The sequence below is a fragment of the Polypterus senegalus genome, chromosome 12 (assembly GCF_016835505.1).
Source record: "Polypterus senegalus isolate Bchr_013 chromosome 12, ASM1683550v1, whole genome shotgun sequence".
NCBI classification, from domain to species: domain Eukaryota; kingdom Metazoa; phylum Chordata; class Cladistia; order Polypteriformes; family Polypteridae; genus Polypterus; species Polypterus senegalus.
This window is the reverse complement of record NC_053165.1, coordinates 156,536,957-156,821,536: the sequence shown is the minus strand read 5'-3', so window position 1 is coordinate 156,821,536 and position 284,580 is coordinate 156,536,957. Positions and strand designations below refer to the sequence as shown.

At 40.3% G+C, this 284,580-nt stretch overlaps 3 protein-coding genes across 6 annotated transcripts; 2 read left to right on the top strand and 1 right to left on the bottom strand.

The window, feature by feature from the left end:
• The first annotated feature begins 7,396 nt into the window (after positions 1-7,396).
• rasal3 (RAS protein activator like 3) lies at positions 7,397-97,010 on the top strand. Of its 2 annotated transcripts, XM_039770422.1 has the most exons (19): positions 7,397-8,270; positions 15,968-16,089; positions 21,158-21,242; positions 50,366-50,412; positions 53,610-53,689; positions 58,048-58,186; positions 63,456-63,554; positions 66,382-66,951; positions 73,755-73,899; positions 76,077-76,221; positions 76,451-76,687; positions 76,806-77,007; positions 80,846-80,937; positions 81,977-82,052; positions 85,089-85,280; positions 86,169-86,282; positions 94,497-94,687; positions 94,854-94,938; positions 96,481-97,010. In XM_039770422.1, the coding sequence occupies exons 1-19, from the start codon at positions 7,673-7,675 to the stop codon at positions 96,652-96,654; spliced, it is 3,393 nt and encodes a 1,130-aa protein (XP_039626356.1). In that variant the 5' UTR covers positions 7,397-7,672; the 3' UTR covers positions 96,655-97,010. The 2 variants fall into 2 exon arrangements, with proteins under 2 accessions (XP_039626356.1, XP_039626357.1); XM_039770423.1 differs by lacking the exons at positions 7,397-8,270; positions 15,968-16,089; positions 21,158-21,242 and adding an exon at positions 29,739-29,969.
• Positions 97,011-100,459: 3,449 nt separating this feature from the next.
• On the bottom strand, positions 100,460-140,224 carry LOC120539995 (A-kinase anchor protein 8-like). Its single transcript, XM_039770421.1, is given in 15 exon segments — positions 100,460-101,252; positions 101,708-101,803; positions 103,640-103,770; positions 104,595-104,688; positions 107,035-107,176; positions 108,165-108,273; positions 108,737-108,773; positions 108,862-108,887; positions 109,726-109,846; positions 110,588-110,865; positions 110,868-111,223; positions 112,340-112,655; positions 113,294-113,323; positions 114,587-114,658; positions 140,139-140,224. Coding segments are annotated over 15 exon segments (2,181 nt in total). The 5' UTR covers positions 140,161-140,224; the 3' UTR covers positions 100,460-100,901.
• A 14,123-nt stretch (positions 140,225-154,347) lies between these two features.
• Positions 154,348-271,833, top strand: LOC120539994 (protein Wiz-like). Of its 3 annotated transcripts, none has more exons than XM_039770420.1 (15): positions 154,348-154,504; positions 172,823-173,076; positions 184,549-184,726; positions 191,165-191,261; positions 200,474-202,884; positions 217,544-217,882; positions 248,537-248,692; positions 248,997-249,557; positions 257,474-257,914; positions 258,412-258,978; positions 261,256-261,822; positions 262,756-262,973; positions 264,854-265,115; positions 268,922-269,087; positions 269,181-271,833. In XM_039770420.1, the coding sequence occupies exons 2-15, from the start codon at positions 172,912-172,914 to the stop codon at positions 269,341-269,343; spliced, it is 6,291 nt and encodes a 2,096-aa protein (XP_039626354.1). In that variant the 5' UTR covers positions 154,348-154,504; positions 172,823-172,911; the 3' UTR covers positions 269,344-271,833. The 3 variants fall into 3 exon arrangements, with proteins under 3 accessions (XP_039626354.1, XP_039626353.1, XP_039626352.1); XM_039770419.1 differs by lacking the exon at positions 154,348-154,504 and adding an exon at positions 154,745-154,811 and having other exon boundaries at positions 200,474-202,875; XM_039770418.1 differs by lacking the exon at positions 154,348-154,504 and adding an exon at positions 154,745-154,811.
• Positions 271,834-284,580: the final 12,747 nt, after the last annotated feature.

Sequence of the window (284,580 nt, the reverse complement as noted above, 5' to 3'; positions counted from 1 at the left end):
GCCACAGGCGGTCCACAGGGCCGAGTTTAGGAAGCATTGGCTTAACCGAATGGATAACAAACTAGTGAGGTTTCATCTGGAATAATGTGTGCAGCTTTGGCTCCCATGTTACATACACAGCCACACTAGAGAAAGCCCACCGAAAAAGCAACAGGGCTGAGTTAGGACTGAGAGATATGAGTTATTGGGAAAAATTTAAGAGGAGACATGATAAAATTACATCAGCTTATGTAAAGGAATATACATATTGCGTTCCAGCTGTTACTTTAAAACCACTAAGAGCATGGGGACACAGGTGGAAACTTGATTGTGCAAAAAACATTGTTCTCACAGAGAACCACAGACACATACAATGAATTACCAAGTAGAGTGATAGACAGCAGGACTTTAGGGACCGTCAAGGTTAATAGGATTGACAGTCTTATTGGGGTGAATGGCCTCTTCTTGTTTTTTTTTAAAAAGTGCATGCAGGTGAATGCATAACAGTGCCATGTGATAGACTGGTGTCCTGTTTAGAGTTGGGGCCCATCTTGTACAATGGTGCTAGGACAGGCAATGTTCCTCACGGCAATGAACAAAGCTATGATGGCCTGATATTGAATAGATAGGTGAACAGACTGAGAACAGGTGTTCTGAATGTGCTCTGCTATGGAATGGTTCCTCATCCATTTAGTTCCATTGCCTTGAGGGTTATGCTTTATCCTCAACTTCAAGTAAAAGTCAAGTTGGGGAGCATGCACTGGTACAGAGTGTTGACGCACCCACTACATGATGAAACAACTTGGTATCCTGGTTTGCAACCCCCCAGACAGACGTACAGTCCAGTCCCACCCTCTGGAAGTGACCCTCTATCTGCCACAGCCAGGTGTTATGTGGGTGACCCCTTGGCCTGGTCCAGCCATTTGGGTCCCCAACACTGAAGATCTTACAAGATCACCCTCAGGGAAATGCGCCACATGGCCGTAGTGCCGTAACTGACACTCCCTCACAATGCAGGTAATGTGTGCCTCATTCGGGACTCCATGAGCAAAACCAGCGGAACCCAAGGATTTTCTGGAGAGACACAGTAGTGAAGGAGTCCAGTCTTCGTCTCAGGTCACTGGATAGCGTCCATGTCTAACAATCATATAGCAAGACAAGGAAGCACCAGGACTCTAACGACTTGGACCTTCGTCCTTTTGCCTTGATATCAGGAGCACCACACACCCCTTTCCACTGACCTCATGACCCCCCATGCTCACCCAATCCATTAACTGACTTCATAGGAAGAGTCACCAGAGCCATGAACGTCACCACCAAGGTAAGTAAACCTCTTGATGAGGTCGACACTCTCTCCGCAGACAGACACACTGCTGATGGCCGTGCCGAACAGGTCATTAAAGGCCTGAACAGAATAAAGCAGGTACAATGAGAAGAGTTGAGAGGTCTGCAGCTCTGTGATTCAGGAGCTCTGTTGAACAGACAATCAAATTGTATATTTAAGTGACATGATTTACACACCAGAAAATCTGAGAAACATGTGGCTACACCTCACAGCATTACATGATAGTGTTGCTATCCAAGATACACTCGTACTACATGACACGGCCATTGGAAGATGTGACTACTTGACAGTCACTCATTTCTCCTGAGTAAGAAGACCCTCCCAAAATCCTTAATTTTAACCAAAGTGTAAGTATGTTTTATGAGAACAAGGTGCAAGGTATGCCTTCAAAATGGCTTATGAAAGACACAAATGATCGGGCGTATCATGTACCATCGCTGATGTATAATGCAAAGGCTGCTAAACAACATAGTATATGTTTAAGTTGATTGGCTCCTCAATGGAACGGAGCTCTGAAGGTCTCCAGCTAGACTCAATTGGGTGTGGTAATAGAAAAGTGAACACGAAACTGACGTCTTACGTGCTGGTTATCAAAAACACGCAAGTTTAAATAGCAAACAAATTTAAAAAACGTCTGTAGGAAAACATAAACACACACAACTGGTTTCCAAAGTGAAAACTGGAATAGTGAGACGTGTTCAACTGGCCACGTAAAACTGGATTGTGGTGTACAGACCTATGGAAAGATGTCTTGAACATTTGTCTGCTTTAATATGTCATGCTTGTGAACTTTAACAGCAACAGTTTGCACAAAATGCTACTGATCAGAGAAGTGACCGTTTTAATAAGTGACAGCTGATGACTAAAACTGAGCACACCTCTGGCAAATAGGACACCTGCTCGCAGTTCTTTTAATTTAATAAGATCCATTACCCACTGGAGGAAGTGGTTTACTTTAAAGTAGCCAATGCTTACCAAGACTGAAAGGAAACAGCTTGTCTGACAGGAAGTGGGCACAAACTAAAAATCAAAATATTTTAGCTGGAGTGCAGATGTTATGAAGCTTAGTCATGTGAACCTGCAGCCTGACAGAGAAATGACCCAGATAGCTTCAATCTGGACATCTCTTCTCCTTGGGTCATCAGCACAAGTCAAATCCCCTGCCCTCCTGGAGTGAATATTTAAGAAATATAGGAGACCAAGCAATCTGATTAATTATTATCACTTCCATGACAATTAAATGACACTTGATTATGGGGAAGTACAAAAGAGGGGTCAGAAGGACAGCAAAGGTTTGTGAACTTGAGAACGACATTTCTAATAGCCAAACCATAAGTCTAAATTTGTTGTCAGAAATGTGTTTTAAAGTCAAAACCAAAAAAGCCCTAAAATAATTTGTTTTCAATCTTAATAGTTTTGTGAGTCTGTTCCACTTGCTGTTGAAAAGGTCAGACACAAGTTAATGTGCGTATAGGGATGGGGCGATGATGTCAGTCAGTCAGTCATTCATTCTCCAACCCGCTATATCCTAACACGGAGTCTGCTGGAGCCAATCCCAGCCAACACATGGCACAAGGCAGGGAACAAATCCCTGGGCAGGGTGCCAGCCCACCGCAGGGCACACATACCAGGGACAATTTAGGATCGCCAATGCACCTAACTTGCATGGCTTTGGATTGTGGGAGGAAACCCACGCAGACATGGGGAGAACATGCAAACTCCACGCTGGGAGGACCCGGGAAGAAAACCCAAGTCTCCTAACTGCGAGGCAGCAATGATACCCACTGCGCCACCGTGCCACCTTGTATATGAATATGAAAAACATAAAGATTCAAAAAGTGGACCATGAGGACTCCATACAAACCATAATATTTACTTAATTATAATGCAAATGACAATAATAACATGGACTGGGATCTGTAACTTGGACTTAATCTTTAAAGCAGTGTTTCTTGAACTATGGGTCGTGATATTGTAACACTCCTTGTTCTGACAGCCCGTATTCAGCCTGTCACACTGCAGCAAATTGCCCAGCAGCCCCCCCTTCTGTCACTACCCGTAGAATACTGGATACGCACAAACTCCGGGATGACCGTCTGCGTGTGGCTAGTGGTGGACGACTTATCACAGGGATAACGGTAAAGGAGTTAAAGAGGGCTGCATCTGTCAGTTTAACGGCAAACGGTTATTATACATCTTGCCCACGGTAGCCCATGCTGAAGCCTGTTCTTGTTGGCAGGGTGGTATGCTGAATGCAATTTCCATGAAACACTAGTTGGTGCCTCGTTGTGTGTTCACTGTTATAGCATAAATCTCTTAACAGAAGTGCAAATAAGTTTTGCACTAAGTTTACAAAGCTTCTCATAGCACTATTTTAAAGTGGTTTGATGAACCTCAATCTACTGGCAGTACGACATCATGGTAATAATAATCTTCTTGGGTCACCGTATGCTACTGATTTTTTTATCTGTGTATTGTGATAGATGCCACACGTGGGTGGAGGTCCTGGACCGGATGGGGCATGGTTCCTTAACTAAACAAGAGGCCAGCCCTACAATGGCACAAGAAACAGGGCAAAGATCTTCCTACCTCAGTCAGAAGATGTCAGTGTGGCAATGGTTACGAAACAGTTTCTGTCTGGGAGGCCAGTGTGATGGAAGTACATGAGGAGACAATCTGGCAGGAGTGCATGCTCTCTCAGCACGCTAGGTGGCAGCCTTCCTGGGCAACAGTACCTGTACAGACACCCGCAAGGCACACTGGGAAGTGTTGTTCCATAGGGCAGCCTGCTGCCAGGGGTTGCTGCAGAGATTAATCATCCCCACGTTTTGAAACTTCTGATTGACCTGGAGAATTGGGTTATGCCATAGCACTGGAAGATAAAACAGACCACTCAACCTTATCCAGGCAAGTCAGAGTTGGGTGGAAAAGGACAAAGCTTACCTGTAGGAGTGGAAGGAGAGAAAGAGAGAAGAATAGCGTTGTGTTTGGTTTATGCCATTTTTTTAAGCCTTTGTGCAAGGCTAAACCTTTCATTTCAACTGGGACTTGTGCCTGTGTTGTTGTGTCTGGGGTGCTGCAATGCCCCCTTGTGGTCACAGTCCTTAGATTAAAAGGTTTAAGAACCCCTGCTTTAAATGACACCAGTTTCCAGTTAAAATAATTGTGAGGGGTTCTTAGTATGTTAAAAAATGTTTACTTCTCTACAGTTTCTTCTGTGCAATTTTAAGAATAAGTGGTCAGATTCCATTCAAACTACTATGAAACAAAACTATGAGCCTTTTAAAAAGCACCTAATGGGACTTAACACTCAACTTCTTCTTTATGTACCTTATATAAAGGACAGAAACATAAGGTGGGTTACAATAAAAACACAAAGCAAAACTAAAGGAATCTTTGTTGTATCGTACCTTTCTCTATGGGGACTTGTGAAACTCAAAAGTATCTTGGTGATCAGCATTAAGCAGTGACAGGCATTCAAATCAGCAAAATGACAAGGGGACCCACATTTTTGCACATTTGATTTAATTTCATATAATTAAATACTGCTTGACTAAAAATTTTTGTTCAGAAAACACCGCAGTGCTCAGATGTTCCTAGGAAATGAAAGACATAGCACTGTTATCTTTATTGTTGAAAGGAGAGTCAATTATCATGCAGCCTGAGAGGGGTTCCCAAACTTTTTCAGATGACTGTAGAATATCATGTATATCTGATGTATAATTACTACAACTAACAAAGAACTTTCAACCTGCCAGGTAGGACTCAAACCAATTTAAGACCATGCCAGAGAGGCCCACCCATTGACTAAGGTGATTTCTAAGAATATTGCGATCAATGGTATCAAATGCGGCACTCAGATCTAAGAGGATGAGAACAGATAAATGACCTCCATCTGCATTAACACACAAGTCATTTACTACTTTAACAAGTGCAGTTTCTGTACTGTGATTTGTTCTAGATGGATAGATAGATAGATAGATAGATAGATAGATAGATAGATAGATAGATAGATAGATAGATAGATAGATAGATAGATAGATAGATAGATAGATACTTTATTAATCCCAAGGGGAGATTCCCATACTCCAGCAGCAGCATACTGATAAAAAACAATATTAAATTAAAGAGTGATAACAATGCAGGTATAACAGACAATAACTTTGTATAATGTTAACGTTTACCCCTCCGGGTGGAACTGAAGAGTCGCATAGTGTGGGGTCTCCTCAATCTGTCAGTGGAGCAGGACGGTGACAGCAGTCTGTCTCTGAAGCTGCTCCTCTGTCTGGAGATGATCCTGTTCAGTCGATGCAGTGGATTCTCCATGATTGACAGGAGCCTGCTCAGTGCCCGTCACTCTGCCATGGATGTCAAACTGTCCAGCTCCGTGCCTACAATAGAGCCTGCCTTCCTCACCAGTTTGTCCAGCCGTGAGGCGTCCCTCTTCTTTATGCTGCCTCGCCAGCTCAGCAGCATATAGAGGGCGCTCATCACAACCGTCTGGTAGAACATCTGCAGCATCTTATTGCAGATGTTGTAGGACGCCAGCCTTCTAATGAAGTTAGAAATGACCTTTCTTACACAGAGCATCAGTATTGGCAGTCCAGTCCAATTTATCATCCAGCTGCACTCCCAGGTATTTATAGGTCTGCACCCTCTGCACAGTCACCTCTGATGATCACGGGGTCCATGAGGGGCCTGGGCCTCCTAAAATCCACCACCAGCTCCTTGGTTTTGCTGGTGTTCAGGTGTAAATGGTTTGAGTCGCATCATTTAACAAAGTCCTTGATTAGCTTCCTGTACTCCTCCTCCTGCCCACTCCTGATGCAGCCCACCATAGCAGTGTCGTCAGCAAACTTTTGCACGTGGCAGGACTCTGAGTTGTATTAGAAGTCCGATGTATGTTGGCTGAACAGGACCGGAGAAAGTCCAGTCCCCTGCGGCGCTCCTGTGTTGCTGACCACAATGTCAGACCTGCAGTTTCCGAGACACACATACTGAGGTCTGGCTGTAAGATAGTCTACGATCCATGGCACCAGGTGTGAATCTACTCCCATCTCTGTCAGCTTGTCCCTAAAGAGCAGAGGTTGGATGGTGTTGAAGGCGCTAGAGAAGTCCAGAAACATAATTCTTACAGTACCACTGCCTCTGTCCAAGTGGGAGAGGGATCGGTGTAGCATATAGATGACGGCATGCAAACTGCAGAGGGTCGAGAGCGTGGTGGACCTGTGGCCTCAGCTGGTGAAGCAGCAGCCGCTCCATGGTCTTCATCACCCGTGACGTCAGAGCAACAGGACGGAAGTCATTCAGCTCACTAGGACGTGATACCTTTGGGACTGGGGTGATACAAGATGCTTTCCAAAGCCTCTTCTGAAACCCGACTGAAACTTATCAAGAATGGCAGGTTTATTGAGGTGGTCATTTAGCTGCATAATGACTGCCTTCTCTAGGATTTTACGAATTTTAAGAAAGGCAGGTTAGAAACGGGTCTACAATTTTCAAAAGCAGAGGAGTCAAGATTATTTTTCTTGAGCAGGGGTTTAACTACAGCAGTCTTAAGACAGTCTGGGAAGACCCCCGTATCTAATGACGAGTTTACTATGTCAAGAATACTATTAGTTAGCAAACCAGATACTTCTTTGAAAAAAAACTTGATGGTATTGGGTCAAGGACGCAGGTGGAGGGTCTGAGTTGAGAAATGATTTTAAGAAGAAAGATGGAAGATCAGTGGCCTCTGCCTAGTAGGGCCTATTTCACTATTGTACTGACGTCCTGTTAGTCTCCTGTGCACCGTTTCTGATGGGTTTGTGAAACGCATGAGGTGTAATTGCATGTGAGCTAAGAAAACATAATGGTGATGTACATCCTGACTATTTTGCACTGCCGCAATGTGATGATGATGCAAGAAAAAAAAAGTGTAAGAAGACACTGCGGTTTCTAAAGAGCAACATCCTAAATCGTTGAGGGCAACTCGCACAGCTTCTGCTGCTCACTGATTGGCTAATTTGAGAAACCAGATCCTGCGCTGTTTCCTGTTGTAAAAATAAAAAAAGGTAGAAAAACAATTTAAAAAGAAAAAAAAATTGTAACTGCAAATGCCACAGACAGAGCACAGGCTGCAGTTTTTTTAGGCAACAACGAAGAAGAATTGAATATCTGTCAATCAAGGAAGTGAAAGATGCTGGCAGACAAAAAGACAAAGAGATAAAACTTGTGAGCAGAAAGATAGAAAGAAAGGAAAAAAAAAAAGTAAGAGAATAGCAGAGACTTTATCCAATCCAGCAAAGTTTAATATTTAAGGGGGCAGCCCAGTGGGGCTGACGTGAAACGACCGCCTACGAAATAAACATGGGCACGACTTCTGATGCCGAGTTAGTGGAGAACGACATGCAGAACTCTGAAACTTCCAACTCACCAATCAAGATACCAATGGGCTCTTCAGTCTCCAGTGAGGATGACTCCCCACTCAAAACCTACAAGTGGCACACGGGCATGAAGCAGGCAATTGAAGGATTAAGATCTGAAGGGTCAGCTGGGGACAAGGAGGCCCACAAGGGAGCCAGCAAGTGGAGCAAGATGAGCAACTGGCGCAAGGCCTTCAGTGAGGAAGCTGCAGCTGGTGAGCACGTCTCAGCCAAACGCCTTAAAGACTCACCAAAGAAAGTGGACGACCTCCATGGTGTAAAGACCACTGCAGATGAAAAACCACCTCGCAAATCACCATTCAGGCGAGCGCTGTCAGAGCCACCGGGCTCTATGAGAATGGCTCTGACCAAGGTCAATGAGCAGCCTGTGGGAGCCACAGAAGAGCAACAGAGTCCCACCGAAAGGTCCAATCAGAAAACAACGGTCCTCCGAAAGTACCTTAGGTCAGTCTCTCAGAGGTTCAAGAAGCCCAGAGCTGCTGAAAAGAAGGAAACCCCACAAAAAGAAGATGTAATGAAAGGTAAGGGCAGCATGATGTCTTTCCCCTTGCATGCCGAAATGAATGAATAAAGTATTGTGTGCCAGTACATGGCAAAGCAAATCATATGTGAAATAATATGAAAAAGAGCAACCCAAGATAAATGCAGCTGCAAGCATTTTGGCCAACAGGTGGCACTGCTTGCTATGCAGAATATTGATGGGTACTGTGCTCAGATAGAGAATTAAATTCTGAAAATAAAGGGTAAAAAAGCAGCTTCTGAAAGGAGTTCATTGCTAAAAGGCACGTATAGATAAAAAAAATCAGCCAGTACCAGACAGTTAGGTGTGACAGCGTTTTCAGGTAACCTTCAAAACACACTTATCCTTCAGATTGTTGGAACTGCAGCACAATAGACAGTATTCATATGCATACAGGTTGGGTGAAGTTTGGGGGTCCCTGCAAGTCAACTTATCATGCTTGCTGGTATACTCACTAGATGCCCATGATATATCGCAAAGGACTTAGAGGGTGGGTAGCACGGTGGCGCAGCGGGTAGCGCTGCTGCCTCGCAGTAAGGAGACCAGGGCTCACTTCCCAGGTCCTCCCTGCGTGGAGTTTGCATGTCCTCGCCGTGTCCTCCCACAGTCCAAAGACATGCAGGTTTAGATACATTGGTGATCCTAAATTGTCCCTAGTGGGTGTGTGTGTGTGCCCTGCGGTAGGCTGGCACCCTGCCTGGGGATTTGTTCCTGCCTTGAGGCTCCAGCAGAACCCCATGACCCTGTAGTTAAGATATAGCGGGTTGGATAATGACTGACTGACTTAGAGGGTCATAGATATCACCTATTATATAGCCATAAAACGGATATTAAGATATAAAATTAGACCTAACAGAAAATCAGTCATTACATAACTCGATGGCAAAGCATTTATGTACATCTAAGGAATTTCAGACGTCTAATCAGCCTTGGCCTTCTGCAACTAGGATCTGCACTTTCTAAGAAAGAGCTCATGAGAATGACTGATTTATTTAAACTACTATTAGACTATATTAGCTCAATCAAACTAATCTTGATTAGGGCTAACTCATCCAAGCAACTATAGGCCAGTGAGCTTAACATGCATCTCAGGAAAATTAATGGAAAGAATTATTAAGGATAAGATTGAGCAACACCTGGCAAGGAAAGGAGTTTAACTGGACAGTCACTGAGGGGTCAGAAGAGGGAGGTCGTGTTTTACTAACAGGCCGGAATTCTATGAGGAGGCAACAAAAGGATACGATCAGAGTGGAGCAGATGAGATTATTGATGTGGACTTTCAGAAAGCATTTGATAAGGTGCCACATGAGAGGGTGGGCATCAAACTAAAAGAAGTGGCAGTTTAGGGTGATGTTTTTACATGGGTGCAGAATTGGCTCAGGCACAGGAAGCAGAGGGTGACGGTGTGAGGGACCTCATCAGAATCGAGTGACGTTAAGAGTGGTGACCAGCAGGGGTCAGTGTTGGGGCCGCTGCTATTCTTAATATTTACAAATGATTTAGATAGAAATATAAGTAACAAGATGGTGAAGTTTGCAGATGATACCAAGATAGGCGGATAGGAAGATAATTTGGAATCTGTTATATCATCACAGAAGGAGACAGAAGCAGACAGGCTTTGGCAGATTTGGGGCAGATGAAATTTAATGTCAGTAAATGTAAAGAATTACACATAGGAAATAAAAATGTGAGGTTTGAATAGGCAGTGGGGGTCTGAAAATCGAGAGTCCACCTTATGTGAAGGATTTAAGAGTCGCAGTGGACTCTCAGCTATCGACTTCCTAATATTATATAGAAGCCATTAAGAAGGCTAACAGAATGTCAGATTATATATAGCGCCTTGATGTGTGGAGTACAAGTCCCAGGAGGTTCTGCTCAGGCTTTATAACACACTGGTTAGGCCTCATCTTGATTGCTGTGTGCAGTTTGGGTCTCCAGGCTACAAAAAGGACATAACAGCACAGGAGAAGGTCCAGAGAAGAGCAACTAGGCTGTGTGACAGGCGCCTGGCGTCCATGCCCAGCTGGGACGCCCCTGCACACTGTATTCAGGGGGAGCAGCCCTGGACAGTGCAATACCCCCAGGGACGCTAGATGGCCGCCCCCTGGGCTGGTGTAGTGCCTCAGTTTCCCACAGGGCTCCCTGGGAATTGGAGTTGGGGGCAGCCCTGCTGGGTCCCGCAGGTACCGCCAGGGGGTGCTGTGTTTGGGACTCCTGAGCCCGTGTGGGCAGCAGCTTCATCACACCTGGAAGTACTGCCGGATCTTGGGGATCAAACACCTGGAGCACTTCCAGGTGACCTATAAAAGGGAGCCAGCAACCACCACTCATCGGCCAGAGTCGGGTGGAGGAGGACACGGTTGCGAGGGAGGAGTGGTGGTGCCAGGGAAGAGAAGAGTGCTTGTGCTGTACTGGTGTTTGGGACTGTGTTGTGGCTGGGGGGAGTACGGGGAAGACGTGCCCTCCAGCTGAAGAATAATAAAAATCCTTTTATTTTACACGTGCCTCCCGTGTCCAATCTGTGTCGGGTCAGGCGCTATATAGTGCCTTTCACAGCTGATTCCAGGGCTACAGGGGATGAATTAGGAGGAAAGATTAAAAGAGCTGAGCCTTTAGAGTTTAAGAAAAAGAAGATTAAGAGGAGACCTGACTGAAGTGTTTAAAATTATGAAGGGAATCAGTTCAGTGGATCAAGACAGTAACTTTAAAATGAGTTCATCAAGAACACAGGGGCACAGCTGGAAACTTGTTAAGGGGAAATTTCACACACACATTAGGAAGTTTTTCTTCACACAAAGAACGATAGACACTAAAATTAACTTCTTTTGATTTAATTTTAATTGACTTGGTTTTTAAGAAATGTTTCCTTGATTTTCTGTTCTACTGTATCTCCTGGTTATTTACTAGAGTTCAAAATAACTGAACGCTCATTTTGTATCTGATGTTCACTACAATTATCGGTGTTGATATGTTTAACATTAGGAAGTTTTAATTTACACAAAGAACGATAGACACTTGGAATAAGTGACCAAGTAGTGTGGTGGACAGTAAGACGTTAGGGACTTTCAAAACTCAACTCAATGTTTTTTGGAAAAAATAAGTGGACAGGACTGGCAAGCTTTGTTGGGCTGAATGGCCTGTTCTCGTCCAGACTGTTCTAATGTTCTTGAACCCCTTGATAAGTGCTATAGCGGCCTGAGTGATGGTCTATAAGCCAAAAGACTGCTGGTTCAATTTTCTTTGGAAAGCTACTTTGTGAAATATTAAAAGAAATATAAAAGCAGCCATACTGCAATGGCACAGTAATTTAAGATAATGTTTTATTAAGTAAGGTGCTATATGGACAGGTGGGTCTAGCAAGTAAACCTCAAGTCTGCAGGTTAAAACTCTTTCACTAAGTCACAGTGTTGACCCTGAGTAAGCCATACTCCCTGCTGGTGTTCACAGTGCAGAAACGCAGAAACAAGTGAACTGAACTTCTGAACTTCACTGGAGTGGTTTCTGCTAGAAAATTTGACATTACATGAGTTGAATGGCCTAAAAGTTAACGTATTGGAGCACAAAGCACAAAACTGCAGATTCAGTCACCACTGATTCACTATGTGGGACTGAGTGAGTCCATTATTGATAGAAAAATGGAATTAATAGCAATGTCCCTGCAAAGTGTCTTTACATAGTTGCTATACTAAATACATAGTAATAATATCCATCCATTATCCAACCCGCTATATCCTAACTACAGGGTCACGGGGGTCTGCTGGAGCCAATCCCAGGGCGCAAGGCAGGAAACAAACCTCGGGCAGGGCGCCAGCCCACCGCAGGGCACACATACACTAGGGACAATTTAGAATCACCTAACCTGCATGTCTTTGGACTGTGGGAGGAAACCCACGCTAACACAGGGAGAACATGCAAACTCCACACAGGGAGGACCCGGGATTCAAACCCTAACTGCGAGGCAGCAGCGCTATGCACTGCGCCACCGTGCCACCCCTTCAAATTACAATGTAGGAAAAAATAAGATTGATTGACAAAACAATTACAAAAAAAAATAGACTTTCAATACCACTTGTTTATAATCCTTTAAAGTTTAACAATCTGATTATATGTATTCTTATATGGGCACAGCTATTGTGCTATGACATAAATAATGACATAAGGAGGACATGTTTCAGCCTTGTGATAAGAGCAGGAGGACAGACAATATCTACTAACAACTTCATATGGGGTACATGGAGTACTACACAGAAATACACAATTAATCAACCAGTCTTTATTTCAGATAGCGTCTTTCATAGTAAACACCATACCAAAATAATTCAAATACTCAAGGTGCATGAGACATTTTGTTTAATAGCGACTATCCACATGAGCAAGGACACAGACTCACACAAAGAATGAAGATGGCAACCTGCAAACTAAGAAGGGTATTTAGAAATAAAAATAAACCATTACAAGTATAAACCTAGGTATAACTCAGCTACAGGCTGATGTCTTCACTTCATCACTTAGGTGAGGCAGACACTGTCTACTTGTTTGATAAGCATGGCTGTGTATTCATTCTATGGCAATTGTCATTTAGAGGAGAGAGAGAGCTTAGAAGCACACGTTGATACAGCGCATTGCCGCACTCACCACACGACAAACCGACTCAAGATCTCAGATTAGGACCCGAGTGCAGCTCAGATGGAGTGGAACCAGTGTAAGATTTTTTATGGAGGCTAGAATGCCAATTCTGCCACCAACCCCCAAGTTTCTTCTTGCAGGTTGGATGGTGTTTTCCTCTAGGGGGCATTAGCTCCCTGGTTGGAATAAGTTCTTTTTAATTGTGGCATTTTAAGTGACCTGAACTTAAATAGATATATTCTAATGAGGTGATATCCCTCCCATTGTGATACGGCGGCAAATCACATAAGAGAAAATAACTTAGCTTTCTTTAATGACGATTTACGCAACATAACAGACGAGGAAGCCATAGCAAGACTGTTATCGAAGTGGGAGCTCGATGTATACAGTCTGCCATTTTCATCGCTGCACTGGAAGGATTTTCAGAAACAGGTGACGTTATCTCCCATCCGCCCGTCAGCTTCAAAGGTGTGCCAGGCAATGTTCCAAGGCTTTATACTCTTTCTCCATGTGCAGGCCCTTACTTTGGTAAATCATGCCATTACAAACAAGGCAAAGAGAGGATTCAATTTCATGCTGACTCGAACACACAGAAATAGTACAATGCCCATTTTTGTAGTTGCCCCTTTCTTGTCTTCTTGCCTAGCATTTCCCTGTGTGCTAAATCTGGCCTTTACATGTGAGTGGATTTGTAAAATATTTTTTTACAGAGTATAGTGACATAATAAACTTATTACAGAGGGCCTACATGCAGATTAATGTCATACCCAGGACGGAGCAATTGCAGGTTAAGGGCCTTGCTCAAGGGCCCAATAAAGAAGCGTCCCTTTTGGCATTTACAGGATTCAAACCGGCAACCTTCCGCTTGCCAGTGCAGATCCCTAGCCTCAGAGCCACCACTCCTCCCAGCTGTCGTTTATATAACAATTAATTTGAAGTATACAAAGCCTTTTGTGTGACAGTATACAAAAACATACAACGAGCCATTTAGCAATTTTTTGGAAACTGTTTCTTCTAATTCAAGCTATTTCAGAGGTTGAGACTATCCTGGTAACAACTGATTAAAGACTGGTAGCAACCAGCAATGGGGCCTAAGTCTATTACTGGACACACTTAAACAAAAACCCACACTTCAACAATTTCATGTTAGACATCACCCTCACCTGTACGTTTTAAAGGCGTTTGTGGAAAATAAGTAACCAGAAAAGCCCACATTGTTATGGGGAGAATAAACCAACTATACACAGATAATGACTGGGCCAGTGTTTTTCCCCAGGATACTAGAGCTATAAGACAGCATACCTATTACTCTTCTTCTTCTTCTTCTTCTTTCGGCTGCTCCCGTTGGGTGTCGCCACAGTGGATCAGCTTCTTCCATATCTTTCAGTCCTCGTCATCTTGCTCTGTCACAAGCACCATCACCTGCATGTCTTCTCTCACCACATCCATAAACCTTCTCTTAGGCCTTCCTCTTCTCCTCTTCCCTGGCAGCTCTATCCTTAGTACAATTCTCCCAATATACCCCTCATCTCTCCTCTGCACATGTCCAAACCAATGCCATCTTGCCTCTCTGACTTTGTCTCCTATCCTGAACTGACCCTCTAATGTCCTCATTCCTAATCCTGTCCATCCTCATCACACCCAATGCAAATCTTAGCAACTTTAACTCTGCCACCTCCAGCTGTCTCCTGTGCCACCGTCTCCAGCCCATATAACATAGCTGGTCTCACTACCGTCCTGTAGACCTTCCCTTTCACTCTTTCTGATACCCGTCTGTCACAAATCACTCCTGACACTCTTCTCCACCCACTCCACCCTGCCTGCACTCTCTTCTTCACTTGTCTTCCACACTTCCCGTTACTCTGTACTGTTGGTCCCAAGTATTTAAACTCATAAACCTTCACCAACTCTGCTCCCCTCATCTTCACCATCCCACTGACCTCCCTCTCATTCAAACACATGTATTCTATCTTGGTCTTCCTACTGACCTTCATTCCTCTCCACCTCTCCAGGGTCTCCTCGAACTTCTCCCTACTATCGCTACAGATCACAATGTCATCATCAAACATCACAGTCCACGGGGACTCCTGTCTAATCTCGTCTGTCAGCCTGTCCATCACCATTGCAAATAAGAAAGGGCTCAGAGCCGATCCCTGATGTAATCCAACCTCCGTCACTCCTACCGCAGACCTCACCATAGTCACACTCCCCTCGTACATATCCTGTACAACTCTTACGTATTTCTCTGCCACTCCTGACTTCCTCATACAATACCACAGCTCCTCTCTCGTCACCCTGTCATATGCTTTCTCCAGGTCCACAAAGACGCAATGTAACTCAACTCCTTTTGGCCTCCTCTCTACTTCTCCATCAACATCCTCAGAGCAAACATTGCATCTGTGGTGATCTTTCTTGGCATGAAACCATCCTGCTGCTCACTAATCATCACCTCACTTCTTAACTGAGCTTCCACTACTCCTTCCCATAACTTCACGCTGTGGCTCATCAATTTTATCCCCCTGCAGTTACTGAAGTCCTGCACATCCCCCTTATTCTTAAATATCAGCACCAGTACACTTCTAAAACACTTCATTTATGATTTATGCAAATAGTTGATGCAAATGATTTCATTTCAGCAATACAACACTTAGTGTGTGCCCACATATGTAATGTCTCTTCACAAAGTATTTTGAGATAAAAGGTATTTAAAAATAGGACATTCTCTGACGGCTTTGAAAAGCACTTTGTAATCGAACTTAGAGTCAAATATCCACAACCTGTCCTACCATCACTGAGCAGGTCTTGGCCTTGGAAGGGCCGTCAGTCATTTGCTAGTTGTCTACTTAATAGCAGAGTTTATCAGGCACAGTTTTAAGAATGGAGGCCATGCAGACTTTGACTAGTCCATTTCTGAAAGCTGACCTAACTGTGGCAGTGACTAAGGCCAATCTTTATATTGCACACTGCTGAAAATTTCTGCCTGCAGGAAGATGGGATGCGAATCTCAGGAGCTTGGCCTAAAAGCAGATGCTGCCACAACTGACTGTATTTGCTTTGCTTTATTTTTTGCAGAATCCCAGGATATTCAGCTCTCTCCACCACCCTCATGGGCACCCCCACAAGAAGTACCAGTGTGGGACATTAACAACTGTACCCTTCATGATGGGTGCATGATTATCTCCCGTGACGATGAGGTAAATGTCATTTTTTTTGTAATGCAGCCCTGTACTTGACCATGTTATAATTTGAACATGAACCTGAGCTAATGAATTTGAGGTTCTTCAGTTTGTGACAGACACCAAATGCTGGGTGGCATGAGTGCGAGTGTGACCTATTGGATATTCTGCAGAAGTAACAAATGTTTTGCTGTTATTGCTCTAAGAATCATAGTTCGCTTGCAGGAGTGATATATTTGAGATAATCCGAGACAGAGGCTGCGGGCTGAGGGGAGGGGGAAGAGTGATGTCAGGAGTAGAGAGCTGGGCGGGGCCTCCTCACTGTCCTGTGTCACTAATACGCGGGCAAAGCTACGGGAGATGGCTAGTATATATATATACAGTATATACAGTGGTACCTCAGTATACGTTCACTTTGGAATAAGTCCAACTTGGTATACGTCCTGTTTGGAATACGACTCACGTGCTAAAACACCTCTCTCGTGACAAAGCCACGACTGCCCACAAGCATCAGTATGCCAGTTGCTAGCATTCAGTGAACAACCCGTGCTATAACTCTCTGTGAATTTTCACATGATTTTGAGTTTTTCGGGTAAATTTGAATTGATTGTTGAAAAGTATGAAGGTGGTATGCGTATCTGGGACTTGGCTGCCTCGTAGCGTATGCCGAGAACGATGGCATCTACGATTGTGAAAAACAAAGACATTATTAAAAGGTAAATTGAGGTTAAATTTTCATTTATTTCATCTAATTGCTTTTGTATTTATGTATTTTAGTATTAAGCAGTGTTTAAATTATTTTATACAACCCCATCAATGTATTATATACCAATAACAATAGGATTTTTTTTCATGGGAACGGATTAATCATTTTCCCTTTATTTCTTATGGGAAAAATTTGTTTGGTATACGTCCTGTTTGGTAGAAGTCGAAGGATCAGGAATGGATTAAGGATGTATACCGAGGTACCACTGTATATATAAGTACTTACTGTACATGCATTCATACATACACAGTACATATATATATATATATATATATATATATATATATATATCAGGCAATTCGATTCTTCCACCCGATGTACTTAAGTTTGCTTTTATTTGTTTATTGATTGATTGATTGAATGTATTATCTGTCCTTTAAGTCTGTAGTCTTTTTTCTACTTTCTCCTATACAAACTACTGTATAGGGATAGTATTGGAATCGTCCAAAAAATCGATTTCAAGATTTTGTTAAATCTTGACATTTTAGACCTCCCAGAGTCTGAAAATACCAATTTTGGAATTATGTCTGTGTGTGTGAGTGTGTGTGTCTGTGTGTAAACACAATAACTTCAGTACGCTTTCATTTAGGTCAACCAAATTTTGCATACAAGTATTAGGTACAAAACATAAATTTCTATCAACTTTTGGGCTATTACCGCTAACCATAACTGGCACTTTACCTTTTATTCATGCAGCTGCAGAGTCCGATTTATTCAATTCTACTTTTATAATAATTGTTCAATATTTTTTTAATTTGATTTGTTGTTGATTGTTCTTTAATACACATAATATAAAAATGTAATCAATGTCTTGCGGTTTACTCCTCAAATATCCATCCCCATGTCTGAGTATTGGGTATATGAGAAAGTCGAGGGAAGACCATTCCGGATTTTTTTTTTTTTATATAGCCAGTATGTCCCACTTGAGCCCTGCTGTATTTGTGTGTTTGAAATGGACCGATGGGGGTGCTCCATCAGAATGAATACTGCTTTCAAAAGAGGCAGAGATAAGCAAACATCTCAGGATCGGGCCTCACCCCAAACAGCCAAGCCCTAAACTGAATTGACTGGCTTTCCAGACTGTCCGGTCCCAAAATGCTGTTTCAAAAGTTTTAAATGCTTAAAAAATGTCCCTCAGGGGAGAGGATGACCGTAAACTTAGACGAGAGGAGACGAGAAAGTCTATGGGAGACCTCTGATGATTTTTATGTTTATGCTGATGTATGCTTTTGAATTTCCCCCATAAGATTAATGGAGTTTATCTGATCTAATCTAATATGTATGCAGTATATACACACACACACACATAAATATATATATATATTTATTTACAATAACTATTTACACACTATTGCAGTACTTGGTCCTTCGGCCGCCTCCACTCCTCTCTCGCAAGCTCTGTCCACTTCCACCCAACTCCAGCTCCCCGACTATAGGATGGCGGCCTCTTTTATATTCACCCGGATGTGCTCCAGGTGTTCCCTGACGTCCTTCCGGTGGCACTTCCTGGTGTGGCAGAAGTGCCGCATGAGCACCAGGAAACACTCGGAGCATTCATGGAAGTTCCTCCACCAGCACTCCCAGGAGTGGTGGAAGTGCAGACATCCCGGGCTCTATGAAGCTCGGGGCGCCCCTTAGTGGTGGCCATGGGCCCCAATGGGGTTGAGCTTCCATGCTCCATTCCCGTGGTCCCCACACTAACCAGGGCGGTTGCCCCCTCGTGGCTCGGGGAATTTATAGTCCGCTACCTGGTCCTTCCAGGCACCTGGGCTGGATCTGACCCCCAGCGGCCTGCCACAATATATATATATATATACAGTGGAACCTCGGGTCACGAACGTCTCAGAACACGTACAAATCGGGTTAGGACCATAAAGTTCACCAAACTTTTGCATCTGCTCACAACCACACACTCGGGTGATAAACAAGCCAGTTTCCCTTCCGGTTCGTACGCGCCAATGATTTCTGCACGTGTTCAGTCTCTCCCTGTGCATTGTTCTCGGTCAGATGTGCGTGCATGCAAGGTTAGTTTTCTTGGTTGTTTATGGTTATGTTTTTGTATAAATTAAGGATTTTTCAATTTTTTTTCCCTGTGCTTAAAACTCATTAAAAAAAAGTGTTTACAGTGAGCGGTTCGTAAGGCTGTAGCGTGAACTCTTGCAATGTTAGTTTTCTCTGTTCAAGGTTTTCTCAGTGTTATTCAATGTTTTTACATTTAGTTTACTATTGCACTGTGCATTCTATGGTATAATTAATTATATTTATTCCTACAATACAGCCAGCCTTTCTCACCAGTTTGTCCAGACGTGAGGCGTCTTTCATCTTTATGCTGCCTCCCCAGCACACCACCTTGTAGAAGAGGGCGCTCGTCACAACCGTCTGGTAGAACATCTGCAGCATCTTATTGCAGATGTTGAAGGATGGCAACCTTCTCAGAAAGTATAGTCGGCTCTGTCCTCTCTTGCACAGAGAATCAGTATTGGTAGTCCAGTCCAATTTGTCATCTCCCAGATATTTATAGGTCTGCACCCTCTGCACAGTCACCTCTGATGATTACAGGGTCCATGAGGGGCCTGGGCCTCCTAAAATCCACCACCAGCTCCTTGGTATTGCTGGTGTTATAATAATATATATTATTATAATATAAGATTATAATAAATGATTTATTTTTTAGAAATGTTGTAATAAGACAGACAAAAATATAAAATAATGTGCAAATTCTTCCAAATAATAAAATAAAAAATGAGTAAAAATAAACACCATCTTTACAAAATAAAGATGCACAAATAACACTAAGTTCCAAATCTCAGTTTTTCACAACAAAGCTTTTGAAGCCGATACCTCCAGTAGGTAACATGTCTGTTTGAACAGTGCAGACTACTTACGGTGGCGAGATACGCTGTACACCAGGGGTGCCAAATACGTCAATCGCGATCAACTGGTAGATCGGAAAGGTAGTGCAGGTAGATTGCATGCATTTAAATTCTAGTCTATCATATATCCTCCCTATGGCATTTGCCACTTGATTGACGTACAGGACGGCCAGTCTGAGATCTCTTCTCTTCTAACACACTGGTCATCCTGCACTCACGATCAAACGCATGAGATACTGCAAAACTCCGGCTATCTAAGTGATCTAGTTAGCCTTCCAATTTATATCGACTAAAGAAGGGATTTAAAAACAATTGTTAGTTATGGACTGGATGTGGAATTGGAAGAGGATTTTTTTTCTCACAATGTCACAATCGAAGTGCGTTTGTCTGATCTGTCAATCTATCATTGCTATTCCAAAGAAGGAAAGTGTGGAAAGGCACTTTCGAACTGCTCATAAAAACTACGAAACTGACTTCCTTCTGAAAAGCGACTGAATTCACGGACAAACAAAGATCAAGACCCAAATGAAGATTATATATATATATATATATATATATATATATATTTATATATAGAGATATATATATATATATATATATATACAGTGTGGGCACCCCTGCTTGTACACTGACAGTATCATACTGCATATTCACTTGCCCTCCAAATAGCACAACTGATAGAAAATAACATTAGAACAAGGCAGCCTGTGCACATACAAGAAGTCTCACTTTACCTTGACTGTCTGTGTCTGTGCATGTTTGGTTAAAACCTGCTTGTTCTTCACTCAAACCCAGTGAGTTGGCTCTCATTTTTCAGATGCAGTATTCTTTCTTTCCCTGTCCGCTGTCTGTGAGGAATTTGTGCCGCTAGGACGCAACAGTTTGTGTGTGGTCATGTGACTGCATGGCTACATCTGATTGGTGAAACGGACTCTTGTGATTATTGTTGCTACGTCTGATTGGTGAGACGGTCATGCAGTAGATCCACTGCCAGATTCTCTCTGGCAAAAATATAGTGTACTTTATCTAATGGAAAAAAAACGAATGATTCGAGTGTTGCCTAATGTAGCGGAGTAAGAGTAACGTTTCTTCTTCACAAATGTATTCAAGTAAAAGTAAAAAGTACGGTGCAGTAAAACTACTCATAGAAGTACAATTTTTTAAAAAAGTCACTCAAGTGAATGTAACGGCGTAAATGTAACTCGTTACTACCCACCTCTGACACACACCCATATATAATGTTTATATGTATATTTTAGATATATATATATATATATATATATATATATATATATATATATATATATATATATATTAATACTAATGTGAGTAATCACAACTTCAGTGCTGAGCTCTGACAGCAGGAATACTTCCCGTCTTCTTATTTAAAGGTCTTTTCTGAAACGTACCTTCAGACGCCTCACTCTCATTTTCCTCTTTTCTGCAGCCTGTCTATCGCACTCGGAACCGAATAAGTAGCTGCGTGTCCGAGGGCAGCCTTCACAACCTGGCCGGCAGCCGCGGCAATCTTGGTAAGTAACACGGTACGGTCCTGGGTGTCTAAAGGGAGCAAACAGCAGACGGGAAGACCGTGTGGACGGGTGTCGCTGATGAGTCGAGCACGGGGATCATTCTTGAATGTCCAGATCACAGAGTTCTTCATAACATTTTCGTCTCTCATAAATTATCATTTTTTTTACTTAATGTCAAAGGGAAGAGTGAACTAGCATATGAAGATTTGGAAACGAGTGTTTATATCCTTACTAGCCAAGCTGCACAGCACTGCCTACTACATAACACTCACCCCACACCCCACGCATTTGGCAACTCTCTTTTACAGTGCGCGCCAAAATAACGCGCCTAATCTAAGCCAATCACACGCAGACACTGAAAATTTGAGAAGTATCCAGCTGCATTCTGGACAGTTTTATATTTAAGCCTTTGATCCGCGGACTTCAAGTTCAGACCGTACGCGGGACATTATTGGTGAATGCAGAAAGAGGACACGGGCAGAGGGGGACACAAAGGTGGAGGCGCAGAGTTTTTGCAAGCTTGGTTAAACTGCAAGAAAAAGCCGCCGAATCAAGAGATGTTTGTAAATTTTAGGAGATCTCCTTCTTTGACTAAAAGCCAGCAACGACAAAGACAGGTACTTTTAAAACTGTACTTGGTGAGAAGTGCATTTGCGCAAAGTTTTTAATTCAGTTCAGTTTTTTTTTTAATCGTACCTCTTATAAGAGAATGTAGCTGTAATCTCTCAAAATATAAAAATTTGGCATGGTATCTCTGGCCAAGCGGAACGAAGGTACACTCCAAGTCAAACGTTGGCACTGTATCGGATCGCGTTCAGCTCTGTGGGGAGAGCGAAAAGCACGTGGCTGTGATACCACTGGCATTGAGCAGCTACCCTCTAAAACACACGTAGCTGTGATCTCTCTCTCAAAAAAAGTCAAATGTTACTCTTTAACAATCTCTAGATACTAATGTCTGCTGAACTAGCAGGTATCGCTAGTTCCAGGTACGCTCCAACACGTGGTGAGAGGACTCAACAGAGGCTGGCGCGTGAGTGAGGAGGGCCCTGCCCGGCAGCCTACTCCTGAGGTCCCGCATCCCCCTCTCCTAGGCCTGTCTCGCGATTTCGTGCAAATAAATCGGTCCCACAACCGAACTCTGATACTTAGAAGTCACAAAATCAACCAGAATGTTCAGGCAAATTATAGAAAAAAAAACCCCCAAATCTAAAGTTAAGTAGTTCTCTCTTGAAATGCGGACAGACAGACAGATAGATGTTGGATTTTATACATAGAGAGATGTAGAAATACAGTGCGGATTAACAATTAAGTCTCTTTTGTTATTTTCCTGTTGGTTCAACTTTTCCACTCCCTGAATTGTAATCTTCCTATTCCGTCTTCTTCTTTCAGCTGCTCCCGTTAGGCGTCACCACATCTTTTTCTATCTCTTCCTGTCCTCATCATCTCACTCTGTCACCCCCATCACCTGCATGTCCCCTCTCACCACATGCATAAACCTCCTCTTTGGCCTTCCTCTTCTCCTCTTCCCTGGCAGCTCTATCCTTAGCACCCTTCTCCCAATACACCCCTCATCTCTCCTCTGCACACGTCCAAACCCACACAATCTCACCTCTCTGACTTTGTCTCCCAACCTGAGCTGACCCTCTAATGTCCTCATTTCTAATCCTGTCCATCCTCGTCACGCCCAATGCCAATCTTAACATCTTTAACTCTGCCACCTCCAGCTCTGTCTCCTGTGCCACCGCTCCCAGCCCATATAACATAGCTGGTCTCACTATTGTCCTGTAGACCTTCCCTTTCTAAGAAAAGTAAATTTATAAAAATTAATCTGTTAAAAGAATTCTGTGACAAGAACACTGGGACATTGAAGAAAATTGTTAAGGGCAGATTTAACACAACTGTTAACATTTGTGCTTCATGTAAAGAACCATAGACACACAATAAATTATGGAATAGTGTGTTTGACAGGAGGATTTAAGGGCCCTTTAAATCCCGTGTATTGTTTATTTCAGTGTACTGCCATTCCGTGTGTTTTGTGAGTGAAGCCCTAGGAGGCGGGGCCACCCTAACATCACTCCTTCTGAGGCCTCACTCTGGCTGTTTAAGGCCATTGCTGAGTAAGCTTAGATCAGGAGATCATTGCGCTTGTGTTGGAGAATTTGTGTTACAATTTTTCGTTTGATTTCCTGGATTTTGTGACTTTCTGCCATTTGTTTTTAAGGATTACATCTTCTGGATTGTGATTTGGAATTTGTTTGCTTAGGATTACTTTTATGGCAATAAAGGGATTGTTACAAAATGTAGCAAAAGCCCCATAATTTGAGAGGGTGACTGTAAAATGGGCAAGCAAAGAATCTTTATAAATGAAGGATTTATTTGAAAAAAGGAAAATGGTCAAAAGAGCAAAAATCGGCAAAAAAAGGATTTGGCTGAAAGGCATAGCACCTCTTTACTATAATCAAAGAATGCTTACCAACATCTTAACTTCCTGAGACGTCTGAAGAAAGACATGATGTGTCCATAATGTTCACCATGCATTGTGAATCTGTGTTGAGTGAGGGATACAACCACTTTACACATGCTGGGCTCTACTAGTTACGAATTCTAAAATTAATTTGGGGATTATAGCACTAAGATGCCAGTTTTAGAAGCTTGATGATCAGTGTTGATACTATCATTACATCCAAAGCTGTAGTCGGTCAACAGTGCCCTCGCATAGCAGTTTTTATTATGTAAGTGTGCCAAGGTGGTATAAAGTGAAGGGGATATGGCTTCCTCTGTGGACTTTGGTCTGATGATATGCAAACTGGTGGTGCTCTATACTGCTTGGAATACTACATTTAATGTTTTTCAGCACTAGCCCATTATTATTTAGCATTTAATCGCAATGTGAATGAGTTTCACCAGTCTATAGTCACTGATGCAGACCACTTGCTTTTTCCATAGGGAAAAGGGATAGTTGTTGTTATTTGAAAGCAGGTGGAGACCACAAATTCTCTCAATGTGTGTTCTTTATATTTATTATATGTTGTAACTGTGCAGGCCCGCCGCCAGAAATATTTGGGCCCCAGACAACTGGATACGTGTGGGCCCCTCTGCCTTCCCCCGGGTCCCCACATGCCAAAACCTTCAAATACGTATACAAAATGATCGAAATGTAGTTTATCCGACAGCGACAATGCTGCATTTATGAATACCATACTTGATGAGTTAAGCCTTCTCGCACATCAAAGTTTGACTGCGAGAAGGAAAGCCAGTGCTAACGGAAGCTCGTAGTGGAATTGAAACAATACATTAATGAGATAAGCCTATGTATTATCTAACGTGTAATGGTACAATTATACCAATGCAATGAATAGGAGTAACATCTGAACATTTTAATATATACTAACGGTTAGGGTTATCTACATGGTGTACAACCAGTATGGTAACTTGCTGTATCAAACTTCAAAGTTTTCAGAAAATCCGGGTGATCCAGAATCTTTAGTGATACACACAAAACCAACGCACACTCGTCACTGCTTTAAAAGCAACAATAAACACCCAAGCGAATGAATTATCAAACTACGGAGACGGACTTCTGCTACACCATACACGTCAACATCCACGATAGTGCGCAACAATATCGCTGTGGTCTGAGACAGAACAGCCCCTTTGTGTGTGAAACGGAAGTATTCAATTACAGCGGCAAAGTCAATCCATTATCCACGTACCCTGTACAACAAACATACTAATCAACGTCAAGCTCAAGGACGTCGGCGTCGGCTCTCGTTTGTCTTTGAGAAGCGTGCCACTGCCGGCCCCCTTTGACAAGCGTGCTTCACACGACACGAGCACGATATCTACTTGCGTGGAGTGTGCGGCTATTAAAACACTCACTTGTATTGTTGTAAGCTAAATGATTTAACTTTTCTATTACATGTAACTTGAATAATTGTCCGAATATATATCTACGCGCACAACATCAGCATAAAAAAAATCAAGCGTGAAGGGGCCCCCTTCCGTTAGGGCCCCGGACCAGAGTCCCGTTTGTCCCCCCCTGGCGGCGGGCCTGAACAGTGGTATAGCGGGTCCGTGGCTTCCAATAAAAAGCCCGGGTTTTAAATCCGTATAGCAGTGCTGTTCTCCGTGGGTGCGACTGCACAACCGCGTGGAGTTAATGAGGTGGTTGGAGCGAGTCGCACCTGCACGTGTGATCGAGGAAAAGAGAAAGGAGGTTAAAGAACGGGAAAGAGCAGTCCTAGTAGGTACGATCTGGCCACCTGTAAGGAGGAGCGTTAGTCAGTTGCGCTCTAGGGGCCTGTTTGCCCCACTGAATGTTCAAATGAGTGGGGTGAGCAAGGCAGGTGTCCTCCCGAGGGATCCGAGGAGTGATTACGGGTGCGCGAAGGATGAAGGGAGGAGAGCCGACCTCGGACGGTTAGGCAGTGACATCCATAAGGAGGCCAAGACGGAGGTTGGCTTAAGGAGCTCGTGGCTGCTGGGTCTCCGCTGGCGGAGAGAGCAATGGGTGAGCTGGGGAGAAAGGGAGACGGAGGGAGACTGGATTTTAACTTCTGCACATTTTAACCTCGGATTTTAAAGGATTTATTTATTAGATTTTTTTTTTATCCCCACTGTAGACTGGTTTTATGGAAGATTTATTAAACTTGATGCACTGCACTTTTTGGCTTTGATTGTTTTAATAAAAGCACTTATGCACTTTTTGGAAATATCCCTTGGCATCATTTGAGATTTGTCCTCAGTTGTCAGCTCATCTCGGTTATAACTATCGACGGTGTTGGGTTCCCATAAGGACGTTGGGAGCGGGAAGAGAACCCGCATCGTCACAGTAACGTGTACAGGAAAGTAGACCAGATAGCAAAATGAATGGAAGAAATGATAAAGGATAAGATTGAGCAGCGCATGGCAAGTACAGGAGTTTAAGTGAACAGTCACTGTGGGGTCAGAAGAGGGAGGTCTTGTTTTACTTCTACTTCTTTCGGCTGCTCCTGCCACAGCAGATCATCTACGTTGTCCGCATATTGACTTGGCAAAATTTTACACCGGCTGCTTCCTGACGTAACCCTCCCCATCTATCCGGGCTTGGGACCGGCACGAAGAAACACACTGGTTTGTGCATCCCCTGTGGAATTCTATGAGGAGGCAACAAAAAGATTTGCTCAAAGTGGAGCAGATGATATTATTGATGTGGACTTTCCGAAAGCATTTGACATGGTGCCTCATGAGAAGGTGGGCATCAAACTAAAAGAAGTGGTAGTTCAGGGTGATGTTTTTAGATGAGTGCAGAATTGGCTCAGACACAGGAAGCAGAGGGCGATGGTGCGAGGAATCTCATCAGAATTTTGTGATGTTAAGAGTGGTGACCAGCAGGGGGGGCAGTGCTGGGGCTGACTGACTGAGAAGAAGTTCATTGTTGATTGAATTATCAAACCACAGAATAAAACTCTCTAATAAGAAGGCCACCCCTGAAAGTTCTCTGGGCACACAAGAACACTTGTGAGAGAAGTCGCAGAGTGACCAACAATTATTTTGAGTTCCTGGAGTAAAACTGCACCAGTCAGTCATATCAATAGTTCTACAGGACACTGGGCTTCTTTGGAGAGTGGCACAAGGGTAGCGATTATTCAAAATGAACCACGTGGAAGCAAATTTGGAGTTTTCCAGAAATGCATGAGAGTCACCGAGCTGCAGTGTGCAAAACAGGTTTTGTGGTCAGATGAGACAAATTTACCGCTTTTGGGCAAAGTTTAAAAAGGTGTGGTGTGAACATTACGCTAGTCATATACCTCACAAGATAACAGTCTTAACAGCTCAGCATGGTGGTGCTGGCGGCATTACGCTGGGGGGCCTGCTTTTCATGCAGGTACTGAGTATCTGGATAAAATAAAAGAAAGAATGCATGGTGGAAAATATATTCAAAATACCACAAAAAAACTTGGTTGAAACCTCATCTTTCAGCAGCACAATGATCTAAGCCACAAGGCAAAAGTAACCTCAGAGTGGCAAGAACTGAAAGGTTAACGTCCAGCAAAGCCTTGGTCACAGTCTGAGAGAATTTCTGACACTTTTCATGCTGTGCATGAGCGTCACCTGCCGGACCTTAACAACATTCAGTATGGGCCAACATTACTTCACAACGGGTGCGTGTGTACCCAAAATACAGAAAACTGTTATTGCCACAAACGATAGCTGTACAGAATATTAGTGTTGAACACCTATGCAAACAAAAATAAAAAAAAACTTAAAATATTAAAAATAATTTCATATCGCAAAGAACAAAATTTAAATGTACAGTTGTGCTTGAAGGTTTATGAACCCTTTAGAATTTTCTGTATTTCTGCATAAATATGACGTAAAACAACATCAGATTTTCACTCAAGTCCTAAAAGTAGATAAAGAGAAACCAGTTAAACAAATGAGACACAAATATTATACTTGGTCATTTATTTATTAAGGAAAATGATCGAATATTACATATTTGCGAGTGGCAGAAGTATGTGAACGTTTGCTTTCAGTATCTGGTGTGACCCTCCTTACTAAACGTTTCCGGTAACTTTTGTTCATTCCTGCACACTGGCTTGGAGGAATCTGAGCCCATTCCTCCATACAGAACAGCTTCAACTCTGATATGTTGGTGGGTTTCCTCACATGAACTGCTCACTTCAGGTCCCTCCACAACATTTCGATCGGATTAAGGTCAGGACTTTGACTTGGCCATTCCAAAACATTCACTTTATTCTTCTTTAACCATTCTTTGGTAGAACGACTTGTGTGCTTAGGGTTGTTGTCTTGCTGCATGACCCACCTTCTCTTGAGATTCAGTTCATGGACAGATGTCCTGACATTTTCCTTTAGAATTCTCTGATATAATTCAGAATTCATTGTTCCATCAATGAAGGCAAGCCGTCCTGGCCCAGATGCAGCAGAACAGGCCCAAACCATGATACTACCACCACCATGTTTCACAGATGGGATAAGGTTCTTATGCTGGAATGCAGTGTTTTCCTTTCTCCAAACATAATGCTTTTCATTTAAACCAAAAAGTTCTATTTTGGTCTCATCCGTCCACAAAACATTCTTCCAATAGCCTTCTGGTTTGTCCACGTGATCTTTAGCAAACTGCAGATGAGCAGCAATGTTTTTTTTGGAGAGCAGTGGCTTTCTCCTTGCCACCCTGCCCTGCACACCATTGTTGTTCAGTGTTCTCCTGATGGTGGACTCATGAACATGAACATTAGCCAATGTGAGAGAGGCCTTCAGTTGCTTAGAAGTTACCATGGGGTCCTTTGTGACCTCACCGACTATTACATGCCTTGCTCTTGGAGTGATCTTTGTTGGTTGACCACTCCTGGGGAGGGTAACAAATGGTCTTGAATTTCCTCCATTTGTACACAATCTGTCTCACTGTGGATTGGTGGAGTCCAAACACTTTAGAGATGGTTTTGTAATCTCTGTAACAACTCTTTTTGTGAGGTCCTCAGAAATCTCCTTTGTTCGTGCCATGATACACGTCCACAAACATGTGTTGTGAAGAGCAGAATTTGATAGATCCTGTTCTTTAAATAACACAGAGTGCCCACTCACACCTGATTGGCATCCCATTGATTAAAAACACCTGACTCGAATTTCACCTTCAAACTAACTGATCATCCGTGAGGTTCACATACTTTTGCCACTCACAAATATGTAATATTCGATCATTTTTCTTAGTAAATAAATGACCAAGTATAATATTTTTGTCTCATTTGTTTAACTGGTTTCTCTTTATCTACTTTTAGGACTTGAGTGAAAATCAGATGATGTTTTAGGTCATATTTATACAGATTTGATCAAAGTGGAGCAGATGATATTATTGATGTGGACTTTCAGAAAGCATTTGATATGGTGCCACATGAGAAGGTGGGCATCAAACTAAAAAGTGGCAGTTCAGGGTGATGTTTTTAGATGAGTGCAGAATTGGCTCAGACACAGGAAGCAGAGGGCGATGGTGCGAGGAATCTCATCAGAATTGGGTGATGTTAAGAGTGGTGACCAGCAGGGGTGCAGTGCTGGGGCTGACTGACTGAGAAGAAGTTCATTATTGGTTGAATTATCAAACCACAGAATAAAACTCTGTAATAAGAAGGCCACCCCTGAAAGTTCTCTGGGCACACAAAAACACTTGTGAGAGAAGTCACAGAGTGACCAACAATTATACATTACATATACATATACATACATATAGCAATTATTGTTACAACAGAAATCTAGAAAATTCTAAAGGGCTCACAAACATTCAAGCACCACTGTAGAGAGTTCAGCAGTTTCTGTGAAATAGAACTTAACACATTGTGCACATCCTTTAGACAAGAAAAAACAGGTAATTTCCAGTCATTTGAAGAGGGGAAAAGCAAGCCCATTTCGAAGACAATACAGGAAATGCTGATGAGAGCGATTAACAGTGGCCTCCCTTAAATACTTCCTCTCGATTTTTATGATAGTGTCACATGGCATGAGGGGAGCAGTAGTTTCTGAAGGCTTTGCTTTGCACTCTTTGCTCTTTAGAGAGGTGACCTCCGAGCACTTCACGAGGGGGCATCACAGACACGGTAGATGTAGAAGATGCGGCGCTTTGGAAACATGCCCGCCACGGTGTAGTGATCGAGAAAGAGACATTGCTTTGCAGTGAGGTGTGCCTGTAAGCGATGGGTCTGAAGAGGTGGCTAATATGTGGTGCCCAGCCAGGTAAGGTTTCTGCTGATAGCGATGATTGGTTCATGTTGGTTTGTGGAGATTGAATTAGGCCATCTTTAATCTACCTTTGGAGACAGATGTCACTGTGTGTCAAATAAGAAGGTTCTGTGGCCAGCAGGACCGCAGAGATGATTAGGATGTAGGTTGTCTTCTCAGTCTCTCCGTTTGCTCTTTTGCACTGGCATTTCTCAATATAAATAATTCATTTTTACTATATGTATGCATATATGTATATTTAAGACTTTTGCTATTGTATTTTCTTCCCGCAACACAACGACCTTTTATGTCACAGTAGTTTGTGAGTCGAAACTGATCTGATGTGAGTAGCTAGGAGTACGTGTGTGACTGTGTGGCTGGGGTCGGCTCCTGCTTGACCTCTGATGCCATCAAGATAGACTTCATCGTAATGTGACGCATAAACAATTAAGGAAGTTCAGAAATGGATGGATGGAGGGATAATGCTGTCGGTCACTTGACATTGTTGTTATTCTCTGTTTATCAAATGCTGGCAATCTCTTTGTCACTATGAAAGAATTACCTATGTACGGCTGTCATTTAAATGTTAAGTGAATTAGGGTTAGGGTGAAGCAAGGGCAAACATCTATCCATCCATTTACTGCATCCACGTTATCCGTTTTTATATTTGCAGGGATAGCATGCATAACAAGATAGGGGCTAATCGACCCTCTGTCCCTCCTAATTTTCATCTTCTTCCTCCTCCTTCAGTGCTGTCTTATGTTTTTATCCCTCTCAACTTTGGTATCTCCTCTTCCTTAAGCCAGTAAGTCTTCTCCCAGCGCTTTGGACTTAGTTTACATCTGGTTCAAAGCGACTTTTAAACCACATCTTAGATAAACGTCAGAGCTAAATCAAAGAATCAATCAGTGGAGCCACAATATGGCTACAGCAGAAGCCAATCTAGAGCTTCCTGTAGTATGTATTTGTGTCTCTGAACCACTGAACCTGCAGCTCAGAAGGGACCAGGTCATCATGGCAGCCAACCAACCCATTGTAAAAAAAGAATGTGTGGTTAAAGTCATTACTGGTGTGCCAGTCTGGATGGAGATTATTGGCTCTGTACCAGTCCTTCCAGGGCTTACCCTTAAAGACATAACTTGCTCTGTCCTTTGATTTTGAATCCAGGCTTCTGGTTTAAAAGCCATTTGGCCATTTTCTCTTTTTGAATGTAGGATCAGGCATCTCTGGCACCTCCAGCTGTAGAAACATAAACTAAATTGCATTGTTATGCTGTACGCCCTTTGTTCTCCTGGGGGACTTACCCTGACTTTCATTCTGTTTGCAACTGTTTGGCTCTTTTACTTCAGCTACTCCGGTAATGTCTCTCATGAGTCACCACTGCTGCAATTATTTGAGATCATTTCCCCTCAGAACAGTTCTCAGACCAGTACCACCTTGGGAAGCCCTGGACAAAAGTAAAAACGGAATGATGGACGGTGAGGCGTCTGCCGGTTCACTCTCCTTTAACTCTTTTAGGGCAAATGTCAACTTTTGTCAACAGCAGGACTTGAGGTTGGATGTTGACTTTAGTTAACATCCAGGGGTAGAGGGTAATAATCAGCTGTAGACGTCGACAAAACTCGCCATCACATTACGGTAGACCACCTTTGCTAAGAGGACTGTTAGACTCATTGACTTGACATCGAATCCCTGTGTGTGTGTGTGTGTGTATGAGGAACGTAGAGTGAACAACATCTAGAATGGCATTGATGTCGAACAAAAAAGCAAAGCGATTGTGCAAAGCAAAATACTCTTTGGGCATTATTAATTTTTTTTTGCTTTATGCATATTATTGCTATGTCAGACGGACTTATCAAACTCTGATTTTGATGCAAGTGATCTGGAAATCAAAAACGAAAGGCAGGTAGCTGTTTCCTTTCTGGGAAGTGCCTTTCAGAATATAAATGGTTAGACAAACAGGTATGTAGTAAGTATGTAAGCCGTGTTACAGATGATCTTAGAAAGCTAATGTTTAATGTTAGTTAGTTTTGGGGAACAATATTCAGACCTGGGAGAAAAATGAAAAAATAATTAGCCCTGAAAGAGTTAAAGTCAGTTGTAGCTGAAGCAGAAAGCTTGACAACCTTTAAGAAGAATCTGAATGAGATGTGGGGGACAGCGGGCTCGATGGACTGAATGGTCGCCTCTCGTTTCTCGTTATTTCTTCAGTTCATTTGAAGGGAAAACATGGTCCCTTTTTTCAAGTCTTGTGTTCTTAAGCAGATGAATTAGCGAAAAGCAAACACAAACGACTCATTTTGCTGTTTACCATGAATGTTGCCGTAGTTTTTGGTGTTTATTCTATTTTTAAATCATTTTTTCATTTAACGTGATATTTTAAGTAAACTATGCATTTTGCTTGCCATAAAGACATTCTACAAAGTAGAGACGTCTAGTGTTTAGTGAGCATTCTGCTTCTATAAATACAGATTGATTATTGTTAGAAATTACACGCCTTTTTTTACGCTTTCTTAATTACGCAAGTTTTAAGACTTTTTAGCAGTAGACATTTTTATTTTTAAACTTGCAGATTGCCGAATAGCAGACCTGTATTATTATAAAAGTACTCGTATTTACACTCATTATCACTCTTAACTGTTTTTCATATTTTAAGCTGCTTATCATGAAAGGCTCTGTATAAAGACGGGTTATATACTGTATTCATTATTTTAACTCACTCACATATCAAGACAAGAACAGGCCATTCAAAGCTCGCCAGTCCTATCGACTTCATTCTTCCAAAATAACAGCTTTGAAGGTCGCTTAAGTCCTCCTGTCCACCACACTACGTGGTAGCTTATTCCAAGTGTCTGTGGCTCTCTGTGTAAAGAAAAACTTCCTAATGTTTGCGTGAAATTTCCCCTTCACAAGTTTCCATCTGTATCCCCGTTTTCTTGATGAACTCATTTTTAAAGTCACTGTCTCGATCCACTGGACTGATTCCCTTGTTAATTTTACAGTATAGTACTGTGTCTCCTCGATGAATCCTTGGGTACCGCTGGTTTGACCTTGTTTTGAATGAGTGGTTCCTCATGGAGTCCCGAGTAAGGCACATTAGCTGCATTGTGTGAGAGCGTCAGTTACAGCACTACAGCCATGTGGCACGATTACCCGAGGGTGATCCGGCTGACAAGATTCTCATTGTTGAGAACCCCAGCGACTGGACCAGGCCCATGTAACACCTGGCTGTAACGGATAGATGGTCATTTCCAGTGGGTGGGACTGGGCCACATGTCTGCTTGGAGGGCCGGAGTTGTTTCATCATGTGGTTAGTGCAGTAACGCACCATACCAGCACATGCTCCCTGACCTGACTTGCACTGGTACTGGTATCTGATTCTCCCATGAGTTGGGGAACTAACTAGATTTTGGAAGCAAGCACAGCCTGTGCTCTTCCCCTGTATAAATGGTAAGATCTGGAGGAATTGTAAACTAGACAAATACAAGCAAGGTTACCAGACACTGCCAGGGTGGGGGCACCAACTAAATGTTGGAACGAAACCTAGCCTACAGTCTGTGCAAAACTTGGCAGGGAGAGGCTCAACGGTGTGGATCTGCAAACATGCATTCAGCTTTAGACAGGTTTATAGGGAAATTGTTGGCATGTGTACAATTAAAAATTAAAGGTGCCAATGTGTTTCTTCAGAGCGATGCCAAAGAGGAACCATTTTTAGCTCCCAAAAGATCCATCCACATGAAGGTTCCAGAAAGAACATTTTATTTATTTGGATCTGTAACAGGCACCATTCAGTAAATAACTGTAGATAGATAGATAGATAGATAGATAGATAGATAGATAGATAGATAGATAGATAGATAGATAGATAGATAGATAGATAGATATGAAAGGCACTATATAATAGATAGATAGATAGATAGATAGATAGATAGATAGATAGATAGATAGATAGATAGATATGAAAGGCACTATATAAAAGATAGATAGATAGATAGACAGATAGATATGAAAGGCACTATATAACAGATAGATAGATAGATAGATAGATAGATAGATAGATAGATAGATAGATAGATAGATAGATAAACTTTATTTATTCCCAGGAGGAAATTTTGCAGATCTTCTACAATAGGCTAAGATGGTAACAGATTTATGAAATACCAGCGGGTCCTGACTTTTGTGCCACACAGTAACACAGGCTTAGCTCAGGTTTTCTTGATCTCTTAGTGTCCTACTAGTTAGTCTGCCATACATTAAATATTTCTGTTTATTTTCTGGATATCAGGAGGTTTTTCAAAGCACAAAGAAAAACTTCATATGCAGAGAACTCTTCCCAGAATAAACTGCTTCAGTGTCAGGCAGTGGCTCTATGAAGGACCATACAACCCATTAAAGAACCATAGAATGCCATTATTTTTAAGAGTGTACAGATATTAAAGAGATTTTTTTTTTTCAGATTAATTTCTTAAAAGCATCAAATGGTATTAAAATAAATAGCAATATGTTAGCATCTGCCAGTGAAAGTAAAGGAAATCAGATTCCAGTCTCTAATGACTCTTAAACTTTAAAGTCAACATGCCTACAGGGTTGAACAAGGCCAAGGGGGTGAGAAGGCTTTCTGCAAATGTCCCGAAATATCCTACAGTGCAAGGAGTCGTCTTCTAATTGGTTGTATTTTTTTGCGAGTCTAATTTTATTGCATTTCTATTTCTAACAAAATTGGTTGCACTTTGCTTTACTACTGCCCTTAATGTCTAAGCATTTTCCACATAGATTTTGTGTGGATAGGTCCACTGCGACTGCACAGTTCATGCGAGAAGACAGTTTCCCCTAAGGGATTAATAAAGTATCTCTCTATTATAAAAAGAAACCTTACAAGACTTTTTTCCTTAGACGTGACGTGATCTTTTGAAGAGAGACAGAGTGACCCTTTCACTTCCTGTGAGACAGACAAGTCACGTCAACCTTACAACCTTTTGACGCAAGCCCCGCGATACACATGCAGAGCAGGTTAGAGATTATGGAAGTAGGAAAATTTGAAAGTCTCAAAAAGTGAGAGTAAAGATTGCATTAGTGCAAACAAACTGAAAATATTACTCGGTGAAATAACAGAACAGTGAAAAGAGATCGAATATTCAGGTGCTGTACAGGCTTTTAAACGTTTGAAGCGCTGCACGAGATGCAGATCTCGTGGCACAGCTTCTGCAGCAGCAAGCCAGCAGCTGATCGAGCAAAGAGGAGGTAAAAAAAAACAACTGTTACTTGTTTCCCATTGTATTACCATTTTTGAGGGGGTTTCTGGGGAGCGACCGCATCTCCTTGGTGTGTGTTCAGCCCCCCTCTTGACAACGGCGCATAGTGCTGGCGGGGGGCAGGGGAAGGGGTATGCGAGCGAAGTTCAGATCACACGGCATGGCAGCAGCAGCAAGCCAGCAGCTGATCGAACAAAGAGGAGGTAAAAAAAAAAACTGTGTTTGTTTCCCATTGTATCACCGTTTAAGAGGGGTTCTGGAGGAGCAGCCACGTCTCCTTGGGGTGCTTCAGCCCCCCTCTTCACAATGGCACATATCGCTGGCCTAAGGGGTTGACGAGCGATGCGAGCAGGCAGCAAAAAAAAGATCCACAGCCACAGCTGGTTTTGCATAAAGGGTCAGGCTTCTAACTGCTTCAAGGTAGGAACTCTGCCTCCTGTCCTCTCAGGTCCTTTATAAACGTTCTCTTTCATTGCATGGCGAGTTTCTGTACCATAGACATAGAATTACTAGACGCCACATGACCAATCGTACGTCAACGTCACCGCCATATTGCGAGTGGCACTGCTGTGGAGTGAAGTAATGAATGGTGTACTGCTTGGGATTGTGCAAACCGCTGTACACTCCAAACCGGATCCGGTGGATTTCACTTCATAGGTAAGGCTGAACAATTGTTTTGGTTATATTTGGCCATTAGAAAATCCCGTTTTATAATATTAGCACTCAAGGTCACCTTACAATAAAATTAAACAACATCAGTAAAATTAAAACAAGAGAATGATAAATCAAAAAGCAATAATTAGCAAACAAACAAAGATAATGGGCAGTAACAGTGCAAAGTTCACAATTGGTATGCCAGTTTGAAAAGACAAGTTTTAAAATGTGTTATTGAATCGTGCTGACGGATATGAGCGGGAAGAGAATTCCCGAGTTGAGGAGCACCAGAAGAGACGCTCGAGCTGCCATAGCACTGAGTCTGACGTGCGGTACAGAAAGTCGAGCTGCAGATGAGGATCTGAGTGAGCGAGAGGAGTGCCAGTCTGGAGGAGATCAGTGAGGTGTGGAGAGCTTTAAATGTTAAGAGCGGGATTGTGTATTGTATTCTGTTGTTAACAGGGAGCCAGTGAAGTTGAAAGAGAATCGGTGTGATATGTTCAGTGGATTTAGAACAGCAGGTTATTATCCTGGCAGCAGAATTCTGAAGACGTTGTAAGCGATGGATACGTTTTTGTGGGATGACAGATAGAATAGCATTACAGTAATCTGTACGTGGGGTGACTCGGGCATTAAGCGATACTTCAGTACTGTGTTGCGTAAGAACAGGACGAAGTCTAGAAATGTTTCAGAGATGGAAGAAGGCAGTCCGAGAAATGTTACTTATATGGGAGGAATTATTTAATAATAATCATAATTATTATTATTTAATAATTGCCATTATTAGTGTATAAATGGATATAAATAATTGCATGTAAACGATTCTCCAAAATCTGTTGTATGTAAACGATACTGTTTGAAACGTTATTGTTTTTTCATCAGAAAGCCCGGTTTCCATGTCTACCTGTATTAGCTTAAATGGCACTTTTTCCACTTGCAATACGGCGGACGCGCTGACGTATCGTGTCAACTGGGCCACACAGTGAATGCGGCGTCTATCTATATATGTCCATGTTCTATACTGGGCGATCTGGAGAATTGAGGGAAGTGACCTCAGGTGGTTTCCTGGGTTTTTTTCAGGACTGCGGAGGAAAGGGGAGAGAGTATTAGCGATTGCATCCCCTTCTGATGTGGAGTGGTACTGTCAGGTCGGTAATTCCCAACGTGGGGCGTACACCCCACTGGGGGGCAATTTGATTTTTTAGGGGGGGCAATTTGAGAATTTAGGTATGTTAAATTATAAAGTGAAAAAACAGAAATTCACTGTTAAAAAATGATAGAAAAAACAAATTTATATAAACATATTAGGGAGAGTGAAGAACCCTTTATGATTTTACAACTGGCTTGGGGTTTTCTACTTAGAAATCATTTTTTACCATTAAAATAATGTGAATTGTAACAATGATTATAAAATTTTGCAATATAACAAAAATATAAAATGATCAAAATATTACAGAAAAAGGCATCATTAAAGTTATTTTATATTTATGAATACCACTCCTCTTATTATATGTTTTCAAAACTGTATTTTCATATTACTTCATGTTTTAGCAATTTCTTAGTGATTTCTGTGTCAGTACTTCAACTGTCCTTTCCCTCTTTTGTTTCCACGTTCTTTGGAAGCTTGTTTAGACCAAATGAATGACATTATGGGCTTCCTCCACATGAGTAGGAGTTCACTTTTTGAATAGGTAATCATAAGAATAAGATATATGTTACAGAGGGGGACATCATGATTTTAGAGAGGCCATGATGGGGCACCACTGTGCTAGGTGCTCATGTTCCCTTAGTGCTCGTGTCTGACATGGGGTACCACTAAATTACAGCTTAGTCTTGTCAGTTAACCTAACAACAAGGCTTTGGGATTTCTGGAGTACCCAGAAAAGAGTTTGGATTGTGACAGGGAGAATGTGCAACCTCCACACAGACAGAGAGCAGGCCTGGAATCAAACCCAGGGCCTAGAAGCCATGAGAGACCAAGTAAAGAAATTGAAAATGCAAAAGCATATTGACATTAAAGTGTTCCAAATAATCCAAAAAAGTCCCATCCATGAACTACACATTCACAACAACAACAACAACATTTACTTCTATAGCACATTTTCATACAAATAATGTCGCTCAAAGTGCTTTACATGATGAAGAAAAGACAAAGTAAGAATTAAAATAAGAGAACACTAATTAACATAGAATAAGAGTAAGGTCCGATGGCCAGGGAGGACAGAAAAAACAAAAAAAAAACTCCAGACGGCTAGAGAGAAAAAATAAAATCTGCAGGGGCTCCAGACCATGAGACCACCCAGTCCCCTCTGGGCATTCTACCTAACATAACTGATCAGTCCTCTTTGTATTTAGGGTTCTCTTGGAAGGACTTGATGATGACAGTCACACAGACTTCTGGCCATCAATGTAGGACATCACTTTGCTTTGAGTAGATGGTGGTGGTGCAGATCACCACCACAGAAAACCCTGAAAAGAAACAGAAGAGAGAGTAGGGGGTCAGTACGGATTTTAGAGCCACCGTGAATTGTTACGATAATGAATTGAATACACAGAGTATCAGGATTAAATGAAGGTGAAGTTACGAGAAGGCCATGTTAAAGTAATGTGTTTTCAGCAGTGTTTTAAAGTGCTCCACTGTATCAGCCTGGTGAATTCCTATTGGCAGGCTATTCCTGATTTGAGGTGCATAACAGCAGAAGGCCGCCCGCCTCACCACTTCTTTTAAGTTTAGCTCTTGGAATTCTAAGGAGATAATCATTTGAAGATCTAAGGTTACGATTTGGAATATAAGGTGTCAGACATTACGATATATAAGATGGAGCAGATTATTTAAGGCTTTGTTAACCATAAGCAGAATTTTAAAGTCAATTTTGAATGACACAGGTAACCAGTGTAGTGACATCAAAACTGGAGAGATGTGCTTGGATTTTCTTTTCCCAGTTAGGATTCTAGCAGCTCCATTCTGCACTCATTGCAGTTGATTTATGGTGGTCCTGAGAGGAGTGCGTTACAGTAATCTAGTCAACTGAGAACAAAAGCGTAAACTAATTTCTCAGCATCTTTCAATGATATAAGAGGTCTAAATTTTGCTGTGTTCCTTAAGTGAAAAAATACTGTCCTAGTGGTCTGATGAATATGCGATTTAAAATTCAGGTTACAGTCAACAGTTACCCCTAAGTTCTTTACTTCCATCTTGACTTTTTATCCTAATGCATCAAATTTATTTCTAATAATATCATTGTCTCCATTATTGCCAATCACTAAAATTTCTGTTTCCTCTTTATTTAGCTTGAGAAAATTACTATTTATCCAATTAGAAATACCAGTAAGAAACTGTGTTAGTGAATTAACAGAGTCGGGGTCATCAGGTGCTATTGATAAGTACAGCTGTGTGTCATCAGCATAGCTGTGGTAGCTCACGTTGTGCCCCGAGATAATCTGACCTAACGGAAGCATGTAAATCGAAAAGAGCAGCGGACCCAGGATAGAGCCTTGTGGACCACCATCTAGAGTATCAGGGGTCTTTTGAAGTATAATTACCACAACTAACAAAGAACTTTCAACCTGCCAGGTAGGACTCAAACCAATTTAAGACCCTGCCAGAGAGGGCCACTCATTGACTAAGGTGATTTCTAAGAATATTGTGATCAATGGTGTCAAATGCGGCACTCAGATCTAAGAGGATGAGAACAGATAAAAGGCCTCTGTCTGCATTTACCCGCAAGTCATTTACTACTTTAACGAGTGCAGTTTCTGTGCTGTGATTTGTTATTGAGGTGGTCATTTAACTGCATAATGACTGCCTTCTCTAAAATGTTACTTATGAAAGGCAGGCAACACCATCTGGAGTTAGCCTGAGCTTAGTGACCAAAGAAATGTGCACATTTGTAGTGAAAATTTACCACCTTTAAGGTAAACTTTCTAGCATTCATTCTCAGTATGGGTAATGGACAACCTGGTGGTCCTTTGTGACCATCCCATTTGTACTGTAGGCCTCCAGGGTCTTCAAAAGCCTTTTCCCTCACATTGAGTGATGCTCCTCAAGCACATATTTCTTTTTCAGTCACTTTTTTGAATTTTTGGGTAACAAAGCAGTAAGCCCAATTTTTCATGACACTTGGACATTTGTAGAAACTAATTGCTGGAAGTTTAGTTGGAAGTTAGCCTTGACCACCAGGGTCCACTACATTGTTTTTATGTCTCTCTCTCCCTGGAAACTCATAAAGGGCAAACACAAACAGTTTACCCACATCTTGTACCATCACAATCAAAGTATGGTGGTTGGAGGACAGCAGCGGATGAGGAGGCCCATCCGTTTCAGGGCACTCACAATTTTGACAGTTTGTGTCCATACTAAGAGAGAGAATCAATGTCAAGTCCAGGTGAAAAGCACCTCAACTCAGAAGAAAAGCAGATGCTGGTAGACAGGCCAAAAACTAACCAAGCAATTGAAAATGCACTTCTGTGGTTCAGAGTAGAAGAGAAAAAAATGCTGTGCAGGGTTTCACTTTGTGTATCTGTTGACTACAATGAAGCACATGTAGGTGACATCTGACCCTCTCTGCCTCTGTCTCGGACTTTTGTGTTCAAACTGAAGCATCCAGCAGCCTACGTTCAAGTGCAAATAAACCACATCCTGTTGAAGTCGTCTGGGGTGATGAGCTGTGTTTCCTGCTGAGTTGAGTAAGATGTATGTCCGTTATGAACAATGATGGCAGAGGATAACTGATAAAAAATCTGAAGCAAACAGGCCATACCTGTCCTACTGAAGAGGAAACAGTCAGGGTGTTCAGGACTTTAGCGCATGTTTCTTAACTTCTGATATCTTTCTTTCTGTGTCCATTTGTGCAACATTGACATCATTCCATGCCAGATTAACGTGTGCATGCAGTCGTCGTTCTGATGCCACTTGCACATCCATCTGTCCTTTTTCTGAACCTCTTTCTTCAGCTTTATGGTCAGGGTGGGCTGTAATGGGGGCAGCGAGCTCAAGTCTTGAGCTTGGTGCCAGTCCTTTGCAAGACATGCTCAGGCACACAGCCACCTACTGCATGTTGTGTTATGGTTTCCAGATATAACTGTTTATAATGTGAAGTTTGATGTTAAAAGATAATATATGAAGAGAAATGTATGCATTTGCTTTATACATAAAATGTATTATTATTATTATTATTATTATGTGAAATATGCAGTAAAATATTTTAAAATGTATTATTATTATTATTATTATGTGAAATATGCAGTAAAATATTTTAGTATGCATTATTATTATTATTATCCATCCATCCATCCATTATCCAACCTGCCACATCCTAATCACAGGGTCACAGGGGTCTGCTGGAGCCAATCCCAGCCAACACAGGGCGCAAGGCAGGAAACAAACCCTGGGCAGGGCACCAGCCAACCACAGATCATTATTATTATTATTATGTGAAATATGCAGTATAATATTTTAGTATGTACAGCATGTATTAGATAGATAGATAGATAGATAGATAGATAGATAGATAGATAGATAGATAGATAGATAGATAGATACTTTATTAATTCCAAGGGGAAATTCACATAATCCAGCAGCAGCATACTGATAAAAAACAATATAAAATTAAATAGTGATAAAAATACAGGTAACACAGACAATAACTTTATTATTATTATTATGTGAAATATGCAGTATAATATTTTAATATGTATTATTATTATTACGTGAAATATGCAGTGTAATATTTTAGTAGGTGTGTTCAGAATAAATTTGAACTGGAAGCACAGGTTCAGAATATCGATGGATTGATATAAATATTCCAACTTTGAAATATAATCTATACTAATAAAAGGCAAAGCCCTCACTGACTCATCACTAATTCTCCAACTTCCCGTGTAGGTAGAAGGCTGAAATTTGGCAGGCTCATTCCTTACAGCTTACTTACAAAAGTTAAGCAGGTTTCATTTTGAAATTCTACACATAACGGTCGATAACGGTCAACAACGTCCGCCATGCTGAACTTTCTTATTTATGGCCCCATCTTCACAAAATTTGGTAGGCGGCTTCCCTGCGCTAACCGAAACGGATGTACATACTTATTTCAGTGGTATGATGCCACTGTCGGCCACCATATTGAACTTTTCAGTGGTCTTTGTTACCTATTAGCCCATCTTCAAGAAATTTGGTACGCGGATTCCCAACGCTAACTGAACCCTACTTATGTACAGGTACATATAAACGTCCAGAGCCTGCAGCTCGGTCACCGTGTCAGGCGGCGTTGGGTCCCCCATCCCAACTCCTCCCACGTTGTTGGCTGCCTGCCTATATAAGGCCGTCCGTCCCTCCAGTCTCTACATTCCCTTCCTTGCTTCGCCACGGGATTCATGTCTCCCTGCTGATAACTACAGCCTTTTTATTTAATCCACGGCTTCTCCGCTGTTTTATTGTTCATTTATTACGATTATAGTGATTGTGTAGGTACTTTAGACTTACTTTACATTGTTCAGGTACCCATTTCCTTTATCGTTCCAACCGTACCCCCATTAACATGTCTATCGAGGTAATCACCATCGATCAAAGAACTGTCACTTACCGAGTGGTTTCCATGCCTGGAGATGGCACCTACCTTTTCCATTCTCTTTGTTACATATTGCACGGCCATATCAGGCTCACTCTTGATATCCGGAGGAACATTGTGTCTTATGTATTGAATGACTGGGACAGGTTTAAGGTGTGGACTGATGACGGTACAGGAGATAATTAGACTGCACAGGAGCACTAGAAGAGTGAAATGCTTAAGCCCTTCACCTATGGTTCTGCATGTGAGTTGATGGCTGCAGCTGAATTGTTCAGTTGTCGCTTTCAAATGTACCAAAATGGCCAAATATTTTACACCTTTGGACAACCACCAATGCCTCTTAAACATCTTAGATTGACAGGTGACGATTTCAGTAGTGGACACTTTGATGTTTATGATTGTTTAAACTCTCAAAAGCTGGATGTGAAGTTATCGATGATGCCGGTTGTATACTTACAACGCTTGACAGATGCTGAATGTCACTTCAACACAAGTCCTGCAAATACTGTCGTCATTGAAACAAACCATGAAACTCAAACCGATTATGACAGCAGCAATCCAAGCTGTGAGATTTGAGACAAGATTACTGTTCACATGGCCGACTGTACGTTACATGCTCAAGAGTAAGCTCAGCGCACAGCTTGGTCATATTACAACCAGAGGGCCGAACTCACAATGTGGTATACAAAGAGATCCTTAACAAATAATTATTGGCAGACTTTCCCTCAGTTTAAAAAGGTTTAATTTTCTTCTTAATAAAACTTTTAAGGCAGTACTTCGCCGCTGCGAAGCGCGGGTATTTTGCTAGTTATATACATATATTTAATTTTTTCTTAGTTCATTTTCATTTATTTTCTTTTGAGATGCGGGTGATTTAATAATAAGGGGGACCCCAAACCCCCACCTTAAAGTGAAGCATATCACTGAGAAGTGCTCTATGAACCGTTCGCGATATGGGATACTAGCAAACAAATGGAGAAGAAAATGGACATTTGAAAATAGTAAGGTGAAGTGTGTTTTTTTTTAAAATGTACAAATGGTAAGGTAATCCACAAAAAAGGATAATTGACAGTCCAGCTAATAACAAGCAGATTCTCAGACTTTTTTTTATATGATATACTTTTATTAATCTGTGAGGGAAAATTATCTTTTCGGATGACCTTTCGAGGTAAGAGTGCACTTTCTCTAGCACCCTGGATCAATTTTAAGGTTAAGGGCCTTGCTCAATGGCCCAACAGAGTAGGATCCCTTCTGGCAGTAATGGGACTTGATTCGGCAACCTTCACAGATCCTTAGCCTCAGAGCCACCACTCCGCCGTGGCCAATGTAAAGAATATGAACTTAAAATGTTGAAGAAAGGGATCTGACCTAGTAAGGGAGAAAGCAGGTGGCAAAATGGCAAAAGAGAATTTACACTTCTAAAAACTGAGACGTAGAGCAGAGCAGAGTAGAATGGCTCCATATTTTAAATATGGGCAACGAGAATGAAAGTTCTGTCTTTCTATGAAATGAGAAACGTTTTGAAAATTCCTTGTCATGGGATAGATAAAAGAGCTCCAAAAATGGAAAAGGTGAAAGAGATGTCCAAAGAATTGATAAGGTGGAAAAGACTCCTCAACAATTTTTTTTTTCAAAGAGAATGAAAACTACTAAAAATAGAGACAGGCAAAGGTATCCTACAGAAAAGGGTAAAATGGGATTTTTTTTTAAATTTGGTACAGATGAGTAATACTCTTTAAAAATAAGAAGAATGAAGAGGACTTTACAAAAATGGGAAACGTAGAGAGGATGTCCTAGGTCTTGAGCAGAACTGAGGTTATTGATCATAATTAGCCTGAAATGGAATGTGTCAAAATGTGGCCAGAAAAGGGGGTCTCCATAGGCAACGAGGAGGAATGACACCACAAGAAATGGGCAAGACAGATTGATGTACCTAAAAAAATAAAATGAGGCATCTCTAAAAACTGGGGCAACAAGAATAAACTGTTCTAAAACAATTAGTGCGTTGAAGGCACCACCAAAAAGAATTAGCAGGTAACATCGACTGCACATAGAAGTGGGAAAAGATGAAGAAGAAGAGGGACAGAGGGATAATTGTAGAAATTGTTCATTTGAAAGAGACTCCACTCCTGAACGTACAAGCATGTTGCATTCATTCCTTAAGATGGGACACCTCTAGTTGAGTTCTCTTAGAAATGTCAGCAGTTTTCTGTGACTAGTCCTCCTTATTTATTTTGTTTTATATTTTAGCTGGCTTAGTGGTTAAGGCTTTGGACTTCAGATCCAGACTTTGTTGGTTCCAGTTTGGCTACTGAGACTGTGTGACCACGAGCAAGTCACTTCACCTGCTTGTGCTTCTGTTTGAAAAAGAAATGTAATCAGTTGTATTTCAAATGTTGCCTTGGAGAAAAGCCTCAGACAAATCTTTCTATTATAAAAAAAAATCTTGGAAGGAAGGAGACGAGACGTGATTTTCTCGGAAACACACTTATATGTCCTGTGAGAAAGAGATTCAAACCAGGCCCGGGGCTGGAAATAAAGGACAAAGTGTAGAAGACAAAGTAGAACGTCGTAAAGAATTCAAAAACGTTGGCATGGTACACGTGCAGAGCAGGTCAGAGATAACAGAAGTACGAAACTTCGAAAGTCTCAAAAAAAGGAGAGTAAAGATCGCATTAACACAAACAAATGGAAATTATTTCTCGGTGAAATAACGGAATAGTGAAAAGAGATCAAATATATTGTTCGGATTTAAACTTTAAGTCGGAGACTTGTAGATTGTCAGATTGGTGTTGCCATCAGGGAAAAGTAGTGTTTCTTCCCAATGAAGAGGCGCATCGGTGAGAATTAAAAGATTCCAAAAATGTTGGCAAGGTAAATATGCAGAGCAGGTTTGAGATAATATAGGGTGGTCCAGATCTAATTAGGCAGTTCCAGATCATCTGGATGACTTTGATTTATGTGGGGATGATTCCAGTTCGGTGTGGAGACGATTCTTCATGTTGTCAATTTGCACACTTCTCGATGGTCCGGGATGTTTCGGGGTGACTTTCTATGTAATAAACTTAATAAGTTATAGCGTAATGAAAATTGCATAATCAGATCTGGACCACCCTATAGGTGTACGAAAATTTGAAAGTCTTAAAAAAAAGGAGAGTAAAGATTGCATTAGCGCAAACAAACGGAAATTATTACTCGTTGAAATGACAGAATAGTGAAAAGAGATCAAATATATTGTTCGGATTTAAACTTTAAGTCAGAGACTTGTAGATCAACTAATTGGTGTTGCCAGTGAGAATTAAAAGATTCCAAAAAATGTTGGCGCGATATGAAGTCCCGTGAGACAGAGACTTTTAATATGAAATTCTTTCAAGTCGTGCCCAACTTACAACTATTTTCAAACAAGACCTCGGCCATCTAATCTCAGTCGTGTAAATGCTTTTGTCCGACACCGCTCCTGCGCTCTCTGCTCTTATAAATTTGACGACAGTATTTGTAGGACTTGTGTTGAAGTGACATTTGGCATCTGTCAAGCGTTGTAAGCATACAACCGGTTTCATCGATAACTTCACATCCAGCTTTTGAGAGTTTAAACATTCATAAACACCAAAGTGTCCACTACTGAAATCGTCACCTGTCAATCTAAGATGTTTAAGAGGCATTGGCGGTTGTTCAAAGGTGTAAAATATTTGGCCATTTCGCTACACTTGAAAGCGACAACCGAACAATTCAGCGGCAGCCATCAACTCACATGCAGAACCATAGGTGAAGGGCTTAAGCATTTCACTCTTCTAGTGCTCCTGTGCAGTCTAATTATCTCCTGTACCGTCATCAGTCCACACCTTGAACCTGTCCAGTCATTCAATACATAAGACACAATGTTCCTCCGGATATCAAGGGTGAGCCTGATATGGCCGTGCAATATGTAACACAGAGAATGGAAAAGGCAGGCGGCATCTCCGGGCATGGAAACCACTCGGTAAGTGACAGTTCTTTGATCGATGGTGATCACCTCGATAGACATGTTAATGGGGGTACGGTTGGAACGATAAAGGAAATGGGTACCAGAACAATGTAAAGTAAGTCTAAAATACACAATAACTATAATCGTAATAAATGAACAATAAAACAGCGGAGAAGCTGTGGATTAAATAAAAAGGCTGCAGTTATCAGCAGGGAGACGTGAATCCCGTGGCGAAGCAAGGAAGGGAATGAAGAGACTGGAGCGACGGACGGCCTTATATAGGCAGGCAGCCAACAATGTGGGAGGTGTTGGGATGGGGGACCCAACGCTGCCTCACACGGTGACCGAGCTGCAGGCTATGGACGTATATATGTGCGTAAGTAGGATTCAGTTAGCGTTGGGAACCCGCGTACCAAATTTTTTGAAGATGGGCTAATAGGTAACAAAGACCGTTGGAAAGTTCAATATGACGGCCGACAGTGGCGTCATACCACTGAAATAAGTACGTACATCGGTTTTGGTTAGCGCAGGGTAGCCGCTTACCAAATTTCATGAAGATGGGGCCATAAATAAGAAAGTTTAACACAGCGGTGTTATGACCGTTATGCGTAGAATTTCGAAATGAAACCTGCTTAACTTTTATAGGTAACCTGTAAGAAATGAGCCTGCCAAATTTCAGCCTTCTACCTACACGGGAAGTTGGAGAATTAGTGATGAGTGAGTGAGTGAGTGAGTCAGGGCTTTGCCTTTTGTTAGTTTAGATTAATTAGAATTAGGTTGAATTAGAAAGGTTATTCCAAGCATTAAGATGAGTGACACCCACACAACTGATCAGTTCAGCCCTTCAATTGGTGTATCTTTTGATTTTCCACGGCCACGGCAACTGCTTTCAAAACAACTGACGAGGCAAGATGGAGCTTTATTCACCTCCTTCTTCCTGTCCCGTTCACAAGTCCTAATTGCTCTCAGGCTGTTTTAAGAGCCTGGCTAACTTGTCTCAGCCTCTCCTCCTGAACGCTGATTCTTGCTTTTTCACTCCTGAATCCCCTTGACCCTTCCTGCTACTCCCCCCTCTGCTCCATTATGCTCATACGTAAATCATTTATTGTTTGCCCAGCCCCAGAAAACTGAAAAACGTGGGGTCTTCTTGGAAGATTCTTATCATCACTCTAAGCAGTTAGTCCCACCCAGTCTGCCAGTCACTGAAGTTTTATCAAATAATCTTAGCTTACTTGTGGTTTATTTTCTTAAGACTTTTTGTTTTTGATTAATCGTAATAAAAAGAGAATGAATGCACTTATAAAAATATCTAAATATCATTTAGGGGCGGGACGGTGGCGCAGTGGTAGCGCTGCTGCCTCGCAGTTAGGAGACCCAGGTTCACTTCCTGGGTCCTCCCTGCGTGGAGTTTGCATGTTCTCCCCGTGTCTGCGTGGGTTTCCTCCGGGCGCTCTGGTTTCCTCCCACAATCCAAAGACATGCAAGTTAGGTGAATTGGCAATTCTAAATTGGCCCTGGTGTGTTTGTGTGTGTCCTGTGGTGGGTTGGCACCCTGCCCGGGATTGGTTCCTGCCTTGTGCCCTGTGTTGGCTGGGATTGGCTCCAGCAGACCCCCGTGTCCCTGTATTCGGATTCAGCGGGTTAGAAAATGGATGGATGGAAATATCATTTAGTACTAGGGTGCTTTAATAATAATAATAATTATTTATTTGTCACATACATAGTTATACAGGACTTTTTCACATACCCCTTAGGGTCAGGGTGCTGGGTCAGCCATTGTACTGTGAGCACCTGGAGCAACTGAAGGTTAAGGGCCCAGCAGAGAAGCATCTCTTTTGGCACTGACAAGGATTCGAACCGGCAACTTTCAGGATGCCAGCGCAGATCCTTAGCCTCAGAGCCACCACTCTGCCTTGTACCATGTGGCACAGTGGCACAGTGGGTAATGCTGCTGCCTCGTAGTTAGGAGACCTGTGGGTTCACTTCAAGGGTCCTCCCTGCGTGGAGTTTGCATGTTTTCCCCGTGTCTGCGTGGGTTTCCTCCCACAGTCCAAAGACATGCTGGTTAGGTGCATTGGCGATCCTACATTGTGCTTGGTGTGTGTTTGCCCTGTGGTGGGCTGGCACCCTGCCCAGGGTTTGCTTCCTGCCTTGCTCCCTGTGTTGGCTGGGATTGGCTCCAGCAGACCCCTGTGACCCTGTAGTTAGGATATAGCAGGTTGGATAATGGATGGATGGATGGGTAATGGATGGCTGGATGGATGTTGTACCGTGTCAGCCATTATGAATGTAGTGAGAAGTCAAGCAAAATGACACCTTTTATTGGCTAAAAGATTTCAATATACAAGTTTTCAAGGCAACTCAGGCCCCTTCTTCAGGCAAAATGTAATACAGAAACTGGAGTTCACTGTGTTTATATACTCACTAGGACAAGTAACAACATTGGTAAATCTTTAAGCGAGACATCTTAAATGTGAAAAATGTATCAACTCCTTCAGGCTAAGATTCATTTAACAAGAGAGAAAAACAATGTATGGTCAAGATCTTTGGATAAGATAACCGTCCAACAAAGTCTTTTGAAGTTTCTAATGAGTTTTTCCATACAATGTGGGTCTGTAGTCAGGTTGTCTGTGTCATTCTGAGAGATGTAAACCATCCTCATAACTGGCCATAAGACCCATGTCTCTATTCAAACCGTACTGTAATGTGTTAAATTTTAGCATGAGCTTAACTTCCCATTATTTTCTCTCTTGCTGTGTTCTGAAGTTGCCCATAAGCCCTGTGACTTTAAAGTCCCTCTCACAGTGTCCATGGCTGTTGAAGTGGGCCGCTACAGGGACATCTGTGTTGCCACGCTTAATGTGGACCCTGTGGAAATTCATTCTCTGGCAGAGTGTTTGTCCACTTTCTCCCACATAGAGTGCGGTGTCAGGACATTTCATGCAGAGAATTAGGTGGACCACATTAGATGATCTGCAGGAAAATGATCCCTTTATATGATGTTCTAGTAGGATCATTTTCCTGCAGATCATCTAATGTGGTCCACCTAATTCTTTGCATGAAATGTCCTGACACTGCACTCTATGTGAGAGAAACTGGGATTAATAAAGTATCTATCTATCTATCTATCTATCTATCTATCTATCTATCTATCTATCTATCTATCTATCTATCTATCTATCTATCCTTAATTCTGCATGAAATGTCCTGAAATGGGTCCCGGCCGTCCACCACAATGGTCAGTCAGTTATTGTCCAACCCGCTATATCCATAAACAGGGTCACGGGGGTCTGCTGAAGCCAATCCCAGCCAGGACAGGGTGCAAGGCAGGAACAAATTCCGGGCAGTGTGCCAGCCCACCGCAGGGCACACACACACACACCCACACACTAGGGACAAAGTAGGATCGCCAATGCACCTCACCTGCATGTCTTTGGACTGTGGAATGAAAATGGAGCACCCGGAGGAAACCCACGAAGACACAGGGCACCAAAATGGTAATTTAATGAAAATAAACCAGTCAGTTTATTTAGGTGACTTTATGGCAGACACCATCTTGGCTTGTTTGTGATTTGATGTTAATCATCTTCCATCCATCCATTATCCAACCCGCTATATCCTAACTACAGGGTCACGGGGGTCTGCTGGAGCCAATTCCAGCAAACACAGGGCACAAGGCAGGAAACAAACCCCGGGCAGGGCACCAGCCCACCGCAGGGCACACACACACACCTGGTACACACTAGGGACAAAGTAGGATCGCCAATGCACCTGACCTGCATGTCTTTGGACTGTGGGAGGAAACCGGAGGAAACCCACGAAGACACGGGGCACCACAATGGTCATTTATTTAAAATAAACTGGTCAGTTTATTTAGGTGACTTTATGGCAGACACCATCTTGGCTTGTTTATTATTTGATGTTAATCATCTTTAAATATAAAATAACATTCAGACTTTTTTTATTTTCATTTTGCAGATGGGCCCAGTGAAACTGTCAGCCAGCGGCCAATAGGAGGTGTTAAGGTAATTCACCATTCTTTGATTTACATTTCCAATTTGTGCTGTCGCGTTTTACAAAACACACAGATGTCTCGCTTACTTTCTCAAGTCATGCTGTCACCTGTTAAGAAAGGGAACAATCCTACTGCCCCATTAACTGGAAGAGTTGGCTCGGGGTGTAGTGTGCCACTTTGACCTGGCATCCATTGGGTATTGAAAGGTGTCCATGACCATAAGGACTTTAAGGAGTTGTTAAATGGCCGCATGCTTCAGGAGCTGCAGTGAGTTCAGATCTGAGGGATTAGTGGGGTGAAGGCTTACTGACCGGGAGAAAGGAAGCCATAGAAGGAAATGCATTTCAATACGCGAGAGGCAGGGACGTGGATAAGCCTACCAGACTAACAAGAGACGCGAGTTAGAACATTTTAAGTTTGTACTTTTATTTCCTTTCTTATTTTATGCTGTCTTTGTCAATGTGTTTCTTTTGGTTTAAATAAATCTTTATGTTTGAAGAGCTTACACTTTATTCATGATTAACTAGGGGGCTCTGCCCCCTGCTCGCTTCGCTCACCAACCCCTGTGTTCGGTTAACCGGATATACAATTTTAAAAACTTTTTTTTTTCTTTGCAATTGTTTCAATTTCAGTATTTGCACTTTTACTTTCAAGCTTCATTTAAAACAATATTTGGAGTTACCTTTTCTTTAAGATTGCATTGAATTTTGCGATTTTTTTTTTTTTTTTACCAAAAACAGAAAAATAAAATACCGTATACGCTCGCGGATAAGTTGGGACTTGATTTTACAGTATAATTTCTGGTCTTCTTATATAATACGCTACCGTGGCTGTCTGTTTGTCTGTCCAGGATTTTAAATCACCGGTAGCTCGCAAACCATTTGACCTATTGTCCTGAAATTTGGTACACATATACTACACGACGTCTACTATCCGCTTTTCGGGGTGAAATTTGACCTCCAAGGTTATCCCTCTTTTTTTATTTTTATTTTATTGTAGAATCAACTCTCTGCAGTGGCCAACAGGCGGCAGTGTGGCGCATGCGTACGGGGGCCGTTCTCATCACTTCTCCTATCTCTTCATATCTTAAACCATTCTTGAGGCAGATTGAAGACTTAAGTGCCAGCTTAAGTGAAAAATTAAGGAAAACGTACTAAGTAACTACTAAGTACTAAGTGAGAATCCTAAATCCAAAGAGGACTGTTTCATTTATGTTAGGTAGAATGCCCAGAGGGGACTGGGCGGTCTCATGGTCTGGAATCCCTACAGATTTTATTTTTTCTCCAGCCGTCTGGAGTTTTTGTTTTTCTGTCCCCCCTGGCCATTGAACCTTACTCTTATTCGATGTTAATGTTGATTTATTTTGTTTTATAATTATGTCTTTCATTTTTCTATTCTTTAATATGTAAAGCACTTTGAGCTACTGTTTGTATGAAAATGTGCTATATAAATAAATGTTGTTGTTGTTGTTGTAACTACAACAAAAACACGGACTAAATTAGTTTTAACATGAAAAGGTGGCGATAAAAGAAGAGAAGAAGTGGCCTGCTAGGGTGGAGAAAAGAAGAGCCGCTCAGAAAACAGCAAGCGTATCAACCTCTGAGCAAACGAATGATAAACGTACAGAGAAAGAGGATGAAAACTAGCAATGCTGAAGTCAAGTGTATTCACTGCATGTTATCGTGCAGTAAGCCGTTACTGATATTTTATAATGTCGGTCGTATAAGTTGAATGCAGAAAACTCACACTATTGGTCCAGGAGATTACGATATGCTAACGCCGACCTAAGAGAATGACCACGGAGCACACGGCCTTTTATTTCTATGTGGGTGTGCTCCTCACCTCTTTCGATTGTGACCACACGGTGATAACCAAACATTTCTGAAGCGACGTTTGCACTGATTTGTGTTTTTTTCATCTCACACCCTAATACACCTTTATCGTAAGAGCTTCCCTAATCTGCGATGGAGCGTTCGATCAGAAGAAAATGTGAAGCTGGCTTTAAATTAAATGTCGTTGAAGTGGCGAAAGAAATTGCTAACTGCGCTGCTGCAACAAAATTCGATGTGTCTGAGAAACTGGTGCGAGATTGGAGAAAGAAAGAAGAAAAAAAAACATTAAGTGTCACATTTTTGAACGGGCATATAAGTCGGGGTCTGATTTTATGATCGATTTTTCTGGTTTCAAAACCCGACTTATACATGAGAATATACGGTAATTTTCAGAGTTATACAAAAAGGCCCCTTAAAGGGAACAAGTAATGGGTTAGCAACGTTTAGCTTTTCTGCAGCAAAGGAAGTTCATTACACCTTGAAAGTCGATGCAGAGAGTACTTACTGTGGACAGGAGCTCCTTTTTTAACCTGGACCTGGGAATACTTCAAGATTGTCCCCTGGAAGAACTTCCGGGTCAGACGGAAACTCTCCCTGCCAGGATGCAACTCCCTCTAGTGGCACCCGTGGACCACAACAGGACTGCTCACCATATCTACAATTCCCATGGAGCCCTGCAGGAGTCCAAACAAGAGCCTGGCCAGAGGGACGCTGCCACCCAGTGTACTGGAGGGATACTTGGCTTTGTGAGACGGTCTCTCTTTGTCCTTCCACTCCAATGGCCTCCCAACCACAAAAGATGCCTCTAGCCAACCCAGTTAGGAGACCCGGTCTGTCCATACATTACTTTTACAATATATAAAAATACAGATTTAATTAAACATTAAATGTTAAAGGAGATTGCAGAAATGTTAATAAATTAAGAGGGGACAATATTGGCAATTGTCACAGCAGTGCAACGGTGAATATTCAATTATTATAAATAATATAAGACTACACCAAAACAGCTTGGAATCCTGCTGCTTCAAAGCGCTGCCATACACTGATCTGTGACTCTGTGAGGACTGATTTCCCATAGTCCACTTCTGCTGCGCCAAGTGCCAGCCCCTTGTGACCTTCTAACTAAAAGGATGGGTTAATGGCGCAAGGTAGTCAGGCATGTTGAGGTTACTATTACTACTACCTCGGTTACTATTGTTGCCTGGATAGGCCCCATTGTCCTGCAACCCAGCTTTGCATAAGGAAGTGGATCACTGACTAATAATTTAATTTACATAGTATTAATGTTATGTAATCTTAATATTGTGAAAATATTAACAGATGCACGATGGATTGGGCCAGTAATTTGTCTTTTTTTATTTTTTATATTTATCAGAGTAAGATCATCCGGAAGTTCAAACCATCACTCGGAAAAAGCTACAGCCATTCTCATGATGATATTGGATCAGGTGACAGGTAACAGCAGTCCTCCATTTTAGATTGAAGTCATGTGATGGCACCCAATGTTAAGGGCATTGTTTGTCCCTAACCATATGATTTAAGGGGTAAAATTACTCAATTTGTCTGTTGCCCCTGGTTAATACCCGATGCTGGACACACACAGCACTCCTGCTGTTAACTGGAAGCACAACAGTAGCTTTCAGAGGGTGGGTGAGTGGGTGAAAATTGAAAGAAAACCTCAACAGACAAACTGATTTATAATTTAGGATTCACTTAAGTAGGTAGGGTGGCACAGTGGCGCAGTTAGGAGACCTGTGGGTTCGCTTCCCGGGTCCTCCTGTCTGGGTGGGTTTCCTCCCACAGTCCAAAGATATGCAGGTTAGGTGCATTGGTAATTCTAAATTGTCCCTGGTGTGTGCTTGGTGTGTGTGTGCCCTGCGGTGGGCTGGCGCCCTGCCCGGGATATGTTCCTGCCTTGCACCCTGTGCTCCAGCAGACCCCCGTGACGTTGCGTTAGGATATAGCGGGTTGAGTAATAACTTAAGTGTGTTCATGCATTGTGTCTGAGGCTATTTTATAATCAAAGCAGGCTCTTTTATACTAAAGGAAAGTTTCTATCAAAGATGAATTCTTTAAAACCAGATTGTGGATCAATTAAATGAGTACCCCCATGGCAGAGGGCCTGGACTGTTCGATCACTTATCCTAACAGGGTTCAAAGTGTACAAATATTGTAAAAATAATTTTTATCCTTCACGCATAAGGCCTGCTTGCAATTATTGATGGGTGGGCATTCCTAGGGTGTGTTTGTATCATTTTATTCATTGATAGTTGATGGTATTATATTACTGTCATTGATCTCTGGGAGACAAACGAGTGAAATGCACGTCATTGCCCTGTGCCCACATGTCGGATTGAAACCTGGATGTAAATGTGCAGCACCTGTCAAGCATATTGGAAAGGTGTTTACCTGTACTATGAAATTTAAGTCACAAAGTTGCCAGTTCCATCCCCTTCAATAACTTCCTACATACTCCTCAGCAAGTCCCACAACGTGAAAGGCTTTAGTTGTAGAAATAAACATACAGCTCTTTTAAAACACTCATTTGAAAAGTCACCATCACAGGTTCAATTGCCGTTTTTCAGGTTTATCGAAGTTGGCTGGGTGCCCCCCAAATCTTTTTCTTCCACCATTCATGATCACGGGCATCCATTGGGGTGAAAGCCATTAGTTTTATATTATTTGATGCCACCCCCTCCAACTATGTCTTCTTCAGCCTCCCCTCAGTTCTTATCCCCTCTCCATTATAATTCACCTATTTAGGATTGGTTCACTTCAAAACTGGCATATCAAATGCCAACTTAATCCGCACCACTAATAACTGTCAAGAACCTTAGTGAGTCACCCCACTTGCCAGTCGTCACAATATAGAAAAATGGGAATGACTCTCTTTGGCAAGTTATGGCATGCCAGTAAATTCAACACACTGTAAATATGTCCCTTTTCTCCATGGTTACGTAGGTGTTTCTTATACAGATCTTCTTCTTCTTCTTCTTTCAGCTGCTCCCGTTAGGGGTTGCCACAGCGGATCATCTTCTTCCATATCTTTCTGTCCTCTACATCTTGTTCTGCCACCCCATCACCTGCATGTCCTCTCTCACCACATCCATAAACCATCTCTTAGGCCTTCCTCGTCTCCTCTTCCCTGGCAGCTCTATCCTTAGTACCCTTCTCCCAATATACCCCTCATCTCTCCTCTGCACATGTCCAAACCAACGCAATCTCACCTCTCTGACTTTGTCTCCCATCCTGAGCTGACCCTCTAATGTCCTCATTTCTAATCCTGTCCATCCTCGCCACACTCAATGCCAATCTTAGCATCTTTAACTCTGCCACCTCCAGTTCTGTCTCCTGTGCCACCATCTCCAGCCCATATAACATAGCTGGTCTCACTACCGTCATGTAGACCTTCCCTGTCACTCTTGCCGACACCCGTCTGTCACAAATCACTCCTGACACTCTTCTCCACCCACTCCACCCTGCCTGCACTCTCTTCTTCACTTCTCTCCCACAATCCCTATTACTCTGTACTGTTGATCCCAAGTATTTAAACTCATCCACCTTCGCTAACTCTACTCCCTCATTCTCACCACTCCTCAGACCTCCCTCTCATTCACACACATGTATTCTGTTGTGGTGGTCCTACTGACCTTCATTCCTCCCCTCTCCTCTCATATCTCCACCTCTCCAACCTTCTCCCTACTATCGCTAAAGATCACAATGTCATCAGCACACATCACAGTCCACGGGGACTCCTGTCTAATGTCATCTGTCAACCCGTCCATCATCAATGCAAATAAGAAGGGCTCAGAGCCGATCCCTGATGTAATCCCACCTCCATCAATCCTATCGCAGACCTCTCACAACTCTTACGTACTTCTCTGCCACTCCCGACTTCCTCATACAATATCACAGCTCCTCTCAGTCACCCTGTCATCTGCTTTCTCCAGGTCCACAAAGACGCAATGCAACTCTTTCTGGCCTTCTCTAAACGTCTCCAACACCCTCATAGCAAACATCACATCTGTGGTGCGCTTTCTTAGCATGAAACCATCCTGCTGCTCACTAATCATCACCTCACTTCTTAAAATGTTATGTTCACAAGTTCTAATACTTTTGACTAGAACCAAAATTTATTTCATTTGATTCATTAAGTTCTATATGGAATCTTTTATGGTGAGGATGATTCCCCAAAAAATGTTATGCTATAAATTAGTGACCGTGTCTTTAGACCCGGGTTATATTGAACCTCAAATGTAATTTGAATTAATGTGTTTAACAAAAGCACAAATACAAATGATTTCTGTGTGCAAAATCGGATTCTTTATTATCAGGACAGATTAAAGACTTATTTGTGCAGTAAAAGAAATCATTTTTTCACTTCCCATGGGGATGTTGTGTACTGTAAAATATCAATAACTAGCAGGAGTACCCGTCGTTGCCCGCGATCTATAACCGGTGAATTTCCCAAATGAAAGAAACAGAACAAAAATTTTTCGTATTGACATTTTATTGTAAGTTCCTCCACTCTGGATTCTGTCTGCTGTGGCGTTTAAGACCCCCTTGAAATAGACTTTCTTCTGGCATCTGAAGTGGACCTTCCAATTCTATGTCTTTTTTTCGGTGGCATGGGTATATTAGCGAAAAGCAGGACAATTATAATGTGTTACATGGTATTACGTACGGAATAAGCACCACAGTGAGATGAATTTACGTTATTTACAATACGTCAGAAAGCGAACAAATAGCACCAGTCAGTCAGAAAGAGCAACACTGAAATCGTACTGCGAGCAAATAGCACTACAAATACGGAAAGCCAGTGAGAAAGAGTAGCACTGGGAAAAATGGTGGGGAGGGGTGTTCTGTTTGTAAGGAGCATCTGTGTTGAACCGTGATGCCATCTAACGGACATTGGCGATGGTAACTACAGAGAGAAGTGACACACAACCGGTGCTGCGTTTGGGGAAAATGGTGGGGGCAGGATGCTGTCTTTTTAAGGCGAGTCTCTGTTCAAACGTGCTTTTATATAACGGACATTGGCGAAAGAAATACAGCACTGTCTGTGCGTGTGGGAGTGTGACGTGCGGAAACGTGGGTGTGTCAGCCGGTCACGCGCACTGGGTCGTTCACGTTTGACATCCATATGGCAGTTCCCCTTCGCCCGATCAAAGCAGTTGGCCTTCTCATACTTGGACACTTCCGCCATCTCTTGGCAATCTAAAGAAACATGGGTAAAGAGCGACGCACGGAGACCAAAGCTTCCGCTAAATGGCGCCGCCGTGAACGTCTGTTGCAATGTGCAGCCATCTTGTCGATGATAAGTACGGGGACGTGTGCCGAACATTGTGTCAGTGAAAAGGTGCCCTGTGGGTCATCACGAACATACCCCATGACCTTCTCCTGGTCATAAAGGAGCCCCATCCCCAGTTTGGTGCCAACTGGACGCGTGGTGCAGATTTGTATGGCGGACAAACAAACATAAATACACACATACATACATACATTGACTGTGCTTTATGGATTATAGATGAAATATACAAATATACATAATGCACAAGCCACAGAGTAAAGAATATAAAGATGATATCAAAAGGTTAGGACAACAAATGTTTGCACCAGGGTGCCATTGGGATATGGATGTTACTGCTGGGTTTAATAATGCAAACTGCTATAGAAGGTGAGGTTTACTTTAATCAAATGGATAATCATATTGAGATGCCAAACAATGAGCCATCTTGACTGCATATCTCATTTAAGAAGTTTCTGCTTAATTCATGTCAACTTCTGCTTTGTCTCTTTTGTATTTGCCACAGTTCTATGAGACCCCATGGCTCCCAGGAGTCTTTGTCCATCTCCATGGCTATGGCAGAAAGTCTGGACCTGAGTGGTGAAAAGAATCTTATCATCCGGCCCCTCCACAGCAGCATCCTGGGAGAAAAATACTGCTTCGAGGTGAGGAGCATCAAGGCACACGTTACGCAGATACATTTGTCTAGACATCATCCTCCACCCGAAAAAACGTTGGCTTTGATTGGACACTAGAGAATTGGGGGGCTCTGGTCCTCCATTGTCGTCTCATGACTTAGATAGATAGATAGATAGATAGATAGATAGATAGATAGATAGATAGATAGATAGATAGATAGATCTGAAAGGCACTATATAATACATAGATAGATAGATAGATAGATAGATAGATAGATAGATAGATAGATAGATAGATAGATAGATAGATAGATAGATAGACACTTTATTAATCCCAAGGGGAAATTCACATAATCCAGCAGCAGTATACTGATACAAAAAAACAATATTAAATTAAAGAGTAATAAAAATGCTGGTAAAAACAGGCAATAACTGAATAATGTTAGCATTTACTCCCCCGGTTGGAATTGAAGAGTCGCATAGTGTGGGAGGAAGAACGATTAAGTTCCTCAGTTAAGAGTTAACTGAGGCAGAGCAGGCTCTGCGAGACTTTAGCCACTTCACTCGGCACAAAGCTAAGTTCATGCAATTTGATGTTTTACTTTTGGCCAAGGAAATGACTCTTGCCAGATTATGCTGGCTTGACTGAGAATATACCCAAAAAGAAATGACCAATGTGTCACACTAAGCCAAATAAATACCCTCAATGCTGTTCTGATATTTATTTTAACTTGGAAAACATTACTGATAAAGACTTAAAGACACAAATATACAGAATTTGTTTGGATCACAGGGCAGGGGCAGAGTTTCACAAGAGTTAAGGCTGTCTAGTGATTTATGTTCAAAATCTATCATGGTCCTGGGTCCTCCCTGTGTGGAGTTTGCATGTTCTCCCCGTGTCTGCGTGGGTTTCCTCCCACAGTCCAAAGACGTGCAGGTTAGGTGCCTTGGCGATCCTAACTTGCCTTTGGTGTGTGTGCCCTGCAGTGGGCTGGCGCCCTGCCCAGGGTTTGTTTCCTGCCTTGCGCCCTGTGTTGGCTGGTATTGGCTCGAGATGTTTTGTCGTGTAGTGGGTACGGCAACGCTCTGTACCAATGCCTGCTCCATGACTTGACTTAACTTGACTTGTAGCTAAAGTGGCAAAAAAGGCACTTCCATATTTGTCATTTGAAAAAGCTTAGTTTTGCATAATACAGTAAATTGACACCAAACTACTGTATCATACATCAGCTAAAAAGCAACCAGTAATTACAATAAAATAAACTGAAATAGGACAGCACGGTGGTGCAGTGGTAGCGCTGCTGCCTCGCAGTTAGGAGACCTGTGGGTTCGCTTCCCAGGTCCTCCCTGCGTGGAATTTGCATGTTCCCCTCGTGTTTCCTCCCACAGTCCAAAGACATGCAGGTTAGGTGCCTTGGCGATCCTAACTTGCCCTTGGTGTGTGTGCCCTGCAGTGGGCTGGCACCCTGCCCAGGGTTTATTTCCTGCCTTGCGCCCTGTGCTGGCTGGGATTGGCACCAGCAGACCCCCATGACCCTGTAGTTAGGATGTAGCGGGTTGGATAATGGATGGATGGATATATCATGATCATAATCTGCGGGTTTACCTCACATGCATTGATTAACTGCTGCTGATGTGGATCATTTTGTCTGCGCTTAAATTCCAAACAGAGAAACCTTTCCTAAATTAGGGTACAAAGTCATTAAACACAAGTCTCACAGAACTCGTTTAAAAGATTCAGCAAACTGGGACACGAAAGATTCAAAATATTGTTTTTTACAGAAGTTCTGAAATAAAAGTGAAACTAATGAAATAGCAACAAGTCAAAGAAAAAAAAAATCTTACAAGTGTGTATCCGGAAAACCAAACCCGGAGGTTGGCGAGCGAAGTGAGCAGGGGGCGGAGCCATCTAGTTTTTTCAAAAAAAAATAAGCAAAAAATGAATCAGAAGTAAAGCAAATCCTTACGGCCACCGTAGGCTAATGAAGCAGCATTTGAGCCCCTGTCTGTGCAGCAGCTCCCGTGACGTGAATTATTTTTGTATTTTCTAGCATACCATATTAGATTTTGCTCTTTATTTTTTTCTTTTATACTTTGTGAAGCACTAGAGGGTGATGCAGCACCTCAAACCCCAGACATAACCTCACAGACACAAATCCCCAGGTGCAAATACAAGGTTTATTATAATGAAACATCTAACAGTTCGCTTCTTTGTAATAAAAAACCCAAGCACAACTCCCTTCTCCCTTTTGTCGTTCTTCTTACAAACCGCCGCTTCTCCCAAGTGAGCTTTGTCCTTCTTCCACCGACTCCAACTTGATTATTGCTCAGGTGGCACAGGTGGCGCAGTGGTAGTGCTGCTGCTTTGCAGTAAGAAGATTGTGGGTTGGGTTCCCTCCCTGTGTGGATAGCGCTTTGAGTACTGAGAAAAGCGCTATATAAATGTAATGAATTATTATTAGTTGTTACTGGTGCACTACGCTGTAGTCTCTGTTGTTTCAAACAGTGTTTGTGTACCCACCCATAGTTGAGGAAGGGTGGGCACACACACACACACTCACACACACTCACACACATCCAGAGCCAAAAGATAATTCTGATAAGCGGTCACGTCTACCAGATGACTAAAGCTGGTGACTTCACTTTCTAAAAATTACGCATGCTGTCAACTCTCTAGGCCGGGTTCACACAGTGAGTAAGAATGTGTCATTTCTACAGGAACTTCGGTTCAGTTCCTGCCTGCTTGTTGGCGCTGAACAGCTGAATGGGTCTTTGCCAGTTTAGTTTGGTTTCCATATACATTCTAAGAATGTTCATTGCTGGTTCACTAGCTGAAATGCAGGAGTCACCTTTTGATGGGACAACAGTCCATCACGGGACACAACCAAGTACAACCCTAAATCCAGTCATGCCAGGCCAATTAAGAGTAATTCGCTAACCTGCCTTCATATTTAGGGAGAGAGAAGAACCTGAAGATCCTCAAGGAAGCAGGAGCACAAATTATCGTGCTGTCATCAACAACGACATTTATTTCTATAGCACATTTTCATACAAATAATTGTCACTCAAAGTGCTTTACATGATGAAGAAAAGAGAAAATAAAAGACAAAGCCAGAATTAGAATAAGACAACACTAATTAACACAGAATAAGAGTAAGGTCAAATGGCCAAGGAGGACAGAAAAAACGAACAAAAAACTCCAGATGGCTGGAGAGAAAAAATTAAATCTGCAGGGGGTCCAGGCCACGAGACCACCCAGTCCACTCTGGGCATTCTATCTAACATCAATGAAACAGTCCTCATTGTATTTAGGGTTCTCTTGGAAGGACTTGACGATGGTGGTCATGTGGACTTCTGGCTTTTAATCCATCAATGTAGGATTGCTCAGTTTCAAAATGTCTACCATCGAAGCCATTTTCTGATCCTACTTTGTTTATTACTGGATCATGAAAAGCAGTGGCTTATCTTAATGCTGTTAGACACGAGACAAAGTCGGCCTTTGGTTGTAAACTTGTCCAATACATACCACACTCACAATGGGGCGATTTTGAGTCACCGTTCACAGAGAGCTGTCAGTATGGCGGCATCACTGTTAGCCACTTCTCTGCCACTTTAGTGATGTCACCATTGGGTAGCATCACACACCAGGCGGGAGTCAGTCTGGATAGAGGAACAATCCATAAGTGGAGCATCTTGTTGTCCCTCATCATCTTTTCCCACTTTTGTGTGGGGCTGATGTGCCTGATCAACCATCTCCATCCAGCTCGGTCCTGCACCTCCTCCCCAGTCAGACCCTTTTCTTTCAGATCTTCTTTTCCTTTATCTGTCCACCTCCACTTTGGCCTCCCATGCTTTCTCTTCCCCATGTCCATCACTCTTTTGCCCACATATTCCTTGTCTCTCCTCATCACATGTCCATACCATTTCCTGAACTTTCTTGAGATATCTGAATTACTTTTGAGAGTATTATAATGTTCTTTAAAGTGTCACATGTTGTGGTAGCATTCTTGTACCTCTTCTTCTTCTTCTTCTTCTTCTTTCAGCTGTTTCTGTTAGGGGTTGCCACAGTGGATCATCTTCTTCCATATCTATCTTTCTTGCTCTGTCACCCCCATCACCTGCATGTCCTCTCTCATTACATCCATAAACCTTCTCTTAGGCCTTCCTCTTCTCCTCTTCCCTGGCAGCTCTATCCTTGGCACCCTTCTCCCAATATACCCATCTCTCCTCTGCCCATGTACCTTTTGATTGTTTTTATTCTGTCCTTTTTTTGTATCTCCACACATACATCTCAACATTCTCATTTCTGCCACATCCATCTTCTCCGCTCCCTTTAGTGCCCATGTCTCCGCTCCATTCATCATTGTTTGTCCTACCACGTCTTAAAAACCTTTAACCTTCAATCATACAGTCCTCCTGATGCCTTCTTCCACTGGTTCCATCCATTCTGCTCTCTGTGGGTAATCTAATTCTCCATCTTGGTCTACCACTGACTCCAGATATTTAAACTTATCCACTCTTTTCAATGCTTTCCTTTGCAGGCTAACATATGAATTCTGCTGACAAACATCTTTACTTCCTCAGTTGTCAATGGAAAGTCTAGGTGTCTCCATCTGTAATCATCATCTTCCATAAGGGCACAGTGAAGTGCATCCTCACAGCCTGGAATGGCACCTTCTTAGCCCTGAACCACTGAACACTGCAGAGGGTGACAAAGTCAGCTTAGAATATTATTGTCATTTTTGTTCAGGACATTTAGTGAGCTGCGATGGACTGGCGCCCTGTCCAGGGTTTGATTCTGCCTTGCGCCCTATGCTAGCTGGGATAGACACCAGGAGACCCCCACAAGCCTGTTCAGGACTAAGTGGGTTAGAAAATGACCGATTGACTGATATATAAAGAGGACTGTCTTAAAAAAGTAACATTTTTGAAAACCTAAGCAGCTCTTCACAGTTACTTTTCAGGTCCTTTCAAAACCATTCAGTTTGTGGACAGTTTTCACTCTTAGATTATCATCAGTCTGCTTTGTAACGGTTTGTACGGGCAATTATTTTTATATATGGTGCTGTAATCATCTCATGTCTATGGAAGCCATACAGATAAAAATCCCATGATGCCTTGGATGCAGGATAGTAAACTTGAACTTGAATTGAACTTTGGTTTGGGGCGGGAGGCTGTCAGGTGCTGACCCCACCTGCTGTGCCGTCTTATGATTGAGCCGTATGGGAGCATGTAGCTTACTTAAAGTCATTTTTTAAAAACTTCCTTTGACAAAGGCCTCTCTTGTTTTCCACAGGTCATCACATCTGAAGGCAGCCGATGCTTTGGCTGTGGCTCAGCAGCAGAAAGAGATCGCTGGATAGAAAATTTGCGCCGATCGTCTCAACCCAATAAGGTGAGAGCAGCAGTAAGACGGGCCACTGCCTGGCATGAAGGGCAGCTGACCAGGGCATGAAGTAGCACAATGGTGAAGGAGCAAATCATGGGGCTAAAGCCCACAATAAGAGCAGAAGGAACGCAACGCACAGTAGGAAACAACACAAAGAATGAGTGTGCCATTAGCTAAAAGAAGACGAGGTCAAATATGGAGGAGTGTGGCCCTCTAGTGGATACTGGGTGTAAGGCACAGGGTTATGGTTTACATAACCACCATATTGTAAAAATATGTCAACAACTGGATGGCCATTAAGCTCCTTTAGTAGATAGATAGATAGAAAATGAAAGGCGATAGATAGATAGATAGATAGATAGATAGATAGATCGATAGATAGATAGATAGATAGATAGATAGATAGATAGATAGATAGATAGATAGATAGAAAATGAAAGGCAATAGATAGATAGATAGATAGATAGATAGATAGATAGATAGATAGATAGATAGATAGATAGATAGGAAAGGCACTATATAATAAATAGATAGATAGATAGATAGATAGATAGATAGATAGATAGATAGATAGATAGATAGGAAAGGCACTATATAATAGATAGATAGATAGATAGATAGACAGATAGATAGATAGATAGATAGATACTTTATTAATCCCAAGGTGAAATTCACATACTCCAGCAGCAGCATACTGATAAAAAGCAATATTAAATTAAAGAGTGATAAAAATGTTTGCTATAAAAAGTTTCTCAATTTAATTCATCGTCCTGCCTCAGCTCAAAGCAGATCACTTAACCATTAGGACTCACATTGTAAAAAGACAATTATAAAATCAAGTGAGGTAATGTTCTGTGGAAAAGTGCCATATAATAATGAGAAGGTATGCTGTTCAGTGCCCTCCATAAAGTTTGGGACAAAAAACCCTTTTTCTTGAATTACCCTTTTTGCTTCACAGTTTGAAATTACAAATTAAACCATTCAGACATGATAAAAGTGCACATTGTACACATACCCATTCACAGAGATTTGCATTTCGGTCACACCAAGTAGAAATAATAACACTTTTTCATTTTTTTAAAAATCTGTCTGAGGTATCTTCTTCTTCTTCTTCTTTCGGCTGCTCCCATTAGGGGTCACCACAGTGGATCATCTTTTTCCATATCTTTCTGTCCTCTGTATCTTGCTCTGTCACCCCGTCACCTGCATGTCCTCTCTCACCACATCCATAAACCTTCTCTTAGGTCTTCCTCTTCTCCTCTTGCCTGGCAGCTCTATCCTTAACATCCTTCTCCCAATATACCCCTCATCTCTCCTCTGCACATGTCCAAACCAACGCAATCTCACCTCTCTGACTTTGTCTCCCAGCCATCCAACTTGAGCTGACCCTCTAATGTCCTCATTCCTAATCCTATACATCCTCATCACGCTCAATGCCAATCTTAGCATCTTTAACTCTGCCACCTCCAGCTCTGTCTCCTGTGCCACCATCTCCAGCCCATATAACATAGCTGGTCTCACTACCGTCCTGTAGACCTTCCCTTTCACTCTTGCTGATACCCGTCTGTCACAAATCACTCCTGACACTCTTCTCCACCCATTCCACCCTGCCTGCAGTCTCTTCTTCACTTCTCTTCCACAATCCCCATTACTGTGTACTGTTGATCCCAAGTATTTAAACTCATCCACCTTCACTAATTCTACTCCCTCCCCTCACCATCCCACTGACCTCCCTCTCATTCACACACATGTATTCTGTCTTGGTGTTCCTACTGACCTTCATTCCTCTCCTCCCCTGAGCATATCTCCACCTCTCCAAGGTCTCCTCACCCTGATCCCTACTATGGAAGTTGAACTGTCTCAACAAATTTCTTTGAACAATAAGTGTGCCACATTTCAGCAAAATTGGTCCACAGGGGGCCAAGTTTTTTCATGCGCATAGACAGGCGGCATGATCCAGATCTAATTATGCAGATCAAGATCGTCTGAATGACTTTGATTTATGTGGGGATGATTCCAGTTCAGCACAAAGATGATTCTTCATGTTGTCAGTTCGCACACTTCTCGATGGTTCTGGATTTTTTGGGTGATTTTCTATGTAATAAACTTAATAATTTATAGCGTAATGAAAATTGCATAATTAGATCTGGACCACCCTATAAGTGCTTTGTACATTATATTGTAACACCCAAACCAGACAGGGAGAAACAACACTGGAACTCCATCCTCCATCCATCCATTATCCAACCTGCTATATCCTAACTACAGGGTCACAGGGGTCTGCTGGAGCCAATCCCAACCACCACAGGGCGCAAGGCAGGAACAAATCCCCAGGCAGGGCGCCAACCCACCACAGGGCACACACGCACACAGTTAGGAGACCAGGGTTGTTCTCTTCCCGGATCCTCCCTGCGTGGAGTTTGCATGTCCTCCCCGTGTCTGCGTGGGTTTCCTCCCACAGTCCAAAGACAGCAGGTTAGGTGCATTGGTGATCCTAAATTGTACTTGGTGTGTGTGTGTCCTGCGGTGGGCTGGCGCCCTGCCCGGGTTTGTTTCCTGCCTTGCACCCTGTGCTGGCTGGGATTGACCCCCGTGACCCTGTAGTTAGGATATAGCGGGTTGGATAATGGGCACAAGGAAGGAAACAAACCCCGGGCAGGGCGCCAGCCCACCGCAGATATAACATCCAGTGGCTACAATTTCAAACCCCAGCAGGGAATGGAAGGGGTGTTCATTTTTTTTTATAAAGAAATGTAAATGGTTAAAGGTTGGCATTTACCCACTAAAAACGCACCACGCTGTAATGTTGTTACCTTCTATCTTTATGCCACAGGATAACTGTCAGCGGACAGAAAACGTGCTCAGTTTTTGGGTAAACGAAGCTAAAGATCTTCCTCCCAAGAAAAAGTACTTCTGCGAGCTCCATCTGAATGGCTCCCTCTACGCCCGCACTATCAGTAAAACCAGCACCTCAGGTAACCTGTTTTGGGGAGAGCTCTTTGAATTGGACAACCTTCCACCGGTGAATCAGATGACTCTGTACATCTTCAAGGATGATGAAGGCAGCAAGAAAAGGACAAAAGAGGAAAACGTACCACTGGGTAGCGTTGCAATATCCTTACCAGAGCTCACTGGCCGCCAATTTGTGGAGCGCTGGTATCCGGTGACTGGCTATCTAGGCTCTGCCTCCAAAGACAGGGCAACCATTGCATCTCTCAGAATCAAGGCCCGCTACCAGAATATCTTGGTGTTACCCATTGAGAAGTACAAGGATTTTGCGGAGTACATCACTTTCCACTACATGGATCTCTGTGTTCAGCTGGAGCCAATCTTGACCGTTAAAGAGAAGGAAGAACTGGCATGTGCCCTGGTGCATGTCCTACAGAGCATCGGCAAAGCCAAGGTAGGTTTCAGACTTTGAAGAAGTAACTGTTATTTTTGAGGAGGCTGAGAAGTTTGAGAGGAATACGCCGTCGATAAATCAAAACACTCTCTTCATTACCCTGCTTACAGCGCCAAGTGTATCATCATGGGTAGGTCTAACTCGCCAAGGCTATTTCTGGGTCTGTGTACTCTCGCAACTGATGCACACACCTACAGGAAGACTGTGGTAGAAATCAAATATATTAATTAAGAAAGAAACTTAGCCTATACTAGGACATGTCTGTTAAAACCTCTTTGAGTCGGTAATCGGGCAGGAGAAAACTTGTCCGTTTACTCCTCAGCAGATGCTTGAAAAGGGAGCATTTATTACAGCAGTCATTTAAAAACGAGCAGAACAGAGCCAATCAATGCAAGCATTTACTCTGATTGGTTTGTTGTCTTACACCCAAATGACTTACTGAAATAAAACTAATCCATTGCACGCTTGTTCTTTTCCTGTCTCTTAGGTTTAGATATTACCCTAGAAATGTTTGTGCATGTAGCAACTGTCCAGTCTTTGTTTACAGGGTCATCTCCTCGTACATTTTGTGTATGACATCAAACTTCTCCTGGTACATCTTTGTCTCAGTTGTTCACTTGGTGTTTATGTTTTTCCTGATATACTTGAATAGGTTTCTGACATTATATATATATACTAGCGACTGGGAGCCCAATCGAATCGGCCTACAAATTCTACGTTTGTGAAATCCATACTTTCTCTACACAGAATTATTTGTTTTTTTAAGTCCTTTAAATGATTTTGTTATCATGGCACTGATTTGTGCTTAAAATAGACGTTGTAATGAAGATCTGCCTGTTCAAACGGGGCTGCGAGACGTGAACTCAGCTCTTCGCCGCACCTCATTTGATTTTTTACGGCAAACAAATTTTCAAAACAAACCATATTTTATGATTGTAATCTGAATCGGAGTAATAATTATGTTAGCGTGGTCATTTTAGATCTGAGATCGGCTCAAATTTAAACAATGACCGTTGTTAATACCCAGCCGTCATTACTCAGTTTGCCAATAGATGTCAGAAGGACGGATGCCAAAACCGAACTGCCCAAAGATAGATTTCGACGTACCAAGCAAATGGCGATACGTTCTAAATTACTTACGGTTCCGGAGCTGTCGAAGGGTTTAAGTCAGTCGACTATGTTAGCCCTGGAAAGTACGACCCACCAAACCAACGTTCCAAAAACCAACCGAACTTACTGTTATCTGCTCGAACCAACACCGATTTACTATACTCGGCCGTCCAGTGGCGTCACTGAAGCAATCGAACATTCTTAGCCAATCATGCAATACTGCGTCCGCGTTTGCCACGTTATGTTCTAACTACAGAGGCAGAGTCCCATTGCATGGTTCTAACTTGTATTGAGCTGAGGTATTGACGTGAACACCATACATACGGGGTACTGACGCGAACACCATACGTATGGGATATTGACGTGAACACCATACATAAGGGGTATTGATGTAAACACCATACATATGGGGTATTGACGTGAACACCATACATAAGGAGTATTGACAGGAACACCATACATACGGGGTATTGACGTGAACACCATACATACGGGGTATTGACGCAAACACCATACATATGAATAGTATCAAATTATATATACAGTAAGGATCAACCCTTCTTGCTACCTCTTAAGATGAATGCTAGGTTACCCTAAAATTATTCTCTCACAAGATGCACACACACAGATCCTATCCACATAAGCACTGTGGAAAGCTCGAACCCGACACACACAGGCAGACATGGAACGTCTTAAAACACGCACGTTTATTTACACTACACCAGAACACAGTGCACCAATCACCATTAAATAGTCCTTTCGACTCCTCTCACTACTGCCTCCACCTCCTCCCAGTCAAGCTCCGTCCTCTTCCACCCGACTCTGGCTCTAGGAATGGAGTGAGGCGCCCTCTTTTATATCTTCCCCGCATGTGCTCCAGGTGCTCGATGACAAACTTCCTGCAGCACCCTCCAGTGAGGCGGAAGTGCTGCCCTTGCACCCAGAAGCACTCTGGGCGTGTACACCATCCCTGGTCTGGCAGGACTTCCTGGTGTGGCAGAAGCGCTGCCATCCAGGGCTCCACAAGTATCCAGGTACCCCCTCCAGCTGGGTTGAGCTTCCAAGCTCTGCTCCCGTGGCCCCCACGCAGACCATGGCGGCTGCCCTGGAAGGTATTGCTCCTCTCCCGGACCCTCCAGGCGTCCTGGCTGGGCAGGACCCCCAGCCATCTGCCACAGCTCTGATTATAACTGGTGTCTGCACAGCCTGTCACTCCTCAGTACTCCACATAGGGACTCACTAGAATGAACAACACATAGGTGTTCTCGACTATAACTGAGACCTAAAGGCTACCTAGACACATGAAGGCTGGTACACCTTAGTTAATGCCACTTGCAAACCACCTAATGATGTATCACTTCTGTCCTGTTTTGGGACGTCTCTTTCTCTCTCTCTCTCTCTTTCTCAGCCTGCTAACTCAGAAGACTAACTGAGACAGAAAGTGGCCATCTCCCCACATTAGATGCCATGTGTTTACTTTGCTACTTCAATCACTCACGATGTGCAAATAAAGTAACAGCAAAGTAGTTTTATTAAGAATAGAGTAATAGTAGCAGAGGAAAATAGGATAGAATAGTAACGTCCACATGTTTAAGCTTGCAGATGATACCAAGCTAGTTGGATTGGTAGATAATCACAAATTTGTTGAATCATCACAGAGGGACATGGACAGCATACAGGCTTGGGCAGATTTTTGGGGGTTAAATTTTAATGGAAATAAATGTAAAGTATGACACATAAGAAGTAAAAATGTGAGGTATGAATACACAATGGGAGGTCTGAAACTTGAAAGTCCACCTTATGAGAAGGATTTAGTAGTCGTAGTTGACTCTAAGCTATCAGCTACCAGCCAGTGTTCAGAAGCCATTAAGGAGGCTAACAGAATGTCAGGTTATATAGTGCCTTGATGTGTGGAGTGCAAGTCACTGGAGGTTCTGCTCAACCTTTATAACACACTGGTGAGGCCTCATCTGGACTCCTGGGTGCAGGTTTGGTCTCCAGGCTACAAAAAGGACATAACAGCACAAGAGAAGATCCAGAGAAAAGCAACTAGGCTGATTCGGGGCTACAGGGGATGAAATTGAATGTCAGTAAATGTAAAGTACGACACGTAGGAAGACAAAATGTGAGGAAAAGGAGTTGAAGAGGAGACCTGATGTGTGGAGTACAAGTCCTATTAGTGCTTTATAACACACTGGTGAGGCCTCATCTTGTTAGGTCTGAATACACAATGGGAGGTCTGAAAATTGAGAGTCCGCACAATGAGAAGGATTTAGGAGTCGTAGTGGACTCTCAGCTATCGACTTCACAACAGTGTTCAGAAGCCATTAAGAAGGCTAACAGAATGTCAGGTCATATAGCGCCTTGATGTGTGGAGTACAAGTCACAGGAGGTTCTGCTGAAGCTTTATAACACACTGGTGATGCCTCACTTGGAGTCCTGGGTGCAGTTTTGGTCTCCAGTCTACAAAATGGACGAAACATCATAGCAGAAGATCCAGAGAGGAGCGATGAGGCTGATTCAGGGCTACAGGAGATGAAATTTAATGTCAGTAAATGTAAAGAGTGACACGTAGGAAGTCAAAACTAGAGGTCTGAATACACAATGGGCGGTCGGAAAATCGAGAGTCCATCTTATGAGAAGGATTTAGGAGTCGTAGTGGACTTGACACGATCAACTGCCAGACAGTGTGCAGAAGCCATTAAGAAGGCTAAGAGGATGTCAGGTTATTTAGCGCCTTGATGTGCACAGTACAAGTCACAGGAGGTTCTGCTCAGGCTTTATAACACACTGGTGACGCCTCTTCTGGAGTCCTGTGTGCAGTTTTGGTCTCCAGGCTACAAAAAGGACATAGCAGCACAGGAGAAAGTCTAGAGAAGACCGGCTAGGCTGATTCCAGGGCTACAGGGGATGAGTTATGAGGAAAGATTAAAAGAGCTGAGCCTTTATAGTTTAAGAAAAAGAAGATTAAGAGGTGACATGAGTGAAGTGTTTAAAATTATGATGGGAATCAGTCCAGTGGGTCAGGATGGTGACTTTAAAATGAGTTCATCAAGAACACGGGGGCACAGCTTGAAACTTGTGAAGGGTACATTTCACACAAACATTAGGAAGTTTTTCTTTACACAGAGAACCACAGACTCTTGGAATAAGAGACCAGGTAGTGTGGTGGACAGGAGGACTTTAGGGACCTTCAAAACTCAAGCTGATGCTATTTTGGTGGAATTAGAAGAAGAGGATTAATGAAGTTTGTTAGGCTGAATAGACACATGGATTAAATGATCAAGTAATGTGGTAGACAGCGGGAATTTAGGGAACTTCAAAACTCGACTTGATGTTATTTTAGAGTAATTAAGTGGATAGGACTGGCAAGCTTTGTTGAACTTACTCTTATTCGATGTTAATGTTGACTTATTTTGTTTTATAATTATGTCTTTCATTTTTCTATTCTTTAATATGTAAAGCACTTTGAGCTACTGTTTGTATGAAAATGTGCTATATAAATAAATGTTGTTGTTGTTGTTGTTGGCTGAGCGGCCTGTTCTCGTCCAGATAGTTCTAATGTGTAGTCCTAAATATAAATGTACCCTTGTTTTAAAGTCAGAATGCTTACTGAAAATATGCAGTAAAGGAAACATCAGCTGTCAAAAGAGGGTGTCACTGTTTAAATTCAGCAAATGGGCTGATGCCTGGACGACATCTTTGATGTCCCGGTCCCTCCAATGGAAATGGAGCCTCTCTGACGTCTCTTATGTCTCGTCTTGGACTGGCCTCTCCTCGTGTTCAAAAGCAATGTGGGGTTCTGGACCTTGTGATGTCTCGTATCACAGGTCATTCTGATGATGTACAGCCCTGCCTAAAATCTTTGATCCTAGTTCGGTGGTACCTTCAGATACGAGTTTAGTTAATTCCGTGACCGAGCTCATAAGCCAAAATGTTCGTATGTCGAATCAATTTTCCCCATTGAAATTAATTGAAATGAGATTAATTTGTGCCAGCCCCCAAAAAACCACCTCAATTTTTTGTTAAATGTTTTCAACATAAGAAAAATGTATTTATAACAAACAAATATTGTATACAAACAAAATAAAACCTAATACATAAAAGAGAATCTAAAGAAATAAACAGATGTTGGCGGAGCCGATTAGCGTATTGTATTATTTTTTTCTTTCACTTCAATTTTGCTTAACTTAATTTTCTTCTTCACTCGTTTTTTTCTTTTTTGCCACGCTTTCATCACTTTCATTCATAGAAACCTGTCTGAGGAGCTTTGTTTCTTCCTCCCCTTTAGAATGTTCTTTGTAATGAGTTAGGTAAGTGTCATTACATAGCGCCGCTGCACGACCAGCTGCAACTTTTTCAGGGTATTTTTTTTTCAATAAAGTCTGAAACTTTTTCCCACATTGCCAACACTTCCTTTATCTCACTTGAAGAGATAGTCTCCTCCACCTCTGGCTCCTCCGCGATACACCGATCTCCTGCAGAACCTCTGTATATTGCTGCGTCTGTAGTTCCGTCAACTCCTCCATCGTCAGTTCCTCGGAATGTGCGGCGACAAGCTCTTTGATGGCTCGTATTTCAAATTTTGGCTCATAACTTAAGGCAAAAAAATCGACCTAGTGACGGCTCGTATCTCAAAAAACTCGTATGTTGAGGCACTCATATCTCAAGGTACCACTGTATTTTATAACACAGCCTCTTGCCGTCTTCAGTTCCTTTTACTGTTTAGTTGTAAATTGTCTGGTAATTTTAAACTAAGATTATATACACTTACTGTACATCATTGTCGGGCAACGGGTGCGGAATTTTCTAGGGGCGCCGTGAAAACTTTTGTAAAATATTTAAAATTGCTAGTGTTTTTGAACTTTTGGTTGATTAAAAAGATAATGCTTAAAAACAAATATTTTATGTTGGAAAAACAGATAACGGAACACTTACGGAAATTAAGTCTAAGAAACGAGAGAGACTCCAAATGATCGACAAGGAAATGCGCGTCTGTCTTTCGAAAATTGATCCTCGCATCAATCTCATATGTGCTGAAAAACAATCTCAACGTTCACATTAATTAAATTTAAGATTTATTCTTTCATTTCTTTATTAATAAAATGTCTTTCAAACTTGTAAAATTAACTGTTTTTATTGGTGATTGTCCATAGATTGTGTTGTCACGACTTTATTTATGGGCAGTCCCTCAGGTGCGCCGCGAAAGAAAATTTTCGGACTTAGTGCACCGCAACTCGAAAAAGGTTGCCTTTCACTGCTGTACATAAACATAAATTAATGTATGTATAGATCATAAAACAGTCCCAAATGTCATCGCAGTCCACCTGACCAAAAACTTGTCATTGAGATGTAGCCGAAAGCTGAAAGACCATTTAAATTTTTAGCTGACAGTTTCTGCCTCTGCCCCCTTCCTTTTTTTCATGCATTCTATTAGCATTCTGGATAAGATATGGCATTGTGCCCCCTACAGGCACTGTACTGAATTATACTGTAACACTGAGCAGGTCACTTCATCTGCCAGCACTCGATTGGTAGGAATATTGAAACAAGTAAGGTATACTTAGTAAAGCTCTGTGACATAAGGTTCAGTAAGCAAGGCACTACGTACAATTACAAATGGTCAGCTAAATACCTAAATCTAATTCCGGTAACTTGAACTGATGTTAATGAATGTCCTTTTCTTTCGTCAGGACTTTTTGAAAGACCTGGGTATAGCAGAAGTAGACCGCTTTGATGAAAAGGAGTCACTCATCTTCAGAGAAAATACGCTTGCCACCAAAGCCATTGACGAGTATATGAAGCTGGTCGGCCAGAAGTACCTCACCGATACCCTTGGTACAGTATGCTTTGCATGACCTTCAAGTTAAGAGAGAAACCATTGTCATACAATAAATATCTGTCAAGGAGCACAAAGCCATTTCCAGAATCTTTAATTGTACAGTAGGAACCATTGTTCAAATTCACACATGGAGCCTAGAGCAGAATTTGATCCCAAAATGATAGATAGATAAAGTGGAAGCCAGCCGCAGACACAGACAGACAGACACCTCCATGTCTCAAAAAGCACACGTTTATTTACCACAGCACACAGTGCCCCTGCACCAATCACCCTTCTTCTCGATCCTTCACAAAGTCCTTTACAAAGTCCTTCACCGCCTCCACTCCTCTCTGCAGAGTTCTGTCCTCATCCTCCCGACTGCAGCCATCGAATGGAGGGAGGCGGCCCCTTTTATACACACCCGGATGTGCTCCAGGTGCCTGATGACCGACTTCCAGCAGCATTCCCCAGTGTGGCGGAAGTGCTGCCCTTGCACCCGGAAGCACTCCGGGCATAAACCATCCCTGGTTTGTCAGCACTTCCTGGTGTCCCGGAAGTGCTGTCCCCCAGGGATCAAGGACCGGCCGAGTGCCCTGGTTCCTCCTTCCTCCAGGCATTCCGGCGGGGCAGGATTCCCGGCCATCTCTTACAATAGATAGATAGATAGATAGATATAAATAGGAAAGGCACTATATAATAGATATAGATAGATAGATAGATAGATAGATAGATAGATAGATAGGAAAGGCACTATATAATAGATATAGATAGATAGATAGATAGATAGATAGATAGATAGATAGATAGATAGATAGATCGATAGATAAATACTTTATTAATCCCAAGGTGAAATTCACATACTCCAGCAGCAGCAAACTGATAAAAAACAATATTAAATTAAAGAGTGATAACAATGGCGGTATAACAGACAATAACTTTGTATAATGTTAACGTTTACCCCCCTGGGTGGATTTGAAAAGACGCCTAGTGTGGGGTCTCCTCAGTCTGTCAGTGGAGCAGGACGGTGACAGCAGTCTGTCTCTGAAGCTGCTCCTCTGTCTGGAGATGATTCTGTTCAGTAGATGCAGTGGATTCTCCATGATTGACAGGAGTCTGCTCAGTGCCCGTCGCTCTGCCACGGATGTCAAACTGTCCAGCTCCGTGCCTACAATAGAGCCTGCCTTCCTCACCAGTTTGTCCAGGCGTGAGGCGTCCTTCTTCTTTGTGCTGCCTCCCCAGCACACCACCGTGTAGAAGAGGGCGCTCGCCACAACTGTCTGGTAGAACATCTGCAGCATCTTATTGTAGATGTTGAAGGATGCCAGCCTTCTAATGAAGTATAGTCGGCTCTGACCTTTCTTACACAGAGCATCAGTATTGGCAGTCCAGTCCAATTTGTCATCCAGCTGCACTCCCAGGTATTTATAGGTCTGTACCCTCTGCACAGTCGCCTCTGATGATCACGGGGTCCATGAGGGGCTTGGGCCTCCTAAAATCCACCACCAGCTCCTTAGTTTTGCTGGTGTTCAGGTGTAGGTGGTTTGAGTCGCACCATTTAACAAAGTCCTTGATTAGGTTTCTATACTCCTCCTCCTGCCCACTCCTGATGCAGCCCACGATAGCAGTGTCATCAGTGAACTTTTGCACGTGGCAGGACTCCGAGTTGTATTGGAAGTCCGATGTATGTTGGCTGAATAGGACCGGAGAAAGCACAGTTCCCTGCGGCGCTGTTAGCTTTAGCCACTTTAGCTGCATGGTCTCCATCCATACATTCATCTTCTATACCCGCTTTATGGAACATAAGCCTACGCCATTCCAAAATGATTACGTATTTTCTGTAACTTTGCTTTTGTTAGTCTTTAAAGAGAAGAGAACATTTTAGACTATCATAGAGGGATGAAATGGCTTGTGAACAAAGTAATGACATGAAGCTTCAACATCAGTTGTGCATAACTGAAACACAGAGATCACAGAGCTGCTTTTATGCCATCTTCTCCTGGTAGTTGTGTCCTCCTCAGACAGATCTCGACCACCAGAGGACCTTATCCTTCTCAGGTTCAGACACAGGTGTGCTGCACTGCTATTTCCACGGCACACCAGGGAAGCTGACACTGGTTCAAAAACAGTGATCTATTGTAATTCGAGTCTTTCGAGTGTTCTTCATCATTTAGTCTCTCTGCTATTCTCTCTCAAGGTAATTTCATCAGCCAAGTCTACGAGTCTGGGGACATCTGTGAGGTTGATCCACAGAAATGCTCCCCTAATGAGCTACCAGAAAATCAGCGCAACTTGCAAAATAAGTGTGAAGAAGTCTTTCGCCACATCACAGAGGAATACAGGTGAATCCTGAAGAGTATGACTGACAGTTTGTAATCTTCAGTTTTCCAGCAGCCAGCTTTGGGTTCTGAGCAAGCAGATGGATCAAAATGATATGATTTTTAGGGGGTTGCTGACCGAGGGGCTTCAATGTTATCTTATGTCTGTAGTGTTAACTTTAAGTAGAGTCCCCCAAGATTGCTTTCTAGGTTATTAAGCAACCTGCCTCCATCTGCTTTGTTCTCTGCACAGCTCCTTCCCAGCAGAACTGAATGAGATTTTCTCAACCTGGCAAGAAGAATGTGCCCAGAGGGATAAACCAGACATTGGCAAGAGACTCATCTGTGCCTCGCTCTTTCTGCGTTTCCTGTGCCCTGCCATCATGAACCCTAGCCTGTTCAACCTGATGCAAGAATGTCCGGAGGACAGCACTTCGAGGAAATTAACTCTGACGGCCAAAGTTATCCAGAACCTCGCTAACTTCACCCAGTGAGTGTAAAGTGAGGCACATGGATTGCCGGTTCTCCTTCCCCCTTCTTCCTTGAAACTCTTCTCGTGTTCTGTTGATAACCATGTTTAACGTCACTTGCCTGCTGTTGTTTTTCAGGTTTGGCGATAAGGAGGAGTACATGCTGTTCATGAATGACTTTCTGCAGCAAAATCAAGAAACAATGACGGCGTATTTGCAGAACGTGTCCAACCCAGACAGTGAAGTTCACATGTCCTGCTTTGATGGTTATGTGGATCTCCCTTTAAGACTCTCCATCTTGCATGGCCTGCTTTGTGCCATCATAGCCCCCAAGGACCAGGTCAGTTTTCCACCTGCACAATACAACTTTAGGGCTTCTTAACCTTTACGGATCCAAATAGTATCTTTAAAAAAAGCTTGCAAATGTTTCAAAATCAATATGTGGACCTGCAGCATACAAGTGACCAGTGTGCAATGTTGGATTTCTAATAATAACTTCCCAGTCCGTGTTTATCTTGGAATAATTCAGTATTCTCCCACATCTCATAAATATGTATGATAGGTTATTTATATGACATAAATCTGACTAGTCTGGGTCATGTAGGCATTTTCTAAGGTGGGCTACTCTTTTGCCCTGAATTGGTGTTGTACCAGATGCTGCCCGGATGGGCTGATGTTCCCCATGACAGTCTAATGGAAAAAGTGGTTTCAGAAATGAGATGGTTCGATCTATCATTCAAAAATTTTCTTGTCTCTTAACTGCTGAGTATGTTTATTAAGCATACACACAATATAGTTATAGATATAGAATCAGCACCACCAAATCCGAGACCATGGTCCTCAGCCGGAAAAGTGTGGAGTGCCCTCTCAGGGTTGGGAGTGAGATCCTTCCCCAAGTGGAGGAGTTCAAGTATCTCAGGGTCTTGTTCACGAGTGAGGGAAGAATGGAGCGTGAGATCAACAGGCAGATCGGTGCGGTGTCTGGAGTGATGTGGGCTCTGCATCGGTCTGTTGTGGTGAAAATGGAGCTGAGCCATAAGGCAAAGCTCTCCATTTCCTGGTCGATTTATGTTCCTACCCTCATCTATGGTCATGAGCTGTGGGTAGTTACCGAAAGAATGAGATCGCGAATACAAGCGGCTGAAATGGATTTCCTCTGCAGGGTGTCTTGGCTTTCCCTTAAAGATAGGGTGAGAAGCTCAGAGTAGAGCTGCTGCTCCTCTGCATCGAGAGGAGTCAGATGAGGTGGCTCGGGCATCTGATCAGGATGCCTCCTGGATGCCTCCCTGGTCAGGTGTTCTGGGCACGTCTAACTGGGAGGAGGCCCCAGGGATGACCCAGGTCACGCTGGAGGGACTATGTCTCGTGGCTGGCCTAGGAACACCTCGGGATTCCCCCGGAAGAGGTAGAAGAAGTGGCCGGGGAGACGGAAGTCTGGGCATCTCTGCTCAAGCTGCTGCCCCCGCAACCCGATCTTGGATAAGTGGAAGAGGATGGATGGATGGATGGACAATATAGTTATAATGTACTGTAGAAAGCACTTCATAACTTAGAATTACACTAGTTAATCTTCTTCTTCCTCTCCATCCTTTCCCACTTCTATGAGTATGCAGGGTTGATGTGCTTGATCAGACTTCTACAAACAGTAATTACAGGATACAGTCCATTAAGTATGCAGTCAACCCATGTAGTATATATAGAATTCAATTTGTTCATGACAATTAGAACATTAGAACACTCTGGACGAGAACAGGCCATTCAGCCCAACAAAGATCACCAGTCCTATCCACTTATTTCTTCCAAGAAAACATCAAGTCGAGTTTTGAAAGTCCCTAAAGTCTTACTGTCTACCACACTACATGGTCTCTTATTCCAAGTGTCTATCGTTCTTTGTGTAAAGAAAAACATCCTAATGTTTGTGTGAAATTTCCCCTTTACAAGTTTCAAGCTGTGTCCCCGTGTTCTTGATGAACTCATTTTAAAATAACAGTCTCGATCCACTGGACTAATTCACTTCATCATTTTAAACCCTTCCCTCATGTCACCTCTTAATCTTCTTTTGTTTAAATTGTAAAGGCTCAGCTCTTTTAATCTTTCCTCATAATTCATCCCCTGTAGCCCTGAATCAGCCTCGTCGCTCTTCTCTGGACCTTCTCTTGTGCTGTTATGTCGTTTTTGTAGCCTGGAGACCCAAACTGCACACAGGACTCCAGATGAGGCCTCACCAGTGAGTTTATAAAGGTTGAGCAGAACCTCCTGTGACTTGTAGTCCACGCGTCAAGGCGCTATATAACCTGACATTCTGTTATCCCTCTGAACACTGTCGGGAAGTTGATAGCTTAGAGTCCACTACGACTCCTAAATCCTTCTCATAAGGTGGACTCTCGATTTTCCGACCGCCCATTGTGTATTCAGACCTCACATTTTTACTTCCTATGTGTAATTCTTTACATTTACTGACATTAAATTTCATCTGCCCAAGCCTGTCTGCTGTCCAAGTCCTTCTGTGATGATATTACGGATTCCAAATTATCTGCTAATCCACCTATCATGGTATCCTCTGCAAACTTAACCAGCTTGTTATTTATCCATCCATCCATTATCCAACCCGCTACACCCTAACTGCAGGTCCACGGGGATCTGCTGGAGCCAATCCCAGCCAAAATTGGGCACAAGGCAGGAAACAAACCCCGGGCAGGGCGCCAACCCACCGCAGAGCGCTCACACACACACACACACACACAAAGCAGACACTAGGGACAATTTAGAATCGCCAATGCACCTGTGACTGTGCGAGGAGGCCGGAGTACCTGGAAGAAACCCACACAGACACGGGGAGAACATGCAAACTCCACGCAGGGAGGACCCGGGAAGCGAACCTGAACCTGGGTCTCCTAACTGCGAGGCAGCAGCGCTACCCGCCGTGCCACCCGCTTGTTATTTCTATTCCTATCTAAATCATTTATATAATATGCATTATTAACATTATTAACAATTTTACTTAAATTATAGGGCAGCGCGGTGGCACAGTGGGTAGCGCTGCTGCCTTGCAGTTAGGAGACCTGGATTCTCTTCCCAGGTCCTCCCTTCATGAAGTTTGCATGTACTCCCCGTGTCTGCATGGGTTTCCTCCCAAAGTCCAAAGACATGCAGATTAGGTGCATTGGTGATCCTAAATTGTCCCTAGTGTGTGCTTGGTGTGTGTGTGTGTGTGTGTGTGTGTCCTGCGATGGGCTGGTGCAGTGATGGAGTGAAGGAGTCCAGTCTTCGTCTCAGGTCACTGGATAGCGTCCATGTTTCACAACCATATAGCAAGGCAGGAAGCACCAGGACTCTAAAGACTTGGACCTTCGTCCTTTAGTACAGATATCGGGAGCGCCACACACTCCTTTCCAGCGGCCTTATGACCCCCCATGCTCTCCCAATCCGTCTACTGACTCCACAGTAAGAGTCACCAGAGACGTGAATGTCACTGCCAAGGTAAGTAAACCCCTCAATGACGAGGACGACACTCTCTCCGCAGACAGACACACTGCTGATGGCCGTGCCCAAGAGGTCATTAAAGGCCTGATGTTGGTTTTTATCAGGAGACTCGCAGTCCCAGACACTCAGACTCCTCACTCAGTCTCCCGAGCGCCCCGATCAGAGCCTCCATTGACTCAGTGAAGATCACAGCATCGTCAGCAAAGTCAAGATCCATGAATCTTTCTTCACCAACAGATGTCCCGCAGCCGCTGGACCCCACGACCCTGCCCAACATCCAGTCCATACAAGCATTGAACAGATTAGGAGCAGAACACACCACTGACGGACCCCAGAATCAACTGGGAAAAACACAGAGGTCACGACGCCACTCTGCACAGCACTCACAGCACCAGTGGACAAGCCGGCCATGATATCCAGCAACCTCGAGGGGATCCCATGAACCCTCAGGATGTCCCACAGGGCGGCTCAATCAACTGAGTTGAACGCTTTGCGAAAATCGACAAAGGCTGCAAAGAAAGTCTGCCGATATTTTAGCTGCTTTAGCTACCTGTCATGTTTAATTAATACAGCAACACGTGACACGTACTCCAAGTAGACAAGTCTGAAAAGCACAGTGAAAGGCCCTTTATCGTTGTTTTTTTATATTATTATTATTATTATTGTCTCTACTGACCCTGCCGTTTTCCCTGCAGACGACGATAAACAACCTCAAATCGTTGCCCATCATTCTCAACCAGATCTCCGATGACATGGGGAGTGACTGCTGCCGAATCAACGTCAGCAAGTAAGAGACCCCAAGCTTCTTCTGTTTCTCAGTTTGATCACAATGCTGCTTTGAAGGTTTGCAATCAGAATGGTCCTCTCCGTCTGTTAGAGAGGGAGACCTTCCTCGTAAATTTAAGAACTGGCTGCAGTAGAGTAACAGCCACATGTGCTGATTGACCTTCTCCACACTGCTTGGTCCTGCACCTCCTTCACCAGTCAGGCCCTTTTCCTCCAGATCTTCTTGTACTTCATCCATCCACCTCTACTTTGGCTTCCACTCGCTTTCTCTTCCCCTGTACTTTCATGTCCATCACTCTTTCACCCCAATCTTCATTGTCTTTCCTCATCACATGTCCAAGCCATCACTGTTTGTTTCTGTAACATCCACCTTAACATTCTCATTTCTACCACATCTAAGTTTTTCTCCTGCACTCCCATCACTGCCCATGTCTCACCTCCATACATCAGCGCTGCTCTTAATTCTGATTCCTTCTTCCATTTGTTCCATCCAACCTCCACTCTGTGTTTCCTCTGCATCTTATTCCCCATCTTGGGCCACCACTGATCCTAGAAATGTAAACTTCTCCACTCTTGTCAATAGCTCCCCCTTCAGGCCAATTCTCCATCTCCATTACTTCAAAACCGTCCTGCTCACATCCCTAGTTCTAACCTCTACTGTGGTGTTCCTTTTTCTTCTCTCTCCGCAATGCCTCTTTCCTTCTTCACTATCCATTACTTCTCTGTTTCCTGTCCCATCTTTGCTCCCATCTCTCTCTCTGTCTCTCTCTGTCTGACTTGCTTCCTCTCACATTACGTCGTCCCTTCTCTCGTCTCACTGTGCACCTGCTCCTTACTTATCTTGCAGTGATTCCCACTTCCATCTTTCAACTTTGCTTCTCTCGTTCCCCGGCTCCTATAAATCCTTTTCTCTCCTTTTCATACTCCTTTAAATTCTGCCCTCTTGTTTCTTTCATAGTCTCACTCCTGCCTCCCTCCATGCCTGTCACATATTCCATTTGCTCATCATTTTTTTTCCTTTTTTTTCCAACCTGATTCAGTTTCATCAAAGAGGAAACCAAGCCAGTGTACGTGCCTCCGAAGAGCCTGGACAAGTTCTCGCCACTCCACAACTCTGTAAGAAGCTCTCATTTGTTTTCTCATTGTTTAATAAATCTATTTAGATTGATGGATAGTGTGACCAGTAGGGGATGCCACAGAGCCCCAAACCACAGACACAATCACACCCAACACAGTCACGGGTTCAAATAGAGTAAGCACAACACCTTAAAGGACAGGCAAGCTCAGCCAAAGCACCACAACCACAGATAATTTACAGTTTCCTCTCTCTCTCCTCACACTCCTCCGATGAGCATCAGCCTCTGCCTCCCAACGCTGACCCCACGGGCATGCAAGCCATCTTCTTTATCTTGGACCTGGAAGTACTTCAGCTGCAACTGGCCTGATGGGTGCACTTCCAGGTCAGATGGAAGTCCCTTGAATTACGGGTAGCATTCCTCTGCAGCTCCCCCTGCCAGCACCAAAGGACCCCAAGAGGGCTGTCCTACGGGACTGAAATTCCCAGACTGCCCTGTGGGTAACCATGCAAGTAACATAGGCCAGGGAGGCTGCCATCTATGGAGCTTATAGTCCAGACAGGTTGTCTTCCTCTGTCCATCCGTTATACTGGGCTGTCAAATGGGTAAGGAACCTTGAACCAGCCCATGCTTGGTGTCCATGACGATAGATAGATAGATAGATAGATAGATATGAAACGCACTATATAATAGATAGATAGATAGGAAAGGCAGTTTAAGATAGATAGATAGATAAATAGATAGATAGTTAGATAGAAAACGCACTATATAATAGATAGATAGATAGATAGATAGATAGATAGATAGATAGATAGATAGATGGGAATGGCAGTTTAAGATAGATAAATAGATAGATAGTGTGATAGATGTCCTGCAAGAGTTTCTGGCCCTCACCCCCAGGCCACCAGGAGGAGCTCTCCCGACACAATGAACGTGCCCCGAGTTCCAGCAGGGCCTCATGGACTTTATAGTTTTTACACACAACCCTGTTGGATACCTTGGGGACCGCAGGGAGTTGCTGTAGGGAGGCTCGTAGACTCTTATGTGCCCTATAACCTGGAAGTACGTCCTGGTCATGTGAACGGGAGAAATGACGTACTTCCAGGTTGAAGAGAAAGACTTTTACCCTGACCCAGAAGTGATAAGGACTTGTGGACTGTGGGGCAGGAACACCTCTGGGTCAGGGGGTATAAAAGGACTATGGGAACTGAGCTGAGCTGGGAGGAAGGGTGGCCAATTGTCTGGGAGTTGGAGGATTAGTTTATTGATTATTGTTTATTAATAAGTAGTGTGGAGTGGAGGGTGCTTAGTGCATGTAATTATTATAATAAAAATAATTATTATTGGACTTTTACCTGGTGTTTGGCATGGTACCTGAGGGTTCAAGGGAGCAATAGTGCCCCCTACTGCTGCAATAGATAGATACAGTAGATAGACAGATAGATAGGAAAGGCAGTTTAAGATAGATAGATAGATAGATAGATAGATAGATAGATAGACAGATAGATAGATAGATAGATAGATAGATAGATAGATAGATAGATAGATAGATAGGAAAGGCAGTTTAAGAGATAGATAGGAAAGGCACTATATAATAGATAGATAGATAGAGAGGAAAATAAATATTCAAACAATTTTAGGCAATTAGTACATCAGGTATTGGTGAATTCATAGCTGCATCATCATTTCTCTTAATAATAATAATGACTCTTGTAAGATGCTAGAGGTCCCTGTTGCCTCTTTCATCCCAACAGACAGACAGACACACTGAACTCAGGGTAAAATTACCAAGAAGGCTTTTAATTATTCTTCCTGATTGTATAGTGCCCAAAAGCACCTCTGCCACCATAAACAGGCAAGTAACAAATATAATAACAATAATTACAATAAACAACACAAATCTCTCCTCCACTCCTCCCAGAAAGCTTTTTCCTACCTCCTCCCAACTCCGGCTCGCTTGCTGGGTCTTCAGTAGTCCTTCATATAGTCCTTGACACAGAAGTGCTTCAGTTCTTCCATCCCCGTGATTTGCCGGCACTACTCGGTCAGATGGAGGAGTTGAGGTTTTTCTTCAGCCCTGAAGTACTTTGGGGCTTCCGACCCCGTGATCTGGAGTACTTCCGGGCTATATGGGAAATACAAATCCCCAGATCTTGCTGCAGCGTCTCCTGGAGGCACCCTCGGTACCCAGCAGGGCTGTGATGCCGAACTACAGGTTCCATGATGCCCTGCGGGAATCCGGGACACCGCTATGCTGCAGGGAACTCACCGTCTGGCGTCCCGGGGGAGGCAGTGTCCCACAGTAGCTGCCATCCCCCATCCTTCTCTTCTTTGGGCGTCCTGGCCGGGGTGAGCAGCTGGCTGTCCGCCACACCCTTAAATAATGACATCAGATGAATGAGCTCTGCAAGTTCACAATGCTTGGTCTCTGGTCTCTGGTTTCCGGTTCCTGGCTGGGTGGCTTTTCCACCTTTTCCCTTCTCCACTTGTCTTTACTCACAGAGAGCTCATTTTCTTCAGTGCTGTAAAAACATGAGGTCTGTTGATGGGTGACCCAGTGTGTAGGTGTTTGGATGTTGGTTTAGTGGTTCACTCATTAGACTAGAGATTAGAGATCATATTCAGATAAAATGGATATGTAAATATTGGATGTGTGGTAACCAGCAGTGCTTTTAATAACAGTTGACGACTGTGTAGAGGGTTGTGAACGGGTCCCCGGTTGCTACTACAAAGTTAATGGAGACAAGGCAACTGAATAAACTCTCCACTTCTTGTACATGATGTCGAATGTCACAGCCACATTCATTTTCATTTTGGTTTATGATCAACAGTATAAAGGAGAGCACTCCCATCTGTAAATTCTGCAACAATAGATGGAGCACACTGGAGAATGTCTGCACTTTGGTGCACTCATCAAGCACATTTTAGTCAAACCCGTGAAGTAAGGCTGACATGTTTTCTGTTACTCTTGACCTGCAGTGCCATCCAACCTTATGTGCTCCATGTCTGTGTAGGATTAATCCATTAATAAGGAGGTCTAGTGGAGTAACCAACACGTTTCATTTCTTCACAACAGCATAGCAATCTCATGGATGACAAAAACGCACGATGGCGCAAGGAGCGCAAGTCTGTGAAGAGGACCCAGAGCGTGCCCGCCCGGACCAAGAAACACACCAACATTATGAACCGACAGGCCAGCAACCAGGAGCTGACCCCTGAACAGCACCAGCTTGACATCTCATACCCTGATGGACGGATGAGCCGAAATGTGAGTCGTGGGCCAGCAAACACCTGCGTATAGCAGACATGAGTACATGTGCACGTAATTTCACACAAAAATACAAATATAGATGCATGCCTTCACAAACATGTAAGACCACTACAATGACAAAGAAATGCATGACACCTGCTCACACTTGCGTCTACACTTGTACACCTATACACACTCACACACATTTAAGTACAGCTGTGCGTGAAAGTTTGTGAACCCTCTTCTATATTCCTGTATAAATATGACCTAAAACATCATCAGATTTTCACTCAAGTCCTAAAAGTAGATAAAGAGAAACCAGTTAAACAAATGAGACAAAAATATTATACTTGGTCATTTATTTATTAAGGAAAATGATCGAATATTACATATTTGTGAGTGGCAAAAGTATGCGAACCTTTGCTTTCAGTATCTGGTGTGACCCTCCTTACTAAACGTTTCCGGTAACTTCTGATCATTCCTGCACACCAGCTTGGAGGATTTTGAGCCCATTCCTCCATACAGAACAGCTTCAACTCTGGGATGTTGGTGGGTTTCCTCACATGAACTGCTCGCTTCAGGTCCTTCCACAACATGTCGATTGGATTAAGGTCACATTTTCATCCTCAACGGCTGGCTATCTGCCAGAGGTCTCCAGGCTCCTTTTCCATTTGGTAGACATGTTAGTACTTCTGGGTAGTCTGGGAACTGACCAGCACAGCCCCTGGGTGACGTTGAAGGATTCAGATATGATATGTCTAGTCTGGAGGGGCTAACAGTGGGACCAATTGTCATTTCATCAGGTCATCTAAATAAAAAATGGGAAGAAGGAGGAGGAGGAGGAGGATTGAAATTAACATCTACCTGTACTTGAGACCTCACTCTGTTTGCTTTTTGTTTCTAAAGGTTCAGGCAAGCACCAAGGGAACATCCAACCAAGTACCCTGGGTCCACCCCAACCAGTTAGCCGAATCCAACATGGTGCAGAAGATCAATGAGGGACAAGATCCACTGCAGAGGGTAAGAGAGAGCAAAAAAATGGATGAAACTAGAAGAGCGGGCATCTGTGTGGTCAGAGCTCCTCTCAACTTGATTGGATGCAGTAGTTTGTGTAATGCCAAGGGGAAACTGAAAATAATTTATGGTTCATCTTTAGAGAAGGACAAACTCTGGTAACTTCTGGGTGTGTGTTTCCCCCTGAGGTCCAGCTGAAGTCTGTTAAAACACCAGCGTTCAAAGTTTTTATCAAAACACTTCCATATCGTAGGATTCCAGGACTTGTGGAACACAAAGTCTGTTGGCTTCTGAGACTTCCAGTTCTAGTCTTTTATGACTTCCATTCATAATGGTTTCCATGAGAGACAGTTTATCTCCTTGTCAGACACTGTGGGAGTTTCAGCTTCTAAAGTCCCCACATCTGTTTCTTTCAATTACAGTAAATCCTTGTTATACGCAGATTCGGTTACCACTGATTCTCTTATCTGCTACTATAAAAGTGTAACCCATTTCATGACATTCAAGGTGTGGGCCACAGGACGTGGCTGGGACGGACATCAGGGGGTTGTGTTCTCTGCAAATTCAGAGAGACCAATCACACATGAGCGACATGGGAGACTGACCAATGACAAGTCTGATGTCCGAGGCTGCACATGTGCTACACTGAATGGGTCAACATGTGCCACCAATTGAACCTCAACTATGATGGGCAATTAAGTGTGCGTCATAAGCTCGCACTAATGAAGTCCCTGCCCCTTGGCACACATCGCTCATCACAGCTACGGACAGGATGGTTTAGCGAGGTCCTCTGGTGATAACAATGAAACTTGACCACTGTAGAAGTCAAAGTCGTAGCACATTTAATGTAGGTGAAACAACAGAAGGATCATTTCTGAGCCCGAGGGGGTGAGCAGAGGTTCCGGTGCATTCTTCCAACCCTGTCCATAGCTGGCATCCCACTGGAACCTACCCTCATTTTCCCCATAGGATCAATGCTTCACTTTTCTCCTTTTCCATATCCACTGGGGTTTTCAGGAGAGTAACCCCCAGCAGATAATGAGAATTGACTGTATTTCTATTTCTAGTTCCCCTCCAGTTAGGATGAAGACCATTTCTATCTTGAAAAATCCAGGCCTTTCCCCCCAAATCATCCCAATTGTTCACAAAGGCTATGCTTTTGTTTCCACACCAGGTCGCTTACCAGCAGTGAAGAGCATGCAATCGGCTAGAAAAATCACATCCCCTTTATATAATCGTGGTAAGGGGCAAAACACAATTAAATTCCAATACTCGGTGGGTCTTATAGGTTTTACAATGTCCAGTTCATGTCCAGCAAGCCAATATATATACGAGGGGGGACCCAAAAATAACAATTTTTTTTTTCAATCGTATATTTCTCTGAACATTTCCAAAATTTAATCAACCTCAAAACCCTCTCCCTGAGACACAATACACTTGTCCCACCATTGTTCAAAACTGTTCTGAAACTCGTGTCATAGCCTTCAGTGCCTCCGTCGTTTGCTTCTTGACCTCCTCAACATCCTATACAACGCTGTCCTTTACGGTCTCTCTTCATTCTTAGAAATAAGAAAAAAATTGCAGGGTGTAAGGTTTGGGGAGTAGTTTGGTGGGAGTCCATGATTTTCATGAGAAACTGCCACACAATCAACGCTGTGTGGGCCGGAGTGTCATCGTGATGCAGAAGCCACTGGCCTGATCGCCACAATTCGGGTCGTTTTTCTCCGCACTTCAACAGGCAATCGCTTGACCACTTCAAGGTAAAAACCCGGTTCAACGACAAAACCTCGGCAGACATATGAGCGCCGACAAACCCGATAACTTGTTTTTCGACAAATGTGTGCCGACAAAATCGCGATAGAGGCCAAGAGAGTGGGACGCGTACGTGCGCATTATGTACACATTATGTGCTAGGTTATAACTGTTATAACTGCTGATGGCATGCCGCGAACAAATAACTCAGTCGAGGGTTTGCATAACGTGTCATATACAAAGCAGAATTACCAGCAGTCAGGCAGCCAGCCAGTCTAAATACGCTCAACTATCAAGACGTCTTGCTGCAATTCTTCCTACATATGCAGGGCGTGAGCTAAGGACTATCTGCGTGCTGTGCTGATGGCATGCCGCGTCTCATAATATTGACTTCTAAAATAAACATTATTATATATGCTTTATACTAGTAATTCATATTTAATGAAACTTTCGCGATTTTGTCGGCGCGATTTTGACGGCGTGTTTTAATCGCCGCTATTTTGTCGGCGCTCATATGTCTATCGCGCAAATGTCGCGTCACAAAAAACCCTTGCCTGGCTCACAGCTTCTTCTTTGAAAGCCTCTCGAAGCATTGTGACAGCTGCTGCTGCTGCTTCACCCAAAAGGGAACAGAACTTGATGCAAACACGTTATTCTTTCTAGTCTGCCATCGCAAAATCAATGAAGACAGTAACAGAGGCTCAAGAAAAAAAATTACACGGACCTTACAGACCTTGCCCCCAAGGATGCCGCTTGGCCAAATGATGCAGAGGGCGGTCGAGAGTATGCACCGGAACTAACATCCCTCCAGCCTCAAGAAAAAAAAGATTCGTTATTTTTGGGTCCTCCTCGTATATAAATATTTTTTTGTCAGGTCCACTTCCATGGGGGGGCCAAAGTCTGTTGGCTTCTGTAAAGTCCAAGTTTTTAAAAAATTTCCACATCTATAAAGTTCTTCTGACTTTTAAGTTCAAGACTGTTTAGTGTGCCAGTTATTGAGTGTCGCCACACCTCTTGGGTTGCTGGATGCTCAATGTGAGCTTAGTAAGACCACAATGTTTATTGCTTTCTGCGATATTCAGTTCAAGTTCTCGAAGGCCATTCTATGTATGGACTCCCATGATCTGTAGCTGATGTCCACAAAGGTCACTATGTCTTTCAATTTCTGGAATCTTCAGTGCAAGGCTAGTAGGCTCTCCACGTCTGCTGGCTTGTTCTTTAATGGTCAGAGACATTTGTGATGTCCAGCTTCATTCTTTGAAGAAGTGATCATCTATTCCAGGGGTTCCCAACCTTTTTACTCTCCCGTACCCCTTGATTAGGCTTTTCATTTATGAGTACCCCCTCTCTTCATTACACCCACCCATCCCTCAAAAAGGTTTTTCTTAGGTTAGCTAAATAATCAAACTACTCAAATTAACCTAATGACATTTATAGGCTTTTATTTTTGATTTTACAATTTATTTCAATTTTTTATAAGAGCAGCCTAACATAAGATCAAAACAAATGAAAACAGCATTAAAATAATTTTTACCCGCATTAACTTCTGCTGAAAGTGCATAATAATTAGAACAGTGTGGTTTTTGTCCTGGTCGCGGAACAATGGACCAGCTCTACACCCTTGGCAGGGTCCTGGAGGGTGCGTGGGAGTTTGCCCAACCAGTCTACATGTGTTTTGTGGGCTTGGAAAAAGTGTTCAACCGTCTGCATGTTTGTGCTCCGAGAGTAGGGGGTACCGGACCCCCTGATAAGGGCTGTTTGGTCCCTGTACAACCGGTGTCAGAGCTTTGTCCGCATTGCCGGCAGTAAGTCGAACCCTTTTCCGGTGAGAGTTGGACTCCGCCAGGGCTGCCCTTTGTCAACGCTTCTGTTCATTGACATCCACGGGATGTCAAATTGTCTTCGCGTGACGTTAAAGTGTCTCTCGCGGGATGTCAAATTGTCTATGTGTGACGTTAAAAGTGTTTCTCGCGGGATATCACGTCTCATCTTCCTAGTCTCCCACCCAAGATTTTTTTTTTAATAGAGAGATATGTATAAGACGAGAATGCTCTTTTGACAAGCTCGACAAGTGAATGAAAATCCACATCTCAAGTATTCAACAGAATATTTTCTCGTCTTTAGCGGAGCACTGAAGGATAGATAGATAGATAGATAGATAGATAGATAGAAAGGCACTATATGATAGATAGATAGATAGATAGATAGATACTTTATTAATCCCAAGGGGAGATTCCCATACTCCAGCAGCAGCATACTGATAATAACAATATTAAATTAAAGAGTGATAACAATGCAGGTATAACAGACAATAACTTTGTATAATGTTAACGTTTACCCTCCCAGGTGGAACTGAAGAGTCGCATAGTGTGGGGTCTCCTCAGTCTGTCAGTGGAGCAGGACGGTGACAGCAGTCTGTCACTGAAGCTGCTCCTCTGTCTGGAGATGATCCTGTTCAGTGGATGCAGTGAATTCTCCATGATTGACAGGAGTCTGCTTAGCGCCCGTCACTCTGCCACGGATGTCAAACTGCCCAGCTCCGTGCCTACAATAGAGCCTGCCTTCCTCACCAGTTTGTCCAGGTGTGAGGTGTCCTTCTTCTTTATGCTGCCTCCCCAGCACACCACCGCGTAGAAGAGGGCGCTCACCACAACCATCTGATAGAACATCTGCAGCATCTTATTACAGATGTTGAAGGACGCCAGCCTTCTAAGTAGGTATAGTCGGCTCTGTCCTCTCTTACACAGATCATCAGTATTGGCAGTCCAGTCCAGTTTATCATCCAGCTGCACTCCCAGGTATTTATAGGTCTGTACCCTCTGCACAGTCACCTCTGATGATCACGGGGTCCATGAGGGGCCTGGGCCTCCTAAAATCCACCACCAGCTCCTTGGTCTTGCTGGTGTTCAGGTGTAAGTGGTTTAAGTCGCACCATTTCACAACGTCCTTGATTAGGTTCCTATACTCCTTCTCCTGCCCACTCCTGATGCAGCCCACCATAGCAGTGTTGTCAGTGAACTTTTGCACGTGGCAGGACTCCGAGTTGCATTGGAAGTCCGATGTATGTTGGCTGAACAGGACCGGAGAAGACACAGTCCCCTGCGGCGCTCCTGTGTTGCTGACCACAATGTCAGACCTGCAGTTCCCGAAACACACATACTGAGGTCTGTCTGTAAGATAGTCCACGATCCATACCACCAGGTGTTAATCTACTCCCATCTCTGTCAGCTTGTCCCTAAGGAGCAGAGGTTGGATGGTGTTGAAGGCGCTAGAGAAGTCCAGAAACATAATTCTTACAGCACCACTGCCTCTGTCCAAGTGGGAGAGGGATTGGTGTAGCATGTAGGTGATGGCATCCTCTGCTCTCACCTTCTCCTGGTATGCAAACTGCTGAGGGTCGAGAGCATGGCGGACCTGTGGCCTCAGGTTGTGAAGCAGCAGCTGCTCCATGGTCTTCATCACATGTGACGTCATTAATTACTTATTATTATTTTTTTTTTTTAATGGCAGCTCATTATCAATAAGATGCAAATGACAAAGGAGACCGCACTTCTCCATCAAACTTATTTCCATTTACATCGGTGTGTGTGTGTTCATCCTGCACTGTTTGATTTAACGTATCCCGTATTCGCTCCTTCCTCTCCTTTTCTAATGCTGAGAAACTTGTCCCTGCTTTTATCACATCCCTCATCGATTATTGTATCAATTTTTCACTCTTTGTTATATTGCAGCCATTTGCTAAAATCATTTAAATTAATTTTTTTTCCTCATTAAAGTACACACAGCACCCCATATTGACAGACAAAAAAAAGAATTTTTGAAATTGTTGCAGATTTATTAAAAAGAAAACTGAAATATCACCTGGTCCTAAGTATTCAGACCCTTTGCTGTGACACTCGTATATTTAACTCGGGTGCTTTCCATTTCTTCTGATCATCCTTGAGATCACCTTCATTTGAGTCCAGCTGTGTTTGATTCTACTGATTGGACTTGATTAGGAAAGCCACACACCTGTCTGTCTATATAAGACCTTACAGCTCACAATGCATGTCAGAGCAAATGAGAATCATGAGGTCAAAGGAACTGCCTGAAGAGCTCAGAGACAGAATTGTGGCAAGGCACAGATCTGGCCAAGGTTACAAAAAATTTCTGCTGCACTTAAGGTTCCCAAGAGCACAGTGGCCTCCATAATCCTTAAATGGAAGACGTTTGGGACGACCAGATGGCCGTCCGGCCAAGCTGAGCTACCGGGGGAGAAGAGCCTTGGTGAGAGAGGTAAAGAAGAACCCAAAGATCACTTTGGCTGAGCTCCAGAGATGCAGTCAGGAGATGGGAGAAAGTTGTAGAAAGTCAACCATCACTGCAGCCCTCCACCAGTCAGGGCTTTATGGCAGAGTGGCCTGTCGGAAGCCTCTCCTCAGTGCAAGACACATGACAGCCCGCATGGAGTTTGCTAAAAGACACCTGAAGGACTCTGAGATGGTGAGAAATAAGATTCTCTGGTCTGATGAGACCAAGATAGAACTTTTGGCCTTAATTCTAAGCGGTATGTGTGGAGACAACCAGGCACTGCTCATCACTTGTCCAATACAGTCCCCACAGTGAAGCATGGCGGTGGCAGCATCATGCTGTGGGGTGTTTTTCAGCTGCAGGGACAGGACGACTGGTTGCAATCGAGGGAAAGATGAATGCGGCCAAGTACAGGGATATCCTGGACAAAAACCTTCTCCAGAGTGCTAAGGACCTCAGACTGGGCCGAAGGTTTACCTTCCAACAAGACAATGACCCTAAGCACACAGCTAAAATAACGAAGGAGTGGCTTCACAACAACTCTGTGACTGTTCTTGAATGGCCCAGCCAGAGCCCTGACTTAAACCCAATTGAGCATCTCTGGAGAGACCTAAAAATGGCTGTCCACCAACGTTTACCATCCAACCTGACAGAACTGGAGAGGATCTGCAAGGAGGAATGGCAGAGGATCCCCAAATCCAGGTGTGAAAAACTTGTTGCATCTTTCCCAAGAAGACTCATGGCTGTATGAGCTCAAAAGGGGGCTTCTACTAAATACTGAGCAAAGGGTCTGAATACTTAGGACCATGTGATATTTCAGTTTTTTTTTAATAAATCTGCAACAATTTCAAAAATTCTTTTTTTTGTCTGTCAATATGGGGTGCTGTGTGTACATTAATGAGGAAAAAATTAATTTAAATGATTTTAGCAAATGGCTGCAATATAACAAAGAGTGAAAAATTGAAGGGGGTCTGAATACTTTGCGTACTCACTGTAAATAAAAAATGTATAATCAAACACTTCAGAGAAAAACGTCACAAAGTGAAAATGATCCGCTTTAGGCTTCAGATCATTCTGATGATGTCCTTGGAAAGAAGTGGGCGGGCAGCTGGGGACTGTGCCCAGCCGGGACGCCGAGAAGGACTGGGAGAGGGACTACGCCTCCACCCGGACCACGAGAGGTCAGCCGCCCTGGTTTGTGTGGGGGCCACGGGTATTGAGCATGGAAGCCCTATAGGGGCCCGTGGCCACCGCCTTGGGGTGCCCTGAAGACTGTGAAGCCCTGGACGGCAGCACTTCGGCCACACCCGGAGGTGCTGGCGGAAGTATTACCTGGGACACCCGGAGTGCTTCCGGATGCTCATGCGGCACTTCCTGGTGTGGTGGAGGAAGCAGGAAGCTCATCAGGAGGCACCTGGAGCACATCTGGGTGGGAATAAAAGGGGCCGCCTCCCTCCAGTCGTGAGCCGGAGTCGGGTGGGAGAGGACGCCGCTCAGAGGAGAGGAAGGAGGACAGGATTTTGAGAGGCCTGGACTGTGGGTGGTTGGTGAACGGACACTGGGCAATATTTATTTGGAAATAATTGTAAATAAATGTGTGTGGTGTTTGAAGCACTGGTGTCTGCCTGGCTGTGTCCGGGCTGAACTCCCACAGAAACTAACATCACAGACTAACAAGCCATAAAGTTAACTAAGGTCTGAGACTGGCACGGATTGGGTTCTAATTAAGCAAGCGGGTTGGAATGAAAACCAGCAGCCCACCACGCTGCCCACCCCGACCAAACCTCTACAACTTTGTATTTGTGTTTTCTACCATTACCAATATTATTTTCACGTCCCCCCAACCGGCCCGCCGCGTACCACAGGTAGGGAACCGCTGATCTATTCAGTTTGATCATTAGTTGTATTTCACTGCCAATGGGGCTAGAAGTTGTTTAAAGTGGTCGGGTATTTCTTAGCTACCCATTGTTTGCTACATAAAACAAATAACGTGACATTTACGCAGTAGTCCCCTTTCTGGGAGGACCGGCCATCCTTCACGTTTATTAATTTTAGCTCCACATTTGGTCAGCCTGCCCAAAATCCATCTGATCCTCTTTAGAGAAGAGAGGCTGCCGTGGGGCAGGAAGTCTAACTTGCCCTCTGTGGTTTGTTTTTTTTTTCCCCCCCATTTCCCAGCTTGTACAGGAGATGGTAGAAATTCGGCGTGAAGTGGACACCGTGACAGACCGCGAGTTCGAGATGTCCAAGCGCTTGGAGGACTTCATCGTCCAGACACAGGAGCAGCAGACTGCGCTGCAGGAGGAGGTCCAGAGCCTCAAAGAGCAGCTCAAGTCCAAAGAGGAGCAGCTCACCAACATGTCCATCAGGTGAGCAAATTCAGGAATCGCTAGGCTCCAAAAGACTTCCCGTTTGACTTCATGTAGTAGGAACTAAAAGAGGAGGGAGATAAAGAAGATGGGAAAATGGAAAGGGAGCAAAAGCTTAAGCTTAAGGTGTATTTTATGTAAAGATGGGTGCCCGTCTATTTTGTAGGCTGGAGACCATTGAGGAAGAACGAAAAGAAGATGAGATCAAGTTGGATGCAGCCATGGCAGCAGTGGAGCGAATGAACACACTGGTGAGTGAAAGTTAGCAGAGCATCTAGAAGACGGCGTAACAAATCCTATAATCCCCTGGACCCGAGCTAGCGAGGTCCTATTGAGAGGATTTCTCCAGATCTGACATGCAGGTGTCTACCACTAGTTTACACCAAACATACAAATCATTTCTTTTATGAGCAATTCACATTCTGGGCCTGTTCTTAACTGGTTCAGGTCATATCTAACTGGTAGACACATCCATCCATTATCCAACCTGCTATATCCTAACTACAGGGTCACAGGGGTCTGCTGGAGCCAATCCCAGTCAGCACAGGGGTGTGTGTGGAAACATCTGATCGGCTCAAGTTCAGTCAATGCCTCCAAACGCAATGGATGGCACTTCATCCTACAAGAAGATGATGAGCCAAACGGGAGTTTTTCGAATCTAAAAAATGGAAAGGCCAGTCACCCAATCTCAGTCCAACTGAGCAGGCCTTCCATATGCTGAAGAGGAAACTTAAGGGGACAAGCCCCCCAAAACAAGCAGCAGCTGAAGATGGCTGCCTGAGAGGGTTGGCAGAGCACCACCTGAAGATGGTGTCGATGAATCACAGACTTCAAGCAGTCATTGCATGCTGAGATAATTCGACAAAGTCCTAAACAGACCTGCCATGGCTGTGTCCCCAACCTTATGGTGCCCTAAAATGAGTGTGTGGATGGGGCACTGCTTTGATAACAGCACGTTGCCAACACCCATCACATGACAAAAGGCAGTCACGCAGTCCAGTCCCACCCATCTATCTATCTGCCGCAGCCAGGTGTTACATGGGCGTCCCTTTGGCCTGGTCCTGCATGCCAGATCACCCTCGGGTAATGGCGCCACATGGCCGTAGTGCCGTAACTGACGTTACCTCACAATGCAGGTCATGAGCCTCATTTGAGACTCCATGAGCAACACAAAGTCAAACCAGCAGGACCCCAAGGAGACTCTGAAGAGACGCACATGAAGGAGTTCACTGGAGAGCGGCCACGTCTGACAAACGGGGGGCACCAGACCTCTAAAGACTTGCACCTTCGTCCATTGGCATAGATATTGGGAGCGCCCCACAACCCATTCCAGCGACTTCATGACCCCCCCCCAATGCTCTCCCAGTCTGTCTACTGACTTCATAGGAAGAGTCACCATGACATGAACGTCACTGGCGCGGTAAGTAAACGTCTCCTCCAGGGGTACATTGTGTGACCAAAATGTCTGCAGTGTGCACTTTAATCAGGATATCGGAATTGTTTGTCATTTTAAACGGTGGAGCAGACGGGGCCATCAAAGGGACGCACTGAATCTGGAAACGGAGTACCTTCGTGGTGCTTCTCCTGGCAGAGCTCAAGATCTACATTCTCACTGGCCTTCAATGTGTAATATCGAAAAAAAAACAAGCAACCCATAAATATCAGGTAGAAATCGATATACGGAGATAAGCAGGTCCAGTTCACTAAATGCACCGAGCACGCTGAAAACCAAGTGAACGTCCTGGCTGCCCGCTTGGCTGTGACGTTTGTTTCTCCTCTCTTGTCTTCTTCAGGAGATGCAGTATGCCGACCTCGTGACCATCTTACACGAAGTGAGGGCGGCTCAGATGAGATACCAGGCCGCGCCCGCCGTGTCAGAAAACTGCCCCGTAGAGAACGGAGAAAGGCAAGTAGAAGAGAGCGTGCGCTGTTGGGGGCCAGAAGACACCTCGGATGAATCGCAGTGAGGACCACCAGGCAACATGTCGGCGCAATACAAAAAAAGGGACAAATCGGAACGCTGCTCAGGCCACGCTGGGTCATCATGCAGCTGCACTGGAAATTAAGAGAATGAGTGCAAATAAAGCAAAGAAAACTTGCAATCTGTAAGACACTGGGGCCTGAACTTAGCCCATCAAATAACTCGGTGAACTTTAACACTTTTAACTTCTTTGCCCAAAACATAATGAAAGTCTTTTTAAATAGGTCCGATTTTTTTCCATGTGTCATGAAAGTATGCACAAGCAAACAAAATGTCACTTCTGAATTATGTAATGTGTATTTGTCTTTTATTAAAATGAACATGCACTTTTAAGAGACCCCACCCTGTCTAAGCTGCCAACTGTCTGTCTGCCCAGCTGGTCAAGTTAGTTGGGTATACTCAGCACTAGTGTTTGTGATGCACCATCTACTGGAATGTACTCCCTAGTGCAGGTACTAATAAAAATGAATGGCAATTTTCTTTCCAACAGATGGTGCATCTCAAACATTAGCACTGAATATGCCCAACCAAAATGACCTGGGCGGTGAGAAACACATTAGCACTGCTGTTGAGAATCCTACTGCAAAGGCCACGTAATTGAGCCATCAGACAAACTGACACTTGAACGTTTAGTTAGGGAAATAAAAAAAAAAAACAAAGGGAGTACTAATCGCTGCCAAGTCAAATATTTTGGGAATCTAAACTTAATAATTATTGTCAGAAAGTGAGAGTAGAAAAAAAAAATCTTATCAGCTGTGAAGATAGAGGAGACACTGCAGGAGTTTGAGACCCCTACAGTCAGACCACCCGTGCGACACTCAGCGGGCTCCAATGGGATTAGTATAGGATTTTGTTTCTACTTAAAACTTAATTTATTAGGCTGTAGTGTCCGTTGTATACACCATCTGTTGGAATGAAAAATGTAATGCACTTTTATCATCACACACGACAAATACCTTGGAACGGGCCCGTGAAGGATGGCGCCCTCGACTGGGCAGAGGAGGAGTGACATCACTGGAGGGAGTGCAGGCTGCAGTTCCACTCGGATGAATTCATTTCTGCACTCAAGGCTTCAGTTCTGGGCCAAGAGTCCATGATTTGTCGTGGACCAGGCCAGCTAGTGTTTCTGTATAAATGAGGAATGGCACGCTGTATATACAGAATAAAATAAAGGACATCCTACCCCAGATCTATTGAACAAATTCGAAGATGAAATAAAAGAACACTGCAAACAAGAACATACAACACTTGGCATTAACGTTGACTTACACTCCAAAAAATAAAAAAATATTCAGTTGCTTGGCACCATAAAATAAAATGGGACTTCCACCTGCAGCTGAAGTCACTTTGGTACGAGAGCAATTCACCACGCTAGCGTTTAGATCTGAGAGCAGCATTGCGTTGTGGTGCAGCAGTCTATTAGCCGGCGAATGCGCAGTGAAAAAGCGGTCTGTTGCTACGGTCCTGCCTTTGTAACGGTCACGGGATATTGTATCTTTGATTGCCGGTACAACAAACAGTTCTGAGGAGGCATCAGCCACAACGCTTGCTCTCTTGTGAAAAGAATGGTGACAAATGGCAACTCAGAGAGGGAGAGGCAAGTTAGTCGTATCACATCAACATCACTGAGACATAAAACTGAATAACGAGAAAACAAGCGCTAACTTTTGCAAGTAGCCAATATATACACCGGGTGTTACTGACTCAAATCAAATGTATGGTTTTATTAAATTATAGAAATAATAATAATAATAATAGTAGCTCACTACTCATAACGCGGAGCCTTTGGGTTATAAGGCAGCAGTTCTCACCTCTGTGCCATTCAAAAACACGTGTAAACTCCCTGTCGACGGACATTTGAGCTCGAGTGTTTAACACGTTGACAGCCACATGTAAATCGAATGCTTTTTTTCCTTTGGTTATATTCTTGAATAAAAGCACACGTGTTTATTTGATACCAGTAACGGTGTACTGCACGATAACATGCAGTGAACACACTTGACTTGACCGTTCATAGTTCTCATCCTCCTTCTCTGTACGTTGAGCATTCGTTTGCTCAGAGGTTGATGTGCTTGCTGTTTCCTGAGCAGCTCTTCTTTTCTCAACCCTAGCGGCCTGCTTCTTCTCTTCTGTCGTCAGCATCTTTTCACGTTAAAATTAATGAAGTCAGTGTTTGTGTTACTTAGTGCGTTTTCTTTAATTTTTCTCTTAAGCTGGCACTTAAGTCTTCAATCTGCCTCAAGAATGATATAAGGTATGAAGTGGTAGGGGAAGTGAAGGCGAAGGTGGTAAGGAATGAGAACGGCGCCCGTGCGCATGTGCCGCACAGCCACTGCCGAGAGTTAATTCTGCAATAAAATAAAATGAGGAATAACCTTGGAGGTCAATCATCACCCGTAAAGCGGATAGTAGACGTCACGTAGTATTTGTGTACCAAATTTCAGGTCAAACAGTTTGCGAGCTACAGGCGATTTAAAATCCTGGACAGACAAACGGACAGCCACGGTAGTGTATTATATATAAAGATTTGGACTAAAGTCTTCACTCATTATACACTTCACGCCATTATTAGTATAACATGGAAAAAGTTTCTGCTTTAGGTATGTGTTCAGCATTTCCTTACATTCTACACTTACCATCTTACTTACCCACTTCCTCTTTTCTGTTCTTTCTCTGGTTTTCTGCGCCACCACCACCTAATCAAAGCAACGTGATGTCCCTACATTGATGGGTTAAAGGCCAGAAATCCACGTCACCGTCATCATCAAGTCCTTCCATGAGAACCCTGAATACAAGGAGGACTAACCGTTTATGTTAGGTTGAATGCCTAGAGGGGGCTCGGTGATCTTGTGGCCTGGAACCCCAGCAGATTTTAGTTTTTCTCCAGCCATCTGGAGTTTTTTGTTTTTTCTGTCCTCCCTGGTCATCGGACCTTACTCTTATTCTATATTAATTAGTGTTCTCCGATTTTAATTCTTACTTTGTCTTTTTTCTCTTTCTTTATCATGTAAAGCACTTTGAGCAACATTATTTGTATGAAAATGTGCTATAGAAATAAATGTTGTTGTTGTTACCCAGATCTTTGTAGATACAGACCACACATGAAATGCATGTATTCCAAATAATGATATACTGTATTATTTACCCGATACAACTCCAGGCCCTTCACCTCACACGCAGATAACCAGCCTTGGCTTGGGCTCCAAGGAGTGGGGATGGGACAGCAGGCTGCTTGTGCTGATCGACGCATTTATAACACAAAAGACGCCGATGGTAGGGGTGTGAAGGAATTTAAGGTGAGTCGGGATTACGAGTTTTTTCGTAGGCTTCAGGAATTCTAGTGTTAAAAATGATATGGAAAGCAGAGCAGACCACCAGCATCTGGACAGGTATGGCATCCTGGGAATAGAAAGACAAAACAGCCTCCCAACACTTAACATTTATTCAAAGGATTGATATTTGTTTTCAGAAAGATTTCAGCATTTGAAAAATCAAGTGATAAAGGCAAACCTGCGTTCCAACTGACCTCTAGTGGTTGCCAGAAGTGTGCACAGTTTTTTTTTTATTATTATTATTCTTTGAACCGATCAAATCCAATTCTGATGTCACACAGAGCTGGAGGCCATGCCACTCCAAAGTACAGACAGTCAAATGAACCTTAATGGCAGCTTTAAAAAGATGTTACTAGATTGCCAGGGCACAGATATCTAAATGTTGTACAATTACAATCCCCACAGCAGCCCAGCCCAGCCCACCCTCTAATTGTTAAAATTGAAACAACTATCACATGATACAGTTTTATCAAATGTTATTTATTTACCAAATCCAACTTTTACACCATCTTTAACCTGTGAAGTGTAAAAACCAAACTGCATTTGAACTTAACAGCGCAGGAAAAGAGAAGGAAAGAGAAGGGGGCAGACAGGGAATGTTTTATATTATAAATATACAGATATTATTCTTTGTTCTCTCTGCCAACAAATTTTTTACCATTAATATTTAAGCACAAAAATCAAAACATAACTTAATGATCAAATAGAAAAGGAGAAATGAAACAAAAAAATTATGTTTAAAGGTTGAACTCAAAATTCATAGCCAAACTGCTACAACAGATGTGCGCTCAGGTAACGACTTGGTGTTTAGCGGACATTTCATTCAGAAGAACAGAAGGAAAAAAAACCAAAAAAAAAAAAACAACAAAAAAAATGATCAAAGATTCAAAAACAGACCAACTTATGGCGTGGGGTTCACAGACTCCACTTCATCGTCTTCAGGGCCATCCTGATCCTCCATTTTTTCTTCAGCAGCCGTCCTCTCTAGCACAGCCGCTTCGCTATCATCACTTGGCTTCAGCAGCTCCGGGCTCTCCTCCGACAGCGGCTCAGTATTCTCTGTTGCCATCTTGTCTGTATCTCCTGCACTGCTCTCAGTCCCTGGGACTTGTGGTGCTCCGTCCTCCTCACCTTCCTTATTTTCCTCTGTGCTTTTCTCACCAGAGGCTCCTGCTTCTGGGCCTGCGGTTGACTCTGTGTGCTCTTCTGCTTTATCATGATCTAGATTCTCATCGGTGAATGGGTCTTCCCCCTGAAACAGAGAAACATTTTCTGTTAAAGTTCTACTTCTAATATCAAGATTTTTAGGACTCCATTTGGTACAACTAACTGTTTTCAAAAACTTTTTAAAACATAATCGGCTACAAAGCTAATAAATGTCTTAACAAAGATCAAATCAAGTTAAAGCCAGTGTCACGGCTTCTAGTCCGAGGAGATCATCAAACTGGACAACTTCTGTGGTATACGACTAGAAAAATCGCAGAGCGCATCAAATTAGAAGACTTGCCAACACAGTTTCACATTCCCAAAGTCCACCAAAAAATTGCTGTGAAACAAAACAAAAGTCTAAACCCATCACAACAAATGTGATTCCATCGGAAAAACTCCAGCAAATTATAAAATGGATTTAGTCCTCTCTGCAATTTAGCAGGCCCAATGACTGACTGATCAGTCAGTCCAAACTCAATAAAACAAAAATGCGTTTACCTTCAGGTATTTCTCCAGCATTTTCACAATATGCTTATTGTTTAGAACACTCTTGGCCACATGAAGGCTTGTTTTCTTGAAGTTATCAGCAATACCCTGAAAAGGAAGGCAGACAAAAAAAAAAAAAATTTACGAATAAACAGAAACAAGAAGAGTAAATGACTGGCAAGTTAGATCTCTTTTTCACTTCATACCCATCACAATGAAATATTTTACCATAAAAAGTAAAACATTTTATACAGTTAAAATGACAAAATAAAAGTGGAATGCAGAGGAGCAGTCATGATGATAATTTAACTTTTTACAGCATCACCCCCTCGTTTGTTTTTAATGCCTCTCTGTCTACGACCCTCTGCATTCTTATGGAATTAAGCTGTGTATGAATTTGGGCTTTTGGGGCAATTTTATAACTTTGGCTATGACAAAGTGCCTTTTCATACTTCAAATTTCTCTCTCATATATATATATATATATATATATATATATATATATATATATATATATATATATATATATATATATATATATATATATATATATATATATACATACAGCATCCGGAAAGTATTCACAGTGCATTACTTTTTCCACATTTTGTTATGTTACAACCTTATTTTAAAATGGATTCATTTTTTTCCTCAGAATTCTACACTCAACGACAATAATGACAACGTTGAAAAAAGTTTACTTGAGGTTTTTACAAATTTATTAAAAATAAAAACACTGAGAAATCCCATGTACCTAAGTATTCACAGCCTTTGCTCAATACTTTGTCGATGCACCTTTGTCAGCAATTCCAGCCTCAAGTCTTTTTGAATATGATGCCACAAGCTTGGCACACCTATCCTTGGCCAGTTTCGCCCATTCCTCTATGCAGCACCTCTCAAGCTCCATCAGGTTGGATGGGAAGCGTCGGTGCACAGCCATTTTAAGATCTCTCCAGAGATGTTCAATCAGATTCAAGTCTGGGCTCTGGCTGGGCCACTCAAGGACATTCACAGAGTTGTCCTGAAGCCACTCCTTTGATATCTTGGCTGTGTGCTTAGGGTGGTTGTGCTGCTGAAAGATGAACCGTCGCCCCAGTCTGAGGTCAAGAGCGCTCTGGAGCAGGTTTTCATCCAGGATGGCTCTGTACATTGCTGCAGTCATCTTTCCCTTTATCCTGACTAGTCTCCCAGTTCCTACCGCTGAAAACCATCCCCACAGCATGATGCTGCCACCACCATGCTTCACTGTAGGGATGGTATTGGCCTGGTGATGAGCAGTGCCTGGTTTCCTCCAAACGTGACGCCTGGCATTCACACCAAAGAGTTCAATCTTTGTCTCATCAGACATGAATTTTGTTTCTCATGGTCTGAGAGTCCTTCAGGTGCCTTTTGGCAAACTCCAGGCGGGCTGCCATGTGCCTTTTACTAAGGAGTGGCTTCCGTCTGGCCACTCTACCATACAGGCCTGATTGGTGGATTGCTGCAGAGATGGTTGTCCTTCTGGAAGGTTCTCCTCTCTCCACAGAGGACCTCTGACAGTGGGGGGAATCGTGACGTCAGGAGTGGGGAGATGGGCAGGGCCCTCCTCATTGTCCTGTATCAATGCTACGCATGCGGAACCGTGGGGGACAGCTAGTCATGAGCAAAAATGCTGGGCAGACCCAGCTGCTCCATCATGTTGGCTAGCAAGGTCTGAACAAGAGTTCTCTGTGATGGAGGCAGGGATGACAGCCACAGACAAATAGGGATTGATTTCTCTATTACAGTTTGGCACTCACAGAAAATAAAGTGAAGTGCACAGATTCTGCTATGATGCCTTAGGTTGACCCCAACTCCCCATTATGACCAATTATGTGTATTTTCTCCATTACCAGTGAAATCATGAAATCAAACCAAAATTGCTCAAAGAGCCTTGACTGATTAAATTTCATATTCCATACGTTACCTTTCGTTTCCAGTTGTGCTCTTGGGATCTCAAGTGCCTCTGCATAGAGTTGAACTGTGCAGGTATAATTTTATCACAGGCCATGCAGTGTGCTGCTTCAATCTTCCTGAAAAAATGTTCCTGTCCTATGTCTGTGGAAAATAAATAAATAAATCTCAAAGAAAACTACTGATGGATGTAAAGCTTCCAGTACCCTTTGGTACAAGTCATGGTTTACAGGCTTTTTAAAAAAAGTTTACATTCCCACCAAATTGTTCCAGATGACAGTGCTTGGAATGGTAATCCTAAACACGTCTGTCCTAGACTTTCTAAGCAGTAAGCAGTAGACAAGGATGCACTTAAAATGGGGAAGAAATACCTTTTATTAACTACATAACAGAGTTTACACTTTATCCTTATCTCAAGTCAACCCAGAGTAGAAGAGAAAAATAGGATTGTGGCTCCTCCATCCCACCTCCCTGACAAGCATAAACACTCTTAGACAGATCACCTTCAACACCTCCCCCCACTCCGATGTCACCCCCCAAGGAAAAAAAAACAAAAAAACAAAACTAAACACTCCATCTTAACCTTGTCATACACAGGACTGGAGAGTTTCAATGTCCTTCACAGTGTTCTGACAGCGCTAGCCTACCAACCATGATGGACATGAGAATAAACCAGGATGGGCTCCACTTCTAATGCAGCCCCAAAGTGCATATGGATGGTGAGGATGATGATGCCAAGTCTTTAACATACAGCACTTGGTCCATGTGTGCCCAAAAGAGAGAATATGATGTCAGGAAACCAGTGCAGCAGCCAACCCTTGCCAAAAATGAGCAGTTGGAATGGAGACAGATATAATTAATGAGACAGGAGGCAGACGAGCCAGATGAATATTAAAATCACACCAGGTAAAGTGAAAAGGTACACTACAAAAAGGCAAGCTGAATGCTTATAGCAAAAGCCAACCTACCTTTAAAGGGATCTTGTTTTGGTAATGGACCCTCCTTTTCTATCTGCTCCTGGCGTCGTTTTAGAACTTTCTTGTTTCTGTTTACTATGTATTCCTAATAGGAGAAACACAATTTATAAAAAGGTTACATTTGAAAAATTAATATGAACTAATATATATGTAGGTGTATTGATCGCACAATTTACCACAGTATACAAAGAATCACATAGAAACATCCATCCGTCCATCATCCAACCTGCTATATCCTAGCTACAGGGTCACGGGGGTCTGCTGGAGCCAATCCCAGCCAACACAGGGCGCAAGGCAGGAAACAAACCCCGGGCAGGGTGCCAGCTCACCACAGGGCATGCACACACATAGACAGGACAATTTAGAATCGCCAATGCATATAACCTGCATGTCTTTGGACTGTGGGAGGAAACTGGCGTACCTAGAGGAAACCCACACAGACGCAGGGAGAACATGCAAACTCCATGCAGGGAGGACCCGGGAAGCGAACCGGGTCTCCTAACTGCGAGGCAGCAGCGCTACCCACTGCGCCACATTGCCGCCCCAAGTAGAAACATTACTCTTACATTTTACACCATCTACTGAACAACCTGCGACTATTGTTGCTTTTTGGTAACTTACCTCATTAATCTTAGAAACACTCATTAACTTCAGCTAAGATGTTTACTACAATATCTCAGATTTTCTTTAAACCAGTCACAAACGATGCTATTCCAGATTAATCATAAAAAGATGTAATGAAGCCACATACAAAAGTAAAAATAAGCAGATAACAGTATCTTTGCAGAGCGAGACCTCCAGCACTTCCTGCAAACAAACATGGCTAATGCTTCAGAGTTCAAACAGAAATACTGCAGGAGCTTATACAGTATCACTCTTCCTAAAATGTGATATTGGTAGCAATTATGAATGTTGTTAAAAAAAAAAAAAGAAATTAAGAACAAAAGGTTTTGAGGTTTACACAGAATTCAGAACTTAATGTCACATTGCAGCAGCTCAAAATTTGCATATTTATTTCCCAGTAAATTTTTTTTTGCAGTCTGTGGACTACTGGAGGGTCCCATAAACTGTACTATGTGCATAGAATGTCGACTAGTGGAGTAATTGTGTCATGCTGAACAAATCCAAATTGCATTATGTAACATCATCTACTGTTGAATTCTGCTATCTACTTGTCATATTTCTATTGCACTATTATATTGAGGATTACTTGTGTTCTGTTCTGTGTATTGTTTTGTATTGACCCCCTCTTTTTTGACACCCACTGCACGCCCAACCTACCTAGAAAGGGGTCTCTCTTTGAACTGCCTTTCCTAAGGTTTCCTCCATTTTTTTCCCTACAAGTGTTTTTGAGGGTTTTTTCTTGTCTTCTTAGTGATTCAAGGCTGGGCCCGTTTAAGCCCATTGTGGCACTTCTTGTGTGATTTTGGGCTATACAAAAATAAATTGTATTGTACTGTAATATATTGTATGCTAGCAATTTTATATATTAGGCTAACAAATACTCATCATTCCAATGCCAATCCACAGAGTTGGATGAATACCAAGTACAAGATACACTAACAGAAACACATTCCTCACTTATTCAAGTTGCCATCTCTGCTTTAAAAGGCTAGCCAGGAAAGTTTAGATGTTTAAAAACTATTGACTTTGCTAATTTGATAAAATACCAATTTGAATACCAGGCAAATAGCACAGTGCTTGATATTGCCCTGACCTACTTAGAAGACAAGTAGATGATTTCTGAATACTGGTTTTGACTTATTCTGGCATTCAAGGCTATTATTCCCACAAAAATTGCAACCAAACTTAAACTTTCAAGGATTTGCTATTTCATTGGCAACGGGATACTTGATTTTTCGTCCCAAAAGACCCCAGTCTGTCAGGTTAGGCAAATATACTTCTCCCTTAACCATACTAGAGACATAAGGCACCCAAGCATTGGATTGTTCTCCCTAATGGCATCACAGAGATGTTACAGATGCGTACAGGCCAGGTTTTCCAGGCTCAGAAACAGCTTCTTCCCCAGGGATGTCAAACTGCTAAACTCTGCTTTTCTCCATAAACATACTCTCACAGAAGAAACTCCATGACACACACAGATCAAGATGTAGTAATTTCTTAATGGCACTACTGAGAAGTTTGTTACCCATCCACAATTTGTATCATTTATTGTGTAAATCTACATACTTTGTACTACTGTTGCACTTTCTGAAATTTGAGCAGAATGAAAATACAAGACCATACTTATACAGGTTGTACAGCAATGCATACTATATAGTGTAATACAGTTTGTGCATTTTTTTTGTGGTTAGTCTTAACTTTTTCCAGCATTACTGTACCTCTTGAGAGCTCACAGTATTTGGTTTTGTCACATATGTTCTTGTGCGGTCACAATGACAATAAACTTAAATGAATAAGCAACACTTACCTGCAAAAACTCCACAGTCTTGTCTGGAAGCTTTGTATTGATGAACTTAAAAACTTCTTTATGAAGTTTACTTTCCAGATGCTCCTGCATTTCATCCTCCTCCATTGTCCGAAACTTACATAAAGAACAAGCAAACTGTAATCTAGGAATGGACACAGAGGAAGAAAAAAACAAAAACATTAACCTTTATGCTCTCCCCATTAAAAGACAACCAGAAAGGTGACTTACCAACATAATGTATCATTCTAGAAACTGCTGCAGGAACTTGAAATCAGTTACAGTAAATACATATGTAGTAAAGGAAATAAAACTTTGCAATGGTCATTAGAGGCTTTTGCTTTGGTTAGCCAAACTACCTTAGCCGACAGTTACAATTATTATGCCCATCTGACACTTCATCAGGTCAGAGGTGATTGCACCCTAAACACCGAAAGAGGTTTATAACAAATATGTAAGCTTACATCGGAGTAGCTACTTTTATCAGCAACTCTCTAAGTTGTCCTTGAGAGGCACGACTAAAAAGTTTGTTAAAAATCATCTCCTACTTTAATGAACAAGTTTCCATTTTATGCTTTACATTAATTAAGTAAACACACACACACACACACACACATTATATATATCTACCTACCTACCTACCTACCTACCTACCTACCTATATCTCTGTCTCTATATCTATATCTACACACACATATATATACACACATATACAGGAATTAGTTTTCTTGCCTGTGTTTAAACATCATATAGCCTGCTATCTTTTTGAAAACATTTTGGTTACTCAAGTTGCTGTTTTAATTGTTTGTACCCAATACTGCTATGCTGTTATCTTTCATTATTTATATCCAAATAAGAGAGCCACAGGCCAACCCAAAAAAGTTAAAACCAATTGTGAATTTAATTTGCCAACACATGTTCAAACTCAAAACACAGAAAGTATCGATTTAATAAAACAATAAATAGGTGTGAATACCTTCAAACTCGTATTACCAGAGAGAAGCTAAAGTAATATCCACTGCACCTATTTACTGGCGTTTGTAAGTACCAGAGTAAAATTCATAATAAGCCACAATCTACATACCACACACATGTTTTAAAAAGGAAGACTTTAGTTAAATGCAAACCCAAACCTTTTGTGGTCTTTTACATCCTGATACCGCTCTTTCTGGCGCTGAATACTCTTTTCTTTTCTTGATAGTTTCTTCTTTTTGCCTTCTTCATCATTTTCCCCCTCAACAACTGCAACAGATCACATTAACTAAGACAAAGGGAAGACTACACATGCTGCAGAAACATTCTGCTTTTTGCATTTAACAGGAAAAACCAAACTTCATGACATATTTAATGACATTAAAATATATTTTAAAAAATGCATTTTTTCTACCAAGCATTGGTATTAGTTAATCCTAGTAACTGCAGCATAACTAAGACTTCACGGTAAATGGTAACAGATCCCGATATTGGACGCTTGCCTCTTCAAAAAAAGAAAAACACTCCAGAAGGAGTGTGTGTGTGTGTACATTAACTGCAACATGTCCTGAAACTTATCTGCAAGAGGAATCTTTTCCAACGTTCTCCTTGGAATTAAAATCATAGAAGCAATTTATTTCAATCCACAGTATGTGTTAATGTACTGTGATCAGTGTGCATTTACTGCAATATTACATTTAAACAAGACACAACATAAAAATAAAACCCTTACTTTTCTTTTGCCCGTCTCCGCCAGCACCTTCAGTCTCCTTTAAGAAGAAAAGCACCATTTATAAAACAAACAAACAAAAAAAATCTGAAGTGGACTTATGCTAAGTCTCAAAGCTACATACTTACTTCTTTGTCTTCATTATCTTCCTCATCTGAAAAAATGATAAAATAATAATTAAAATGAGTAATGCTTCATATTAACAAGCTGCAGGTGGTATTTTCATTCTTAAACAATAATGAAGCACCCAACAGGATCAACGCAACACTAAAAAAAAAAACCTCAAGGACTGGTTGGAGTGATGGTTACTATCAATATAATCAATATATATCTGTGATAACTGGCAGAAGTGTCAAACTAAATTTCATCCAAATCACTGGTGTAGCAAAAAAAAAAAAAATCAAATTGCCGATCTACAGAGGCAAAGCAGTTCATATCAGCCGGACAGTAGTTCTCTTCATATGGACCTAGTATTTAGGTCCTGGCTGGAGCTTAAAAGCTGCTTCTAGACAGACATCCAACAAACAGTATCAGTACAAGGGTTTAAAATGGCAGCAGGAGGCAAAGGTGGGGTGTTCAGAGACAAGAGAGTGAGTTAGGAGGTGTAAAGCGACAAGGAGACATGGTAATAATTTCAGTTGGAAACCTGACAGATACATATGCAACACTGTGTAGAAGATCTAGAAAGGACACAGTTTCTTTGTTTAATTCCAGTTATTTCGTGCTCTCATTCAGTTTATTCTTCCAACATATTTACCACTTAGTAATAAGAGATTCTCAAGACCCATTAGGACTTCTATTGGATCAAACTAAAGACTGAATATGTCATTATCTTGTGTAAACATGACTAAATAAAAAAACCTTAAACCTTAACAACAATACCCTGCTTGTTTTAACAGATTGGCAAAGCGATCCATTAGAATGGCCCAATACATCTGAACAACACAATTTACCTACAAAACAAGCCCCAACTGAAGAGACATCTCCTTTACCTAGATCTGAATCCTCCACATCAGAATCAGTTTTACGGTGCTTGCTCTCTGGCTCTGAGGTCTGGGACCGACTCCGCTTGCGGCCTTCATTTCGGAACATGAATCCTCCTTGCTGTCTTGACTATAAACACAAGGTACGAATCAGCATTCAGTAATGAAGACGATTCAATAATGAAGACTATTAAATCTTTACATTATGGAAAACAAATAAGTAAACTTGCAAGTTAATGGGACAAAAAACTGCTCCCCTCACTTCCCATTAAGTAATGTTTTATCTTATTCAGCCCAGGATCCCGTCATATATGATTATTAAAAAAAAAAAAACACAAAACAAAACATGCTTAACTTTAATATAAAAACACTGTATAACAAACAATGAAAACTATCTAGGACATGCATTAAACCTGCTAATTTGAGGGGGAGTGGCTATTTTTATGAACAGAAAAATGCGACAAGAAAGTTCTTCTTATAACTAGATTTCAGACTAAAATCAACCCCCTAAACATTGTTCCAAAGCATGTTCTACCATAATCCCCTTAAATAATCCCCTACAGAATTTAAAAAAGGCACCTCTCAAAAACAGTAAATATAACATGATAAAATACAGTGTTATGCAGCATTAAAGGGATGACTGAATCATTATGGTAGGTGGAAGGTCAGGAGGCATTAACCTGGGAATACGAAAGGTCATACCCAATCATGTACTTGGTCAAGCAGGCTTTTCCATAGCACCAATGCCAGGTATCAGGGAAAACTACTATTAAAACCTTGGCAATTTCAGCAAAACAAGATAATTCTCTGGCCTGGCATGGATCCTATGAAAAGTACTCTTACAGGCTTTTTTGGCTATGTATGTACTTACTCGGTTGTCTCTTTCATTGCGCATTCGGTTTCTCCCATTGCGCTGGCGACCACCTCCATAGGTGTTGCTCATTGGGAACCTTCCTCCCATGCCTCCTCCCATTCCCATCCCTTGCATGGGTGGGCCGTGCATGCCATGATAGTCAGGGACCAGGGCTTGGGAGAAAAGAGAGGGGAGTCTGTTGGGGCCTGGGCCCCCACTGCCCATGTTGCCGCCGCCTCCAACTCCCATGCCCATACCACGTGGGCCCATATAATTGAGCTCATTCCAGCGCGCCGCAGCCGCTCGGAGCTTGAAGACGGCATGTTGTATCGGTGGTGGGGGATGTCGGCGTTGCGGTTGTAATAGTTTCCGCTCCGACCACGGTTTTGGTGGCGCTGCTGGTTTTGGCCCCTTGCTCCTCGGGAATTGGGGGGGCCGTAGCTCTCACGCCCCCCTCTGTTGCGGTCTCTTCGGTTGCCCAATGCCCCGGAGGAGGAGCGGCTCCCAAAGGAGGAATCGGTATCGGCTGGTAGTCCTCCGCCACTGCCGCCGCCCCCTCCTCCCTCACTGTAATCAAAGCCGGATCTGTACAGATCGCGGTCGGGCATTGAAGACCTAGAGTCGTAGGACTCGAATGACTCGAACCTGAAAGAGCTGTACAGCAAGGAAGCAAGGAAGCCAATCAGTACCGTACATATCAGAACATGGCAGCAATAGGCTAGATTTGAATAAAACCGCCATAGATTTCATTTTTACAGTACTGAACTTTACATTGGAACAAGAATACAACCAAAACACCACCATTCCTCAATTTACATCCCACGTCATAGCTGGAAATAGAACATTTCTACAATTATTGAATTAAAATTGGGAAACAAAACAGGTGGCTATTGAAAAACACTCTCTCAACTTACCTTGAAAACAGCATTTGTAATTTAAAAAACATCATACAAGATTACTCTATTAAGAAATATTTTGAACACTTTAAATAACTAAGAGAGCGTCTGGCTAATTTACATTATTTCCCTTTGCTCAAAGGTGTATATTTACATAAGGAAAGGTGGGGTGGAATTCCACTTTTCCATTTCAGCAGAGATTAAGATTGATAAAATAGCAAACAGATCACTTTAGTAAATTTAAGTAACAGAGTTAGGATGCTAAGATTTGCACTGGGTGTGTCGAGGATGGACAGGATTAGAAATGAGGACATTAGAGGGTCAGCTCGAGTTGGACGGTTGGGAGACAAAGTCAGAGAGGCGAGATTGTGTTGGTTTGGACATGTGCACAGGAGAGATGAGGGGTGTATTGGGAGAAGGATGTTAAGGATAGAGCTAGAAGGTAAGAGGAGAAGAGGTTTATGAATGTGGTGAGAGAGGACATGCAGGTGATGGGGGTGACCGAGCAAGATGGAGAGGACAAAAAGATATGGAAAAAGATTATTCGCTGTGGCAACCCCTAATGGGGGCAGCTGAAAGAAGAAGCAGCTTTTGACAAATGGCTTGAAAATGATGCAATTTGAAGTTTTATAATAGTCCTTCAGACTTAATGATGGGTCAGGCAAATCAATAACAACTTGTCAGAATTAACTTAAATGGAACTACAATCTGAGATCTGTTTTGACAAAGAAAGAAAAAAAAAAAGTCCTCAAAAAAATCTCTTAATTTTGTGCAAATGAATGGAAAAATGAAATTCCACCACACCAAAAACCCAACACCACATCCCACTTAAATACATGCTGCAAAATTGACCAGTGAAGCCTAAGATATCCACCTCTCTTGGCAGTCCTGCCCACTCTCCTTTGACATTATGTCTAGTCGTTGGTTAATCTTGGCAATCAGAGAATCAGAGTTGTCGCTGGGTTTACTGGTAGCTGTGCTTGTTTCTTCCAAATTACTGGCTGTGTTACTGTTTCCCATAGGGACCATACCCATATTTATATTAGTGTTGTCCATGCTCATCATGGTGGAGGTCATGCCGGAATCAGTTTTTGCGTTATCCCAAGTGGTGGTTGTACCATAGTTATAGCCAACATCGGTGGTCGTGGCAGAAGCATTCTGAGTGTTGTAATAATCATAGCCTTCATATCCTGCAACACATGTACTAGCATTAAAACACTGTCAGGCAATAATGATAAATACGAGGAGTGCTCACCAGACTAATGAGTCAGATCTCATGCAGTAATTATTATTACAATTCAATCAAACAGGCTACAGCAGAAACAAACTCTCAAACAACCACATAATTAATGTTATCAAGCACAGCTGGGAAAGCTATGCTACAAAGCACTGGAGAGGGTGCTCATTTTATGCTAAAATACTGTGGAAACCCTATGCATTGTCTTTACCCTGATACATGGGGGGGAAAAGGTAAATGGTCAGACTTGGGCTATACCAAAAAGATACAAGGTAATCAGGCTCTGGTAAATTCATAGAATTTATGCAGTTTTCCTGAAAAAAAATTGCTAGAGAAATAAATTTCAATAATGCCTTATTTTCATGTGTGAGATTCTAAAATATTATTATCTAAAACCCAAAGGGACAGATGTGCTTTGGAAAAAAAGATTCTGTTCAAATTCTGGAACAGTCTGAATAGGGAGGACACTTTATGCAGGTAATCAAAATCTGATGTAAATATTTACATACACAATGAAAAGAAACAACACCACACAAATTACAAGCAGCATTTTAAATTTCCTCTCTGCAGTAAAGAAAAAGAACCACTTGCCTTGCCAACCGGTAGTATTTGCATAGGAAGCTAGAAATTGAACAAAACAGTGGTTTTTTTTTTTCTTTTTTAAAAGTTGTCATTACAAAAATCAACATTCAAATTACAAAGAGTAGAAATATAAAATGACAGAAATGTCCAAAGTAGTGCAAAAATCATCAGCAAACATACGTTCCAAGTTACAGTAGTCATACAAGTTTTTACTCACAAAAATTTAGAATATCTAAGAAATAAATTATTTAATTGGAATTTAGCTTCCATTCATCTAAAAAAGTCCTGTAAGACTTAACCCTTACCTTAGCTATGAGTTATGTATGTAATTCTGCCAATTTTGGGCACCCCGAAACTGTATTTTTCACCCACTGAAATCTGACATCAGTCTCCCATTTTGCCGTTTGACTCATAGTCACAAATTTGCTGATGCTGTTAATCTGACTGTCCAAAACAATGAATTTGTTTTAACACAAGTGTGTTTCTTTGCAACCCTTAATTGATTAAGTGAGTTTGCAAATATTATGGTCTTCTTGCATTTTGTAGCCTCCTTTCTTCAAGTGTTTTAGGGCCTGACACAGCAAAGTATTCCCTTAAGGTGATGGAACATGCATGTGTCATAGCTGAAACAGTGTTAAACTGGCACTAAACATGAAACCCTGGCAACAGACTTCTGACTCTACCCACCAGGCTGCACCAAATCAAACTTGATATTTAATTCAAGTCCAGCCCCACCTCTCTACATATAGTCCAACTCCCCACAGCACAACTGTTTTTATTTTACTACATTCCCACTGAACCAAATGACCTTCTTTTCTCTAGAACATATTTAATGATGCTTTGAACAGATGAAATGCCTTATATTCTTCACTTTAGCAATTTATGATTTTCATCATCTTTGTCCTTGACATACTTTTAATATTCTTCATATTTTAGTTTTATCAAATAGTGTACCGATAGTGGGAATTCATAAAAAAAGGGGATATTTAATCTGAACTACTTAGACACTTTACACAGACCATATATTTAACTTTTAGACACTAAATGTTTGGACTCAAGCCTAAAAGTGTTGCAATATTTTAACATAAAATAATTCATCATGTCTATATCTTTCTGCATTTGGAAGTGGTGAAACCTCAGTTGAATATAAATGTATTATAAGAACATGCTGGTATAATTCCTATAACCAGAGCACACTAAAACAGATATGTATTCTATTTAAACTTTTAATTATACCAGAGGTTTTATCATTACACAAAGGGGTTGATTCTACAAAGGCAAATAAGACCACATTCAACGTACCTTGAGTATTCACTGCTGTACTGCTGTCAGCAGAAGTGGTAGTGGCAGCAGCAGCAGACCAAGTCCCATACCCTAAAAAAAAACAACATTTAACCAAAATTACTCATGCAGAACACACTAAGCAATTGTAAAATCTAATGAACTGGGATCGCCTTCAGACAGAACATAAATAGATGATCCATTTTCAAAGCCTGCTGCTCATGACCAAAAGCCTATCCCAGAATTCTGATTCATTTTATTTCCTACAAGGTTCAGAAATTTTCCTCATTTACTTTCAGTAACCCGCCCATTCTATATCCTGAGTTAACCCAGGATTTAAACCTTTGAAAAAACAATAATATTCTATAAAGACGATACCGACAACCAAGTCATTTAATGGCTTATTTTCTTAAAGCCTTTTGTGTTTCACTTCTTGGTTCCTGTATTTTAAGCTTTTATAGAAATTTCTGTGTTTTCCTGCCCAGCCGTCTTTCTCTCCATATTTTTTTAAATGTTTTTTTCATGTCCGTGATATGCAAAATGTCATAAAATTTTTTAAACAAAAATGAAAACATTAAAAAAAAAAATTAAAAAATTACTCTCTTCCTGTGCCAGTACAAGCCTACATTTGCCTAGATACAATACATTATGTCAACAAGTTATCCAATTTGTTGGAATCCATTAGTGTGAGAAATCTGAAGATCAACTACAGTGGTACCTCGGTATACGTCCTTAATCCGTTCCAGATCCTTCGACTTATACCAAACAGGACGTATTCCAAAAGAATTTTCCCCAACAGAAATAAAAGGGAAAATGATTAATCCGTTCCCATGAAAAAAAAAATCCTATTGTTATTGGCATATTATACATTGATGGGGTTGTATGAAATAATTTAAACACTGCTTAATACTAAAATACATAAATACAAATGCAATCAGATGAAATAAATGAAAATTTAACCTCACTTTACTTTTTAATAACGTCTTTGTTTTTCACAATTGTAGATACTGTCATTCTCAGCATACGGTACGCAGCAGCCAAGTCCCGGTTACGCATGTCACCTTCATACTTTTCAACAATCAATTCAAATTCACGTGGAAAAACACAAAATCACGTGAAAATTCACAGAGTTATAGCATGGGTTGTTCACCGAATGCTAGCAACTGGCATACTGACGCTTGTGGGCAGTCGTGACTTTGTCTCGAGAGAGGTAAACATGGGTAGCGTGCGGTTCTAGCACGCGAGTCGTATTCCAAACAAAAGTTTTCGCGTCCAAACAGGACGCATACCAAGTTGGACTTATTCCAAAGCGGATGTATACTAAGGTACCACTGTACTTTGAATTAGACAACAACATTTAAAACAAAGATTAAAGAGCAATTTAAGCAAGTCAGACATCAGATTCAAGCAACACGAGACAAAAAATAAATAAATAAATAAAAAATCAAAGGCACTGAACATACCTTTGACCTCAGTTAAGTCCACTTTCAAAGATAAAACAAAAACATAACAAAAAAGGGATAACACTCCCTGAATGAATTTGCTCATTACCCAAGCATCATTTACCAGTCAACTTGAAGTCAACTGTGACAAAAACATAGTTATATATATCAGTAGAAAAGCACAACTAAAAATGGCATTTAGGAGTACATATACTGTAGATCTACAGTTTAAAGCCTTGTAATCTGATGACCTGCGTGTAAACCAGTACGTGTAGTGCAAATGATATACTGCTCAGCAGCCAGGATTCACCACCTTTACTATCAAGTACGGTGGTGGTAGAAATAAATTATCAGGATGCTTTTCACAAACAGGGACTGGGACCTTAGTCTAAACTGATGGAAAAATTCATAGAGCACAATAAAAAAAAAAAACACTGGGTAAAAGTCTTGGCAAAAAAAAAAAAAAAATTAATGAGAATGCTTGCATTTCAAAGCACATTTCCAAACAAATTCATGTAAAAAGAAGAAAGCAAACGTTCTGGAGTTGGGTGGTTTTTAAAATTGTTGTCACAGTAAATTCTTTTGTCTATTTTCTGTTTCAGGATTGATGTATCCACATGTTGTTAGTCATATACTTCTTTACAGGGTTATGTGAAAAGTTAGCAATAAAAAACTGTTATCCAAAGAGATTATCAACCATCATCCATCCATTATCCAACCTGCTATATCCTAACTACAGGGTCACGGGAGTCTGCTGGAGTCAATCCCAGCCAACACAGGGCGCAAGGCAATTACCACCCATTACAGGAGATGAATGCCTAAATGATATTGCACTTTAACACTGCATTCTCATACTTTTTCACTTCAATTTAGGATCACAAGGGGCCACAGCCCACACAGAGTGACACAACGGGACACAAAACAGGGAATGGCACTGGGCCCATTCACTTACACTCATACCAGGCCTACGTATTACTGTAAATCAACTTAGCCATAATGTCTTTGGGGTTAGGGGTAGGGTCAGGGTTCTACTGACCATTGAACGACAGTGCCACCTAATGGCTCAGAGCAAGTGAAACACCATAACAGACTGAACCCAGACTAACTGACAATATGGGGAAAGAGCTTAAAAATTACTTACCAGGTGCTGCTTTACACAAACTCACACACTGCTTAACCGTAGAGCTCAAAAACCTGGCATAGTTATTTACAGTATATTTTGTCACAATAATAAGAAATGCTAACTAAATAAGGCAGGAAACAAACCCCGGGCAGGGCACACACACACACACACACACCAAGCACACACTAGGGATAATTTCATATTGCCAAAGTAACCTTTCTTCCCCTCAAAATATATCAATTTCAGGGATAGCTGTACTTCAAAGAAACCGCTCAAATAACATTTCTTTTTTATACATCTCCTCTACTTTAGTTTCCATTGTATGTAATGCATTCACCACTTTGCCTGCCTTGCTGGTATTCATATCTGTCAGGCATTAAACACTGACGTCCCTCCTTCTCTCAGCTTGATGGTTTAATATAAGGAAAGACAGCTCTCTTGATTTATTAATACAGTATGTGAACAGCAAGCTTGTTTCAAGTGCAGCAGCTTACAATTTTTTATTTGAAAAAAGAAAAGAAAGACAAATTTGAAATTGCTGCTTAGTAAACAATAGGCTTGTTTGCTTAACACTTTTATAAGTAAAAGATACTGTACATTAGTTCTGTGTCTTCTTCATAAAGAACTTATGAACATTTGATACATTTAAAGCTTTTTTAAAGATTGTACTGTATTTATTAGTTTTTGCTGTGTGTCATACAGTATAACTTTGGTAACAAGTAATGCAATCTTAACTTGGTAATCAATGTTTATAATTCTACCTTATGTAGATAACTACTTTACAGGGTGGCACTCTGTGAAAGGATTTGAAAAGGAGCATTTGTAATTCTGAGGAGGACAGTGGTATTTCAGTGAAACAAGACCATTTCAACTACCCACCAATTTACTTTCACTTCCAATCCTCATGAACACTGAAGTAAAACCTTCCTATTAAAGGTTTGGCATTATAAAAATCACAGATTTTAATTACATTAATACTTTACTTCCCTATGGAGTCACATGTTATACCAGCACTGAAAAAGTACCATAAAACATTTTAAAACGGAACAGTACTAGCTTTATAAACTTTCAGTGCCAGAGGTAAACGTCAGCATTCCTCTTAATCCCCAACACACACAACCTCACCACACCTCCGATGACACTGCTATTGCAATTGTGGTAAACACGTCTGTGTTGTAGCCTTCACGAGATGATAGTACAAGCTATGACGCGATCACAACTTTACAGGGAACCAAATCACTGCTACGACACAATCGGGACTTAATGGCTGTCAAGAGGAAAGTGGTGCATAGCACACACCAAGGAGGCTGGGGTAAGAATTCACACAAAAGAAAAGAAAACTACTAAGGCTGTTGTTTTTATTCCTGCTTGGAATGTTTCAGTACATAGATAGTGGAGACAGAAGACAGGTGTCTCACTTTTAGTGTGAATTACTGGTTAGTGCAGTAACCCGGCCACTGACAAAGTACAAATAGTTTTGGGGGCGCCAGTATTTGAAAGTGTGTTTTGCAACATGCAAGTCACTGCAGTAGTTACTTCCTTCCACCAGCGGCTTGTCCAGTCATACAGTATAAAACAGAGCAGAATCCATTTTAATGATACTTTGCTTAGCAGGGATCATTTCTGCTGGGGAGGCAGAAGGGCGCTGCACATACCTAGATGGCCTCCTCCTATACAGTAATGGGTTCAATCGTCAGATGTGGTACTTACTGCTTGTTGCTAAACAGCAGAGCTAAACCCATTTCTAAATTCTCTCTTCCGATCGTTTTTTTTCACCACTCATCACCCCAAACAACATGGGTGGAGACAATATAGTCATAGTAGGAATTTAAAGAAAGCGTTTTGAGATTTTGCAGATATCATTTAACATTCAGAAAAATCTGTCAAATAAAAAAAAGTGTACAATATTGCAAAATTTGTGTCTGCATATTAATTATCCTTAAATGTCAACTCAAACATTTGCTTTACTGCTCATCCCAACTTTTGTCTAATAGTTATAGACTCAAATTGTAAAATTTACAGAACAAAAAATAATGTATTCGGCCATTAAGTACGTGCAATTCTAATTTGCCGAGTCCTGTTCCCACTGCTGCTTGAGATTATCTCAATGTGTACTACGAAAGGACTTGAATAGTCTTGGGACACTTCTGTTAACGGCAGAAAAGGAAATGCTGAATTTGCATGTAACCGGAGATAATCAAAATACAAGCTTCCCAAGTGGGAAGCTTTAAATGAATAATCGTCCAAGAGGTAAGTACAGGTATGAGAATTTAGAGGTAACTTTATTACCAATGTTAAACAAGCTGTGAGATAAAATTATAACTGATCTCATTTATGAAAATAAATGATCTTCTTAGCCAGAAATGGTATTTTGTAATTGTGCTAAAATTTGCATATCCATTTTTCCTTTACTTTTAACAAAAACACAATTATTAATGACCCTCTAATTCATTTTATGGTGTAAGGAAGCCAGTATCAGACCCATCACATCAAGTTTAGTGTATATTACAATCCAGGGAGGAATAAACTAAACAAAAAAAAAAAACACCTACTATACAATAGAGAATCTTAATTACTTTTTGTACTGTCCAGGCAGCAAAACTGTAGCAACATAATATTTCTCCAAAACCTCAAACTGTTGGGGAATGGTAGGTCTAAAAACTTCCATTGAAAATGAGCAAAACTTTAAACCTCAGGAGTATTAGAAAAGCAAGTCGAGTACAATTTGGCATCTATGCCCGCCTTAAAAAACAACTCAAGCCCTCAGGACTTAATTGAATAGATTACATTATTAGCCCATTATGCAAAGCAAGATGGAAACTGGGGCAGGTTCAAGGATAAACAGATTTCAACACAGGTTTACTTCTCTGACTGGTAGAAAGTAGGCACATTTACTAAATTTTGTTATAGAGAGCTCAAGTATCTGACAGAATTTTACAAGTTTCTTATTACTAAATATTTAAATGAAATAATTTTCAAACATTGTCAAAAGGTTTACAAAATACTTGATTCCAATACACACAAATCAAGTGACCTGATTCATACACCATGCCTGGGGTTGACAACAATGGACTAAACTTCAAATACAAACGCTCATTACTCACTTGTCTGTTCTCCACTAACATGAATTCCAATTTTTGAAGTGGGATTGAGGATTTCAAAGGTTCATCAAAGCGTACTTAATTTCAAAATGTAAAAATGTAGATCTATTATATTTATTCTTTGTCAAATTGTTTTCAGTAAATGATAAATAATGCTTAGTTAATTCAGTCAAAATCCAAAATATCATAACGGGCCTCGTGGACCACTACTTATTGACCTCATCAAGTTTACATTTATTTACCATTTATACCAAGACTTCAAATCAAACTTGCCTATAAATTACTTTAAGTACATGACATTTCTTGGAATTGTTAATAAGTGAAGTTGAAGAATCTTGTCGCCTTCAGGACGTCAAAAGACCATGCATTACCTGACTTTTCGGGAGAGTTTCAAATTTACCAAGTTTTATGAGTTTGCTATACTCTGACAGCCTATTAAAGTACTGATTGACATCACTGGTCCCTGCATGAACGCTTTCCAGTTAGGAGTTCAGCTGCAACATTCACCTGTTAATCCTTTCTTGGACATCAGACGTAGAAAACTCTGCGATATGCATGGTCCAAGACCATGCATTGTACTTCTGGGTTAGAGTGCATTGGTGGTCTGCTCTATCGCACACATGCAAGTCCTACGCAAACAACCCAAAGATATTTTAAAATAACGATTTATCAATTGGGAAGAATGGAGCGACAATGAGAACCTGTGGAGGCATATCAATACCACCTCCTTGGAGAGGTTCGTCAAGTTCACCCCTGCAAAGAAAAAGAAATGGTTCTACCATTTCTGAAAGCCAAGTTACAACCTAGCCAGGCAAAATGTGATCAGCACTCTTCATGGTGCTCATACACTAGCTGGGAGCGGTTGAAACTGCAGCCATAGTATCTAAAATATGAAAACAATTAAAATCAAGTTCCTATTTCATTTTGTTTGTTTTTTTTTTTTTTAAACAGAGGGGAATTAAAACTGACCAAAAACCTTAGGTTGAGGATGTTGAATAATTTTACATTACATAAACAATGCATTAAACACACTTTATATGAAAGTAATGTGGTTTGAACTAAATAAAACAGTAACATTTTGTAGGTAGGTAGATACTTGTGCTTGGCTTACCTATGTTTGCATTAAAAATAGCACCTTATCCCAGGGGGCTCTCCTCCATCTGCTCTTCCCCCCCAACTCTGCTATACACGTCAGAATCATGAAGAGCCATCGACAGTCTTGGCAGTATTTTGAGGTTGGTGCAAACCAGCTCTAGGCAGGTTGCCAGTGCACTGCACTTAGGTGTGAAACAATAACCCACAATAACACAGGGAGAAGAATAAAAAAGCAAACTCCATACACAGAATGATTTAAACATAAACCTCCGGAACTAACCACTGCATGACCAGGCATTTCCTGCACGGAGCTAAGCCAGCAAACCACTGAAACATTTCCCTGCACAACGTTTTTTCATTTACTACAGGACTTTGCACTTCTTTTAACACACTGGACATGAGGTATGAATTTGGACATACCTTATTGAGCCTGTGAAGGCACAACATATAATATAACTCGTATCTAAGCACACAGCCACTATAGTTGCAGTCAGCTTGCCGACGAGTTTTGCTGCGGCATCCTAATTACCTATTATAGTGCGGACATCTAGTGAATAGCCATATATTATTTTTTTTAAGAGACAACTGCTTGCAGAAAATCGTACTATATTTAGACAGACAGTAGTGATGTAGTCGAGAAAAAGGCATAAAGCTGCTTATATTTTGAAACAGCTACATCTGTTGCAAGAAAACTTTGATGATAATGACAGTGATCGAGACAATGACAATCAATTTGGATGATGTGCAACCTGTTGGCTCTGGCACCGATGCAGATAGCTGTCCCGAAAGCGTTTCTTTATCATGACTATTGAAACAGCACTACATAGGCATCCTGCTGCCCATGGAAAACTCATGCAAACAGTCGACAACTGCCAAATGTGTTGTGTGCAAAAAGTGTGGACAGTGAAAACAAAGGTATTACATTTACAGCACATTCGTCTAAACCTGCAATTTGCGATGGGCCATACTCCTACGACTCTCATTCAAATATAGACTTTTAGTCGTGCTACTGATCAAAATAAAAGTAATAAACAGTTTCTTTACATTTTTGACAGTTACTACTGGTAACAGAAGTGTTGTTTTCTAATACCTTGCTCTACATTTTTTACAAATTTTGACAGAGTTCATTATTTCTCACATATGCAGTGTTCTGGTAATAAATGGCCCGGCAGTCAGTGTTGTTAAGCAGGTGTCAAAGCCAAGTCACTTGTTTTCCGACGGCTTCTTATCTACCACCTGAAATTAACTCTTATATAGCTACTTTGGGGGACTTTTCAAATTTAACGCCTTCAACCACAGATGGAGACTCTACTGTCTGTATTCAGTCTTGCTGCTGCTTCTTCTTCTTTCGGCTGCTTCCGTTACTAGTTGCCACAGCGGATCATCTTCTTCCATAGCTTTCTGTTCTCTGCATCTGGTTCGGTTACCCCCATCACCTGCAATGTCCTCTCTTATTACATTCATAAACCTTCTCCTTAGGCCTTCCTCTTCTCCTCTTACCTACCAGCTCTATCCTTAGCATCCGTCTCCCAATATACCCCGCATCTCTCCTCTGCACATGTCCAAACCAACGCAATCTAGCCTCTCTGACTTTCTCTCCCAACTGTCAAACTTGAGCTGACCCTCTAATGTACTCATTTCTAATCCTGTGCAAATCTTAGCATCTTTAACTCTGCCACCTCCAGCTCTGTCTCCAGCTTTCTGGTCAGTGCCACCGTCTCCATATAACATAGGTGGTCTCATTACCGTCCTGTAGACACTCCCTTTCACTCTTGCTGATACTCGCCTGACACAAATTACTCCTGACACTCTTCTCTTGCTAAGACTGTCAAATTAGCGAAGACTTTAGATTTGAATAATACTAAAAATAAGCATATATTTGAATGCAAATTCTCTTCTCTCTTTTATTTTTTTTTTTTTAAAACATTTTTCCTTGTAAGGCATGTGTAAAGCGTGCAGTGCTTCTTTCTCATGCACTCTTCCTGAAAAGATACGCATGAAAAACTGAAGTTTTCAAACAAATGTGACTCTTGACAACAGCCTTTCAAAAAAAAAAAAAAAAAATCACTGTCGAGTACAAAGTAGCATGATCAAAGACAAATTGGAAAAGAGCACATTCAAGACTGCCTCGTTCTACCAAGACTACTCATAACAGATCCTAGCAAAAATCACTTGTGACTGCTCCAACACTTTAAATGCAATCAATCAATTCTTCTCTTTTTCCACCAGCTATGCTTCTTGTTTGCTCCTAGAGGTCTAAGGACATAATGTTTCCTACTCATCTCTTTTATATTAAAGAAGGAAACACTGCATTTCTGTATTTAGCTAACAAATGAAGCTGCTAAATGTTGCATTAAATATTTCCCTCTCATTAGGATTTTTTTAAGCAGGCACATTTATGCAGAGCCCGTACAAAATAAGTATTATCAACAAATTACTAAACTGCTGGATGTAGTGTGTGCACGCAATCCAACTTTAAATGCAGGACCCCCAGAATAAACTAATTCTGTCCCTCCCCAGCCCATACTGCTTTTTACAATATAAACAAAAATGTAACACAGATTACCTGAATAGTTTTTTCATTACAATTATTTTAGGCAATCCTGTGTCAAGTCAGAAGCCAACTAAAATTCAAATAATTTGTGAAAATGCAAGTTGGACGAGGTAACTAAAATGAGTATTGCGCACATTGAAAAGGCATTAAAAAAGTCATGTGATAACAAAAGGAACATCAAAAATATTTCCCCCATCTCTAACAATAAAGGGAGACCAGCTTTTGTTTGCTGTGATGAATGGCAACACAGCACAGAACTATCAGTGTATCAGGATCTCAGTGCAAGGGCTCATTTATACTTCACGCTCAGAACGCGTACATGCCCGCATCATGGCTGCCACGCTTTCCCAGCGTTCATTTGACATGCCCTCTGAACAGATCCTTTATTAACGTGACGCATACGCGAGTTGCTGTACCAGCAAAAAGTCGTGGTTGGTGCGCAGTGTGCTAAAAGTTGGAATGTGACGTCAGAGTCTCTGGTTACTATCTACATGTGACAGAAAGCTGCTTTGCGGATCCTACCAGATTGGTGTGCGCACTTTGATGTTTGATGAATGGTTCGATGTGGTGAAGCAAAATGCCGACATACAGATGCATTTGTGGTGCTTTTATATTCAAGCATCGCATATTCCTGATCGTAATGACACGATACATTTTAAAAGTCTCACATACCGTCATCTTCTGAGCCGTCTTTTTTTCTAGGGCTTCCTCCGGTCCTGATAGCAGTGGCAAACAGCAATAGATCGCCACACTGAGCACATTACAGTAATCCCTCGCTATATCACGCTTCGACTTTCGCGGCTTCACTCTATCGCGGATTTTATATGAAAGCATAACTAAATATATAACGCTGATTTTTCGCAGGTTCGCGGGTTCTGCGGACAATGTGTCTTTTTACTTCCTGTACATGCTTCCTCAGTTGGTTTGCCCAGTTGATTTCATACAAGGGACGCTATTGGCGGATGACAACGAGAAGCTAACCAATCAGAGCATGCAGTTAAGTTCTTCTGACTGAGAAGCTAACCAATAAGAGCACGCAGTTAAATTCCTGCGTGCTGAATGCAGTGTTAACCAGGAAGTCTCGTCTCGCTCATTCAGCATCAACGTGTTTCTCTGTGTAAAGAGTTGTGCTCTTTTGTGTTTATCTTTGTGCATAGTCAAGCCCTTCATTATGGCTCCAAAACAATCTGCTACTGCTTCAGGGGCCGTGCCCAAGCGCAAACAGAAGATGTTAACGATTGCCAAAAAGGTAAACGTTTTGGATTTGTTGAAGGCTACGATTCTTCTTATTTAAAAAGTAGGAAAGGAATATAAGATCTACGGCCGCAGTGTCCTTTTAACCAGGGTGCAAAACGAGTTGTAAGTGGATGTAATAAGGCAGTAGTGTGGATGGAATCTGCTTTAGGGATTTGGCTTGAAGAAGAACAACGGCGGTGCTACACATTTGCCTGAAGAGGCTCCTTTGGAAGAGCTGTAACGCTCTCCTTTGTTGTGCAGTAAAATTAAACTCATTGTTATCGGACAAGTCATCGTGTCATTGTTGGCGAGTAACCATGATTAATTTTCTATTTACAGTACTTAGTACATGTACGTACGTTTAGTGTCACTGTACACACATTTACTGTATACTATTTTTCTTGCATTGTACGTATTTATTGCTGGTGGCCTGTCTATCGTAATGGCTGTAACATATGTGATATCGGAGACACTTAATATCTTTAAAATAATATTTAGGTTTTACTGTATATAAACAGTGTGTTTATATACATAATTTCAATGAATCTTACCTAATATCTAAAGAGAATACAAAGGGATTATGCTGTATAACTGTGCGGGCAATATTTATAAACAGTGTGGGAGAGTTTATAAGGGCTTAAAATATATAAAAATAACCATACAAACATATGGTTTCTACTTTGCGGATTTTCACCTATCGCGGGGGTGTCTGGAACGTAACCCCCGTGATCGAGGAGGGATTACTGTAAATGTATGAAATTCCATGTCTCTGCACATTTACAATCCTTAAATTTATACTTGATATCACTTTCATGATGGCATGCAAAGTATGTATGTCACATTTTACAGATGAATCGGTAATTTCGTTTAAATAATGAATACTGTTAATAATTACACACATGGGGTGACACGGTGTCAGAGTGGTATAGCGCTGCGGTCTCGCAGGGAGTCGCGTCACTGATATTCCCTGCCTGGAGTTTACATGTTTTCCTGCTGGGTTTCCACAGTGTGCTCTAGTCTCCTTCCAAAGACATGCAGATTTGGTTACACTAAAATGACGCCAGTGTGTATGAGTGCTTGTATTCACCTTGCGATGAGCGGATGCCTCGTCCAGGGATTGTTTCTGCCTCCTGCCCAATGCTAGCTGGAATGGACGCATCCCTTGATTAATTGATTTAATCATTAAACATCCTTTTCAGAGACATTGCGGTGTCATCAGAATTTAATCACAACACAGCGAAGCCGAACCTGTTCTCACCGTGATCATATCATCTCGCACTGCCACCTGGTGGATTCCTCCAGATTTACGTAAAGTACGTGCGCAAGTATAAACAGTGCAATGCTTGTGTAGCAGGAGTGCCCGCTGCAGCATGCGTCGCGTGAAGTATAAACAAGGCCTATGAGTGCTTTCTGTGGAATGGTTTCATACTATTTGATTGATTACTACCCAAAAAATAGCTCACACAATACTGCTTTAAGGTAAATAAAAATGACTTGCAAATGTAAATTTTTGCTTTCAAATAAGATTGTTTTGTATAATACATCTTAATTATATTCAAAGACTGGCATCTGTTTGTTTCAAAAACCCCAATTATAATCTCTATAAAGTCTTTTGCTAGAAACATTACTAGGATAAGATTCCCCAGTTCAAGGCTCATAACTGGCTCCGACTGGTGTCTCAAAATGGAACTGAAAACCCAACGTCTTAAAAAAAGTTACCTGCTTGACAGTAAGATGGATACAACACCATAACTAACCGCTTGTTTTATCAGTATATATGACTTGAAATCTTAAGCTAAGGATATGCAGTATATTGGTTTAATAAAACACAGAAAAGCCCAAAATTTAAAACAGTACGGTACTAGCAATTCAGGATTTCCGATACCAGAAGTAAATATAAGGTTTCCTGCAACCCCCATTCACATTCCCTCAAAACACGAAAACACATAAGAACGTTCCCTCTGTAGACTTAACAAAACAAACCCACAGGCTTCGACAAGGTCAGGATTTCACATTGCTTCATGCATTTGTGATTTCATTGGCTCACACCCTTATTTCACGGATGTGATTGGGATTTCAAAGAGAAATATACACAATTGGGACCTGACAGGAGACTCTATTGTTTAGATGTGATTGGGACTTCATAGGACTGCCCAGCCCAGCCACCCAATAAACCACATCGTTTCGACGAATGTACATTTCACACTATCAGAGAGGCACAGCAGGAAGGATGAAGTAAGAAGGGGGTATTTCAGAGTTAACCGTTTGCCTTGGAACCGTTTTGGTAACAACAACTAGGTGAAAATTTTAGCACCAATCCAACACTATCTTGGTTTTCACCAGCACGCACTCAGCTAAATATAACTGTCTGGTTTCATCGTAAAAATCATTAGTCATTAGAACCCTCAACTCAAGTAAGCATCTTGCTGAAAATTACCTGATCCTTCACAGGGTCTTCTGTGCTTCTCTTCCACTCCAACTACTTTTCCCTACTACATCTTTTACCCTACTTTTATTTTCCCTGTCTGTGCACACATGTACGTTTCTGCCATAATTCACCAGGTTTCACTAATAAATGAATCAGATGGTATAAAAAAAAAAAACCACACACACAAATCTACTAAATGGCTTTAGGTGCACAATTTTATATTGTTTTTGATTGACAACATGATTCTGGCATTTCATTGGTCACAAGACAACCTGTTAAATGGATGCACTAGGCCAAGACTGAACAGTAAAAGTAATATGATAATATGACAGTTAAATACAATTTATATAAACTTAAAACAATATTTCAGATGACATGATTCATTGGCCGTGTATCTATCTTGAGAGTCTTCTGTAAAAAAAAAAAAAGGTTTAGCTACACGCTTCATTATTCAAACCATTGATAACACCACATTTTTCTTAAACATCCAACTTATCATATAATTGAAAGACAATCTTGAGTTATTTCCCAGTAACTAGTTTTGGTAATTGATTCCTATAATTATGTTGTGATGGGGTAGTGTGGCTAAATAGGAGAGTGTCCTTCCGAATGGAGAACGGAGCAGAGTATTCCTTTCCAAAACAGTCCTTCTGGTGCCAATAGAAACTAGGCATAGCTTCTAACATTGACAGACTTGGCTACTGCAATGTCAGAGAAAGCACAGCATTACAGAAAATGTTTTGTTACAGCGTTATACTGCATCGATTCAATCCATATTTTCAAAATTCCTAAAATTCAACAACTAATCGCTCAAAAGGAAAGCTCACAGAAAAAAAATACTAATCTTAGAGCTAGTACATGAAAAATGCTATGAAATATAAAAGATGAAAAATCAGCTCACAAAATGTCATGCTGGCAGATACAGAGCAGATATTTTCCTATACTACATGCAAGAGTGGTGATGAGTTACACATTAATTAGCACAGCAAGTATGACTTTCACTATATTCTGCAAATGTGACAATAATATCCTTATAATACTATAAACAATGGCACATAATCAAATATTGCTGTGTGAATCACCATCTTCCTCAAACAATGATAATGCCACTTGCCTAAAGATGAAGTGTTGGAATATTCAACTACTACCACGATTTCAGCAAAGGCAAAATGTAGTAAAAAATAATTGGGAGTGCTATTATTATAGTAGTAGCACACAGACTTGTGAAGTATTTTTATTATGAAACTATGAAAAATGACTTTGTAAAGTGCACACTGTAAAAGTGCTACATAAGGACTATATGGAATGTGACAGGCATTTCCTTGGCTTGACAGAGCATCCAAACGATGCTAACATATTTAATTAAAACTGGGTGTAACTATATCCCATATAACAATTTATTTGATAATAGCTATTTTTCATCCAGGGTCTAACTTTATAGTCCAATCCATAGTCACAGTAAGCAAAAATCCTATCCCAGCAGCACTGGGTACAAGGCAGTGTTTGTTACAAAATACTTTTGCAAAGTTAATATATGTTGCCCTTTACGCTGATGTTTATTGAATTCCATGCACATAGCTATTTATTATTTTAATCCACTTTCATCAGATAAAGGGCCAATACATTTCTTTTTCTGAATATGCAGACATCACATATTGTTTATCAGGCATGCTTCACTTTTTTACTGCATTTATGATGTTGACGTTGTATTAATAGTTTCCACATTTCTAATTTTTAAAGCAAACTTCTTTTGGGGAAGTAAAAAATAAATAAATAAAAAGATACAGAATCAATGCATTAAGGAGAGTAGCACAAAAAAAAAAATATCCGTTTCTCAAAAGTGTCGTAAATTAACCCTAAAAAAATAAGCAAGGTTGACTAATTATGAATGTGCTTAGGTCTAACATGCCAAAGTATCTAGGTTTGGAAGGGTGTACCTGAATGGCTTTTTCACCTCAGACAGTAGTTAGCATTAGCTCAATTTTTTTGTTTGCTTTAATATGAACAATATCAATGGAGTAGAAAGTGCAAGATTAGGGCTGAAGGCATTACCTAGTACAGATAAAGGTAAAAATGACAGGCAACTGGCAAATGCAAGCTAGATTCTGGCCTCCTTATTGCCTTAGCTGCACGTACCTCATGTGCCTTAAAAGTATAATACTTACTACGTGGAAGAACCAAGTACAGTAATTATATAGTGCATTAGGTATTATGGAGCAGAAAAAGTGTGTCAACTGATATGTGGGAGTAAATGACAGTTAAGAGTTTTCTCCAGTTTGGTACTTTTTGTTCAATGCACAAAGTATACCATGACACCACTCCTATTACTGGCCTTTCTACATACTTGCACTACCCACCAAAAAGCAATGCCAACCAAAAGAGGCACAATGAAGCATGAAACCTTATGAGACTTTCTGTCTCTCTTCTAATCCTGGCCTTTGCTCCTCTTTTTTGTGAGCTGTTGCCTAAGCGAACTGCCTAACTGTATGGTCTGGAGAGTCTTGTTCCTTGGAGTCTTATGAAATCTATAACAAAGTCGCTTTGGACTAGGCCTCTGAATCCCCTTTCGAGCTCTAAATATGTACTTTCAGACAGGATAATACAACATCTACCAATAGTTCTAGGTGTCCCTCCATCTCACAGTTGTCTTAGCGGAGATAAAACAACTTCTTTAAATCAACTACTTCAAATAATCAGAAATTGAAAAAAAAAAATGCAACAGTCATGCAAATGTGAAAGGATTCTATTTCTTGCATAATGCTCTCCTTCACAAAAACGGTAGAAGTATGCTGTAAACTACATTTGCCAAAAAAAGAACAGAACAATTAGTAGTGAGTTTTAAGATCTACCGGTAGCTTAACACTTTCAAGGCTATAGTCAACATCAACAGATAGGACTTAAGGAGTAGAGGGATAAAACGATTGTTGACAAATTTTAGGTAAGATTGTACAATTTTAATTTATTCTCTAGGAGACAGCTTGACCACAAGATGAAGTCACTGCTGCATACTTCATGCCTCCACTTCCTTACAGCACTGCAAATACCGGCCATTGCAATGATCAGAAGAAATACTCTGCAAGATAAGTTCTGCATATTGTTGAGGACTAAGAGAAGGTTTTGAGCTGCCAGAAGAAATGGAACATAAAGAGATTTGCTGAATTATCCCCAAATGCAAGTGCAAAGAAGGGTCACCGCTTTTCTGATGGGTTTATTTTTCAGGTGCTCTCACATCACAGTTGTGCACATGTACCCAACTTCACCGATTTTGGAAGATACTGATTTATTTATTTATTTATTTTAACCAAATGTAAAGTTAAAGTGACTGACACACCACACTTCAGTTTTACTGTCTTTGATAATGCAGCATGATTTGCCACATTTTAAAATGTTGTTAGTATTACTCTTGGGCAGTGAAGTGATAGAAGTAATAAAGAAAAAGGCAACTACCTGAGAAAAGCAACAAAGTGCACCCCAGGACCAATGGGCCTGTCTTATGCTGGTAGTCTATGTAAATAAAACCTCATTACTCTTTAGAAGTGAGGGCTATCTAAAGTCTATTCTGCTCAGGACTAAACAGGTTTAAGTCAGTCTCTGTAGGATATGACCTTAAATCCTGGGACGCGCTTGGTTGCTTTTCTCTGCACAGTTGTAATTGCTGCTATGTCTTTTCTGTAGCATTGTGACCAGAAATGCACACAATTAATTCAGCAGATGCAGTTTCAGCACAGAAATATACATGTTAAATTAAAAGACACACTAGCATGAATGACAGCCTTTAAACCATTGTCGGGCAACCAGTGCATGCGCCGCGGAATTTTCTAGGGCGCCGCAAAAACATTTGTAAAATATTTAAAATTGCTAGTGTTTTTGAACTTTTGGTTGATTAAAAAGATAATGTTTAAAAAAAATATTTTATGTTGGAAAAACAGATAACGGAACACTTACGAAAATGAAGTTTAAGAAACGCGAGAGACCTTCAAATGATCAACAAGGAAATGCGCGTCTGTCTTTCGAAAATTGATCCTCGCATCAATCTCATATGTGCTGAAAAACAATCTCAACGTTCACATTAATTAAATTTAAGATTTATCCTTTGATCTTTATTAATAAAATGTCTTTCAAACTTGTAAAATTAACTGTTTTTATTGGCGATTGTCCATAGATTGTGTCGTCACGACTTTATTTATGGGCAGTCCCTCAGGTGCGCGGCGAGAGAAAATTTTTGGACTTAGTGTGCCGCAACTTAAAAAAGGTTGCCTTTCACTGCTTTAAACAGTGATGTATACTCAAAGAAGTTACCCAACTGCCAATTAAATTAGTATTGACAATCATAAAAAAATACTAGAATGCAATGTAGCACTTACATTTTAATGTGATAGACATGGAGATTTCTCCAGTGCAGTAACAAATGGGGGGTGCTATAATCTTGAAATGATATTCTGGCATACAGATTATTAAAAATGATATTATAATTGACTACCTAATTCAAATTTACTCTCCGGTGTCTTCCCTCTAGTAACTGGAAAAACACTGCTTAAAATTAGTATTAAAAATTTAAACATCATTATTCCTGTACTGTTAAACTTGGGAGGTTTTTTATTTAAGCAGACTCTTATTTTAAGCTATTTTTGTAACAACACGCATTTAAAACCTGGTATGTCAGAGAATCATATTTACTATTGTAAGATTTATGTCTGCATCATTAGCTGGTTAAAAAAATGACTAGAGAGTAATGTTTAATGGAAGAAGAATCAAAATAATTCAAATTCCAAATGCCACACACACCTGGTGCTTTAACTGCCCAAATCTGTATGTGTGAAATCAATCTTGTAAAGTTTTACATTAATCTATAGGGCTGCAACGATCGTCGACACGGATTTTTTATTTCTGAGAAACAGAACCTTCAATAGAGGCTCCAGTCACAAAGAACCACATTGTTTTTTGTAACTGCAATGCACTACATGAACGTCTGGGGGCAGTATTGTTTGTTAAGAATGCACACAGTCCTACCAACGACGAAGAACGTCTGAGGAGAAGAAGAATGTAGAGGAAAATAAATGTGGTTGCAATGGCAAGTTGGATAGAGTACGGGGAAGGAGATGGAAAAAAATTGAGACAGAAACTTTCTAATGTGAGGGAGCACTTCACTGAAGAAAAAAAAAAGTTGAATGCAGATTATGCAAAGCGGACCTTTCTTTTCACGGCAGCACCACCGTGATGCATGAGCATCTGAAACGCAAGCATCCTGGAGCTGTGATGCCGCCGTCTCTTGAGAATTTATGCTGGCGCTGTTAGTTAGGGTCAGATCAGGAGGGGAGGGGAGAGCGTGAATGAGACTGAGAAAATAAAAGTGAAAAAAGCTAACTTTTACAAGTAACAAATTTACACCCAATCTGTTTGTTTTCAAATAGTATTGCATTAGTGTGATGATGTTTTCTGATTGGTACTATTCAGGTCATACAATGATTTCTTCAAAATGTCACATATATTTGTCTCTTTCTTTTTTTTTCCCCAGTGCTGCGTGCTGACACCAGAAGGCATGAGCTTATTCAGTGCTAGCGGCAGCACGCAGGTGGCTATAACAAGCTTGACCTGGCGGTGATCAAAGCACATGTACTGTGCAAGGCATCTACGCAGTCCACTGAGAAAAGAAGAGCGTTTATGGCTCACCTTGCAGAGGAACATTCTTTCCTCTACATGTCCTGGAGTCCTGTGCCGACTGGGCGAGATTGGGGGAAAAAAAAATGCGGTCACTGATTACAACTGCAAGAAGGTACACAAATGAATATGAATAATGTTGCATCCGTGCCACAATGTTTTCCAAAATGTACTATAAGGTCATAAAATGAATAATTCCAAATATCATATATATCTATTTCTCTGTTTTTTTGTCAGTGCAGCTTTGACATCACGGCCATAAGGCGCACACTAATTCAGCGTAAGCAGGAACACTCAACAAAATTGAATAAAAAAAAAATTAAAAAATCAAGTGACAATAAGATACAAATAAGGCAGATTCGCCAGTGTTTGTGTGTCAGCTTTTATCCATCCAGATTAGAGAATTTCCAGTTCGACTGTCTCAAAACACCACTCACATCTACAGTTATTCCCAGTTTCAGTTAAAAAGTAACAGCGTCAGATCCCTGGGTGGCGGTAGTATGTATCAAGACTGAGAGAATAAAAATGAAAAAAGAAAAAAAAGGTAACTTCTACAAGTACTATACATTTAATACAGTGGCTGTTAAAGACGCAAATCAAATGTATGTGTATATTGTATAATATTAACAATAAGAGCAACTCACTACTTAAAACAGTAAATATACGAGGCAGTCAGAATCGAACTGGGGGACTCTTGATTATAAATCAGCAATTCCTACCGCTGCACCACGGAAAGCTATTGTATCGTCCTTGAACCTTTTGTGAAAGTGTTTATTTGATCTTTGCACATCAGGCTTTACATATTGCCCAGAGGGGACTGGGCGGTCTCTTGGTCTGGAATCCCTACAGATTTTATTTTTTTTCTCCAGCCTTTGGAGTGTTTTTTTTTTTTCTGTCCACCCTGGCCATCGGACCTTACTTATTCGATGTTAATTAATGTTGACTTTTTTTTATTTTTTAATCATGTCTTCTATTTTTCTATTCTTCATTTTGTAAAGCACTTTGAGCTACATTTTTTTGTATGAAAATGTGCTATATAAATAAATGTTGTTGTTGTATAGTTTATGTCTACATTTTGTGATTTATTACTAAACAATGAAAAATGTTTCGGTTTTTAACAATGCATTTTTTAATTAAGTGAAATGTACTTGTTTTGTTTAATGCATTTTTTTATTATGATGGTCAAACTAACATAAAAACATCAGATTATTTTCAAATTCATATGTTTCACTGGTTGTTATTTTAATTTGGTTATTATTAATTTTAATAGTGTTAATGCAGAGACATCAGGGTGACATTCATAGGTTGACAGATGTGAGCAGATAAGGTAAGACATGCACTGGAGCCCAGAACAGGATATGTAACCACAGGTCGCAGGCATCAAAATAGTCCGGAAAGAAATAATCATGACTAATCGAAAAATAAATTGAATGATTAGTCGACTACCAAAATAATCATTAGTTTCAGCCCTATTAATCTATTACAGTATTTCATAACACTTGTAATGTAGCCTCTGGTGTGCCATTTTCCAAGTATCTTCTCCAAGAGATCAGAGTTGGTTATTGCTTAAACTATGTTCAAATCCAGAAGTAGAAAATTAACTGGACTTCCATTACCTGTAGTCAATTAATTGTACCTATTCAAATAAACATGATATGTGTGCTTTTATTACATTTGTTTCATTTTAGGGGTTATAGGAATGAAGGTCAGTAGGAACAAGACAGAATACATATGTGGAAATGAGGGGGAGGTCAGTGGGATGGTTGAGGATGCAAGGAGTAGAGTTGGCGAAGGTGGAGGAGTTTAAATACTTGGGATCAACAGTACAGAGTAATGGGGTTTGTGGAAGAGAGGTGAAGAAGAGAGTGCAGGCAGAGTGGAGTGGGTGGAGAAGAGTGTCAGGAGTGATTTGTGACAGACGAATATCAGCAAGAATGAAAGGGAACATCTACAGGACGGTAGTGAGACCACCTATGTTATATGGGTTGGAGACGGTGGCACTGACCAGAAAGCAGGAGACAGAGCTGGAGGTGGCAGAGTTAAAGATGCTAAGATTTGCACAGGATTAGAAATGAGGACGTTAGAGGGTCAGCTCAAGTTGGAAGGTTGGGAATCAAAGTCAGAGAGGCGAGATTGTGTTGGTTTGGATATGTGCAGAGGAGAGATGCTGGGTATAGTGGGAGAAGGATACCAAGGATAGAGCTGCCAGGGAAGAGAAAAAGAGGAAGGCCTAAGAGAAGGTTTATGGATGTGGTGAGAGGGGACATGCAGGTGAAGGGTGTAACAGAACCAGATGCAGAGAACAGAAAGATATGGAAGAAGATGATCCGCTGTCGCGGCCCCTAACGGGAGCAGCCAAAAGAAGAAGACAACTCATGAACGCAAGTTTAGCTTAAAAAAATAAATAAAAAATGAACAGCACAAGTTCAGCATCTGCATATTCATATTCATATTCATATTCATATTCAGCAATGAAGCATGCTACTATGTCAACGGTGTGTTTTGGCAATTATGCATTTCTGTTAAAACAGTACATGTCATTTATGAGGGAAATGGACTTATGCTTTGAAGCACCGACTAAATGACACCAACTCATTTCAGCCATTGCAGTCAAGCAAAATTGAAATCTTGTTTGAAATTTGTCACAATTGTTGTTAATACTGACAAGGTGCGGTTTCCTTCCAGGTGTTTAAGGTGATTAGAAAATGAATGGATACTTGGATGAACATCTGCAGACATACTCATTACAATCAGAGACTGAATCTGAAGTCTCTATTCCCTTATCAGGACTGTGTAGAACACTATTTTATATTCGTTAATCTTACCATCATTTCACCACCTCTTACAAATTTACGACACTAAAAATTAAACAATTATAACTCACATCTAATTGGTCAAATCATTGTATTCTCAAATGTGCAAAAAACATTTTCTTAATCAATTCTATAATTAGATAAAAAGTAGCAATAACAAAAGCCTGTGCATTTTTGCTTTTTGTTTTCCTCCCACAACCGTGCACCAAAAATTCTTCTGCCTTGAACAAAAAGGATCAGCATATGTGACTTCTGCCATTTCTACCCAACTATTGGTTCTTGTGACACTGCTAATTTGCATACGGGGAAAAACATTTTTAAGCTTTAAGAAATATCTGGATGAGATATTGAGACAACTTTATTTTTATTGGTTAACCAAAAAAAAAAAAAAAACTATAGCTCTACTCTTATTTAACAAATTTCTTATGACTTTAATTCCCTGTTGTGTGAATTGTTTAATTCACCCATTTCCTGGTGGTATTAAATATATGGAAGTTTGTAAATAGCCACACATACCTTTCTGCTTTACTTACGCTTACCTCCTTTAATTAAACATTTAAAGAGTAAATACAAAGTTATTTGAAAACTCTTTGCTGAGTAAATTGTGATTTTTTTGGTTACTGGAGAAACGAAAAGGGAAAACTAAAAAAATACCTCAAATGCTGAGCTATCTTCAAAAGGTACAAGCCATCAAATCCAAACTATGGATGTCCAGGAATGTGTTGTATTTGCCTTCCATGCATTAAAAAACATAGGCCACTTACAAACTGATCTACAAGAACCTGCCAAATCGTAACTTGCCAAGACATTGTGCACCATACTTATATAGAGGGGAAAAAAGGATGCTTGTTCTAAATTCCACATTACATTCAGAATAAGATCATTCAAGTCAAAAACTGGAATGAGTTCCACTATATGGTGGCCTCTACAACTTCCGGTGCTTAAGAATAATTTTTTTGTTCACTTGAAGAATTATGAACAACTAGTGAAATATGCGGACCTACAGTTCTAAAGTAAAATGTCCAGAAAGCTACATATAAACAATAGTATAAACTCTACTTGTCATTTACAAATGTAAGAACTTACACTGGACTATAAATTCTGAACATCTACTCACCACGTTCTGGGCAATTATCAACAAATGGGCTTGCAGGTATCATACTTTAATTACAATGAATTTTTCTGCCAACCACTTCCTAAAACGTTTTGAATGTCCACATTTCAACTAAAGACGAAGATTAAAGTTCAAGACCCTTTACTTTGCAACAAACTGTGTAACAAATGTTAACATTTATATATATTAATACTGGTTGGGCCCAAACAGACTTAGCTTCAGAGCATGTGGTATGGCTGAGGGCCAAATAGTGACAAAATATGGCAGTAGTTGAGAATTCTATTTAACCTGTGACACTTGTGTTTAAGCGTCTTACAGCAAAAATTCCACATCTACACTAACTATGTGGTAAAAGTAAGTAACTCTTGGCACTTGCAACTTTTCTTCAAGAAAAATAATTTATAACATTCAGCAATCAAAAACAATCTGATGATAATGCCATTTTGCAAAAAAAAATGCAGAGATAGACAGAGGAATGACTTCTCCAAGTGGTGACATCTTTATATATAATAAGCTGTCCGTTTGTCTGTATGGAATTTTAAATCACCTGTAGCTCGCAAACCGTTTGAACTATTGACCTGAAATTTGGTACACATATACTATGCGACGGTGGCGCAGTGGTAGCGCTGCTGCCTCGCCGTTAGGAGACCTGGGTTTGCTTCCCGGGTCCTCCCTGCGTGGAGTTTTCATGTTCTCCTCGTGTCTGCGTGGGTTTCCTCCCACAGTCCAAACACATGCAGGTTAGGTGCATTGGCGATTCTAAATTGTCCCTAGTGTGTGTGAGTGCCCTGCCTGGGGTTTGTTCCCGGTGTTGGCTGGGATTGGCTTCAGCAGACCCCGCGTGACCCTGTAGTTAGGATATAGCGGGTTGGATAATGGATGGATACTATGTGATGTCTACTGTCCGCTTTAGAGGTGATGATTGACTTCCGAGGTTATTCCTCTTTTTATTTTATTGTAGAATCAAATCTTGGCAGTGACCAGCAGGGCGGCCTTGCGGCACATGCATGCGGGTGCTATTCTCATCCCTAACACCTTCGCCGTCACTTCCCCTACTCCTCTTTATAACTTAAATCATTCTTGTGGCAGATTAAAGATTTAAGTGCCAGCTTAAGTGAAAAATTAAAGAAAACGCACCAAGTAATTGCAACACAAACACTGACTTAATCAGTTTTAACGGGAAAAGATGCCGACGGAAAGAAGAGAAGCAGCAGCAATAAATGCTCATAGAAAGAGCATGAAAACTACGAATGCTAAAGTCAAGTGTATTCGTACAGTGCACTGTTACTGGTTACAAAATAATAAATAGTTGGTGGATTGGTTAGAGTTGAGAAAGCCAATGCTGTGTTTATGGATTGTAGTTGTACCAGAATCCATATTTTTGATACCCCAAAACTCAAAAAATGTGTTGCCTGGGTTTCACCTGCTCATACATATATATATATATATATATATACATACATACATATATATATATATACACACACATATATATATATATATATATATATATATATATATATATATATATATATATATATATATATATATACACACATATGCACACAGACACATATATATACATATACACATATACATACACATATATATACACATATATACACACACACATATATTATATATATGTATATATGCAAAAATTATTATTATAAAAGCGTGCATTGGGTTTTAGCCACAGTTTTGTATGCAAGTTAGCCTTTCAGACTACCACAAATCCAAAGCAGGGTTGTAAAGAGGATCCGTTTATCACTTTTTTTTTAATGCATGGATAGCTGATAGTTAAACTGAGTTAAAGAGAAAAGTTCAGCTTAAGCTGCTAAAAGGGACCATTTTCATTCATTTTTTGGCTGCAGACGTCTTGGCCATTTCTTTATTACTAAACATAATGCTTTTCATACTACATTTCACATCAGAATTCTTAGCAGGAAAAGAATATAACTGTTTGACTGCGGAATGCATTATTTTGTAGATGGTTGAAAAAAAAAAAGTTACCTTTACGACCTTCGTCTATCATTGTATACTGCAGTCTCCAGGTCGAAGAGTTTACACAGAAAAACTACACACTGCGTAGACCTTGTACTGTACGTATACATTTATTTCATCACAATTAATAGCTGAATCTCGCGAGTCAAGCATTTTGAAAAAAATGAAAATGTAAAGCAACTCAGCATCTTATAATGTAACAAGCAAACTACGACATCTCGGACAAGTAAAATACACAGTTTCAAAGCTAAGCCGCCTTCCAAAAATATTAAGCATATGTTCGGACTGATTTTTTTCTGCCCCTAATAAACTTTGATAATGAATCCAAGTGTGTTTATGTTGACACGAGCAGTTGACGTGAGGGGGAGGGGGCACACGAGGGGGAGGGGGGTGTGGAGCGGCAGCGGCCATTTTGTGTGTTGCAGTACTACAAATAAAACGTACTGTATCTCCATTTTATTCCGGATCAAAATTAATTTATACCTAAAACAACGGAAGCGGACTTCTTTTCTATCCGACTCGCTTATAGGGATGGGGTTAATGTCAATGCGAACGACTGCTAACTGGCAGTTCTTATTAAACAAGCTAATGAGGCGCTGTGTGTACAGAGGCAAACATACCCAGATCCGCCCCCTCCAAAAACTCGAAAACCTACTAGTTACCAACCCCTTTTATCCATAAGCTTTGCAGAAGTATTAAACAGGGGGTGGGGCAATCCACATATAAGTGCAATGCTTATATAGCCTTGTTCATATTGACAGTTTCTCTCTTTCACTATGCAAACCTTGAAAATGCGGAAAGGAAATCTCCAGTTTCGGTTTTCACTAGTGACGATCCATAATCATTTAGTTCTAAGGTACTGTATAAATGTCGTTTAAATTCGATCTGACAGGCATACAGAACAGCAAGAAAGAGTGCACATATACGTCTGAATAATAAATTTAGACTTTAACTGGAGCATAAATATCGATAATGAGCTAAAAGAGTCAATGCTTTCCAACTAACCTGCGTATCCGCTGTTATCCATTTTCGCAGCTTCGAGATTGCACGATTCAAGTTAGGTTACACGGAGAAAAAGATACAACTGCCAGATAGAGCACCGCCCATCCGAGGTTCTTTGCAAGTGCTGCGTATTCTGAACGTTTCATTCAGTGAGCCAACTGTCTATCACTTGTCCCCGTTCTGATTGGATTGTTGCTGCCTTTCTCCCTTTTTTGACTGGCTAGATAAGCGTCATTAAAAAGAAGGCGTTCCATTCCAAGACACTCTCATACGATTGGCTACTAAATTGTTGGAGCAGTTGCGGACTGGTGGGTGTAGTTATCACTGTTTGACAGTTACGATTTTGCTGTGTTGTTGCGACAGTCAGTTTTAATGTTTACGCATGTTATAGCTGATTTTTTATTTCTAATTTGAACATTCTTTTGAAAACATACAGAAGGTTATGCACAATAATGCTCCTATTTAGAAGTAGCACTTGACTCTTTTACGTAAGCGATAGCCTCATACGTACAGATGACAGTACAGAGGCAGCTGTTAATGGATCGTGTGTCTGTGTGTGTTTCTGAACTTGAGGGAGAGCTAAACTTTTAAGTGGCTTTGAAAGTATATGGTAGTGTGCAACCGATTCAGCATAATGAGCGAATCACTGTTTGCTGAATTTTACCGAGTCGAGTCTAGCAGACATCATAACAATGTGCAATATACTGTGCCAATGAATGACATCATGTCAAGGTGTAGTTGTAATTTACAATTATGTGCAATTCTAATTATTTTACATTTCGTATATACCTACACTTTGTTGATTTACTTATAGTTAATTTAGTTCAAGTGTATTTGTAACTTAGCATACTTAAGATTATTATAATTCTCATTTGTATATTTGTGCTTTTTTGTCTTCTGCTGCAACCCCATAATTTCCTTAATAAAGTTTCTATCTATCTATCCAACTGTGATTTTGAAACAAGATACAGATTAAAAAAATATGAAATGTATTTCAGTTGGCAATTAAAATTGTACATTTTATATGTAGACAAATTTAAGCAGTGGGCTAAGACATTTGTTTATATAAGAAAACTATGCAATATTCCAAAAAGCAGTCAACGAAATGTGCTTAAACAGCAAAAGAAAATGCCAGTGTGGTGCACTTATTGAGGACCACATCTTGCATGTCAAAAACCCTCCAAAACAAAAGAATAGAGAATAGAGGTAGGAATGAGTTGTTTTAAAAGTTTACTTATATACAGTGGAGTTGAAATTTCAGCATGGCAAGAAACTCTTTCAGTAAACAAATTGTATTAATGAAAACCTACATTGGAGGAGTGCAACATTAGATTAATATTGAAATCATGTTGTATAAACGTAGAAGCTGTGTGAACCGTCATGTTAAGCAATTTGGCATTCACATAACTATTGAAAGAAATGTATTTATTCTCTTTCCAAAGGTATACTTAAATTGAAAAAATAAACAGCCTGTCCTGAAGAGTCTGATATTGACGACAGGCTCAAAAGAGGTACATTTGTCAATTTATAGAGTTAATTGAGGAGATCAGTTTTAAGGTACTATCTGTAGATCATGCATCCTCATGCTGCAGCTGACTAGACATGGCTTGTGAGATTTAGTGTGTTAGAGTGACATTTAGGCAGTTTTCAATGGAAAGTTTTAAATGCACAGGACATAAAGATACCTAGCAGTTGTGCATAGGAATGTAATGACAACTGCATGTGTACAACATAAGACATAAAAAAGGGTTGGGGACCCAGGAAAAAGTTCCTAATTTATAGCCAGAAAGGCAATATATTGTAGGCAGCGATTATTCAAAAATAAAAGAAGACATGGTAGTGCTTCGACTTGCTTTGGTCACTCACTGGGTGAACTTGATAACATTTCAGCTTTTCTTCAGGGTTATAATTTCCTAGAGACCAGAAAGGCTGATGTTTTCTTGGCTGCAGAAGAAAAGTCAAAATTGTTAGGCTACAGTGTAACCTTTAACCAGGATCCACGTGATATCAACCCCCCTGTAAGGTATAGCAATGGCAATAGTTGAATATTGTATTTGATATATGATGTTTAAACACTGTTGGTTGTTGGCATTATTATACCACAGTCACTAGCCTGTGGGAGCTATACAAGTAAGAATCTCATTGTTCTCCGTACAAAACAATACATTTGTACTTGAAAATGTAAACGTGACTAATGTTTACATGATGTAGTAATAAGTTTAAAATGTGTTTATTACTATTTGATATCCATTTATCGAATAGATAATCAAGGAATTAACATACCACTTTCATTTACATAGAAATTGTAGTTTAATCAGCCTCAGTCTGGTATTTATATTCACTAAATAAACATAAGACTCCTTGTAAACTTTGTCAGTGTAACAGATACATCATTAGTGGGTCATATTAAAAAATAAATACAGATCACAATAATCCTGAGGTCCGATTTGCACTAGTGAAGAAATGGGCCAAATACAGGCTGACAAAGCTTGTGCCAAGTGACAAATGGCCAACAGTTAGTCAACCTACAGAAAGAAGAATAACAGAAGACAAAGTATCTCATGTCCATTAATTGATGAGGAATAGTATTAGACAACCAACTTCAAAACCCATTTGTTTAAAAAAAATACAAAAGGTGTAAAAAAGAGAACCATGCAGACTCCAATGAAGCAGAGGCTGGGATAACAATTGCACCATTAGGTACTCAGATATATAATCAGATTTTACAAATGACACAATTAAGTGAGTTTGTATATTTTTCATCTTTTGTGCTTTTTTTAAATCACTAAAAGGACATAGCTTTTTTATAAAGCTTATAAGAATCTGGATTGCATACTGACTTGTGTGGGAAGCAACTTGTTAAAACAAATCTGGAATACTCAAAAATGTTTTCTCTACTAACAAATATACAAGAAATATTCAACAAGTACAGCATATAAATAGTGAGAAAGGACTGAAGGCAGCACACGTATTGTAAGGATGTTTTTAATGAAGCAATCCATTCACTGGAATATAGTTTGTCATCTTCTATGCAGTAAAAGTCCAAAATAATTCTTAATCAAGATCTAAAGGACCTCAAGGTGCGCTTTTTAAGTGATGTTTTTCTTAGATCAAAAGAAAAAAAATGTTAACATTTAATAAACTTTTATTTTCATGTTAATAGGTGGAAACAGAATTTGCCAGATCTATTAGTAAAAGCAGACTGTCCTGGAGCTATCCTACAGTGCCTGATCCTTTATATAAATACTGGGGGTACAGGGGTATCAGAATTCAGAAAAACATCATTCTTTTTTTTGTAAAAACTCGATTGCTATGTATGGATTGTAATAAAATTAATAAAAAATAAATAAATTAAATAATTAAAAAAAAAAAGAATTCAGAAAAATACTCTGTGGTTGCCCCCACTCTTTTACTGTGAAGTAACTTCATGTGCCATCTGGAATTGAACACAGTTGGAGTTTATATGATGTTTCAATGCCAGCATGACTGGAGTTTGGACTTAGAAGACATCTGAAAGTGAAACTGTGACATGAGGGGTTGGAGACCTGGAAGGGAAAGGCTACTAATCTGCTTTCTCATTTAGTAGGTGGTCCAGTTAGGTGGTTTTATTTTCTCCATTGTATGTTAATTTTTTCCATTTATTGCTCTCTGTATTATTTTTAGTATTTAGAATAAAATGCCTTTAGTACTCTTGGGCCCTGAGTTTCTTTAAAGAAATTCAAACTTATATTTTGTAAAACTGTCTCATGTCATATTTTATTTTGTACTAGGCTGACCCGCCTTTTAAGGCGACCGACTTTTAAGTTGACCACTTCTGAAGGCAATTCAATATGTAGATCAATTTGGCATTTTATACAAACTCATTAATTTGGTTATATTGCATTTGAGCGGTATTACTTTAATACTCGTAGTTTCTGTTATTTTTGTGATGAAATTTAAACTTTTTTACTATATTGAGGTCGCCCTTTTGAACCCCCCTGATATTTACTACGCGGTGAGGCATTTGTACTCCATTAACATTAATTATTTCCAGAGACATAATTTTGTCTATCTTTCCAGCGCATCGCGCACAAAAGCAAGGGAACGATGGGAGCACCAGAACTCTGCTCACATCATGTCGCTTCGTACCGCAAGCTGCAAGTAGTAAGTCTGTGATAAGCAGAATACCGCTACGCTTTCCACTCACGGGACGGAAGGACAATCCCAACCGCTTTTATATAGTAAGAAAGAAAGAAGAAGAAGATATCGCACAGTCTGGAGTAGAAAATCATCTTTTACCTGGAAAAACGAAACTACAAATCCCATCGTGCATTGCAAAATGGACGGGGCGTGTATGAAACTCCGCGCCTGCGTAGCACTCACGGGACGGAAGGACAATCCCAACCGCTTTTATATAGAAGGATTAACCATATATCTGGTTTAAAACTACATGAACCAAAAAGTAAATGCAGCCAGTCTCTGTAGCATCCTTGTATGAACAGGACTTCCCACATTAATTACTTGTGTTGGTGGCTTCTTCCCCCTCTATCCCAAGGCATTTCCATTTTCTGTCAACAATGCCTTTTCTCTGTTTAAACATATTAGACCAGGCAGGGTTCTCAAATTAATATATTGCATTATTTACCTTTTTTTTTCAAATTATCAAAAAGTACCATACTAATAAAATACAGGACAGGGCTATTTCTTTAATTTGAGATAAGCATAAGAGAAATAGTCTAATATTTTTAACTGTTTTATTTAAGACCTATATTTCATTAAAATACATTTTGTCAGTTTTTGCTGGTTTGTGAATAAACATGCTTTATAAACTTCCAGTACCGACAAAGGAAATTGAAGGCTGCACTTATATAACAAAGGTCTAACTGTAGCTTTGCAGAGGAGAACAACTAAAGGGTGTCCTACATTATTAACCTCATTATCTCACAAAATGTAATTCCCTTAAGCATAACCATTACTAATTAGCCACTAGCCTAATTTAAAAGCATACTAATATTAAGCCACTAGTCTAATTTTAAAGGGATACTAATAAAACAAGGCTACTATAGATAATAAAGCACACTGATTTTCTCCCATAAGATCTACACCTTGTAATTTCTGATTCTTTTGTGAGAATTTATGTAATACGTGAATTTTCTGTTGAGCATCACCCAAAGACCTTTATAGATGGCAATATATTTTGCAATAAAAATTCCGCCTTTTGAATAGATTTGTTTAGAGTCAAACATTAACTAGTAGTGGCATCTTACTCACTATCCTATACTCAATGATAAGGAAAAAAATTGTACAAATAGCAAAGATGACACAGTCCATCACCTTAAATTTATAGCAAAGAATGCTGTCAAAAAGTAGAAGGGGAAACACTGAGGTACAGTGAGAGTCAAACCTTAATACGATGATCACAGCCAATTTCTATTCCTCGACCTAAAACCCTTGGTGGATACTACTATTCCAGAGTGTAACACAAATTCTAACACATTAATCAATCCAGTTTTTAATTTCTATATTGACATAAAAGAGCAGATATGTAAATGACATATTTATTTAAGATAGAAGTCCAATTAAGCGCAAATATTGGAACAAAAACACTAGAAAATACAGGCCTCTCTGATTTAGTGGCATGCCTTACCTCCATGTTTGAGGAGGATCTTGACTTCTGCCCAACACCAGGTTATTTAACACATTGCCCTCAGCAAGCCTTAAGTGGGTTCAAAAATAGATTTATAGGTCCAGAAAATTTTGAAATAAATACATTCATAATCTTACAATTTTGAACATCAATTCACATCCAATAGAAATCCATCCATCCATCCATTATGCAACTACAGGGTCATGGGGGTCTGCTGGAGCTAATCCCAGCCAACACATTTTGCAAGGCAGGAAACAAACCCCGGGCAGGGCACCAGCCTACCACAGGGCGCGCACACACACACCAGGGACAATTTAGAATCGCCAATCCACCTAACATGCATGTCTTTTGACTATGGGAGGAAACCGGAGCACCCAGAAGAAACCCACGCAGACACGAGGAGAATATGTAAACTCCATGCAGGGAGGACCCAGGAAGTGGACTCAGGTCTCCTAAATGTGAGGCAGCAGCGCTACCCACTGTGCCACCGCGCTGCCCATAGAAATACATAAAAATACAAAATCCATTTTAAGACACAAAGGATAGGGGAAAGCCATTAACAGCCAAACATAGCCCAGTGGTTTTTAAACTCAATCCCGGAGGACCCATCTGGCTGCAAGTTTTTGTTCCAACCAGTTTCACAAGTTTTGACCTTTATTCTATTTTTCTATTCTCTTATGTTGAATTTAGAACAGCATACCAGAGTAATTTTACATTTAAGAGACATTTTAAAATATTTGTATTTTTGCTAGAGCTTTAAATGCAATGCTTTGTTCTTGTCTTTCTATTAATTTGCTATTTTTTGTGCAGTTTGCTTCCTTAACTGTACCCTAATAATGACAATTAACAAGAACAAAGCAGACATCCTGGCATATGTCACTGAATGCCAAATGGCTGCAACTGCTTTAGTGCCTGATTCTTTAACATACTTCTTGGTAACTAATGGATTAACTAACCAGAATACCTTGGAAGAACAGATTGGAAATCATTATGATGGAAATCTTAAAAAAGTCAGGTCAGGTTGGGGAGTATGCACTGTTACAGTGTGTTACCACACACACCACATGATGAAACAGCTCAAGATTCCGGTTTGCAACCCCCCAGGTGGACATGCAGTCCAATCTCACCACCTGGAAATGACCATCTATCTGCCGCAGCCAGGTGTTACGTGGGCGTCCTCTTGGCAATGAGGATCCTGTGAGCCAGATCACCCTTGGAGAATTGCGCCACATGGACGTAGTGCCGTAACTGACACTCCTTCACAATGCAGGTAATGTGCCTCACTCAGGACTCAGTGAGCAACTGCTCGTACGACACAAAGTCAAACCAGCAGTGCCCAAGGATTCTCCAAAGAGACACATTACCAAAGGAGTCCAGTCTTCATCTCAGGTCATTGGATAGCGTCCATGTCTCGCAACCATATAGCAAAACAGGAAGCACCAGGACTCTAAAGACTTGGACCTTCGTCCTTTAGCATAGATATCAGAAGCGCCACACACACCTTTCCAGCGACTTCATGACACCCCATGCTTTCTCAGCCTGTCTACTGACTTCATAGGAAGAGTCACCAGAGACATGAATGTTGCTGCCAAGGTAAGTAAACCTTTTGATGTGGTCGACACTCTCTCCGCAGACAGACACACTGCTGATGGCTGTGCCGTAGAAGTCATTATAAGCCTTTAATGACCTCTTAAAATGCAAGATAAAAAAAAAAACATGTAACTATCCTCATGTAACATACATAAATTCTTGGTATACAGGTGCTGGTCATAAAATTAGAATATCATGACAAAGTTGATTTATTGCAGTAATTCCATTCAAAAAGTGAAACTTGTATATTAGATTCATTCATTACACACAGACTGATGTATTTCAAATGTTTATTTCTTTTAATTTTGATGATTATAACTGACAACTAATGAAAGTCCCAAATTCAGTATCTCGGAAAATTAGAATATTGTGAAAAGGTTCAATATTGAAGACACCTGGTGCCACACTCTAATCAGCTAATTAACTCAAAACACCTGCAAAAGCCTTTAAATGGTCTCTCAGTCTAGTTCTGTAGGCTACACAATCATGGGGAAGACTGCTGACTTGACAGTTGTCCAAAAGACGACCATTGACACCTTGCACAAGGAGGGCAAGACACAAAAGGTCATTGCTAAAGAGGCTGGCTGTTCCCAGAGCTCTGTGTCCAAGCACATTAATAGAGAGGCGAGGGAAGGACAAGATGTGGTAGAAAAAGTGTACAAGCAATAGGGATAACCGCTTGTACCCTGGAGAGGATTGTGAAACAAAACCCATTCAAAACTGTGGGGGAGATTCACAAAGAGTGGACTGCAGCTGGAGTCAGTGCTTCAAGAACCACCACACACAGACGTATGCAAGACATGGGCTTCAGCTGTCACATTCCTTGTGTCAAGCCACTCTTGAACAAGAGACAGTGTCAGAAGCATCTCGACTGGACTGCTGCTGAGTGGTCCAAAGTTATGTTCTCTGATGAAAGTAGATTTTGCATTTCCTTTGGAAATCAAGGTCCCAGAGTCTGGAGGAAGAGAGAGAGGCACAGAATCCATGTTGCTTGAGGTCCAGTGTAAAGTTTCCACAGTCAGTGATGGTTTGGGGTGCCATGTCATCTGCTGGTGTTGGTCCATTGTGTTTTCTGAGGTCCAAGGTCAACGCAGCCGTCTACCAGGAAGTTTTAGAGCACTTCATGCTTCCTGCTGCTGACGAACTTTATGGAGATGCAGATTTCATTTTCCAACAGGACCTGGCACCTGCACAAAGTGCCAAAACTACCAGTACCTGGTTTAAGGACCATGTTATCCCTGTTCTTGATTGGCCAGCAAACTCGCCTGACCTTAACCCCATAGAAAATCTATGGGGTATTGTGAAGAGGAAGATGCAATACGCCAGACCCAACAATTCAGAAGAGCTGAAGGCCACTATCAGAGCAACATGGGCTCTCATAACACCTGAGCAGTGCCACAGACTGATCGACTCCATGCCACGCCACATTGCTGCAGTAATCCAGGCCAAAGGAGCCCCAACTAAATATTGAGTGCTGTACATGCTCATACTTTTCATGTTCATACCTTTCAGTTGGCCAACATTTCTAAAAATCCTTTTTTGCATTGGTCTTAATTTATATTCTAATTTTCCGAGATACTGAATTTGGGACTTTCATTAGTTGTCAGTTATAATCATCAAAATTAAAAGAAATAAACATATGAAATACATCAGTCTGTGTGTAATGAATTAATCTAATATACAAGTTTCACTTTTTGAATGGAATTACTGAAATAAATCAACTTTGTCATGATATTCTAATTTTATGACCGGCACCTGTATATTCTAATAAAAATTTACCAAACTTAAATTTGTCATTTCTGCATTGCCCCAAAAAGTGGAAAATAACAACTTGCTTAATTGGGCAAGTGTCCAATTAAAAACATAAGTAGGTTGTAGCAAAAACCCGCAGCAACAGGGTGTCCACAGGACTGAGCTTGAGAACCACTGTTAATAATCTAAGCCAGTGTTCTCAAGTTCATTCCTGGAGGCCCCCTGTGGTTGCACACTTTTATCCTGACTAATTTTTCCTTTTAATTGCATTTCTTCATTTACTAAACAAGCTGCACTTCCCAATTGGTATGTGTTTATTTTGTATCAATCTGGAAATTACAATCTGTTTATGCTAAATTTAATTTAATGAAGCAGAACATGAACATGGTTAGGGGTTTTCAAGTTCAGTGTTTGGGGGTCGCCTATGGATACAGGTTTTCTTCTCAGCCAGCTTCTGCTCTTAACTTGACTTGGCAAGCTGTTTGTCACCATTTTTTTCTTTTAAACCATCCAGAAATTGCAAACTGGATATGCTAAACATTTACAGAATGTAATAATATTTTGGGTTATATCAGTAAAAAATAATTTTTTATGTTCTGGTTGTTTTAAGCTGTTATTTACTAATAACCACACAAGTGGGTAATACAACTTTATTTCTCACCAGAGGAAATTTATCTTTTTACATACTGTAAGAGCCAATCTTAGAAAGTTAAAGTTTTGAGTTAAACTCATATTAATGTTTGCTTAATTTGAATAGAACATAAATTTCTTTTATAGTCATAACTTATGGTATAGTCTTTTCCCACTATAACTTAGTAAGAGATAGAACCTTCTTACTATAACTGATGTGGACTGGGACCCGGACACAGGCAGACGGACATCGTATGTTCCACCACACACTATTTATTTACACAATTATTTACAATTAGAACGTGCACACAAACCCCACTGCCTCTTGCACCGATTCCCCAAAGTCCAGGCCACATTCTCAGTCACTGTGCCTCTCTCGACCACCTCCCGTCCTCTCTCCAGTTCTGTCCTCTTCCACCCGACATCCACTGCTGACTGGAGGGAGGCCCTAAATGGGAACCGGATGGGCTCCAGCTGCTTCCGGCAATCAGTCCTGGCCACACCCCAGTGTGGCGGAAGTGCCGGCTGCGCACCCGGAAGCCGTCTTCCCCCCAGCACTTCCTGGTGTGGCGGAAGTGCTGGGCTCCAGGGTTCCTCTGGCACCAGGGTGCCGCCTGGCGGTGGCCCCCAATACAACCAGGGCGATCGCCCCCTTGCGGTCTGGAGGAGGCACAAGCCCTCCTCTGGTCCTCCTGGGTGTCCCGGCCGGGCACGGGATACACCGGCATCGGGGCGCCGCCTGGCGGTAGCCACGGGTCCCTACAGGGTTGGGCTTCCAAGCCCTTTACCCGAGGCCCCCTACATAACCAGGACGGGTGCCCCCTCACGGTCTGGAGGAGGCACAAGCCCTCCTCTGGTCCTCCTGGGCGTCACTGAGAAACAGTGTGATAATAAGCTCAGTTGTGGTAAGAACAAGTCTCAGTAAAGAGGGACTTGAAAGACCCATTTTCAAGTTAGAAATGGGATAAGCGTATAGTTTTCTGACCGTTTTGAAATGGTTCAGAAATGTTAAGTAAATAGTAACGATTTGAGATGTAACAAGATTAAGCTTAGAATTGAACTTTTCTTAACATTAATTTTTCTTTCTTTTTGCTATTTTAATTTTCTCTTTTGTGTGAACTGTTTTACTTTAAAACTTAACTAAACTTTTAAAAACGAAGATATTTTGTCTGTGGAATCATTTCTGCGTGTCAGGCTTTTGTTGAATCCCATTTTTTGAGTTGAAGCTGCTGAACTTTGGTAATTTTGGGAAATCGCAGCTACAAATACTGTATATACACACACATACCAGAATGTCTAAAAAGAAAGAAAACGTTTGATTTACCAGTTACAATCTCAGTGAAGCACTATACAGTCATATTGCTATTGATGTAAAGGAGCCCCACCAGCATTTCTCAATGTTAGTGTGTCAGAGAGAGGATGTGCACCCTAGTTCACAATGGCACTAAGTTTTTCTTTAATTTCTCCTTAGCTACTACCTCCAAGTATCCAGAATTTGCCCATTAACTGAGCTTGTCATTGATGTGGACCCCTATGTACTTGTAGCAGTGCATCACCTCCATAGCCACTCCCTGAATAGTGACTGAACATAGTGGCTCCTTGGGGTAGTGAAGGTCAATAGCCAGTTCCTTGAATTTGCTGATGTTTAGTTGCAGAGAATTCTTTCTCCACCTGACTCATATCCTCTGTCTCACCCCCCATAACAATATCAGAATGCAGAATCATTAGAGAATTTCTTCAAGTGACATGACCTGGTGTTTTATTTTAATTATAAGGCTAAGGGCAGACCCTTGACAGTGATGGGCCGGAGGCCCCATCTCTTGGGGGGACCACCCAGAAAACACATGGAACAAAAAAAGACACACAGATAGAATAAACAAAGGCATCAAATGCCACAACACTTATTACTATAGCATATTTCCATCCATCCGTCCATCCATTATCCAACCCTCTATATTCTAACTACAGGGTCACGAGGGGCTGCTGGAGCCAATCCCAGCCAACACAGGATGCAAGGCAGGGCGCCAGCCTACCGCAGGGTACACACACCCCACATACCAAGCACACACAAGGGACAATTTTGGAACACCAATGCACCTACCCTGCACGTCTTTGGACTGTGGGAGGAAACCCATGCAGACACGGGGAGAACATGCAAACTCCACGCAGGGAGGAAGCAAATCCAGGTCTCCTAACTGAGAGGCGGCAGCGCTACCCACTGCACCACGCACTATAGCATATTTTCATCAGAAAATATAATAATAGTAATAATTCTTTATATTTATATAGCATTTTTCTCACTACTCAAAGATGAAGCTCAGTGTTTTAAGGTATGTCAAAGAAAAGGTTACATACAAAAGAAGAACAAATTAAATTTGGATATGAATAAATAGTACACAAAAGATAAATGCATAATGCACACTTACATAAGACAGAGATATATAATTCAGAGAAATGGAGTCCTTAAAGATTTTTGTTTTAGTTTCAAAGTGACAGTCTAATGATAAGGTCAGATGGCCCGGGTGGACAGAAAAAAATAACAAACAAAAAAAATGCAGGGGTTCCAGGCCAAAAGACTGCCTAGTCCCCACTGGGCATAAACATTGCAAAAATTGATATAAATAACTAAAAACAAACAGAAAAGGCATAAAAGCAGCATTTGAACCCCATCCAAGGGAGGAACCTTGGTTGAAGCTGACTGAGATGGGAGTAGATTCACACCTGGTAGCATGGATCGTGGACTATCTTACAGACAGACCTCAATATGTGCGTCTAGGGAACTGCAGGTCTGACATTGTGGTCAGCAACACAGGAGCGCCGCAGGGGACTGGACTTTCTCCGGTCCTGTTCAGCCAACATAAATCAGACTTCTAATATGACTCAGAGTCCTGCCACGTGCAAAAATTCGCTGATGACACTGCTATTGTGGGCTGCATCAGGAGTGGGCAGGAGTATAGGAACCTAATCAAAGACTTTGTAAAATGGTGCGACTCAAACCACTTACACCTGAACACCAGCAAAACCAAGTTACTGGTGGTGGATTTTAGGAGGCCCAGGCCCCTCATGGACCCCGTGATCATCAGAGGAGACTGTGTGCAGAGGGCATAGACCTATAAATACCTGGGAGTGCATCTGGATGACAAATTGGACTGGACTGCCAATACTGATGCTCTGTGTAAGAAAGGTCAGAGCCGACTATACTTTCTTAGAAGGCTGGCGTCCTTCAACATCTGCAATAAGATGCTGCAGATGTTCTACCAGACAGTTGTGGCGAGTGCCCTCTTCTACGCTGTGGTGTGCTGGGGAGGCAGCATAAAGAAGAAGGATGTCTCATGCCTGGACAAGCTTGTTAAGAAGGCAGGCTCTATTGTAGGAATAAAGTTGGACTGTTTAACATCAGTGGCAGAGCAACGGGCACAAAGCAAACTCTTGTCAATCATGAATATCCCACTGCATCCACTGAACAGGATCATCTCCAGGCAGAGGAGCAGCTTCACTGACAGATTGAGGAGATCGTTCCTCCCCCACACTATGCGACTCTTTAATTCCACCCGGGGGAGTAAATGCTAACATTATTAAAAGTTATTGTCTGTTTTTACATGCATTTTTATTACTCTTTAATTTAATATTGTTTTTTTGTATCAGTATACTGCTGCTGGATTATGTGAATTTCCTCTTGGGATTAATTAAAATATCTATCTGAAATATAACAAATAGTGAAATAGCTGGGGTGGCATGGTGGCACAGTTGTTGCCGCACAGTAAGGAGACCAGGGTTTGCATCCTGTGTCCGTCTCCCCCACCGGCGGAGTTTGCATGTTCTCCACACGTCTGTGTGGGTTTCCTCACACAATCCAAACACATGCAGGTTAGGTGGATTGGCATTTTCTTGTGGGTGGTTGCCCTGCAATGGACTGGTGCCCTATCCTGGGTCTGTTCCTGCAGACCCCCATGACCCTGTTCAGGACTAAGCAGGTTAGAAAATAACTGTTATTTGCATCAGTGTTTGCTCAATTCATCATTAATTGTTAGTACTCAAATACAGTTAAAAAAGCAAACTCCAAAGAAAAAGTGAATGGAAAAGAAAACAACAAAACAGATTCAAACATTGAAAGATATAGCAAACAAAAATGTTGTTTTGTTTTCAAATGTTGAATGTCACACTACCTCATTGAATGTGAAATAAGAAAAGGGAAGTGTGCAACAAATAAAACAATGAAATTAATTAAACATAAAAATGACTCCCTGATGTGTAGTTGGGACAAAAACCTGCAGCCACAGGGGAACTGAACTTGGGATCCGCTAGTCTAAACCTCTAAAAATATAACTATCTGAAAAAAATAAACACACTATCTTTTCAAAAACAATACACAAGGAGTCATGTCTATGTAAAACTCCTTTCATGAACAAAGTATTTACCTAAACGAAGATTACTGTGAGTGCAGTGCGGTGCGGAGAGCAGCGGCACGGCGGCGGCAGCACCAGCCCGGGTTCACAGAAACCAGCCGGGTGAAAGGTCAACGCGCGTCTCCCGCCGCTTCTGAATGGCAGCTGCCCACACTGAACATGGAGGATGCGTCCTCCCCTCGTCGGTGACGTCACGGGCCAGGCCTGAGGGTGCATCATGGAGTCCTGCAGGCTGGCTTTGGAAAGCGCTGAGGAGGGATTTAAAGGGACAATGCACCCAGTGACAGCCAAATAACAGGAACAAAAACATGCAAGCGCACATTTAGAGTGTCAGGAGAGAGCCCGAAGCCGACCGGCCACCTGCTGTAAGTGGATTCCGTCAGAACGAGCGGCTTTTTTTTTGCGCTGTTTACACCAGGCACATACCAGGGCTTAGCAAGGCATACTGAAGCACTGGCTGCTCTTCCAGGGTTTTTTTTGGTACTGTAGTAGACAAAGCAAAGCAGTGCCCAGCAGTTTCGTGCAAATAAATAAATAAATAGTAGAATGAGAATAACAAAAGAAGAGCTAGATGAGAGGAGCGTTTTGCCCGGTTGGGGCTGGGCAGGGGCTTCGGTGCGATGTGGAGGCTGATGAGCGCTGCCAGTTGTGAGGTGATTACCTCTTCTCTCGGTGAGCTGCTGTAATTTTTTCGTTTTTGGGAGAGGTGATCTGGGGGTAGGCAGACAGGCCTGTCCAGTGTGGCGGCTGTGCAAGATCCAGGCTGTGCAGTAAAGCGATAGTGCTGGTGCATCCCGTGCCAAGCCGCTCCTCTCGTGTCCTGTTCTTACCCGAATAGCTCGCTGACTGGCGGATGGACAGGCGGACGGGCGATGAGGCAGGATGAGCAGGAGAAGCCAGCATGGCATGGCATTCTCCGCCAGCGCCACCACTGTGTTCAGCCCGATCCTTTTCCCGACACCCCACTATCATTTACTGACTGGACCTCACTGACTACTTTGCTCCGGGCTTCGATATTTTAGTGAAGATGATTGGCTGGCTTTGCTCGTGCTATCCTGTGCATATAGCGCCTCTCCAACCCTGGTTCATATTTCTTGAAGTTTACAGCGTTTGGCTCAGTGGCGGACACGGGGTATGCGCATTTTGACAGCTGGCTCTTTTGATCTGACTGAACGGATAATTGTTGACAAATAGATACTCTGATGTTGCTTATAGTGCTCATAAAGTGGGAGTGGGTGTGTTGGTGGCAGCGTGGGTTATTTGTACATCCCCGTGGGTGTAATCGGTAAACTGTGAATGAGGTTTAAAAAAAATCCTTCGCCGCAGGGCTGCCTTGATTTGAGCTTCTTCTTTACAAGCGGGTGCGTCTTATTTAGAGCGAGCGGTGATTATTGATACTCGTGGCGCACAAGTCGGCTGGGAATTTCGCGTGCAGCCACTCTGACTTGGATGAAAAGTTTACCGAAGGCACTTTGTTGTTTTTCTCAGCACTGTGGGAACATAGCATTACTGCTGCAGAGAAATGACCAGCCGGTGCGTTACTTTCGAGTCATTCAGCGATTGTTATGTTAAGTCGAAACTAAACTCATACATTCCGACCAGTGACATTCCACATTTCACCTCATGAAGACCTTTGAGAGGCTGGTCCTGGACTATTCGAGTCCTCTTGTGGTTGACCCATACCAACTGTGGTTTGCCTGTCTGACAAAGATTGTCAGACACAGTTGCCTATTTGCTCCTCAAGTCACAGTGAGGATTCTGTTTTTTGATTTCTCCAGTGCCTTCAATACCATCCAGCCATCACTGTTAATGAGTCAGCTCAGGTATATGGTGGTGGATTAGCTTGTGGTGTCCTAGTTAATGGAATATCTGTCTTGCAGACCACAGTTTGTGAGACTTAAGGACTATGTGTCTGATACACTGAAACGCCACAAGTAACAGTCCTGTGTCCTTTTATCTTCACTCCATACACCTCAGACTACAAATATAGCACCGGGTCATGTCATTGGCAGAAATTCTCTGATGATTCTGTATTTATGAGATTTAATGATAGGGGGACCGAGACAGAAGAGAGGAGCCAGGTGGAGAATTGTGTTCCTTGCTGGAGAAAGAATTATCTGCAACATAACATTAGTAAAACCAATGGACTTGTTATTGACTTTCGATGCACCAAAGGGCCTATAAGCCTGGTGGCTATTCAGGGAGTGGATGTTGAAGTGGTGCATTGCTACAAGTACATGGAGGTCCATATCAATGGGAAGCTTGACTTGTAACACAGAGGTAGTGTAGAAGACTCTTTTTTTTTTCTCATAGGAGACTACATTCCTTTAATGTGGGTAGTAACATCCTTTGCATATTCTACAACTCTGTAGTGGCTAATGCGATTTTCTATGCTGTGATGTGCTGGGCCGGCAACCTCAGGATAGGCCCACCGAATCAACAAGCTAATTTAAAGGGCAGGCTGGGTTACAGAATGCGCTGTCAACCCCCTAGAGGTAGTAGCAATGGAAAAAATGAAAACAAAACTTATTTCCATTATGAACAGTGCTGCATATCCTCTCTCTGACATACCAACACTGAGGACTTTCAGCCGACAAATTATTCAGCAGAAGTGTGTCAAGAAAGCTACTGGGTCTCCTTGCCACAAATGGCAATACACTTTCATAGAGCCTAACTGCAACTGTACCTATAAAGTCGCAAGTTTGACCTGGAATGACTTTGTATTTAGTCATCCCACTGTGTGTGTGTGTGTGTGTGTGTACGTATGTGTATATTTATATATACACTTATAGAGCTCCCTTAAAAATTTCCCCCTGGGGAGAAATGATGTTCTTTTTATCGATCCCCAAGATGCAGCCTAATTTCCAGCAAAAGCATATATGATATACGTAAGCATGTAAACATATACCATGGATATCAATCCATATAGTATAACTGAAATTTCAGTTTATCAATCAAGGAAAATCCTGTCAGATATTTCTACAACTTTAGTTAAATTGTTTAGCTAACAATATTCAAGTCAAGTAAAGTGGGTTTATTGTCATACCATTCATACACTGAATTACATCATACGGTAGTACAAAGTAATGTTCCTGAGGACTGCGATGAAACATATACATCAACACAGGACAAGTAAAAGACAAAAGAATTATATACTATAATAAGTACATAAATACAATAAATTTTTAATAACAGGTAATAAATGCATAGTAAAGAACTGAAATAGATAGTAATAAATAATGAAAACTAATAATAAATACAAAAGTTGTAATAAATGTACTGCAAATAAATAAACTAGTAGGAGCATATCTGAGAGCAGGGGGCCAGAACGGAGTTCAGAGCCCAGACAGACAAGAGGGAGAAGCTGGTTTGGATGCTACGGTACCTTCTGCCAGGTGGAAGTGGGATAAAGAAAACGTGGCCTTTGTGGGAGTGATCCTTCACAATGCTGTAGGCTTTGCAAAAATCAATGATTAATAAAGATGTATTTAATGGAAGGTAGAAAAGTCTTAATTATCTTTTCAGCTGTGTGTACTATCCTCTGTAAGTCCAAACGGTCAGAAATTATTGTAATTCCCAAACCCGGGTGCAGTTGGTCAGAACACTCTCAATGTTGCCCATGTGGAATATGGTGAGATTGTGGGTGTTAGGCTTGCCTTCTATGACTGCTAATGGAAAATAGATATGCTGTTGCGCCTTCTTTGCTATGGAGGTGGTGTTAATTATGAAAGTAAGGTCAACAGTCATGTGTAAACCAAGGAATTTGGTGCCCTTGACAAATTCCACTGCAGAGCCCAGTTTAAAGTAGGGTGCAGGCAGCAGGGGCATTTCTGAAGTCAACAATTATCTCCTTCATCTTGCCTAATTTGAGAGATAGGTTGTTGCACTTCTGCCAGTCTGCCAGTCACTGTATCTTCGTTTTGTAAGCTGACTCATCCCCATTGCTGATGAGACCCACTAATGTTGTGTCGTCAGAAAATGTAATAATGATGTCAGAGCTGAGTGTAGCTCTACAGTAGTGGGTTGAGTATGCAGCCCAGGGTTGTGCCAGTGCTCAGTGAAATGGTGCTGGAAATGGTGTTTCCAATGGAGACTGTCTGGGGTCTCTCTGTCAGGATATGAACAAAAAAAATTTACAGGTAAATGTTAAGGAAAATAATTAAAAATAGTGAAAAAAAGTCTTTAACTAATACTTGGTGGAAGCACCTATTGCTTTGATTTCTTTAAAGGTCCTTCTACTTATGTCTCTATCAACTTAGTACACATGCAATTTTATCTCAGTCTTCTTTACTGAGTAGTTCAAGCTCAGTCATGCTACACGAGACTGTCATTATGAAGTGACTCCACAGATCTTGTATTAGATGGAGGTTTGGGCTTTGTATTAATCATGTAAGTGTGTCTTATATTTATTTATATTTGGACAGAAGTGTAAGTGATTCATAAACAGCATACACTCCTATGCATGAAAGACTATGATATTGATCGGTGGTTGGGACTCCTAAATATGTGTCACACATTCGTTTAATCTATCCACTCACCCGAATTTACTCTTGGCTGCAGCCATGTCACTGCCCAACATCACAGGCTGATGACATGGGCACCTACTGCTCTGTCCCAATTACAGTTCCACTCTTTCCATCTTCTGGTGCACACTGATAAAGTAAAGCCAAACCTAGATTTCTTCTTTAAGACACTGCAGTGAGTAATATCCAAGCTGTAGAACTCCGGGAGGACCTCACTAGACATGAAGGGCACCATTAAATTTGCTCCAGGATCTTGATAGCCAGTGATATTGTGTACCGGAGAACGCACCAAGTGGTAACCTTCCACGTTGTCTTTATCTGTAATCTTTTGTTTAGACTTGGGTCAGGTCTTACTTCGCAGGTGCTAGGCACACCTGGGGTCTGATTGGCTTTCACTGATCTCTTAACAAAAGGTACCAATGGTGATTGGCTAACTGTATTTAAAGCTGTTGAATTTGCTCTGGCAGTTGCTTGAGGATCTCTGCCATGCTCCTTTCATCCACTGGATCAGAGAACTTCCACCCTGTTGACTAGACCAAGTGGAAAAGAAAACACAAGGAAAAAACAGCAAAGAGCTAAATGCGAAACCCAATTGAGTGTCATCTAGAATATAGGGAGGCTTGGGACACTACAACAGCAACGACATTTATTTATACAGGGTGAGGCAGAAAGGACGGACGTTTTCTTACAAAATCACAAAATTTTTAATTTTTTCTTACAAAGAAATTTATTAAAATATTTGAGTTCATATTGAAATAGGATTTGACAATTTGTAGGGATGGAAATGCAGGTCTAAATGCAAAATACGCCTTACCGAACGATTACTGAGGCCAAGTTCAGAAGAATGCTTCCAAGCAGATCGACTTGGACTGCGCAGCAGGGCTGGTCGTACACTTTCCACATTTTCAGGGGTATGTGCTGTTCGTGTAGCTTCCGGCGGTCTTTTGTTCATTAATGTACCTCGTGTACAAAGTGCTTTAACCCAATGTAGGATAGTGTTACGAGTGGGAACAGCTTTATTTCTGTGGATATTGAAATGGCAATGAAACTCACGCTGAACTGCGACATGTTCTTGACATGCAAACTCCATGCAGGGAGGACCCAGGAAGCAAACCCGGGTCTCCTAACTGCGTGGCAGCAGCACTGCCCAAAGCACCACCATGCCGCCCTACATAATTCATATTTTTGCAAATTGTTGGATTGCCAAAACATTTAGCCACTGCTACCCATCCTTACATTCTTAAAAATGTGGGTTCATTAATGGAATTTTGCTGCGTTATGTAATTCTTTATGGAAACATTGCTTGACAAGGAGCCATTTCATTCTGAGAAGGGTTCTTTGCATCTGAAACAGATTCTTTGGGCTTTGAAAAGGTTCCTAATACGTGGACAAAGCAAAAAATCTTTAATGTGTAGTAAGTGACTTATCAGGATATAACTCGTCAAGAAAACCTAAACTGAGATTGTGCTATTTTAACTCCTTCAGGGCTGATGTCGACTTCTGTCAAAAGGAGGAGTTGATGATGATAATTAACTGTAAACTGTGACAAAACCAACTGTTATGTTTTAGTTGGACTCTCATTGTCTGAAGGAACGTTAGCGTCATTGGTTTGACCGAGATTTCTTGCGCTCGCATGAGTAGCAGAAATGGGACTGACATCTGGTGAGAGATCAAAGCGAATGCGTAAAGCAAAATACTCCGCAGACGAAATTCTGCCTATTATCTCTGAACTGGACTATGACTTTTCAGACTCTGATTTTGATACAAGTGATCGAAAACGAATGTGAGGTTCCAGCTTCAGCTAATTGATCCCCAGCTAATTGTGGTACTGACAATGTTCACCAGGTTGAACTGCCACTTAACAATGATAAGAGATAGAAACCAGATTGCAATGCACTGCGACCGTGATCGCTGCTGCTGCCCCAGCCACGTGAAGACATTTTTGGCAAACTGGCAGCCACAGCATGCAGCAACAGATGCTTTATACTGATTTCTGTGAGAAACCATTGCTTTTCAGAAACTGTTTTTTTGGAAAAAATATTGAGCTCTCAAAGAGTTAAAACCTGAAACCTACAGTATTGGTGTTTCACAAATCTTTTATCATCTGTTCATGGCTATTTATGGAACCTGCTACAGATCTAAATAAATAAGGGTTCCTTCTGAAGCCTTCATACAGATGGTCCTTTTAGGATCCAAAAATGATTCTCCAGTGGCATCACTCTGAAGACCCAGTTTGAAACCTTTATTTTTAACTGTGTATTTCAGTCTGTTAGATTTTTTCTGTTGTTCACCATACTGGATATTAAACAGTTTAGACTATATTTTACAAATAAATGACTTAGTTGACAGCCTAAAGTGGACTTTTCTAGGATAATACCAATACTAAATGTAAAAGGGCAGATGAGTCACTTTATAAACACACTCTTGTTAAAGTCTGGGATCACAAAGTGCTGAAGCCTATCCTGGCAGTCAAAGGCATAAGGCATAGACCAATATAAACTGAGCCACAGTCCAACACAGGGTATAATACTGTACAGGCTCACACTTGACTTTTTTATACTTCTGTTTAAACTAGCATGCATGTCTGTGACATGTGACAACAAATCTGCATACCTGGGGATAACCTGAATCCCTGGGGCTGTTTTGTAGTATTGCTAACCACTGGGCTGCTTTCATCTTCCATCCATCTATCCATTATCCACCCCGCTATATCCTAACTACAGAGTCACGGGGGTCTGCCGGAGCCAATCCCAGCCAACACAGGGTGCAAGGCAGGAAACAAACCCTGGGCAGGGCGCCAGCCCACCACAGGCTTTCATCTTCATTTTAGTAAATTTATTTAGAAAGCAAAAAAACACATAAGCCGTAAAATTGCAAGTCATTTCATACATGTGCCAGTGAAGGAATAGTACACTCCACGTCAAGTAGATTTGTGCATAAAACAATGAATTAAACATAACAAGTGTTACTGACACCTCCAATTCAAAATATAAGAAGTTACATTATAAATGTCACAGAAGGGAGGAGGCATGGAAACATATAACCAATATAAAGTTAGCTTAGCCCTGGGTATGACGTTAATCTGCATCCAGTCCTGCATGTAGGCCCTCCAACCTGCTGGGAAAAACCTGGGGGTTGATGGCAGAATTGGCACTCCAGCCACCATGAAAAACCTCACACTGTTCCATTCCATCTGAACTAGCGTGGTGCTGAGGTGTCACCCATTGCATGGCTGCACCCGGGTTCTAATCTGGGATCCTGAGTTAGTTTGTCATGTGGTGGGTACGGCAATGTGCTGTATCAGCGTGTGCTCCTAATCTCTCCTACTCCTCTTGGTTTAGGAGGTCTTGGAATTTCAGACTTCTGAATTTGTCTCATCCACGAAAAAGTCTATTTGTGTATTTGAGTCTTTTTTAAATACTGGACAGGAATTGGAATTTCTAAGGGTATGATGGGCAGTGCCAGATGCTTATTGCTTCAACAACAACAATAACATTTATTTATATAGCACATTTTCATACAAACAGTAGCTCAAAGTGCTTTACATAATAAAGAATAGAAAAATAAAAGACACAATAAGAAAACAAAATAAGTCAACATTAATTAACATAGAATAAGAGTAAGGTCCAATGGCCAGGGGGGACAGAAAAACAAAAAACTCCAGACGGCTGGAGAAAAAATAAAATCTGTAGGGATTCCAGACCATGAGACCGCCCAGTCCCCTCTGGGCATTCTACCTAACATAAATGAAACAGTCCTCTTTGGATTTAGGGTTCTCACGGAAGGACTTGATGATGATGATGGTCACGTAGACTTCTGCCTTTTAATCCATCCATCATTGTTGGAGCATCATGAAGCTTTGAGTAGGTGGAGGTGGCGCAGGCCACCACCACAAAGAAACAGAAAAAAGAAACAGAAGAGAGAGTAGGGGTCAGTACGATTTTAGAGCCACCATGAATAGTTATTATGATGAATTGAACATACAGAGTATCAGGATTAAGTTAAATTAAGTTAAATTGAAGTTATAAAAAGGCCATGTTAAAGTAATGTGTTTTCAGCAGTGTTTTAAAGTGCTCTACTGTATCAGCCTGGCAAATTCCTATTGGCAGGCTATTCCAGATTTTAGGTGCATAACAGCAGAAGGCCGCCTCACCACTTCTTTTAAGTTTTGTTCTTGGAATTCTAAGGAGACACTCATTTGAGGATCTGAGGTTACGATTTGGAATATAAGGTGTCAGACATTCCGATATATAAGATGGGGCTAGATTATTTAAGGCTTTATAAACCATAAGCAGAATTTTAAAGTCAATCCTGAATGACACAGGTAACCAGTGTAGTGACATTAAAACTGGAGAAATGTGTTGATTTTCTTTTCCTAGTTAGGATTCTAGCAGCTGCATTCTGCACTAGTTGCAAACGATTTATGTCTTTTTTGGGTAGTCCTGAGAGGAGTGCGTTACAGTAATCTAGTCGACTGAAAACAAAGCGTGAACTAATTTCTCAGCATCTTTCAGTGATATAAGAGGTCTAACTTTACTATGTTTCTTAAGTGAAAAATGCTGTCCTAGTGATCTGATTAATATGCGATTTAAAATTCAGATTACAGTCAACAATTACCCCTAAGCTTTTTACCTCCGTCTTGACTTTTAATCCTAATGTATCCAGTTTATTTCTAATAGCCTCATTGTATCCATTATTGCCAATCACTAAGATTTCAGTTTTCTCTTTATTTAACTTGAGAAAGTTACTATTCATCCATTCTGAGATACAAGTCAGACATTGTGTTAGTGAATCAAGAGAATCGGGTCATCAGGTGCTATTGATAAGTACAGCTGTGTGTCATCAGCATAGCTGTGGTAGCTCACGTTGTGCCCTGAGATAATCTGACCTAACGGAAGCATGTAGATTGAGAAGAGCAGCGGACCCAGGATAGAGCCTTGTGGAACACCATATGGATATCATGTGTCTTGAGTTGTAATTCCCACAACTAACAAAAATTTTCTCCCTGTCAGGTAGGATTCAAACCAATTTAAGACACTGCCAGAGAGGCCCACCCATTGACTAAGGCGATTTCTAAGAATATTATGATCAATGGTGTCAAATGCAGCACTCAGATCTAAGAGGATGAGAACAGATAAATGGCCTCTGTCTGCATTTACCCGCAAGTCATTTACTACTTTAACGAGTGCAGTTTCTGTGCTGTGATTTGTTCTAAAACCCGACTGAAATTTATCAAGAATAGCATGTTTATTTAGGTGGTCATTTAACTGCATAATGACTGCCTTCTCTAGAACTTTACTTAAGAAAGGCAGGTTAGAGATGGGTCTAAAATTTTCAAGAGCGAGGGTCAAGATTATGTTTCTTAAGAAGGGGTTTAACTACAGCAGTCTTAAGACAGTCTGGGAAGACCCCCGTATCTAATGACGAATTTACTATGTCAAGAACATTATCAATTAGCACGCCTGATACTTCTTTGAAAAACCTTGTTGGTATTGGATCAAGGACGCAGGTGGAGGGTTTTAATTGAGATATTATTTTTGTAAATCAGGTAAATCTATCCTAGTGAAAGAGTTTAATTTGTTTATAACAGGATGCTGGGGTTTAGGAGGATCCTTAGTGTTGGAGGGATATATTGTGTTATTTCTAATATCATTAATTTTTTGATTGAAAAATACAGCGATAGCCTCACAGGTTTTACTGGAAGTACTTAGGAGACATTCCTTTGAGTTACCTGGGTTTGTTAGGCGATCAATTGTGGAAAATTGCAGCGCCTCTCAAGACGGACAGTGTTGTTGTATTCTGTTATTTTAACTTTTACTATTTCATAGTGGATAGTTAGTTTAGTTTTCCTCCATTTACGCTCAGCTCTACGGCATGTTCTCTTTAAATCAGACACTCTTTGGGTCTTCCATGGTATAACAATGCTAGAAGATTTTTTAACTGTCTTTTCAGGTGCAACTATGTCAACAGCAGCCCTCACTTTAGTATTAAATCTTTCCACCTTACTATTTACATTATCCTCGCTATTATAGTTGGCACTATAAACGGATTGATTGCTAAGAATGTTTGTAAGTTTTAAAGCTGCTGCTGAGTCAAAGAAGCGTTTATTAACAATATGCTTCTCATGGGTGTTTTTTATCATTATTTCTATATTAAAAAGTAGAAGAAAATGATCTGATAGACGAATATCAGTGACCTGCTTTATCTCAACTTTCAGTCCTTTAGTAATCACTAAGTCTTAACGTATGACCTGCTTTATGTGTAGGCTGATTTACGAGCTGCCTCAAATCAAAAGAATCCAGGAGGTTCATAAAATCTATATGGAGATTCGCCAACTATTAGGAGTGTGTCATAGTTAGTAATTAAAATTGACATTAAGTCAGAGAATTCCTCAAAAAAAAAGACGCGTCGAATTTTGGAGGACTATACACGGATAATACTAGAACTTGAGAATCTCCATGGATAACAACGGCGAGATACTCAAACGACTTGAACTTACCAAAACTGACAGCTTTACATTTTAACCGGCTCGAGTAAATGTTTGCCAAACCGCCTTCCCTTTTTCCCTGGCGGTCTGCACGAGTAAAACTGTAATCCGGAGGCGCAGATTCGATTAAAACAGCAGCGCCGTCTGAGTTAAGCCACGTTTCACTTAGTGCAATAAAATCTATTTTTTTTATCACTAATAAGATCGTTGATAAAAAATGTTTTGTTGGTTAAAGCTCTAACTTTTAATAGTGCCATATTTAATGTTTCGGAGGTGCAGAGATGAATACTATGTGCATTATTGATATTTGGAATAGCAACTAAATTATTTTTATAAGCGCCGCTCTGTGTGTATTTTTTGTTTAATCTGTGATCTGTTTTTATAGTTTTAAAACATTGTTCCTCTAAGATAGTAATTTTAATTCGATTATTGGAGTTTATGCCGTATTTCCTAGATTTTATACGTGCATTGAGATTGCTTATTACAGTATTAATGTTGTGCACTATAAGGTTCAGTAAGTTTACAGAAGTGGGAGCGTACCCACCAGTGTATAATGTGCAGCAGACTGCACCTACCATAGAAATAATCAAAAGTGGCATTCAGATTAGGGTGAACCCATAGTAAAACAGAAATAATGATATGTTAAAAAATATATCTAAAAATAAGTTGGAAATCCGTAAACAAAATTCAGATGGTAGCATGTAGAAGGAATTGGATACAGGCAAGTGTTTCCAGAAGTGAAAGATGAATAGCAGGAATCGCTAGCTGGCAGGCAAAGATGTCAGAATGGGAATTCCAGATAGAACATGAAGCAGACTCCACTAGAACAAGGAGGTTACTAGGAAATGGCAGCCACAAAGACAAAACTGCATATGGTTAATTGACATCAGTTTCCAAACCTCCACTTTTTATGTCTCCAGCTCCTCTGTCGTGTGACTGCTGCATGACTAATGTTGCCATATAGACCTAGATAAATGGGGCCAGAACAAAAATGTACAGTATTTGAAAGAATGTTCCAAGGGGAAGAGCCCCAGACTGTTTGTGTCAGATACAGTGGATCTGGAAAGTATTCACAGCGCATCACTTTTTCCACATTTTGTTATGTTTCCACCTTATTCCAAAATGGATTAAATTCATTTTTTTCCTCAGAATTCTACACACAACACCCCATAATGACAATGTGAAAAATGTTTACTTGAGATTTTTGCAAATTTATTAAAAATAAAAAATTGAGAAAGCACATGTACATAAGTATTCACAGCCTTTGCCATGAAGCTCCAAATTGAGCTCAGGTGCATCCTGTTTCCCCTGATCATCCTTGAGATGTTTCTGCAGCTTAATTGGAGTCCACCTGTGGTAAATTCAGTTGATTGGAAATGATTTGGAAAGGCACACACCTGTCTATAGAAGGTCCCACAGTTGACAGTTCATGTCAGAGCACAAACCAAGCATGAAGTCAAAGGAATTGTCTGTAGACCTCCGAGACAGGATTGTCTCGAGGCACAAATCTAGGGAAGGTTACAGAAAAATTTCTGCTGCTTTGAAGGTCCCAATGAGCACAGTGGCCTCCATCATCCGTAAGTGGAAGAAGTTCGAAACCACCAGGACTCTTCCTAGAGCTGGCCTGCCATCTAAACTTAGCGATCGGGGGAGAAGGGCCTTAGTCAGGGAGGTGACCAAGAACCCGATGGTCACTCTGTTAGAGCTCCAGAGGTCCTCTGTGGAGAGAGGAGAACCTTCCAGAATGACAACCATCTCTGCAGCAATCCACCAATCAGGCCTGTATGGTAGAGTGGCCAGACGGAAGCCACTCCTTAGTAAAAGGCACATGGCAACCCGCCTGGAGTTTGCCAAAAGGCACCTGAAGGACTCTCAGACCATGAGAAACAAAATTCTCTGGTCTGATGAGACAAAGATTGAACTCTTTGGTGTGAATGCCAGGCGTCACGTTTGGAGGAAACAAGGCACCGCTCATCACCAGGCCAATACCATCCCTACAGTGAAGCATGGTGGGGCAGCATCATGCTGTGGGGATGTTTTTCAGTGGCAGGAACTGGGAGACTAGTCAGGATAAAGGGAAAGATGACTGCAGCAATGTACAGAGACATCCTGGATGAAAACCTGCTCCAGAGCGCTCTTAAGCTCAGACTGGGGCGACGGTTCCTCTTTCAGCAGGACAACCACCCTAAGCACACAGCCAAGATATCAAAGGAGTGGCTTCAGGACAACTCTGTCAATGTCCTTGAGGTGGCCCAGCCAGAGCCCAGACTTGAATCCGATTGAACATCTCTGGAGAGATCTTAAAATGGCTGTGCACCGACGCTTCCCATCCAGCCTGATGGAGCTTGAGAGGTGCTGCAAAGAGGAATGGGTGAAACTGGCCAAGGATAGCTATGCCAAGCTTGTGGCATCATATTCAAAAAGACTTGAGGTTGTAATTGCTGCCAAAGGTGCATCGACAAAGTATTGAGCAAAGGCTGTAAATACTTATGTACATGTGATTTCTCAGTTTTTTTATTTTTAATAAATTTGCAAAAACCTCAAGCAAACTTTTTCACGCGTTGTCATTATGGGGTGTTGTGTGTAGAATTCTGAGGAAAAAAATGAATTTAATCCATTTTGGAATAAGGCTGTAACATAACAAAATGTGGAAAAAGTGATGAGCTGTGAATACTTTCCGGATGCATTGTACGTTGATTCATCACAGCAGGTACAATAGTGAGAAGTGGTGAGCAGTAGATTTGCAACTATGATGATTTCATCATTATATGACCAGTAGCAGCTGCCCACAGAAAGCTCATTAGTGTACAGTATATAGTATAATCATAGCCTAGAGATATTGAGGGACAGATTTCTAGTGGCCTAGTATGCTAACACCAGGATTGAGAATTAGATCAGTGCAAAAAGGTGAAACCAGCTGATGGAGACCAGAAATGGTGAAACTAAGGAGTGTGTCTAAAGGATGTAAAACAAATGCACTTCTGATTTCAGACCTCAAAATGAATAGTTAACCTTTCAGTGAAAAAACATACTGAGCAATTGCAGGACTAACAGATATTTGATTGATGAGGCTAAAAGCATTTAACTGTCACCCTACACACACCAAACTGTACTCATAATAATATGTGACTATTTGTCCGCATGGTTTTTTTGTCTGCTTGCCAGATGGCCAGATTGGAAGTTTTCAGGCTAGAACTCAAAAGCTGTATTTTAAAAAATAACTGACTGTGTAAAAGTGCCTTGTCCAGGATTGGTTCCTGCCTTGCATCCAGTGCTGCTGCACCGTTAAATGGGTTTTGCAGGTTGGAAATGTGATGAATGGATTATTTAACAATTTGAAATGCAATATTATTGGGTTAGGGTTAGGGTTAGGGTTAGGGTTTGGTTAACCCTAACCCGGGAGAGTAAATGCGAACATTAATTTTATTTTAATTCTTTTCATTTTTATTACTATTTAATTTAATATTGTTTCTTTGTATCAGTATACTGCTGCTGGATTATGTGAATTTCCCCTTGGGATTAATAAAGTATCTATCTATCTATCTATCTATCTATCTATCTATCTATCTATCTATCTATCTATCTATCTATCTATCTATCTATCTATCTATTGGTGTATAGGGTATTAGGGGTATTTGCCATCATCTTTATGGTCACTGTCTTACTTGTTAGTTCTCACATAGTGATTGACAGGCGGCTTAATTTGTGGCTTACATTATTACAGACCTTAACCATGTTCTCAACTACAGTACATGTATACAAATTAGAGTCTGTACACTGGAACAAAAGAAATACAATCAACAAAGGTCACATACATCCATGCTAAGATTAAACAAGTGAGAAAATATACATATGGTGTAAGCTTCAGGTGTGTTTGGGGTCTAAGTTAACTGATATTAAAGTTTGAGCCTTTCATGTTTTTTTGTTACTTCATCCAAGAGTCAGTTATCCCAATTCTATTTATTATTTTTGTAACAATGAATCATATTCCAAAATAACTGCAATAATACAATTCAATTAATTGTGTAACTAGACTACATTAAAACATATGCTTTTTAAAATCACTTATAATGTCATGTATTTAAAAATGTAGCCTAAACAGGCTTGTGGTAGCTCAATGGCTTTCATAAACAGTAAATTCCAATTCAAGGGATGTAAAATGATGTGTGTTAGTTGTGAAAGGTCTGTGACTAAAAACTACTTTCAAAATGCCATATAAAGGAAGTAGAGAAACCGAAATAAGTTCCATACCTAGCTATTAATATTAGTTAAAACCAAAATTCATCAAAATTTAAAAATGACTAAGAATGTCGAAAGAAACTGATTTATTTATTAACAAGAATATCAAAGGTGACAATTATCTTAAAAAAATTTAATTCTAGTGTGAAGATGCAAAAGCAACTCTTCAGTCACTGATGAACCGTAATCTTAGTTTAGTCTGTTGTACATTATGCTGCTAAGTAACTCTTTTAGCACATTTTAACTGAATTCCTGCCCTTATGTTACTTAGAGGAGCTGCACTTTCCCCATGTAATTAATTACTTTAAACAGTATTTGGCTACTGGTTGAAAATGTCAAGTCTTTACAATAATAATCTGAAGATAATGTTAGTTCAGTCAATTCAGTCTTATATATGCTTTCATAATTGGTTTCCTCTTCAATTTAATTTCCAGAGAAGTGATGAGAAGATAGACAATAGAAGATAGAGTCGGCAGATTAGCCAATGCTTTTCAGTGGAAGATTTTGAAATTTCAAAACTTTTTACATTGCCATGTCATCAATATGTTTTACTGAAAACTGAACTGTCTGGATGCATTTCTCTGTAGAATTTGTGTGCCAAGGTTCAACAAAATTGGTCTGGAGGTTGCCAGGCATGTTTCATGCAGTCAGATAGACAGACATTGCTCTTGCAATAGGTGCTTCTTGCATTATAGGCAAATTCTTAAAGTAGAGAGGGGCATCTTCAACATGTGACTATAGTATTCTTGTTTATTTTTGTTCCTTCCCCACACTATGCGACTCTTCAATTCCACCCAAGGGGTAAACGTTAGCATTATACAAAATTATTGTCTGTTATACCTGCATTTTTATCACTCTTTTATATTGTTTTTATCAGTATGCTGCTGCTGGAGTATGTGAATTTCCCCTTGGGATTAATAAAGTATCTATCTATCTATCTATCTATCTATCTATCTATCTATCTATCTATCTATCTATCTATCTATCTATCTATCTATCTATCTATCTATCTATCTATCTATTTACTGTGAAGAGAATTGCTGTCTTGGTGAGCCAAGATTAGAAACGTTTTAACCTACAATGACTTCACAGCAATGTCCAGTAGAAGCTGGCATCGGAGTCAGACTGCTTTAGTCAAATAGTCTCAGATGTAGTCTCAGATAGTCTCAATGCAATGCAACTAGGAACTCCAAAGAGGCACTGTTACCCTGGAGAAACCACACACATGGGTATCACCCCAACTTAGAATTAATTTTAATTTAAGGATTATGATCATTGTCAGCCAGGGATTTCATAGTTTGGATTTGAATGAGAACAAATATTAGCTCTCTGGAGCTGTGGTGGTATGACATATTGAAATATTTCTTTGAGGAAAGTAGGTGAGCAAATTAACTGCTCTTTATTACCTTATACAATTTAAATGTTAGTAGATAAGCTTTTATTTTTCATAAATATGTTTAATACTGCTGGATCACTGATTCTGCATTCTGGTATTGATATGGTCTTTCAATGTTCTGAATGGTTTTTTTTGATTTTCCTCCTATGTGCCAAAGACATACTGTTATGTTTCTGCCAGGGTTTATTCCCTGGCTTATGTGTATTTTCTGGTTTATTACTGTCTTTGTTATTTTTGAATTATTTTTCATTTTTTTGTATTTTCTGCTATGTTTGTTCATTATTTAGTATCTTTGTACTGTGTCTGCAAGTTTATATATGTGCTTTGTGTTCTGTGGGTGGGGCCACCGTAACCTCACACCTGAGGGTCCATCCTCCACCTTTATATTCTGGTGGATGAGACAACTTCCTTCAGGTTGTCCAAAATTGTTTGGACTTGTTGTGAGTATTCTTCTCTTCTGGTTTTCTGGTTGTTGGATTTTTTTTCCTTGCTTTGTTTCCTTTCCTAGTGTTTTGGGATTGTTTGGTTTGGATTGCCTTACAGACAAATCCTGTTGTTTCTGTTATTTGTTTTTTTCTTATTTTTTTTGTAGATCAGTTCTCAATTTAAAAAGATTCTTGTTTTGGGTTATCTAAAAAAAGCCAGAGGTTTACTGTCACCCTGAACTTATTAAGGCATTGTAATGTATCTTCGGAACTTTCAGTGTATTTTTCCTTCATTTTAGGCCTGTCTAGGCCAGAGCCCGCAGGTAGCATTTGGGGGACTGGCTGGCATGGAATGGGTGTCTGCTAGGCTGGCCAGTGAAAGTCCTGGCCTGCTTTGATGATTTCTTTTAAGGCCTCGCAACCTTTTTTTGTCTTGCTTGAGACTTTAATACACAGTATGCACTTATTAGGTTAACTGGTGACTCCACATTGACCTTGAGTGAATGTATGTGTATTCTTCCATCGACTGGCACCTCATCCAGGATTTGTTTCTGATATCGACCCTGATACTCCCATGTGCTCATTTTTAATGGTATGTTTGTTTACTGCCCTATTTAATGATCGCATTTATCCTTGCTTTTGAATTTGTATTCATTAATGAGTCAGCACTTAATTTCTCTTATTCAACTAAATTTCTAGGAAATTTAAGATAAAAAAGGTATTTAAATTCAAAATATTGTTGAATTTATGGTGCAGCATGACTTGACCTGAAATGTGATGGTTGGAGATTTTTGCATTCTTTTTCCAGGATACAAACTTGAGACTCATTGCATCAGACTTAGCCTTAGCTTTGCAGCATGACATTAAAACAATGCAACCCCTATTAAAACTGGTTGTTCTGTGTGCGTAGATACTTTTAAAGTATAAACACAAAAAAAAAAAAAATGAGTAAAGTATTATTTTTCGTGAACCTTCAAGTGGATTGAAATTTAGATTTATATTTGCAAAGGGTGGCTTGTATGAACCATAAGAAAACACTTCTTGTGTACAGAATTACCAGAGATTCCATTTTTAAACACTAAACCTGTTAACTACAGAGTTGTGAGTTATAGACCTGCAAAACAGTTTAACATTTATTGAGAGTTTGAACTTTGAACTGTTGTGTTATGCATGCTTTATTACCTTTTAAATTAGATTTTGTTAAGTGTTAGGCAATTTACATCTTAATTTCATAATTCATGACACTACTGTATAGTTTGAACCCACAGTTACATTCTTGAACACTGCAGAAAACGTATTAGGGAATGCAAATATTCTGTTACATGCCAAAGTAGCCCCAGTAATCTTAAAACGGTAAACTCCTGGAATTGGGTTTGCATAAATGTGGGGATAATAATATTCTGCTAATTGTGTGAAATGCTCCACTATTATGAAGGAAAACCAATTAAAATCTTTTTTGGAACAAAAACTAGACACTGTGGTGCCACGTTCTCACGGTAGTGCACTGTTAATTATTAGGATCTGTTGTTTCTTTTTTTTAAATTTACATTCTAAAGAAAGCTTGCAGTATACTGAACAAGACCTAAAATATCTTAATTTCTGTATGTCCACAGGAGTGTCTTTACTACAAAACTATGTAGACATATGTACAGTTGTGGCCAACCCCTGTCTGAAGGTTTTGGGCAGTGAAGATTCTGGTGCTATGGAACAAGGAGACGTTCTACATCTCAAGGGGGAAACCGGAGATCCTCCCAGGTCTGGGTCAGCTTGCCACAACCCACTGGGAGAGCAGTCTGGATTCCCTCACAGCAGCAGCTGGGCACATGAGACACTGGCACTCCCTGTGAAAACAGAGAGCACCTTACTGGTATGGCGAATTTGTAATCTAACATTTTATTTATAGTTCAAGTAACCTGAATGCTCCTAATGTTTATAGTATTTTGTAACAAAAAAGTAATTATGAAGCAGTAGCCTGTCTGTAAAGAAGTAAATAATGGGTAGCGATTGGTCACCTCTCAGTAGTTATATTTTCCAGTTTCCGTTCTTTAGGAGCTTTCCCAAAGTGCAGTCATTTTCAGTAGAGTCCAGCTGTAAGCAAGACAGTCTGTCGCCTCGGACAGATTCAGCGACCTGAGATATTCCGAGGCCCGTAAGATGATGTCCCCGTTAGCAGCATCTTGTTTGACTGCGCCCTTTTTCCAGAAGCCGCTTCCCTGTTTTGCCAGTATACTGACACCTACAGTATATTACACGACCTCATGTTGATTTCAGTTCCTTTTAGTTGGTGCTGTCAAACCAATGGACTCGGTGGTTATGAGGCCTGTATATTCAGCAGTTTGTTAAACTTCTAAACTATCAAGGTGTCTCAGTTCTGCATCCAGAGCAAAAGCACAGAATGAATGTATATATGTATATATGTATATGTATACATGTATATGTATATACCTGTATATATGTATATACATATGTAAATATGTATATATATGTATATATGTATATGTATATATATATGTATATGTATATATATGTGTATATATATATATGTATATATATATTTTTTCTTTATATATATATATATATCTTGACTTTAGAGTCCATTGCAATAGTTTCATAAAAATATCCAAGTGTTTGGTTATGCTGGTTTTATGTAGCATGTCCTTTCTTAGGACTGATTATTACTGTTGTCCTTATATTGTATATTCATGCTGATGTCTTATTGATATGAACTGACTGAGTTCAATTCCATGGAGCATGGTGGTGTTATGGTAATGAAGTAAAGTAAAACACTTACTTTGGTAACTTGTACGCTGTGATCACAGTACTTTTATTACTATGCACAGCTTTTTCTTGAATTCCATAATTCTGTGTTTAAATGGAATATAGCAGCACACATTGTTTACTTATGTATTGTGCTTATTTTTGCACAGTATGCAATTGGTGAATGATACCTGAACATATTTATTATGTGTGAACTCTGTTACTACTGAGCACCTTGCATACAAGTCTTTCACTCACTCGTATATTTGTCATAACTAATGTGACAATAAAGTATCTTGACTTGACAAATATTGTGCATTCCTCCTTACAAAACTATTTAAGCTCAGTCAAATTGCAATGCAAATTTTCAAGTCATTCCACAGATTTCATTTTGATTTAGGTCAAGCCTCTAACTGGGTCACTCAAGCATGTTTACCTTTGTTTTTCGATACACCACTGTGGGGTTAACTGTGTGTTTAATGTACAGTTGTGCTTGAAGGTTTGTGAACCCTTTAGAATTTTCTATATTTCTGTATAAATATGACCTAAAACATCATCAGATTTTCACTCAAGTCCTAAAAGTAGATAAAGAGAAACCAGTTAAACAAATGAGACAAAAATATTATACTTGGTCATTTTTTTATTAAGGAAAATGATCGAATATTACATATTTGTGAGTGTTAAAAGTATGTGAACTTTTGCTTTCAGTATCTGGTGTGACCCCCAACCCCCAACCCCTTTGGAGCAATAACTGCAACTAAACGTTTCCGGTAACTTCTGTTCATTCCTGCACACTGGCTTGGAGGAATTTTAGCCCATTCCTCCGTACAGAACAGCTTCAACTCTGATATGTTGGTGGGTTTCCTCACATGAACTGCTCACTTCAGGTCCTTCCATAACATTTCGATCGGATTAAGGTCAGGACTTTGACTTGGCCATTCCAAAACATTAACTTTATTTTTCTTTAACCATTCTTTGGTAGAGCGACTTGTGTGCTTAGGGTCGTTGTCTTGCTGCATGACCCACCTTCTCTTGAGATTCAGTTCATGGACACATTTCTTGGCATTTTCCTTTAAAATTCTCTGATATAATTCAGAATTCATTGTTCCATCAATGAAGGCAAGCCGTCCTGGCCCAGATGCAGCAAAACACGCCCAAACCGTGATACTACCACCACCATGTTTCACAGATGGGATAAGGTTCTTATACTGGAATGCAGTGTTTTCCTTTCTCCAAACAGAACGCTTTTCATTTAAACCAAAAAGTTCAATTTTGGTCTCATCTGTCCACAAAACATTCTTCCAATAGCCTTCTGGTTTGTCCACGTGATCTTTAGCAAAGTGCAGACGAGCAGCAATGTTTTTTTTGGAGAGCAGTGGCTTTCTCCTTGCCACCCTACCATGCACACCATTGTTGTTCAGTGTTCTCCTGATGGTGGACTCATGAACATGAACATTAGCCAATGTGAGAGAGGCCTTCAGTTGCTTAGAAGTTACCATGGGGTCCTTTGTGACCTCACCGACTATTACACGTGTGCCTTGCTCTTGGAGTGATCTTTGTTGGTCGACCACTCCTGGGGAGGGTCACAATGGTCTTGAATTTCCTCCATTTGTACACAATCTGTCTGACTGTGGATTGGTGGAGTCCAAACACTTTCGAGATGGTTTGGTAACCTTTTCCAGCCTGATGAGCATCAACAACTCTTTTTGTGAGATCCTGAGAAATCTCCTTTGTTCGTGCCATGATACACGTCCACAAACATGTGTTGTGAAGAGCAGACTTTGATAGATCCTGTTCTTTAAATAACACAGGGTGCCCACTCACACCTGACTGGCATCCCATTGATTGAAAACACCGGACTCAAATTTCACCTTCAAACTAACTGATCATCCGTGAGGTTCACATACTTTTGCCACTCACAAATATGTAATACTAGCAAAATACCCGCGCTTCGCAGCGGAGAAGTAGTGTGTTAAAGAAGCAATGAAAAGAAAAGGAAACATTTTGAAAATAACGTAACCTGATTGTCAATGTAATTGTTTTGTCACTGTTGTGAGTGATGAGTGTTGTTGTCATATATAAACACATAACACATATATATATACATATCTATACATATACACATATATACATACATATATATATATCTACATATATACACACACAGCTATTTCGTATCAGTGCAATACGCTGTTTGTTAAAACGGTTGACTCCCGCTCTTACGTGCAATAACAAATCAAATCATTCAGTTGTCTTTGCTCATATGTCATTTTAGAGCTGGACGCCTGGCATCTTTTTTTGGCCACAAGTTCGTTTCTGTTTGGTGTGAGGTTCTGTGTTGTGGAGATTCTCAGGATGGATTGCAGGTGCTCATCAGTGAGGCGACTCCTGTGTGCTGTTTTGTTAGTCTTTATCACTGGGAAGAGCTTCTCACACAGATATGTGCTACCAAACATGCACAAGGTTCGAGCCGCATGTAGACGGACTTTTTTTGTTCTTCAAAGTCACCAAAGCGCCGTGCAAACTCATTGCGCAATAACTCTAGCTTCGCAATAACTTGCAGCATCATAAGGTAGACTTGATTAACGCGGTAAGTGTTCGGCAAGGCAGCTGAAGCGCTGCATTATGGGATCTGTAGTTTATTGTGTTACCAGCGCTTCATATACCCGGCCATTAATAACAATAATACAGTATATAAAATGATCTCGGGGCGGATATAATTACACCCGGGCGGATGTGGCCCGTGGCCCTTGAGTTTGACACATATGGACTAAATAGAACTTGAAAAGATATATTTTTCAAATGTGATCGCAATTCAGATAGAGTTGACGCCAAGACTACAGCCTGCATGCCTCAATGAGTCATCCTCCCTCGCTCTTACTTTTTTACCGCTCATCTAATGAATACACTGAGTATGGCTTTACCAAAACAATCATTGATGGTGAATAAAGTATCCATTATTCGAGTATGTAGATCGGGATATATATATACATATATATATACCCGCGTATCGCAGCGGAGAAGTAGTGTGTTAAAAAAGCTAGAAAAAGAAAAGGGAACATTTTAAAAATAACGTAACATGACTGTCAATATACAGTATTTGTTTTGTGAGTGTTACTGAGTGTTGCTGTCATCAAGGATTTGATTATCATTATTTCTTTCAATCAGGTTCGTATTTGTAGGATGTGTTGTGTTCAAGTTACATTCCGTGTTTGTCAATCGCTGTAAAGATGACAGGTTTCATTCATCGATTCGCTTTCTTACTGCATCAATAAACAGCTCGTCTTCTTCTTTATCTGAGACCTGACACACTGCATGCACGGGTTTTTTTTACACTGTCTTCCTTTAGCGGGACATTGACTTTTTCCAACGTGTGCTTTGTTTCCGCAGTAGCTGGATTTATGAATATGCTTGTAAGTATCAGACGCTTCATATTTTTTGCTGCCTTTTCAATTGTGTAATTCGGTTTTTGTTCAGCTCTTTGGAACTGTTGCTTTTATCTGTGCACTCGCCAGTTCACGTGAGCCACTCGGTGTACATGCATCGAAGTTTCCCAGCTGTGCTGGTGCCATCTCGCTATGTCCATAGCTGTATTTAATGTTACCTTAGTCCTGGCACTTAAAACTTTCTCTCGCAGTTTCGCTGAGTTTGTGTCAAACACCACCCTGACCATCTCATCTTCCTCTCCATAAGCACAGTCCTTCACCCGTGAATATTTACCCGTGGCAGTTTGCTATTGGATTGCCGCTGACGGACGGCCTTATATGGGCAGGCACTAAATTACAAACGCCAGCGCAGCCTGTCTATGAACTTAATTTAAAGTGTAGGTTTACATCGTGCTTTGTTTCTGAAGTAGCAGAACTCATGAATATGGTTGTATATGTCACTCGCTCGCTTCTTATTGTTTCGCTGCCTTCTCAATTATATAATGCATGTTTTCTTGAGCGCTTTTTTGAGGTCTTCCTGGTTTTCTATGTACTGCGTGATTACGTGGGAGGCGTGATGATGTCACACGAAACTCCGCCCCCACGGCGTTGAAGCTCATCTCCATTACAGTAAATGGAGAAAAACTGCTTCCAGTTATGACCATTACGCGTAGAATTTCGATATAAAACCTGCCTAACTTTTGTAAGGAAGCTGTAAGGAATGAACCTGCCAAATTTCAGCCTTCCACCCACACGGGAAGTTGGAGAATTAGTGATGAGTCAGTGAGTGAGTGAGTGAGTGAGTGAGTGAGTGAGTGAGTGAGGAGTGAGTGAGGGCTTTGCCTTTTATTAGTATAGATTTGATCATTTTCCTCAATAAATATATGACCAAGTATAATATTTTTGTCTCATTTGTTTAACTGGTTTCTCTTTACCTACTTTTAGGACTTCAGTGAAAATCTGATGATGTTTTAGGTCATATTTATGCAGAAATATAGTATCTATCTATCTATCTATCTATCTATCTATCTATCTATCTATCTATCTAAATATAGAAAATTCTAAAAGGTTCACAAACTTTCAAGCACAACTGTAAATGTCATGCTGAAAATTCAGTTTCTTCCCAATGTTACCTTTCTGGAGACAACAGTATTTTTTGGCTCTGTTGTGACATGTTTTCTAGTCCTTTCAGAAAAGAAAACCTCCATAACAGCTCTCTCCGCAATGCTGTTCAGTAAGAATTGAGAATTTAGCATGTTGTACTATAGTGCATTTCATACAATATAATGCTTTGTATTTAGGTTAAAAGTTCCATCTTGCGTACCTCAGAATGCAAAAAACTTCATCCCACCTGACTTCAGTTTTTGCTTCGGGTTTTTGTCTATGCCAGGCAATACACAAAGAGTCAGTGAGGCCTACTTGAATGGCGGTTTTCTTTAGCCTGCTCTTTACTCTATAATCCATTGCAGAGGAACAAGGCAAAATCTTGTTAATGCCATATGCCTTGTATTTTCTTAATGATGGTCTAACTTGTGCTGGAGGCAATATTAAATGTGTTTCAATTATTTTTATATCCATTTTCTGATGTATGCCTTTCCATTAATTTGTCAAGTAAGCCCTTAGTAAGTTCCTTGTTGCCCATAATGTTGCCCATTTTAAATACACTACCCATCTAATTTTGAAAAGATGTGTAAAGTTTCTGTCTGCACTGCTTATATGTATATATACTGTAAAAAATATATTGTTGTTGACTGAGGGAACACACTGTAAAAAAGAAAATGTTGGGGCACCAACTGGGTCACACCTTTTAATATTTTCAGAGTCCAAAATAAGCAGGTGCTTGATAGCGTTTGGATGGAAACAGAACACAAAAAAGCAAGGCAAATAAGATGGGTTCAGTGTGTTTCAATGGTCTGTAGAGCACTCAGTATTTGGGTAGGAGTTTCATTCTGTGGCGTGCTGTCTCTGGAATGAGATAACCCCTGCCGGGAGCATCTTAGCTTTATAGTGGACAGACCGGTACAGGCAAAGTCATCTGCCCATATTGCATGTTTTCTCTGGGTAGTGAGCGAAAGAAGAGATGATACTGTCAACTACAGTGCCCCCTTGTGTCCCGGAGTGGTAATGCTTGCTTCTGATGAGCACGGAAACCAAATTTTGGGCTCACGTGCATGATAATATGTATAATAATTAATGAAGGTACTAAATCTAATTTAGGGTTGCAGAAAGCCAAGAAATTAACCTAGAATAAGTGGCAGTATGTAGCAGGGTAAACGTTCTCACATAGTACCATTTTCGATTCACCAGTCAATCAAACATACACAATCTTAAAAAAACAAAGCACCCACAGACATAGGAGGATTTGCACTGAATGAATAATGCTACGCAGAAATAAACTGAATTGAATTTGCATATGCCACAAAGACAGGGACGAGGCCAAGATTTGAAACCAGCGTACTGTAGCTGCAAGGCAGTGATTTCAGCCACTGGGACACACCTACAGTATATATATTCAGCTAAACTCAAATTAAATTATAACAGACTTGGAGCACTTACACATATTTACAAATAAAATGCAGACCCATAATCATTTAGCACAAGTTATTTTCAATAATATACTTCCTTGGAAGGCTGGCGTCTTTCAACATCTGCAATAAGATGCTGCAGATGTTCTAGATAGATAGATACTTTATTCATCCCAAGGGGAAATTCACTTCTATCAGACAGTTGTGGCGCCCTCTTCTACGCGGTGGTGTGCTGTGGAGGAAGCATAAAGAAGAAGGATGCCTCACGCCTGGACAAACTGGTGAGGAATGCAGGCTCTACTGTAAGCATGGAGCTGAACAGTTTGACATCAGTGGAAGAGCGATGGGTGCTGAGCAGACTCCTGTCAATCATGGAGAATCCACTGCATCCACTGAACAGGATCATCTCCAGACAGAGGAGCAGCTTCAGCGACAGACTGCTGTCACCATCCTGCTCCACTGACAGACTGAGGAGATTGTTCCTCCACCAAACTATGCAAACATTAATATTATACAAAATTATTGTCTGTCTGTTATAACTTCATTGTTGTCACTCTTTAATTTAATATTGTTCTTTATCAGTATGCTGCTTCTGGAGTATGTGAATTTTCCCTTGTGATTAATAAAGTATCTGTCTATCTATCTAGTCATACCCGCTCAATGCGGAGTTGCCTTTTAAACACATACATCGTTGGCACATGAGAGGGAACCAGTCCAGAGAAACTCTCATGGATGCAGGGAGATCATGGGCATTCCATATGGACATAGCCAAGTCGGTATTTAACACTGTGAAGCAAGACAGTTAACCACTCTAGTTACCATACTCTGTGCATAGTTACTGAACAGTACTTTTCTGACATCTCTTCAGGCCCAACATAAATCCAACAAGCCCATATACCTTATGACAAATTGGTGAATATATTTCTGTTGAAACACAGGGGGTCACAGGGAAGAATGCAACACACAAAACAGAAGCAGCAAAACAAGGAGTTGTGTGATGTGAGAGGACACTGGAGTCATGTGTAAACTCCAAAAGGACAGTGCCAAGGCATTCTGTAACTGTTAGGCAGCTCTGGTCATTGTACCACCGTAGTGCCAAGATGAAATAATGTACGTCTTCAAATCATTAATGATATGAACTAATTGCTAAACAGTTTCAGTTAATTCACTTTATTGATTTTACTTCTTACTCAGCACTCTAGTCATCATGCATAGCCTTGCTTCATCTATGTGATCCATTTCCTTCAGCTGCTAATTAATTACTCTGCAAACCCATAATCGTTCTTGTACAAAAACTTGTGTTCTTAACTGTAGACTAAAGGTTTTGTATGAAGTCGATTTACACATGCAACTGCGTTTAAATATTCATCTCCTTTTCCAGGTAGGTATTAGACAAAAGTAACTCATGGAGAATAGCCATATAGGTAAGCCTGGTAAAAAAAAATAAAGGCAATAAACAGGCAGAAACTAAATCCAAAAATCAAGATTGATAAGCATGCAAAATTTCAAAAGAAACCAAATAAACAAAGAAATGTTCCAAATTTTAATATAAGGAAAGTAGCTCAAGTTGAAGCATTATCTATGAGTAACCTTTGTGCTTAATAGGACAGTGATATCAGTAAAGGCGCACAGCTGAACTTCACAGATAGTACAGGAGCCATACCTATAAAAGGCAAAGTAGTATAAAACAAAAAAAATGATAGGTACATCTGTATGACAGAGCATGTTAAATCTCAGACACAACTTGAAATATCTATGAGGAGTCAAGCATGTAAGAATTTTATTGTGCTATACTTTACAATATGTACTATGTACACATGACAATAAAGTTGAAATTGAAATTTTGATAACACTTCTTAAGTTATAGTCAACCCTTCTTTAATTAGCAATCATTAATCATTGAATAAAGACATTTTGCTTAATAATCAAGAAAACTAGGGGGCTCCCCCCCCCCACTTGCTTTGCTCACCAATCCCCCCGGCCTGTGCTACGCACCAACCACTTTGCATCTCTGCCGCTTGTGTACGTGGATTTCACTTTCACCAAACAACAAATCTTTTAATTCTCGAGGGTACTCCTCTTCATTGAGAAGAAACAGTACTTTTCCCTGATGGCAACACGAATTAGACTATCTACAAGTCTCCAACTTAAAGTTTTAATCCAAACAATATATTTGATCTCTTTTCGCTGTTCCGTTATTTCACAGAGTAATAATTTCCATTTGTTTGCGCTAATGCGATCTCTACTATCATTTTTTGATACTTTTGAATTTCTGTACTTCTGTTATCTCTAACCTGCTCTGCATGTGTATCGCACCATCGTTTCTTTACGACGTTCAAATTTGTCATCTACTCTTTGTCTTTCATTTCTGGCCCCAGGCCTGGTTAAATCTCTTGGCACAAAGTCTCGTCTTGCGGGACTTGAAAGTATCTTTATGAAAAAGTCACGTCTCATCCCAAGCTAAAAAAGTCTTGTCACGTCCCAGGATTTTTTTATTTTAATAGAGAGATAATGCAAGGATATTTTTTTGAAAAAAGTTTTTATTTATCTTTTATGTATGTTAATGTCAGGTGAAAGTGTGTCCCAAATTGTGTAAGATTTTTTTTTTTTTTTGCATTTTTCTTTAGGCGGCACGGTGGCGCAGTGGTAGTGCTGCTGCCTCACAGTTAGGAGACCCAGGTTCGCTTCCCAGGTCCTCCCTGCGTGGAGTTTGCATGTTCTCCCCGTGTCTGCGTGGGTTTCCTCCGGGCGCTCCGGTTTCCTCCCACAATCCAAAGACATGCCGGTTAGGTGGATTGCCGTTTCTAAATTGGCCCTAGTGTGTGCTTGGTGTGTGGGTGTGTTTGTGTGTGTCCTGCGGTGGGTTGGCACCCTGCCCAGGGTTGGTTCCTGCCTTGTGCCCTGTGTTGGCTGGGATTGGCTCCAGCAGACCCCCGTGACCCTGTATTCGGATTCAGCGGGTTAGAAAATGGATGGATGGATTTTTCTTTAGGATGTGCATCCTTTTAACACTATGTTGTCTTTATATAGTAAAGCGCGTTTGATTTGCTGCTTTGGCATTTCAGCACAGCATTACAAAGGATTCAGTGAATTTCATCACCCTGTGACCCAATATTCTCCAATATAGAGCTGCATTTAGCACAATTTATATTCAATTAAATAATCTCTTCTAATTCGGAATCTAAAGAGATCTGTGGTGTCCCTAAAAGATTTCCCTCAATGCTCTATTTAATGAAGAACATCTCTCAAACTATGTCATTGTGAGGTGTTGCCATGCAATGAGGCAATTCAATTTAAAAACACAAGTTTAAGTTAATTGTATAATTTTATAATATTACAGTATTCAGCTTAAATACTTAATGTTGGATAATCAAACAATGGTTAATTGTTGTCCCATTTTAATAGTGGAAACAAATTGAGAATCCCCAGATAGCACACATGTGACGATATAACCTAAAGGTTGTCACACATCTGAACATGCAAACTTAATTGAGAAGGCATTGCAGCCTGGAAATGATGCCGAACCCAGCATACTGCGTTGCAGATGTGCCACCCACCTTGCTACCCCATATATTTAACACTTTAGTTTCACATTCACATACACATTCAGAATCATAATTATTATTTAGTGGCTTCATACTGATGAGCTGTCACCCCTACCTTTTATCACTACACTTATTAGCAAATTACTCAGAGTTGTAAAATGAGGGTGCATTAGAAACATTTTGACAAAAACAGGCCATTAAGCCCCAAAAATGTTTGCCAATCCTATTCACCCATTTTCTCCAAAATGCCTTCAGGTCTACTTTTGAAGAGCTCTGAAGTCTTGCTCTCCAAACACACTACATGGTCACTTATTCCATATTTCTGTGGTTTCCTGTGAGAAGAAAAACATCTAATGCTTGTGTGAAATCTGCCTCTAACAATTTTCCAACTGTGTGCCTGTGTTCTTAACCAGCTTGGACCACTGCATTAATTTCCTTCGTGATTTTTAAAACTTCTGTCTTCTCATTTTTTAATCTCAGTTTGCTTAAGATGGGAAGTTTCAACTCTTTCAATCAACCTAGTCACCTTTCTCCGAACATTTTCTGGCACTGTTTCATCCTTTTTGTAGTCTTGAGTCCAAAACTGTACACACTACTTAAGGTGAGGCCTCAGTAGTGTGTTATAAAGCTAAATGTACAGTAGAGTTAGGGCCTACAACTGTGATCTTTCAAAGCAGGGGTTTGTTTTGGGATACCCAGTGGGTGCAGGTTTTGCTTGCTGAGGATGGAAGTCCAATTAAAAACAGAAGTTGATTTGCAACAACCACATGGTTTCCCTCCCCAGGACTCTAAGAATCTCTGTTTTAAAGTAACAAAAAGACTGTGAGATACTGTTTTTGTAAATTATATAGATTTGGTAGTCCCTTATCCATTAAAATAAACAGTATCAGTATACAGTACAGTTCTCTGTTGTGGGCAGCTGGAGCCTATCCTGCCAGCACTGGATACAAGAGAGGAATTAACCCTGGAAAGGATGCCACTATATCACAGGGCCTGGCGTAAAGAGGAGTATACTGAAGTTTACATAAATTTGTATTTAATTCATATTTAAAGTATCTGTCTGACAGGTAGCAATTTTACTTAACAGGGGTCACTTTACCTTGAAGAGGACCTGGAAGAACGAATGCAGTTTGCACAGGGTACCAGGAGAAAAGATGCTCTAGGAATGGCAGCTTTGGGAGAGGGCATTCAGAGAACATTTCGTCCCTTGGCTTTTCCTTCAGCACAAGCATGGGATTCTGACTCCGAAAAGGAGACACTAGATGGTGAGCCTTTGTTTTCTTTTTTGAGATTTGCTGTGTGGGGAAGTACAGGATCAATTGCTGTCATCTTCTTTTAATGTATACGATCCCACCAATCCTATAGTGATCTCTATTATTATATTAGCATGTAACTTATGAGCTGCCTGTTACACGCTATTATTGTGCAAATGTGGTATGAAACTCCTGGTTTATTGGAAAATATAATTTTAGTTTTTGCTACCATTTTCATTCTGTTCTATATTGTAAGGTGTTATCACATTATTAGTGCCACCTTACTTTAATTAAGTACCCTCCCACAGCAGTTGTCTTAAACTTTGCACGGATCAAAGTGATAACAGTTCTAAAACGTATTTATAAACACAAGGAAAAAAATATTTTGGCTCTGTGTGTTTTAACACAACACCTAGGCAGTGCAGATTGGATAAACAATGATATTATGAAGCTGAAATACAGCTGTATTGGTGCTACAAAGGAATTGCAATAAAGATTTATGGAAGAAGCATAAAATGAGCTGTGGAGAATCAGATTAACCTCACATTCTGCTCCGGCAACTCATTGTTTAACTATGCAAATTGCTGTTACATGGCAGGGAAAAGAATATACTGATGGGAAGGGAAAAGAACATTCTAAAGATGGAGAAGTTGTTGAAATGATGTTCAAAATATACAAAAAGCAATATGAAATTAATTTCTTATGTGCATGTAGGCAATAAAAAAACCTTCATTCACAATATGCCAACTGTATTTTTGTATGTTGCTGTGTTTTCTTATGTAGTTATCATGACACATAGTCTGCAGGGATCATACAGTGGTGTGAACAACTATTTGCCCCCTTCCTGATTTCTTATTCTTTTGCATGTTTGTCACACAAAATGTTTCTGATCATCAAACACATTTAACCATTAGTCAAATATAACACAACTAAACACAAAATGCAGTTTTTAAATGATGGTTTTTATTATTTAGGGAGAAAAAAAATCCAAACCTACATGGCCCTGTGTGAAAAAGTAATTGCCCCTTGTTAAACAATAACCTAACTGTGGTGTATCACACCTGAGTTCAATTTCCGTAGCCACCCCCAGGCCTGATTACTGCCACACCTGAGTTCAATCAAGAAATCACTTAAATAGGAGCTGCCTGACACAGAGAAGTAGACCAAAAGCACCTCAAAAGCTAGACATCATGCCAAGATCCAAAGAAATTCAGGAACAAATGAGAACAGAAGTAATTGAGATCTATCAGTCTGGTAAAGGTTATAAAGCCATTTCTAAAGCTTTGGGACTCCAGCGAACCACAGTGAGAGCCATTATCCACAAATGGCACAAACATGGAACAGTGGTGAACCTTCCCAGGAGTGGCCGGCCAAACAAAATTACCCCAAGAGCGCAGAGACGACTCATCCGAGAGGTCACAAAAGACCCCAGGACAACGTCTAAAGAACTGCAGGCCTCACTTACCTCAATTAAGGTCAGTGTTCACGACTCCACCATAAGAAAGAGACTGGGCAAAACGGCCTGCATGGCAGATTTCCAAGACGCAAACCACTGTTATGCAAAAAGAACATTAGGGCTCGTCTCAATTTTGCTAAGAAACATTTCAATGATTGCCAAGACTTTTGGGAAAATACCTTGTGGACTGATGAGACAAAAGTTGAACTTTTTGGAAGGCAAATGTCCCGTTACATCTGGCGTAAAAGGAACACAGCATTTCAGAAAAGAACATCATACCAACAGTAAAATATGGTGGTGGTAGTGTGATGGTCTGGGGTTGTTTTGCTGCTTCAGGACCTGGAAGGCTTGCTGTGATAGATGGAACCATGAATTCTACTGTCTACCAAAAAATCCTGAAGGAGAATGTCCGGCCATCTGTTCGTCAACTCAAGCTGAAGTGATCTTGGGTGCTGCAACAGGACAATGACCCAAAACACACCAGCAAATCCACCTCTTAATGGCTGAAGAAAAACAAAATGAAGACTTTGGAGTGGCCTAGTCAAAGTCCTGATCTGAATCCAATTGAGATGCTATGGCATGACCTTAAAAAGGCGGTTCATGCTAGAAAAACCTCAAATAAAGCTGAATTGCAACAATTCTGCAAAGATGAGTGGGCCAAAATTCCTCCAGAGCGCAGTAAAAGACTCATTGCAAGTTATCGTAAACGCTTGATTGCAGTTATTGCTGCTAAGGGTGGCCCAACCAGTTATTAGGTTCAGGGGGCAATTACTTTTACACACAGGGCCATGTAGGTTTGGATTTTTATTCTCCCTAAATAATAAAAACCATCATTTAAAAACTGCATTTTGTGTTTACTTGTGTTATATTTGACTAATGGTCAAATGTGTTTGATGATCAGAAACATTTTGTGTGACAAACATGCAAAAGAATAAGAAATCAGGAAGGGGGCAAATAGTTTTTCACACCACTGTAGGTTCTAAGAGAAAGTATTGTATAAATAACAGATCATTTTAGATCTTTGAGAATGTTCAAAAACTGTACCTTCCTTACAAAGCTCCAGTACCTGTGATCTTGGATTATTAAGCCTCTCCATGGTTGTTCCCTTTACTACTGGCAGACTATTTGTTTGTTTCAAGTCTCAGAATTACCTGGAAATCTATCTGGATGACATATTTTACTTTCCTGTTACTACTGAAAACATTTCTAGTATTGAGGACAATTTGTACACCTCCATTTCCAGACTGATTAATGCAGGGTTGCACAGAAGAGGATGCTACATTAGGTGCACATTTTCGTTGCAAACTACAAACAATATCCTCTTTCTTTCATTTCAGGTTTAATTAACTTCTCACTCACTCACTTCTCAATCTCAATCTGTTTCTCAGATTTCTCATAAAATGCTGCTGAGTATTAACCATATTTCATACAACTGCCATCAGAGTATGAAGGTCCTTTTTCTCAAGAAAACCTAATTACTTCACTTGGCCTTGAATTTTTTTTTTGTTTCTTTTGTTTTTTTTTTTTTTTTTGTATGCGGGCCAATATGATTTTTGACAAAACAACAAATGATTTTTTTGTGTGTTTTACTCAGACATGTTTTTTTTAATGTTTGTCAAAACTTCATAGATAAATTATACTTTACTCTCATGGTTCTCATGAAGTGCAAACACAAATATCGGCAGAGTTTCTTTGCAGCCTTTGTTGATTTTCATAAAGTGTTCGACTCAGTTGGTCGAGCTGCCTTGAGACTTTGTGAGATCCCCTCAAGGTTGCTGGATATCATGGCCGGCCTGTACACTGGTACTGTGAGTGCTGTGCAGAGTGGAGGCAGAACCTCTTCATTTTAACCAGTTGATTCGGGGGTTTGTCAGGGGTATGTTCTGCTCCTACTCTGTTCAATGCTTGAATGGACTGGATGTTGGGGAAGGTTGTGGGGTCCAGAGGATGTACGGCATCTGTTGGCGATGAAAGATTCACTGATCTTGACACTGCTGACGATGCTGTGATCTTCATGGAGTCAATGGAGACTCTGATCGGGGCTCTCGAAAGACTGACGGACGAGTCTGAGGGTCTGGGCTTGCAAGTGTCCTGATAAAAACCAAGATCAGGCTTTTAATGACCTCTTAGGCCCAGCCATCAGCAGTGTGTCTGTCAGTAGAGAGAGTGTAGACCTTGTGGAGAGGTTTACTTACCTTGGCAGTGACATTCATGTCTCTGCTGACTCTTTCTGTGAAGTCAGAAAGCAGATTGGATTGGATATCTATGCAAAAGGACAAAGGTCCAATTCGTTAGCGTCCTGGTGCTTCTTGTTTTGCTATATGGTTTCGAGACATGGACGCTATCCAGTGACCTGAGCCGAAGACTGGACTCCTTTGGTAATGTGTCTCTTTGGAGAATCCTTGGGCACTGCTGGTTTGACTTTGTGTCGTACGAGCAGTTGCTCACTGAGTCCTGAGTGAGACACATTACCTGCATTGTGAAGGAGTGTCAGTTACGGCACTACGTCCATGTGGCGCAGTTCTTCAAGGGTGATCCGGCACATAGGATCCTCATTGTTGAGGACTCGAGTGGCTGGACCAGGCCAAGGGGACACCCACGTAACACCTGGCTGTGGCAGATAGAGGGTCCATTCCGGAGGTTGGGATTTGACTGCTTGTCTGTCTAGAGGGTTGCAAACCATAATCCGAGCTGTTTCATCATGTGATGGATGCGGAAAAGCACTGTACCCATGCATGCTTCCCAACCTGACCTGACCAGACCTAAACGTAAAGTCATTTACACATTAGTTCTAACCCAAAAGACAATGTAAATCTATGGTAAAAAAATAAATGTTTATTTTCTGACTGTAATTCGTAGGTTAAAACCAAACAAAGGTAACAGGGAAGCTGGATGTTTTTTAAATAGGATAATGCAAATGGCCATGATGGCAACCATCACCAACCAGCCAACACTACTTCCAGTCACACTAGTGCTAGCTATTGTTACTGCAAGTTCTGCTAATGTTGGCAGACTGCATGATGGTGATGTGATTCAAGCTGTATCCATATGAAAACAAGGTGTAAATAAATTGAAGCAGACACAGATCTAGACTCCAATGCTTCAAACAAAATAAACTTTTAATTTAAACACTCTAAAGTAGACTCAACAGATCAACAATTTTGTCAGACTTGGGCACAATTGCATCCCTATCCCTGATGCTTTGAGTTATTCTGAAAATATCACTTAACTTGTTATTGCACAAAATATAGTAAAATATTATATGCTGCAATATGTCAACTATTACAACATTTTGAGAAAAATCATTAACTGAACAGTTAAAATATATTCATCCTCTGTGACTGTTTTACATTTTATTGCATTCCAATCATTTTTCTTCATTTAATATTTTTTACAGAAAAAAATGATAATGTCAAAGTGAAAAGACAATCTAAATTAGTTATGATAGCAGAAAATGTATGATTTTTAAAATTTTCTGCTCCCACTTGAGTCAATTTTCCCTTGAAATATTTTCATTTAATGTATTCCTCTCCATATGGAACTCAAGCAAGATCTACCATATCTTCTTAGTAATGCTGTGGAGAAAATCAGTAATTACAAGAATAATTATGGAGCAGCTGCGGTGGGTTGGCACCCTGCCCTGGATTGGTTCCTGCCTTGTGCCCTGTGTTGGCTGGGATTGGCTCCGGCAGACCCCCGTGACCCTGTATTCGGATTCAGCGGGTTAGAAAGTGGATGGATGGATTATGGAGCAGGCCAGACATAGTTGTACAATGCAAAAGATACAATAAAATAATAAATAGCCATCTGAAAAGAATGCAAATATTATTTGTGCAACTATTTTTCTAAAATACATACTGCCCAATGGAAGAAAAACAGTCTATTATTCAATTTGTTTATTTTCTGATTAAAATAAAAAAATCATACATAAACGTTTTCAAACCTTCTTATCAAGGTTACAGGACGTAGAGCCATCCTGACACTACTAGGTGTAATGTAGGAAACAGCACTGGACAGGGTGCCAGTCATTTGACAGGGATTAAAATAAGACTATTTTTGTAAACATTATTTAAAAACTTTCTTACACATATAGTAATATAAACGTATGAGGTGAAAATGTGTAGGACAAAGAATGTTGAATTCATTGATTTATTTCTTGTGGAATATTATGAGCCAGGTGTCTTTAGGCGTTTTCCCACTATGACTTCAACCCTATCTTTTAACACTCCTTTTTTAAGGTATGAACTCACCTGAGTTTCTATGTACATTTTCTAAAAGACGTTCTGTTAAAGTGATAAGAACATACAGTGCCAAACTGAAAAACAGAAATTGGCGAAGACGTGTAAAATGCACTTAATAAGTAAACAGAAATCAGAGTTATAATAATTATGGTTTGAAACAGTAAAGAAAGAACTGTACAAATTAACTGTAGTTGGCATTGTAACCTGAATATGTAATTTATTTGGTTGACATAAAACTCCTCTCAGTACAGTTCCTGAACTCCTGTTATCGCTTCGTCATACCGGGGTATTGAGCATTGCTTGATGGGGAAAAAAAATTAATTTAAATGATTTTAGTAGAAGGCTTCCAAATAACAAAATGTCAAAATAGTGAAGGGGTCCGAAGACTTTCTGAAGGTGCAGTATATTGAACAGCTGAATGAAGTTAACCTGAGGGTTGTCCTCTACCAGGTCCCTCCTATGGATTGGCAGCCTCCTTAGCGTCAGACCCAAGTGTTACTCTGGCTTAGTGTCTTTCACATTATCTACCTGGTTTTCAGGATGCTTTGTATTCTCCACCTCATTTTTCAGTGCTTCAGTCCAGTTGGGTGCTTTCACACGATGTGGATATACAATGTAAATTCTAAAAAGGGTTCAAAGTCAGCTTGGAGTGGACCATGAAAGGGGCTTTATCCTATTTCAGTGGGCTGTTTATTCCAAATGTGTGGTGATGGATACATACTAGATGAGTTTTTTTCTTTTATTTATTCACAGAGGATGAGTTTCAGCACTTTTCAAACCCACATGGGCTTGCTTCCCACAGTCCTGGACTTAACCAGAATGTCATACCCATGTGGCAGAAACCAATGAGGTAAGATGGTGCTTGCTTGTTTTGAAATGAATTTCACTACAGATTCTGGGTTGTGGTATGTTTTCATTTCAACTGTGGTTATTTACATAGGTTTACTGTATAAAGTGTTCTAGAAAGTGAAATAACAATTTTAACACATTTAATTATTTATGTATTATGTATTTATTTGTCCCGTGACCCTGTGTTTGGATTTAGCGGGTTAGAGAATGGATGGACGGGTGGATGGATGTATTTATTTGTTACAGTGTATAATGTATTCATTACAGTAAACTGTTATTTCGTGTTCTGGGGTAGAATCCCTTGGTCGGTCATTTTTTATGTTCTCTCTGTCCCTGTGTGGATTTTCTACCAAGTTTTCTTCCCTAATCTCCAGTAGCATGAAGGTTAGGTTGATTATTGATTCTAGTAAGCGGATTTGAGAATGTTATGTTAACTTTTACAGTACATTGCAATGTATTTGAGTGAATATGAAAGAGAGCTGTATTCAGCCCCCAAATTTAATTGATTGTAATACATTTGTGGATCTGTAACTAATGTTCTCTGTTCTAGCGGTAATAAATGAATATGTAAAATAAAAATACAGATGTCTCGTAGTAGTGGTAGTAATAATACTGATTGAACAAATGTTCCCAATGTCTATGAATGAAAATAAGAAAATGATAGCCTTAAAAATTTATGTTACAGTATAAAATAATTGAGAATGTCACAGAGTTGTATGTAGAAGGACTAGTTAATGAGTGGCTCATAAATGGCCAGATCATTTTGCCTTTAGCTTTAAACAAATATAAAAACAGTATATCTAATTTCATACCTGTAGAATCAAGCTGCCATTCAGTTTTTCACTGCTGCATTAGGTCCAGGTTGCAGACTTAAAATGTTACATTTTCTTTGTAGATCAGTCTTCAGCTAAAATAAAACCCTTTGGCTGACCTGTGGAGAGCTTGTCCAGAATAACATCATTAGCGTACCAACTATTTATTAAGCACCTTTCTTAAAATTTAAATCTAGTAAGAGCCACCGATCAAACATAACCAGATACAGTGCATCCGGAAAGTATTTACAGCGCATCACTTTATCCACATTTTGTTATGTTACAGCCTTATTCCAAAATGGATTAAATTCATTTTTTTCCTCAGAATTCTACACACAACACCTCATAATGACAGCGCGAAAAAAGTTTATTGAGGTTTTTGCAAATTTATTAAAAATAAGAAAATTGAGAAAGCACATGTACATAAGTATTCACAGCCTTTGCCATGAAGCTCCAAATTGAGCTCATGTGCATCCTGTTTCCCCTGATCATCCTTGAGATGTTTCTGCAGCTTCATTGGAGTCCACCTGTGGTAAATTCAGTTGATTGAACATGATTTGGAAAGGCACACACCTGTCTATAGAAGGTCCCACAGTTGACAGTTCATGTCAGAGCACAAACCAAGCATGAAGTCCAAGGAATTGTCTGTAGACCTCTGAGACAGGATTGTTCCGAGGCACAAATGTGGGGAAGGTTACAGAAAAATTTCTGCTGCTTTGAAGGTCCCAATGAGCACAGTGGCCTCCATCATCCGTAAGTGGAAGAAGTTCGAAACCACCAGGACTCTTCCTAGAGCTGGCCGGCCATCTGAACTGAGCGATCGGGGGAGAAGGGCCTTAGTCAGGGAGGTGACCAAGAACCTGATGGTCACTCTGTCAGAGCTCCAGAGGTCCTCTGTGGAAAGAGAAGAACCTTCCAGAAGGACAACCATCTCTGCAGCAATCCACCAATCAGGCCTGTATGGTAGAGTGGCCAGACGGAAGCCACTCCTTAGTAAAAGGCACATGGCAGCCCACCTGGAGTTTGCCAAAAGGCACCTGAAGGACTCTCAGACCATGAGAAACAAAATTCTCTGGTCTGATGAGACAAAGATTGAACTCTTTGGTGTGAATGCCAGGCATCACGTTTGGAGGAAACCAGGCACCGCTCATCACCAGGCCAATACCATCCCTACAGTGAAGCATGGTGGAGGCAGCATCATGCTATGGGGATGTTTTTCAGTGGCAGGAACTGGGAAACTAGTCACGATAAAGGGAAAGATGACTGCAGCAACGTACAGAGACATCCTGGACAAAAACCTGCTCCAGAGCGCTCTTAAGCTCAGACTGGGGCGACGGTTCATCTTTCAGCAGGACAACGACCCTAAGCACACAGCCAAGATATCAAAGGAGTGGCTTCAGGACAACTCTGTCAATGTCTTTGAGTGGCCCACCCAGAGCCCAGACTTGAATCCGATTGAACATCTCTGGAGAGATCTTAAAATGGCTGTGCACCGACGCTTCCCATCAAACCTGATGGAGCTTGAGAGGTGCTGCAAAGAGGAATGGGTGAAACTGGCCAAGGATAGCTATGCCAAGCTTGTGGCATCATATTCAAAAAGACTTGAGGCTGTAATTACTGCTAAGGGTGCATCGACAAAGTATTGAACAAAGGCTGTGAATACTTATGGACATGGGATTTCTCAGTTTTTTTATTTTTAATAAATTTGTAAAAACCTCAAGTAAACTTTTTTCGCGTTGTCATTATGGGGTGTTGTGTGTAGAATTCTGAGGAAAAAAATGAATTTAATCCATTTTGGAATAAGGCTGTAACATAACAAAATGTGGAAAAAGTGATGCGCTGTGAATACTTTCTGGATGCACTGTATTCCCTAAACTAAAACTAGATTTCTCATTGTCCTTCGAGAGAACACATGGATCAAACTAACCAGAAATTTATCTTTGCAAACCTTGAATGACTCAAATGGCATTACACTGGGCAGGCTTTATGTGGCTTCAGTAACTAATTACTAAAGTTACTAATGCATCAATTAAAAATACAAGCAAAAGTCAAAATAAGAATAAAGGTTAACATCTGAACACATGACATATCTGTAATATCCTCTTTTGGGCATTGTCCCAACAGTGCCCTGAGTAAAAGCTATACAGTACTTGGAAATACACAAGTGATACCACAGTAAAGATGGATTCCACCTTGTGTCTCATTTGTTTGTTTTTTGTATATTGCTTGTTTGTGATTATGTATAATATCAGATGACAAACATTTGCTTACTGCTTTGAATTCTCTGCTGTGCTCAGCCTTAATCATGTAGGAAAAACAGAAAATATTTAGAATTCTTCTTTGGGCAGGATGGTAGCTATATGATAAAACAAAAGGTATTACATGGCACAACATTCTTCCTATGGCTTACTTGTTCATGGAGGATAATGAATATGTGCATTTTAGCATTTTTGTTCAATACTATGCCAAGCCCGGATAAATGGGAAGGGATACATCAGGAAGGGCATCCGGTGTAAACTTCTTCCAAATCGATGTGCGGACAGATGATCCGCTGTGGCAACCCCTAACGGGAGCAGCTGAAAGAAGAAGAAGAAGAAGAAGAAGAAGACTATGACTATAGATAAATACCTGGAATTCTGTGCGTGTTGATTTTCTGTAACTTTTTTTTTTTAACCTTGGTATCAAATTATTTTCTTTTTTTTTCCCATGCCTTTGAATCTTCCTCTTTCATTTTATTCTCTTATAGTTTTTTTATCATTATATTTTCTTCTGTTGCATTGCCAATGTGTTTTTTAGTGTTGTCACCATTATGTGACTTCATTGCCAAGGTCATAAGTCCCAGAAGTGGCATCAGGTGACATCATCAGCTCAACTCTATGCAGTATAACCTTCTGATGTAAGTCAGTCATTATCAAAGTTTCATGGATAATAAACAAAAGCCTTTCACAAGTTTTGTAAAAGATCTTTTCGTTAACAGACTTCTTAAATAGGTTAGTTTTGATCAAGTATTGGGTTTAATTACACAATTGTTTGTCTTTCTGATGAGAATCCTGCTAGTGTTTTGCTTTAAATTTCACCTCCTGGTTGCACAGAAAGTTTTTCCATTTAAAAATAAGCCATTTTGGTATTCTCGGTGCTGTTTACATTGGGATTTTGAAATTTCAGTTATTTGTGCAGCAAACTTTACTGACCAAACTGACCATTCCCAATACATTTTCTTGAAGAATAAACCTGGCAGGCAGGTAGACATGACGTCAACAGTAGGTGCGTTTGTATTTTGAAATGGGTAAATAAATCATTTGAGAGCTTCTGTTTTATTGTGCAAGTCGTTTCAGGCATTAGCCCTTTCAATCAGTCTTGTTATGTGTTTTGCTTTGTTTGTTTTTTTTGTTCATTTCATAGTGATTTACAATGGTTTTCACATTAAAAAGTGTTATATCTTAAAAATCAGCCTTGTATGCCTTTTCTTTTTAGCATGGTACTAGAAAATTGCAACTAAAGAGCAGAAAATCTTAAGCAGTACTTAACTATCCATAACAGTCCCCACACTTAATTCCTTAAGAAACATTAAAAACAGTTTTTCTTTTATGGTACAACTGGTACAGTGCTGTCCTCATCACATAACAGTGGTATTAATCAATATTCAGGGGGTCCTTGGGTTACGACACAGTTCCCGAACTTTGGTGTAAGTCGAAACACACCCTAGCCTAAGTCACTTACCTATCCTAACACATTTGCAAAATCATAATCTAGAACATAAAAACACAACTAAGCCACAGAAAAAGGAAATGACATAAATATACTGTACTGTACACTGTATTATAGTAACAGAAAAAATGAGTGTAAAAAAATCCTTACCTTTATTCCTTTACACGTCAAGTCTTTATGGGAGTGAGCGTTGTAAACTCAAAACGTTGTATGTCGAGAAGTTGTAATCTGAGGACCCCCTGTATATGGCGATTTGCTCTCATCATGCAGATTCAGATGTGGTTACTTTGTAACCAATCTTAAACTAGTCATTAAGTAAATTGACCAAAAACTGCAGGTACTCACATGCCAACTATCACTGAGACGGTTACATTTTTCCAAGCCCAGTAAAATGAAGTGTAATTCAGTATAAAAGATTAACACATTAAAGCAACTATGTCCATCTTTGATGTGTGTGTGTATTTTCCACACCTACTGGTTTGATTTGGTATAAGCAATGCAACCTGATAAAGAGTGTAAAGCATAGTCTTGCTTCACGAAAAATGTTGTAGCAACTCTGATCTGAACCTCAGTGGGACACTTTGCCCCAAGTGGTCACAAACCATGAGAAGGGTTGAGGATACCTGGTGGGGTCTTTTGGGAATAAGAATCAGTACTTAGAGAGAACCTGAACTGCATCTTCCTGCTGCTGAGGCCCATTACCCTGTGTGACTGCCATTGAACCTCAGATGTAGACCCTGGCCTTGAACCTGGAGGTGGTGTGGTAGATGGGTGGCCTCTAACCCTGGGAAAGCTGGGTGTTGTGTAAATGAAGTAGAAGGAAGTGTGTAACACCGCAGAAGACCTGAGCTGCATGGCAGAAATTGCTACTAAAAAAGCCAACTGTCGTTTTTAGAGCCCACTAGTCTTGCATAAAGTTTCTAATTGCATTACTTTGTCTCTTGCACTCCCCAACCCCTGAATCATTACAGTGTCACTATGGTTATATAAAAGTATGGATTCCACCATATTCTTTGGGGTATTTCTGAACCAATTGCAATCTGAGACTTCAGTCCAGAGATCATCAGACTTTCCTCTAAAAGCTGGGGTATAATTAATCACATTATAGAGGCTAAGATACATTAGAACTGTTAAAACCAAGCAAGCAGCTAGTAAAACGTATTGCTGTATACAATATATAAAACATTTTAAACTCCCTTCCTTTTAAAGATCCTAGGGTATAATGGGGAAAGAATCTTTCATTTAATATTTCAGAATAGGAGTGGAAGGCAGCCATGCACAAAATACACTCTAGTTCCATATGTGCAAAGCATTCAGTCATTCATCTTGCAAGCATGTTACATCTCGCCTGAAGAGGGGACCTAAGTTGCCTTGAAAGCTTGCATATTGTAATCTTTTTAGTTAGCCAATAAAAGGTGTCATTTTGCCTAACTTTTCACTACATTCATAATGGCTAACACGGTACAGCACCCTAGTACTACAATCATTCATCTTGAAATCTTTTTATCAAATCTACTTATCTCATTTAAAATTGTCCAAAATGTATCCAAGGCAAGATTCAACCTGTGAATGTTGTAATCTAGCTCCTGCCTCACTGGGCCACGTATTTTGGGCAGGCACCAAACTAACATCATTTTGGACAAAGATTTGTGAATGCCTATCAGGTAGTCTTGGTGTCACAATCACTTCTAACACATTAATAGCTGTGTTTGGTGTACCGCCAGATGGGCTTAAAGAGGAGGAGGACAAACAAATTGTAATTGCCTTTACCTCACTCCTAGCACATAGTCTTATCTTGCTCAAATAGAAGAATTCCACCTCACCACTTTTAAGTTAGTGGGAAACTGATATTCTATACCAGGGTTCTCAAACTCCGGTCTTAGAGGGTTTCATTCTAACCCTTTTCTTAATTAGTGACCTCTTTTTAATTAATTGTAATTGACTTGCCCTTGAAGACTCAGACCCTTTAATTGTTTCTTTTTCCTTAATTAGCTGTCAAACAACAATGAGATACAAAATGAACTAAAACATGACCAGCAAATTGTATCCATCATACAATATCTGAAAATTAATAAAGATTAAGGTCTCAGGAATGTTGATCTGCTCAGGTCCCCAAAACATTTGAACAGTACTCTTATAAAAGAGAAAATCAACAATTTCAGAAATGTCTGCTAGTGCACAACGAGAGCAGCAACAAGTAATAGAATTAAAGAATGGGTTTAATTAACAACAAGAATCGGCTCCTAATTAAGCAACTGGTGGGTGTTTGAGGCCCTGACTTAGTTGGTTTTCTGTTTGCTCACTCATTTCTCATTTCATTTCTGTTTGTGTGTTGTTTAAGGAAAGAAATGAAGCAATTCAGAGGAACGATAAAGAAATTCTGGGAAATAAATCTTCAAAAACAAGTTCATTGAAATGAATTTAAAAGTAGTTAATTAGCAGCTAAAACAGGTCACTAATTGAGAAAAGGATTAAAAAGAAAACCTGCAGCCACTGTGGCCCTCCAGGACCAGAGTTTGAGAACCCTGTTCTATACTATTTGAAATTGGAAAAAATCTGATTCTCACTTAGAGGATCTGTTCAAAACATTTTTAAAATATGGCAAGATCTAATCAATAACATTAAAATGTGCTATATAAATAAATGTTGTTGTTGTTTAAGAATAAGCTTCTATATTGGGGAAAAGGATACACTTTCTTTCTTTTATGATTACATCTTGCCTGAAGAAGGAAGCCTGAGTTGCCTCAAAAGCTTTTCTGATTAGCCAATAAAAGGTGTCATTTTGCTTAACTTCTCACTACATCCTTACCCATTAAAATTTTGTGAATTATAGAAAGAATTACCGTAGATCCCGGAATACAGGCCGACCCGGTATATTAGCCAAACCCCTTCTCTACCTACTAAATTACATGTATTTGCTGATGACCGGTATTTAAGCCGACCCCCTTCTCCAAGCAAAATTTTCTAAATTTCCTTAAAAGTGTCTCTTCGGGTATATTTATAATGTTTATCGGCGAGAATTTGAGACTGCCGGCATTTTTGATATATAATATAATGTTCATAATTTACCAAAACACCAATAATTTTTCTAATGTACTAACTAAAAAGTTATAAATAGTGCCTAGCCTACTTCGATTAAGCTAGGAGCATGGCGGCGCGCATGGTCGCAGCGGCTCAGGGCTCTCCTTTTCAGTGCACTTTTTTTGTTGTTTTTGTACCTTTTTTGTCCTTGTTTGTGCACGATCAGTTCGGCGAACATCCGCTACACCATTCAGAACCTTATAGACATCGGTGTCCAGAGCCAGACATCTGTTTCGAGTGTTTTTCATCACACGCACAACATCCCAGACAACATAGCGAGACCAGCGGGCTCTCCGTGGATTGTTGTCGGGTCTAGGAGACGACACAGATGGAGGAGGGAAAGAAAGCAGAAGCGGGGCCGCAGATCCGGCGTTATGCTAAAGCTAAAAAACAACCATACAAGCCCTATACAGAATTTTATTCTGCACTGAAGGAGCTGCTTTTAATCTCATTGTAGATGCGTATAGTGACAATAAAAGGAATTCTATTCTAGAAATAATTTCATACTGTACTCACCATTTAATTTGACATCTTTGGGCTGCAGGAAGGGAGGAGATATTTCCACACAATGTCCATCTTCGTTTCGATTGCGATCGCTTTCTTTTACCTTCTCTTCCTTTCTTAGCAATTATGTGTCTTGCTTGCATGGTCTTAATGAATTATATATATATAGGTAAATCACTGCAATGACGGAAATTACATCCACAAACACATTTATCTGGGCTCCGACTGACGCTACTAACGCTCTCGGTTGTTTGTTTACAATCGCGCAAGCGGATACACGTGACCGCATCCATTTCGTAATGCAAGATGTTGGTCTTAAATCAAAATATAAAATTTCATTTTAAACTTCACGATAATTTATTATAAATTTTATTAATAAAATCAATAACTAAAACACTTTTTTGAATAAATTCTTTATTTAATTTAAAGTATCGGCATTCAAAGTTACTTCTTCATCTGAAAGATGGCTCTGTGGTTTCGTCATTATTTACTTCCGTATTCATCTGCAAAACCGGCATTGCACTGGAAATCTTGAATCTGAAACGATACTCGTTGTATAAACCGACCCCCAAACTCCAAGCCAAAAATCTAGGACAAAATTCTCGGCTTTTATAACGGGATCTACGGTAAACCTATCTGTTTATTTAGGCAAGTTAGAAAACCTCTGAGCTAACTTAGAACAGCAGATTTTGTGTCATATTTTCCTTGTCTTGTGTATATTTTGTACACCTTTTTGTGTTTAGACAACCTGTAGGTAGTTATTCTGCTTCTCTAATCTTCGTTTTTATCAATACATTGTATTATTCAGTTTCTTAAAAAAAACAATTGTCGTTTGGTATAATAGAGTTAAATTGAACAACCTGTGTCACAATCCACAGAGAAGGATGAGGAAAATTATTTGAATCTTACCAATAGTGTTTTTAATTATTGGCTTAGCATTGTCAACACATTTAAACACATTTAAAAATAAAATATTTAATGCCTCTATGTTTATTGGTCCTATGATGCTGGGCCATCCCCTTTTTTTTCAGCTTTATAATAATAACTGTGTGCAAAATATGTCTTATGGCTTTAAAAGTTTAGTAATAAGCTCTTATATTTTTTGTAGATCAGAAAGTGAGGAGGACACTACATCTGAACAGGATCAATTAATATCCACTTTATCAAACAGCCCCAGCCTGAGGGACAGTCCTTCTAGAATGGATACTAAAGATGGGCTGATTCTAAGTTCAGAGCAGCACCGCAGAACACAGAGCACTTCACCTGTTGAATCAGAGGAGAGTTTGAGCCAGACCACACCAGTCACATCTAAGCACTTAAGCAGTGTAGCATATTCGGCTCCTCTTTCCGAAGCAATGGATCCAAAGAGCCGAAAAAATGTGATGTCTTCCCAGGACTGTGTAGATAAAGCCAGTCCCAGGAGAGCTGAGGAAAAGGACGAAACTAAACCAAAGGATGAGGCACAGCACTTAGAGAAAGAAGGCATAGCATCACCTTGCTCAGGAATAAGCTCTGAGGAAGGTTATCAGCCAATTTCAATGGGTGGGGAGGAGGATGTGTATGAATTTCCAGGTTCTGAAGGAGGCAGTCCTCCTCCACTTTCCTGGGCATCCAGCACTTTGCGCAAAACACTAAAGCCTTTCTCAGGGTTGCAGAACTCTGCAACTGAAAGGGAGGAAGGCCTTCTTAAAGCCAAGCTAAGTTCTATGTCTTCTGATATCAGACCCTTAAATGTGTCTTCAGAAAATAAAACACTGTGGAGTACTCGCTATAGCAGCACAGTAGAAACAATGGCCCATTCTTTTGGTGCAACTGCCAGTTTTGATATGGATGAGGAGCCTTATGGATACAATAGTTTTACAATGGACGGAGGTGAAGAAGAGATTTTTTCAGAAGAAGCAGAGCCATCAGTTTTTACTTGCGTCGAATGTAGCATTTACTTTAAAAAGCAGGTCCACCTGCAGGAACACATGCTTCAGCACTGCCAGGGGCAAAGTCAACCAGGAAAGGATGGGCCAGCTGGTGTTGGCAGAGGATCTGGTGGGAGCAAGTTCACCTGCTCAGAGTGTGGGTGGGAATTTGAGGATCGTTCAGCCTTGGCCCAACATCAACGTCTTCACCAAGAATCAAGGGCAAAGATCGTGGAGGAGATTCGAAAGCTAAATGAAAACCAAGATGAGGGTAATAAACCAAGCTTGCATTGCCCAAAGTGCCAGTTTGGAACCAACTCTTCCAAGTTATTTGTTGAGCACACTAAAATGCACATCAAGGAACAGAACCAGCAATCTGGAAAAGCTAGCCATTCACCCTTGGGCCTGTATCGGCCCTTTAGTCCTACAGTTCACCAGTCACAGACTATAAAGGAACGCTACACCTGCAAAATATGTAGTTTCCCAGCCCCCAGTGAAAATATTCTTAAAGAACACATCAAATATACTCACTCACTTTCCTCATGGGAGAAAGAGATCCTACAAGAAAGTGTTGAGAGTCTTCCAGGGACCAGTAAAGACGCCTACAGCCTGACCAAATCATATCCCTCCGTAAGGACTTCCATTTTCAGCACACAGAGGAAGGCTTCTCAACAAATGGAGGACTCGCAGCCTTTTGAAGAGGTTGACCATTCTGCTATATTGAACCCAGAATCAGGGCTGACAAGTGGAGCTGTTATTAAGGATACATCCTTCCAAAACCAAGTTCATAACATTCATAAAAAATCTAACTTTGGTGTCCCAACTGCATTTAAAAGTGGTTCTTACCGCACAAGAGTGCTAAGCCCTGACTGCCAAGGGCCACTTTTACATCCCAAGCGAAAGGAGGTTGCCTTTAAAAGCATTGGGAACCAAAGAAACAAAGAACAATTTGAGCAGCCAGCAATGAAAGGCATCAGCCAGTGGTCCATGAGTGTCCTGGAAAGCATGGAAGATGAAGGAATTTCTTCTAGCTCTGAGGTAGACCCATTGGACAATCTAGGCTTGTGGTTTCCAGATCAATTAGAAGTTCCTGAGAAAGCTATGGAACTCAAAAGAGAGTTCAGGAACTGCCTTAGAGAATCTGCAGACAGCCTAGAACTATCTGAAGAGCAGCAGAACCAGCTGAGGCAGATGGTCCCAGTGGTTATATTAGAAACTTTAAACCTTCACCCCAAGCGTAACAATAAGCCCTCAAGCCATGGCACTCATGACATTCTGCAAACTTTTGAAGAGGAGGAGAAAGACGACATGTGTGTGTCTCCTTTTGTCTTGGAGCATCTCATTCCTCAGAGATCAGATGAAGATTTCTTGGATGATTTTGCGAATGATTTATTTCGCCCTGACCCTAGCCTGCTAAAAAATATGGAAAGAAAGTGCCCTTACTGCCCAGACCGCTTTCACAATGGCATTGGACTGGCAAATCACGTGCGGGGGCACTTAAATAGGGTGGGTGTCAGCTACAATGTGCGCCATTTCATCTCTCCTGAAGAGGTCAATGCCATTGAGCAGAAATTCTCGTACCAAAAGAAGAAGAAAAAAGGTGGGCAAGGTATTTTTTTTCAGTTTTCTCTCAGTATAAATGTTTTTTGGATTAATCAAAGTAATTGAGACCACTATTCAAATAAAATGGCCTGCATGCATGTAATGAAGGTGAACAAAATAGAATTCAGTGGCAAGCAGATTTTCCAGAATCTTCTGCTATCCTTTTAATGGCAGCATGTTTTGGCCATGGAATCCTTAAGGGGAAGGCATTCCATTGGCATCTTTCTTCAGTTGGCTGAATGTTGAGATACACTTCTGTCACTTATATATTCTTCTGTTTGTCATGGGGTTGGGGTTTTGAACCTAAACAGTCACAGTGAAACAACTAACATTAATATACTAGTTTTACACTAAAAGGTAACATTATTTATATAATGTTTTCTTGGTGAAACACACAAACCAAAAGAAAAATATGTGATATCATTCTTTAATTCACTGGCCTTATTTTAATTGTAATTTAATTAGACTTGATCTTTATTAAGGGTTGTCAAACCCTATCCCAGACTCTCAGTATGCATACTATTTTTTGACACCAACTAAAGCCTGTAATTGGTCTGCTACTTTAAGGATGTACTCATACTAGGCACGTTTGTTCCGTACCGTGCCTGAGCACGATTGTCCCTCCTTTCTACTTCCCCACTGGCCTGCACACATTCTGGGCCTGGGCACACTTTCGTCACTACCATGTGACTTTGTGTAAAGCCAAAACAATATCCGAACATGAAGTGACCTCTTGCATGCCAAAATGATTTTCCTTATTTTGTGTTTGTTTTTTGGAGTTGTGTGGGGCAGGATAACGCTCTACCCTCTTATAGATTCATTGAATGTGCACCACAGTGTTTTGCTGTTAATTGTGCTGCACATACAACAAATGATGTTAAGGAAGGAACTTGCAGCTTTTCTTGCCAATTGCAATTCACATCCATCTGAAATGTATCAAATGTATCAAATGAAATGACGTCACATCATTGGCATCATGTCTATGTTCCATGCTCATTTAGCGATTGCACTGTTCCTGAGTCCTACTGAACTGTGCCTGGGCGCACCCTTTTCAAGTAGGCCAGGGCACAGTATGGAGCAAACACACTAGTCAAATGAACTAGACTTTTGTTTGGGGGGGGTTACATGCGGACAAATGTCCTCGGGCACAGAACAAGTTGCTAGCGTGAGTACACCCTAATTGTGCATATCATTATTTAACAGCAGAAGTACACAATCTGGGCTTATTTTACACATCTTAGGGTTTTCCCAGAAAAATTGTTTCTTACTTACGCAAACATTTTTTTGAGATTATGCATTACAGTTTTGATCTTACTTCTTTAACAATGTCTGTTATTAAGGAAGCTATATAATGCTATATATACTGGTGGGAAAGAACAGAATGATCAGCTCTTACTTAGGACACTTTATCGGTTCCACCACTGGATGCTATTTTTTACCATAATTGTCAATTTTAAAGGAAAATATGTAGAAGAAATTAAAGAAACAACTTACTGCAAAAAGTAAATTATTAAACTGAAAAAAGACTATACAGTAATCCCTCCTCGATCGCGGGGGTTGCGTTCCAGAACTCCCCACGATAGGTGAAAATCCGCGAAGTAGAAACCATATGTTTGTATGTTTATTTGTATATATTTTAAGCCCTTAGAAACTCCCTCACACTGTTTATAAATATTCTCCGCACAGTTATACAGTAAACCCTCGTTTATAGCGGTTAATCCGCTCCAGACAGATAAATGAATTTCCACGAAGTAGGATTCTTTATTTATAAATCTAATATTTTCGCCGGTAGAGCATAGAAAACCTGTTTACAACCTTCTAAATACGTATTTTAACATTATTAGAGCCCTCTAGACATGAAATAACACCCTTTAGTCAAACGTTTAAACTGTGCTCCATGACAAGACAGAGATGACAGTTCTTTTTCACAATTAAAAGAATGCGAACATATCTTCCTCTTCAAAGGAGTGCGCGCGTCAGGAGCAGAGAATGTCAGAGAGAGTGAGAGAGAGAAAAGCAAACAAGCAAAAAATCAATACGGCTGTTGGGAAGCACCGTGATAAAGCAGCCGCAATGAAGGGATCAATGTGAAGGTAGTCTTTCAGCATTTTTTACAGGCGCGTCCACGTCTGTATCTTCTAAGCAAACAGCCACTGTGCAAACAGCCCCTTTGCTCACACCCCCTCCGTCAGGAGCAGAGACTGTCACAGAGAGAGAGAGAGGCAGAGAAAAGCAAACAATCAAAAATCAATATGGACTACTAGAGCTTTGAAGTTTTCGTGGGAAGCATATCTTATATCATTGAGGAGTTTTATTTAATACGTAATACATGCTCTGATTGGGTAGCTTCTCAGCCATCCGCCAATAGCGTCCCTTGTATGAAATCAACTGGGCAAACCAACTGAGGAAGCATGTACCATAGATTAAAAGACCCATTGTCCGCAGAAATCCGCGAACTAGTGAAAAATCCGTGATATATATTTAGATATGCTTAATTTAAAATCCGCGATGGAGTGAAGCCGCAAAAGTCGAAGCGCGATATAGCGAGGGATCACTGTAATGCAAGTCCAGTGTGCTGAAAGAATGAAAGATACATTAATATATCTTAATCACTAATTTCATTTTAGCAAGATATACATACAGTTAGGTCCATAAGCATTTGGACTTTGATGTAATTTTTGTCATTTTCTCTCTGCATACCACCACAATGGGTTTGAAATTAATCAATCAAGATGTGACGGAAGTACAGACTTCAGCTTTAATTTAGGGCTCTTAACAAAGGTATTGCATTATGCTTTCAGAAGTTACAGTACAGCCTTTTTTCACAGAGCTCCTGCATTTTAAGAGTCTCAAAAGTAATTGGGCATGTGACAAACAAGCAGTTTCATGGCCAAGTTTGGTCCATTTCTTCGTTATCCCGTGACAAATTAAGTAGATGTACAGTAAAGACTGAAGTTGATTCAAAGCACTGAATTAACATTTGGAAGCTGTTCACTGGAATTCAACATGAGGTCCAAAGAGGTGTCAATGCAAGGGAAGGAGGCCATCATTAGGCAGAAAAAAACTAAATAAACCTATCAGACAAATAGGTAAAACTTTAGGAGTGTCCAAATCAACCATTTGGTACATCCTTAAAAAGAAGGAATGCACTGGTGTGCTCAGCAACACAAACAGGCTTGGGAGACAACTAAAGTGGATGATCGCAGTATTCTTTCCTTGGTGAAGAAAAACCCCTTCACAACATCTAGCCATGTCAAGAGCACTCTTGAAGATGTAGGCGTATCACTGTCAAAGTCTACAATGAAGAGACTCCTTCATGAATGTAAATACAGAGGGTTTACCAATAGATGCAAAAAACTGGTCACTGGAATTACAGTATGTCCAGATTAGAGTTTGCCAGAAAACGTCATAAAAAGCATGCCCATTCCTGGAGTAATGTTTTGTTAGACAGATGAAACCAAGATGAACCAGAATGATGGGAAAAAACAAGTATGGAGAAAGAAAGGGACAGCTCATGGTCCGAAATATACTGTACCACATTGTCTGTCAAATATGACATGGCATGTATGGCTGCCAATGGAATTGGGTCACTGGTGTTTATTGCTGATGTGACTGCTGACAGAAGTAGCAGGATGAATAGGGCTATACTCTCTGCTCAGATTCAACCAAATGCTGCAAACTGATTGGAAGGCACTTTACAGTGCAAATAGATAATGACCAAAAACATACTGCGAAAGAAACCCAAGAGTTTCACAAGGTAAAGAAGTGAGATATTCTTCGACAGCCAAGTCAGTCACCTGATCTCAACCCCATAGAGCATACTTTTCAGTTACTGAAGACAAAACCAAAGGCAGAAAGAACAACAAACAAGCAGCAACTAAAGGCGACAGCAGTAAAGGCCTGGCAAAGCATCTCAAGGTGGGTAACACAGCATCTGATGATGCTATGGGTTCCAGACTGCACATAGTCATTGACTGCAAAGGATTTTCATCAAAGTATTAAAGCAATACATATATTTTACATTACTTTGTCCAATTACTTTTGAGCCTCTGAAAATTGAGGGACTCCATACCTTTGTTAATCATCTTAAATTAAAGCTGAAAGTCTATACTTCTTTCACATCTTGATTGCTTAATTTCAAATACTCTGTTGTGGTATACAGAGAGCCAATTACAAAAAAATCGATCCCCATATTGTTATGGACCTAAGTATATATTATGGTAGTTTGGGGCTTTCTCGTCCCCTTGAACCCTCAGACCACTCGTCAGACACCAGATAAAAGTCCAAATAATTGATTTATTATAATAATAATGTGCACAAAGCAATTCCTCTCCACAATACTCCAATAAACAATACAATAATCCAATCCTCCACTCCCAGACGCTTAGCCACCCTGCCTCCCTACTCAGCTCAATTGTCTGGGATTTCCCTCAGTCCTTTATAGTCCTCGACCCGGAAGTGCTTCTGAGCCCTCAGTCCATGGATTATCCAGCACTTCCGGGTCAGGTAAAAACTTCTCTCTTTCTTCAGCCCGGAAGTATATCATTTCTTCCGTTCCTGTGACTTGGAAATACTTCTGGGCTATATGGGAAATATAAATCCATGGGCCTCCCTGCAGCGACTCCTGGAGGCCCCCTTGGTATCCAGCAGGGCTGTACATTATAATTCCACTGTCCATAATTCCTTGCTGGCATTCGGGGCACCTCTATGCTGCAAGGAATGCTCCATCTGGCAGCCTGGGGGTATTGGCCGGGATGAATGGCCGGCCATATCTCACAATATATATACAAATCTAGATAAAATGCAGAATAAAATTCAATAAAACACCATGCAGATATACTTGTATATATACTTAAATTGTCAGTTTTGCCAGGTACACCTTTTGCCTTCAGAACAAAATTAATTCTTTGAGGCAAAAATTCATGCTAAGTTAATAACAGTATGCTATTGCTACAGGCTGTTTAGCCCCACATTTGTGCTGTAAACCTTCAGCCCCACCTTATCCCAGATGTGCTCTTCTAAACTGGGATCTGGGGGATATGCAGGCTATTGGGGTAAACTGAATTAACTGTCATCATGGAGCCAGCTTAAGATAATATGTGCTTTGTGCAAGGGTGAATTATCCTCCTGGAGGTATCTAATTCAACAAGGGTACATTGTGGAAGTAAAGATATCCACTTAGTCAGCTACAGTGCTTAGGGTACAGTATGTGGTGGCATTTAGATGACACTAACTTGGTAAGAGGAGGCTTAACATTTGATGAACAGTCATTCCCCACACCATTACATTACCATCACCAGCTTGTATCCATTGATATCAAGCAGTATGGATTCATGCTGTTTATGTCATATTATGAACTTACAGTAAAAACTTTATTTCAGTTTTTCACATTTTTCCAATCTTGAGTTGTCCAATTTTAGGCTATTAAATTTCCCCCGTAGCCACCTTTTTTTCTTTTAGCTAAAAAGGGTGGAACCTGGTGTGGATTTCTGCTGCTGTACCATTTCCACATGTTGTGCATTCAGAGATGCCTACCTGCACACCATTGTTACAAAGATTAGATATCTGAGCATAAATGACTTTTCTAGCTTGAGCAAGTCTGGCCATTCTCCTCTGACTTATCTCATTAACATATAAAGTGTCCACTGAGTGAATAGTGTACAGTATATAGTGTATGTACTGGGGGAGTGACATCAAAATTGCTGTTTGCTGCATACATAACAGAAACAACTTTAAGTTCTTGATTAACAGAATCCACTTCAAATTATAAATATTAAATCAAAAAATAACCTCAGTATACAGTTTCAATACATTGCCTTTGTGCTTGCCGTCAAGTAATTGGGGTATTTTAAGTGGCACTCTTATTTGTCATCTGCCATGGCCATTTCTGTGACAGAAACTGGAAGAGGACATACTCTCTCATGCTTATTTTTCTGTTCACAATTGCTTGTATGTTGTATGTTTTAGAATAGGTTTTCTTTTTACTTGCCATCAGTCAGTTGTTATGAAGGAGCAGCACATAAAAGGGTGAAAGGCTTCAATAAACAACCATAAAACAAGCCAGGGCACTCCCTAGGCTGCCCAGAAAACCATCACCAACGGCAGCCTGACCTGCCAACCCCACAGGCAGGCTTTAGCCCTGTTCAGGCCCCACAAACTGGGAACAGGCTTTTAAAGTCAAAATTACTTTAAATATTGTAAAATGTTTCATATTGCCTCTCAAGGGAAAGGAAAACCGTTAAAAAAAAACCAAAACTTTTGGGTTAAGAATCTAGTCCACTAAAAAATGATTATATAACATAATTAATAAAAATAATAATACATAAAATACACCTAAATTTACACAGATACTTAACAATTTTCACCAGTTAAGGTCGAGAGTGTGGGCTGTTGTGAGCACTGTGTTTTGATTGGTGAATCACTAGTAGAGGGAATACTCTCAGTTGCAGCTTCACACATAATAATGAGCCATGGGATTCCCAAGGCAAACAGTGCATAGTATTAAAGGTTCTGACTGCGCAAATGCAAGAAAACATTGGCTATAATTATTACACAAAGCAGCTACTTTAATTCAAGAAACCTTGAATTGATTTTAGCAGACTGCATCTGATATGTGGTCTCTACCTATAAATTTAGCCCTCGATGACCAAAGATTTATACACACTTGCCCAACGATTCACCAATCAAAACACTGCTCTCACTAGAGCCCACCATCCCATCTCTGACACGTGAAGCTGATAGCTTTAATTTCAAGCTTCATTTCATGGTTCCTGCAGTGTCACTGAAATATTTTTTTTTGTATACAGTTAGGTCCATAAATATTTGGACAGAGACAACTTTTTTCTAATTTTGGTTCTGTACATTACCACGATGAATTTTAAATGAAACAACTCAGATGCAGTTGAAGTGCAGACTTCCAGCTTTAATTCAGTGGGTTGAACAAAAATTGGACAAATTAAATAACTGGAAATAAAATGTTAATTTCTAATACTTGGTTGAAAACCCTTTGCTGGCAATGCCAGCCTGAAGTCTTGAACTCATGGACATCACCAGATGCTGGGTTTCCTCCTTTTTAATGCTCTGCCGGGCCTTTACTACAGTGGCTTTCAGTTGCTGTTTGTTTGTGGGCTTTTCTGTCTGAAGTTTAGTCTTCAACAAGTGAAATGCCTGCTCAGTTGGGTTAAGATCAGGTGACTGACTTGGCCATTAAAAAAATTTCCACTTCTTTGCTTTAATAAACTCCAGGGTTGCTTTGGCTGTATGTTTTGGGTCATTGTCCATCTGTATCATGAAATGCCGCCCAATCAATTTGAGTGCATTTAGCTGGATTTGAGCAGACAGTATGTCTCTGAACACCTCAGAATTCATTCGGCTGCTTCTGTCCTGTGTCACCTCATCAATAAACACTAGTGTCCCAGTGCCACTGGCCGCCATGCACGCCCAAGCCATCACACTGCCTGACTCCACCGTGTTTTACAGATGATGTGCTATGCTTTGGATAAGGAGCTGTTCCACGCCTTCTCCATCCTTTTTTCTTGCCCTCATTCTGGTAGAGGTTGATCTTGGTTTCATCTGTCCAAAGAATGTTTTTCCAGAACTGTGCTGGCTTTTTTAGATGTTCTTTAGCAAAGTCCAATCTAGCCTTTCTATTCTTGAGGCTTATGAGTGGTTTGCACCTTGCAGTGCACCTTCTGTATTTACTTTCATGCAGTCTTCTCTTTGTGGTAGACTTGGATATCGATATGCCTACCAAGCCCTGGAGAGTGTTGTTCACTTGGTTGAGTGTTGTAAAGAGGTTTCTCTTCACCACGGAAATGATTCTGCGATCATCCACCACTGTTGTCTTCCGTGGACGTTCAGGTCTTTTTGCGTTGCTGAGTTCACCAGTGATTGCTTTCTTTCTCAGGATGTACCAAACTGTAGATTTTGCCACTCGTAATATTGTAGCAATTTCTCGGATGGGTTGTTTCTGTTTTCGCAGCTTAAGGATGGCTTCTTGGAGGAAATAAGTGGATAAGACTGGCGAGCTTTGTTGGGCTGAATGGCCTGTTCTCGTCTAGAGTGTTCTAATGTTCTTTTACCTGCATGGAGAGCTCCTCTGACCGCATGTTGTCTGTTCACAGCAAAATCTTCCACATGCAAGCACCACACCTCATATCAACTCCAGGCCTTTTATCTGCTTAATTGATAATTACATAACGACGGACTTACCCACACCTGGCCATGAAATAGCCTTTGAGTCAATTGTCCAATTACTTTTGAGCCCCTGAAATGAAGGGGTTGTGTTAAAAAATACTTTAGTTGCCTCACATTTTTATGCAATCGTTTTGTTCACCCCACTGAATTAAAGCTGAAAGTCTGCACTTCAACTGCATCTGAGTTGTTTCATTTCAAATTCACTGTGGTAATGTACAGAAGCAAATTAGAAAAAAAATTGTCTCTGTCCAAATATTTATGGACCTAACTGTATATTAATTGTCATATTTCACAAAACGTTCATTTATTTCTGAAATATTCCTCCACAGGTGGTTGCATGGTACAAACTTTTTTTAAACACTACTGACTCTGACTCAATACTGCCATCCAGCTCTCAAGAACCCTATTAGATCATTAAATATTTTCACATGCTAGCAACGCTTGGTCTTTCACATACTAGCTATATTTGACAAGCTACACAAGTATGTGACAGTGCAGGTCGGCTACATGCTACTGGTCGCATCACGGGAAGTTCTTGAACCCGCTACCACTGATAACATACCCATGGATCAGCTCGGCCAATGAGGGCACAACACACATAGCAAAGGGATCAAAAGTGGATCAGTGCTTTTATTAAAATCCAACAAAACAGTGTTCAAAACAAAGTTCACTGCTCAAAAGACAATAAATAATAATATATAATAAATAGATAATCCTGAAATCGGGGCAAAAGTGGATGCTAAAAATAAACAAATAGTCCATTAAAAAGAGGTTAAAATCTCTCAGGCAGGAATCTGTCCTTTAAAATCAAGTCCCCAGTGCTTCCCTTTAAAAATGGATGTCTTCTTGGCTTATCCTATTAGGATCTTCAAGCCCGGAGAGACTTCAAACCAACAGGCACATCTGATCTTCATCCGCGGGTGTGAGTCCCTACTGTCCATGGCTCCAGTAGGGCTTCTCATCTGAGCTTCGCCAACTCCCACTGCCTTCACGGGATTTATGTGGCAAGTCGCACCATCTGGTACCGCATCATTGTCTTCCTCAACCAGAGTTATTCACGTCAGCAGTCCCCGAGCATTGGCCACACACTCCCCTGAGGCCTCTCCACATGGCTGCCGTTTCCTCTCTCGCACTCACACCAGAACTCTCCCATCTTTCTGCCTGCTTTTCTCTCTCCTCTTTTTAACCTCGGTCTTCCTTGTGCTCCTTTATTCTATACTGCCTAATTGGGTACGGATGCTAGGAGTCCCTCCCTCCGTGGCATCACTGATGTGACTGAGTCGCCCAGCTCTGCATGTGTATGCAATGCGGACAGCCAATTCCGCAGTTAAACATGGAGTGAAACACATTCTCACACCTGCACCTTCTTTGGGTGCGATTATTTACAAATGGCCACTAACTGCTGAACTGTGGACCTGCTATTCCACAAAGTCCTCTTTACACTGAACCCCCTTGTTTCTATATTTTTTTTTTCGGGTGCAGGCTGATAGTTGTACTTTATTTTAGTACTGTTTTCCTTACAGAATGTTTGTTCTTTATGTCATTTTCTATCCTTATTTTGACCCTGGGTTAATGTGGATTTTGGATACATACATATATATACATTTATATACCTATATACATACAAATATATACATTTAAATATATATTTCTCTCCAATTTTTCCTTTATTTTACAAGACTAGTGCACCACCAATCACAAGCTGTTTCAGCAGCATCGTTTATCTGCTTGTCATGAATCCTAACAATATTTAACAGCACCAGATGCCAAACAAAATTACTCCAAGGCTAGATGTCTGCTTAATTATTGAACTGGTCTGCATACACTTTAAAACCTTAAATTGCATATGTAATACTGTAACGGGGCTGTGAGTTGCATCAGCCTAAGGGTGAGTCACCAACAGTATGAACTGGCATTTCAGCATTCAAATGAGCCACTTCTGGGCTAACTGCAGGGGAACCTATAAAAAAGGCCAAGCCTGCCATACTTGAAAGATTACCATCCTTCTAAGCATAGGGAGCCAAATTTAAAAGAAATGAAGTGAGGAACAATCCATTGGGTCAACATTATATTATGCCTTTTTTAAATTACTTTAATAATTATTATTCAATATTAGTATTAATGTGAATAATCTGTGAAATTAGTGAAAACTATAGGAAATCATTTGGTAAGTTCACAAAGATGAACCCATTTCAAATCCCCCTACAGCATCGCGATGGAATTCAGTTCTGTGTTTAGACTTGACCAAGCCAGAACACTCCATTTCTTTCTTTTCAGCCATTCCTTGGTGGATTAACTGGTGTCATGTTTCAAGGTCCACTTTCGGTTGAGCTTCAATTATCTGACAGATGGTCTCACTTTATCTTCAAGCATCCTCTGGTACAATGAAGAATTCACAGTGCATTCAGTGTCAGTGAGCTGCCCAGACCCTTATGCAAGAAAACAGTCTTAAACAATACCATTTCCATTACTGTGCTTTATAGCTGGTAACCAGTTCTTCTGCTCAAATGCTGTCTTTGTTTTTTTGCCAAACATGTCTTTTGGTACTGTTCCCAATACATCTGTCTTTTTGCCTTGTCTGCCCAGAGCACATTGTCCTGTAAGTCCAGGACTTCACCTACAGTAGATGTTCATGGGCAAACTTTTGCCTTGCTCTGATGTTCTTTCTGAACAGCCTCTGTCTAATAGTGAACTCATGCACTTTGACATCAAGACTTCTTTCAGCATCTTGTTTTCTGCTCTCGGGTTGAACTTGCTGGAATGGCCTGGCCTGGACAAATTGGCACTTGCTTGAAATCTTCTCCACCTGTACAGTAGGTGATCTTCTGGACAGTGGAATGGTTGATTTCCCATTGTTTGCAGATCTTTTAAATCCATTCCCAGTCTCATAAGTACCTAGAACATTCTCTCTGAGTGCTTCAGGGAGCTGTTTTGATCTTGGCATGGCAATAACCCACACTTCAACAACAAAGGGCAAACCAAACTTAATGTCTCAGCTTTAAGTAAGACAGCATCAGACAATATCCTCTCTAATGATGTTCTAATCATTTGCACCTGCTTCCAATTTTAGGTGTTTTAGGTAGTGATAATTATAGGGGTGGACTTACCTTTTCCTCACAAGAAAAAATTGAGTTTATGTTTATTTAAAATTATACAGTAGAGCATAAAAATATTAAATGTGGAATGATGTTTCTTATATTACATCACCTTTATCTGTAGATACTATACAAATGAAGATCAAATCTTGATATGTACACATTTGTTAGAAAAGAAAAAAAAAATTTTCTGGGGTTGGACATTGGTTTTCACATGACTGTATATATTAGGGCACGGGTGTGAAACTTCAGTCCTGGAGGGCCGCATTGGCTGCAGGCTTTCATTCTAACCATCTTCTTCATTAGTGACCAGTTTTTGCTGCTAATTAACTTCTTTTGCCTCAATTTTAATTAACTTGACTCAAGCCCCTTAGTTGTCTCTTTTTCTTTAATTAGCAGCCAATCAGTAATGAGACACAAAACAAGTCACCATATGACCAGCTCACCTGTGCCCTTCACACAATATCTGAAAATAAAGGTGATGGTCTTGGTAAGGTTAATCTTTCAGGTCACCAAAACATTTTCTTAGAAAAAAACAGAAAAATCAACATTTTTGGAAATGTCTGCTGTGGCAGAATGAGAGCAGCAACAAGCCATGGAATTAAATAACAGGTTTATTTAACATCAAGAATCAACTTCTCATTAAGAAGAGAGACTGGTTGGAGTTTGAAATCTCAGTTTAGCTGGTCATCTGTTTGCTCGTTGCACATCTCATTTCTGTTTGGCTGTCATTTAATGAAGAAAGGAATACATTCTGAGGACTGAATTGTTAAAAACAAGGCTATTAAAATGAATGGAAAAGAAATTAGTTAGCAGTGAAAACTGTTCACTGATTAGGAAAAGGGTTAGAATGAAAACCTGTAGCCACTGCGGCCCCCCAGGCCTGGAGTTTGTGATCCCTGTATTAGGTTATAACATTACATTTTGAGATTTTCTACACACGTTAAATATTTGGAACAATCATTTTCTTTTAAGAGATGTTACATTTTAGATAGATAGATACTTTATTAATCCCAAGGGGAAATTCATATAATCCAGCAGCAGTGTACTGATACAAAAAACAATATTAAATTAAATAGTAATAAAAATGCATGTAAAAGCAGACAATAACTTTGAGTAATGTTAGCATTTACTCCCCCGGGTGGAATTGAAGAGTCACATAGTGTGGGGGAGGAACGACCTCCTCAGTCTGTCAGTGGAGCAGGACAGTGACAAAAGTCTGTCACTGAAGCTACTCCTCTGCCTGGAAATGACACTGTTCAATGGATGCAGTGGATTCTTCATTTTAATATTCCAGAAAGTATTCTCAGTGACATTCTTCTACGATTCCACCCAACAAAAAGTAACATTTAGGAAGCAATCAAATTTGAATACGTTCATGGGGTGGCAATATTTTGTATAGTGTCTTTTTGAACTGAACAGTATGAGAACAGGAATGAAGCAACTGATTAAATCAAGTTCGGAATTAAAGACTGGAATTGGCCTATTGACAATAAATTCTTTGCAATAAACCAGCAGCAGTAGGTATCCTCCAAGACTAAGTGAGAAAGCTCAGCTTAGTAGAATACTCATAAGTGTTAAAATTTAGAAACTGTCTTTGAAACTATATCAGGTATTTTTTGTTTTCTGATTAATTTTACATTAGAAAATTCTGGAAAAGAATACATATAAGATAGTAAAAAGTAAATCAAATACAGAAAATGAAAAATTTTCAGTAATTAACCAAAAAGTAAATTACATAGCATGACATGAAAATAATACAAGTAAGACTTGACTGATTAGGCAATTTGTCCTCCTTATAGCTAGAAGGTTGTGCTTTAAATCACACGCTTACGAGTTTAGGCCCAGGTAATGACAATCCTGACAGAGTCACTTAAATTACCCACATTCACATCAGGCCTTAATTGTCACATAGGCAATAGAGGTGATTGTCTGGAGGTCCTCTGCATGGCAGTGGTGCATAAATGTTGTAACCATCCATGGAACTGGTGATTAATATGACTGCCTAAGCTGTCTATTGTGGTGAGAGTGCATGCCCCTTATATTGGCCTGTGGCTTGGGCAAATTATGCAGCCGCCTACAACATGTCACTTATTTGATGGTATACAAATCAGTCACTGACTCACAACATAGTTGACCTACAAACCCAAAGCCATTTTAAGGGTACAGATTAGGAGAGCTGTCCATCCGAAGATGCAGCAGTAATGGTGAGTGTGTGAATAATTGTTCAACCAACATTAATTCCTATAGTAGTTGGGAGTATTAACCTGGACATTACATTGAAAGGGTCATCTAGGGTGATAACTGCATTATACAAATAGTCATTTTCAAATGTATTGAATCTACTTCAGTGTCATGAGGACCTTAGCTTCTTCCAGCAACACTGGCTGCAAGGCAATAATCCGTCGTGGACCTAGTGCTAATTCTAAACAACAACAACATTTTTTTATATAGCACATTTTCATACACAAAATGTAGCTCAAAGTTCTTTACAAGATGAAATAAAAATTAGTTAATATATAAAACATAAACAAACAAGGCAATAATATTATACAGTATGTATCAAAGAAGAAGGTGAGGTTGGATGGATAGGAGGACAGAAAAGACAAAAAAAAAATCCAGTTAGACTGGAGAAAAAAAAAAAAATCTGCAAGGGTTCCAAGGCCAAAAGACCACTCAGCTCCCACTGGGCATTCTACCTAACACAGATGGTCTAAATCAGTCCACATGGTTTATAGGCTTCACATGGAAGGATTTGATGTTGAATACAGTATGATACATAGACATATTGTGCACTCCTGATTTTTAACTTGCTTTTGATAAAAAAAAAAAACATTGGCTAAGTGGAAATGTACTTGAGAAAAGATAGTAACTTGAATTTACTGAAACCAAGCAGAGATAGGCATATTACACATTAAATGCAGTCCGTAATTGTAAATTAGCTAACATCCTCTGAACAATTCAAGTGATGCATAATAAGCAAACTAAGAAACTGAATCCCAAATAGTGATTTTTAACAATGTGCTCAAAACATTTCACACCTGAAAAGTAATTTTGGGTGATGTCTGACAAAATTGAGTTTGATACAGAATATGTGAAACCAAGTTAGAGGTGTGAAAAAGGTAATGACCAATACAAAAAAGTTCATACCTGAACCTGATCGTACCTGATCCACTAAAATACATGCTACACTAAGCACACAAAATAATAAAGAGTGCCATAATTATGACTGACATGTGAGCCAACTGCAATTAATACTTACATTTTTAGCACAGATTTTTATTTCTTAGACCTGTGGGTACTGAGCAACATCAAGCTTAATGAGTAAGAAAGCTATGTGATTAATTTTACTTTAATTATGATGCTTCCTTGCAGTGGCCAACTTTGACCCCGACACATTCAGCCTCATGCGCTGTGAGTTTTGCAGTGCTGGGTTCGATACTAGAGCAGGACTCTCCAGCCATGCCAGAGCACATCTGCGTGACTTTGGAATCACTAACTGGGAGGTGACAGTGTCGCCCATAAACATTCTGAGGGAGCTCTTTTCCAACCGGCCAGACCTGGTCTTTCCTCGAGGCCCAGGAGCATCCTCACCATCTAGCCTGCAAGGAGATGAGCCAGCAACACTAGGATCTGGAGCAAATATCTCTTGCTCACCTGTTCACCATTTCCAAACCTCCTGGAGAGAAGATCTCGAACAGCTATTTTGTGATGGTGGGTACATTTCCTTAATATTTTTTAGATTTTAGTGAGGACTTTGAAACCCTTTTTTTTGTTCTTCTTTAGTGACAGAAGATTTTGAAAGTAGCGAGTATTGCTCAGATTGCTATTTAGTCAGAATACTACACCTCCCAGAATTCTTAATTACATAATGGAACTAATGCTGTGCTCATCAGCTATGGGCTTTTTTTAGAATTACTATTTGTGTTGTCACACCTTCCCACTTTGTTCAGTTTACAGTCATTTCCATTTAAAAGTATGGGGTAAATGTAAGGTCACTGTTTATATCCTGCTTGACCTCATAAAAGGTAATTATAGGTTAGTTCTATTTATATGAAAGTAAAAAGCAAAGGAAATACATTAAGCAGGTATTCCATTGACTGCCAGATGTCATTTCTTGCTGAAATGTTTTTTTTAATAAATTGAAATAAAGTGACAAGTCAGTATTATGTCATTACCCCGAATAGGGATGAAGAAAATATCATTTGAATTATACAAATGTAAGCTACCTCTTGGAAAAGTAGTCCTATGAAATTTTATCTCTATGTTTTCTATAGCAAATGAATGCAGCATGCAGGCATATTCAAATGCTTAGTAAAATAGTGAAACAGTAAAAATGTACTGTATTAAACAAAATTTCAACCTTTACTGACAGCTATCAAATATAGCACTTCCGCAGATTTTTGGCGAACTGTAAATACAGAGTCTGTTAACAACAGCAAAAAATATGACATGTCCATTTTATCCCTATAATCATTTCAGTATCCTTAAACCTCAAAGGAATTTGAAAACAATTTTCAGATTCCATCAGTGTTTCCTAACCTCCACACCTATAAGAAATGAATAAGAAAGCAATAACAGATATCTACTAATAATAAACATGTTGTGTTTTAAGACAGAAGTTTAGTGTGGATGGGGTCCCAATAAATTGAATGGGGCATACAAACAAAGTCCACGTATGCTTTAAAAATATAGAGACTTGACTTTGTATCTGTCTTGAGAGTCTACTAACCATCTATTACTCAACTGGTATTTTACAGAAGTGTTACCTGCTACCCATTTGCATTTATTTCACAACTTCATTATGGTCAAACCTTCATTACTTGTCTTGCACTTCTCCTCATGTGACTGCGGCATGATTATTATTGCACATCAACAGGCAAAGATAGGGAAGTCTTGGGGCAAATTTCAAGTAAAATAAAAACATAGAAGCAGATTCCATCAAGCCTAATCCTGACAAAAGGGTGTGATTTACTTGGAAGATGTTCTGACTTTTAAAAGATTATTTATGATATTAGAAGAGAAAGTTTAGGTTAGCAGTTAGAGTAGTTTTATACTGTATGAGTTTGAGATGTTGATAATGAAGCGTGAAACAGAGTTGGAAAGGAGTGATATGGAAATAATCAGATGGCTGTGAAGTGTTCCTCTCAGCAAGAGAAAAACAAATGCTGAGTTAAGAGAAACAAATTGTTTGAAGGCAATATGAGGGGGATTCAGAAATTCCCAGAATCGTGCAATAGCACGAGAAAATGGTAAATTAGCAAATTTGCCACTAAGTATCATATACCTATAGTCTGCTTAATCAGTCTGCCAAGTGGCATTGTGGTAAGTTCATTGAATGTGTATTTCTAGTGTTTATTCTACAATCATGCACATAACTTTAGCAATTTTTTTCTCCTACCACCCACAGCGGTAGATTTTGAACAATCAAAAATTATCACAATTTTCAGCTTTGATAGACTTGTTCATAAAGAGTTTGTCACTGTGGACAGATTGTTGGTCAGAGACATTACATTGAAATGCTGAGGTGTCTACAGGAAAAGTGGTGCATCCATATCTGGATTTTGCACATATGACAAAGCACCTGCACACAATGCGTTGTCAGTCAGAGTTTTTGACCAAAAAGAATGTGGTTGTTACTTCGAACCCCCCATATTCACTGCATCTTGTTTCCTGTGACTTCATTTTGGTACAAAAATCAAAATGAAGATTTAAGGGAAGAACTACCAAGGCAAAAATCCAGCGCAAAAACACAGGAGGCTCTAGCTATGGTAAATAAAGCACCATCCTGATTCAGTGGCATATATGCATTAAAGACCATTGGGGCAAAGTGCCACAAGATGTTCTGCAAAATAAGCAATACGATTCTCTCAGTAATTTATTGTTAAAATGTTTATAAAAACTCTCAGCTTTGTCTTCATAAAGAATGTATTTTTCAATTTGACATCATATACTTAAATTTCATTTCTTATTGTTTTTTGTAGTATTTGAAATTGTTTTTGTGATGAGTGTTGCCAGCCTGTTTCTGGATAGTGGGGCTAACTCAATTGCCCCTTCAGTGTTCTCTGTTTACCCTTGAGTGTGTGTGCACCTGAGCAACCTGAACTTTGCAGATTAGTAAGAAAAGTAGAAGTCTAGAATCCATGAACTTGCATGTCTCCAAAGTCATTAGCAAGTGTGGAACAGATATTATTAGATAGGTAAGTTAGGGTAAACATTAGAGATACCTGTATACAAAAAGAAAAATTATGGTATGGCTCCACCACAGTTTTCATGACAAAAACACTACTGATCTGATTATTGTTTCCAATAATGTTGTTAACATTGCCAGCATCTGCACAGTTGGGCAACTTTAGACACGTCAGGTGTTTTGCACTTAACCTAGCTCCTCAGCAAGCTCAGCAGCTGCTCTCGATGTTATGACTGTTGGGAAGGATTTGGTGAATCACTGGATTCTTCCACTGCAGCACAATTCGTAATCATGCCCTGGAGGAGAAACAAAAGCTGCTGTAGCCGCCACGTCACACATTGAAGACAGATGTTCTCTACATGTACTGTATATCCTTGATTATAAATGAATATTGTGTTTCGTTAATTAGATGTAGAAAATACTTGTACCAGTTCTATCTATTGAACATTTTTGTTATTTTTGATTCATGTATTTACAATAAGACATAATCACGATATTATTCCAAGTGCTGCTACCTGTTTTATCTGTGCAACTGTTATAATTTTGTATTAAGAAATATAACCATTTGCCTCAGAGCCACATTAGTCACATTATTACAGAACGTTACCATACCATACCATATTTGTTTGTTGAGCGCTTAAAAACACAGCATTACAACTGACCAAAGCGCTATACAGTTACAACAAGCAGGACTAAAAGCAAAATATTAAAAATAAACATTAAGAGAGAATTAAAACAGAGATACTAAAAACAGGTCAAGGGACCAAATAAAATAGAAAATAGCAAAAGACAAGTGGAAAATGAAACAGGTTAAGAATTAAAAGCCAATGTGAAGAAGTGCGTTTTTAGGCGAGATTTGAATGTGGCGACTGAAGCGGCTTGCCTAACCACTAAGGGCAGGGAGTTCCAGAGCCTGGGTGCACAGACGGAGAAAGCCCTTTCACCACGAGCTTTAAAACGTGCCTTGGGAACGGTTAGGAGCAGCTGATCTGTGGATCTAAGAACACGAGGGGGATTGTGACAATGGAGCAAGACACTCAAATAGGCGGGGGCTAGACCGTTTAATGCCTTATAGGTTAGGAGGAGAATCTTAAAATCGATTCTGAATCTAACCGGCAGCCAGTGAAGGGTTTTCAAAATTGGTGAAATGTGTTGGATTCTGCTACTTCCAGTTAGAAGCCTTGCAGCCGCATTTTGAGCCAGTTGGAGTCTAGAAAGTGTGGCTTTACTGATACCAAAAAGGCAGGAATTAGAGTAGTCAAGCCGGGACGTAATGAATGCATGAATTACTGATTCCAGGAGGTGGTTAGAAAGAATAGGCTTGAGTTTGGCGATTCGCCTTAGATGGAAAAAGCAGGATTTTACTGTGCTGTTGACTTGAGCATCCATTTTCAGGAGCGTATCCATTTTGATTCCAAGATTGGAGACAGACGAAGTTACTGGAATGGGAAGAGAAACGAGGCCAAGGGGTGGAGCCTGTTTGCAGTCGGGACTAAAACAATGACCTCGGTTTTGAATCGTTCAGGTGAAGGAAGTTTACAGCCAGCCAGTCCTTAATGTCAGATAGGCAGTCGAGGAGAGGTTTGGTGGAGTCAGTTGGCTTGAGGGAGAAATAAATTTGGCAGTCGTCAGCATATAGGTGATATGAAATTGCATGCTTTCTAAAAATTGCACCTAAAGGCAGGATGTAGATTGAAAAAGTAGTGGCCCTAAAATGGAACCCTGGGGATCAGTCCCACATGGGAGTGGGACTGATTCAGATGAAAAATCGTCTAGCATGACTCTGAGAGTCCTGTTGCAGAAATATGACCTGAACCAGTCGAGGGCTAAGCCAGATACACCAGCCCAGGATTGAGTCGGAGATCATGATGTCGGTGTCGATTGTGTGAAAGCAGCAGATAAGTCGAGAAGAACCATAACCACGTGGAATCCTGAGTCCAATGCCAAAAGGACGTCATTTAGGACACGTAAATGCGCGGTTTCTGTGCTGTGTTGGGGCCTAAAGCCTGACTGAAAAAGATCCATTACCTGATGGTCCTGTAGGTGATGAGTTAATTGCTCATAAACTACTTTTTCTAGTATTTTTGACAAGAAAGGTAGCTTGGAGATTGGACGAAGATTGGAAAGAATGGCAGGGTCAAGATCAGGTTTTTTCACAATTGGATGTACAACTGCGTGTTTGAAAGCATGAGGAACTATAGCCGAGGATAGACTACTAGTTATGATCTTTAGGACATCATATCGAATCACAGGAAACACATCTTTCAGCAGTCTGGACGGCACCACATCGTCCGGAGAGCCCGAAGGCTTCATTGAGGCAACGATTTTTTCCAGATGGGGGAGCGAAATAGGTTCAAATCTGGTGAGGGAACCATGCGCAGGAGCGGCTAAATCAACAGAGCCAGAAGAAGAAATGGAGATCTGGGATCTAATGTTCGTGACCTTATCCAGAAAAAACGTGAGGATCTGATTACAAAGAGCAGTGGAGGCAGCAGAGAAAACAGTTACGGCTGGAGAGAGGACAGCATTTAGTGTTTTGTATAAGACACGTTGATCGCCAGAGTTTTTTGAGATGATGTCAGCGAAAAAACGGTTCCTTGCACCTCTTGTCAGTCAAATTTTCAAATTAAAAAGCTGCATACACAAAATACACTAATCTCTGCTTTATTTGTCAGTGTTTCAGTCAGACAGCCACTGACCTTCATCAAGACCATTTACTGTAGCTTAACAACTAATAATGTTTCATGTTGCAGTAGACTAGAAATACAAATTTATCCATCACTTAGCACACAATGCACTTGCTGGAACAGCTAAATAAATGAGCTTAGTTATGTTCTTATATACAAAAAAAGCAAAAAAAAAAAATGCTGCCCCAATGTTTGTATTTATTTAAGAATCGATTTTGAATCGAATTACAGGATTCCCAAATCTTGATACCCCTACTGAACCTTAAAGTCTGTAACTATTCAGAAGTTGTTTTCCATGCCTTTCATACTGTCCGATCACAGACCATTGAAGTAACTTGTCAGCTAATAAGGTGAGGACTAAATTGGCAGCCTTATAATTTACTATTCTATTTGTTATATGCTAATGTCTTACCTGGAAAACACTGTCCTGAAGTACTTTATATAAACTGTAAAAAGTAGAGTGCAACCTTTAGAAAACAAGGTAGGGTAAATGATTTCTTCACCTCTCACAATGAGTAGGAAAAAAGGATTTTCACCAGCCGCCATGTTCCAAGTCCACTTCCACCTCCACAACCACTATGATACATACCAATTGAGACGTCTTTCTTTGTACTAATTCTGTTGACTTGATCAGGAGAGGAGATACAATTTCATTACATTTCACTTTGTCTCTGTTTGAGGTTTCAGCAGATGATGATTCATTTTGTTTTGTTTATATTGTTACCTTTATTACAGTATTGTTACGATCGTCTACATTTTGGATTGCTTAGTTACTCTGGTGCTACCTGTTGATGGTTATATCATGGTAGCCATCTTGAATGATGTCACCTCACCTTTAAAGACATGTGAAAACTGTTAAAAAAAAAGAATGACTTTTGTTAGAAACACTTGTTCTTGAGCAATTTAGTGTTCTTTCTTTGGATTCTCATTTCAAATGTGGTTTCTTAAACACGTTTAACTGGTCTGCATGGACCTTTGTGGAACATCTTCAATGATCAAGTTAGTTGCAGTCTCATACTGGCTTTCCATTTAAGAAAGAATTAATTAATGAAAGCATTCAAAATGAGATAACAAATGCAAACCAATTTAAGTGAAACATGCAATTTTATTTCTGGCTAAATACCAGTGACAAGATATACCTAATTCAGAAAATCGCTAAAGAAATTGAAGTGAAGTGTGTGTCATATAAAGAGTAAGTTAGGTGAAATATTCAAATTTTGCCCATGCTGCTTTTGCCATTGACAAAACTGGACACTATGGCTAAGATAAATTGTTTCAGATGTTACAGGAAGAATTTGTACATATTTCATGTCATGTAACTGGAAAAACACAAAGGCTGGCACTAAGACTGAATGTAAGCAAACATTCAAGGTCATATGCAATTTGTAGTCAGATAAACATAAGAAAAAAGTTTAACATCACTTGAGGTATTGGGTTAAAAAAAGGTTTGATATTAGTGTGTGACCACCATGAGCTGATGTAACTCATACAAGCCAGGACTTCCCTACTTTGCAGCTGCCAGTTTTTGTTCTGGATGAGCTTCTTGGATTAGACTGACATTGAGGACTTGTGCCTGTGTGAAAGAATATGTGGTGTTAGTGGAATCGATTAAAGGGAAATCAGAGGTTGTATGATGAGTGATTGGAGGATACAGAAACAATATTGAATCAGCTAAGATGTATGGATAAGGCAAACATTCTAACAGGACAGCCAAATGCCATTGTTTTCAAGTGTAGGCAGAAAAATCAGAACACAAAATATATCAAAGAAGAGTAATAAAGGAGTTAAACAAACATTGTAGTCAAAAACTAAAGCACAAGTACAAAATGATTGCAGCCCAAGTTATCTGCTAATAAATTTCAAGAAAACAAAAGAATTTTTAGTAGATTTCAAGTGGTGAAAATAATCACGATTAAATACCATTGTCAAATAAGAAAGCACAATAGCAGAAAAGGGTGAAACGTAGCAACTTGAGTCAATCACAGCATGGCAAAGAGCATAAAAAAAAACAAAAAAACTCTTCAGACTCCCAGGATATAGATTTCTTCAGTTTATCTAAACAAAAAATAACTTGAACAGCAGGACCTCCAAAAAGATATGTAAATCATTTTGGAAGAGTGAAATTAAACAGCCTAAAATGCAATGAAGTTACTGTATATTTCATTGTAACATCCACTGTATACCAATCCAGATCTCACACAAACTCGTATTTCATTTCATGCATATATTTTTCATAATATTTTAGTTTAGGTGTCCAGTGTAAGCAGCAATTAACAGGCTGCATATTACTAAACAGATTATAAGTGTCTCTTTTACATGATACACAACAATGACAAATTATTGTAACATTAACAATATGATAGTAACAATTATTAACAATAATAAGTATCTTCAACTACGGTGGGTTGGCACCCTGCCCAGGATTGGTTCCTGCCTTGTGCCCTGTGTTGGCTGGGATTCGCTCCAGCAGACCCCCGTGACCCTGTGTTTGGATTCAGCGGGTTAGAAAATGGATGGATGGAGGAAGTATCTTCAATTTTTATGATAGTTTAGAATTAAAAATGTTTATGAACTGTTAATAGGTGCTTTATAATGAATACCTAACGTGTAAACATGTTTTCTCTATCTGCGTATAACAATTATTGTGAGTGAAAGAGCCCTGTCACAGGTAATTGACAACTATAAGGAAATTTCTATGAAAATTGCATTAATACACTGCTCAGCAATTTAACTCTGCCAGCGCAGCTTCAGTTCACCTTGGTGTAGTTTCAGAAAATATCTAAAAATGCTGAAGGGATGTGGCACCATTATTCCATGGGAAATTCAGTCAAATAGTTCATTGATGTTGGTGCTAGAAAAACACAGAAGCCACTCAAGAATTGTTTTGGATAATTGTGCTATTATCAGTATGGAAATGCTTCACCAGTGGATGCATAAATAGATAGATAGCACTTTATTTGTCCCTGGGGGAAATGTAACTTTTTACAGAAGCACAATAAATAAATAATAACAAACAATTACTCCCTTCCCTCTCATATATACACTAAAATAACTAAAAAGAAAGAAAAACGTCTGATTTGGCCAAAGACAAAACAACAGTCACAGTTAGGCATTATAAAAGCATACTGCTACCTCCAGAGGGTCTGGAGTGTGTTGCATAACTGAGCCTACTTTTTTTGATTCGGTGGGCCTCTCATAAAGTGATGTCATTGGCCCAGTACATTGCAGCATAGAAAATTGCACTGGCCATCACAAAGTTATAGAAGATAGAAGATTTCCCACATTAAAGGAGAGCAGCCTCATAGGGAAAAAAGAACCTCTATTATATAACTCTTTGTTACGAGACCAGTCCACCCTGTCATTGATGTGAACCCCTAAGTACTTTTTAGATGTACACCATCGTCACATCCACTCCATGAACAGTGACTGGACCTAGAGGATCTTGGGTGTGGTTAAAAATCAATAACCTTGGTTTTGTTGATTTTAAGTTGCAGATAATTCTCTTTGCACCAAGAAACAGAGTTCTCTACATGACTCGTATTCTCTGTTTTATTCCCCTTGTCAATACACCCCATTAGTGCAGAAACCTTCTGCAAGTGACATGGCCTAGTGTTATACAGTACAGAGTGAAAGGAAAAGGTGATGGGACTGTTCCAGACAGGTAGTCCATTATCCAGTATGCCACAGGCTTATCTACCTGCACATCCCTGAGCTTACTCACTCAGAATTGTTTTGGATTTATTGGTATTTACCTTGCCCTCAAGAGAGAATCTGTGGACCTATATCATGCCTGAGAAATCCACCATACACCGTAGCAGCGTGAAACAAAGCTTTCTCAGTGGGAAAGAAACATTCTAATGTTTTTTTGTCTGTTGTTTGTATTATTTACACCACTTTACCAACAAAATTGCAGGTTTAGATGTAATAAATGATCCCACCTGACAGCAGTATCCTAGGTCAAGTTTTCATTTTACTTTCCTTTATAAAATGTCTTACTCTAGTTTAGATGGATGTTTGGTGACAAATGATTCAGTTGCTTGTCAATTTTTCCTCACATCTCAAATCAGTACACAGGCATCATGTTCAAGGGGCTGAATGGCCTGTCTTTGAGGTTACACTTTCATTGCAATGTTTAATATTTTACTGGATTTCATTATACTATAGTAAGGAGTAAGTAAGGAGAAAACACATTCTTCATATAGATACAGTATGAGCTCACCACTCTTTATCTGTCATTCATTTTCTGAACATAGTTGTTTTAATGCAGTTTTGCAGATCAAAAGCTGTAACCAACCCCAGATGCCAGTCAATCACAGGGCAAGCTGCCACACTCACTCATACACTGCCAATTCAGAGTTGCCAATTAGACTACCACACACATCTTTGGGATGTGTGGGAGGAAACCAGAGGAGCCAGAGAAAAAACAGATGGCCATGTGGAGAATGTGTGCACAGAAAATACTTGGGCCAAGTAACACAAATCAGCTTCCCTTCTTATTTTGCACTTCTCTCTCTCTCTCTCCCTCTCTCTCTGAAGTGTGGTTTTTCTTTTTTGCCAAGCTTACATCCCTGCTTCAAAATTCAGTGTACTACACACATCAGGATATTCTTGTCAAAAGTCCAAATTGGCCCTATTAGAAAGATGTGGCTTTGGTGCAGTTGGACTTTTTTTGCATGACATTAACCTTACACTCACCTCATATTCAATAATGAAGTGGCTTAATGCAAAAAAATATATCTCCTACTGTTTCCCCAAGCTTTAATTGCGTGTCAAACAGCAGAATTACTTCCATAGTCAGGAAGGCTTGTGCAGGCTACAGTGTGGGAAACTAGACTACTTTTTATTTGCCCTCGTGTGAACCTGTACTCATCAGCCTGAAGCAGATATTAATGGGAAAGACCTGTAAAGGAGTGTCCAGGCTGTCTGTTTTGTAATTTCGGCCCACACATAAAGCTCAATATTGGAGCGAAGAACTCAAATACACATCAAAAAACAAAGCAACCTCCCTTGTAGGTTTGTATCCAGTGAGTAGCCAACACCCAAAGCAGCTTGTCCCCAAACTTAGGCCCTAAAATGGGACTTAGGCTTCTACTCAATATCTCAAAAATGCCCATTAAATGATAAGTTTGGTATTTTTCAAGTTAACATTATTTCATCACTATCATGGTATATTTAGAACACCATTTCATTTGGTAAACTAAGTTTTTATAATTTTCAATTATATATTTTTTCTTAATTTTCACCAATTTATTAATATCTAGCCTGCTCCTGCACTTGCCAGGATTTCCTATTTTAAATATTTATGTTATTTCTGTCTGCCTAGGGGTTATCTATGTAAATATTTGCCCCCGTTGAGTTTTTCTTTTACCCCAAGGAATCCATTGCTATAATTAATTCTTAAATAATACTTCTGGATTTGATTTTGATTTTTGATTTAAATCATTGTATCGCCACCATTTTAACGGTGCTATAGTTGATTCCTGTTCCCAAGACTTCCCAGAATGATTTTGTCTTCAGAAGTTATGGACCTGTCAATCACACCATGGCTGGACAAAAGGTCATCTAAGTATATATACTTCCTTATCTGGCTATATGGATTACAAAACAATTCAAACGATTCAAAATATTTTCTTTGTTTTGTTTTTCTGGTTTTTGAACTCTCTGCAGTCCTTCTGACTTTGACTTTTGCCTTGCAATTCTTGACTTTGGTTACTAATAGTTGTTCTCCTGGTTCTGGCCCTTACTTGGATATTATAACTATGTACGGGGTGAGGCAGAAAGGATGGACGTTTTTTTTTTACAAAATCACAAATTTTTTTCTTACAAAGAAATTTATTGAAAGATTTGCATTCATATTGAAATAGCATTTGACAATTTGTAGGGATGGAAATGCAGGCCTAAATGCAACATACACCTTACCGAACGATTACTGAGGCCAAGTTCAGAAGAATGCCTCCGAGCAGATCGACTTGGACTGCGCAGCAGGGCTAGTAAGTCGTATGCTTTCCACATTTTCAGGGGTATATTGAAATGGCAACGAAACTCACGCTGAACTGCGGAAATAGATTGGCTGTTCTTGACAAAACAGTCGTATGCAAAAACTCGGTGTTCTGTTGTCCACGGCTCCATGGCTTCAACTAAAAAGAAAATTTAAAAAATGCTAAGACTTCGAGAACCTAACGCCACCTGCCGCACATCTGTCATTCCACCTAGTGGTGAGTTCTAGCCATTTCAAGGACGTCCGTCCTTTCTGCCTCACCCTGTACTTTACTTCCAGTCGTGTTCTGAAATCTCAAGCCTGCTGCGCTTTAAAATGGAGGGGAAGGTATTGGGGTCCAAATGTGAAAACAAAAGCCAAATCTTACTAAACACCAATTTGAATTTTATTTAGTATTGATCCATGTCTTGAGATGGTACACATATTACAAAACAGTGCATCCATGTAATTTTAGGAAGAAATAAAAAGCCAATCATTTTTGTAAGATTCAGCCATTTTACAAGTAGACTGGCCGTCCGCTTCTACTCACTCACTCACCAGAACAATCTTTCAGCCCTGTAGATGCAGTTTGCTCCAGTGTATGATTTTCACCTCAACAACCCATCTCCAGATTCTGTTAGTGACATTATTGAATGTTGATATCCAGATCTGAATTGCTATCTGCATTCTGTAGACAGCTAGACAGTAATCAATGAAAAAAGTGTGACACCTTAACTAAGTCTTTATGCATTCTGTATACCCAGAAAAATGGAAGCAGTAACACTTTACATTAAGTGTCCATAATTACTGTACACTGTAACTACTATGTAGTTACCTGTATAAGTACAGTGTAACAATGAGTTATTACTCCGTACTTACTGTGTAATACAAAGTAACATTATAGTTAATTACTCAGTTGTCATTGTTATTCCACAGTTTATATAATTACAATGTAACAATTTATCACTGATCCAAAAACAAGTGTACTTACATAATGTGATAAAAATATCTATGTAACTACAACTATGTAACAATGTTCCATAGTCTGAGAAATTGTAATGGAGAATTGCAGTGATAACTGCATAGGTTTTCAATGATATTTCACAATCTTTTCTAAATGGTGAAAAACGCCTTTGCAAAATGGTTAACGCTTTTTCCCAAAATCTAGAGGGCCACCTCCTTGACATGTTTTGCTTAAACAAGCATTTGTCACATTCTTGTAGTTGTGTTACACTATTTATTGTTGATTTTTTTGGGCTATTATTATACCCATCCCTAACATAATACTGCCAAACTTGCATCATTCAATCAAGGTACACAGGGCCGCAGGGCCATTCCAAGCATCACCAGACACAAGGCAGGAATCAGCCCAGGATGGGGAGCCATCTCTTCACAAGGCCCACTTACAAACATACCAGCGCTCACGCTCTTACACATATGGCCATGTAACCCAACCTACATGTCCCTGGGATGTGGCAGTAAAACCCATGAAGAAGACATAGGGACACATGGGTAGAACGTACAAATTTTACACACATATCCATCCATCCATTATCCAACCCACTATATCCTAACACAGGGTCACGGGGGTCTGCTGGAGCCTCCAGACAGAATTCCATCTCAGGGTAATGGATCTATGAGGCAAAAGCGTGAATTATTTTGCAAAGGTGTTTTCAGCATTTAAAACAGATCTTGAAATATCATCGAAAACCTATACAGTTATCACTGCAATTCTCCATTACAATTGCCCAGACCATGGAACATCTGTTACATAGTTGTAGTTACATACCTTGATGTTTTTATTACATTTTGAAAGTACAGATACAATGTAACTATGTAAGTACACTTGTTTTTGGATCTGATAAATTGTTACATTGTAATTATATAAACTGTGGAATAACAATGACAACTGAGTAATTAACTATAACATTACTTTGTATTACACAGTAAGTACGGAGTAATAACTTGTAGTTACATTGTACTTATACAGGTAATTACATAGTAGTTACAGTGTAATTATGGACACTCAATGTAAAGTGTTATCCCCACCTCTGGTATTCCGTGTTAAAACAGGTAATCTTTTACAGTTACTGACTGACACCAATCAATCTGTAAATACACTGGGAGAAAGTGCAGGCCCTGTGCAGACCCTAGTGCTGTGAAGCAGGAATGGCATATATGTGCTCCCACCCTACCTATATTAAAATATTTGTTCTAAACTTTAACCTAATTAAATCTGTATGCTTATAATGTTAGTTCAGTTCTTGTCTCTTGATTGCGCATTCTGTGTGTGCTTAACCTCTCTTTTTCACTAGCTGTCACTAGACTACTGAAGCACGTACACGTACAATGATAATGGCAACAGCATGCAATATCTTTGCAAAATAATTCAATTGATTTTTTCTGGAGATGTCGGAATAAGCTCTGATATCATTAAGTATGTGTGCTGGCATTAGGAGTGTGCCCATGATAAATGTCAAAACTCCATCCATGACGGCAAGCAGAAGAGCAAATAGGAAACATATCCTTACTTCAAAAAAATAGTACAAAATTCTGTGCAACATGTATTATTTACAGTTTACTTTTGTTGTCTCAAGCACATACCTCAGAAGGCAAGGCACATTCTCTTGACTATATTGGTAATTTTTTTTTTGTTGTTATATTTGGACCCCAGCACCCCTCACTTCTATTTTCAAATGCAAATTAGGTAGTAAATTAATACATACCATAATTCTGAAGAGATAACTTTGACTTGAAAAATACCAAACTTATACTTCAAAGGAAGAGAGGAAAAACAATGTAACAAAAACAAATCCTACTGGTATAAAGAATCCACAAAATGCAGTTCCTTATATTTAACAAATTTATTAATCAGTTCAAACAGAATAACGAAAATCAAAGTAGAACAAAAAAGAGCAAAAATATAGCAAACATATATAATAAATCCATATCAAAAGTGCAATGCTAAAACAGCAGTAAGGACAGCACTTTAGATGTAACAGTCACCAAGCTGCCATTGGCTCAACATAAAGGAGACAGGGCAGATAAGAACTAAAACTACTATTAAAATAATACAGAATTACACAGTAATCCATAAATATTAACATATTAGATAAATACATTAAAGACAAAACAAAACTAAAAACAAAATTAACAACAACTTCTATAAAATAAAATAAAAAAAAAATAACCAAAACATACCTGAGCCAGGGATGAGACCCTGGCTGAAGCATAACAGCCTAATTTTAATTCAGTGCAACATAGACCCACCTGTCAGCCCACCAGGGTCTCTCATTCTCAGGCCTTTGGAGAATCTATTTCTAGGACACCATTCACAGTGACAGAGTATATCACTCCCTGTCCACCTACGCTGCTGTATAGAAGTGCACTTTTATCTGAACTCCAATAATTAATGAAGACAACACCTAACATCTCATTATTGTTTGGTTATTAACTGACCTAATTATCCTTGTCAGTGATTTAAATCTGCTTGTCAGCTAAGCTAATATTTGCACTTCCGAAGCCGAAATAATCCAAATCTGGTTAAGCCTCATTAGAAAGCACTATAAGAAATGCTACACACAGTTCTGGACAGGGGTGCAAAGTTTATACAGGTAATATGAACCGATTTGAAACTATTTTTCCATCTATTTCCCAATTCAGGGTGGTGGAGATCTGGGGTTTATCCTGGAAGCATTGAGTGCAAGGTGAAAACCAATCCCCCTTTCCTTTTTTATTCTACTGCATGCTTTAATACCTCTAGGACATTGGTTGCAAATCCTCCTCCAGAGAGCCACAGTGGCTGCAGATCAACCTGTTTTTATAAATTAACTCCTCATACTCATTTATTTAGGCAGGTGGCTCCAGCTCTCTTTCCTTTGTCTTGGAGTCTTATAATAATTTAACTTTTACCTTTCTTTGAAATTCAGAGTTTAAATTCACAAGAGTCACTTCATTTTCTGTTTCTTTTTTTGGATTATTTGAATTAAATTGCAAATCAAGAATATTAAATTGATTATAATTTCCTTTAATAAACATGTTATTAAACCATGAGTCATAAATAACATTGGCAACAGCAACTAAACTAGTACCATTTGAATGTGTATGTATGTGCAATATTAAGTAGATGTTAAGAAATGAAATGTTGATTTTTCCCAGAAAAGTAAAATATAGCCTTGAAAGAATCTCAGATACAGCAGAATTATGACAAGTACAAGGAGCAGAACTTCTAATTAATTAATTTTTTATAAAACAGCCTACACTAAGGTATATACTGTATGGTGTGTTTGAGATAGATAGATAGATAGATAGATAGATAGATAGATAGATAGATAGATAGATAGATAGATAGATAGATAGATACTTTATCAATCCCAAGGGGAATTTCACTATATATATACTCAGCAAAAAAAGAAACGTCCTCTGACTTCCAACTGTTTTTACTTTCAGTAAACTTAATGTGTAAATATTTGTATGAACACTAAAAGAGTCAACACCATAAGAAATAAACTAAAAATGTTTCACAGTGTGTCCCTGAATGAAGGGAGGCTCAAAATCAAAAGTACCAGTCAGTATGTGGTGTGGCCACCAGCTGCTTGAAGTACTGCAGTGCATCTCCTCCTCATGGACTGGACCAGATTGGTCAGTTCTTGCTGTGAGATGTTACCCCACTCTTCCACCAAGGCACCTGCAAGTTCCTGGACATTTCTGGGGGGAATGGCCCTAGCCCTCACCCTGCGATCCAACAGGTCCCAGACGTGCTCAATTCCTTCGACGATAAATACGAATCCGTCCATCACCCCTTGTGAGACAAAACCGTGACTCATCAGTGAAGAGCACTTTTTGCCACTCCTGTCTGGTCCAGCGAAGGTGGGTTTGTGCCCATAGGCGGAGTTGTTGCTGGTGATGTCTGGTAAGGACCTGCAAGGCCTACAAGCCCTCATTCCAGCCTCTCTCAGCCTATTGCCGACAGTCTGAGCACTGATGGAGGGATTGTGTGTTCCTGGTGTGACTCGGGCAGTTGTTGTGGCCATCCTGTACCTGTCACGCAGGTGTGATATTCGGATGTACCGATCCTGTGCAGGTGTTGTTACACGTGGTCTTCCACTGCGAGGATGATCAGCTGTCCTTCCCGTCTCCCTGTAGCGCTGTCTTAGGCGTCTCACAGTGCGGACATGACAATTTATTGCCCTAGCCACATCAGCAGTCCTCATGCCTCCCTGCAGCATGCCTAATGCATGTTCACGCAGATGAGCAGGGACCCTGGGCATCTTTCTTTGGGTGTTTTTCACAGTCGGTAGACAAGTCTCTTTAGTGTCCTGCGTTTTTAGAACTGTGACCTAAATGCCTACTTTCTGTAAGCTGTTAAGGTCTTAACGACCATTCCACAGGTGCATGTTAATTAATTGATTATGGTTAATTGAACATGCATGGAAAACATTGTTTAAACCCTTTACAATGAAGATCTGTAAAGTTATTTGGATTTTTAAAACCTTATTGTTGAAATACACAGTCCTGAAAAAGGGACGTTTCTTTTTTTGTATATATATATATATATATATATATATTCACTATATTTGACTATAATGTAGTGATATTTTACATTAAAAGTAAGGGCTTTATGTCTGCTGACTCAGCACAAGTTCAGCTTTCTGGTTATGTTAGTTATGAACACTACTATATAACAATATGGGTGAAAATAGTTTGCGGCGCTCACTGGAAAATAACCACAAATTAGCTGCTCTCTATGACTCACCCTTGCTTTTCAGTTTCTAGCATGTAATAATTCTGTCTCTGAATTGCTTCTAGTATGGCTAAAGAATTTACGGTCTGACCTAATCACAGTGATACCTTTGGGGAGGGAAAACTCCTCTAAAATCGTTAATTCTTAGTCCAGCAAATATAACAATCAAGAACGTGGTAGCAGGTTCTGACATGTTGTCCTTGATAATTACTAAATGCAAACATTTTGTCAAAGAACAAAATGATAAACTTCAAGGCTTATTGAATACAGTCATCCAGAGATGCTTTTTTGGATTTAAGAAATGGTTTTCTTGAAGGCTGAACAGAACAAACTCTTCAAAACGTTCAGCTTCTTTCTTTGCCATCTTGAATTGACATGATTTGGATGCATGCTCTCTTTGCTCTGTAACAGCTGCTCTGAGGTCTAAATTAACAGAGCAAGAACATTGTTCTACCTTTGTTCAATATTCTTTGTTCTGTTCTGTACAGCTTTTTCTACTTCTAAATATTTCACAATAGTCCTTTTTATCAAATTTATAAGAAGATGATATCAATAAGCTCTTTAGCTACAAAGACCTGTCTGACATCTTGCTGGAGAAACCAAGAACAATTTTCACTTCATACCTGAAGGAATTTATTTTATAACTTAATTCTTTTAGAACTTTCACCTGCTCAGATTAATCTCTCCTCTCTATCCTGTATTATCTCTTGAAAAAGGAATTGTACTTGTATCTAATCCGCTTTAATCAGGATGTGTAGCGAAGCACCTGTTCTGTTTCCATCTGCGAATTGGATAAGGTTTAATATTGGATGCTCAGGGATTTTCCCTTCTTTCCTTTTTGATGTTTAGAATTTTCTTATTTGGTTGTTCTCACTTTCTGTATTTAAAATGAATATAAAAATAGTGTAAGAAAACATTTTAAACTTCTTTTATTAAAAAAAACAAAATAAAATGAACAGAACTGAAAAAATGAAAAACAGAGCCTTTCTAGAAGCAAACTTAACAAGTCTGTATGATGTTCATATAAAAGCATATCATTACACTGCTTATCATAGTGTTCCTTTACTTCTTTTTTGGTTTTCAGAAATTAGTCCTACTAGTGATACTCCCAGTAGCAGTTCATGGCCTATTCAACACACAGAGACTTCTTATACTCCTATGATTTACAGAGTGTGGCTTTCCCACATAGTACATGCTGCTTGTATCCCATGCTTGCCCTCATTCACTTGTGAAATGGGCACACTGAGATAGCTATGATCTAACAGAACTTTCAGTGGTTCTGCTGTGACAAGCTCTTGAAAGTCCCATGGCTTTCACTTGCCTCATGGGACACATTTCCTTGTGAATGATACTCTAGCAGCTGGTTAGAAGTGACCATTCCTCTTACACATTTGCTGTAGTCTCTCACAACTACAGACCTAGTAATAAACACCTTCACTTATCTGTCTTCTGTCTTCCACCCTGTCTATTGCTAGTTCATCACCCCATATGGATTATCGGAACTAAAACTTGAGAACCTCTGCTGTTGTGATGTCTGTCCATCTGAATTTTACCCCATGTCCATATTGTTTGCTGCATTTTTTAGTGTTGTCGCATAAAGTCTTGGTGACATGGTCATCAAAGAACTATCTGAAAATTGCCAGGGGAGCTGGATTTGCGGTAAATGGTAGTGAATGCAGCACAAATTGTGTGCTTTTTGGTGTGTATCTTCACATATCTGGCACAATGTCCTGATCTGCTTCTGTTGGGTGTGTTGAGGAACTAGAGGTGCAGCTGTCTTATCTGTGTTAACTTCGAGGACCTTGTGGGCCATGACAGGTTGGCTATAATGGTGATGATTCATGCACAGTGTGGGAGAATCGGGCATGTATTGGTTGTTTCTCTGGTGGAGACTACCCTCCTTGTCTCTCACTACTGTGGTTCAAATCAAACTTGGGAAACACTAAAAAAACAGAGAAAACTGAAATTAGTAAAGGTACTTGTGTACTAAACGGACGGCAGTGAAACCTCCACCATGGTGCCCAACACTAGAATGGGTAGGGGGAAACTTTATGCAACCTCCCGTCTTCAATTTGCTGCCATTGGCCTCAAAATTGAACGTATGAATGTCTATAATACCCCAATATTTCAATTTCTGTAAATTTCTATATATTTTTTTAATCCTAATAAATATGTTATGAATTTGTTAAAACACTTATGTTTTCCTTCGTCATGCCGTCCGTTTAATACACAAGTACCTTAGTAAATAAAACTGCATTTACTTTTTAAATAAAAATCATTACTGATGTGTCTCAGTTACAGTAGATTCTGAAAGTATTCAGACCCTGTCATTGTTTCCACATCTTGTTATATTGCAGCCTAATACTAAAATAGTTTTTTTTTTTCTTCATCAAGCAATACTCAGTACTACAGAATGACAAAGCAAAAGCTGAATTTCAGATATTTTTTGCGAATTTATTAAAAACCATAAATAAACTATCATATGGACACAAGAGTTCAGGCCCTATTCTATGACACTTGAAGTCTGGCTCAGGTGCATCCCATTCTGCTGATCGTCACTGAGATGTTTCTACACCTTATTTGGAGTTCACCTGGGGTGAATTCAATTGATTGGACACAATTAGGATAGGCACACACCAACCCTTAGAAAATCCCACAGTTGATAATGTGTATCAAAGCAAAAACCAAGTAATGAGGTTAAAAATAAGCCACGAGGGCACCTTTCTTCATGAAAAAGTGAGGGAAACACAGGGAGAGAAAGAGGGGACACAACTAGGAAAGGAGGTTAAAGGGCAGTTTGTTATAGCCTACAAGGAACTCGAGGTTCTTACATACCTAAAGACTGTCACTTCCAACTCCTAGTATTTTCAAATCAAACATCTTATTCCACAGTCCCTGGGGTGGAGTCTTGGGGATTGTGGGCCCTTATTTATTAAGAAATGCTAGCTTAGATTTTAAAAATGTTAGGTCAACCTAAAGCACTAAATCCTTTTCAAAGGTTACGTCCTTTTTCCATAAGGGTTTCCAGCAATTAACACAAGTATCTGGTACTGTGGGTTGTGGGTGGAGAAAAATCAAATGCACTTTGGGACTTTTTTTCTTAAGTTACTCTTTTTGATAAGTGAATAGCAAAGTCGTGCAGGTAAAATTTAGTTTCAGATAATTGCAAACTTTCAATAAATACCAATCACTAAAACTTGGCTTATTGCAAATTTTAGAAGAAACCCTTAAAGAATGCATACTTAAAAGTCAGACAAAAACTTTTAACAATATGATCTTTGTATTTTTTTTTTTTTTTTTTAATCTGTGGCCAAAAATACACATGATTGTGTGGTGTTTATTGCTAGGCTAACATGGTGACAGAGTGGCTAGTGTTACTATCTGTCAAGCTGAAGGACCTGGGTTGGATTTCTAACTGGGTCTTCTTGTATCCAGGTCAATTTTGTATTGACTTACTGTGGGTGTATTGTTAACTCAAAACTGTCTTGGAATTTGTTTGCAACTATCCCTGCTTTCCATTCAAGGTTGATTCAGCTTTGTTTGCTATGATGATGTGATTCATATGACCCCATAATTATTTAAAAAGAAAGAAAGAAAGAAAGAAAGAAAGAAAGAAAGAAAGAAAGAAAGAAAGAAAGAAAGAAAGAAAGAAAGAAAAGCCAGCATGGAACAATGGCTATCTAACATTGATGGATGAGTTAACTCAGTGATTGTAAGCCTACTTAGAGATCCTCTGTAGTTCATCTATGGACCATGGAGGCCAATGATGCGTTTCGTTTTTTTCTAAATGGTTTCCAGAATCCTGTTCTTTGTTTAGCCCTGCGGTGGACTAGCGTCCTGCCCGGGATTTGTTTCCTGCATTGAACCCTGTGTTGACCCTGTGTTAGGATATAGCGGGATGGATAATGGATGGATGTTCTTTCTTTAGTCATCTGTATTACTGTCTGTTCTGCTGCTAATAGTCATTTCTACTCATGGTTTTCAATTACCTTTTCTATCCATCATAATTCTGATTAGCCTTTCCTTTCCCTTCCTGCATATGTGCCAAAAGAAACCCAACAACTTATATAATACTTTCATTTGTCACCTTTTGTCTCCATCCAAATTTAAAGAATCTTCCTGTAATGTCTAACTTCAAATGTAGTCAATTTTGAAATGTCCTTCTCTCTTAATGTCCATGTGTCACAGGCATATCCTCACGTAGAGAACATAGACATTACCAGTATCTTTATTTTGACTTTTACTAAGATATTGCCACTTTCCCAGATTTCACACAGTGCATCAAAAGCCATAAACCTACTTAATTAAGTGTTGTAAGTCTATTTAATGAGAATGAAACTAGTCATGGTCCAGTAGTAGGTGATTTTGTAAACTGGTGTGATCAGTCTTTTCTGCATTACAAAAACTAAGGACCTAATAACTGATTTTGGAATGAACTTTGTTTAACCCATCATGAAAGACCAGGCAGTGGAGATGGTTGACAGTTATAAAATATCTAGGCACAATCATAAACCCAAAAATAATTTTTAATGAAAATGCAAAAAGGGACACAACACTGCCACAGCCTAAGGAAGCTGGGTCTTTTTAGTGTGAGTCCTACCATTATGTCAGTTCTTATATATAAACATCTATGCCTAGAAGTGAGTGTGTCTGTCTGTCCGTCCCGGAAGTGCGGGGTTACAGCATGAAGCTCAAAGAAAGCGACTCTGTTGCCAAAGTGAAACCACCGCTGCTAATACATAAGTAAGGCGAGCACATTGGAAAAATTAGACCTCCGAGGAGAGAAAAACTCACTTAGCCGCTGATAGACAACGGAGGAAAGCACTTGGCAAAATGAAACTAATGAGGAGCTGCTAATACACAACCGATGCGATTCATTGATTAAAGTGCCAGAATCCATGGTTTCTAGGAGCCCGGGTTTTTTTACAGTACAGGCTTACACAGCTAGTATGTTAGAAATCTTGTATTCAGTCAGTCTTATTGATGTTCTGATGGCATGGAAATTTTAAAGGATGCACTTCAGAAGAGGCCATCCACTGAGGCTAAGCATGTTCAGCCCCAGCCAATACTTGGATGGGAGACCAACTAGGAAAAAGCTTGGCTCCTAGAAGAGATGATGATGAGGTTTACCTCTGACCCTGTGGTGTAAATGGGGATCCCAATGCCCCAGCATGGTAAAGGGGACACTATGCTGTAAAAATGGTGTTGTCCTTCGGATATGTTGTAAAACTTTGTTGTATGACTCTCTGTGGTCATAAAAGATTCCTGGGCATCCTTCGTAAAGAGCAGCGTTTACCCCAATGTCTTGGCTAAATTGCCCATAGAGGCCTTGTCATTTTGCCCCAATCATTCTTTGTCTCTAATTGGCTAACTATCTCTCACCCCTTTACCACCTAACAGCTCATGTGTGCTAAGTGTGCTGGGTCAAAAATGGCTGCTGTCGCTTCATCCAGGTGGATGCTACACATTAGTGGTGGTTGAAGTGGCTCACCGCTCCCTATATAAAGTGCTTTGAGTAGTGAGAAAATATATAAATGCAAAGAAATATTATTTTAAGTCTGGTATTTTTCAAGTCAAAGTTATTTCTTCGCAAACATGCTATATATGCATTTGTCACATGAAAAAATCTTGCTCACGTTAGCTCTTTACATTGCAGGCTATGGGCCACGGATGAAAAGCTTGAAAACTTACCAAATACATAAGAAATCTGACAGATGACAGTCCATTGGGCCTGTCTTTTTCAGCTAGTAGCTAAGCTGTCCCAATATCCCATCCACATTTTTCTTAAATGTTGTCAAGGTTTCTGCTTCAACTCCAAGTCTTGGTAGTTTGTTTCAGATTCCCACAACTCTTTGTGTAAAGAAGTGCTGCTTGGCTTTAGTCTCAAATGGACTTCCCCTTCATTTCCATTGTTTCCTTAAAACAAAATAATTCTGCTGGATTGACTTTGTCAGTACCTTTGAGGATTTTAAGTACTTGGATTAGGTTTCCATGCAGACTGCTCTGCTCGAGACTAACCGGATTTAATCCCCCAAGTCTGTCCAAGTGGGAAAAGTCCTTAAGTCATTTTAAGGCAGCTTCAAGTGCTGTTATGCCTTTCTTGTATTGTGGTGACCAGAACTGCACACAATACTCCAGATGCAGTCTTACTAGTACATTAAATAGTTTGAGCATAATGTTCCTTGATTTTGTCACGCATGTGCACCAGAGGGTCAACTTCCGTACTCACCTAAAGTAAGTAGGACTACCCCGGGACGAGAGGGGGCTCTGCCGCTAACAGACTTGTCTCCTTCTTCTCTCACAGTCTTGAGAAACCACCCCTTAAGGGCACCAGTCCGAAAGAAGCCTCCACCCCTTCTGGTCCGCAGACTGATGACGGAGGATGGAGTCACATGTTGATGTCGACCCAGCTTCTGTGCTGATTCGAGCCTGAAACCTATATCGCAAACATCCAAATGAGAGGACTGTTTTCTGTTTAACACTTCACATTGAAGTGCTTATTGTTGTTGCTTTTTCTGCATTTTTTTGTTCTAATTAAATGGGGTTTTGTTGCCCAGTTAGCACCCCAAGCTTCCTATTTTGTCCTGTGCAATCATTTTGCCCCACTACAATTTATATGCAATAGTTTTTACAATATAACCTTTTATTCACCTTTTTAATCACTTCTGTACCTTGCTTAATCAATTAAAATGTGTCAACATAAACCTCTAAATCTTTTTCAGAGGTCGATTCCTGTATGACAGTGTCTCCTATCATGAATTTGTATTTGAAGTTCTTTTTCCCCCACATGAAGCACTTTGCAATTTTCTACATTAAGTTGCGTTTTTCAAGTGTTCGCCCAGTGAAGTTTGTCCAGGTCTTTTTGAATTCCTTTTGCAACTCCCTTAGTATCCACCATCCCACCAGTTTTAGCATTGCCTGTGAATTTCACAAGTTTATTAGTTATACCACAATCAGTGTTATTAATATAAATCATATAAAGTAATAGTCTAAGGACAGATTCCTGGGGGGCTCCACTGATGATCTCATTCAATGTGGAGCATTCTTTTCTTTTCCGTGTTCTTTGTCTCCTGCCAGTTAACCATGTAAAGATACAGTTTTGTAGATTTCCCTTGATACATCCGTTTTTCAAGCCAAAATAGCTGTTGAATGTTGATCGTCTTGCAATTAAACATACATTGTAAAATAGATTATACATGTCATTCATTAACAAAAATCTCCAATATTATGAGATTCATACATTTTAAAAGAAGACCAGCCATACGTGATAACTTAGCACTTAGTCTTCCTATTCAACAACTTTTTAGGCTGCCCAGCTAATGGTTCCCACCCGACAGACCAAATCACAGTAAAGTTATTGTGCTACGTGGTTGGTTTTGTCTTGATTTACATCCATTTTTATGTTAGAATTCACGCAAGCGACTAGAAAACGTTTACTTACCACAAGAAAAACAGTGCCAGAAATACCTGATGAAACAATTATTTCCAGATCCCTTTTATTGTCACAAACGTGTGTCGGAAACACAGAAGGCACCAATCAATACTCATAACTGTCTTGGCTTGAACAAAAAATGGATACATTTGGTAATTAAAAATTTTCCTTCGCTATTGTAAAGCGCCAGAGTGGGCAAGATATATTTTTAAATGCATAGAAAGAACTTAACTGTAGAACACAATTTCACACGATAAAAACATATATGACATGTCTGTGAAGAAATTATTTTGATTTGAAAAATACCAAACTTGGGCGGCTCGGTGACGCAGTGGGTAGCGCTGCTGCCTCGCAGTTAGGAGACCCGGGTTCACATTGCGGGTCCTATCTGCGTGGAGTTTGCATGTTCTCCCCGTGTCTGTGTGGGTTTCCTCCCACAGCCCAAAGACATACGGGTTAGGTGCATTGGCAATTCTAAATTGGCCCTAGTGTGTGCTTGGTGTGTGTGTGTGTGTGTGCTCTGCGGTGGGCTGGCGCTCTGCCCAGGGTTTGTTTCCTGCCTTGCGCCCTGTGTTGGCTGGGATTGGCCCCAGCAGACGCCCGTGACCCTGTAGTTAGGATATAGGTTGGATAATGGATGGAAAATACCAAACTTATTATTTAATGTCAGCAACAACATCAAATTGTAAAATGGAGCAAAAAAAAAATAAAAAATAAACAGTCAAATCTCTCAGACCTATTTAACAAGCGAGAATTACAGAAAACTGAGTGTATTTTGTCAGATAGAACTCGCCCACTACGTTCTCAATTCCAGTTGTTGCCGTCAGGTCACAGGTTCAAGGTTTCGAGGACAACCGTTTCAAATAGCCTACTCTTTCATTTCGACTGCTATTAAATTTCTAAATAAGTCCAACACCCACAAGGCTTAAATCATAGGGTGTGCACTTACCATTTTCATCAATTAATTTTAAATGTTGGTTTAATTTTAATGTGTAATATGCTTGATCAAAAGTTTCACCATATGCATTATGCTCACTGCTCATTTTATGTGTTTGTACTAAGTTTATTTTTGGTGGCTGCGTTTTTGTTGATATATGTTTAATGTTATGTTGTGATCTCTCTGTATACCTTGCAGAAACCAATTTTCACTCTAAGGGACAATAACATTGAACTTAAACTGCAGTCACCTGCGAAGCGTTGCGCTGCTCGAATCGCTTTAGCACGGTGATAGATTGCTTATGTCTAGTGCCTCTCTTACGCAGTGCCATCTGTCCGTGAGCGCTCGATTGGTCGGGCCTTAGGAGTTGTGTCTTGCCGTTGATGCGTTGGCGAGCGAACTCGTTTGGTCGCGCCTGGCTCCCTGCTGCATGTGGACGGAGCAAAGATGGCGGCCCCCACCTCCCTACAGACCGAAACAAAAGCCGAGAGATGCATCTTGATTGACGAAGGGCAGCAGCGACCACAGTTATCTGACGGTGAGAATGAAGCGGGCGTTAAAAAAAAACAATAGGAGGCGAAATCGGTCCGGATCCGTGCCGCTTTTCGATGCGGAGAACCGCGGCGTCACAAATCTGTTGTTCTGGGGGGCCGGAGATCTGCGTGAGGTTTGTTGTTCACAGCTCAGCGAGTGTCCGTAAGCACTGAGCGACATCAAGGTTTCGTGCCTACATTACGAAGATGTGTACCCAGGATAGATTAATGTTCTGAATCGTGGCAATTAAAACTTTATAAAAATGTAACTGTAGTTGTTAGAAATTCTTGGGCCCTTAAGGAGGTGAGGAATCACAGTAGCGAAGCTGCTGCTATTTATTTTTTTCTGTGTGCTGTTCACTAGTTGACCGGAACACCAGGAAGTTAATCGTGATTGAAATTTAATTTGATTTATAAATTGTTACTAATAGAAAAAGTAAATATTTGTCGTGAACACATTTCGTACAGTAGAAGGAAATTATTCCAACAGGAGATTTTTACAGTTTAAGGGGATGGTAGCCAGGGCCCTTCCTTTTGAAGAAATGAAACAGTCTTTTAATTCGAGTATTAAAGTTTAAAACACACGTTACGGGACGCATATTTAATCTGATTGAATTTGTTTTAAGGAAGTACAAATTTATCTAACTCATTTTGTTCCAAGTTTTTGTTCGAACTACTTCGTTAATCTGACATTCGAATCTAAGGAACCCACCTCAACCAGGCTTCGTGCGATTTCTGAATGGGCTTAAACCTCTGTTTTATACGCTGTGATTTTGAACATTTTTTCCCTTGCTTATTTACAAGAAATAGTTGTGAATATCTTGTTGATCCTGTACTTTCATTATAATTAGCACTTGCGTCTTTATTTTTATTATTTTACTGCAAGCTAGATGCGGTCAATGGAGCAAACAGAGAGGGAAAAAAAATCAAATGAACAAAGAAAATAAAAAAACTTCTACTAAGGCAAATTCAAATCTTAATAAACTTTCGTTGTGTGTTTCCCCATCCGTTACAGATGTTTGCTAAACAAGTATACCCTTAAGCAGGGGTGCCAGATTGCCCCACGGGTTGTGGGAGGTCTTCTAGAAACCTTTAAGAAGTATCAGGATGAGTTATTTGGACAGCTTAGCTAGCAATTAGCTAAACAAATGAGCTTTATGGACTGTAGTTTCTGCTCATTTGTCAAATTTCTTATGTTCTTAAACTCGGTTCCTGGAGTGCTGCAATATCTGTAGGTTTTAATTCCAGCCTATTTTTCCATTGTTAACCAATCACAAATTATAGAGATCTGCAATATGTAGCTTTGATTCTAAATTGTTTAATTTTTTTTTTATTTATCTGGCAGGCAAACGAGTCAACAGATGAACTGGTTAACTTAATTCTCATTTGCAATTAACTTATGTGACTTTCTGTCTGAGTGAAATATTTGAGAAGGATGACGGTGAACCTCTGAGAAATGTTGATCTGCTCAGGTTTGCAAAGCATTTGAATGGTGATCTCAGAAAAAAGAAAATCCGTTTTACAAGTGGCTGGTGTGACAGAAAGAGGACACCAAGAAGCCAAACGATAAAATAACACATTTCATTAACAGCTACATAGTAGATTGGAGTGAAAATGGTGGTAGGAGACCTCTTACGTTTGCTGGTTATTTGTTGGCTCACTTTGCTTGTTATTGTTTGAAACTTTTTTAAATGAAATCTGTTAAATTAGCAGCAGTAATTGATTACTGATTAAGGTTGTGGCTGGAACAAAATCCAGCAACCACTATGGAGCAGTGTTTGACACCCCTGCCTTAAAAGGAAAAGAGAATATGCCCTTGTTTGTGTTTGAGTGGCATGGTAAACTATTGTTCTAGTTATGTACACTTTTGTAATGTGCTGAAAACGTAGCTGCAGTTTAATGGCTGTGGACTTTCAGCAACTATGATTAAAGTGCAAGTTCAGTTTCCTGGTTCTAGGTGGGTGATCCCTGCCACTCAATTTCATGCCATTTCAAGCTAATCCTGTATTTCGGTTATGTTGTCTTGTAGCTGAAGGAAGCCAAAGAATACTGCAAAAGGACTTAGTTGCATAAAGATTATACATCTGCTGCACATTCAGTAGTAACAAATCAAATTTTACTTGTCTCGTGCAGTTATACGCACAGTACAATATTTAGTGAAATACTAAGTTGCTAAACTCCCACACTGTGTATTGAAGAAGAGTATTAAAGGATGTAAACAATAACACAATTTTACAGATGTCAATTGAAATTGCTGTTAAATTAATGCAATAGTATACATTACAGCAGAATTACAAAAATTACATGACAAACAGATGACGTGTCAACTTTAACACAAAAATATAAAAATATCACCAATAGCGCGTCATTTAGCTTTAGCCTCTGTTCCCATTCAAGGTGATGAAGTTTGGGCTGCAAATGGAACCTCCTGTTCTGTCTTTCTCAACTGGTCTTCAGGCAGCTTTACCGTTCTCCTGACTGCAGCACAGAGAAAAGGCAGTTTAAGGTTTTAAGGTTTCTTTATTTAGTTTATTTTACACAAGAAAACATGACATTTGCCTTCTCAGCTGCATCTAATAACAGATAGAATGAGATAAAACAGACAAATAGAAACAAGAAAGGTTAAGGTAAAGCAGTTAGATAATGCATATTTACACCAAAAATAAAAAAAAGGTTACAGGATATATTTCAAAACCTTAATCATAATCTCCGCTTATTTCTTATTGAAAAGTCATATGACACTAGGAACAAAGGAGTTTGTGGAGTGATTTGTGTGGTGTTTTTAAAGTGACTATCCTTCCTGATTTACTGAACTTTAGTTCTACATGTAATGGATGGCTGTCATCAGTTGAGATGAATTCCAGTTTCTTTAACATTGCCTTCTGACACACACACACACACACACACACACACTAGTCAAATCATCTACATCTGCCCCAATAACTTTAGCTGCATACTTCATAATCTGCTGGAGCTTTTCTGAGTTTCGGTTTGTCAGGCTATTAAACCAGGCAATGAAACTGAAAGTGATCACAGACTGGATCATACTGCGATAGAAGGACAACATGAGGTCCTTGTCTACTTTAAATAGTTTGAGTTTATGAAGAAGTAAGCACTGGTTGCATTTAGAGAATCTTTTTTTTTTTTTTTTTTGTATCTGTATTCCAAGTTGTTAAGATGGCTGGTATCACTGATCATTTTCTTTGCTCTTCTCTAACATCGCACATCCAGTAATATTTTCACCTGGTTATACCACTGTCTTTAGAGCTTTGTGGACCTGCCTTTTAACTAAAGCAGCCTCTGCATCACACACCACATTGTTTTCCTGTCTCACTTTATTGGAGGGCGGTGACCACACCCCACATGCCCAGCAGTATTGGCATCTTAACCATAACAAGCTATAAGCAGTAATTCAAAACATAATACCATCCTTCAATGCATTAGAGAATGTTATTGAAATTACATTTAAAAACTTAGAATTTATTCTGTAACAATTAGTTATTCTGCTAAATAGCTCCTTTTTTTTGTTTTTTTGCCCTTTATTTCGCCTTATACAATTTCTTATATTAGGAATTTGTTAGTTTTCGCATACCCCTCATGGTTAGAGCACAGGGTCAGCCATTGTTAAGCGCCCCTGGTGCTATTACAGGTTAAGGGTCTTGCTCAAGTGCTCAGCAGAGTAGAATCTCTTTTGGCAGTGACAGGGATTCGAACCGGCATCTTTTTGGATACCATAAATTCATAAAGCGTAGGATTCCAATATGAATGGAATGTATATTTAAATTATACTAAATGTAAAAGGCTTTGCCCACGTTCAGTTTGGTTAAAAAATACAGCCTTCAGTACTTGCATAACAGAACAGAACTAGTTTTCTCTACTCCACTTCATATTGGAAACTGAGCTAGTGAGAGCAAGGTTCTTTCAAATCCTATTACTGCTAGTCCTGGTTGGAATTCACAGGTGCTAGTGTGCGCATAAACTCTGTTTGCTCCAGACCTGCTCTGTACAAGTGCTTGAGAATGTATTAAATCTCTTGTTTCAGGAGTCATTTTATTTAGCCTCCAGGCAGTTGATGTAAAATGTGTAAATTCCACATTTATATATATTAAAATGTGTTAATGATGGTACTAAAACTTTTCATGTTATAAAATAATATGAAATATTAATGCTTATAATCTTGAAAATGCATTACTACACCAATTAAGTCTAAGATTTTAAGAGATGTTATACAAAGCATTGTCATTCTACTTAAAACCAATGTGAACACTTCTTGGAGTCTGACAGATTTTTTTTATGTTAGCATTAAGTTTTTCAGCCTTGATAGGTGTATGGATAAAAAATCGCTATCATTTAGGTACATATCTGTGTGAATTGTATTTAACTATACACTAATACCATTTTTTGGAAGCTAATACCAAATATAGAGAAATTCATGAACACGAAGTTTTTACTTTCTTGTGAACTCAAAAACGAGGTTTGGAAAAAGAGTAGGCTGTGGTCAAATAATCCTCTTGTGGAGGCTGGAGGAGTAATTTTGATGTATTTAGAAGTTGATATAAACCATTATTGTAATGCTGAGTGACATTCAAGTGAAACATTTCCTGTAATCCTTGGAGACCCTTTCCGCCTACTCATAGCAAGATTCTCATTTTTTTTTTCTTTCTTTCTAAATCGGAGGGTAAATGTTCAGGTATATTTTAGATTCAATAAAAAGTTGATAGGTGAATATTGCACTCACTAACCACTACAGATGCTTTAGTGGGCATGTCAGTTTCTTGTGTGAAAGTGCACATTCAGCTGGAAGGAGGTTGATCAAATCAATTAACTTTAGAAGTTGGCATTACAGAAACTTGATCATTTTACTGGCAGGTGGAGAGGAAGATGAGATGTCAATCATGGAGGTTGCTGCCCATTCTTCAGCAAAACGCAGTGGGCCTATGTCCCTGGGAGAGCTTGGGGCCACACCAAAAAATGCATCTCGAGCCTTGACAGCGAATAACAGTGATGAAGGTCAGGACCTCAAGGGTGAGGAGGATATTAATTTAAGAAATGCTTGACCTGAGCCTTCATAGTCATTACAGTGTAACTGTAGAAGTTCAATTCTAGGGTATGTACTTTTGGTGGGATGATTTGGGTGGGGAGGGGGGTGGTGTACAGAGTTCAGGAGGCATTATTCACAAGAATTTGCTTTTTCAGTAATAGTTTGCTACTATATTGTTAGTTTTTTGCATTATTCTAACTTTTTACAGCTTTCATGCGGTAACTCTCCCTTTCCCCTATATTTGAATTGGCTGTCATACTCACCCACTAAACCTTTTTTGTTTCCCAGCTCCCAACCTCCTGACATGTGCAGTGTGTTTTACTTCTTTTGAGACACGCAAAGGCTTGTCAAGTCATGCCCGCTCCCACCTGCGGCACCTGGGGGTGGCTGAATCAGAGAGCAGTGGGGCACCAATTGACCTTCTGTATGGACTGATGAAGCAGAAAGGCAAACTGGAGCCCTTGCCCTCTCCACAGAGTGGATTGGTGAAAAAGCCACAAACACCACCGCAACAGCAATCCCCTATGGCTGTGTCTGCTGCACGGAAAGTGGAGCCTGGAGGTGGAGTGGCCACAGTAACCATCATGAGCAAAGGAGCTGAAGGATCTGGAGGGGAGAATAAAGCTGCCAAATCTGCCCCGTTGGCTTTAATCTCAAAGGGAATGGGAGCTCCTACATCCCCTGTACTGAAGAAGGCCCCGGTCTCATCTTTGCTGCCGAGCGCCTCGCCGCTCATGAGCAGTGATTCGGAAAAAGGAGTTAGACAAACAAGCAGTTCTCCACCACAACCAGCTGTCGCATCCAAACCCTTCTGGGCTCCCCAAGAAGATGATGCCCCTCTTAACTTAAGTGAGTATTTTGCTTTGCAATGCAGTCTGACCCCTGGGCAAGAGAATAAAGATGCTGAGTGGGAAGCATTTGCCTTTTTACATTGTGGTTTTTTTTTTTATTGCTCTCCTGTTTTCTGTCCATATGGTAAAATCAGTAACGTACAACAGCTTGACAGACTAGTGAGTGACCTATTAATAACGAATAAATGACGGTCTGTTGGGTATTTCTAACCTTTGTTTTTACACTTGGGCAGTTAAAATGGCTAGCTTAGCCAAATTAATTTTTGATGAAGACAGGAGGTAAATATTTAACTAGTTCATTTTTTTTTGAGCGAGACCAAAGAAAACTAAAATCTTTTGGTTCTTAGGAATCAATCTTTACTTACCTAAAACCTCTACTTTTTTTTTTTTTACTTTTATCACTTTATATTCCTCAGTTCTGTCAGGTCAGTTATTGCAGTATATACATTACATATATACTGACCAGCCACAACATTCAAACCACTGAAAGGTGAAGTGAATCTCATTACATTGGTAATCTCATTATATAGGGCAGCATGTGAACAGTCAGTTCTTGAGTGGGATGTGTTGGAAGCAGGAAAAATGGGCAAGGACCTGAGTGACTTTGACGAGGGCCAAATTGTAATGGCGACTGGGTCAGTGTGTCTCCAAAACAGCAGGTCGTGTATGGTGTTTCCTGTATGCAGTTGATAGTACCAAACAAATATGGTTCAAAGAAAGACAACCAGTGACAGGGTCATTAGCATCCAAGGCTTACTAAAGTGTGTGGGGAGTGAAGGCTAGCCCATGTAACCTGCTCCCAGAGAAAATCTACTGTAGCACAATTTGCTGAACATACAGTGCCTAGCTGTTTGCTGCATATGTGTCTGTATAGCCATGGACCAGTCAGAGCTCCCATGATCACCCCTGCTGCAATTGCTTTCAGTGGGCACATGAGGATTGGAACTGGACTGTGAAGTAGTGAAAGGTGAAATAACGTTTTCATTTAGATCACATGGATAGCCATGTGTGTGCGTGTTTGTGTCATTTACCTGGGGGTAGAGATGACAACAGGATGCACTATGGGAAGAATGTAAACCAGCAGTGGCAGTGTGGTGCTCTGGGTAATATTCTGCTGGGAAACCTTGGGTCCTGTCATTTATATGGACGTTACTTTGACAAGTACCACCTACCTAAAAATTATTGCAGACCATGCACACACTTCATAGCAGTGTTATTTCCTGATGTAAGTTGCTTCCTTCAGCAGGATAATGCATCCTGCCACACGGAACCTAAACAAAGAGATTGGGATGTTGACTTGGCCTCCAAATTTCCCAGATCTCTTCAGTGGGGTGTGCTGGAAAGATAAGTTTAATGCATAATGGCACAACCTCCCAACTTGAAGGGCTTGCAGGATCTGCTTCTATCATCAATGCAGATACCATAGGACGCCTTGAGAGGTCTTGTGGAGTCCATGACTCAACAAGTCAGGACTGTTTTAGCAGCACAAGGGGGACCTACACAATACTAGGCAGGTGGTTTTAATGTTCTGGCTGATCAGTGGTTTGTTTGGTTTGTCACTATTTTCATAGTACAGCTGCATTATTAATTATGTACATCATTTAATCTTAGTTTTAACTTCCCAGTCTGTTAAATTCTCTCTAGAAAAAAATTGCATTTATTACTACTTCTGTATTTTTATCAGTAGTTATTGGGAGTTGTGTATGAGAAATATAGATTGATTTTTTTTTTTTTTGCTTTATACTACAGTGATTTTCCTTTTTTATGTAAATTGCTTTGTAGTTTTGGTTTTAAGTCCTGTCCCATGCCATCAAAGCTAAAACACGTTTTAAGATCTGTTTACTCAGTCTTATTAGTTGCTGTTATTCACTTTGACTGTTATTTATATATCGTAATGGGTCGCCTCTTTAAGCTGAGTTAGAATTTTGTTATGCCATTGAATATGTTATTGTAAGCAGAATATTCATCGTTTGTACTGGTTAAGTAAATTACCAGACTTATTTTGGAATTGTTCGTTCTAAACATTTAAGTGTTTATTTCATTAGAGAGTCCATGTTTGTGAGTGGGTGTCTTGTACCTCCTATCTACATATTTCTATGTCTCAGAATTGCTTGAAGTATGGATTGTTTGACTAGAACAACAATACGCCTGCTGTTTATCTGTTTTGCATCACTGGTGTGCAGTTCATGAAGTTACCACAATGCCTTCACTCTCCTGTTTCTCAGCCTTGTTTATATATTACCAATCAGAGTTAAAGAAAATGATGTAGGTTGGAGCTTGTAGATTGGAAGTGATCTTAATCACAGTATATGAATGATTAAATGCTATATTTGAGCATGGGTAGCCTGGAATTAAACACTAGCCTACAAAAAAGAGAGAGATTTTTAAAGTTGACAGAAAATAGAGGCAATTTTTATACACTTAATTAGCTAAAAGGCAACATCTGGTGTGCCAGTTTTCTCAGTGTATGATTTTATTTCATACCCTGAACATAATTCTGTCTAATGGATTCTTGGAACCTCTCATACATGGTAGTTTGTCATTGAACTGGTCAAGGGTTGCCTTTTTCAGACTGTGAAATGTATCCTGATTTTTTTTGATATTTAAGGCTGATTTGCTTCTGAATTTGAAGACCAAACTACAGTCCAATGTTAAAATAACAGAAAAATAGACCTCTTATGTAATGTATGATCTGTGTCAAATCCTATAACAAAACACTTAACTATCAATCCTTCAAGCCGTCTTTTTCTAGAAGAAATTTAACATTTTTAATCATAAAAGTAAGTCTCTACTTCTTGAAATGTTTAATATGATTAGCACATTAGGAAAGTGGTTACAAAACACCAAATGTATATTTTATATTAGATATTTATTATAAAGCAGTATGTTTTTGTTTATCCCACTTAAGCATCTTTATTCCATGTGCTTTTACGAAAACCAAATTGTTACTAGAGTAACACCTAATAAGTAACTCACTTTTTAATTCACTTTTTAAAATATTTTTATGGGCCTAAAGTTAAAATGTCCTCAGACCCCAAATGAAAGACAACTCGTGTAGAAGTGAAAATTTGAGAATGCCCACGATTAGCCAATAGCAGCACATGTTACAAACAAAAATGTTTATTTATAATACTTTAAGCCAGGATAAAGAGGATAAATTTTCCATTGTATGTTAGTACCTCTATTGTATATATTGAATACATTTTCAAATTCTTCTTTGTTTATTTAAGATCCAAAGTAGGTTCCTTATTTTGTAGCATTTTTGAATACTTGAGGGGTGGGAGTCAAATGCAGTCTCATTATAGGCAGCAGATTGCAACTGAAGTGCTGGCAGCAGAGCTTCTTTATTGATTTGAAAACTTTGTATGAGTGCCATCAAGAATAGATTATTTGTCTATTTTCTAACTTGTTTACCCAGTTCAGGGTAGATGGTGCCTTACCATGCTGCATTTGTCGCAATGTGAAAAACGTCTGTAAGGATGCCAGGCCGTCGTCATCATTTGTTGCCATTCTTTCTTTCCCTTTCTAGTTGAGGAAAATCTGACTGAGAGATGAATGCTTGTGGTATGTGAGGTGATATCGGGAATCTGTTATCTACTTTTTTCAGTTTGCAAGCTGAAGTGGCTGTATGGTGCCAGCAAATTTTGCAATGCTAACTTGTTTACCATTTAATAAATCAAATGTAATATGTATTTAACCAAATTGCTGCCTCGATCTTTTTAAAAAAAAAAAAAAAAATCTAGGGATGCATTTCTACTATCAATTAAGTATACAGTGGTGTGAAAAACTATTTGCCCCCTTCCTGATTTCTTATTCTTTTGCATGTTTGTCACACAAAATGTTTCTGATCATCAAACACATTTAACCATTAGTCAAATATAACACAAGTAAACACAAAATGCAGTTTTTAAATGATGGTTTTTATTATTTAGGGAGAAAAAAAATCCAAACCTACATGGCCCTGTGTGAAAAAGTAATTGCCCCCTTGTTAAAAAATCACCTAACTGTGGTGTATCACACCTGAGTTCAATTTCCGTAGCCACCCCCAGGCCTGATTACTGCCACACCTGTTTCAATCAAGAAATCACTTAAATAGGAGCTGCCTGACACAGAGAAGTAGACCAAAAGCACCTCAAAAGCTAGACATCATGCCAAGATCCAAAGAAATTCAGGAACAAATGAGAACAGAAGTAATTGAGATCTATCAGTCTGGTAAAGGTTATAAAGCCATTTCTAAAGCTTTGGGACTCCAGCGAACCACAGTGAGAGCCATTATCCACAAATGGCAAAAACATGGAACAGTGATGAACCTTCCCAGGAGTGGCCAGCCGACCAAAATTACCCCAAGAGCGCAGAGACGACTCATCCGAGAGGTCACAAAGACCCCAGGACAACGTCTAAAGAACTGCAGGCCTCACTTGCCTCAATTAAGGTCAGTGTTCACGACTCCACCATAAGAAAGAGACTGGGCAAAACGGCCTGCATGGCAGATTTCCAAGGCGCAAACCACTGTTAAGCAAAAAGAACATTAGGGCTCGTCTCAATTTTGCTAAGAAACATCTCAATGATTGCCAAGACTTTTGGGAAAATACCTTGTGGACTGATGAGACAAAAGTTGAACTTTTTTGGAAGGCAAATGTCCCGTTACATCTGGCGTAAAAGGAACACAGCATTTCAGAAAAGAACATCATACCAACAGTAAAATATGGTGGTGGTAGTATGATGGTCTGGGGTTGTTTTGCTGCTTCAGGACCTGGAAGGCTTGCTGTGATAGATGGAACCATGAATTCTACTGTCTACCAAAAAATCCTGAAGGAGAATGTCCGGCCATCTGTTTGTCAACTCAAGCTGAAGCGATCTTGGGTGCTGCAACAGGACAATGACCCAAAACACACCAGCAAATCCACCTCTGAATGGCTGAAGAAAAACAAAATGAAGACTTTGGAGTGGCCTAGTCAAAGTCCTGACCTGAATCCAATTGAGATGCTATGGCATGACCTTAAAAAGGCGGTTCATGCTAGAAACCCCTCAAATAAAGCTGAATTACAACAATTCTGCAAAGATGAGTGGGCCAAAATTCCTCCAGAGCTGTAAAGACTCATTGCAAGTTATCAAAACGCTTGATTGCAGTTATTGCTGCTAAGGGTGGCCCAACCAGTTATTAGGTTCAGGGGGCAATTACTTTTTCACACAGGGCCATGTAGATTTGGATTTTTTTTTCTCCCTAAATAATAAAAACCATCATTTAATAACTTCATTTTGTGTTTACTTGTGTTATATTTGACTAATGGTTAAATGTGTTTGATGATCAGAAACATTTTGTGTGACAAACATGCAAAAGAATAAGAAATCAGGAAGGGGGCAAATAGTTTTTCACACCACTGTATATAATTAAGACAGTGCCTGCATTAAACGCTAAACACTTGGTAATAAAATAGCCGCACCTAACGTATTTTGAGCTGCTTTTATGTTATATTCCAGTGCAATTAATTGTTTTTTAAAGATGATGGCTATAATATACACACCTTGCATATCTTACCACTTTTGCTTGATTTTTGAGTGTCCTGCAGTGGTGATTCGTGTGATTAAAATACAATTCACCCATTTTGTTCTTTAAAGCATATAGCATTCTTTGTCATTTCCAGGCTAGTAATGTATTTTGGGAGATTCTATTTGCAGACTTTTTTGACACAAAAGTTTTCATTATCACCTCCTAGCCCCACAGAACATATATCTTGCCAACCTCCCTAATGTGCACATTCATACTTCATTATATATAAAATACAGTACAGTAGTAAGTGGTACATTACAGCACATGTCCTGATATTATAATAGGAGTGTTTCATAGCCATGGTGCAAGTTAGGTGTGCCTGTCAGCCCAAGCATACGCGCAAAGTATGCAGTGCCATTTTGTTATGTGTTTGGCATCATCAGTTACTTGGTCATTTTGGTGGGCAGGGGCTTTTTAAACAAGCTGAAAAATTTACACTTAGAGGGAGTGGTCTAAATTATATTGATATATGATTTAGGTGTTGCACAAATTTATAGTACATTATGCTGTTTTAACAGAGTAAAGTAGAGTCTCGCTTATCCGACATAAACGGGCCGGCAGAATGTCGGATAAGCGAAAATGTTGGATAATGACAGGTGTTAAGAAAAAGCCTATTAAACGTCAAACTATGTTATAATTTTACACGTTACGAACCTAATAATCATGTTTTACAACAAAACAGAATAAATTCACTGAAAAAATTAACAGTTATAGATTTGTCTGAGGTTAAATACGCTATGTACTGTACTTAAAAAGTTCAGTCCTGTGATGATTTAAAGACATTTTTGATCATAGTCTGCTTTCCTGACGAGTGCCGTTTCTTCGCTGTCAAGTCTCGCCATCTTTGTAGCATCATTGTTGATTCCTGTAGCTTCTTCTTATTGCTCAATGTAATTAATTGCATTTTATAGAGCCTTAACTCATCACTCATATAGTCAACATCCGTACGAGCGTATACTGTTTACTACAGCATTGTGACTGCGTGTGTGTGTTTGTGCTGTGATGTGCGAGTCCCCGTCTTGCACCCGAAAACTCGAAGCTGAGTCTCAGTACTTAACACCAGCTTTATTAAGCTTGAAACAGCAACAGCGCGGTTATTTATTTTAGCGGGATCTGCCTTTCTCCTATACACAGCAGTCGGGCAGGGTCGGAGGGAAAGTAACGCTGTGCCCTGCACATTTATAATGTTCCTTGTATCACCCATCGATGGCAGGCGCTTATAGCATGTCGGCGATCTTTTCAGATTGGCCTTTATGTTGAACTGCTACAGCGCAGGGAGTCTACAATTGCTTTGGGACGCTCTTCCGCGTGTCTTCCTGTTGGGTGGAATCCCACAAGAGTTTAGAAACTCACTCACACCAGCCATGATTCTTTTCAAAGATAAAGTGCAGGTTAATTTGCTTTATGTATTTTTACTTTATTTTGTATTAATCATTTTTATATGTATAGTTTTGGTTTGTGGAACGAATCATCTGAGTTTCCATTATTTCTTATGGGAAAATTCGCATTGATATACTGTACGAGTGCTTTGGACTGCGAGCACATTTCCAGAATGAATTATGCTCGCAAACCGAGGTTCCTTTGTAATTAGCTGCGGTAGAGTCGAGAGCAACAAAAAAATAGACTACGCTCACGCTCACAACTTGCAGTTCTTGTTGCCGATTGATGCGGTTTTTTTTGTGGTGGGCCGTCGGATAATACGGAATGTAGGATAAGCGAGACTCTACTGTAGTTCCTTTTAAATGTACAGTAGATACAGTACATGTATGAAAATCTAGTTTAATAGTTTTAGGTGTTCTTGTTTAGGTTTTTAGGTGTTTCACATATTAGTTTTTGACAATTCTAAGCTTTGTGCAATTAAGTGTCATGGTACCATTTCTGTCAAGTTTTATATATTAATTATTTGCACATTGTTTTAATTTTTTTCACGGTGCATATCACAGAAATGTCTTTTGCTACGCCACACTGTTTCAGCTTATGAAAACCAATGGAAAGTATCGCTTTTCAGGGGAATAATCTGTGGAGTTTAGACTGATCCATTATTTAAAAGTGGCAGCATAATGGGATAAAATACATGTTGTATTGCTGAATGTCAAAGTTAATTTTTTCATTAATAATGACTACAAATGTTAAAAATTGCTCTAGTAACAAAACAGCTTCTTAATTGGTCAGCAATTGTTAGCAAGCATATCAATGCACTATTGCATGAGGATGTGAGTGAGCATCACAGTCTGGAGGGATTAAATTTGAGGCAACTCTATATAAATGTTCTCTGTTCTTAGTTTTTTTTTTTTTTTCTTATTTAGTAAAATTTCCACTTGCAATAATCCAACTGCACTGCTTTTGCTATGTTTCATTTACAGCATTTGATTCAGATGCCAACAAAGATATTGTTTGTCAGCTTTGTGGTGCCTGGTTTGAGACGCGCAAAGGTTTGTCCAGCCATGCCCGTGCTCACCTACGGCATTTTGGCGTAGTAGATGCTGAAACCAAGGGCTCTCCCATTGATTACTTGAATGAGCTGATCAAGAACGAAGAATTTAAGAAACGCTTACCCTCCCTACAACCATTAGAGACTGCTCTGGACCCAGAGAGTCCTGGGGAGCTTTCTCCAACACTCAAACGACCAGCACCTCCACCAGTCCAGGGGATGAAGAGCCCACAGAATTCAAGCCTGTCTGTAAAACCTTCATCAGGCTCTCTTCACTCACCGCCTGTTAAAAAAATGAAAGCATCTAATGCTGACAGGAGCTCTCTACAGATCTTCCAACTGTCTTCTGGAGAACTAACTCCACTTAGACATGGTAAGTTATTACTGATTGTAATAAATGAAGTCATCAGTTTGTTTTTTTTAAAGGAGCACTGAGTGAAGATTTGTCTTTGTGCTGTCCATACTGAATTCTGTTAATGTTTTTAAAAGTGACTGAATGCAATATTATCTTTTGAAGTAATGAGTTTATAATGTATGCTTACATTAGGAGCATTGAATGCTGAGCTTTTAGGGGAGTATAAACTATCTGACGCCATCACTTGGGATTTTTTTTTCATATATTTAGCACTAGTCCACATCAGCATGAGTGCTTTTTTACCTAGTGAAAATAATTACCAACACAGATACTTATTTGTTTAGAGTGTATTGGCCAATGTCAAAAGAATAAGCCCAACAAGAGGTCTCTAATTATAACTGCAAGAATGAGTTTATAACACTGGATATAACTTCATTGTTGTTTGGTGGACCTGCATAAAGGTGTAGGCCAGATTAATATTTTTGTTTGTTTTTTTTTCCCCATTTACCCAATAGACCATATTAAAGAGATTGGCTGTGAGTTCTGTGGCGAGTATTTTGAGAACAGGAAAGGGCTGTCAAGTCATGCTCGCTCTCACTTGCGCCAGCTTGGCATCACAGAATGGTCTGTCAATGGATCCCCTATCGACACATTACGAGACCTCATCAAACGTAAGGGGCTTCCAACTGCATTGCCTCTTTCTCACTCTCCTCCTCCAAACCCTAAATCACTCCACAAATCCCAGCACCATTCAACTGTTGGGCCTCCTTCAACACCAGGCTCACCAGAGCCCCGTTCTTCAATAGAGAGAGAGCCATCCTCTCCATCGACAGCTGCTTCTTCATCATCATCTTCCTCTGCTCATTTGATCAAACGAATCCATTTTGGCCTTGGACATTCCCACCCTAATCAGCCTACTGCCCGCAAGATGATGTCAACTGGTGGTTTGTCTAAGCTGAAGGCAGACTCTCTCCAAATGGAATTGGCTTCTGGAGTGTCTGCAACATCAGGATTTTCACCTGACAAATTGCAAGGTCATCGCAACTGGTCCAGCCCGGACAACATTCTCCCACTGAGTCTGGGTAAGCTGACTTCTACTTTTTATTGTCAATCTTTTTTTCTGTTTGTTTGTCACTGCTGCCTAATAGTTCCAGCAGCTGGTTGTCGTCAGTGTAGAGACTGCTCTTCAGTTTTCTTGCACATCCCCAGAGATGTGCATGTTAGGTTAGCCTATTCCAATAGCACTTGATGCAAGACAGGAAATGCGTTTGACTGTGTGGAGTTTGAATGTTCTCTCACTGTTTGTGGGTCTTCCTCCAGGAACTGTAGCTTTCTGTTAACATCCCTAAAAACACAAGTTGTTTAGGTTAATTGATGATTCCTAATTGTGTTGCCTAACCTTCACTAAGACTAAGCCTGAAGCACATTATTAGTTTTAAACTCGAACTTGAAAGTGTGTGCCCATGGTTTAAAACTGAGACAGTAACACTGAAATAATAGTTTTTCAATCACACAGCCGTAGTCTGTAATGCAAAAACAATCTCTTACAAGATATATTAAAAGTGTATTTTCAAATTGTTTTATTGTTATCTGAAACTACAATCTTAGTTTCATCTTGGGACACAATTGGGCACACTTTCAGATAAACAGAAAACCCACACTTTAGAATTACACACATCATATCCATAAAGATACTTCTTATTTCATTTAGTTTGATGTTGTACAGGGTGAGCCAAAATGAAGTACTCCATTTTTCTAGGTCTTTGTGTGAGGTAGAGACAGACGAGTGGGTTGGGGTGGGGGTCCTTTGATAGGCAATCCCTTATAGTTTTCAGTCAGCAACATACCTTGATCTGGTGCATGCCGTGCTTTCGCTGTCAAAGCATTCTTCAAAAACAAAGAATCCATCATCACAACGCAATGCACCTTTCAAACGGTCACCATCACTTTGGAACATTACATTAAAAAGCTAGAGAGATTTTTGCGGTCCCAACTGGAAGAAATCGATGTGTTGGATGCCTAGTTTCAACAGGATGGAGCAACAGTGCAGAGATCCGTGCAAGTTTTGCAGGAGATGTTTCCAGGCAAGCTGATCTCCCTGCGTGGTGATGTCTCGGGTCCTTCACGTTCACCTGAATTTCTTCTTGTAGGGCTATCTCAAGTAGAAGGTATACACACACACATCAAAACCTTGAAGCTCTCAAGGGCGCTATTCGCCACAAAATCGCCGCTATTCCCCTTGAAATGGCCAAACTAGTCATGTGAGTGTTCAGAAATCTTCTCGAAGAGCATATTGCTAATGATGGCCACCACCTTGAAGGCATAATTTTTAAAATACAGTAAAAAAAAATTATTTGTATACTCTTTCGTGTTGTAATAAAATGTATCTTGTAGCATTTTTGTAGAATAAATGTTTGAGTTGTGGTATTTCTATTTGGCTCACCCTGTATAACTATCCAAGGTCTGCCTTTTCAGTGTACACAATTTAATTTTTTTCTACTTCTGTTTTTATTGGTATAAACTAGAACACTAGAGTCAAAGTATAGTGGAAATGTAGCAGTTTTTTGTGGTCTTTCAAAGTTTATAGCCTTCATTTCTGAGCGTTATGCTAACAACGAGGTAAAAGGTTTGGCAGTGAAAGGCAACATTTTTCGAGTTGCGGCGCACCAAGTCCAAAAATTTTCTTTCGCAGCGCACCTGCGGGACTGCCCATAAATAAAGTCTTGATGACACAATCTATGGACAATCACCAATAAAAACAGTTAATTTTACAAATTTGAAAGACATTTTATTAATCAAGGAATCAAAGGATAAATCTTAAATTTAATGTTTAGACTTCATTTCCGTAAGTGTTCCATTATCTGTTTGTTCCAACATAAAATATATTTTTTTAAACATTATCTTTTTAATCAACCAAAAGTTCAAAAACACTAGCAATTTTAAATATTTTACAAAAGTTTTCGCAGCGCCCCTAGAAAATTCCACAGCACACCGGTTGCCCGGGAATGAGGTGGGGTTAAATGTCTTCCTTAAGAACCAATTAATTCAAACCCCAACTTTGATTACATATTATCAAAGTAATTTGGTCAGAAAATGAATTGATGGATCAATATAAATCTATATTACCATCAGTGGTAATTGTAAAGGTGGCTATTTTCAGTTTTTTTGTCTGTAAATGTATGTTTTTCTCTTCAGGTTTTCATACAATGAATGTTTGGCAGTTTGTTTTTTGTTTGTTTTATTTTCCTTCATTTTGACCAAACCTAAGGCTTCATTTACTGCCCTGTAATATCTGCAGAGCTAATTTCTCTATTACAAATTTCAAAGCTACAAAAATTACTGTTTGCTTTTTTCCATAGCTTCGGAGAGAGAACCTGTACGAGATATCCGCTGTGAGTTCTGTGGAGAATATTTTGAGAATCGGAAGGGTCTTTCTAGCCATGCACGCTCTCACCTGCGACAGATGGGTATCACAGAGTGGACTGTAAATGGCTCTCCAATAGATACCCTGCGTGAGGTGATGCGCAAGAAAGGAAAACCGCCAGCTATCAAGAAAGAACCTGGGACCGACGGTGGCTTTGTGGCATCCTCCTGGGAAGACCAATCTAGCTATCATAAGCAGTTCAGTGTGCCTACTTCATCAAAACCATCTGCATCCATGTTGCACAGTGGTCATGGACCAGCTGGCAGAATGATGAAGCACAGCTTAAGCAGTCCTTTTAGCCGAGGAATTGGTCTGTCTGTCAATGGAAAACACCAGAGTAACTTTCTGAAGTCCCTTGGCAAGAGAACACATGGTGATGAAAGAAGTCTCCAGGGAACAACTGGTGATGTGCATCGCACGCCCAATAAGAATTATGTCCAGACAGAGCTACCCTTTAAACCTAAATCTTTGACTTCTCCAGACAAATCTACCCCACATGCATGTAAGCACAGAAATATATTTGTTCTATTTTAAGTATGCTTAGAATTAGGGTTACTGATTTTAAATGTAAATTGTTAGTTCGCCACTTATTTTAAACCTAATACTGTAGATAATTAGAATTGTGCCTGTGTTTGACATCTTTAAAAAGATAGGAGATTGAAGGAGACTTTAGTACAGCTATCTTTACGGTGTTAATTATTTTTGTTCTAAAAGTATCACTTTACTGTTTATGTATCTGTTGCTTCTACAGTAAATAGCCTGCTTTATGTATGAAAGTTGGTAAAGTGTAGGAGCATGGGTGTATGCTATAGGTTTAATGAAAGATGGGAGACTGTTTGTTTGTTTTATTTGGCTGGCTTGATTTGGTGAAAACTAAGCTGCTCCCAGTATTTCACAGAGTCTGTTCTTTATCGGCACGTCTTGGCAGATTCTCCAGTCTCCCACACCTCTTTATAAAGACATTTTCCCTGGTTTTAAACTCTAAACTCTTTAATGATTATTTTTCCAATGATTCCTTAGATTTGAGTACATGTTTTATTACATAGTTAATTTTCCTTTTTTAATATAATTGGGAGCTGTTTTTCTTTTCTTTTAAACAAAACTGGTAAAAAAAAAAAAAATTGCTCTCTTTAGTACAACACTGAATAGTAAATTTTGTGCGTTTAGGAAAATGCATTGAGCCCAATGATATTTGGTTGTCTTCTTACTATGGGCAGAGTGATTAACCTGCATCCAGCCCTGCCTGCAGGTCCTCCAACTCTCAAGGAAAACACGAGTGTTGGTGGCAGGACTGTGTTTAAAAACCTCACACTATTCGATTCCTGTTATAAATTGGAACTGTGGAACATTTTAGGCATTACCACAGTATTGTAAATCAGTTAGGAGGAAGAAATTTTTTTAGTAACCATTCTTTTATGTGTTTTATTTCAAACAGCAACTGATGCCAGTTGTGAGCTCTGTGGCTTCTATTTTGAAAACCGCAAGGCTTTGGCAAGCCACGCACGTGCACACCTACGGCAGTTTGGCGTGACGGAGTGGTGCGTTAATGGATCCCCAATAGAGACCTTGAGCGCCTGGATTCGGAGCAAGCCTCATAAAGTGGCAGAAGTGCATCGAAGCTATCTGCAAAATGGGAGACCCTTTCCTAAGAAGGTATAAAGGCATTACAACCATATGGGTGAAGAATGTGGTGTATGTTCTGGCATTTAAACTAATCAGTGTTTCAGAAATCCTTTTCTAGAGCATCATGTCACAAGCACCCAAGTATGCTTCAACCGTTAAAGTGCCTGTTTTAACAATTGTAACATTGTTGTATACGTGTACTGTGCAAGAAAGAAAGTTGTAAAGCAACTTGAAGTGTTGTCCACTTTAAACCAGTCAGCCACGATGTTAAAACCACCTGCCTAATATTGTGTAGCTCCCCACGTCCTGCCTAAATGGCTCTGATCCATTGAAGCGTGGAGTCCATAAGACATCTGAAGGTGTCCTGTGCTATCTGGCACCAAGACATTGGCAGCAAATCCTCTAACTCCTGTAAGTTGCAAGGCGGGATCTCCATGGATCAGACTTGGTTTTCCCAGCACATCCCACATACATTCAATTGGATTGTGCTCTGGGAATTTGGAGGCCAAGTCAACACAATGAACTCTTTGTCATAATGCTAGTGACACTTCTATAGCGCCATATTTGTCTTTGAATATGATTAAAAGTGAATATCTGAATCTGAAATCAGTTTGTTAAATATGAACTAGCATTATTCATAAGTCATAACTTATTTGCCAGCACCTATGAATATATGTGGGTAACCTTTTTCAGGAACTGTTTCTTGATAGTGAGATCATAGAGAGTCGTACAGTGTGCATGGATGCCCTTTCCATGATATACCTTGTATTTTTCACCCAATGTGCCACAATTTTCTTTTTAATCTTTTTTTTTTTTGTGCCTAATAGGTATCATGTCATTAGCCCCCGAACACAGTAAAGTTTCTGTGTTTTTTTTATTTGTAATTTAAAGTGTTAATGTTTGTCAACAGCACTTGAGCAAAACATTCTTTTTTGTGCGATTTCTTTGTGTCTTTTGCTTGCACACACCAAAATATTGACACGAGCTGACTCTGTGCATATCACATGTATTGCATAACATTCATTGCCTAGAAAATGTAGTGGCCATGCCTAGAGTTTCATAAATAGTGTATTACTGCTCTGTTACTCTGGATGAATAAAGTGTGCTTCAATGTCAGTTTTTTCTAAGAAGTCAGAAATTTAATATAGGCCACATGTTTGAATTCACATGTGTTCTTATTAGGTTCATGTGATTTTGCTGTGGATATTGAGATCCAGAGAGTAAAGTAGTTCTGGATTATTGTGCTGAATCTTTAATCCTGGAATTTGAAATGTACTTCAATATATGAACCCTGTATTTTGGAGCCGGGATTTGTTTTTAAATGTAGTCAAAATTTCCTCCAAAACACCAGATCATCAATTTATTCAATATAAATTTATTTGACTCATGTGAAGTGGTATTTAATGGGTTTAGTCTCTGACCATATATGTCATTTTTTCGTAAAGGTCCCAGTTCCTTTTTATACATATTCTGTTTCTGCCTTCCTGTCATATCTTTGTGGTCCTTTTCCACCTTTTATTCATTTTGAATGCTACTGTTTCCTGGTCTCTGCCGTTTTTTTTTTTTTTCTGCCTCTGGATTTTTCCTCATGCTGTTTACTATCCTTTGATATTAAGTTGATTTTATTAAGCTCTGTTGCTTCTAAGATCCTCCTGGCACCATCCTGGGTAAACCAGGAATTGTGTTCAGTACACGCCTGGAGGAATTTATTTTATGATTTTAAATTCTTTGAGAACTCTCCGCTGCTTGCAGTAGTATTTCCTCTCCATTGACTGTATCATCTTTTAACAAAGGCACTCATTACGAACCCTGTCTTTTGCTTTAATCTGCATGTGTAATATTCAAGTTAGGCCTGTTACAAAGATACAAGAAGTTCTAAAATCAAATCTGCCTGTCTTTGTCTCTCTCAGGCCCGCCCTCATCCTTTAAATCCTATTGAATTGGACGCTCTAATACACAACCGTTCTCCAGTCAGCCGGCAGATGCCAAGTATTTCACAGGGTAAACGAGTAGGAAAAGATGTCCACTGTGATTCTGGTCGAGCAAATGAGATCAATGATGGAGTGCAGGAATCTTTATCCCCAACCACAGAGGACCAGCAGCAGTCTCCATTTCAACCTCAACATCAGCAGAAAGGAGCCAGAAGTGAGCTCAATGTTCGCTCACCACGCGGTAAGCAGATTTCTGAACTGAAAAGGACAAAATTTCTAAAAGAACCTGTTCTCTTCTCAAAGCTGTGTTTAGCTAGCTAATGTAGTTTTTTTTTTTTGTGTGTGTTATTATTCAAGAAGAATATCCATTACCATTTAATTCATTTTGCTTGATGTTATTCTTCCAGATAAATTATGTGGAAAGAATTAAACTTTGAGAAGGAATGCTATGTAAAGCTGCATTTCTTGTATTTTTTCCACTGTGGGATTCATGTATAGGCCATCATTTGCCTCACTGACAATTCCTGTTTTCTTCTCTTACACATTTTACACCATACATACTACTGTAGTCAAGCAGTGGCTAAGAATTGGCATGAGATTTCTAGTGGTGCACAGGATAGATTATGCTTTAAACCAAAGGTTTGTTGGTTCAATCACAACCTCTTATTTACTGTGTGCCCTGGAGTAAATTGCTTGTCTACGCCACAGGCAAATGTCACCTTGCTTCTTTGTTGTGTTTTTTTTTTTTCTTCTATTTTTTATATATAGATAATCATGTCTCATTCTTTTAACACATTTACTGTTGGACATTTTTTTATTACCAGGATGCTACAGTGCTGGTCTGTGCAAATATGATAAATAATAAACTCTGTCAAAATTGTTAAGAAATGTATTGGAAGCAATGGTTTTATTACCAACAGTAACTCATGTCAAACCTCTGAAAATTTAAAAAAAATAATAATTTCACCTGCAACTTAAGTCTTCATTTCAATATGAATCCTTGAAGCATGGCAGGCACCATGCCAAGTGCAGTCTTGGAAGCAAATGTGTCGCAAATACAGTTTCTTTGCACTGTCCACACTTGTTTCACACTGCACATTTCCTAGTTCATTACTGTTTGCACTCAGTGGGCAGTAGATTGTCCAAGTAGTGCTGTTCTAACAATCTTAACATATTGGACCTCTTACGATGACAAAATGCTTTTGGGGCAACTGAAATCCAAGCTGGTCAGTCTTAAGTAGTAATGACAGTGGGTGATTTGAGAATGAAATCAGAACTGCTATCAGCACCTGCAATTGGGAAATCTAAGGCCTCAGTCGCTTCACTATCTGCATCAGTACCAGAGCCTTTGGGTTCCAATTAATCGTCACTATTGTAATCAATGTCGTTATAAAAATAATCATCTTGCAACAAATGTAGTTGTTTCAAAACGTGAACAGCTTTTTACCTTTTTTTTATATCTACAGAAAGTACATTTATAACATTGTTTTGTGCATGTTGTTACCACCAAAAAAAATCTGTGCTGTACAATAGATGCACTGTAATAAATAACTGAGATGTGACTGCAGAGATCACCAGCACACTGGCTGCATTTATAGTAGCTGTATACTGAGGTATGAGTTATCTCATAAATTGTCAGTAGTGGGGGGATTTTTGGAGGAATGTCCCCCTAGGTGTTTGTAGCGCATTAATATCTACATGTATTTCTGCGAAGAACTGGTGTGGGAGTACCCCTTCATATATCGAGCCCACTGGAATACGTATATAATATTGAAGAATGGGTTTGTTCTCCCTAGGAGTTCAGATTATTCTCATAAATGACACAGTGCACGGTGCCTGCCTTTTACTTCTGATACCAAAATTAGATTACTGCTGGTATCGTGCCATTTTATAAGTTGGGTTGTTCGGTACTTTTCCAGTTTTCATACATTGCGCCATAATGACTAATACTGCAGTGCTTCTGGTAACATGTGGTTTTATTTTTTTTGTTTTTTCCAGTTTGATTTGCAGCAGACTGAGTGTTCCTTTACATTGTTATTTAACTCCATGCTTTCTGTTTTCATCTTGCTTGGTTTATGTAGCAATGTATAAAATGCTAAATATTTCTGATGAATGAAATGCATTAGAATAAATTGGACTTCCAGTTGTTAGGGGGACTTCGCAATGACAACTGTAAAACAAAGTATGACAGAATTGCTTTTTTAAGCTTTGCTGTGTATTGCGTGTTGTGATTTGATTCTGCAATACTGAAGTTGGTATTCATTTTTTAATTTGACTATTTGAGTAAATGTTCTGACAAGCCACTGAGAGACCAAGTAGCCAATTTGGAAGATCCGCTTAGTTTAGTGAGTGATAGTTGTGTCTTTGTTCCTATATCAAGAACTCTGCATGATATGAGATTATGGATAGAAGAAAAGCATCATAAATTCACTCTTGTTGTTCTGCCAAAATGGCAAAGAAAAAAATTCATCCTCATTGTAAAATTACTTATTAATCTTAAGGATCACTAACTGTCATCTGCCTGAGGGTTTTAAATATCAGTCCTTGTATTAAGTACTTGTAATCCACCAAATTTATTGAAAAATGATCCAGACATTAATTAAATAACAATGCAATTAAATATTCTAGATGGAATATTCCAATGAGGCTGTTTATATAAATAACATTAGTGGTAAACAAAGAACTGTGTATTTTGGTGAACTAGTAATCCAAAAATGGATATCAACCAAAACAGAATTGTTAGTAAAGAAAGAATGCTAATTCAGGTAGGGAAGAAGTTGATAGTCATTTGAATACAGATTGTAAAATTTATACTTAAGGTTATATAGTGGTCTGTCCTGTGGGCAGATGTATGTTCATCACAAAATAAGCCAAACTGCATGAGAAATGAAATGAAGAAAAGGAGAGGGTATTTGAGGCTTACATTTATAAGTGACAGAAATGCTCAAAGCACAGATACAGTATTCAGTGAAAGACATGCTGTTTTGGCTGATAAATGATTAATTTCTGGTATGCATATCGGTGGTTGGTGGGCTTCATGTATTTTTCAGTGTTTTCATTGAAGGAAGTTTGTGGGGTAAATGGTGGCACTGATTTGGTCACTGCAGCTGTGGTTGTGGTTAACCCATAAAATTTAATTTTACACATTTAATTTTTTTCCCCCAAATGATTTTAGAAAGTGTGAAGCACTGAAGTTTGAGTAAGGTAGCTGGACAGCTTTTTTGGTCAGATGTAAAAGACTACATGTGTTACAACTTGTTCCAAGAAAAAGATTATCTTTGTAGTGAGTTACAGTCGAGATTACATCATATACTTGGGATGCCTCTAAACGCTGTCCCAAGTCAAAAGGTGAAGGATAAAATCAGCTGAGCACAATAATTGAAACATAGTGGTGCTTTTTCACTTTGATAAAAACTAAAATTTGGATGAAGAAGAAACTTTCATCAGTTATACTGCATGGACCTTAAGCTCGGGACTAAAAGCACTGAAGTGGTTCAAGAATGGAGGGGGTCAATGTTCTCTATCCTGTTCTGACCTTGGTCTCTTTGAGACCCTGTGACATGGTTTGAAATTGAATGGCAACAAGTGCTGCTGTCCTGTTTCCCCCCACCCCATAGGTGTGTGCAAAGCTTATAGATGCTTTCCACCAATGATTTGATACTATGGCTTAAAATGGCTTAAACAGGTGTCCCAGTAAGACTGCAGCCAGGGAATTTAGATTTCTGGATCATGTTTAAAATTCTGGTTGCAACTAGATTTTAGTTGTAATGCTACAGTATTTGAAATCTTTAGTCTGAACACTTTTCCAGGACACTTTACACACTCAGAACCTGCCTTTTGAGAGAAACATTCTACAAGAATAAACTCTTTGGGACAAGTTAGGGTTCATCAAAGCTTGTTGAGAATAATAGAAACTGAGTGTTTTTTTTTATTATTTCTTTTTAATTCCAGCCTCCCTTTTTATATACACCTTTAGGATCTGGTACTGTTTCTCTTTGTAGAGTTTGTTCTTATGTGACAATGAAGGTCTTGATACATTTGTTTCAGGATTTGAACGAAGACCTCCAAAGCACCCTGCACACTTACAAAGTGATGAGGCTCTGGAAAGTCGTCCCATGGCCCCCAGAGTGCGTACTATCCCATCCCTTGTGCCAAAGCCTCCATCCACTCCACTAGTCAAGTTTGTTGGCAATATTTACTCCCTGAAGTGCCGGTAAGTGTCTGCCAGCTGGCCCTTTTATAATAGTTGTAATGCAGTCCCGTTCAAGCAAGGAAAGTTCCATTTTAACTGTGCCTCACTTTCTAGGTTCTGTGAAGTGGAGTTCCATGGTCCTCTCTCAGTTCAGGAAGACTGGGTTCGTCATTTACAGCAGCACATCCTGGATATGAACTTTCCAAAATCTGAGGCTCCTCTGGAAGAAAGTATCACGCCTATGGTGCCTATGGAGACCCCCGCCGAGGTCCTGTAGAGCATTTCCAAGTTCTGTTTTTATCACTTTTAAAATCCTCCAGAAACTCCAAAGATCAGGTGTACCAGCCTACCTGCCTTGCCGAATTAATTTTGGCTGGACTTTGTTTGCCCTTTGGCCCTTTAATTTAGCCTGGGGTCTTGTTGGGGTCTTGTCTTTTAAATGAGAACATTTCATCAAAATGTACAGGGGCTGAATGCTTTCATTTTACATTTTATTTCAATTAACGTAACAGAAGATTACATATGTACTGTCATACCTGTTCAAGGCTAAGACTATTAACGACTTTTTTCTTTGTCAGATGTGATCATGTTTTTTTTTTTTTGTTTTTAAACCAAGGATGGCTTTCTTTTTTAAATGATAGGCCCAATTTGTGCAGAAAAGGGAAACTGGTCTCTTAGGCCTACAGTTGGAGGTTTTTAATTTTTCTTTCTTCCCAGAAGGCCAAAAATCATGGGACTCTAAAAGAGTAAAAAAAAATATTTTTTTAATTCCGGCAATAGTTTCTTTGCAGCTTTTTTTTTTTTTGGATATTAATAATGCTGATCATATTAATGGAGACCAAGGTACTGATAATTGTAATTGCGCTCTTCACTTTTGCAGCCACCACCTGTTGTCGACTCCTTATTTCCGCCCCCTCCAAAAAAAAAAAAAAAGCACTTTGCCGTTCTACATCCGAGGGAGGCACGTCGACCAGTGTGCATATCCAGATGCTGACTTGTGGCTACTCCCTTTGCCTTTACACTTAAGGGTTTATAATGAGATACCCTATGCCCTTAATCCCCGGCCACCCATATTGATTCTATAACTTAAATTTAATGGGTGCATCAGTATGCCAATAAAAATTCATCGCTCTTTCCTCCTATTAACCATCCATGGTCGTCCACCTCACAGACTACCATGTTTTGCACAAGTGGTCAATCTTTTTTTTTTTTTTTTGTTTTGTGAAAGGCATTTAATTTACTTTTAGGACCAATGACCCTATTCTTTTCCTAATAATTTAATTGTGATATTCTTGCTCCTGCTTTCCTTCTTCTAGCACATAGTTAAAGGAAAGGTGTAGCGGGTAAAAGAGATGCCCTGGGGTTTTTATGGGTGGTTTCCCCCTCCTTTTTCCTTCATGTGGTGTAGTTTAGGCAGAGGTTGCCTTTTGTTACCTTTGTCCCTCCTGCTTTGGCAATGGGACACTTAATATATATATAAAAAAAAAAAAATATTACAGGAAGAACTGACATTAAAGCAAAAATGAAAGCAGATGAGGAAGCACAGCAGCTTGTGCTTCTAAAATGGTGTGCCCATCTGTTTGAGACATTTTAATTACAAGGTATCGAAACACTACCAGTGCTTATCAGTATTGAGTGTATTACCAGTCAGCTTTTTAAAAGCTTGTGGATTCTAAAGAGGTAGCTGTTTTAATAAATAAACTATCTTTAGTTTTTACTTCCTTTTATAAAACCAAATTTTTGTTTGTAGATTTGAGCCACTAGGTGGTTGGCTGTTGCATTTTGGGCCCAATAATTTGACATGGGTGACCTTTTGCACTTGACTTTCCTTAGTGGTGGGAGAATGAATTGGTTTTATGTTTGAAGTATAAAGAGTCTAGAATGTCCAATGAAGTGATTATCATGTGGGTGACTAACCCAGAAACCTTTTAAAAAGAGAATACCTGTGATATTAGAATTACTTGGACTGATGCTGCACTATCATGCCAAGCAATAATAAAACTTTTTATTTTATATAATATATATATATATACATACACACACACACACACACATTGGCTTGCACTGCCTCCACCCTTTTCTCTTCTATGTATGTCTAGATTCGTCCACTTGAGTTTGTGAATAATGAACGGTTAAAATTTCTCATCAGTCTCTAGTTTTGTCTAGGAATTCAACTGAACTTTGTTCCCTTTTCTCCTTCTAGTCAAGCAGCATCCAAGCTGAATTTGTTGGACCCCAGCAGTATGTGTTCCAAAACAAAGGAGGCACCACTGGGATTCAGAATTTGTGCTTAGAAAAGTTGGATTTTCCGTTAGTGAGGATGGTGCTCATTTAAACCACACAGCTCTGTGAGTTGAGCCATAGTCCAGGGTGGACAGATCACTGGCACTGGTGGTGTTCCTTTGTCTTTACTAACTGTGTAACTGTCTTGTGTAAATTATTTGTATCCTTTTTAATGTTTTAGGCCTTGTTGCAGCTCTTGGAGCTGAGCCACTCAAATTTCCCTAAGTAGTTTGCAAAACCTGGTGTGAAACCAGACATGAAACACCTTAAATGGCCATATATGTTTTTAATTTGATGCTGGTTCATGAGGACCTTTTCTTTGACCTTTTTTTTTTTTTTCATTTTTTTTATTTTAAAGACTGCTCCATTGTCTTTCCCAGACTTTTAACTGATGCCATGTTGAGTTTTACAAAACCGTGATGCCCATCATGTAGACTCTGTTTAAATAATAATAATCCGAATGGAATAAATGTTTATAATCTCTTTTAAGTGCATCTGTCTCTGAATGCCAGCCTGACCCACCAGCTGTGTGAATGTTATGTTGGCTTTGGTGGTGGGGTCTACACTTGTCTTCCATTGCATTTTTATACTTTTCTTGCACAGTGAATGGCACTAGAAACGGTTCGGTTTGCCTTGACAGTATGACCCTGTAATGAAGAGGGGCTAGCAGTTTAGTACACTGGACAATAGAGATTTAACATCTCAAACACTTTGTTGTGCATCTTATAGATTTTGGTCTGCTGATCACAAAAATCACCTTTATGTTTACCGGTCGCATTCCATTACCTACAGTCGCTAATTTTTGTGATTTCCAATCATACAGTACCACAAATCAAACAATCTGTGGTAATCTAGCAGAAGTGATGCTGCTACTAGGAATGCAGCTTGGATAGGCTAGCTGTGCTAGAAAGTATCTAAGAACTGGAAGGGGCACATTAACCACTTGTTGACCCAACAAGGAGGGTCGTATAAAACTTGGAACTGATTACAAATTTTGTGAAAGCAATGAACAAAGAAGGGAGAAGGATTCTGGTTGATTGAGACTGATGTTTCCATGAACTATTGATGCCATAAGATTAAAGAAGGCATTTTTGTTGGTCCACAAATCAGACATCTGCTAGTGGGGCTGGAAGAACTCTCATGGACATAGAAGGTTGATGCTGGGAAGTTTCTTGATAACTACAGAGCTCCAGAAAAGCATCCAGCTGGTTGTCAACATACTTGAAGCATACAAAGCCATTTAGTGCAGCGTGTCAGTAACGATTCATTTTCTACAGTCGCAAAGGGACAACTTCTCTGCTGATCTTGGTGCAGTCAGTGATGAACATGGGGTTAAACGTTTCACTGGGACATTACAACGATGGAATAAAGAGTATTCAGTGCAAGTGGAGTGTTACCGAAATCAACTACAACTGATAAACTGCAGCAGAATATTTTTTAGCTCAGTTGGGATAGATAGATAGATAGATAGATAGATAGATATATATAGATATATAGATAGATATATCTAACTGCTCAAATGAATTAAAGGAACACTTTTTAATCAGAGTATATCATAAAGTCAATGAAACTTATGGGATATTAATCTGGTCAGTTAAGTAGTAGAGGGCGTTGTTAATCAGTTTCAGCTGCTGTGGTGTTAATGAAATTAACAACAGATGCACTAGAGGGGCAACAATGAGATGACCCCCAAAACAGGAATGGTTTAACAGGTGGAGGCCACTGACATTTTTCCCTCCTCATCTTTTCTGGCTGTTTCTTCACTAGTTTTGCATTTGGCTACAGTCAGTGTCACTACTGGTAGCATGAGGCGATACCTGGACCCTACAGAGGTTGCACAGGTAGTCCAACTTCTCCAGGATGGCACATCAATACGTATCATTGCCAGAAGGTTTGCTGTGTCTCCCTGCACAGTCTCAAGGGCATGGAGGAGATTCTAGGAGACAAGCAGTTACTCTAGGAGAGCTGGAGAGGGCCATAGAAGGTCCATAACCCATCAGCAGGACCAGTATCTGCTCCTTTGGGCAAGGAGGAACAGGATGAGCACTGCCAGAGCCCTACAAAATGACCTCCAGCAGGCCACTGGTGTGAATGTCTCTGACCAAACAACCAGAAAGACTTCATGAGGGTGACCCAAGGGCCCCATGTCCTCTAATGGGCCCTGAGCTCACTGCCCAGCAGGATGCAGCTCGATTGGCATTCGCCATAGAATACCAGAATTGGCAGATGCACCACTGGTGCCCTGTGCTTTACAGATGAGAGCAGGTTCACCCTGAGCACGTGACAGAAGTGAAAGGGTCTGGAGAAGCCATGGAGAACATTATGCTGCCTGTAACATCATTCAGCATGAGCAGTTTGGTGGTGGGTTAATGATTGTCTGGGGAGGCATATCCATGGAGGGTCACACAGACCGCTACAGGCTTGACAAAGGCACCTTGGCTGCCATTAGGTATCAGGATGAAATCCTTGGACCCATTGTCAGACCCTATGCTGGTGCAGTGGCTCCTGGTGCACGACAATTCCTGGCCTCATGTGCTGAGAGTATGCAGGCAGTTCCTGGAGGATGAAGGAATTGATACCATTGACTGGCCGCCACACTTTCCTGACCTAAATCCAATAGAACACCTCTGGGACATTATGTTTTGGTCCATCCAATGCCACCAGGTTGCACCTCAGACTGTCCAGGAGCTCAGTGATGCCCTGGTCCAGATCTGGGAGGAGATCCCCACAACACCATCTGTCATCTCATTAGAAGCATGCACCGATGTTGTCAGGCATGTATACAAGAACACAGGGGCCATACAAAGTGCTGCGGACAATTTTGAGTTGCTGCAATTAAATTTTGGCAAAATGGACTAGCCTGCCACATCATTTTTTCACTCTGATTTTTGGGGCGTCTTTGAATTCAGGGCTCTGTAGGTTGATCATTTTCATTTCCATCAAACGATGTGGCATCCTTTCGTTCCTAACACATTACCCAGTCTATATCAGTGTAGATATCCAGGAGGATTTCTTTATCCCATTGAGATCTGATGTGTTTACAAAGTGTTCCTTTAATTTTTTTGAGCAATATATATATATATATATATAGCGGGTTGAATAATGGATGGATGGATGAACAAATGCAACTGAAGGGTCGGCATCATTAAAGAGATGAGACACATTAAATTTTAAAAAGTTTATTTCAACGTTCTTTCAAATTATGTGGTACAATCAATCTGGAATTATATTTGTGTTCAGCTTGAAGCTGTCTATCACAATCGCCAAAATGTTTTTCTGGAAGGAGTACCTTTGGAAAAAAAAAAAATTTGTTGTACCAGTGTTGCCATTGATTGTGGAGTGGTGCACTCCTGAAGCCATTAAGGTGTACCTGGCAGAAGACAAGCATGGCACAAACATCTCATCGGCCATCATTCCTCACAGCCAGGAGTCTTCCAGTTGTGGGAAATCCTGTCCGGTAAGTAAATCATTGAACACGTGGCCAGGACTAATGAATATATCCTGTGAGCTATGTCTGTTTGGTGCCACCTCTCACCTACCTTCCATTTTATATTAAGGAGCTCCAAGATGACTGGCATGTCGCTCATGAATCCCAAAGGGATGTGCAGGCTAAATTAATGGGGGACTCTAAGTTTCCTTACTGGGGGAAATGAACATGGTTTTTGATGGGCTATCTTATCTGAGATTGATTCCAGTTTTGGGCTGTTATTGTTCAGATTGGGTTAAGCATAACTGGATGGATGATGGAATTTAGTTGCCCATTATATCCTGGATCGTTGCGTTTCTTCAGGATGACCTTGTTCATGTATTCATTAGGCAAACCCACCTATTTACTAAACGTAAAGTGAACTCTCTATCACTGCTGATCTGTTTTCTAGAATAAAGCCAAGAGATCTAGAAAGGATTACACTGGTTTGATAAAATAACATAAAAGTACAGCAAACTATAAAACAATAGATCTCAATACTAATGGGCCAAAACTATGACAACTTGTAGGTAAATGCTGATCGAGTATAGCGTGTGCTAGTGCCTTATAGATAGATACTTTATTAATCCCCCAGGGGAAATTCCCATACTCCAGCAGCAGCATACTGATAAAGAACAATATTAATTAAAGACCAATAAAAAAAAGCAGTGCAAGTTAAAAAATGCAAGGTGGGGAGTGTGAGGCAGGTATAACAGACAATAACTTTGTATAATGTTAACGTTTACCCCCCGGGTGTAACTGAAGAGTCTCATAGTGTGGGGTCTCCTCAGTCTGTCAGTGAAGCAGGATGGTGACAGCAGTCTGTCGCTGAAGCTGCTCCTCTGTCTGGAGATGATCCTGTTCAGTGGATGCAGTGGATTCTCCATGACTGACAGGAGTCTGCTCAGCGCCCGTCGCTCTGCCACAGATGTCAAACTGTCCAGCTCCGTGCCTACAATAGAGCCTGCCTTCCTCACCAGTTTGTCCAGGCGTGAGGCGTCCCTCTTCTTTATGCTGCCTCCCCAGCACACCACCGTGTAGAAGAGGGCGCTCGCCACAACCGTCTGATAGAACATCTGCAGCATCTTATTGCAGATGTTGGATGCCAGCCTTCTAAGGAAGTATAGTCGGATCTGTCCTCTCTTACACAGAGCTTCAGTATTGGTAGTCCAGTCCAATTTATCATCCAGCAGCACTCCCAGGTATTTATTTATAGGTCACCTATAAGAGCACCTAGATGACCCGAATGTCTTCATATTTTCTAAGATGTGCTTCCAATCTCGCGCCCGATGCATTTCCTCTGGCACCTCATGGTCCTGTGTTGAAACTAGAAGGTCCATGAAATAAATAAATGAACGGATGCATGAATCGATGTAAGACCGAGGAGTTTCAAAAATCAATATTAATAATTTCGCAATGGTCTACTCCGGTTTTACCACACGGTGGCAGCATAACCTATGAGACAAACGGGCGTAGCAGTTGCAGGTGAACTCGAGAGTCTTACGACGTTGTGCTGCAGTTTGAAAAGGAAAAGGCTTTTAGATTTCAGAAATACAAACAAGAACGGCTGTGAAGCTCTGTGAAACTTCCAATCGGGTCCTTTTTTCTCTTGTAAATCCTCGGTCGTCCTGCTTTGCCGAGTTCTGCCACCACAACACAAACCGATTTGCGTTGCGTCTGTCGATCTGCGCTAACAGCTTTAATCGAGGGCCGTTTTTGATTTGACTGGAAAATGATTCTGAATAAATCAAATTTTATTGCAATTAATTCGTCTGATAAAACTGAAAACTTCCAACGAGGACACATTGACAGAATTATTTTCTTTATCAGGAAATGTCAAGCAAATTTTTAATCAAAGGCATAACTTATAAGTGATCCATTAAAAGTTGACTTCTGAGTAGTAACCTGCGTTATTCAGATATACTGCCAGGAGTGTGTGATGGCACTTAATTCTGACAAACTGTAGCATACAAATTAAAGGGTTGCGTATCTCGATATGTAACATGCTTTACTGAGATGGTGATGCCAGACATTCAGAAATCTGTCATTGCGCACCTAAAGCTAAACTGAAGAGCAATAGGCAATGAGTTCCCTATCTCGATAGTGTAACATGTCTTATTGAGATGTGCTACGGGGCACTTAACGTTAATGCAGTCCTAAATAATGGATAGGGTATCTTGATAGAGTAAAATGTCTTGTCAAGATGTGCTACCAGTTAGTACGAAGCATGTCATGGCAATTAAGTCTAAAACATGCACACCGTAGACCATCATTTCTTGAACAGTGTAACATAACTTATCAAGATGTTCTTTCAAGCAGTCAGAACCTTGTCGTGGCCCTTAATGCTAATACAGACACATTAAAGTGCAACAGATACAGTAACAGGCAGTGTATTGCGATACTATAATTACCTTGTATGCAGATGCAATAATCATAAACTGCACTGCTCAGCAGATCGCATGTTCTAATAGAACATCTGTAATCGTCGTGATAGGCGCGGTATATGCAAACGATGCACCCCGTGGTTGTTTAAAAGGCAGGAGAACCGGCACTGTGGCAGCGAAAAAAAACGTTAAATTGACACCTACGGAAAAGCAAGTCCTCAATGTCCCAGCCTGTGTGCACTCCTACAGTGAAACACACTCGCTGATTTATTTTGATGGTGGCTGCTTTGTAAAAAAGTCTTCAGCTGATACACTTTTTAATTGATGATGAATCTTTATGACTTATCGTACCTTTTCCTTTGACTTCCATCTACCCGAACCGTTAAACCTTGCCCAGAGCCAGAGTCAGCAGCCCGTGTCGGCGAAAGCCGGGCGCCTGTTGTCAATTGACGCATGCGCACTCATGGCGGGTCGACTGGGAGTCGTGTACTCTGAAGTCTCTTTGCAGCCTTTTTGAGATAAAGAAGGAAAACTGCGCAGAATCCCGAGGTGTGAGGCGGCTGACGCAGAAAATCGACCTAACTTATATTTTACGTCTCAAACCCAATATATATATATATATATATATATATATATATATATATATATATATATATATATATATATATATATATATATATATATCAGGTCAGAGAGAGTGTGGATGACCTTTTCTTGCAGGTAGGTGAACAACTGAACTTGAAGAAAGCCATTACAGAGGGTCAAAAAAAAAAAAAACCCAAAACAAATAAACCCTGAAAATGCGATAAATGAATAACCGAATACTTCCACTAGCATTTTATTAAAAAGAAACAAATTACACACTAGGCGTCCTGTTTTACAACAAACGGGCTTTTTATTTAACATGCTGTTGTTTGTGAAAGTGTATATATGCGACTTTAACTTTTTTTTTTTACTTTAAAAGTTAATCGACCGAAGAAATAATAAATAATACATTTAAATGTATCATTACAGCATGTTGAGGTTCAAAAAGCAACGTACTAATATCTTGTCAGTTTACAGTTTCTGAAATGAAGTCAAAGTTTCAAGGAGTAAGGCATATAAAACACTAAAATCTACCGGTATGGCGACCTTAATCCCCGACCCCTAGCCAAAGGACCGCCCTCCAGACCCCCACAGCTGGAGTGTCATTACTAGATAACAAACCTAAGAACATAAACTGGACCAACGAGAGGAGACCATTCAGTCTATCGAGCTCGTTTGTTTAGCTAATGGCTAAGCTGCCCCAACATGTCATTCAGATTCTTCTTAAATATGGTCAAGGTGTCTGCTTCAACTCCATGGCTTGCTAGTTTGATCCAGATTCCCACAACCCTTTGCATTAAGGAGTGCTTCCTGTCTTCAGTCTTAAATGAACTTCCCCTAATTTTCCACTCAGGACTGTCACCAGCATATGACACCATCATAGACTCCCAGACATAGTAGTGCGCTGCAGCCCCTGTTGTGATCGAGTGACGGAAGGCAGTGGCCGATATACGGGAAGGACCTGAGAAGCAGATGTGCACAGGACACCGTCTATCTCGGGAGCACTGGAGGGCAGTTCCCTTGGGTGGCTGTGGCTTCACAGATTCCCGCAGGGTACACTGGGGATTGGAGTTCGCTGCAGCCCTGTTGAGTTCTGCGGAGGCCGCCAGGGGGAGCTGTAGAGCCCTACTTTGGCTTTCCGCCTCACATGGGGATACTGTACTTCCAGATAACACTGAGTAGCCCCGGAAGTTTCCCAGGTGCAGCATAAAGGAAGCCGGAGTTGGGATGAAGCTTGTTAGTGAAAGAGTTGAGGCGGATAGCAGTGGACGAGTCAAGAGATAAGAAAGCGCTGTGTGCTGTTTATGGTACTGCGCTGTAGGGGAATCACAAGAAAAACGTTTCCCCTTGAAAATAAAGCCGGTGTGTTGCAAAGACTTGTGCCTTGAGTCTCCCAGCGCCGGGGTTGGGTGGCTGGAGCGCCCTCTGGTGGCCACACTAGAAAAACAGAAATATACTGTACATGGGCATCAGAAACATCGTGGACCCCTTTGCCCATTGTGTCCATGTGATAAGACAGCCCGGTGATGTCCTTGAGAGCGGGATTCACCCTTAAGCCAAAAGAATGTAGCTGGATCGACTTTATCAGCACCTCTGAGGATTTTAAAGACCTGCCTTAGGTCTCCACATGCAGTCGTCTCTCCTCCTCATTGACAGCTAATAAGAAGAATTCCTTACATTTATATAGCGCTTTTTCTCACTACTCAAAGTGCTCACAGCTGGCAATGACATCCATCAACCCCATTGACTTTCTTCAAGATAAAGCAGCTGAAGTGTTCACTTCTTAACCTGAACCCGGGTCCTCTTTCTGAATTACGACTCTTCTTTAACGGATGGTTTCTTTTCCAGCATTTCAAATAAAACCTTCCATCCATCCATTTGTAATTTCTACACTCTTATAAGGTGTCAAGGTGGTTCTTCAGAGAGATATTATAGAGGAACCACTTTTGGGTTCCAATAAGAATCGTCTACATAAAGGAGCGAGAAAGAATCCATATTTATATCTGCAACAGGCTCCATATATACCCACGAGGAGACCGTAACAGATTTATGAAATCCCAGCAATTTCCTGATTTTTGAAAAGACTTCTGCTACAGACAGCCATGCAAGCTGAGTTCATGTTTTCTTGATCTGTTTGCATCCTGCTATACTGTAGGTAGCCCACCATGCATTAAAGATTTCTGGCTTGTTCATGTATTAGGAAACTTTTCATGGCCCAAACCCCAACTTGATATGCAAAGAACCTTCAAGGAATGAAATGGCTCTACAAGGAACCGCAAAACCCAGTAAAGAGCCATTAAGGAAACATCTCTTAGACTGGAAAAGCTCTGACTTTTCTGCTGTTTATGGTCACCTAATTTTCTATCTTTCTGAAAGAAGGATGACCACAATGTACAGTAGATGAGTCGCTTAACTGGTTATTTGGAATACACACTTCATCACCTTGGCCCATTTGGTATTCATAAGAAATCTGGTAACAGCATCAACAACAACACTAATACTATTAATAATAATACTGGAGGTGGTATTCAACAATGGAGACACTCCCATCATGTATTTATTTATTTATTTATTTATAAAGCACTTTAAAAACAACATCACGGCTGACCAAAGTAGTACATGGAAGTGCAAACCAGCCAGCCAAACCATTCCAGCTAACTGCCCGGACGTGGTGGTCCATCACAGGAAGTACGAAAGTAATGCCTGCCTGCTGATCGACATAGAAATCCCAGGTGACAACAATATCTCCCTCTAACTCATCTTATCTCAGTAGTTAGAAAAGCGCTATATAAATGTAATTATTATTATTATTATTATTATTATTGTGGTTCAACGAAGCTGAAAAACAAAGCAAATGTAAAAAGCAGGAGATTGAGATCAGCAGGATGTGGGGCTGAAACACTTGGGTGTTGCCTGTGGTGGTCGGAGCTCTTGGTATCATCAAGAAAGAGTTTGAGAAGAATCTGCGCGAGCTGCCAGGACACCACACAGCCCAAACATTTGCAGAAGTTCGTGTGGAATTTATGAGCAGTAACTCTGACATCTCTCACTAATAATTCATGAAGGCGTTGCTTTAGATAAGAGAAGCAGGAATCAGCAAATAACAACAAAAGCCCACTAAAGTCAGCGATAATCGAAGTACCTAACAGTTTTTAGGACATGGACCACACCTGCACCTTTAAACGCGCTCATACACGGCCATTTTAGAATCGCCGGTTTAGCTGAGCAGCGCACGTCTTTGGGATGCGGGAGAAAAAGCCACCCGGAAGCGAAGAGGCCGTGCAGCCTCTACAGGACCACGCGTGGACCCCCGGTGCAGTCATAATGGTGTAACGCTAAACACTGTGCACTGGGATGCCTTAATAATAATAATAATAATAATAATAATAATAATAATAATAATAATAATAATAATAATGTTACTATAATAATAATACTTCGCTAGCACTAATGCTATAATGAATCATGATGATATATTGTAATAATGAAAACCTTTAAGCACAAATAAGAATAAACCCATCGTGTACATGACCGGACAAATTCCTGCAAATATTAAGAAGTTACATCTTCTTGGTGCTCCCGGTTTTGGATACGCGCAGCTACATCACGAACTGAGCGCGGAGGTTCAAATCCCAGTCTGGTTCAAGTCTCGTATTTTTGTGGAGTTTGTACTTCCTCACTTGTCTGCACGAACAGTCCGGGGTCTCAAGTTTCCTTCCCAAAGTCGCACAGGGACGCTTAAGCGTTGATTCCAAATGTAGTGGCTTTCGTACATATCTATCTATTATATAGCATCTTTCACTTCTATCTATCTATCTATCTATCTATCTATCTATCTATCTATCTATCTATCTATCATGTAGCGTCTTTCACTTCTATCTATCTATCTATCTATCTATCTATCTATCTATCTATCTATCTATCTATCTATCTATCTATCTATCTATCTATCTATCTATCTATCTATCATGTAGCGTCTTTCACTTCTATCTATCTATCTATCTATCTATCTATCTATCTATCTATCTATCTATCTATCTATCTATCTATCTATCATATAGCGTCTTTCACATCTATCTATCTATCTATCTATCTATCTATCTATCTATCTATCTATCTATCTATCTATCTAATCCTGCCAACTACACTATCTATCTATCTATCTATCTATCTATCTATCTATCTATCTATCTATCATGTAGCGTCTTTCACTTCTATCTATCTATCTATCTATCTATCTATCTATCTATCTATCTATCTAATCCTGCCAACTACACTATCTATCTATCTATCTATCTATCTATCTATCTATCTATCTATCTATCTATCTATCTATCTATCTATCTATCTGTTTTAATATAATGCCTTTCATATCTGTAAGACAATGTCTTTCGTATCTATCTATGAGAAATTATTTCATTCAAAATTGCAATATATTATTCAGACTACTTGTAAAACCAAATTAATTTTTCAGAATTTAAAAGTTAAAAAAGATTAGGCAGGAACTGAGGGCTCAACGACTACACGTTGCTTTTAGATTTTTTTTCTTATATTCACGGTCTCTCCTTGCTGGTTCTCGATGTAGTTTGTAATAATCCATCCATTATCAACCCGCTATATCCTGACTACAGGGTCACGGGGTTGTAATAATCCAGTAATATTTATCTATTTTTTGTTTGTTTATTGATCGACTTTCTGTAAAACGCCAAATTTCCCCTTGGGGTAAATAAAACACTACATCGATGTATGTTATATCGCCTTTTAAAATGGCCCTTTGCTGGGCTGTGTGGATTCTCGTAGCTCCATTGCTTCATAAAGCATCGTTTAATTTCGTGAAGGTTCTTTGCATATCAAGTTAGTTCTTAGGGCTTTGAAAAGATGATTAATATGTGAAGAGCACAGAAGCCTTTAATACACACGCAGTGGGCTAGCAGGATACAGCAGATCAAGAACATCTGAACTCTTCCATGCATGTGGTCGAGATTGAAATCATGAACTGCTAGTTCTCAGAGCTGTTGCTGTCTATTCACGGAGCTTGTTACAGAACTTTGGTATTCCCGTACTGAACACTCTTAAAAATAAAGGTACTAAAGTGGTGCTTCAGAGGGATGCCAAAGCAACCATCCGCAAAGGTTGAAGAAAATACTTTATTTCTTTGAGTTATCCTGATGTTCTTCAGTTGTCAAGCCCTGTAACACCTTCAGTCTTTAAGCCCCTTCCCCGACTTCTCAACTCACCTCCTTCTTAAATCCTAAACCAGCAGGCATTTTGTTGCATACATACTGGGAAAAAAGTAAGAATTGAATATAACGAAATAAAAGACACGTGTGCCAGGGGGGAAAAAAACTAACAGTTACACATACAAAGATTTTCCAACAACACTTTCATTAAATTGAATTTGGTCCATGGCGTCTTATAAGCGCGTCTTTACGATTACCTGCATGCCTGCAACACCCAATTGTTATCTTATAACTGGTTAATGGATTTTTAAACATATACCTGTGGCCACGCATCTGTTTTAGTGTAGATTGAACTTCTTAATTTATACGCCTTTTGTATTTGTTTGAATGTAATTTATTTGTTAAAATTTGGCTCACCGATCCGTTCTGAAATCCCGGAATGTCGGAGCGTCGTGGCGCACTCACAACTTAAAACTACCGCTTCTTTACTGGCATTTTACTGGGCTGTTTGGTTCCTCGTTGCTTGAAAAAGAAGCATTTAAATCTGGGAAGGGTCCTCTCTGCATATGAAATTGTGTCTTTGGTGCTTTGAGAAGGTTCCTAGAATGTGGACAGAAATCTTTAATGTCTAGTGGACTACCTACAGGATACAACAGAGCAAGAAAGCCCGAATAATAATAATAATAATAATAATAATAATAATAATAATAATAATAATAATAATAATGAAGAAGATGAAGAAGAAGAAGAGACATGAGAACTAGCTATGAAGCCCCCTACTCTCAGCTAGGAGTAAGTGTTAACGTTTGAAAATGTGACGTCATGGCATCCAACGCCCCAAAGTGGTGCTCATGGTGACGTTTGGTAATTTCCTTCGAAATCATGATGACGTTTTGTAGTTTTCTGATATTAGCGCGATGACTTCAACACAAAGATGATGATGATGATGATGATAATAATAATAACAATAATACATTTTGTTTATATAGCGCCTTTCCCGTACTTTTATAAGAGTTCTTATACAATACAATACAAAAACGATCTTTCCGGAACCATCAATTGGATGGTTCTTTTGGTTGCCAAGTATTGTTCCGCCATGGCATCGCTTTGAACAACCGCTCTGACACCTTTATTTTTGACAGTGTGCTCATACACTAGCTATGAACTTGAACGAGTTCGTGTCCTTACCGGCATCTTTATAATCATAGGAGCGTATACTTTAACCGGTCCTAGCTGTATATCTTTGTTTTCTTGTCAGGAAACCGGCATGGAAACGAAACGGAGTGAATCGAACAGGAGTTCAATGACTTTGTGACAAATAAAGCCACACGCTGCGCCACCATGATATATTTGTGAACGTAACACCGAGTAAATGGTTTATTTCGTCCCAGAATCGATCTGAGCGCACAGCGATGTCTTCTTAGTACCCAAAAGTAACACATCAAGATGTAACGGTCATTGCCGACCACTATACAGCGCTAATATTAAAGCTCTGCATGCATTTAAAGGAGGAGGAGGTTGGGCGCATGCGCTGAAAGTTACCGCGTTGCTGGGCCGGCTTTATATTAATTAGAGAATTTTTTTTTTTTGTGGGGAAAGCCTACCGAAATCTATTA

What these genes read in the sequence shown, in the direction of transcription:
- rasal3 (XM_039770422.1), top strand. Translation starts at nt 7,673, where the DNA reads ATGGGCACGACTTCTGATGCCGAGTTAGTGGAGAACGACATGCAGAAC. An exon ending in GATCGTCTCAACCCAATAAG is followed by an intron (nt 63,555 to 66,381) that starts GTGAGAGCAGCA and finishes TTTATGCCACAG; the next exon opens with GATAACTGTCAGCGGACAGA. An exon ending in TGGAGCGAATGAACACACTG is followed by an intron (nt 94,939 to 96,480) that starts GTGAGTGAAAGT and finishes TGTCTTCTTCAG; the next exon opens with GAGATGCAGTATGCCGACCT.
- LOC120539994 (XM_039770418.1), top strand. Translation starts at nt 154,760, where the DNA reads ATGTGGAGGCTGATGAGCGCTGCCAGTTGTGAGGTGATTACCTCTTCT. An exon ending in GAAGAAAAAAGGTGGGCAAG is followed by an intron (nt 202,885 to 217,543) that starts GTATTTTTTTTC and finishes GCTTCCTTGCAG; the next exon opens with TGGCCAACTTTGACCCCGAC. An exon ending in ATTTACTCCCTGAAGTGCCG is followed by an intron (nt 269,088 to 269,180) that starts GTAAGTGTCTGC and finishes CTCACTTTCTAG; the next exon opens with GTTCTGTGAAGTGGAGTTCC.